This window comes from Natrix helvetica (genome assembly GCF_964273705.1).
Source record: "Natrix helvetica genome assembly, chromosome: 10".
Lineage (NCBI taxonomy): Eukaryota > Metazoa > Chordata > Lepidosauria > Squamata > Natricidae > Natrix > Natrix helvetica.
In genome coordinates, this window is record NC_138561.1 from 21601972 (window position 1) to 21845764 (window position 243793).

A 243793-nucleotide genomic window follows, 5' to 3' on the forward strand; every position below is an offset into this window, starting at 1 on the left:
GGGGCTCAGTTGTTAAGTGAATCACTGCAGTCGTTAAAATAGTAGCACGGTTGTTAAGCAAATCTGGCTTCCCTCCATTGACTTTGTCAGAAGGTCTCATGGCCCTGGGACACCGCAACCGTCATAAATATGAGTCAGTTGTCCACCATCTCAATGTAAACCACGTGACCATGGGGAATGGCACAATGGCCGTTAAGTGTGAAAAATGGTCAGAAGCCACTTATTTCAGGGACGTCGTAACTTTGAACGGTCACTAAATGAACTGTTGTAAACCGAGGGCTACCTGTGTTGCAAAGGGAAGCCAGGGTGCCCTGCAAAGCCAGAGAGATTCACATGTTTCCAAGGCGGAGAATGGAAAACGTTGCCTTTGACTTGGCCTCCGAACCTCCACTGAAAACCACCAGAGCGTTGGCGAAATTCAATTCCACCCAACGCATCAAAGCATGCCAACCGTCCTCTGGAGATGGAGATTTATTTCTCTACTTTGATAATTTAGGGAACCACCCATCTCCCATGCCCACACATCCCGAGAACTGGCAGCAGAAGGCCAGGGAGTCTGGCTGGGGTGCACACATTGCATTAAGCCGTAAATCAGGGTTTGCTAACCACAAACCACAATGTTCAAATACCACACTCCCGCTGTAATCCAAGAAACAGGGTGGGGAGCTAACCACGTTGACTCCCCTAATTCAAGGACAGCAGAGAGGCAGCTCTCCCAGTGAAGGCCGCCGTGATGCAAGGCACAACATTGTTGGGGGGGGGGGGAGAGTTGGTCAGTCTACATTTTTAACCATGGTTTATGGAGGAAGCCGTAACCACACGGTTTGCATCCAGAGGTAATACCTCAGGCCTGCTGGCTGGAGAATTCTGGGAGCTGAAGTCCACAAGTCTTAAAGTTGCCAAGTTTGAAGACCTCTGATCTAAGTGGAGAGATTGCAGAGGAAGGGATTGCAAGAGAGTAAATTATGCTGGCTGGAGAATTCTGGGAGTTGAAGTCCACAAGTCTTAAAATTGCCAAGTTGAAGACCTCTGCTTTAGGCCAACCCTTTTCCTTCACAACCTCAAAGTCATCTACAAGTAGAGGCCACCAACATCATCTTGGCTTCTACAAGAAGCCTATTTGACTTTCAGCCCACTGTGCTAGGAAACATGCCACAATTAATAACTGGGTTCTATTTTATGCTATCTTGAGCTTCTTTCTGACACTTTCCTGTTTTCCTGGCTCATGTTTTACTAACAGTCACCACATACATTTCTTCAAGGTCATCTTTTTACACTTCTCCATCGATGCTGGACAACAAGGGGGCCACAACTTCTCAGCCGCATGCTGTAGTCCAGCAGAGTTTCACTGCTACCTTAAGAATTTTTGAGCATTCTAAAACATATGAAGAAACATACGAAACATATGGCTAGTCTCGAGAAAAGAAGGAGTAAGGGTGACATGATAGCAGTCTTCCAGTATTTGAGAGACTGCCACAAAAATGAGGGGGTCAAGCTATTCTCCAAAGCACCTGAAGGCAGGACAAGAAACAATGGATAGAAACTAATCAAGGAGAGAAACAACCTAGAAATAAGGAGAAATTTCCTGACTGTGAGAACAATCAGTAGAGTGCTTTGCCTTTATAAATTGTGGATGCTCCAACACTGGAAGTTTTTAAGAAGAGACTGGACAACATTTTGTCTGGAATAGTATAGAGTTTCCTGCTTGAACAGGGGGTTGGACTAGAAGACCTCCAAGGTCCTTTTTCCAATTCTGTTACTGTTCTATTACCGTTGCCATACAGATGACTTTACCAATTTCCCCTCTCTAATCGTCTTTAAGATATCTCCCTTTTTCTTTGCTAAAGCTTTTCCTTCTTTTGGAGCCAATTATAAAATTAAGTTACAAAAACAGTATATTAAAGTATGAAAGAAATTACAGAGAGCAGTTCAGCACTATCAGTCTATACGTCTGTAGGGAAGCTCTTTATATAAAAAAGCAGAATAGTACCCAATTTTTGGAGGAGTGGGGGGGGGTGAGCAAGCAAACAAACGCTTGCTTTCAAAATTGGGCTGGATTGGGTCAAGAGGAGAAAACATTCCTGGGAAATTGCTAATGGGAAAGAAGGTCAGCAAATGAACTATGAATATCTTCTTAAGCCAATGTTGCTCAATTTTGGCCCCTTTAAGAGCGGTGGACTTTGTCTCCCAGAATTCCCCAGCCACAGGGAATTCTGGGAGTTGAAGTCCATTTCTCTTAAAGTGACCAAAGTTAAGAAATACAGTTATAAGGCCCCCAGCTCCTCATCCCCTGATCCAAAGTGGAGAATATACAGCAAACCTTGGGCTGATTCACAATACACACCAACATACACAAACACCATTACCAAAGAAAACACAAGGCTTCTTGCAGCAACTGCTGTAAAGGACCCGGAGGCCTTCAGCAAAAAAAAAAAACCCAAAAACAGCTCTGAAGTTTTTCCTCTCCTTATTTTTAATACCTTCTGTTGGCATTTTAAGTTTAATTTATTTCCTTTTTTGATGCCGATGTAGCGAAGGGTTGCTTTTAAACCTGCTTTAAACTGGGGGTGTTCTTTAACCCGCTTGGACACGCTTGGAAAGGAAGAGGCAAAAATAGAAAAACGAATTTTGAATACTATTCTGCAACAGTATTTACACACACACACACACTTCCAGCCTTCTGGCTTTTAAACTCCCCAAATCGAAGCCCCTTTAAACGGTTGTCAGAATCCGCTTCTCGCTTACACGTGTTAAAAGTCAGAAGACCGACTATTATTCAGGACTTGTCCAACCCGGGCAAGATTAATGCAGAAAAACGGCGATTCCCTTATAGGAATTCTTCTTTTACAGAGTGTATAAAAAGACTCGAGACTCTTCCAAGTGGACACGGAAAACACGTGTGGAGGGAAAGCCTGCTCCGGGGGGGTGTGCATTCAAGCTGGGGAGAGGGGTTTCCTCTCTCCCCCCACCCCTGCGCCGCAGACGTCAACAACTGGAAACCCTCGCAAGCGAAACGGGACGCCCGAGGATCGCTCGCCACTTGCGGGGCACCGCTGCCCATTCATCCCGTGGCGGGGAATTCCCCAGGCGAGCAGAGGCGCCAGAGTCTCCCGGGGGGGGGGAGGATTCCTTGGAAGGGGGGGCGAGCAAAGCGCTCAATTATGGGTGATGCGCGTCCGGGCCGGAGAGCGCGGCGCTTTTCACTGCCCCCCCCCCAGCTCAGCAAGCGGCTCTTCGCAAGGCTCCCTCCTTTGCCAGCGGCCGGACGCCCTTGCCAAGTCGGGATCCCGAGCCACAAAGCGAGACGCCCCTTCCCCAAGCAAGGCGCGGAGCTCTCCAAAAAGCGGCCGAGGCGCGCTCCTTCTTCTGGCCAGGCGGCCAGCATCCCCGGCCGCTTTCCAAGGCGCCCACGCCAGGCTGTGGGGGCAAGGCAGCGCCTCTGAGCACGCACAGAGCCCCCTCCGGGTGACGTCACCCTTCCCTCCCCCCCTCCCCTTCCCTCCGCCGGTCCGGGAAAGTCGGTCCTCCGGACCATCGCAAATCTGCGGGCATCCCCTGCCGCCCCCTTCACTCACCCAGGCCGGGGGTCCGGGCGGCCCAGCGGGGGCTCCTCCGCTCCTCCATGGCCGGCGCAACTTTCCCGGGCGCGCAGCGGCAGGGCGCACGGCAGCCCTCGGCCTCGCTGCTGGCGGCTGGCTCGCCCGCCCTGCCCGCCCGCCTGCCCCACTTCCTGCTTCTGGCGCTGCTGCTGCTGCTGCTGTGCTCGCTTCCCCCGCCCGCCCGCCGAGGGCCCGGCCAGAGCCAGCCCAGCTGCTCCTGTTCCGCCGCCGCCGTCACCGAGTGACTCACCGGCTCCAAGCGGGCCGCGGGGGCCTCGCCGCCTCCCGCCCCGGGGAAGAGCCGGCAGGGGAGGGTGGGAGGGGGATTCCCCCCCACGCGGGAGCGCGTCCTGGGAAGGCAGCTCCGCCGCGGAGCCCCCTTCGCCCGTGGCCAAGCGGGACAGAGCGGGTGGGCAGCCAGACTGGCAGACGCCGGCGAGGCATTTATTTTGGGGAGGGGGCGAAGCGGCACTCTGCACCCGCTCAGGAAAGCGCTCCGCAACACACACACACACACACAGAGCAGGCAGTCTCCAAACTCCAGCCCAATTCAACTGCGCCCACCAACTGGCGCACCTCTGAAGGATGGCATGGCTTGGCACCCGGTTAACACGGCTTTGCTGATTCGTGCCAGCCTGGACCTTGTTGGGGTTCCAAAACCGCTGTTGGCACAACCAGGGTCTGCTGAATAAGCCAACCTCGCTAAACCCTGGTTGTGGTCTGCAACAACCAGCTGGAAAGGGCGAACCCAAAAGGAGCACTGAAGATGAGGGCGATGGGTGAAGCCAGGAAGCAAATTACAGCGGTGGTGGGTGGTGGGTGGGAGGCATTTGCTTGACAGCCCCCCCCTCCCCTCCAAAGAGGAACTGAGTTTCCCCAAACTTTAAATCAGAAGTAGGGAAGAGAGGAGAGGAGAGGATCTGGATCTCACTAAATTTGGATTTTGTTTTAAAGAGGCTCTTAGGAAAGCCTTATAAAATCCCATCCCAAGTAGCTGGAGGACATTTCAACAAAGAGGGACTTTAGTCAGAGCAGCCTAACAGCAGGGTGTCCACACAGATAAGCAGACCTGGGGGGGGGGAGGGAGGGAGCTGGGAGGGAGGGGTCCCAGCTTTGCATTTTGGCAAACTTCTCTGCATTATTTGCTCAGGGCGCACGGATGCCACCTGCTGTCAGCGCTGAAAATTTTAATTTTATAATGCCTCTCAAGACTTGGAGAAAACAGCAAAACTCACTTGGAAGAACTTTTGTCCTTTCCCCATCCACCCCCCCCCCCCCAAAAAAAAGCATTTTCCCAGCTGTTGTGGGGAAATCCTGAGGAAACCACAGGGGGGAAGGGGGAGCTGGGGCTGAGATGGTATTAAAGCCAAGAAGCCCCATAGAAAGTCTCCCTACACTGGCAGTCCTCAACTTACAACAGTTTGTTGAGTGACTGTTCAGTTCCGACAGCACTGAAAAAAAAAGACATACAAACATTTTTCACGCTTATGACCCTTCTAGCATCCCCAGGGTCAACATGATTTACATTTGGACACTTTGACAACTGGTTCATATTTATGACGGTTGTAGTGTGCCCTGGGGTCATGCAATCCCCTTTGGAGAGCTCTTGACAAGCCAGGTTCACTTAACAACTGTGTGACTAACAACTGCAGGGATTCACTTAACAACTGGGGCAAGGAAAGTCCTTAAAACGGGACAAAATGCCTGACTGAGCAAATGTCTCGCTAAGCGAGACATAAAATCTGGGCTCAGCCGTGGTCGTAAGGAAAGCCGAGAAGCCCCATAGAAGGATGTCTCTCTAATGCATGCTGGCTGGCTGGGGAATTCTGGGAGTTGAAGTCCGCCCATCTTTTTTTTAATTAAAAGAGTTTTGTACAAACAAATTTTCCCCCTTTTCACCCCCCCTCCACACAATATAAATCTCATACAAATGCTATACCCCCCCAACCCCCCCGCAAAAATTCACATTCAAATATTATACCAAACACTTTGCCCCCTCCCCTCCCCCCATCTTAAAATAGATTACTCATAACCCCTCTCCTCCCAGCAAACACTATATAAATTTCTCTTAGATTAATAATAACACATTGATCCCATTTTCTAAGCTAATTTAACATCTATAACTCTTAATATAAATTTCTCCTAGCCTAACAATGTTTCATTAGTCCCATCTTCTAATTTATTCATACATATATATTGCCCCACCCTCCACCCTAACCCTCCCCCTCCCCCACAAACCCACCCCCCTGACTTCCGCTGTATACCACTCTAACAATTCCAAACATCCCATATACTATTTACTCTGATCATCTATCGGTCTAAACATTCTTACCTAAGTCCGCCCATCTTTAAAGTGCTAATTGAAAATCTCTGCCCCTAATATCTTGTGGAAGACTTTCGTCCATCCCATTGCTAACTTTCTACATCTGCAAATGGGGAGATCTCCCGAGATATATACATTCTACAGAGGTTTTAAAAAACAGGAATTTAATTTAATTTTAATTTTAAACAGAAGGGTGCCTTTCATTTTTGTTCCTAACACCCATGAAATCACTAGCTCTGTTTGTGCCAGGAGATGGAAAGGCAAAGGGGCTGGGGGGGGGGGGGCAAACATGGTGTGGGTTTATTTTTTAGAAATCCCTGTCCTGCAAATTTGGTAGCTGAACCCTAAACAGCAAAATTACAGAGCAGAGAGCTTGGGGGGGGGGGGGTGAGGCACCTTAAAGTACACATTTTCCCATGCTGGCTGCTCCAGATTCCCAGAGGAGCATCTGAAATCTGTTTCAGAAGCCAGCAGTTGTGTTTTCAGCCGGGACAGAGCCAGAGATTGGGGGGAAGGGAAGAAAGAAGGGGTGCAAAGCTCACCCAGCACCAACGAGCCACTGTGCCTTGCCAGCTGCACTGCAGGCAAAGAGGCTGGTAAGAAGAATCCGATGTCCCCTTGGTGAGTTGCAGGGCTGGGGGACAGGAAGTCAGGAAAATGAGGCTGGCTGAGGAGGAAAAATTGGAGTGAAGGTCACTCTGGGAAAAGCCTGTGATGAGAAGGAAATCGTAGAATTCTTATATATATATATTCTGGAAAAGTGCCTGCTGGAATGTGTTTGTTGGTCTTGAACTTCCTGCAGACATTCATCCGCTCTGCTGCAAGAGGCCAGCGGAGAAATTGCCCCATTTCTCAACGGGACCCATTGCCCCTCGGGAGTCTTCCTCCGAGGATTACCGATGCTTCCAGAGAAGTATTTGATTGGGCAACAGAGGACTTCATTCACAAAATTGTAAAGATGGGGGTGGGGGGAGGAAGAGATCTGGAAGAATTTTCCCTTTACCGATTTCCTCTGGCATCTGGGCTTCTCTTGCAATGTTTTCCCACGAAGGGTAGGGGTGGGGGCAGAGAGGAAGATGGCATGGCCAGTCATTTTGCATCTAGATAGGTGGTCCTCGCTTTACGACAATTGAGCCCAAACCTATCCCAGAAGCCCTCGGGAAAGTTGCAAATGGAGATCATGTGACCCTGGCACGATCGACTGTCGTAAATGCAGGCTGGCTTGAGCCAAGCGCCCAAATTCTGATCCTGTGACCTTGAGAATGTTGTGGTCAGTCTCTTTCCAGTGCCAACTTTGAAAGGTCACTAAACCAATAGTTCAGAGGTGGCATTCAGCCAGTTCTGACCGGTTCTGGCGAACAGGTAGCAGAAATTTTGAGTAGTTCGGAGAACCGGCAAATGCCACCTCTGGCTGGCCCCGCCCCCATCTATTCACTGCCTCCCGAGTCCCAGCTGATCGGCTGGGTCTTCTTTTGTTGCCCTGCACAGGAGAACGGAGCTGGAAAGCAGGTTGGTGGGGTAGGGAGGGAATGGGGATTCTGCAGTAACCTTCTCCTGCCACGTCCACCAAACCACACCACGCTCACCAAGCCACGCCCACAGAACCGGTAGTAAACATTATTGAATCTCACCAATAGTTGTAGGTCAAGGACTTTTCTGTCTCTACTTTCATAAAATCATTAATTGTCTGAGTTGCAGAGAGTTGGGTCTTGAGCCAGAATAAGCCGAGCGGCTGCAGGAAGAAAGTTTTCCAAAGCAAAACAGATTCCCACGTCCAGGTGACCGATTTGTCCCCACCAATGCCCGAACCCTTTTAGCCATCTTTTCCCATCCGACTGCTTCCCCACTCAACTGGCCTTAGCCAAAGCTTCCTTCCTCCCCAGGCATCATGACCGCGTGCAAAATGAAAACTTGTGCTTCAGTGCATCCCGTTGAAGGAGGATTTATACAAGGGTGACTTTTCCTCAGGGTGGAAAGGACACTGGAATTATCCCACACACACCCTTTACATCTGTAGAAAGTTAGCCCCCAGCTCTCTCCTAGGAGAATGACATATTTTGAGAAATATTAAAAAAAAGCACAATATTCTATTTCCCTGCATGAGAAATGGAGAAACATGGTCTTGGAAAGCAGCCCCTACTTTCCTTAATAGCCCCCAGCAGACGTCAGCACTTAAGAGAGAAAGAGTTGGGTAGCTCTATTTGTAAGCAAATACCCTCCCTCAAGATCCAACAAAGGAAGGATTAGCACTGAGCCACAACAAGAATTGCCCAACACCCCTTCTTTGCATCAGCCCAAATTTCAACCAAACCTAGCTCAGACCAACTCCTAGGATTTGTACATGGCCCCAAGAGTCAATAGAACGCATGTTCTTGCACAGGAACAGGAAGCTCAAGTGCAAAGCCCAAAGGAAAGTATTGAAAAAACCCCACTCTTAAAGCCACGTGGTCAGCTACACCAGAGCCCATGTGGCTCTGCTTCATCATTAAACCATCTTTCCAATCAGCCTCCATGTTTCCAGAGTCTTCCGACTTGGAACGGAACCAGATGGATATTTCTTCCAACACATCTTTACAGAAAGACCAGGCACCATACAGTCATCAAGTGAGGAACAGCTCCAGATTCAGCCCTTCACATCCCCCCTCCCCAAGTGAGAAAAGTCCTTCACATTTGCCCCTTTTACCTCTCCCCAGCCCCCCAATCAGAAGCGAGGTCACCCCCCTTTTCCAGTGTGGACACTGACACGTTACATGCAGCGGGCGAGATCTCTTCTCCCACCTGGCATATTTCTCACTGCTGTACAAGGACACATCCTTTCATGGACACCCACCTACACACCCCTGGTGTAGCCATCAACACAGCACTTACTTGTAGCTGGCGGGGCTGCTTCGTCTGCATTCAAGGTGGCCCTGCACTCCGGCCTGGCTCCGTTTCCCGCAGCCGTGCCCTCTGCGGTGCCTGGAGGATGCTGGGCAGTCTCGTCTGCCACCCCTGGATTTGCACACGGTGCCTCTGAAGGAGGGAGGGGGGCCTAGATCAAAAGAAGGGAGAGAGAAAGGGGTTAGTGGGCACTGTCTGGACATCGGATGCCATAGCTGAACCTCACTTGAGCTCTCCAAAGATTTTTTTCCCCTGCAGTTGGTGGTGGGAACGGGAAGAAGACCCTCCCACACACAAAGGTTGGAGCTGCTTCCAGCTTGAAATGGACCAGTGGCAAACGTCAACCGGATTCATGCTTGCTGACGCATCATTCATCATTCGCTGTCCAAGATGTCAAGTCATGCGAAACCAAAACTAAACCAGCCACACACCCTTCTTGGGAGGACAGCATGTGTTAACCAGGCCAAGTTCTCAGGTCTGGGCAGATGCCGTGGAGAACTTTCACCAGGCCATAGTCATAAGTAAAACCTTTGTGCTCTGTAGGGGATGCTGCGTTTTGGAAACCCATCCCATGGAACCCGCGTGAAGTCCCCCAAATTGTTAAAGAGGAGAACTGAGAGGAGTTATGAGCTTAGCAGGCCCATCTGAAGAAGTTAGAATGCGTCTTCAAAGACTTTTCCCAAGCATCTTTCTAATGGGCAGTCCAGGGTGAGACCCCCCCCTAGGAACCCTCCCCAAAGACCCCCTAGACAAAACCCATGTGCAACCAGACTCAAGGAGGCCTTCTTCTGTCCCAACTCGTGACGGAAGATGCTCAACTCCTCCCAGCTTAGACCTCTGCAAGTAGGAACACCTTGAAGGCATCTCCCTGCTTTGGTGAGAACTCCAAATCCTGACCCACATCACTTTCAGGATCAAAGAGACAAGGTGTTCCAGGCCAGGTGAACACAATAAACAAAGGTGTGGCCTTCCCAGTTAGTCCTTGTTTCACCTTTCAAAACCACCTTCAGTTTGACACAGGTGTCCTTTCATTTATTTCCAGCAGGAGTTGGGCTCTGTGGGTGGGTACGTATGCTCAAACTCGTGAAGAGGTGGTCATTTCACACGGGTATGGGAAACTGAACTTACTCATTTTATTATGTATTAATAACTGCCAGTAAGTATTGGAGGAGGTGGCTGTTTTCAATCATCATCTTAATGAACCCTTAGGTATATACCTTTCCTTTCCTCTGGGCCATTTCTTCTGAACCTTGATAACTTTAAGAAGTGTGAACTTCAACTCCCAGAATTCTCCTGGTGGTTGGGGGATTCTGAGAGTTGAACTCCACACCTCCTAAAGTTGCCAAGGTTGCAAAACCCTGCTCTGGGCACTTCCTCCTACGGCTCATCACTCCGACTCAGAAAAAGTCTGAAAAAGTCACCCTCTGAACCAGGGGTGAGTTCAGGCCGGCGTCACGGCCAGTTTGCTCATCTATGCGCTTTGCGCACATGTGCAGTTCAATAGAAATTGTTCTGTGCATGCGCAGAACTCAAAAGAAAATGATGTTGACGGCAGCAACCAGGGAAACGGTTCGGAGGCATGTCCAGCCTGGGTCGCTGCTGGTTCTGTGACTCAGGCCGGCGGGCGACTACCGGTTTGGCTGAACTGGTGGGAATCCACCGCTGAAAGGCTATCACAGCGAAAAGTGGAGCTCACCCTGGTCTCTTCCAGGCGAGGTCCTTGTGGTTTCATTTTCATAAAGTCTCTCTCTCCCTCTCTCTCTCTCCCTCCCTCCCTCTCTCCCTCCCTCTCTCTCCCTCCCTCTCTCTTTCTCTCAATTACCCAGATTTAACCATGCCAATGCGTGCCCAGGGACTTAAGGAGCCTGGCTTACAACAGCCAATGGCTTCTTCTCATTTCTTTGATTCTGCCTCTCTCCCCCCAATCCGTGACCAAACCTGGCATTTTCCCCACGGTTGTTGTGGTTCTGGATTACACAATGCCCTGATTTTCATAGTAAAAGGGCGTGTGTGTGTGTGTGTGTCTTGCAGAAGAAACAAACAAACATACAAACACGTAGCCCAGCTCCTGGCTTTGCCTCCCTCCCTCCCTGCCTCCCTGCCTGCCTCTCTTCCCCCAAGGCAGCCCAAAGATAACAAAACAGAGCAAGCGTTTCCTATATAAGGCAGGACCCGCATGGAAACTTGTCAGCTGTGGGGGTGACAAGCAGGAGGAGATGAAAGGGAAACGGGCTCCCTGCCTCTTCCCCCAGCGTCTTGATTTACGACGGCACAAGGCCCTCTCCGGTTGATAAATAGAAAGAGGGTTTTTCTTTTTTTTTTAATGGCTGATCCAATTCTTTTTTTTAAGGATTAGTCCTCTAAAGCCGGAGCCGCTAAATAAGATGAATGCTGAGCGCTGAACACGGCGGCCGCGGCGGCTGCGTTGCCACAAAGCTCTTAGGTTCAATGAGGCTCGCAGGCACGCAAAAGCCTATAAATCTACCCTTGGCTTCCTGCGATGGCTTAATTTATGGGCTCCATATGGTGATGCCTCTGTCGTTTAGAAAGAAAGAAACCCACCCGGCCCTCCACGGATCCTGCAACCCTCGGCGTGGCTCTGCCACCTCCCCAGGGGAGCTGGAGGGCGCCTGGGTCGGTCCCAGAGGGGAACAGGGGCCGGAAAGAGGAGGAGGAGGTGAAGCCAGGGTGACAGAGGACCCTGGAACAGGACCGAGAGACTCTGGAGAGAGTGCAGAGAAGACGATTAGGGGGCTGGGGGCTAAAACATACAAACAAAGCGGTTGCAGGAATTGGGCATGTCTAGTTTAATAAACACCACTGATGCACCGGTTCAGACGCTGAGCTTGTCAATCAGAAAGGTCAGCAATTCAGCGGTTCAAATCCCTAGTGCTGCGTAATGGGGTGAGCTCCCATTCCTTGTCCCAGCTTCTGCCAAGCTAGCAGGTTGAAAACACGTGAAAAATGCAAGTAGAAAAATAGGGTGCGAAGGTAAGCGCGATCCGTGCGCCTTCGGCATTTAGTCATGCCGGCCACATGACCCCGGAGACGTCTCCGGACAGCGCTGGCTCTTCAGCTTTGAAAGGGAGATGAGCACCGCCCCCTAGAGTCAGGAACGACTAACACATATGTGCAAGGAGAACTTTCACCTTTACCTTTAGTTTAATAAAAAGAAGGACTAGGGGAGACATGATAGTGGTACTCCAGTATCGGAGAGGTTGCCACAAAGAGGAGGGGGCCCAATCTCCCCTCTCTTAAAAACAGAATTATTACAAATCAGCATCCAGGAAACCTCTACCTCATTGCCACTTCAAGGAAACAAGGCAAAGCTAAACAAAAGTCTCTAGTCCTGAAAATCTGAAAGTGAAAAGGAGCCTTCAAGGGGGGGGGGGCAATTGTGGGTTAAGCTTTCAGAGCTTGGAGGGGGTCAGAAGCAAAAAAAAAAAGCCCCCCCCCACTTCCTATCTACAGAACGGAAGAGTTCCCAAGATGCGCCACCCGTCCAACTGTCTCGGGGGGGGGGGGCAGAATCCCCCCAGCCCACCCCCATCATTGCTTTTCTTTCATATGGCAATCAAAAGCTGTGCCAGAGGTGTTGGAAGGTCAATTAAGGTAAACTTTGGGAGAGACGGAGCTGGTAATGAGTCATTTATTCTTCTGAGCTGAGTTGGGAAGGAAGGAGGAGGCCTCCAGGTGGTTGGCTGCCCATTAAGACACCTATATAAACCCATTTAAGTGCAAATTCCCCACATTTGCAGGAAAGCAATTCTGGAATCTTTTCTTTGCATGCCTGCGTACATGGCTCTGTGTGTGTGTGTGTGTGTGTGTGTGTGTGTGTTATAAAGGCATAGCAGGGCCAACAGAGCCAGCTTCACCCCAAAGCAGTAACCTATATAGTCTCCAAAAACATAATCCATATACTCTCCCAACTCGTGCCAGCCTGCACGTCTTCAAATTAGATGTTTACAGCCGTGAGGCTACAATCTCCCAGGTTCAAAGTGGGTGGCTTGTCTTCTTTTCAACAGCTCTTTCCTTTAAAAAATAAAATAAAAATAAAAGCAAGGGAAGGGATGGAAAGCTTTGAGCATTTCGTGGCTTGAAGAATTCTGAATTCTGTTGGAATTCTGCCCATTAAGATGCCAAGGTTATGTCCTTGTTGACCTCTGGTTGGCAGAACTTGCGTATCCTGGTCAATGTCCCCCCTCACACTGCTCCAAGCAGCTCCAGCTTCATGTCCTCTTCTAACCACAATGGTGAACCTCATCATACGACATCACAACAACGCCACCAGTTCATTCTTGCAAAGCGGTGCCCTTGTCACCTTCCTCTCCTTTCCCATCATCATAAATGCCTACAAAGAATTTCAGGCCACCAATCCATCTCAAACCAAGGAGACCTACCTTTTATGCCAATCAAGTGAGGATTATTTCATTCCAAAGACACAGTCCATACATGGTGCTTAAGCCACTGTGTTGTCTTGCTTTTAGCTTAGGGCAACATAACGAACCAAAGCCCAACAATGACAACAGATCCTGGCTTAGGGTAAGGGGTAAATGCAGCCCAACTCTGCCTAGTAAATTGAGGGCCAAGCCCTAAGGCTGATCTGCTTGGGGAACTGGGACAAGGTTTTGCCATCACTGTTCTAGGGTCTCTCCTGCTTGAGCAGGGACCTCTAGCCTTCCAACTCTGGTATTCTGCTATCTGCATCTTCTACCACCCCTTGGGCTCCAAGGGAGAGCGAGGCCTGCTGCTGCTGAGTCCTTCAAGCCTCAGGAGGGGCTTCAGCTTTCCAAGAGACAAGCATTTCCCCTTCCCTCAAGCCAGCATGGGGCCTCTGCTGCAAACCCATCTCAGCTTTCCCTTCAGACAAGAGTCCATTCCGGCTTTTAATTTATCCCCTTCTGTGGGAAGGCAGCCAATCTGCTTGCTAAGATCTGGGAAGAGCAAACGGGCTCTCCTCTCTCTCTTCCGCCTCCAGACAGAATGCTGGAAAACACAGGAGTGGATTAAAAAAAAAAACCACTACTTTTTTTTATTTTTTGCACACCACAAGTAATCAAACCAGTTTTAGCAAGCCCCAGGCTGAGGATTTCAGAGAGAGGGAAGGCAAACAATAATTGCTCCCGAACGCAGCCGGTTCCCCCTCTCCACCAGAAGCTGCAGAGAGTACAGCTGGGCAGTCTCAGCCCTGCTATCTTGTTAAGTTGCTTTGGATGCAATGCAGAGGGGATCATGGTTCTGGCTTGCCGGACGTGGTGTTTGCAGGCTGAAGAGGGGAAAGGCCCTCTGTCCTCTGGGGAGGGGGGAGGAGGAGGAGGAGGAGGGTGCATGAGCAGGAGGACTAGGAGGAATGGTAGAGGAGGTCCAGCATGGACCATGCAAACCCAGGACAGGAAGAACTGGGGTTCAGCAGGTCTGGAGGACATCAGGTCAAGGAAGGTTGGTCTAGATGACACCTCCCTGCAAAACCAAAGGTTGGTCCCAGCTCCATGATGCTGTGAAGGCCCAAATCTCAGAGCTTGACCAGAGTTTCAACCCTCCCTAGATGGATTTCTTGGAGGCATCTTCTCATCTCACCATTGAGCTAGGCATGAACTCTGCCACATGGCAACTATGCTTTGTCCTCCCTCCCCGAGGGGATGAAGCAACGGGCTCTCTAACAAAAGGGCGAAGGCCTTCCATGGTGCCAGGCTGAGAAGGAATCAAGGACAGCAGGACCTCCCGAGGAAACATCTCCCCTCCGGTTGAGTGGGTCCCATCCTCCCCCTTGGCATTTGGGGCAGGAAGGGACTTCAAATGCATCTTCCCTGTTCCCTTCCTTCCCTCCCCCACTGCCTCCCCCTCTCTCCTTGCTATCTGTCAGAAAATCATCCCCACTGCACAGATAAGAAATAAATGAAGCCAAAGAGCCATCTGTTTGCAAATGCAAACTATCTGTTCAATTAAGAGGAATCTGTCCAGCCAGATAAAGCATTTCTCATCCTCTCCTGGAAGCCCAGAGCTTCCAACCAGATCCTCTCAATCTCAGCAGCCGTCACAGCCCAGCTGAGGGATGAAGGTGCTCAGGGGGTTACCTTGTTCCCCCCCCAACCCCAGCGGCATTCCAGGATGGGAGCGAAAAAGGGGGTTGCCATTATGGACAAAGATTATACCATCAATCAAGTCCAGTTGAGGATAGCTGTCCCCAATGAAGGCAAGGAGGAACCCCCAGAATTGCATACCTTATGCCCATCAGCCCCCCCCCATGCCCCAAATAGGTGCTGCAACCCACAACCATTATCCATATCAAAGACCTCCCGATTTGGTTCCTGCAGATTCAGCAAGCAGAGGTCACCCTTAGCAGATGGTCTCGATATTCCCTCACTAGCCTACTCATCAAAACAACCCGAGGATTATTTTAGCCAGCGAGTTTGGCGGTGCGGCTGCTGTGACCCCCGGAGAGATTGAGTTGTCAGCCACACGGTCCCGACCCAGGCCGATGCGTTACTTGAGAGCCAGCTGACCTACTGGCCTCCATGACCTCTGCTTTGAGGAAATATGTCAGCTTCCTTCTGGGGAATTGGAGATATGATGACTTACTTGAATTCATGAAAGGAAGGGGCAAGGAAGAAGAGAGAAAGGCAGACCCACACGGAGGAGCTTTTAGTCAACAGAAGGATAACTGGGGAACTGGAAGGTGCACAAAGGAAACCTCTCTAGGAAGTCAATGGATGCCTGTCTAGGAAGTCAATGGATGCCTCTCTAGGAAGTTAATCCTGAAGATTAAAAAAGTCTTCCTTGAAAGATTCCAGATGGAAGGGACAGACTCCCACCTGCCCAACTACAAAGAGAGTGTCAGAGAAGGACCAGCCACATTCATGGTTGTAATTTAAGGGGCTGCTTGGCCTGAGAAGAGGAGCAAAAACAGACCCATGAAAACATAGAGTTGGAAGGGCATCAAATTCATCCCGCTGCTCAACCCAGGATCTGTCAAAGAAGATAGACTCATGACACTGGAAGGAATCGCTTGGCCTTTCTCTAAAGCAGGGGTCTCCAGACTTGGCAACTTTAAGCCCTGTGGACTTCAATTCCCAGAATTCCTCTGCCAGCATAGACCCCCTGCTCTAAAGCAGAAGCAATGTTTTGGTTTGCACAGTCACCCAAGGCCGTGATGTCACTGGTTTGACTCCTGTAGTGGTATGTGGGAAGGACTTTGGGAGATACTGCCAAGGGAACAATCAGATAAGAGGCAGCATGGCCCACGGATTGCCAGTAGGTGGGGAAAGAGACGCAGAAGGGACTCTCCTTCGTTTCTTGGGCTACAAAAGAGAGGACAGATTTCTGCCTTCAGACGTACATGCAAGAAGTACTCTTACAACAAAGTAGAATTCGCTCATCTAGTTACATTTCCTTCCCAGCCCAGTGGGGAAAACCGACAGTTCAAAATTTTATGGAAATCTACCACCGTAGGTCCCAAAGTTAAGAAAAACTGAAGTTAGAACTGAAGACGCTTCTTGGATGAGACCTCACCTCCCTCCTCTTTCTCAAGCCTGATCCGATGATCTTACATAACTGCTCTGACATATTTTAAGGTTACCTCAATATTCCTCCACACTGAGACACCAACCTGTGGTCCTGCTTTCATGCAACTGGACAGGTTGGGTCAATACCTCCAGATCATGTGGTTGATCCTCTCGAGGTTGATCCTTCATACCTTGCCAGTTTGGGCATGACTCAGATCTTTCAGGCCTCTGGGTGAGCATAAACCAAGAAGCCAAGAAATTAAAAAGAAATTAATGGGGAAGAAAGCTATGGAAAATCTTGGCAGCATACTAAAAAGCAGAGACATCACACTGCCAACAAAAGTGCATATAGTCAAGGCTATGGTTTTCCCAGTTGCAATGGATGAAAGTTGGACCATAAGGAAGGCTGAGCGCCAAAGAATGGAGGCCTTTGAACTCTGGTGCTGGAGAAGACTCCTGCATTGAGTCCCTTGGACTGCAAGGCCATCCAACCGGTCAGTCCTAGAGGAGATCCACCCTGACTGCTCTTTAGAAGGCCAGATCCTGAAGAGGAAACTCAAAGACTTTCGCCACCTAATGAGAAGGAAGGACTCCCTGGAGAAGAGCCTCATGCGGGGAAAGATGGAGGGCAAAAGAAGAAGAAGGGGACGACAGAGAATGAGGTGGCTGGATTGAGCCACTGAAGCAGTCGGCGTGAGCTTAAATGGACTCCAGAGGATGGCAGAGGACAGGAAGGCCTGGAGGAATGTTGTCCATGGGGTCACGATGGATTGGACACGACTTCACAATTAACAACAACAACCTAAGAAGAGACGCATTCACCTGAGGACTTCCAAGAGACTTCTAGGCAGCTCCCTTCCTCATCCCTTTCTCTCCTGGGTCAACCTTGTGAATTCCCTTCCAGGGTGTGCCCCACAGGGGAGTCGTAGGAGAGAGCAACAGGACTCATCTTGCCTCCTGGGAAGGCCAGGAGAAGACCAAGCTACCCACGCAGCGCAGTGCCTTTTAACTGATCCCAGCCCATGAGCTCCTCCGCACTGCAAGTTCTCCCAGCCCGAGGAGGGTGGCAATTTCTGGCTTGCCACAAAAATGAATCTGCCTAGAAAGGATTAAATCTCGCTAGGGCTCCAGAAGAGCGTTCAACTTGGAAAACGGACCTTAGCCGCAACCCTGGGTAGAGCTTCCCAGAACGAAAACCACGTTGAGGGACGCCTACAAAACAACTGCTATTTGCAAGAGGAGAGGAGAGGGGCACCCAGAGGCCATTGTATCGGTCTTTCTAAACCACACTTTTTTATAGACTTTCTTTGCCATTGGAACAGTCCGAAATGGGCAAATTGTTGCGTTTAGTGCCCTCTCCTGGCCCAATTCGCACCTACGGCTTGGCTCAGCCCAGATCAACTTGCAGGCAAAAAGTCTCATCCATGCTGCTGCTCTTTTTTTTACGGTATCAAAACATGTTTATACTTCCAGGCAATAAATTCTCAATGCAGTTTAGCGGGAGAGGCTCCAACAGATGACAAGAGCATATAAAACAAATCCAAACCAACTAAATTGGTGTTTCTCAACTTTGAAGAGGCGTGGACTTCAGCTCCCAGAATTTCCCAACCAACCAGCCACAGAAGGAAGGAAGGAAGGAAGGAAGGAAGGAAGGAAGGAAGGAAGGAGGGAGGGAGGGAGGGAGGGAGGGAGGGAGGGTGGGAGGGAAGGAAGGAAGGAAGGAAGGAAGGAAGGAAGGAAGGAAGGAAGGAAAAAGAAGGGAAGGTAGGGGAAGGAAAGGAAAGGAAAGAAGGAAAGGAGAGGAAAGGAAAGAAGGGAAGGAGAAGGAAGGGAAGGGAAGAAGGAAAGGGAAGGGAAGAAGGGAGGGGAAGGGTCACTGAACAGCACTTCTTACCCCTCTGCCCTCTCTTACGACCTGTGAAATGAGTATAATATATTCCATGCTGCTGGAAATGCTCTGGAGCCTCTGAGGACAAGGAGAAAAAACGGTTGCTCATTTGCACCAATGCAAATGCATGTAAAATGCATTCAGGTGAATACCTGCCAGTGGGGGGGGGAATGAGGTGGGGGCGAGTGAAACAGAAGAGGAACAGCCCAGTAGAAGGAGGAGAAACTGGGCCAGAGGGCGGCTTTCCTGGCTTTTTAAAAGAAGCTACTTCCTGCCCATCTAACCTTTTGCTCTCAAGCATCTTCCTCTCCACAAAGAAATCTTTTCTTTCTTCTCACCTAGAAAGGGCTGACTCAGACTATTTGAGGGAAAGCAGGAAGCCTTTTCTCCACTCCTGCCAGCATGCTTATAAGATCACCTGCCTCGTCCAGCTAAACTGGGGTGTGCCTCTTTAGTAGTTGGATGGGACGCCACCAGGAGATCCCCCTGGGAGGCTGCTCCTATGCTCTTGCCAAGTAGAACTATGGGCTCCTCCAGAGCACAGCGTTGACTCAGGAGGGCCTTCTCCAGCTGCAGAGCTGTACTTGCTAAAGATTCTATCCTCATCCACAGGCGGTCCTCGAGTTATGACCGTAAGAGAACCTTGCTCGTTATGACAATCGGTCATAAAGTGGGTTGCTCACAGGACGGACCCAATTTTACAACCTTTTTTGTGGTGGTTGTTAAGCAAACACTGCCGTCATTCAGCAAACCCATTGGTGGCAATGGGCCGGTTTTGCACCCGCACATACAAAAACGGAAGTAAAAGACGTTTTGGGGCAAAGCCGTCATAAAACGCAGCCCTGTGCCTGTGAGATCATGCAAACGTTCAGGCGGTGCAAACCGGCTGCCGAAGTAGGAAGTGCCGCCACCTGTCAGTCAGGGAGGTGTCTGACTGTCCAGATTTCTAACGTGGATCATCCGTATTCCCCCAAGTACGTCCATCGTAACTTCAAATGGCCGCTCGGTCGTAAACTGAGGACTTCCTGCATTTCCTCTTCCTATAAAAGGGCCCAGAAATTTGAGGAGGGTTACCCCAAAATGCCCATCAGCAGAACGTGCTGACACCCCCATTTCCTTGGGCTTCCTCGAAGCCTCTGCCGCATCCATCACAATGCCCCATCCTCTTCTGCCCCCCAAGCCCACCCCCCTCCTTATTGACTGAGGCACGGGGAGGGGGGAGATCTGTTTCCAGCAGATGGAGAGTGAGGTGAGGCCGGGAGGAAAACAGCAGCCCCCTCCTCCTCCTCCCCCCCTTTCTCAGCAGGCAGAGGAGTTGAGGGAGGGGGAGGCGGGGGGGGGAGGGAGGGGAGGGCCGGTCATTGTCTTCCTGCTTTTTACGAGGGGGACCCAGCAGACAGATCGGGGTCAGGGCAGGGGGAGAGCAGCCGTAAGTGGCTTACGGCTGTCGGGAAGGGGCTGGAGCTGAGCCCCCGGGATTAACAAAGGCATCTTCTGTTCTCCACAGGGTCGTGTGGAAAAGGCCGCCCCCTCCCCGTCCCTTAGCAAGCAAAGCCAGTCTTGCTTCCAAAGCAGGGGAGGGGGGGCTACAGCAAGGGGGCAGGGTAGCCTGGAAGCAGGAAGGGTGGGGGGTCTCCCAGGAAAAGGGGACACTGGCTGCCCCAAGCTGGCAACTTCTGTGTGTTGCAGGAGGAGAGGAAGAAGAAACTGGAATTGCAAAACTGATTGTTCCATCTCAAGGCAAGAGAGATTTGCAAACCACAGGAGAGGGTATGTCCTCACTTAATGACTGCCCTGTTTAGCGACCCCACAAAGGACTACTGCAGCCTGCTGCAGTCCCCGATTGCCATTTGCACCCACTCCCCACTAGATTCCCACGTGCAATCCAAGGAGAATCCAGCGGTAAAAGTCTCAAAGGACGGTCGCATGATGTCTCGCTTAAGAACCGCCCTGCTTAGCAACCCCATCTTGACTGTGGTCGCTAAGTGAAGACCACCTGCAGGAGGGGACATACAACGGATGTCATAAATAGGGCGAGGAACGTGGCAGCTCTAGTCACGCTTTCACCAATGGCTTGAACGTGGACTTCCCCTCCCAGAATTCCCCCGCCAGATGGGTTTAAGGTGCCGGCTGGGGAATTCTGGGAGTTGAAGTCCCCACATCCTCAAGCTGCCAAGATTGGAGACCCTTGCTCTAGAACATGGCGTTTGGGGTGGTGAGCCCAGCCCCTTCCATGCTGGGAGGGAGAAGATCTCATGCCAGGAGGGGCCACCAGGATTCAGCCCTCGGGTTGGCTGGCCACCATGCAATGGCCGCATCTCCTCCCAGGCAGCTCTTGAACCCGCAACCCTCTCGATCCCACAGCATAGTGAAATGCCAACAATCCCAGGCACAGCCACCCTCTTCCAGGTGTTGTGGGAAGCCAGCTGTTCACCGGGGTAGTTTGGAGAACGGCCAGTTTGAACGCTTGCAGGTTACAGGAGCCATCCTAAGTCAAAGTCTTGGGTGCCAATGAGGTGGCGTTAGAAGACACAAGCCAACATGTGAGAGAGGGGCGGAAGCAAGTGTTGCTTTAAGGCCAGGTTTGCTCCCGTGCCCCATGCATGTAGGGGGAGGAAGTGGTTTTAAAGAGGGGGGAGGAGAAGGGGGAAGCGCAGTGCCACCCCCTCCCCCATCCCCTTGCAATCTAGAGATGCTTCTCCAGGTTGCTTTTCATAAAAACAAAACACATTCAGACACTGGCATGCCCACGCACGCACGCACACACACACACAGAGAGACTGCACACACAACCACCACGTTCCCCCCCCCCCCACACAAACACACACCCTTGTCCTCTTGCATTCCTCTTTGACACAGGTCAAGCCCTTAAGCTTCCTCCTTTTAATCTGCTTCACAAGCAAGCGGCAACAGCTGCATGAACCTTGCAGACATTTCTGCAAAGCCAATAAAGGGGCCACTGAGCCGGTCAGCAGGAGGGGACCCCAGACGTCTGCAAGAGGCACAGAGGAAACCATCCCCCAATTCATTTTTTTTTACTACCAGTTCTGTGGGCGTGGCTAGGTGGGCGTGGCAGGGGGAAGGATACTGCAAAATCCCCCTTCCCTCCCCACTCTGGGGCCAGCCAGAGGTGGCATTTGCCGGTTCTCCAAACTACTCAAAATTTCTGCTACCGGTTCTCCAGAACCTGTCAGAACCTGCTGGATTTCACCCCTGCCCTCCCCCCACTGGTCTTAGTAACCTGGCAGGAAACCCCAGGCCTTGCACCCTCCTTCTAAGTGCTTACAAATGCCCTGTGAACAGGACACACCTAAACATGGAGGGGAGGGAGGAAGGAGGAAAAAGGGGGGACGAGGCATATATATAAACTTTCAGCAAATCTCGGAAAGTGTCCTTGCAAATTGGGATGCAGGGAGGGTTGGGGTTTCCTGGTCTTGTCCAAATGGCGAAGCTCAAAAACGAAGAGAACTGCAAGATCCCTGGGGATGGAAGGAACCACCAAGACCCTGGAAAAACATCACTCTGCTCAGAGCAGGAATTCGAGTCCTCTACAAGTCTCCACAGGCAGGCAAAAGTGAGGAAGGGGTCTCCTTGGGGGCCACTTCAAGGCTGTCATTTCCCATCGGGCATTCTGCATTGGGCAGAGGGATCCCCACTCCTAAAGTACCTCTTCATTCTCCAAAACTGCAGGGAAAAAATGTCTCTTCTTACTCTTCAAAAGTGACGTCTTCTTCAAAGCAACTCCACATATCAAGTTTGCTTCCTTGGTCCTGCCCTGTATGCAAAAGGCCACACTGTCTTCCAAGCAGCGTTTCCAGCCCTAGCCTTCAGCCTTGGGATCACCTGGTGGTCTTCAGTCCAAGTATGAAGCACCCCTGATCCTGCTGAGCCACGCTGAGCCAGGTGCTCCCTCTGCTGGAGTCCTCTTCTTGACCGCCCAAATAGCCTGCAAGATTTTAGTAAGGCATCCAATGGCCAATAATACGGTAAGGTGGCAAGCAATCTTGGCTTAGGCCTCAGCATTGGTCCTTCTGCACCTGGGCTGTTATTCAACAGGAGCAGCTCCTCCTCCTCCTCCTCCTCCTCCTCCTCCTCCTCCTCCTCCTCCTCCTCCTCCTCTCCCCACAGCTGAGCCTTCCATCCAGACCCTGAAACAAACCCTGGCAAGTCTCCAGCAGGGATCAAGCAATAGTCTTGTTCGCTCCTGCACTGCCCCCTGGTGGTCCTGGGGAGAAGCCACACACAGTTAAGTCAGAAGGGGGTTTCTTCTCCCCCCCCACACCCCCCACTTCGTTTTGCACCCGAGAGCTGTAGAAACAATGGGCCACTTTGCATGTAATTCTTGCAGTCCTGGAAAGAGTGCATTGAAGAGCAATCAAGATGATTAGGGGACAGGAGGTTAAAACATGTGAAGAACAGTTGCAGGAACTGGGTATGTCTAGTTTAAGGAAAAGAAGGATGAAGGGAGACATGATAGCGGTGTTCCAGTATCTCAGGGACTTCCACAAAGAAGAGGGAGTCAAGCTACTCTCCAAAGCACCTGAGGGTAGGACAAGAAGCAATGGGTGGAAACTATTCAAAGAAAGAAGCAACCTAGAACTAAGGAGAAACTTCCTGACAGTGAGAACAATTGGTTGGTGGAAGGGTTGGCCTTCAGAAGTTGGGGGTGTTCCATCAGAAGAGGTTTCTAAGAAGAGAAGGAACAACCATTTGTCTGAAATTGTATAGCTTTCCTGCTTGAGCAGAGGGTTGGCCTAGAAGACCTCCAAGGTCCCTTCTGTTATTTTGACAACTCTTGGGTTTCTCAGGTTGGCAATAACCATGGGGGGGAAAGGAGGGCAAAGAAGGCTGCCCACCACTTACCTAAGCTGGGGCAGAGGAGATCTTCTGAGCCACCCACTCCCCAAACTTCAGAAGGCTCTGCTGTGGCTGCCCTGCAGGGACCCCAGCTGGCCTCCCACCCTCTTTTCTCAGGAATCAGTTTCAGACCCTCCAAGGACTCTCGTCACCTCCTTCTCGGAGCCCGTCTCCTGAGAAGTGGGCAGAGCCCCAGGAATGAGTCCAAAGGGCTGGAGATGCCAACATTGCAGGAATTGAGCAAAGCCCCCCAGGCGCCCAAAAGGCCAGCTCTCTCCCACTTGACTGAGCCAACCACTTGCTGCATTTAGGAGAAGCTCCTGAAGGCAGCTGGTAAAACCCTGGGCAGTCCCCCCACCCCCAGCAAGACGGTGCCAGAAGTGTGGGGCAACCAAGCAGTGTCAGAAGGGGGACAATCAGTAGGCACGGAAGGGTGATCACTGCCAGCCCAAACGAAAAGGCAGAGATGTTGGCAGCGCTCCTCCCCAGCCATTCACCCCTCCCAGCTGCTTCTCCCCCCCTTCCTTCTCCCCTCCCCCCCACACGTATGTGTGTTTCCGTGCAAGGGGCAACTGCAGGCATGAAGCAGCCCACTCTCGCCCCCCCTCCTTGAAGCTGTCGCCAGCTGGTCTTCTGAAAGCCCAGTTAAAAGGCCCCGGTTGCCATGGGGCTGAAGGTGAAGCCACAATGCCGTAAATCAGTTGCGACAGGGCAGTTTCCAGCTTTGCTTTGGACGCAGCAGAGTGTGCCTCTATTCCGCTTGCTTTGAGCCCTGTCACTCGAAACCTGCACCTAAGAACTCTATCACTATATGACTCCTTTCCCCCAAGCATTTCAAGCTGCAATCTACGGACCTCCCTAAAGGCGAGTTAGAGGCCTCAAAACCAGAAGCAACAAATAAAAGTGATTTTTTTTAAAAATGAAGGTGGCACAAAGACCACATTGGCTGGGGGATTCTGGGATCTGAAGTCCACCCATCTTTAGAATGAAGGGGTTGAGAAACGTTGATCTAACCAAACTTGTTAGGTGCAAAATGAATCGAATACAGAATAACAGGGTTGGAAGGGACCTTGGGGGTCTTCTAGTCCAACCCCCTTCCCAAGCAGGAAACCCTACTCCTGTTGGAGGGGTCACTTCCAGGTTATGGATCTTCCTTGTGTCTCATGCTTTTCTATATGACCAACTAGACTAACTACCACTCCTGACAATCCAAACATTTGCAGGAAGCTAGCCAGAAGAGAGCCAGCCGCCCCGAGTCTTTGAGCTGGAGAAGACACAACCATCTTCTCTGTCTGGAAAGCCAAACCATCCAACCATCCAACAACACAAGGTCACTATCTCAAAACTCTTTGAATCGCTGTTCACAGCTGGAAAATATCTGGGCTCATTTCAGAATGTCCTTCCCTTTTCTCCACCTGCTTTTTGCAAGCTCTTGAAAACCATCTACCCTACTCCCAAGGGGTACTGGACACAAATACATCAAACCAAGTTGCCTGAAGTTTTGCACGACAGCTTGGAAGCAAGTGACAATCAGAAGTCTTTTTTGACCCAATTTTTAGAGCGATCCATCACAGCACAAGGCAACCTCTGCAGGACAGCTCATCATATACCCTCAGCTTCCGGACACAGCTAAAGCCAAGCATGGAAGACCTGGCATTGTTTCAAACATCTGGGCGGCCTCTTCCCACGGGTGCTTTCAAGCAGTGGATTCTACAAACCCCATTACCCCAGCCAGCACACCAGGCAGTTCTGAAGAGGAGACAGTTGGCAAGGCTCTACTCAAAACTATTTGCCAAGAATAGGATGGTCACCCTTTTCAACACACCCCAATTTTTCTTGGTTTCCGAACCATCTGAAGCTAGCAAGGAAAGATGGGGGTGATATTCACATCCCCCAGATGGTACCCACATCAAGAGGAAGATGGGACGTCACCCGCTTTAATGGCTTGGTCTCCAATTCTCTGACAACAACACACCTTCAACGCAACACACAATTAATTTAGAACAAGACAGTGTACTGGGAATCAGCAGCAGGCGAAGAGGCACCCCCCCCTCACCTGTTCTGCTGTTGACAGGTGTCCCAGAAGGATTAACTGAAGGAACCAGGATGATGGATGAAGTCAGGGACCAAAGAACCATCCACCCGGAACAGTCAAACCTGCAGAATCTCCAAAAACCAGATGTTCTCCAGTCTGACTTTATCCATCTCTATCATAGTTTAGGGTTTTTTACAAAAAGCTTGTAGTCCTCAGTGGGCACTTTGAAGATGTGTGGACTTCAACTCCCATGCTAGTTGGGGAATTCTAGGAGTTGAAGTCCACCCATCTTTGAGCTACAAAGGTGGAGAAAAACGGCTATGGAGAATGGCTACAATCTGTTTGCTCTGCTTCTCTTTGTCGAAAGGCAAATGCGAACCAGAATTTGCATTCCCACAACAGAGTGTGTGTGTGTTTGGCCCCACGTGGCATCTTCAGGTGTCTCAGGCAAGTGACTGATGGAAAGGTTTGAGGGCTGATATTCCACCTCCAACTGTACATTCCCTCCCATCTTTCTCTCTTAGCATTATCTACACAGTGTTATGCCCCCGGCAGTATAATCCACAGGAGTGTTTTGGTACAAATTCTGTTCATGAACACAACCTGGAGAGCCATAGATCCTGGTGACCACCCATACCAGGTAGAAGAATTAACGCAGCAGCCACAAGAACCAGAGGGGGAAACTCACCATCCCTTTCGCTGGGAGCTGATTCTCACAAGGAAGTTCACATCAAGAGAAGAAACTCCAGACAAACACACAGAGAGACCAGACTCACAAAGGCAACTGCAAAGCTCAGCTGCACCTGTCTCTCTTATATTTTTTTTCCGACAAAGCACCAGTTGTCAGACCTAAAAGCGAGTAGTAAGATTCCCAAGCCAGGCCAACACAAAGTCTTGAAAAGAGCAAGTCCTGGAATAAACTCCAGTACCAAAACGAACCAAACCCATCCCTCCTCCAATCCTTTACTTCTAAAATGTACGGGAAAAGATCTGATTTCTGCCAGCCAGGGTGCTGTTGACCCACTCCCCCACCTTAAAAGGTTCAGAAATTTGCCAATTTCAACCAGGAAAGGTAAAATTTCACTGTCCATCTTTACCCCCTCCCCTTAAAAAAAACTATTTCTCCATCACACACAAGCAGGTGCAGTCTGCAAAGTGGGCTTAACTGAAAGTTTTCCCAATGCCGCAGGTTTTCCCCCTAGTAAAAAAACCCAACACATCATATTACAAAAAGGAAACAGGGATGCCCAATCTTGGATCTAAGCAACAGGTTTTATAAAAGGGGAGGGGGGAAGTTGGCCTTGTAAGTCCTGCCCTGCCAAAGAGAAAGATACACAGAGAGAGAGACACAGAGAGAGAGAGAGACACAAAACCAAACCCAAGAATTTGGGACTTCTTTTTGATCTATCCATCTCGATGCAGGAAAGCCTCTAACAAAAGCTGTGGGGCAAAGGCCCCTGCTCCCCCAAATCCACCTTCCCTCCCTGATCCTCCCCCCCTCTGCAAATCGGGAGTGAGGGAGGGGGAATCCAAGACAATGAAAGACCCTCCCAGTCTAGGATGCACATACCTTAAAAACAGAGAGAGAGAGAGAGAGGGAAAGGGAGGCTTCACAAGGCACAGCCAAACCGCTACCCTCTCCTGGAGTGAACTGATGACAGATTGGGGAGGGGGAGAACCACGAAGGGAAGGGAGGGAGGGGAAGGGAAGAGATGGTGGGGGAGATCTCTGTAAATCCCTCTTCTCAGTCTGGAGGTGATGGAAGTGCAGGAAGAAGGGAAGAAAGGAGGATGGACGGATGGATGGATGGATGGAGAAAGGGGAAACCTACAATCCCCCCCCCAGTAGCAGAAAAATCACACAATGATGGGGGGAGGAGCTGGCGAAGAGGGGGGGGAACAGGACTGAAAGGGAATTTCCTGCAATTGCCTCGTGTTTGCGGGTGAGGGGGGGGGGAATGCACAGGAGGAGGGCGGATTTCTGTGCGAGAAGCAAATCAGAAGAGGCCAAACCTTGACACAACAAAGAGACAAGCAGCGCAAGAGCAGCATACGGCGGGGCAGCCTGTAAATTAAACATAAAGGGGACATTAGATAATTAATGAGCGGCTGCCCGCCTGCAACGCCGCCCCCGGGGCAGAGCCAGCCACTGCTGTCACAAGAGGCAGGCGGGAGGGGGGCAAGCAGCCCACACCGCGGAACCAATGGGGCTGCACGGAGGCAGGAGAAAGTCACGGGGAGGCTGGGAAGGAAACCACCTGTAAGGGCCGGTGCCCCACGGCCCCACGCCTAGGGTGCCAGCTGCTCTGGCTGGCATCTGCTGGGGTTCTCGCCAGAAAGAGGAAGGGGCGTCAGGGCTGGAGTGAGAAGCTGGGAAGACAGTGAGCTGGACGAAGCAGTTGAACAGCTTCCCCCACCGATGACCCCCGCTCTGAGCATGGTAGTCTTTCTTGCAGACGTTTCATGACCCAAACTAGGTAACGTCATCAGTGCTAGAAGGGAGTGAGGAGGAGGAGGAAGAGGGGCTGTGGAGCCCTTGGTGCTCTCTGAGCTTGGCGGTTTTCTTGCAGACCTTTCACGACCCAACTAGGGAACATCGTCAATGCTGATGTTGAGGCTTAGTTAACACGGATGATGTTCCCTAGTTGGGTCGTGAAAGGTCTGCAGGAAAAGTGCCAAGCTCAGAGAGCACCAAGGGCCCCTCATTTCAGCCCTGAGCTACAAAGATTCTCCTCTATCGGTACTAAATGTTCCAAGTCCAACCACCCAACTGGTGTGGAATATCGGTGTTAAAGTCACCTTATTGAGGAGAGGGGTGGCATATATTGTGGCGCAGCCGATGCCTGGCATACCGGTTTCCTCTGCAGCTTGGCACATAACGCAACCACCCATCACTGCCCTAACAGACAATCCCTCCCTCCCTCCCTCTCCCTCCCTTTCATCTTGTTTCCTCCCAGTTCCTCATATGGGGGTCTGTACACAAGCAGATGCCAGAGGGAACCTGACCAGGATCCAGACAGGCAAAAGGGTGGTGGTGGTTGTGGACAAGGGCGTAAGGCACACAAAACACATCCACCCCCCTTCCTCTGCGCACCCTTTTGAAATGCAAAGTGTGTTTGTGCTCCCTGGCTCAATTGAAGCCTCCTTCAGCCTTTGAGTCACATCCAGGCACACAAAGGCGAAGGCGAGGAGGGGGCTCAGGGTGGGCCAACACACTCCAACTTGCCCGCCTGGGCTCTGGCCTGCACATTGTCCTACGCTGAACAAATGCTCTTTTTAATCTCTGTCCCAACTGCAGCCCCCCCCCCCTCCCCCATGCAAACACCCAGGCGCAAAGGGGCTCTCGCTCTCCCTCCCTCTGAGGGTGCCTCTGTGTGTGTGTGTGTGTGTGCGCGCGCGCGCGCGCATTAATTGTCTCTCCAGCCTCCAAGGACAGCCGGGGTGAGTCACGGAGCAGATGTTGAACACGGGAGTTCAAGAGAGATGGGGAGGAGGGCAGCATGGCAATGAAGCTGAATTCTCCACAGGTCAAGATGGCTGCTAAGTCAACACCCGGGCGCTGTTTACGGAGAAGGGGTTACCGGAGCAGCTGTTCCTCCCATCTCTCGACATCTTTCACACACACACACACACACACACACACACACACACGGGGGGGAAAAAAGACAGCAAAAAATAGGGATTAGGGAGTGTCTGCAAAGATTGTCTGCCAGCCCAGGGTGGAAAAAAAAAGGGGGGGGACTTGTATTAGTCATGCAGGATTTGCAGCTGTAGAGGGAAGTGGATCTCGGGGAGGGTGGGGAGGGGGAGGCTGGCCTGGTCAGAAAGGGGAAGGGGTGGCACAGCTTGGCTCCTCCAAAGGGCAAGGAAGTAGCAAGGATTCGGGGCTCGCAAATGCCCGGAGGAAGAGCACAGTGCCAGCCCTGGGCCAAGCCAGGAGCGGATTTGCAGATGCAGCTGGTTATTTCGGACAGAACGGAATAACAAGAGTTGGGAGGGACCTGGGAGGTCTTCTAGTCCAACCCACTGTTCAAGCAAGAGAGCCTGTCACATTTCAGGGAAGCGGCTGTCTGGCCTCTTCTAAGACCCCTCCCCTGGCCCTTTTCCCGCTGATTAGATAGTCTTTGTGACTGCAGAGAGCCCGATTGTGACCAACGGTTGCAAACAGGAATGTAGAATAGAGACTAATAGATTTGGGAGGGACCTTGAAGGTCTTCTAGTCCAACCTCCTGCTCGTGAAGGAGACCTTATGCCATTCAAGACTGTCCACCGTCTCCTTAAAAACTTTCAGTGTTGGAGCACCCACAACTTCTGGAGGCAGGTTGTTCCACAGGTTAATTATCCTCACTCACTGTTAGGAGGTTTCTCCTTCCAGTGGTCATTAAACAAACTGTCATAAGTTGAGGACTATCTGTGCAGTGCCTGGTGGCCCTTCGCTGCATACAGTCAGGAGACCGAGGATTCTGCCACCTCTTTTTAAGCCGATTTGCTGAGCCAACCAAGCTCCCGCTGCCTGGCTCACCTCTGATGCAAAGGCCAGGACCGTGGTTGGCCAAGCTCCTTGAACTGAACGTCCCTTTCAATCTAACCAAACTGTCGCCAAAACATGGCTTGGCACCCACGAATTCCTGGGAGCAGCGTTCCTTCCCTGCCGTCTCCCGTTACAAGGAAGCCAGAGCACCGGGGTGCCAAATAGCCAGCCGCGCATCGCAACACGTTGCGCAGGCTGGACGGGCAAAGGGCTGAACACACAGAAGCCGCTTCCTTGGGAGAACCCGGCCAAACCAGAGACGCCAACAGCCTGCCGTTGCCGTCTGTGATGTGATGTGCTCTGTACTTAGGAGGCCTATGGAAAAATATCCTGGAATCCTTTCTGGGCATTCCCCCCCCCCTTCCCTCATCGGTGATTCTCCTGCAGAGCGCTACCCCTCCACCAGCCCATAGCCGTCTCTAGCTGTGTCCTTGCAGGGGGGGGGGGCAGCTGCTGTAAATGTTTTGCACAATCTATCCAGAGTTATGAATCAGAAACCACAAGGCTGGCCAAGAGCTTCAGAGGGAGGGAGGGAGGGGCCCTCCCTGCACAGAACAATGCAGGAAGCCAACGGCTCAACTTGGAACAGGCCAGGGGAAGCCTTGTTGACAGCTGAAGGCAGGAGGAGGCCTTGGCCCAAGAGCAGAGGCCATTCCAAAGAGCCCAGAAGGCAGAAGGTCCAAGAGCAACTTTCCAGACTATTTGGGTTGTCCTTCAATGGAAGAGCTGGCTGGAGAACATCTGAAAGAAGGACCTCAACAAGCAGTGTTGAGCCAAGAGCCTCTTCCTCGGTCCGGAGTCAAGAGGAATCCTAAGGGATTAAGTTCTACCAACAGAGACCTGGTTTGATCTCCATTCAATAGGACCAACCTCAACCGCTGCTGGGTCTTCACAGCTGGAAATTGGAAATTCTGGGAGCTGAAGTCAACCCAAGACTGAGAAACACAATTAGACCGTCCGGTTTGGAGGGGGGATATAAACAAATGCAAAAATGGAAAGAATCCCACTCCGAAAGGGATTCTCTCACAGATTTCCTTCGCTGGTTCAAAAAGAGGACCTCTTCTCGTGTGGCCTCACAGGGTCGTTCAAGTCCTCTGCCTATTTACAAAGATGGGCTCCTCATTTGCGGCTTTTCATTTTCATTGCGCCAACATCCACGAAGGCCTCGCATCAACGAAGGAAGGAATCCATTTGCAAAGCAGGAGCTGTTTTGAGGGCTGCCAATTCCTTAACCAGCCGATGGTTGGTTTGTCTCCAACCAGCTCTGAAGAAGAAGCAACTGGGAAGGCTCCAAGCAAGCGTCCAAGCAGAGGCTCCAGGAGACCATTTCCCTTTCCAGCCCATCTGCTTTCCGGCTGTTTTCTGCCTCCTGGTGCAGTTCAATCAGCCTCCACCAAGTCTGCTGTCTCCACAAGACCCCAGAGATTCTGCCCTCCCCACATGCAAAAAGGGGGGTGGGTGGGCTTGCAGCTGCTTAAGAGCATCGGAAGCAACTCATCGGAGGGAAGCCCCATCATCTCCAGGATGAGGGATTTTTCTGGGAAAGGGCTGAAATTCCTTCTCCTATCCTCCCAAACTGCTTCTCTTCAGCCAAAGGGAGAGGGGTGCCCCCCCTCACCCCACATACTTCCACCAGCTTGCAATTTGAAACAGAAGTGTCCTACATGCCAGGGAGGGAGGGAAGGCCATGAGGTTCTTTAAAAAAATAATTTCCAGGATTCCTTCTGATTGTTTAGAGGAAGGAAACACATACAAAAGTAGAGATTGATTCTGTGCTATCAAATTAGCAACCACATAGACAGATTTTTCTGCAGGTGGATCTGGTGGTCTCTCAACATGACCCATCACTATTGTATCTGAGGCCTTCCTCTTCTTCTTTCTCTTCTTCTCCTCCTCTTCCTCCTCCCCCTCCTCTTCTTCCTCTTCCTTCTCTTCTTCTTCTTCCTCCTCTGCGTTCTTTTCTTCTTCCTCCTCTTCCTCTCCTCTTCCTCTTCTTCCTCTTCTTCTTCTCCTCTTCCTCTTTTTCTTCCTCTTCCTTTTCCTCTTCTTCTCCTCTTCTTCCTCCTCTGCATTCTTGTATTCTTCCTCCTCTTCCTCTCCACTTCTCTTCTTCTTTTTCCTCTTCCTCTCCTCCTCCTTTTCTTCCTCTTCTTCTCCTCCCCCTCCCCCCTCCTCCTCTTCCTCCTCCTTTCCTACCTACCTACCTACCTACCCATCCATCCATCCAGGTATTACAGACTTCTCAAGGCAGCTGAGCATTGATTGATTAAGTACCATCAAGTCAATTTTCACTTATCAACCAGGTAATTAGTACTATAATCCTCTGCCCAGGATGATAAGGGGGTCTAGGGCTTTGAGGTTTCTTTGAGCCCTCTCCCCCACGAGAGAAGAAAGAGACCACCTCGAGACAGATCCCACCCTGGAATGCAAGGAAGCACTTGACCCAAATTCCACTCATTCACAGTCAAGCATCCCAATCGGGTACATGGATATACACACGCTAAATAAATCCCAACCGGATATCTTCCGGCCCAAAAAAAAGAGGTGAACCCCAATTCAAGCCGCAGCCCACCAGTGAGGCCAGGATCCCTTCTCTGCCCAGAAGGAAAGGGGGGGGGGGACGTTGAACAGAGTTGGGGGAGCCAGCAGCTTCCAGCCCAGCTTAAGATCCTGTTTCTTGCGAGCAGCAGCTGGGAAGAGGATGGGAGGGACAAGAGGCACAATTGGGGGTGGGGGGGGAGATGGCATACATCATGGCTGAAACATCTGCTAATAATGTCTCTGGGGGATTAGGAAAGCCTAAGGTTTTCACCAGGGGCATCCGAAGGGGCGGGAAGCCAGGCTCCCCTGGATGAGAAATGCCAATAGGTTCTGCTGTGGTCAGTTCCCCAAGGTCCCTCTATGCTGACCTGGAGGGGGTCATAAGGGTCAGGCGGGGGGGGCGTAAGAACCCAATGCAACAAGCAAAATAATTTTCTTAAACTGAGAAAAAATTAAGCTGGGAAAAGGAAGGAGGAGGAGAATTAGCGCCCCCTAGTGTGGGCTGCTGTGCTTCTCTGGCAGAATTAGCACCCCTAGTGCCGGGTGGGAGTCATTACGCCAGCCAGTTTGCAAGAAGTGAATTCTATGAGAACCAATTCAAAAGGAAGGCTCTTTGGGGTTATACTACACCCCGTTTCAACAAATCAACCATATTTTTTGCACAAGGAAGGGTTGGGCCCGGACGATGACCATGGCAAGGAGCTGAAGCCACTTTCCTCTTAGAAAGCCCCTCTTCTCTGTCCCTCTGCAGTGCCCCCAGATGAGCAGGCAGGGAGCTCAACCCCTTTGGCCGTCTGTCCATCACCTGCAGCAGATTACAGATGTCAGAGCAAGCCAGAGCGAGATCCGGGATGCGGGCTGTGGGCCAAGCGCTTTTGTTTACCCTCCTATCTCGTGCCAGCAGTGACCGTCAGGGACAGACCAGCCAAATGTCCTTGTGGCCATAAGGGAGGCAGGACTCTGACCCTCAACATCCTGCTTTCTCCACCTGGTCCAAAAACATTTAAGGCCTCCCAAGGTGGATGCTTCCAAAGTGAGATCGGGGGGGGGGGGGGAGCGCCTCCTTGATGGACAGAACATTCCTCCACCTCCAACAAACTTCCCCAGGGAAAGTCAGCCCCAGGTCGGTCTGACCAGCTCTGGCCAGAGAAGGAGATGGGGAGAAGTTTCCTGGCTGGAATGCAGCTCAGACACTTGGTGGCCTTCAAGCTGTCCCCACTGGCTGGAGACTCTCAGAAAATGCAAACAACTTTGAGGATGTTAAGACAGGACTGGCCTCCCTCAGAGGGAGAGGTAATTAAAAAAAATATTAGACTGTGCAGAAATGAACAAATTAATATTGCCAATTAAAGAGAAGGAAGAATCAGAGTATTATAAGATTGGGGGATGTTTTTATCATTGGATAGAAAAATGAATATAGGCAAAAAGAAATAGAAAACTGAATAATTTGAGGAGGGGGGGAACTAGAATTATAGGGGAGGAGTTGAATTAAAAAGCCAATCGAAATGCAAATGTAAAGGCAAGATAAAAATAGATTTGAAGTGATCTAACTGTTAAATATGATGATATAAAAACTGTACCCAGATGACATACCGTAAGATTATTGATGTCAGAGAGATGATGGAAAAATAAAATAAAAAACTTTTTTAAAAAAAGACAGGCCCGGCCTTGGCTGTAGCAGAGGGACCATGCAATGAACGAGAAGCTCTGGATGGAAGCAATAGCGAAAAACATTAATCAGGGGAATAGCTAAGCCTCCAGAAATTGTGGGTGCTCCATCAGCTGGGGGGTTTTTAATTGAAGAGGAGATTGGACAAGCCATTTGTCGGAAATAGCATAGCATGTAGTGCTTAGGTAGAGGGTTGGACTAGAAGACCTCCAAGGTCCCTTCCAACTCTGCTGTCATTTTGATATCCATGTTTATGGTCCTTTGATTTGGCGCATGGAATAATGTTAAATCTTATAATATTAGCAACAATGATCGGCTATTATAAAGAGCAGAGGTGGTTTTCGCCTTACAATCATTCATTTAGCAGCCATTCAAAGTTACAACAGCCCTGGGGAAAAAAAGGTCACTTACAACAGTTCCTAGCAGATACGACTGTCACAGCATCCCCACGGTCCCCCAGGATCCCTCAACAAACACAACTGGCTCTGTTTTTCCTTTAGATCAGCACAATTAGGGGCCGCCAGCAGGGCCGGGGGCAAAAAAGTCAAGATGGCGCCCATACCTGTATGCATCTGAGATGGTTTTTCTTTTAAGATTATGCCTTGTTTTACAACTGCTTGGTAAACATCTATGAGGTCTGCTAGCTGGGTCAGGCCTCCGTGAGCAAAATGGGACATCCTTTTTCTTTTATTTTTTGGGGTAAAGAAAGACAAACCAACTGGGTTGAGATCAGGCCAAGCTTCTTGAACTGGGGCGTCATAAAAACACCAAAGCCGTGGTTTTGGCCAAGCCTTTCCCGAACAAAGCAGCCGGACCAAATCCAAATGAAATGGAGACACCAAGGAAACATCCCCCCCCCCCCCTCTCTCTCTCTGTGTCTTTCTCTCTCTCCCCAGGCAGCACTAATGAAGTGGAGCTGTGAATTGCGGCAACGGCTTCCGAGCAGAACCAGAGGTATGGAGGGAAGGGGGGGAGGGTCTTCGTAGCCCCAGCCCAGCCCCCAAACCGAAGAGCGTGGAGGACTCAGCTGTAACCCCAGGCAGCCTCCTTCCTTTGCAGCCCTACAATACATAATCACACTGCTGACCCCCTGAGCACGGGGAAGATTTAGAGCTCCCTGCAGAGCTGAGGGCTCGTTTATTTTTTATTTTTTTAAAAAAAGTAATAATAATAAAAGGAATTAAAAGTATGCAAGAAGAGAAGTCCTCGGGGGAGGGTGTGTGTGTCAGGTTTACCCAGGGACCTGCATTTGCGGCCCCCACCCATCGGCACTTAGAAACACAACGCGACATCAGGAATTTCTGCACCTCAGAAGTGTGCAAGGGGAGGGGGGAGGTTTTTGTACACACACACACACACACACACACACACAGAGAGAGAGAGTCTAGGAAGAAGGTGGGGAGGAAGAATAATAAAGCCAAGCTCTTCTCCCACTCTTGATGGAAAAAGTGTTGCTTTTTTTTCTTCTTCCCCTTGACCTGTGACTCCAGGAATCTTCCAGATAAATCATTTCGGGAACTTTAGACAATGAGGCTGCGGACTCTCCGGGGCAGGACAGAGGGGGAGGTGGGGGGAGGCTGTGGGGAGCCAGAGAGAAAGGAATTTGGTGGAAATCAGAGGCAGCTGGTCTTCAGTTGGAGGGGGACAGCAGCACTCCTGGGGGAAGATTGTAAGCATTCCCACCCTTCCCCGTTCGGGACTCCTAGGCAGCCACAACAAAGTCCCCCAGATAGGGAGAGAAAGGAAAACATGAGAGATAGTCCCTCTTTCTCCAGACTTCTCCTAGCCCCCCTTGTCCCAGGGCTGCCTTTGCCCCCTTGCAAGAGGAGGGTGAAAACTGCAAAGGGGTCAGACCCACAAAAGCCACGCAAAGCAGCTGCTTTAGGGGGGAAAGGCGAAACCTACATGAAATAAATCAAGTGTTTCTCAACCTCAGAAGTTTTAAGAGGTGTGGACTTCAACTCCCAGAATTCAGCATGCTGTCTGGGGGATTCTGGGAGTTGAAGTCCGCGCACAGGTCCTTGACTTACGACCCCTACTGAGCTCAAACTTTCTGTTGCTGAGCAAGGCAACGACTGTCTCGCTCAGCAACAGAACTTCTGGGCTCAACGGTGCTTTGTCCCATTTTACAACCTTTCTGGCCGCAGGTGTTAAGTGAGTCACTGCCGTTGTTAAGTTAATGCTGTTGCTAAGTGAATCTGGCCCCTCAGAAGATCTCAAAAGGGGATATGTGACCCCGGGACACTGCGACCTGTCATAACTATGAGTCAGTTGCCAAGCATCTGAAGGTTGGTCACATGGCCATGGAGCTGCTTTAATGGTCATAAGTGTGAAGAACGATCATAAGTCACTTCTTATCATAAGCACCCACAGCTTCTAGAGGCAAGCTGTTCCACTGGTTAATTAACAAGAGTAACAGAATAACAGAGTTGGAAGGGACCTTGGAGGTCTTCTAGTCCAACCCCCCCCTGCTCAAGCAGGAGACCCTGTGCTATTTCAGACAAAGCTATCCAAGCTCTTTTTGAAAGCCTCCATTGATGGAGCAACCCCAACTTCTTGTGGCAAACTGTTCCACTGGTTAACTGCCCTCACGGTCAGGAAGTTTCGCCTTCATTCCAGGTTGCATCTCTCCTTGGTTCATTCCCATCCGTTGTTTGCTGCTGTAACTTCATTCAGCGTCGAACGGTCACTAAACAAAACTGTTGTCAGCCAAGGACTACCTGTAACTTCAGCAGTCCTAGCGAGGGGGAAGTGGAGCGATTTTGGGGACGGAAAGCTGTAAAACGCAATCCAGATCCATCTTGCTGGAGCAGGGTTTGTGGCAGAGAGGGAAGCTCCAGTCAAACCACCCACAGATTCACCCTCCGCACACATGCACAAGCACACACACACACACACACACACACACACAGAGTCTCCCAGGCTCTTGGAGCTGTGCCGCCCGCCTCTCTCCCCCCCCCAGCCCTCCCCCCCTTGCGGCATTCCTGCAAGGTAACGCAAAGTCAGTCGCAAGGAGACAGTGTGAGCCCTATCCGGCTTCCCTCGCACCAGATGTTTGCATAAATAAGGCAGCTGCCCTCTAAGCTAACAAGGTCAGTCACTGGCTCCAGCAAGCCGAGCAAACAGGCTGGGTCTTGGCAGCCACACAGCTCTGGCTTGGCACAAGCTGCGCTTCAGCTTCCTGAATTCTTCAAGCATCCAGAGAGAGAGAAAAGAAAGAAAGAAAAGAGGGGGAGAGTGGTGAAAAATAAGCATCTTAGCAAAACCATTGGATTCCCCCCCCCCCCCCCGTCTGCTTCTCCCCCACCCGCCCGCCCGCCTCGGAACAAGAGGCTTCCTTTGAGCGGCATTGAGGGGGCTGGCTGGGGTTCCAGGGTGGAGGGGAGGCAGGAGGGGGGCACCGTTGCCCGTGCTGCCCCTGGCGCCATGGGTAAAGAGAGGAAAAGGGGCGAGGATCTCCCCTCAAGCTGGGCAGGAAAATGCAGGTCGGTTTTGCAGGATGTTGTGGCTTAAAAGTGAGGGAACTCAATGCCGTCTCTCTCTTCTGTCAAGGGCAAAAGAAAGGCGGTTTGAGAGCGAAGCCAGGGTTAGCTTGAACTCAGTTTGTTTCACAAGCCACCCAGGTCTCGTTCACACATCATGCTGTGCTTTATAGGCTTCGAGCAGGGATTCACCTATCATGCACAGCCAAACAAGCTCCAGCAGTGTTTTTTCTCAAACTGAGCACCTTTCGGATGGGTGGACTTCAACTCCCAGAATTCCCCAGCCAGCACAGCTATGATTGAGCAGGGGTTGGACTAGATGACCTACAAGGTCCCTTCCAACTCTGTTATTTTATTTGATTCTCCAAAGCACCGGAGGGCAGGACATGGAACAGGAAAATAATCAAGGAGACATCCGACCTAGAAGCAGAAATTTCCTAACGGTGAGGACAATTAACCGGCGGAATGGCTTGTCTTCAGATGTTGTGAGCGCTTCATCATTGGATGTTTGGAAGAAGAGATCAGACCATTTGTCTGAAGTGATATAGGCAGGCTTTCCTGCTTGAGCAAGGGGCTGGACTAGAAGACCTCCAAGGTCCCTCTCAACTCTGTTGTTCTGTTAACATAGGCATCCTCAATCCTACAAATGAAGATATGTGCAGTGTTCATAGACATGGTTTTTTTTCAAACTATAGTCCCCGGCCCCCAACAGTCTGAGGGACCATTATCCAATGTCTCTCAATGCCCATCTTGGGGGTTTTAGTTGCAGTCTTAATTGGTGCAGTTCTCAGTCTGGTTTATTGTGTGGTCAACTGAAACATATGATCAGGAGTTATTTGGAAGGAAATCCTGTTTGTTTTATTCTTTTTTTAATGGCCTATTCTAGGGAGCCTGAAGCTGCTGCTGTAATGCAGTTAGGCAAGTGGCAAGAAAGTTTGCGCTCTTTTTCCCTTTGGGGGAGGGTTTTTTTAAGTAAATAGATTCCTTGGGTTGAGCAAGTACAACAAGGACCAAGGCAAATGGACTGCTAAATTGGCCATGCCCACTCAGTCACATGACCACCTAGCCACGCCCACCCAGTCGGTTTGGTCCCCCGTATAAGGGACCGTGAATCGGGCCCCTGTTCAAAAAGTTTGAGGACCCCTGTTTAACATTCCGGTAGAGGTATGTGTTTGTGCAAGTTCCTATCTTTGCAACTGAAGAGGTAGACAATGGTTGGGTCTAAGATGCCTCAGCTGAATCCTTCCACCCCACAGGGTCCCAATGAGGTCAGGAAGGGCGTCAGACACTCTGCACGCGTTGATAGGATCTTGCTCCTTCCACAAAAGGGAGGATGGGCCTTGCCTGACAATCCCACTCTGCCGCCCCCTACCCCCCCCCCTTCTCAGTTGAGCCCTTGCCAATGAGGCCAGCTCAGCTCAAGTCTGCTTTACGGGACACTAACAAGCCCCCATGGAAGGGGGGGGAATAAAAGGAGGGGGGGTTGTGTCTGCTGTTATCACCGCATATTTTCCCAGCATTTCACCTCTACCAGCAGCCTTCCAATCACCGCCCGCCCCATCTCGGCGCCTGCAACCCTCTTTCTTTTAAATATTATAAAGCAAGCCAGATGCTATCTCTAATCCCCCAGCTGGTGGGGATTTGCAAACACGTTGGAAAAAGGCAGGCCTGTTTCTGAGCCAGCCTCACCGCCGCTACTGCACCTCGCCTGCCTGCCCAGCTCCCTCTCCTTCCTTCCTTCCTTTCTATTTGACCCTTCCTTCCTTCCTTCCTTCCTCCCTCCCCCTCTCCTCCTTCCCCCTTCCTTTCTCCCTTCCTTTGCTCTCTCTCCTTCCTTCTTTCCTTCTTTCTATTTGACCCTTCCTTCCTCCCACTCTCCTCCTTCTTTCCTTCTTTCTTTCTTTTCTTCCTTCCTTCCTTCCTCATCTGCTGCCATTGCAAGGCCCTAGATTAAGAACAGAAAAGAGGTTCCTCCAGGCCCACATGGACGCAGACTGGGGTTCCCAGGACAAAGAAAGCCCAGAGGAGAAGTTGGCACAAGAACTGCAAAAGGGTTTAGCTGCAAAGTCTCCGTGGAAATCTCTCTCAAGGCTCTAGTCTAAGACACTGTTTTTCTCAACCTCCATGGAAGATGGGTGGACTTCAACTCCCAGAATTCCCCCGTCCACCCATCTTGAAGTTGCTGAGACTGAGAAAGTCCGCTCTCCCCTCTTTCCAACCTGATCCGCTCTGGGGTTTTAAGGCTGCAAGTTGCAAGCACAACCCGGATTGGAAAAGGGCTGATCTGGATCATCTGAGTTAAGAAGCCACCTTCAGCTCAAGCCGGATGGACATCTGGGGGATCTCATGGAAGGAAGGAACAGATGTTGGAAGTAGGTGAGGAAGAGGGAAGAGGTTTGAGCTGCTCCAGAGGGACCTGGTGAGTTACAGGCAGGTTAGAAAACGGGGGTCATCCTTGCTCCGGGGTCAAGGCTTGGACTCCCTATTTGGTGCTTCCACCAGGTGGGTCAAAGCTGGGGAAGAAGAAGACCAGGCTGAACTTCACAACCCAAGTCAAGTTGAGGTGTGACTCATCCCAGTCCTTGGGTGACCCCGAGCAGACGCCTTCCTTGGGATAACCCATAATAGAGGGCTGGCTTTGGTTTTGGCCTGGCGTTTCTTCATCATGTTGGGATGAAACAAACACGGATTCCACTGAGTCACCCCCTCATTGTGGCTTTGGGAAAAATGATCCCATAGATGGCATTCCTGCTGCAAAGTGACATCATCAGGGGCTGGGAAGTACATGGAACACAGAATAACAGAGTTGGAAGGGACCTTGGAGGTCTTCTAGTCAAGAGATGGCGAACCTTTCCGGCACTGAGTGCGCAAACCAGAATGTGCATCCGTGTGTCGTGTGCCAGAGAGCCGGAAAACTCAAAGACCAGCTGGCCGGTGCCCATTCACCCACCGACTAGCTGGTCTTCCAGCACGCACATGCATGCCAGCACCCAAAGAACAGCTGGCCACTGCGTGCATGCCTGTTTTGGGGATGTTTTGGGCCATTTTGGGGGCTGTTTTCAGGCCGTTTTCTGGGTCAAAAACAGCCTGAAAAATGGTCCAGAAAACAACTTGGGTTTGGGCTGTTTTCCGGCACTCCAGTGCCCACGAAGAGCAGTTGGCACCAGAAACCAGAAAAGCAGCTGGTGAGAGCATGCACGCCAACAGAGAGGGGTCTGTATGTCACTTCTGGCATGCGTGCCATACGTTTGCCATCATGCTTCTAGTCCAACCCTCTGGCTCAAACCGAAGACTCCACACCAGGGATCTCCAACCTTGGCAACTTTTAAGACTTGTGGACTTCAACTCCCAGAATTCCCCAGCCTTGTGTCCCCCCCCCCCCATTCACTTTGCTTGTCAGAAGTGGGAGGGCCACCAACAGTGATCATGTGACACACACACACACCCCAGGATGCTGCAACGGTCCTGGAGACATCAAGGTGTGTTCAAACCACTTTGTTCTTTTGCATTATTTATTCAGCTGGCTGCATTAAGCCATGGTTTATAGAAGCGTGGCTGGCTGGAAAAAATCACAACCCTCCAGGAGTTTGGTACCCACAACCTGCTTAAGTAAATCACACTTTACAAATTGCAAGGCTGGCAAATGTGCTCAAGGAACCACAGGGAGGCTGTACGAAAGGTAGACAACCAGCCGCAACAGAGGCTTTATTTGAGCTTCACAGCTAAACGATGGGCTGTCCACGGAGCCCACGTTTGAGGTTCAGGTGCCATCAAGCCCTCCTCTAACCCCCCCCCCAAGCTGGTCCCTTCCTTTTCCCACCAGACGTCCCCAATCCGGCACCTTCCATCAACAGCAAATGAATCGCCTGTCAGCTGCTCAGCGGGGATTTCCAGTTGAGCCAAGCTGCGACTTTTCCATGACTTATTCTGGGGTTTAGGGACACCTTGTATCTCGGGAGCCTGGGCTTCTGCAAGGGAGCAAGAATGTGCCCCCCCCCAGCCCAGGGCAGGCACCCAAGAGGGGGGGGCTTCTCAGGGAGTCTGGGAACCCCAGGCCTCGATTCCAACGCAGGGAGGGGTCCCAAAGGTGCTTTTTTCAAAGGCAACTGGACTTTGTTTTTGTTTGAAGACTCCTGATACCAAGAAGCTTTTTTAGAGCTAAAAGCAAACACCCCCCCCCCCAAAAGGGCGGGAGGGGAACAGGGGGTTGGACTAGAAGACCTTCAAGGTCCCCTTCCCAACCCTTGTTGTTCTGGGAAAGGAAAGAAGAGGCTTCCCATGGAAAGAGCCAAACACGGGAACATGGGATGCTTAGAACAGAAGAGCTGCGGGAAAGAGAGAGGGAGGGAGGGGTGTGTGTGTGTGTGTGTGTGTAGCATGGGGGGGAGGGGGGAGGGAGGTGGTTTGTTGGTGACCCAAGTCCTTTTGGCAGGCAGGCCTGCCCCGGGAACACTGGCCACTGGCCCAGTTCAGCGCTGAACTTAAACAAACTCCTGCTGCAGCCATCTGCTTGATTTTAAAATAAGTCAAACAATCTGTTGAGCTGTGGGTAATCAAGTTTCCATCTGCGCGGACGCCTGCTCGCCTGCCTGGAGCCTCCGGTGCCTCTCACAGCCAAACGCTCCCAGCAGCCCATGTGGCTGTCCCCCTTCCTCCAAGAAGAGGAGGAAAACCGGACCTGGCCACCTCTGGGGCAAGGGTGAAATCCAGCAGGTTCTGACCGGTTCTGGAGAACCGGTAGCGGAAATTTTGAGTAGTTCAGAGAAGCAGCAAATGCCACCTCTGGCTGGCCTCGCCCCCACCTATTCTCTGCCTCCCGAGTCCCGTCTGATTGGGATGAAATGGAGATTTTGCAGGAAGCTTCTCCGGCCACGCCCACCACCCCCACCAAGCCACCCCCACAGAACCGTTAGTAAAAAAATTGAATTTCACCTCTGCTCTGGGGCCCCCGCTTTCATCCCCCCTGGGTGGATCCTCGGGTCCAAGACGCAGCTCTTTTCATAAACCCCCACCGAAGTTGGGGTCTCAAGGGAAGGGGGGGTAAAACGTGGCCTCTTGGCCAAGCAGGGGTCAAGGGGATTCAGCCCCCTCTGGCCCTGGGTGCAACGGAGCAGGTGTCAGGGCTGACCCAAGGCCAAATGAGGTCCATCCCAGGGAACCAAGGGATAGTCCTTCACATCTCATCAGGCCCTGGAACAGCGTTCTTCAAACTTGACCACTTTACGATGGGTGGACTTCCAGCCCTAGAATGCAGCCGGCCAACACAGCTGGCTGGGGAATTCTGGGAGTTGAAGTCCACCCATTGCAACGTTGCCAAGTTTGAAGGACACAACAGCTCCATCGGAGATGAAGTTCAACCACAATGTTTTGCTAATGGTTGCTCCATCCCTGGAAGCTTTTAAGAAGTGGTTGTAGGGCCATTTGTCCTGAATGGTGGAAGGTCTCCTGCTTGAGCAGGGGGTTGGACTAGAAGACCTCCGTGGTCCCCTCCAACCTGTTTACACTGCTACTGAGCACAGAACGAAATGTTGACCACGTAACCACGGGGAGGCTGCGACGGTCATAGAAGTGCGGGAAACGGTCCCTAAGTCCCTTTTTTCAAGTGCCGTTCGAACGGTCACTAAATGAACCACTGTAAGTCGAGGACTGCCTGTATTTGAGCCTGCACAGGTGAGTTTAGGGCTCTTGGGGGGAGGGGGTGTCAAAGGCCTATAAGCAACAGGTAAAGGAAGAGGAAGTCTAAGCAAGAAGGATAAAAGCAAAGTAAGGCAAACGGCATCTATTTTGTTTTCATTGTAAAAACTCACACCACAACGTTGTGCCTTGTGGGGGGGGGTTGTTCTTGGAAGGGAAAGCAGAGGGGGAGGCAGGAAAGGCCCACTGCGGGGGGGGGGAAGGGCCTCTGGACAAGGAAGCCTCTTTTTTGGCTCTTCCTTCTCCCTGGAGCGGAGAAAGGCCTGGGCTGTGCCGCCATTTGGTCCCGGCCAGAAAAATGCTTTGGCTGTGCGCTGCTTTGCACCGCTGCCAAAAACGGCCCTGGAGGGGAAACACAGGAACCACCCGCCCCACGCTTCTGCCAAGGAAACTGAGGAAGGGAAGAGCCAGGTGGGGTACAGGTAGAGAAACCTGGACTTACAACAGCTCGGTTAGTGACCGTACAAAGTTACGACTGAAAAAAGTGACTCAGGACCATTTCTCACAATTACAACTGTCGAAGGCCTGATCCAAAATTCAGACATTGGGCAACTGACTCACACTTATGACCATTTGCAGTGTCTCGGGGCTCACATGGTCCCTTTTTGCAACCTGCAAAATCCACGGGGGGGGGAGCCGGATTCACTTAACAACCAGGGGACAAACTTATCCACTGCGGTGATTCGCTAAACAACTGGGGCAAGGAAGGTCGGGAAAAGAATCACTCAGCCAAGGTCTCACCTAAGAATGGAAATTTTAGGCACCATTATGGTCATACGTTGAGGACTACCTGCCCAGCCCCAAGCAAGTCGTACAATCCCAGGGACGGAGCCAAATGGTGCAGGGTTTCCTGCCTAGGCATGGGGTTGGACTAGAAGACCTCCGAGGTCCCTTCCAACTCTGTTGTCTTATTCTAAATGTGCTCAGGGGTGGAGCCAAGTGTGCTGAGAATGCACAGCACCGTGTGTGTGTGTGTGTGTGTGTGTGTGTGTGTGTGTGTGTGTGTGTGTGTCTGTCCCATGGGGGGGAATTTGCAGAGGCTGAAGCCAAAAGATGCAGCCTGGATCTGCGAAAGAGGGAGGGGGAGTTTAACCCTTTGTCCCTCAGCCAGCTGACCCAGGCTGGAAAGGATGCGGGGGGGGGGAGGCAGGGGGGCAGAAAGGTTTGCCTGCTGCCCTCCCACAAAGCAGGGCAGCCAGTCAACCAAGCCCCCCATAGCAGTAAAGGGCTAAAGGCCTTCTAGAGAACAGGCCCTCTTGACCTCTTCAAGTTCAAAGGGCAACAAAGACAAATCATTCGGGGCATTTTCCACCCCAGTCCAACTCAAAAGGGGGAGGGGTGCTGAACCCCACCCCCAAAGGCTGTGCAGCATGGGAGTGACATGCAATGCCTTTCCAGGGGCCAAGAGGAAGAGTCTCCCCCCCCCCCCGACGCCCAGCCTGGTGCTTTGGGGGACCAGAGCCATAAAGGCTGGCAAACCCACAGTCCGTCTGTCCCCCGTGCACCAGAAAGGTCTGGCACTCTCCCTCCCAGGTGGTGCCTGTCCCCAAGCGAGGGCATCTGCCTCCTGGTTTCAAGCTGCAGAAGGAGAGATGAAGGGAGGAAGAACAGCTGAAGCCCCCTGCGGGCGGGGAGGGGAGGCTTTGCATACTGAGCCCCCTGCATGCAAAAATATGCAAATAGGCACGTAGGCTGTCCTTTCAGAAAAGTTTTCCTCTTTTTTCTTCTTCTGGACAACACAGCTGTTGATGGAGGACGAGGGTTGGAGGGACAGCAGGGGGGAGAGAAAGAGAGAGGAGAGAGAAAAAGAGACAAGGGATGGAGGGACAGCAGGGGGGAGAGAAAGAGAGAGGAGAAAAAGAGAAAGGAAAAAGTGAGGAGAGAGAAAGAGAGGAGAGGAGAAAGAGAGGAGAGAAAGAGAGGGGGGAGAGAGGAGAGAGAGGAAGAGGAGAGAGGGAGGAAGAGGAAGAGAGAGAGAGGGTAATGGACTGCAGCCAGCAGAGACAATGACAAAGGACAAATGTCTACCAGGAGAGCACCCCTCTTAACCATCCGTGCCAGTGACGGGTCAACCACCTGAGCCCCCACCCCCACCCCAAAGTCAGCTGCAGTCAAGCAGCAAAGGTCCCCCTGTGCATCGCTTTCCAGCCGGGCATCAAAAACCACCAACTCCTGGTTGAACTGCGGAGGGCATCTTTGCAACTCAACAGGCGGGCGAGTTTCCAAAAGAAGATCAGTGAGGGTCATTTATTCATGTACATCCCAGCTGCTGAAAACCCAGAAGGTTCTAATTGGCTTGCAGAACCAGAGAGGAGGCTTCAACCTAAAAGCCGTCCCAAAGCAAAGAAAGTTTCCGGAAAAGTTTTGGGTTGAAAATGGCTTCGGGAAGCTGAATCCTGCCAGGGTCGAGGCCAGGGTGGTTGTGAAAGATTTGCACCAGGGCGGGTGCAGTTTTGAGGGTGAGACATTGGTGCGGTCTTCATCTGAAGGCCGGACAAGAAGCAATGGATGGAAACTAATCCAGGAGAGAAGCAACCTAGAACTAATGAGGAATTTCCCGACAGGGAGGACCATTAACCCGCGGAACCATCTGCCTCCAGAAGTTGTGGGTGCTCCAACACTGGAGGTTTTTTTAAAAGGAGATTGTCTGGAATGGCATCAAATGAAACAAACAAAATGTTTAAAAGTTGGGCTATTTACGTAGCTATTTATCAAGCATATCTAAATTATATTAAAGTAACCAAAATATCTTTACAAGCCCCAAGGAATGTCACAACTTTTGAGCACCCCTAATGTTTGGAAACGGAAAGCTGAAAATTTTTGACACACCCTAAAAATTGGGTCTCCTGCTTGTGTGGGTGGGTTGGACTAGAAGATCTCTAAAGCCCCTTCCAACTCTGGCATTCTCTTATTCTGCTGCAGCAGCTCTGCCTCTATCAGCTGTGAGTCCTCTCCATTTGAGATTTTGCAGATTTCTCCCCTTTCCAGCTGTCGGAGAAGGAAACCCCAGCCTGTCTGTCTGTCTGACTGACTGTCCATCAGTCTCTTTCTCTCTCATTCTCTCTCTCTGTCTCTCTCTGTCTCTCTCTCCCCGCCCATGTCTCTATCTCTGTCTCTCTCTCTGTCCATCAGTGTCTCTCTCTCTCTGTGTCTCTCTCTCTCTGTCTCTGTGTGTGTGTGTGTGTCCCTCTGTCTCTCCGTGTCCATCTCTCTCTCTCTCTCTCTCTCTCTCTCTCTCTCACACACACACACACACACACACACACCTTGTCCCAACTCAAAGTGTCATCCCAAAGACCACAAAGGCAGCCTGTGCAGGCCAGGGCAACGGCTGCAGCAATTTAACAGTGAGATTAGCCAACAGGTCAATCCCTCCCTTGAAGTCTCCATGAATGGGCAATCTGTCTTTGATAGCTCCCGCCTCTCTGCCCGGGTGCCAGGCTTTGAAGCCACCCAAGGGCCACCTTCACTTGTGACAACCGAGAAGCGCTCTAGGAAAATCAAACCCACCAACTGTCACTAACCATCCAGGACTGCAACCCTGAAGCCTCTGGAATAACAAAACAAAATGTTTTTCAGAGGACGGGGATGCACCAAAAGAAAAGATAATTTAAATCAATCAGTGGCTCTGAAGGATTGGTGTGTATCTTCTCTTCTTCTTTTGGCTTTTGTTATTTAGTTTGCATCTCAGGGAAGCTAAGCATGCTCAGGGGACGCCTGTTTCCCAATTAAAGGCAAAAGGAACAGGATAATGGTAAATTAACCAGCTCAATCTGTACAATTCCTTTCTGAGAAAACAACAGTACCGACAATGGAGAATATGTCAACAAGTTTTTTAGTTGCTTGAGCAATGTCCAAAAGAGGAGCCAAGAGATTTAAGAGTGAGCCTAGTTATCCCTATAAATTCCTAGAATTTTACATGCAACTGAGAAACTGAAATCTCTCACATCACAATCTTCTGATCACTTGTGGTCAGGCATGCAGGGAAAGGGGTGACTGCAATGAAGGGGTACTTTACTTTGGAGTAGACCTACAGGTATGTGCAAATGACACCCCCTCTTTTGGAACACTTCCTGGGGTTTTTTAAACTCTTTGTCTATTTCATATTTAGCCCGATCCAAAGTGGCGCCTGAAGTCTTTCCCAGAAATGGCTTATAAACGTTGTGTCGTTCTAAATAGAAGGAAGATGAGAAATTGTTGCTTAGTTGTTTTGTCTGGCTGGATCTATGCAACAGGTGATCCTTTAAGGGCAGTGTTTTTTCAACCTTGGCAACTTTTAAGAATGGGTGGACTTCTGGGAGTTGAAGTCCACCCATCTTAAAACTTTCCAAGGCTGAAAAAACCCACTGCTTTAAGGCTTCAAACATAGGATTATCTGCTTGGAGGGGGGAGGAGAGAGATACTGTCGCTTCACTCTCCCTCCCCTTCTATTTAAGGTAGCAATTCCAACATCAGCAGAATTCTCATGTTCCAAAAGCATTTTCTGGCAGACTCATGACTCCCTAGTTTTGGCTTCATTGGTGTCCACAGCTATGCTGTGAAGTCCATGGGAGCTTCCACCAAAGACATGCCCCCTTCCCTTTACGTTCCACCCAGGTGGTCTGCTCAGCTTCCTCTGCATCGATTTGCAAGACTGCAGCCCTTAATGGCCTTGTTGGGTAAGTGTGCCATGCCAGCAAGAGAGCAGATGGGCTGCAGTCTACTCAGAAATGCAGAAATGAGCTTGGCTGCCAACCAGCGGAAACGCAGCCGCACCAACAGACCGGAGAACTCCACATTCTCCCCCCTTCTCTCCATTTAATGACTTCAGTTTCCCACAAATTGTCCTCGTGGAGATTGGAGCACAAGAGGAAATCCCCACGTCTTCAGCCCCATTAGGAGGGGCTATTAAATCAAGACCAACTTTGCTGCAGGGCCCACTGAGGCCCAAACATCAAGGGAACTCCTTGACTCTTGATAAATATAAAATAGAAGCTTGCTTGCTTTTCCTTCCTTCTCCTTCCCTTCCCTTCCTTCCTTCTTCAACTAACTTCCTTCCTTTTTCCTCCCTCCCTCACCTTTTTTCTTTCCTTCCTTCTTTCCTTCCTTCCTTCGCCCCTCCCTCACTTCTCCTTTTCTCAATTTCCCTTCTTCCTCCCTCCCTTGCCTCTTTCCCTTCCTTTCTTCCTTGCTTCTTTCTTTCTTTCTTCTTCCTTTTCCCTTCCTTCCTCTCTCCCTCACACCCTCACCTCTTTCCAGTCTTCCTCCCTCCCCCTCTCCATCCCCTTTCCTTCCTTCCTACCTTCCTTCCTTCCTACCTTCCTTCCTACTTTGCTTCCTACCTTCCTTCCTTCTTATTTTCCTTCCTTCTCACCACTCCTACCTATCAATCAAAGTCAAGAAGCTGCAAATGAAAATATATCTTTGTCTTTCTGAAAGGTTTGATGCCTTTTCTGTCCTAGAAACCCGTGCAAAGGAATCTCTCTTTACGACGGGGAAACGAGGCAGCTTTTGAGCCAAGGCCGAATGCTGCCTTCCAGCCCTTCACGTCAACTGAACCTTCTCACAGCTATTTGACCTGGTGCTCCTTGGCTGCCAATCACAGCAGACAGCGCCTGTTATAAAGGCCCACAATTGGCCAGGCAGCGTTCTGGGCTCCTAGTTTTCTTTTCAACGGAGTTTCCAGCTTTTAATAATAATAATAATAATAATAATAATAATAATAATAATAATAATAATAATAATAATAATAATAATAAAAAATATTTATTTCTTAGCCGCACCCTCTCCCGAAGGACTCGAGGGAAGTGAAAGCAGGTGGACTCCCACCAGGTTGGGTGAATCCGTGGCCTTGGTGACCACCCGGTGGGTCAATGACGGTCCTAATCCCATGCTCGGGCGCTGTGCATTATTGGGGCGGTGCCTGGATAAATAGCTCAGTGCTTTGAACCCCCGGCTGTCCAGGCTTTCTGGAAACCCAGGAAAATGCTGCACTACTGAATTATCCAACCACCAACCAAGAAGCCAAATGGCCACTGAGCTCCCTGGCCACACGGCTTTGGGGAGCCTCTCCCCCAAAGCTTCCCAACACTCACAATGCTTCCTTTGGCCCTTTAAGGGTGTCTTGTGCCAACTCGGGGGCCTTTCCCAGGGCTCCAGTTTCCCCCAGAAGGCAAGCATCAAGAGCCGCCTGTGGTGAGTCAGGCCAGAGCCGAGCGGGCCATTTTTCACGGGCCTTTCCTGAAACAGATGCTGGCGCAGGCTGCCAAAATAAGCAGGAACTGCTGTTTGGCAGCCAGGCGATCTGTGAAAAGAGCAAAGGGCGGAGGGACGGAGCGTCTGGGACACCCACATCACCCTCCGTTTCTTCCCTCCCGGAAAGTTGCAAAGTGGGGGCCTTGTTTGTTGGTGGGGCCACCGGACTTCCTAGCAGAGCCCTCCTCCCTCGGGCAGGGAGCCACGGGCTTCAGGGTGCAACCCGGCCTTTATCGGAGCTTCCCACCCCCTTCCTTCTCGATGACAAATGCCGCGGGGAAACAGATGTGGACGTCTCCCGCCTGATATTCGTGCGATGACAGGCAAGGCTCTGCAAGACTTCGGGAGGGGCCCCGGGATCCTCTAGCACCACCTGTTCCCTGGCCTGGCACAGAAAACACAGAGAGAGGGGGGGGAGAGGGGGGGGACCTCTGTGAACTCATGACATTATCCAGGGAGGGAAAAGAAAACTCAAAGCAAGAAAAGCAAGCGGCAGTGAGTCAGGCGTTCGCCCTCCTCACTGGGGGCCAGAAAAAAACACAGCTCCCTCCCTGCCATGAAAATCCAAGTAGTCCTCGATTTACGACCACAACGGAGCCCCACATTTTTGCTGTTAAGCAAAATTCACTTCTTAAGTGAGTTTTGCTCCGTTTTGCAACCTTTCTTGCCACAGTTGTTAAGTAAATCACAGCAGTTAAGTGAATCAGGATTTCCCCCCAATGTGGACAGCAAAGTTCTTCAAAGCAGAAGAGAAACTTCCAGAAGTCTCCTCTTCCTCATCCTCCTACTCCACAGCCATCCAAGGAGCTCAGCTTCTGTCCAAGGTGCTCCTTCGTTCCCGGCCCTGGTGGGCTGGCCATAATTCCTCAACCTTTCAACTTTGCCACAGTCATAAGAGTAGCTATCACAAAGGTCTCTAGCTAGGCAAGCAGAGGGGAAACATCTGTGGGTCAATCCACGTGATGGAGTGCCATTCAACCTCAATCACCTGGACCAAGCTTGATTGAAGCAGTCAATCAACCTGGACTGACAACTGTCAGTCTGTTGCTGACAGACAAGTGTTTTTCATGATACCAAAGGATGCTACTCAGGGCAGTCAAGCCAAGGAACCCTACGGATTCTTCTCTCCTTGTCTGCTCCTTTAAGAGCAGGGGTCTCCAACCTTGGCAACTTTAAGCCTGGAGGACTTCAACTCCCAGAATTCCCCAGCCAGCAAAGCTGGGAGAGGAAGAGCCAGTCAGTCTGGCGGGAAAGAGAGGCTGTGCCACTCAGGCTGACCAACAGCTCAACTGGGCAAAAGCTTTACAGACCAAGCACTGCTTCAGACATGGGGATTCCATGACCCGGTGGGAAAGCTGGACCAGACCCTCCTTCAAGAGGGCAGAGAAATCTAGGGCAGGGTTGTCCAACTTCGGCCACTCGAAGACCTGTGGACTCCAACTCCCAGAATCCCCCAGCCCAGCATGTTGAAGTTGAAGTCTGCAGCTCTTCGAGTCAACAAGGATTGGACACCTATGATCCAGTGCAGGGGTCTCCAACCTTGGCAACTTTAAGACTGCTGGACTTCAACTCCAGGAGCTGGCTGGGGAATTGTGGGAGTTGAAGTTCTCCAGGCTTAAAGTGGCCAAGGTTGGAGAGCCCTGCACTGGATCATAGGTGTCCAATCCTTGTTGATTCAAACCACAGGGAAGTGCTCTGCTCCCACCCAGGACGAGGTGGGAAGGAAGTTCTGTCCACCAAGTGCTCGCCTGCAAACTAAGACTCAGGAGCCTTTGCTGGGCAATCGCCCCCTGCGTTGGGCAGGACTGGAGATGGGCTGGCAAAACAGGATCCATCTCCTCCTTTCTGGGCTCCCTCCAGAAATGATGGCGATGGAGATTCTCCATCAGGCTTGTCCCAAAGGCGCTTTTTCAAGAGGCAACCGGACTTTTTTTGTTTTTTTCCTTGAAGACGTTTCACTTCTCATCCAAGGAGCTTCTTCAGTTCAGTTCTGAAGAAGCTTCTTGGATGAGAAGTGAAATGTCTTCAAGGAAAAACCAGAAAGACCAGTTGCCTCTTGAGTGCTCCAGAAACAATGTGTGGCATAGAGCTAGAAAGTAATTGGGGGGGGGGGTTCTCCAAAGAATTAGGATGCCAAATGAGACCAGCACCCCATTTAAAAAACCAAGTCTTGTCAACTTTGGACACTTATGAGCTTCTTATAGTAACAACGTTCTACAAGGTTCTCTCACACTGGACATAAATTCATTGCCTGAACTTTGACGCTGGAGATACATCTTGGCTCAAAGGCCCCCAGCCTGACACCTGCTGAAGAGCCACGGCTTTCCCAATGGCGGTGCCAAGGAAGAAGGAAGGCCCCATCAGAAGGCCAACCAGAAACTTACCTTTTGGAGAGACAGAGGCGCAGTTGTGGGCAGTGCCAAAAGATCCCTGGCCATGGCCGATTTGCCTGCCAGCACCAGCATGGCGCACTCTGGGCAAGCGCCAACCGTCAGCCGCTTGCCGTCATCCACCAGCAAGGTACCTGGACCCCGGAAGGAGCCCAAGAAGACGGGCAGCCGGGTCACTGGCACCGCTCTTAATCCAAGGTGCCGTTTCTTCTCTTGTCGGCAGAAGAAGCAAGCAAAGGTGTCCACCTTGTACTGCCGGGACCAGGCACTGCTGGGGTGCTGGGCGCTGCCCTGTTCATGCTGCAGCCACTGGGCCAGGAGGTCGTGGTAGCACAGCAAGCAGGTGGCCACGATCCCTGTGGCATCGGCTGCCCTGGCCCGTGGAGCCGGGGGATACACTGCCAGGAAAGGGAAAAAGGGCTCCTTGTCACCAAAGCGGCCAGCAGCAGGGTTGACGCTGACTTGGAACTCCTTGCCAGGGCCCAGCTGGGCACCGCAGATGTAGCAGCCAGAAGCCAGGCCTGTCTGGGTCAAGTTTGAGGTCCTGGCCACGGCCTCGGCCTCCCCAACAGCGGCAAAGACCTGCTGGTACCTGCCCAGGAAGCTCTGCACGGAAGTGATGCATTGTTCGTTGCGGCAGGTGCGATAGGTGGCCCAAAGGTCCTGCAGCACCAGGTAGCAGCGGGGACAGCTTCGCACCTGGCAGTGCTGGTCCAGGCCTTTGGCCCGCGGCGGGCAGGGCAGGTGGCTGAGGAAGGGGAAGTGCATGGCTGCCTTGGAGCTGCCGTTGGGAGCTTTGGCCGAGACGGGGTGCCAGTCCTGGGTGCAATCCTCCCCGCAGAGATAGCAGGCTTCCGGTGAGCGGGGCAGTGGGGCACCTTCCTCTCGGGTCAGCCCGGCCCTCCAGGACTGGGTGGCCGCCAGGGGCACCACGTAGAGCCGCTGCAGGACGGGCACCTCGGCGCCCTCGAAGCTATGCCACTGCTGCATGAGGGAGGCGTGGCAGGTGGGGCAGACCAGGGCGCTGCCTGCAGGGCTGAGCGGGAGGGCACCGGGCGGAGGGCTGTGCAGCCAGAGGAAGGGGAAGAAGGGCGCTGTCGAGGCTTTCTCCTGCTTCTGCACGTGGATGCGTTGCTGCGAGGACGGCGTCAGGGAGGAGCCGCAGACGTAGCAGGCCAGGCCGGCTCCCCCCGCCGAGGCTCCCCCGGTGCTGTTGCTGCCGCCGCTGCTGGGCGCCGTGCGGGGCTCCTCGTCGCTGGTGATGTTGATCTCGCTCTCCTCCGACGAGCAGCGGTCCGACGGCGGCCGGGGCCACTCGCCCGCCGCCCCCTCGGCTCGCCTCGCTTCCGAGCCGGGCTGCGACGCCGGCGACCGTCCGAAGCCGTCCATGGCCGCGCTCCAAAGAGGCTCCCCGCTGGCCCGGCGCCGCACCGGCCGCTGCCGCTTCCTGCGAGGCTTCGGCTCCAGTGGCAGCCCGTTCCCCGGGTGAAAGGGGATCGCCGCCTCCTCTGCCGGAGGCGGCCGCAGCTGGCTCCCCTGGCGGGGCCGAGAGAGCAGATGCGCGCCGGGCCTCTTCCGCTCCTCTGGGCTGTCGGGGGAGCGCGGCTCGGTCTCCGACAAGGTCTCAGCGTCGGAGAGCGAGGAGAGCGAGTAGTCGTTGGCGGGGGCGGCTGTGGGCGCTCCGCGGGGGTCGTCGGGGCTGCTGCTGCTGCCGGGCCGTCGCTCGTCGTCCGTGCCCAGCGCGTAGGCGAGATTCCACTCCTGCGGCGCCCGGCGCAGCCCTCCGCCCGCCGCCGCCGCGGGTCCCTCGCACTGGTAGGGCCGCTTGAGCCAGTACATGCGTTTCTCCAGCGGCGTCCGCGCCCGCTCGAAGGCGTCCCACTGCTCGGCCAGGAAGCAGCGGCAAACGGCGCAGACCAGGGCGCAGCCCTCGGCGCTCACCTCCCGCGCGCCGGGCGCCGGCTCCTGGTGCTGCAGGAAGGGGAAGAAGGGCTGGGGGCCGCGGGACGCCCGCACTTGCAGCCGCAGCTCTTTGCCCCGGCTGATGCCGCCGCCGCAGACGAAGCAGCAGAGCGGCGCGGCGGAGGAGGGGCCGGAGGCGGCCGGGGACGCGGGCGGGCAGCAGCGGCTCCTCGCCGCCCCCGCCGCCTCGTCCCCGGACGCCACCGCGGCCATCAGCCGCTGCTTGCGGGAGATCGGCGCCTCTTTCCGCGGAGAAGCGCTCATCTTGCCCGGGAGGAGCGGCAACGGCAGCGGCTGCGGCTGGAAGAGAGTCCCCCGGGCCGGCCGCTCATCTTGCAAGGCGCCGGGCGGCCGGAGCGAGCGGGGCGGGGAGTTGGCGGCGCTTAGCGGGCTCCCAGCTGCAGCCTCCCCGCCGCCGCCGCTGTTGCTGGTGGTGGTGGTGGGGAGGCTCCGGGACTGGCGCGGGCTGTCCTGCTGCGGCCGCTGGCCAGCTCTAGCCTTCCCTTCGCCCGGCCCGAGGAGCTGCCGCCGCCTGTGCAAAGTTTGGCTGCGAACTCGGAAGCGCCATCGCGCCGGCTGTCTGGCTGTCTGCTGCCTGGCCCCCTCCCTCCCGGAGGAGGGTCTCCGCACCACCAGCCGCGCTTCCCCAGGCAGCCAAGCCCCGCGCCCGCCGGAGCCGGCTCCTCGCTCCCCCCCCCCGCGCCGACTTTGCAGGAGGTGGGGAGGGTCGGGCCGCCCGCCAAGGCCAGGAGGGACGCCGCTGCGCCTCCTTGACGCCGAGAAGAAATGCCCCTGGGGAGGCGGGGGGCTGCCCTTGGACCCGCCGCAGAGCCCGGCCCTCTCCTCCCGAGGAGCAGCCTCGAAGGGCCAGGGAGAACTCGGGATAACTGAGGAGGGGCTGAGACCGGGGCGCCTCGTTGCAGCCTGGAGGGGGGCAAGCAACCGGAGAAGACCAGGGGCCAGAGGGAGAAGAAATCGGGGGCTGGGCGGAGATCTGACCCGGGGGCGTGGGGAAGGGGGACATGAAGGTCCCCACACACACACCTGGAAGGAATCGAGGGGCATTGCAACCCTTCCCCGCCCAGCATTTCGGCGGCAGCGATCGCAAACGGCACCAGAAGCCCCAGTTGGCAGCAAAGGGAAATCCGGCCAGGTAGCCAATTCGGAGGGTGTGTCTCACCCCTCTTTGGTGGCTGCCTCAGCTTTGCCCATCAGAGGGAGAGGGGCTGACCTCAAGGACCCCCTACCCCCGTGAATCCAATGCTACCAGAGCCTCAAAGTTGACCCAGAAGTAAAGCAGACTAAACCGAAGCTGTCCCTGCTCTAAACTTTGCTGCCCTGGGACAAAAACCCAACATCCCTCAAATCGGAGACATTTTTCCTGCACAAAAATATGCCCAGTGTCTTTGGATCCCGGTGCCCTATAGAAGTTCCTTATGTGGCTCCCAGAAATCCCAAGACAGCAGCAGGGAATCTGGGATCCGCATTTCAACCCCTCTGGGGAGAGGAGAGGAGAGGAGAGGAGAGGATACAACGGGATACAATAAGATACAATGGGATAGGATACAATAGGACACAATCCTATTTATTGGCCAAGTGTGATTGGACATACAAAGTTTTGATCACCTGTTAAGCCCACTCCAACCAGTGACAGTCTCCCTTGATCCTGGGTTGGAGAGAAGCATCTCCCAGGCGAGATGGGTAGGTGGGCTGCTGGAGACTTGGGCAGGCCAAACATGTGCTCTCCTGCTGTTAGGAAAGCCCCCTCCCCCCTGCTCTTGTAAGTTGGAGGGGTGAGTCAAGAGGCCAACGGGAATGGCTACCAGAACCTGGATTTGGTTAGCCAGCTGGGGGGCAGAGATCCCCAAAGTGACACCCCCAGCCTGGCTGTGGAGCTTTCCCACACAAGCACCACCCACCCACCCACCCACAGACCGACAGAGCTCCCGGCCTCCCCAGCGGTGATCTAAACTCTGCCTCTCCCAACAGCTGCACTGCATTTTGCACTATGGGGGAAATGTCATCGTTCCCAGTGCTGAAAGCGTGATGTTCCCCATAGCTTTGGCTGAGGGATCAAGCAGATTGTGTGACCTCCTCCCACAAGACCAAAGTCAGTGCTCAGATCCACCAGGGATCCCCTGCTCCACAGGTGGCCCCTGTCTGGACAGGGGAAAGCAGGAGGGGGCAGCCAATATTTGGGGGAGAAGTCAAAATGGAGGGGGGAGGGAGGGGGTCTCCGATAGCACTAAAAAATGCTTAGAATGGATCAAAAGGCTTCCAGGTATTTCCTAAAGAGAACAAGAGATGACTTAAGAGAAAATGGTTAGGAAAAGAGGAAGGTAAAAAAGAGAGATGTTGGTAGAAAATGAAATAGGTTGATACTGCTTATGATATATAGTTAAATAAGATAATATTGTTAAGTGTGGATAACCAATTAAATAAAATGCTTGTTATATTAAAATTGAACCTGATGATACATGCTACATAGAGAAACTAGAAATAACAAATGGAAAATGAAATGATCAAGTTGGTATACTTTTTTCTGGAAGGGCGAAAAATGATTTTGTTTATTTGTTAAGAAAAGTTTCAAGATGGAAATATGAGAAGAAAATATGGGGCCGAAATTGGAAATGATAATGTGATGTAAAATTAATTATGTATAAGAGAGAATATAAAAAGGGTGAAAAACCGGGACAACACTTTGTTTATAAAGAGGTTTTAAAATTTGTAACAAAAAAAAACTTTATTTGGGGGGGGGGGGAGCTTCCAGGTATCTCAAAGCCAGAGGAGGGCTGGATGAGAGACCCAGCAGGGACCAAGGGCTTTTTAAGGGGGTTTATTCCATGCAAAATTTGCTGGAAATCACAATCTTGGTGGAGTTAGGCCCTGCATGCTTTTCCTGGGTCCTTTTAAAGCTGCAGCGGAGCATGGTTTTTTTTAAAAAAGCTTCACCCAGGATCTTAGATGTGCTTTGTGAGACATGTGTGAAGAAAGAATGAGAAGTGCCTGGGGCATTGAATTCCAACAGCAGCACAAAGTTGCCCAAAGACCCCTCTTTTGTAAGCTGTGCCAAGGAATCCCACCCATGTTTCTCAGATTGGCAACTGTTAAGATGTGTGGACTTCAGGTCCCAGAATTCCCCAGACCATTTCCCCATGGGCCTTGCCTCTGAGCCTTGCCATCAGTTCTGCCTTTTGGGATAACCAAAGGCAGGATCTTGACTGGCTACCAAGATGCTGCAACATATCTTTAATTCAATTTGTCCCTGCAGTCAATGTACTACTAAAATGCTCCTGTTCGTCTGTTTGCAGCTATGGTCACACAACTGTCATTTCCAACTTCCCCTGCCAGCTTCCCACAAAGAAAGACAGTGGGGAAGCCAGCAGGAAGTCGGAAGTTAATCCCCACTCGTTTTTTTGCCTGTCTCTCTGTTTCTCTGTTTAGGTACGGAAATATGTCTGAAACAATGACCCAATCGGTCACAAATTGTCTGCTTATTATTAATATTGAAGTTAAGGCAAACTTTCAGCTCTAACCCTCCGTGGAAAGTCTGCATTTCTATTGCTAATATTGTGCATGCTGGTGAAAAGCGGCTATACGTTTTCCTTCGACCAGGTCATGGGCCATCTACTGCAGATCTAAGCCACTCTGCCACCTACCAGACATTTTGGACTACAGTTCCCACAATCCTTACCGCTGGCCCTGCTGGCTGAAGCTCCTGGAAGGAACAGTCAGTCCCTGAACCCAAACCCTTCCCGTTGAACCCAAAACACCCCTGCCAAAGGAAAAAGTCGCACTGTCTGGACCTGGGCAACAGCTGGAATAACAAGCCAGCATCCGAGAAGCTGCACTTAACACAGAGATCCCATTTGGAAGAACTGGAGCAGAGCAGTGGCCTCCAGAAAGGAAGCCGAGCGCTCCCCAAAGGGCATCTTTCCGTCGGGCAAAAAGTCACCTCAAGGTCGCCCATTAATATTTATCGAGGCGGAAAGCTGAGCTGGGAGAGAGGGAGGGAGGGAGGGGGAAAATAACAGCAAACAGGTGCTGACATTTGCAGCGAGCAAGTGAGAAGCAGAAGAGCAGCAGCAAGCACAGGTGGTGCTGCTTGGCCACGGAAAGCAGGCTGGGCCGTCCACCCCAGGCCAAAGGGACATTCTCCCCAGGCCTGGTCAGAGGCTAATTTTACCCCAAGCAAAGCCTCGGGCTGGTTCCTCTTTTCCAGACAACAGTCTGAGCTCAAGCCGGGGTGGCTGGAGACAGCTGAGCTACAGACACAAGCTGACCGGATCCTTCCTCGCCAAAATGCGGCTTCTGAAGAATCATAAGAAAGCCACCATCTGTGGCGGATCACGTGGGGATGGTTCCACGTCTAATCTCTGGTTTTCCAGTCTCTTCTTTAAAAAAGCTTCCAATGATGGAGCACCCAGAACATCTGAAGACAACTTCTGTCCCACGGGTTAATTGTTCTCCCTGTTGGGAAGTTTCTCCTTCATTCCAGGTGGCTTCTCTCCTTGGTTAGTTTCCATCCGTTGCTTCTTGTCCTGCCTTCTGGTTCTTTGGGAAATAAGTTGAGCCCCCTCCTCTTTGAGGCAGCCCCTCAAATACCGGAAGACTGCTATCATGTCACCCCTAGTCCTTCTTTTCTCTAGACTGGCCAAACCCAATCCCTGCAACCATTCTTCGTAGGTTTTAGTCCCCGTTAAGATCTGTCAGGACTGGATTTTGATCAAGTGACTGTGGGGAATGTTGCGTTGGCTCTAAGCATCAGTCATTTCTGCAGTGCCATTGTAAATTGGAAGGACTGCTAAGTCAAGGACTCACTGCACACCAATTGTTCAGAAAGGACCAGGCAGGAATTAAATCGTGTGGGACGCTTGCAATTTGTTGCTCAGTTGGCGCTTACTGAAAGCAAAATATATATATAATGAATGTTAAGAAAGGAAATTAGAAATCCTTCCAGCCTTAGCAGTTTCCCTGCTGGCGATAGCTGTAGAGTGAGAATTTTGTCCAAGAGTTTCTTTGGCACGGGCCTGAAAGAATTGGTGGAAGTTTTTACTGGGAAAAAGTTGGCCAAGGTCTCCCTTAAAGACAGCCAAGCTTTTACTCATGGCAGAAGAAGTCCAGAAATCTGCTCGTTGCAAAGAACATCCCCAAGATTGGGAAAGATAACCTTCAGAAACACAAGGGGGAAAGGAACGTATGCAGCTTCCTCTGGGACTTCGGGATTCCTTCATCTTGGAAACAATATTCTAGGAGGAGTGGAGAGGATGTGAGATGCAACTTTATCGGATTAATTTTTATTTGGCTCGCTCTCTATCAACAGCCTGCTAGAACAAGGACTGGTCCAAGAAATGCAGAGTTGGAGCGGTTGATGGGGACTGGATGAACTGCTGTGATGCCATGAAAAGGCCAGCCAATCAGGAGAGCCTTGAGGCTGCAAGAGCTAGGAAAGGAGCAGACCGGATTTTCAAGCAGTGTTTCTCAACTTTGACAACTTTAAGGTGGGTGGACTTCAGCTCCCAGAATTCCTCAGCCAGATATGCTGAAGTCCACCCATCTTAAATGAGCTTAATGAGCCGTGGTGGCACAGTGGTTAGAATGCAGTACTGCAGGCTGCTATCTGCTGACTGCCAGCAGTTTGGCAGTTTGAATCTCACCAAGCTCAAGGTTGACTCAGCCTTCCGTCCTTCCGAGGTGGGTAAAATGAGGACCCAGATTGGGTTTGTTTATAGCCCTATATAACTCTAAGGGCTATTGCTTGGGAGGGAGGGAGGGAGGGAGGGAAGGAAGGAAGGAAGGAAGGAAGGAAGGAAGGAAGGAAGGAAGGAAGGAAGGAAGGAAGGAAGGAAGGAAGACTAACTCTGCCCACAGCCAGGAGTTCGATCCCAACCGGCTCAAGGTTGACTCAGACTTCCGTCCTTCCAAGGTGGGTCAAATGAGGACCCAGATTGTGGGGGGGCAAGAGGCTGACTTAGGTAAACTGCTTAAAGAGGGCTGTAAGTCTAAGTGCTACTGCTATTAAAAGTGCCAAGGAGAAGCACAGCCCCAAGAAGGGGAAGGAAAGACATGGGATTAGATGATTGATGTATGGGAAACCAGGATTACGAGATGGCAGAGAGAGAAGTGATGACTTCTCCAAGTTCAGGTCAGCTTTCGATGAGCTTAAGCTCAGTTAACAACGGTCTCACTTAGTGACAGAAATTTTGGGCTCAGTTGTGGCCGTAAGTTGAGGATTATCTGTGTGTTGTGCAGATGGGCCACTGAGAATCACAGCCCCGGGCTTGACACTTCACTGGTGGGAATTGCGTGGACTCAGCATTTCCGGAAAGTCTTGGGATAGGATCAAGATGGAGGGGGTCCCCAGGCTTCTCCCCCTCCCCCACCCTGAAATTATATGTCAGATCAGCTTTGTTCTTCCCACCCTTCAATGACATGCAAACAAACCCAGAGACGAGTTTATTTTCAAGGGTTTTTCTCTCTCTCTTTTTTTTTGCATGGCGTTGGCAGCTGGCCATTGGGGAGAAGGGGGGAGAGGGGAGCGGAGGGGAGAACTTGGGGTGGGGGGGAGTTTGTGTATCTCCAAAGCTCCTGCTACAAATCAGCTCCCAGCCGTTCCCTTCCTGCGCCGACCTGCCAGAATCTGCTGTTGTTCTTGGCAGCCACCCCAGGAAGAAAGATCACACACACACACCCGCACACACAGCACCCCCCACCTCTGGAGGGGCTGGAGAAAGGCTGATGCGATGACACCCGCCAACATCCTTCAAGGTCGGGAGAGGGAAGCTGGGGAGCAGCAGCGGCAACTGTTCAGAGAAATCTCCCTGCTCTTCGACTCCCTTGAGGTCCAGGCCGGCTCTTCCAAGCCCCAGAGGCAGCCTATGGCCTCCCCACACTCCCAGCTGCAGCAGTACAATGGCCCCGGCTGCCTGGCCTGGCCCAGGAGCCCAAGATGGCCAGGGCTATAGCCAGCACTCAGGCATCCTCTGCTTTCAAAGAAAGGGAACCCTCCCCAGGAAAGGATGAGGCTACCCATTTAGGCTGTCATAGGTTTCTCCGTAAAAGTTCTGTTATCTTGGCAATATGGGCCTGTGCCCCCAAATACTGTCTACCAGAGGGAGGGAGGGGGGAGGAAGGAAGGAGAGAGGGAAGTGGGGGGAGGGAAGGAAGGAAGTGGGGGGAGGGAAGGGAGGGGAGGGGAGGAAGGAAGGAGAGGGAGGGGAGGGAGGAAAGGAGGAAGAAAGGGAGGGAGGGAGGAAAGGAGTGAAGGAAGGAAAGCCGCCAGTCATGTAGAATAGACAAGAGAGAATTGATACCACAAGCACAGCCTGGTGCTGCTGCAAATGACAACCAGCTGATCCTCCAGGAATGCTGGACTACAACACCCATCACCCCCAAACAGCTTCTTGGTGGGAGACCTGGCTTGAAAGCCCCTGGAAGGGCTCCCACTTGCTCCTTGGCCAGAGCCGTGGGCAAGGTGCCCCTCCTGGCCACTGGACAGCTGTGCAGAAGGCAACCTAGACGCTCTCGGAGACAAAGCAAAACAGGGAAGGAAGCCACAGGATTCCTTTTGGATCCCAAGACCAGATTATCTGGCCATCGGCCAGAGCAGCTACGCATCTCCTTCCTGGACCCTTCGACATAATATTCTTAAAGAACAGCATCACAAGGCATTGTGTTTCCTTTCAGGTCACGGATCAAACGAGAGAGAAGAAACAGAGTAAATTCTGCCTACAATTCCTCCCCCCCCCCAGGGAATAAGCTGTTGTAAAAGGGCTACCGGTCACCTCCTCAACATCTGGTGGTCCTGGCCAAGCCAGCTGGCCGCTTCCTCTACAAACCCCAAATCTCCTTTTCATCCCAACAGAGCCCTGCCATTTCTTTGTTGCCCTGCAATTGGAATTGGCTTCCAAGGGAATAAATCCCTCCGACTGCTGGAGAAAACATTCTGATGTCTCCGTTAATTTCCCCAAGGTTCGTATATCAGGTTTGGCCGAGGTCCCATCCAGCCACCGAGAGCTTATCAAAGAAGACGTCTCAACCCACCGTCGGAAGAAGAACAGCGAGTTTGAGTGTAGAGGGATAAAAACAGGGCTACCTTAATCATGCTTTGCCCAGGCATGGATCAGAGGAATAAATAACTTGGCATATCCTGAATATCCATTGTTTGATATGCCGAAGACCTCTGCAGATGACATTGGGTTTTGCATTTGCTACACAACTTCAATAGACAAGAAGTTAATTTGGGGAGGGGGAGGGGATGTCAACACTGACATTCCATATCCATAACGCAGTGGGTGGTCTCTCTTATTGCATGGAGCTACAGTCTTTTAAGACCATGCTCTGCGGAATGAGCCATAACAACCTGGGCTGAACAGAAAACCAAGTCATAATGATTCACACACCACGCTAAGTCAAGGAAAACCCCATTCTGACTTTCTCGTCTGTCCTAGGAAAGCTCTCTCCGTACATACCGGTAGCCACAGCTGGCGATGGGGTCGACATCAGTTTTGCTACACTGTTCCATATCCTATTTTGGGGTGGTGGTGAAGAAGAACCTTGCAGAAAGGTTAAGCTACCATGAACACAGTCACAGATGCTTTGAGTAACTTTTCTGCTGGACTCTTTTGGCAGTGACACAGAAACTTTGTCCAGGATTTCTCTTGGTTTCCCAGTCTAGCTGCCGTGTTGAGATTCCTTTCTCCCATCCATTTCTGAACCCTTCCTGATCCTGCTTAGCTTCCTAGCCTAAAGAGTTGCTGTTCTCCGCCACGGCTACCTTTCAGAATAATTGCCACTGAATTTACCACCTTCAAAGTCAGCAGAGCAAGATTTGCACTGCTTTATATATTGTATTTTCTTGTCCCTTTGTAACAAACTCCTGCAGACATGTGGCTTAAGACATAAAAATGTACACATTGTAGAATTAAATAATTAAGATGATGCAGTTTACAAACAGAAGTCTAGGAAACTTTGTAGAACAGCTAAGTAGCTGGGCCTACCAAGCTATTATTATTTTTAATCAATCAGTTGTCAAGATTTGCAACAATCAGAAAGTCATTTCATAAGAAGAAAATAAACAGCCGCATGATATTTCTAAGTCAATCCAGAAAGGACAGCTTCGAATGTCCATGTAATCTATGAATTTATTTGAAATAAAAAACAAGTGGCCAATAATGAACAAGGAAGGAATACATATGTGCAACTGGGCATTGCAGGAGGGGAGATGGGTTTGTCTACAGGGCCAGAAGATCAAGAGGTCTGGCATCACCTTTTCCAACTAACACATTTATTCCAAACCAAAACAATCAAACTGCTCCAATTTATTTTTTGACACAGAATCGAAAACTTCTCCAAACCAAAAGCTGTGATTGACCGATATAGGAAAGGACAAGCAGAGATTCTAATGGTTGTGCCACCGAGGGGAAGACAGATCTCCTGGCACCAAATAAATACATATTAAATGCTGTTTTGCAGCCTACATTGCCCTCATCTGGTGTGATGGGATCCATGATCAGAAGAAAGAACCACCTTGGGGCATCTCCAGTTTGGCCCCTCCAGTTGTGGAGATTTTTACAGCAAGCAAAAGAATAATTGTGCTTCGCCCGTCTAAGAGGCCCAAGGAAGACCTGGGAAGCGCATAGCTGCGTGTGCTTGGCCTATAGTTGTGTTTCCTCCCCTCCCCCCAACACACCCACAGTGCTCATTTCTGTTGACAGGTCTCACTACTCGCATGGAGACACAAACTTCAGTTGGAAGGACACCCCCCACCTGCCTCTCCCCTCCTCTCCTTGCAAGGAGGACAAAGGGAGGGCGGTGGTAAAAATCAACACAACCCCTGCCAAAAGATGGGGAGAAGCCCTGCCAACCCCCACCCACCCACCCCTGCAAGCGCTGAGGGTGGATGCCGTAATGTAGAACAGCACCTACCCTTTGATGGCTAGTCAAACAGCTTTGCAACCCCCTGGGGGACTTGGAAGAATCTGTCCCCATGACTGATGGATGCCATTCCAGGGTGCCTAAAAGCTGCTTTCTGTCCCACTGCCCAGCCCTAAGTTAAGCCATCTGCAATCTGTCAAAACCGGAGAACTTTAATCGAGAGCATGAAACGGAAGAATGCGGAGCAGCAGAGCGGTGGTCCAGGGCAGACGCACACCCGGTGCTCCCTGGGTTGCCCTACAAACCAGCAAAGGTTACTTTTGCTATGCCGAGAGCCATTGGGGAAGTCCTGAAGCCTTGTCCTCCCACCCACCCACCTCAAAAGCCCCCCCCCCAATTCACCCATCTCAAAAGTAAGGGCATAGTTCAGGGGTGAAATCCAGCAGGTTCGGACAGGTTCTGGAGAACCGGTAGCGGAAATTTTGAGTAGTTCAGAGAACCGGCAAGTACCACCTCTGGCTGGTCCCAGCATGGGGAGGGAATGGGGATTTTGCAGTATCCTTCCCCTGCCACTCCCACCAAGCCATGCCCACCAAGAGAAGCGGCTGGCGTGGGAGTTGAGCAAATAGGAATCCCCCACATTGCATTTCCAAGCCCCTCCTTCCACCAAAAAAACACACATCTCCATTTCAGTGAGGCTTTCTTGGTAGAAAGGAAGAACCCCGCAGGACTAACACAAAAAAACCTGGCTGATTTCCCCCCCAGGGTCATTTTGGGGTGAGCTAATTCCATCACCAAGTTAAGGGTGTTGTATAAACACAGCCTTAAAATAGCCTTTTCCTCCCTCCTCCCACACCGAGGCCAGTTTCTGCCCCATCTGCTGATGGCATTTTTGGATGTTCTTCAAAGCGACTCAGGGTGCCTGGACTATTTACAGCTGCATCCCTTTCCAGGAAGGACACCAGCGAGTGAGTCTTTGGCGCTGCCCACCAGCAGCAGAGGAGGGTTTAGACAGATGGGCAACCCACTGGATCTTTCAGCGTGCCAACAGGACAGGAGGAGAATGGCAGCATTCATCTAAGCCAGAGGTGGCATTCAGCCGGTTCTGACCAGTTCTGGAGAACTGGTAGTGGAAATTTTGAATAGTTCGAAGAACCAGCAAATACTACCTCTGGCTGGCCCCGCCCCATCTATTCTCTGCCTCCCTCCCAAGTCCCAGCTAATTGGGAGGAAATTCAGTCCTTTTTGGGAGAGGGGGCGGTCTAGAAGTGCGAAGAATAAATGGGGATTTTGCAGTATCCTTCCCCTGCCACACCCACCAAGCCATGCCATGCCCACAGAACCAGTAGTCAATTTTTTTGAATCCCACCACTGATCTAAGCCCGAGTTTCTCAATCTTGACAACTTGAAGAGGTTGTGGGCTTCATGGCCCAGAATTTCCCCGAACTGGCATGTGTTTACAATGGCTGCAACTTCCTAGGTTCATGTCACCACCATTTGCCACCTTCCCAACTAGATTCAGACAAGCAGAATCAGCGGGGGAAGCTTGTTTGCTTAAGGACTCACTCAACAGCTGCAGTGATTCCCTTAACACACATGGGAAAAAGGTTGCAAAGTCGAATGTGATTCATTTAACAATTACTTTGCAATGGAAATTCAGATCCCAGTTGTAAGTCAAGGATTACCTTATATGGTGCAATTGCATTGGCTGTCAAGGAATTTTGATGAAGGGTCCAGAATATTGGAAGCCTCCCAATGAGTTCTCCTAAAGCAGGGGTCTTCAGCCTTAACAACTTTAAGACTTGTGGACTTCAACTCCCAGAATTCCCCAGCCAGCGCTGGCTGGGGAATTCTGGGAGTTGAAGTCTACAAGGGTTAAAGTAGCGAAGGCTTGGAGACCTCTGCCCTAAAGGAGGGAAAACAGCTACCCACCAGGCTTCCCATCTGCCAATGTCCTTTCTCTTGCACATCTCACAAATCGGCTGCCAGGTGATTGCACTGCTGCCTGCCTCTTTTGCGTTTTCTAACCTGTCTTGCTTTGCAAATATCTGAGCACAGGGAGCACTAAACTGCTGAGCTTTGCAGTTATTCCTCCCAGAAAAAGAGAATGAAAAGAGCCCTCTGCTTTTGTTTGCTTTCTTCCCTTCCAGCTGGATTGATTTTTACCTTGGACACCTACATGCATGCATACCTGTTATGTGCTGAGCACTGCCGAAAGATCCGTTGAGGTTTGCGTCCTTAGGGAGAGGGGGAAAAACAGCAATTCGCAGCAATTTCGCTTCAAGATAAATTCTCCCAGGGACAATTCTTCTGTTGGACAGACTTTTCCCTGACTGTCTACCAGTTTAATGATGAGACCAAGATAGGGAGGTTGTGGCTTCCAATTCTTCTTAAATTTCATACTTGAGATCCCTAAGTCCAGTGTCACTTCTGTGCCTGAAGTAATTTGGCTCAGGAGCAATCTAATTAGAACCTTGTCAGAGTTGGAAGGGACCTTGGAGGTCTTCTAGTCCAACTTCCTGACTCCCTTCCAAATCTGATGCTTGTTCTAGGGCTAGTTCATCAACTTTTGGAGTAGACGATCTTCTCTATCCCTCTTCAACTCATCAAAGAAGGATGAAAGAAAACCTTGTGAGTGAAACTCCTCATCCAAGCCAGCTAGGGTCATAATGACCAACCTCCCTGAAAAAGTGTTCAAATTCCATCATCCTGGGTCATTGGCCATGGGGCCTGAACCTCATGGGAACTGCACTCCAACCTCTTGATGATTCTACCTCCTTGGCAGGATCTAGAACCAAGGTGGTGCAGTGCTTAGAGTACAGTACTGCAGGCTACTTCTGCTGATCATCAGCAGTTTGACAGATCGAATCTCACCAGGCTCAAGGTTGACTCATCCTTCCGAGGTGGGTCAAATGAGGACTCAGATTGTTGAGGGCAAGAGGCTGACTCTGTAAACCGCTTAGAGAGGGGTGTAAAGCACTTTGAAGCGGTATATAAGTGCTATTACTATTGCAGGCTAACTCTGCTCACTGCCAGGAGTTCGATCCTGACCAGCTCAAGGTTGACTCAGCCTTCCATCCTTCCAAGGTCAGTAAAATGAGGACCCAGATTGTTGGGGGCAAGAGGCTGATTGTGTAAACCACTTAGAGAGGGCTGTAAAAGCACTGTGAAGCAATATATAAGTCTAAGTACTATTTCTATTGCTATCTTCCAGTGGAGATTTGCAAGCATCAGCACTAGGTGCCAGTAAACTCCAGTGAAAAGACACCAATTTTCATAATTTTGATAAGGTCACTAATACAGCCCTCAATTTCCCCAAAGCAGTCTGTCTTGATTCTCTCAAGTTGATTGCAAGACATCTATGCAGAGAGCTATCAGGGTGCATAAAAGCCTAGAGAAAACCTTACATTTTTCTCTACAAGCTAAAATGTGTTGGCAGGCAGGGACAGACAGAGGCAGAAGGAAAGATTTTCAGTGGATAACTAGTGCAAACTGGTGGCTTTATTCCAAATTTGCCCTGAGTTGTTTCCATGCGTCTAATTGCCCACAAAGGATATCTCCTAACTGTTTGCTTTATAAACCAGACTATTCTTTTTAAAGTATGTTTCTAAGATGTTTGAAGACAGAATCTCCCCAGGCACATACTAACAATCCTGGGATTGTGTTGCTGGAAACCAAACAGGCTGGGGTTTCTGTAACTCACAGGATCAAGAAGAAAAGGGCCCCCCGTTTTCTCTAAGATGCTGGATTTAAGATGCGGAAAACTCACATAAGCAATCAGAACCTTCACCCTGCAGTTATGAGCATTCCCTGGGACTTTCTGCCCAAGGATACCAGCAACGCAGAGCAATCCTTTTGGAGATGGGGTTTAAAACATTTTCTTCTTCGACTGATTTTGGAGGCTGTGTACCTACAGGCTGGATTGACCCTGTGTGTGTGTGTGTGTGTGTGTGTGTGTGTTGATGTGTGCATGTACACACACAACCTCAGAGGAAGTCCAGCCTGGCACACACAAAACAGGGGAGGGGGGAAGGGTTTCAGCCTGTAGTCAATAACTAATTGGAACTTCACCCTTTAGGTGTAACTTTCCATGTATTTGGGAAGCCCGAGAGGTGAGAGGCACGTTCTCCTCTCCCGTCCCCTTGTGATATTAATACAACTGAGTGAGTCCAGAGGTATTTCGCGAGAAGACGCCTCCACTCCTCTGCTCACAATAGAATCCCTTAGGCCACCAGGCTTGAAATTTTGGCCTTGGACAACCTGGAACTACGCCGTCTACAGTTAGACCTAAGTGTAGTACACAAAATTGTCTGCTACAACATCCTACCTGTCAGTGACTACTTCAGCTTCAATCACAATAATGCACAGGCAAACGATACAAACTCAAGGTAAATTGCTCCAAACTCGATTGCAGAAAATATGACTTCAGCAACAGAGTCGTCAACATCTGGAATGCTCTACCCGACTCTGTTGTTACAGCCTCTAAGCCTCACAGCTTCAGCCTTAAACTGTGGACTGTGCACCCCATTCCCAAGAGGTCCGTAAAGGGGGCATGCATAAGCGCACCAGTGTGCCTGCCGTCCCTGGCCTACTCTCTCCATTTATTTGTACTCACTTCCTTTGTTCATGTTCATATTTATACTTATACCTGTTATCTCGTGCATGTTTGACAAACTATCTATCTATCTATCCATCTATCCATCTATCCATCTATCCATCTATCCATCTATCCATCTATCCATCTATCATCTATCCATCTATCCATCTATCCATCTATCCATCTATCTATCTATCTATCTATCTATCTATCTATCTATCTATCATCTATCTATCTATCATCTATCTATCTATCTATATATCTATCTATCATCTATCTATCTATCATCTATCTATCTATCATCTATCTATCTATCTATCATCTATCTATCTATCTATCTATCTATCTATCTATCTATCTATCTATCTATCTATCTGGAGGAAAGTTGTTTCCTGTAGGCAGTTTCCTTAGCCGTTATTTTGAACAGGTCAGTGACAACAATAAGGCATTGCCCGCATTGCAGGACTTCCGTTTGGGGCAGTTTGTCAGAGTGCCAACCTCAGAGAATTTGGCAATTGAGTGCTCAAGTGAACACTGAGCTAACTAAGAAGTCCAGTATGAGGGAATCCCAAAGGTATAAGGAGATATTTATGGCTCAGAGTTGAGCTGTGGGGCTCCTCGGTGCTCCCTGAGCTTGGTGGTTTTCTTGCAGATGTTTTGTGACCCAACTAGAGAAGATCATCAGTGCTAGAAGAGAGTGGGCTTGGTGGTAATGGAGGAAGAGGAGGAGGAGGAGGAGGAAGACTGTGGGGTCCTTGGTGCTCTCTGAAGTTGATTGCTTCCTTGCAGACTTTTCATGACCTAACTAGGGAACATCATTGGCACTGGTGAGAGTGGGCTTTGTTCCCTACAGCAGCTTACCCTGCGCACATTGGGTGGAGTGTGGGTTTTTCTCCTTGGAAGTTCCTTGATTAGGGTATTGTTTTCAGCTTGATTGTTTTTGTAAGGAGGAACTGTTCATGTTCTCCGTGGACAAGAGTGAGATTAGCAGATAAAATGCAAACAGCCCAGACCTTCCTTCCAATCTAGACTCAGCTGCCGTCAACTTCCCTTACTGCTCCTTCGGCTGCTCTTATGCACAGTCTCAGCTGGTAGTCAGAAGGTACAAGTCAGGAGTGACTGTCGCATATTTCCCAAGATTTGGGCATGGCTGGACCTCGGAGAACAGGACACATTCCTTGCCCTAAAATGGCATTCGGGGAATTAAGAGGGGGCAGGGTCCTCCGGGTTCAGTTGGATTGCTGATAACTACAAAAACAGAAGTCCTTGAAGCAATATTTGGAGAAAAGATGCTAGCAACTGCCCGGCTCTCCTCCTACAAATCCTTTTAAATATCCCTGATTGACACCTGGTTGACAATCAGCCATACATGGGCCTATTGTTAGAGGGTGGGGGGGGGAGGAAATACTGCATGGGGGGGGGGGACTTTCCAGCCTTAGTTCTTGCCCACAATTTTTGCCACCCAAAAATCATCACCACCCCTGCACGGAAAGCTCTCTGTCGCCCTCTCCTGGCCCCAGAGTTGCTGGAGTTAAGGGGGACACGATTCTTTATAAAGGGTCTCTAACCAGCTGGCTGGGGAATTCTGGCAGTTGAAGTCCACCAGGCTTAAAGTTGCCAAGGTTGGAGCCCCCTGCTTTATAAGGCACCTCTCTGGTGCTCCCAGGGTCAGGAGTGTCGGGGGTGGGCAGGGGGGAAGTTGCCAAAAAAAAGGTCAAGATAGCAGTCACCATCTATCAGCCCCCTTCAAAGCAGGTCAGATTAGGAAAGCGATGTAATTGCAGGTCAGAATAGCAGAATAACAGAGTTGGAAAGGACTTTGGAGGTCTTCTAGTCCACCCCCCTGCTCAAGCCTTATACCGTTTCAGAGAAATGGTTGTCCAATCTCTTCTTAAAATCTTCCAGGGTTGGAACATTCACAACTTCTGGAAGTAAGTTGTCCCACTGGTTAATTGTTTTCACTGTCAGGAAGTTTCTCCTTAGTTCTAGGTTGCTTCTCTCCTGAATTAGTTTCCATCCATTGTTTCTGCCTTTAGTTGACCCCCCCTCTTCTTTATGGCAGCCCTTCAGATATTGGAACACCGCTATCATGTCTGCAATGTCTGCAAGAAAACCACCAAGCTCAGAGAGCACCAAGGACCGCACAGTCCTTCCTCCTCCTCCTCCTTCCCCCCTCTGCAAACTGATTGCACTGATAATGTTACCTAGTTGGGTCATGAAATGTCTGCAAGAAAACCACCAAGCTCAGAGAGCACCAAGGACCCCTCATTTCAACCCTGAGCTACAAATATTCTCCTTTATTGAAAACAACTCATTGCTCCATGCAGGTGGCCACCTGGGACCAAGCCCACAAAGGGGAACCAAGATGGAATTCTCACGTTGGTCAGCAGAACCAACCCCCCCCCCCAACAACAGCAGGGTTGATCCACATGGTGCAAATATTCAGTCAAGCCCAGCTTCGTAAATTATCTGCCTCCAAGAATCTCTGATCCATGGAAACCAGGAAACCGCTCCCTTTCCCTTGGAGAGATCTTTGTTGATGGGGTCGCCATACCAACCAGGTCAGGAGCAGCACCTGAGAAGACAAGGGTGCAGCTTTCGCTTCACCGTGTTTCCTGCTGCAAAGATCGAGAAGGCCAGCTAAGTTCCCCTGCAAACATGAATGTCATTCTTTTCAGGTAAGGCAGGAGGATTTCCTCTAATCAGAAAGACTCCCCCCTCTTGCAAAACAGACTTAAGCGTCGCTTGTGCTTGTTGGAGGTGCAGAATTTTCTGTGCAGGGAGGAAGATCCGATGGCGGGAGGCTGAAGTGCTGGTGGAAGTCTCTATGGTGCCTTCATTACTTAAAAGGGCAGTATCGATGGAGACAAATAGGTGATTGAGATCTGCCCCAAGGAGCTAAGAATTTAACTTCTGTCCTGGGATAATGACTAGGAGAGAAGAAGAGTTGTGAAGCCAACAAGACTAGTGCATGATTTGAGGAATGGAGATCCAGAGGGAAAGGTGTGAGTTGCAAAGAAAATGTTGGGGGTTTAATTCGCCTGTAGGTGTGCACAAGTCACAAGAAAAGATAGCAATACCACTTCGACTTACGGTAGATATTGCTTCACGGTGCTTTACAACTCTCTCTAAGCGGTTTACAGAGTCAGCGTATTGCCCCCCAACAATCTGAATGCTCATTTTACTGGAAGGATGAAAGACTGAGTTAACTTTGAGCCGGTAAGGATCAAACTGCTGGCAGTCAGCAGAATTATCCCGCAATACCGCATTCTCACCACTGCGCCACCAGGGCTCTTGCACATGACAGAAGGTAGCTACTAAGGTCAAAGCTCTTTCGTCTTGACCTATGGATACACCAAGTTCACTATTTGGAAATTCTGCAGCTACTAAAAACCACTTCCCTCCATAACAAAACATCCACCTGGTAGTTAATTAAATCCAGCTGTCCCACAGCAGCCCCACCCCCCCAGAGTTGCCTTCATGGCTGCCGTCCAGAGGGCAGCAGAAAAAGCCACATCTGGAGGAAACCATCTATGGAAGATCTACAAGCAGGAGGAAGGGATTTCATTCGCATCTACTTCTAGATCAGGGATTCTCCACGGATGGACCATGGTCACCTGGTAGCCCCAGACTTCCTACTTTATGGCCAGTGTCTGATTTCTCATGCATTTCCCTGTTTTCACCAAGCCTCCGTCTCAAGTGACAAAATGTGTACCTCTACGAGAATCTTGCTATTGGGTAGCATATACCGTATTTTTCAGAGTATAAGACACACCTCCCCCCCCCAAGAGTGTGGAAATGTTGGTGTGTCTTATACACCAAATACAGTCATTTTTGGCCACCCTGCATCCCATTTTTGCAAAAAATGGGGGCATTTTTGCCTCTGCCCAGGCCACAGAAGCATTCTGCACAGGCTTCAGCAGGGCTGGGGGGGAAAGCAAAATTTCCCCCGTTTTTGTGAAAACAGCCCATTTTCTGCCCATTTTTCACAAAAATGGGTGCATTTTTGCTTTCCCCCTCCCCCCAGCCCCTGGGTGCCTGGGAGGATAAAAACTTTTTTTTTCTTACTTATTTCTTTGAAATCTTGGTGCTTCTTATACACTGGTGCATCTTAATAGTCTGAAAAATACGGTAAGTTGAAAGAACGAATAAATAAATAACTAGTTAGTCCTTGACGTACAACAGTTTATTTAGTGACCAGTTTCAACAGCACTGAAGAAAGTGACTGATGGCCGTTTTTCACACTTATAGTTGCAGCAACCCCACAGTCACATGATCAAAATGTAAACGCTTGGCAACTGACTCATATTTATGATGGTTGCAGTGTCATCCCCTTTTGCAAACCTCTGACAAGCAAAGTCAATGGGGGAGCCAGACTCACTTAACAACTGTGTGACTAACTTAATAACTGCAGGAATTCACTTAACAACTGGGGCAAGAAAGGTCGTAAAATGGGACAAAAATCACTTAAAAATCACTTTTCAGCTCGGTTGTGGTCAAAAGTCGAGGATTACCAGAGGTTGGACAGATGGCGAAGATTTTTAAAAAAGAAATTGCTTCCTGTTTCAGAGAAACCCAAGCTAAAAAAAAAAAGTTTACGCCTTGTTCCCCTGTTCCAGAGACACCCAAGTGCAAATCATGCAAAACACAATTGCCAATGCCGAGAAATACTTCGGCAGCTTCTGCACCCTGATGGCGGCTTATACCCGCAAGACTGCCAAACTTCGGGACAAGTCCGATATTTTGGTGAAAAAGCTTATCGACTACGCCAACACGGAAAATCCCGAGCTGCGGACGACGGTGAAGAATTTCGCCGAGGATCTGGCCAAAGTACAGGACTACAGGCAAGCAGAGGTGAATTGGGCGATAGAAATCCCTGCTGTACTGAAATGTCTTTGAATATGAGCAGCTCAGGTTGGGAGTTACGTTGTTGGTTTGAGCTCCGCGCTTGGCTCCAGATTGGTTGCAAACGTTGCGTCCCCATTCGAGGAGACGTCGTCAGTGCAAACCCAAAAGCGCACTGATGACGTCTCCGCAAATGGTGACACGACGTTTGCAACCAATCTGGAGCCAAGCTCGGAGCTCAAACCAACAACATGCATTATGCACGTCACACCCAGGAGCAACAAGTCTTAACCTCTAAAGGAGGGGTGTCCAAACTTGGGAACTTTAAGACTTGTGGACTTCAACTCCCAGAATTCCCCAACCAGCCTGGGAGTTGAAGTCCACAAGTCTTAAAGTTCCCACGTTTGGACACCCCTGCTCTAAAGGAACATTTGTCCTCTACAAGAAGGAAAGGAAAGATTATGGACCGACATGGTTAGGATGTGAGATGGAGGGATGTTGATTTATTTTAGGGAATAACTAAAAGGGCTGCACTGATTTCTGCCTGTATGCTATTACTCAAAGGGTACATCCTGTTTCCAACAAGGAGCAGAGAGATATGGGGTAGATGATTACAAAGCTGGGGTACAAAGGTTGTTGTACCAGGAAGATCAGTGTAGATAAGATAATTCTGCTAACCCCTGGTTTGTGATCCTACCTTCCCTTTCTAGCATTCTGGGAGTTGAAGTCCACCCACGTTGAGCAATATGGCACTAGGCCAAGCCTCTCCAACCTTGGCAACTTTTAAGGCTTGTGGATTTCAACTCCCAGAATTCCCCAGCGTGGCTGGGGAGCTGAAGTCGACCTATCTTAAAGTGGCCAGGGTTGAGCAATATGACTTTAGACTGTCCTGACCACAACTCCCAAAGTTCCCAGCCAATAGTTGACGTGACACATCTGGAGCGCAGCTGTTAAGTAGCAAGCTTCAGTGCAGACAGGAGGCCACGAGCCAACTACCAAGGCATTTCTTTAGCAGGACGTTGCTCAGGGGTCTCTGCTGGTGGACGGTGACCTTTGAATAGTGGCCAACACTATTTCTCATTTAGGTGGAGCGGCTGGAACAGAAAGTCGTTGAGCCTTTCAAGATGTACGGAGTGCTCACCAAACAAGCCAAGGTAAGCAATTCGGCTCTCCTTTTTTAGCAACCCTGCACCGAGCCGACAACAGCAGAACCCGGGCCCAAATAGAGAGCTGAGCTGGATGTGTCATTCAGGGCATTTCTCCCATTCTGCTTAATCAGAAGGTCCAAGGACGGAAAAGTGATAATGAGGGAATCCCGTCCTTTCAATCTTTTCTCCATGAAGGCTTCGCAATTTATGCCTATTAATGCCAGATGGAAGCTAAGCAGCTATATCGCTACAAGAAAAGGGCTCCTGGTTTCCTCAATTGCCTACAGAGCAGGTGGGCAATCTTTTTTTGAGGGGGGGGTGCCACGCTGAAGGGCGACAATGGGTAGGACAAAGATGCAAAGTGCGGAGATAACCTTCTTTGCTGGTGTCACTTGAAGTGGTGATAGCACTTAGTTCAGTTTTCTGTGTAGGGAATATGTGAGTTTTTGATGCTCTCTGAGCTTCTTGCAGATGTTTCATAACCCAACTAGGCAACCTCATCAGTGCTAGGAGCGAGGTTTGTGGAGAGGAGGAGGAGGAAGATTATGGGGTCTTTGGTGGTCTCTGAGCTTGGTTGTTTTCTTGCAGATGTTTCAGTATCCAAACTAGGTAACATCATCAAGTCATGAAACTTCTGCACGAAAACAGCCAAGTTCAGAGAGCACTAAGGACCCCACCGTCCTCCTCCTCTCCTTACACCTCACTCCTTCTAGCACTGATAATGTTCCCTAGTTTGGATAATGAAACATCTGCACAAAAACAGCCAAGCTCAGAGACCACCAAGGACCCCACAGTTCAACCCTGAGCTATAAAGATTCTCTTCTACTGAATATGTATTTTTCATTGACTTTTGCCCTACCCTCCAAACCACAGTTCCTTTGCTACCCTGCTTTTATTCAACCACTTTTCTTGAATTCAGACAGCAAATTACAAGGCCTGGGCTTACAAACCAGGTTTGCCCAACATGTCCATCTGTAAAGACGCCACTCAGTTACACATTGGCCAACATAAAATGTTTTCACCCCTTTGGGGCCAAACAGATTTTTTCTTCCTTGCCTTCAACAGACCGAGATTAAAACATTCAGCAAAGCCAGGAAGACTGAAATAAAGCAGCTAGAGAAGCTGGAGAAAATCAGGCATAAGTCACCCTCCAATCAACATATGATTGTATCCTTGACTGAACATAATTGGGTCAAATTCTCCATTGGCTTCTGCAAATGTATTTACTGTTATTTATTCCAATGTTTCTCAACCTTTGAAGATGTGTGGGACTTCAACCCCCAGGATTCCCCAGCCAGCTATGCTGTGCTAGGCTATGCTGGCTGGGGAATTCTGGGAGTTGAAGTCCCACACATCGTCAAACTGCCAAGGTTGAGAAACACTGATTTATTTATTAAATTTATTTGCCAACTATCTCACTGTGGGGCTCTCTAGGCGGCTTAGAATAATGATGGAAGAAAATGAGAGGGGTGTAAACAGAAGTAAAATAAACAAACCATAAAATAGACAAAAAAAGGAACACAAGGAGAATAATACAGGTAGTTCTTGACTTACAACTGTTCATTTAGTGACCAAAGTTACAACAGCACCCAAAAAAAGTGGCCTATTTCTGTTTTTCACACTTATGACTGATGCAGAAACCTGAAGAGCCGGTGATCAAAATGCGGATGCTTGGCAGCTAATTCATATTTATGATGGTTTCAGAGTCCCACTGCAAAGTCACGGAGAAATCAGATTAATTTAACAACCGTGTGGCTAACTTAGCAACTGCAATAATTCATTGAACAACTGTGGCAAGAAAGGTCGTAAAATGGGGCAAAACTCACTTAATGACTGTATCGCTTAGCAACAGAAAAATGCACCTGTACAGCAATATGATAATCAAAAAGATGGAAGGAAGGATGGAGAGCAGAGAGAGAGGGGTGTGTGTGGAAGTGGGGGTGTCTCTGCCATCAATCCAGCAACCCCATCCAGTGTGGAACTCCCCCATTGGACCCCGGAGGCCAACTGTACCCCAGTCTCCCCAATACCCCACGATCACTGAATTCAGATTTTCCCAAGGACAACCAGACCAGGAAGCCCAATTTAAGGGTTTTTTGTTTTTTGCCAAGGGAGGTTTGTGTTAGCAAAATGATTTCTTCTGAAAACTATCCACAAAGCAGCTGAAAGGATTGGAAACAGACGTGCAAAGGGAGGGGGAAATATCCCTCAAACGAGGAATGCCGATAGACAATTAATTTCTCTAGCTTGCTACCAGCAGCCCCGAGAAGCTGAGTGAGAAAACCCACAGGGACATAGTTTAATGCACAGAGGTGCCAAACCTCACTCACAGATGGGCAAGCTGTCGGTTTGAGTTTCTCTTTTTTTGCAAATATTGTCAAGCAATGTCTTTTTTTTCAATTCTGTTCCACGTCTGAATTGGCCAGATCTTTCCTAAACTTCACACAATAATATGTGCACCTTGGTTCACCTTTTCCAAACTGCTGGTTTTTTGTTTTTGTTTTGGTTGCAATGTTGCCAGGCGATTCAAATTTCATCTATCATTTCCTCTGCAGGAAAGCTTTTGTGCCACATTTTCATAAATATATGCTCTTTTTTTTGCAACCGTTCCTTGCGCACATTACATTACAATATATTATGTTGAACTGAACAGCTATACGTTGAGGAAGCCTAAATCCGCACGTTAACTAGGTTTTGGATTTGCATTCTAATTTGAAATGCAAAATTAAATAAGTTTACATCCAGATGTAAGTTAAATAATTCCCCTACCCCATGTTTATGGATCGCAGGGCTACAGAGCTAAAACAAGAGATTAAAAATATGCCACAGAATCCTAGTTAAGTCAGATGCTTACTGCTGTTCTAGATTTTAGCCGAGGAATCTGGTTATTAGGCTGAGCCCAGGAAACCTTTGCATGTATGCAGAAGGCTCAGAAAGAGGTCCATAAGCACTCACAAAAGAGGGAGATAACTGAAGATAACCCCTCCCAAACACTAGCTGTTTTCCTAACATCTATCTCCACGCCTGTTTCTGCAAAGCCAATCAAAATGCTCCCTCTTCACCTTCAGAGTGATAAAAACCTTAAGATTTTCCTGCAAATTCCTTGGGGCCTGCGATTGTCATCAAAACAGCTTCTTAGCATCCACACCTTTAAAATGCCAGCGAGAATGGCAGTCACCTTCTTCCATGAAATATTAAACCTACGGGGGTGGGTGGGGGGAGGAGAATAAGATCTTGCTGGGGAAAGACACCACAGGATAATCCTGAGAGATTAAAAAAATAAGATTCTTTTTTTTAATCATGCTTCTTCCTGCAGATATTTTAGGCAGGATATTGAAGAACCAAATACCAGTAGTAACAGACAGACACAGAGAGAGACAGACAGACAGAGACAGAGAGAGACCAAAATTAAAGGTAGCAGCTCGGAAAAACAAGGATTTGGGAAAATCCTCTGGAGGGGAGCAGAGCAGGTCGAGCAGCTGTAGGAGCTAATTTGGTGTTAGCGGTGAAGATGCTGGATTAGCAATCAGGAGGTGCTGAATTCTGTTTCTCCTCTGGGCAGGGAAGCCAGGTGGTTAACTTTGGGGCCAGCCCCTTGCTCTCAACCCCTCAATAACTCAACACCTGCCTGTTGTGGGGAAAACAGGAGGAGAGAGTATTAGAGTATTGTACAAAGTAAAAGTGCATGAATTAAATAATAATATGGGGTGAGAAAGACACCTGGAGATCGGTGGAGAGGGGAGAAAGACAGATGGTGGCATGAATCACCCATCATTTTGTTATTAGTTGTGAAGTTGTGTCTGACCCATCACAACCCCATGGACAATGTTCCTCCAGGCCTTCCTGTCCTCTCCCATCCTCTGGAGTCCATTGAAGCTCATGCCGACTGCTTCAGTGACTCCATCCAGTCCCTTCCTTCTCTGCCGTCCCCTTCTTCTTCTGCCCTCAATCTCTCCAAGCATTAGGCTCTTCCCCAGGGAGTCCTTCCTTCCTTCCTTCCTTCCTTTCCTTCCCCCCAGGAGGCAGTAGGGAATCAACCCAGAATCTCTTCCTGTCTCCTTTCCCTGAGTTTCTGTCTTTCGCATCATGGTTGCCTAAAACCTCCTGTCTGCCTTCATGGTCATCCTTCTGCCATCTTCACCATCATATTCTCAGGAGCAGGAAATTTTCAGCTACATCTCTCTTGGTTCCTTCCTCCACAGAGGAACAGCTCAGCTTGGTCTTCAGGGACAAAACCTGTGCCCCATAATTCCCAAAAGGCCATGCAGGGAGCATCCAGCCTTTCTGAATTACCAGAGAAAGCTTCGACCGTGGGCTTTGAATCTGCTCGCTCTGGGATTCGTTCCCATGTTTTGACAAAGTCTGTAGACGGCCAGATGGAGCCACATGCCCACACAATGACAGCCCCTCATTTCCTTTCTTCAAAATGTGGTTATGCTTCCCTTTCACCAAATGTTTCCCCACTTCAAGAGATGGAAACAGTCAACCTGAGCATCTGGGAGACTATTTTGTCAGGGTCTAAATGACCCAGCTGTGCTCCAACCTTCATACTATCCTTGATCGGATGATCTGCCCACCTTCTACTCCTTCTGCCTCCCCCATCCCACAAATGTCTCCGCCTGTTGTTTCTCCACCTAAGCTCAACGGGCAAACCTTCCTGTGACGGAGTCTGTGACAGATTCATGGACATGGCTGCCCCCTCGTGTTGAAGTTACTGAATGGCCAAGCCCTCTGTAACTTCTCTTTGCTTGAGAAATGTTATCCATTTTAGTTCAGAAGAGACCAGTTCAAAGGCAGCGTTACCCCCCCCCCAAAAAGGACCTTAGAATGATGCTACTAGACTATTTCTGATCTAGTCTTCCTTTCTCTCCTGAAAGAATCAGTCTTACGAGCTACCTGAAAGGAGCAGCACCCTGCAAAGCATGATGTATGATTTTGCTCTAGAGAAACCATTTATTTTAGCGATGGCTTAGCCCAGCCTTGGTAAGATGGACTTCATCAAAGCCAGAATTGCTACTGTGAAAAAAGTTTCGATACTCAAACATTCTGTTTCCTGATCAGTGGTTTGCCTTGACTATCATCTTCAGTCACAGGTAAGGGGTTTCTTTTCTTGTAGAAGACCACCAAAGACCCAGCAGTATTGTTAAAATGAAGACACGGATGGAGATCCTTGACACAAGAGCCGTTCCCCAGAATAAATCTCCACTGGACACAGTGTTCCAGAAAGGTGTATTCACAAGAGAAGTTCAACTATTTCTTTTTGAAAATGCTTTTCCAATAAGGAGACACACCAAAAGGCAGGATGCTGCAATTCTTCCGTAATTAATGCCACTTCTAGATTTGGGAATTTTTAATAATTTCCAAACAAAAGTTTTAGAGGGCTACCAAGTTGGAGAAAGCTTGACCAAAGGACACCACTAAGTCTCAAATTCAAATTGATCCATGAAAAAACATTTGCCTTTCTTTCAGGAGCTAAAGCAAAGTAATTTAACTGGGCTCTTACAAAGTACCCTATGTCTTCTGCACATTTTCTCCAGAGGGTGTATGAGGGCCCAGGAAATTTATCCCATCTGATACTTTCTATCGTTCATGTAAATTCATGAGCTAAGGAGGCTATATAGACTGACTTGACCCACTCCTAATCCACAGTGTGGGGAGAGTCATCAATACAGTTACATCTCTTTATAAAGCTTTGTGTTCTGTGTGACACAGACCATCATGGCTTGTCTAATGGACAACACTCAAATCAAACTGCAGTTTACGATAATTGCAATAATCCAGCTACAGAGTGAGTGAGAGAGAGTTTAGCAGGATTAAAATGATATTTGATCCAGAACTCGCTTAAGCTTCTGTTTCAAAGCAGACATATAAAATTACTCCAGTAATGTTAAGAATTGGAAATATGTACTGTGTTCCTTTCACTCCAAAATAAAGATGGGGCAACTCTTATAAATATTCTAAGAACAAGCCAGACTCGTTCAAAGTGATGTAGTCCTGTTGAAATCACGCCAAACAAACGGCTTCCCTATAGAATGTGTGAGGAAGCTCTTTATGAAGCCCTCAAAAGACCTGGCTGTTGGATGTCCTCAGAAGGAAGATCAAGCTTTTGACCCAACACAGAAAGAGACGGGTCCAAGGGCCTTGAGATCCTTCCTTGCATCAAATTAGCTACTCGTATCTAGAGAGATACTAGGACCGTGATGATGAACAAATGGCTTGCGTGCCAATCAGATGTGGCACGGAGAGCCCTCTCTGCTGGCACGTGCGCCATCGCCCCAGGTCAGATCTCTGTGATGTTTCTTTTGTGAGCTTCTGCTTCCTGCAGACCACGAAACAGAAGCTCACGAAAGAAAAAGATCTGACCTCTTGCTGCGTGGCTTGTGTTGGGATGCCCCACCTCCCGCCGGCCAACTGTCCTTCGGGTCTCTGCTGGGCATGTGCTCATGTCCATGCACACACACCTTTCAGTTTGGGCATGCACACAAATTTTGGGCACTCGTCTAAAAGGTTGGCCATCACTGTACTAGGAAAATGTGTTCCTCTTATATCTTGTTCAGTACCATTGATGGGGAAAGAGGTGATGTTGTGATGCACCTTCCCCATAAATATCTCCCTGGGTTCCAGGCAACCATTTCATCCAAGTTCCACCCCTTTTTGTCCAGGTTGAGTCTCAAGCACACAAAGCTTCAGTGGACGCAAGCCGGACCACTCAACAGCTTGAAGAGACCGTAGGTGAATTCCAGAAGCAGAAGTTAAAAGATATCCAGGTAATCTCTTTAGGTGCTGCTTGAAAAGCTTTTAAGACTCTTAATCATTTGTGCCTTTGGTGGAGATTAAGATCCCATTTTTTTCCAAATGAAAGCATGTTCAGGTGGGGCTGGGTACAACCTTGTGAAAATGCACAATGTAAAGAGAGCAACCGAGAGAGCAATTTTTTAAATAGACCCATCATAGCTGTATTTCAAAATTGCAAATTACATCAAGCAAACAGACCTAGAGGAATCCTATTTACTGAAAATTATTATCATTTTTAAAAGAAATCTTGATTAAGAGTGCCCAACTCCAAAATTACTCTGGGCAGCTTATACAACATCAAATATTCCCTTTTATTGTCTTTGCAAAGGATTAGAATGTAACATAATATAATGCAACAAAAACAGTATGATAGACCACAGTGGGAAGTCTCACATAAAAACTGAGAAAAATCCATATTGCTATAATTAACCTAAACGTACTGACCTAATCATAAATACTGCAATGGTGGATTATTACTGGATTTGACTATTGCTGGAAAAAATGAATAAAAAATTCAATATTCAGCTTCACTTCTTTTAAACCAACAGAAAGTAGTGCAGCTGCTACAGGAAACCGGGTCTTGTCATTGGCAACTTTGAACTTGCAAAGGGGAACATTGAAAATAAATATACATATCTGATGTAGCACTGGGATGGGAAGGGAGGGAGGGAGAGAGGGAGGGAGGGAGGGAGAGAGAGAATGAGAATGGATGGATGGATAAACAGAGAAAGACAGGAAGACAGAGCAATAGATAAACAGACAGAAAGAAAAAGAAAGAAAGAAAGAAAGAAGGAAGGAAGGAAAGAAAGAAAGAAAGAAAGAAAGAAAGAAAGAAAGAAAGAGAAAGAAAGAAAGAAAGATAGATAGATAGATAGATAGATAGATAGATAGATAGATAGATAGATAGATAGATAGATAGATAGATAGATAGATATATATATATATATATATATTTCGGCAACTTGCTTCCTCCTTTTTGGTTTTTGGAGGCTGTAATTCTGACCTCACAATTACAGTAGCATTAAGCTAGAACAAATGTATATTCCATTATAGAGAAAGCATTTGGAGTTTTCAATTTTCTCTTGCCAAACTTCAGGAGGAAAAGTCCACTTCCCAAATGACTTATTCAGACCAGCCCTAGTGAAGTTGAGAAAATATGCCAGGCATTATTTACAAAGAAACTGGGGAATTAAAAAGACAACCAAGACTCACATTTTGCGGCCGTGCGGCTTCTTTGCCTTACAGAAGATCTTCTTGGATTTCATCGGCATTGAGATGGTGTTCCATGCAAAAGCTCTGGAGGTTTATTCCCAAGCATTCCAAACTCTGGAAAATTATGATTCAGAAAAAGACTTTGAGGTACAAAGCGGCGGGAAAACACAAGAGACTCGGTGGGGTCCATTTGTGGGTCTTGGTGTCCTTCACTCCTGCAACAGCACAAAGGGGCCTGCTGAACTTCTGTCGTCAACATTTGCCCAAAAGGGAAGCCATTCTGCTTTGCATTGTTCTTGACTGGAATTTTGTTTTTTTAAAGGTAGTTCTTGACTTACAACCGTTCATTTAGTGACTGCTCAAAGCTACAAAGTCACTGGAAATGGGAGTTATGAACCGTTTTTCACACTTACGACCGTTGTAGCATCCCTGCAGTCACTTGATTAAAATTCAGATGGTTGGCAACTGTCTCATATTTATGTCGATCCCACGGTCATGCGATCCCCCTTTCATGACCTTCTGACACACAAAGTCAATAGGGGGAGCCGGATTCACTTAACGACCCTGTGACTAACTTAACAACCACAGGGATTCACTGTGGCAAGAAAGGTCGTAAAATGGGGCAGGTCTCACTGAACAAATGCCTCACTTAACTACAGAAGCTCTGAGCTCAATTGTGGTTGTAAGTCGAGGACTACTGTATGTGACCCCTCTCTAAGAGGGGCAAGGGGTTGTACGATGCAGATCCCCCCCCTCCCACTCATTTTATCTTCAGAAGAAGCTAGGAGAGACCTTGCGTGTCTGATCCAAAGTCATCCAGCTGCTCCTTGAAGTTAGACCAGTCTCAGAGGGCTGGAAGGGACCTCGGAGGTCTTCTAGACCAACCTCTCCTCAAGCAGGAAACTTTATAATTATAGGTTCAAGCCCGTAGTCAATATAGCCAAACTATTAAGCTTTATTGGGTGTTTTTTAACCTCTTACGAACTTCACAACATATGTAGATCAGTGTTTCTCAACCTTGGCTACTCTTCAGATACGTGGACTTCAACTCCCAGAATTCCCCGGGGTTCAAAAGTGGGCCTCATCCCTCTAGAGGGCCTGCTCTGGGCCTCCTCAAAATGTGATTCTTGCCTTGACAGGATTTCAGAGCAAAAATACAAATTGCTTCCGGAAGGCTCCCTGACTCCAAGCCAGCCCCTGCCACCAACCCAACCTCCAGCCGTCTGTGGTCCACAGGAGCCCAGGTGAGGAAGGGCAACCTGGGTGCCTTGGATGAGGAAGGGCAACGGGGGGGGGGGGGAATCCCCAGGAAAGGGCAGAAGGATGCATTTTGGCATCCCAAGGACAATAAACCCAAAGAGAGGTTCAAGAAGACTAGGTATTTATGGAGATTCTCCGTCCTTCAGGTCGTGGGTGTCCCAAAGGTGCTTTTTTTTCAAGAGGCAATTGGGCTTTTCCTTGAAGAGGTTTCGCTCCTCCTCCAAGAAGCTTCTTCAGTTCTGAAGAAAAAGAAGAACTGAAGAAGCTTCTTGGAGGAAGAGCGAAACCTCTTCAAAGAAAAACCAGAAAGCCCAGTTGCCTCTTGAAAAAAAGAAGACGACTCGGTATTGCGTAGCTGCAGCCTACATAAGCTGCACAGGTCACAGGGAAAAAAACACACCCCAAAAATAAATTATGGGGGGGGGAGGAGTCAACTGTCACCCCAAAGGGCAAGGAGCAAGAGGCAGAGCCAGGAAACAAAACCATCATCCACAGCCTTCGGTCCCACCAAGCAATGCAATCCCAAGAATGAAGAGAGCAGCTCTTACACATGTTGGTCAGTTGCTTGGAGCCGGTTTCTGGTCTCCACCCGGCGCCAGCTGCTGCTCGTCAAGGGCTGATTGGCCAACTGCTGCTTGTCAAGGGCTGATTGGCCTACTAGGAGCCAATGCTTGCTCCCAAGTAGACTCAAAGTGAAAGCTTCCAAGCCAGAATTAAAGCTTTAAGCCAGTGTTTCTCAACCTTGGCAACTTGAAGATATCTGGACTTCAACTCCCAGAATTCTGTTCCACTGATTAATTGTTCTAACTGTCAGGAAGTTTCTCCTCAGTTCTAAGTTGCTTCTCTCCTTGATTAGTTTCCACCCATTGCTTCTTGTTCTACCCTCAGGTGCCTTGGAGAATAGTTTGACTCCCTCTTCTTTGGGGCAACCCCTGAGATATTGGAACAATGCTAGCGTGTCTCCCCTAGTCCTTCTTTTCATCAAACTAGACATGTCCCGTTCCTGCCACCGAGTGATGGAGATACCCAAAAGATGGCGTGTCCATAAAATGAGATGTTTTGGGGTGGGGGAGAAATGCCTCCCAGGGTCAAAACACGATCTTGGTACTCATCATTACAGCAATCATGGCTTGTGCTCGCATAATGTAACCATAGTTCTCTTTGTCCCCTCTCTAGTCTGTCCATAGCACGCTCCAGAACCTGACATTTGTGGAGACTGATGGGGGATCTGAAGAGGAGCAACCCCAAGATTTCAGCACCACTAAGCATCCCCAGATCTGGCAGGTGACCAGCAGGACCCCCTGACAGATTTCTCCATTTGTGAATTTAGATCCTTTTTGTTCCTCGGCCAGGTTTCTTTGCCCCTTTAAGGCCTTCCTCCAGCTCAGTACCCTCTCCCTTTTCCACACCCCCAAACATGACATCACAATAAAACTATTTGTTTTCAAGTGCATCCTTTTATTTTCGTTTGGGAAGCGTCCATGGGGGTCACACTTTCAAAAACTGGTTTTTATGCAGGTAAAATAGGGGTTTGCAAGCGTGCAGGTTTCTAGTCCATCGTAGAGTGGGGGGGCCTCCAAACTTGGTGGTGTTAAGACTTCTGGACTTCAGCTCCCAGAATTCCCCAGCCAGCATAGCAGCAGTTCAGTTATAAATCGTAAAAGTCATAAATCTCTCCTTTTTTTTTAGTGCCTTGTAACAGTCACAAAAGAAATGGTTGTAAATCAAGGATTCTCTGTAATTTTACTGGGAATGTGCTGAGCCTACAAACAGAGGCACACGGCCATCCAAACTTTCAAGCAGAGGCATAAGTTCTTTGCAGCCCCCTGGAAAAATACTGCCCCCCCATCCTCCCTCTTTCACATGCTTAGAGTGAGAATCGTGGAAATAAGAACCATTCAGACATTTTCTTCCCTAAAAGAGGAAACTTCCTAGGCTGGGATTCTTCCCAAGCGCATCGGCAGCCCGGCCAGCAGGATCTCCTCTTCCCACATGGAAGAACTCGGTAGTGACTCTTAGATCAGGAACTGTTTAGCCACCAAGGTCTTCTCCGCTAGATTTCGCCTTCCGAGACTGTCACGCACCATTTGCACAAGCTGAAACACAGACGGACCTCCGTTTATCCTCTGCACAGCTGACCCTCATCTTCTCCCTCTCCAAAATGGCCAGGAAAAAGCAAATTAATGCAACAAGAGCCACCTTGCTAGACTACTGGCTCTGTTTACTAAGTTGCCACCATCAAGCTGGTGTTGGTAGCTCTGGGTCAGTGTGCACGGCTGGCTGAGATGCATGCCGATTGGACATAAAGTCATCTCACAGCCTCCTCGATTCACACATGACGTTTCGAGCCAGGTTGCCAGGTTCAATCTCACATCTTACTCATGCCTTTCACACTCCCAGGAGTTGCGTTATCACTCCCACATGGCATGGCAGCCGATCTTCCGATGAATCAAAAGCAAACTTTGGGGGGACAAAACTTTATCTTCCTCATGCTACATCATGCCTAATTTTAAGAAAACGAAGGGAAATGGCATTTTTCTACTATTTCCTCTCTATCTAGAAACTTTTACCTTCTGCACAACAAAGGTAACAATGGCTGAGAGCACAAAATTCTGTGCCCCGAAATCCACAGCGCAGAAGAGGAGGGTTTCAAAGAGAAGGAGCAGTAGCTCGTGGCCATAGAAGAGTGTCCGGCTGAACAACGCACCATCATCTGAAGGAGAAAAGTCACCAGAGCTAAGCTTGGACCATCATGCAGGATAATTCTGAGGGTTCAACCTCCCCTCCACCCTGAATCGTGTGATCCAGCCCTTAAAACTAGATCCCCATAGGAAGGAGCACGATGGGTACCGTTATAGAGAATCGAGAGATCTCCCTGCTCCTGAAACTCCAAGTCCAGGATCCTCTCTGAGAAAAACTTATCCTTCACTATGTAGTCCATATCTCTATACCTCTAAAAGATGGGGACAGAATGAGAAGTGGTTAGAGAAAGGACTGATTGAAAGGGAAACGATTCAGTAGAGAGGACATCTTATTCATAATAAGAGCTGCTATATTATGCTTCATTGTACAGTCAGCCAGGTGTTTAGACTGGATTTGGCAGTTTTAGCCACCCATTGAGTCCTTCCCAAGGATCTGGGATTGGCAGATATGGTTGTTTGATGGGATTAAAGGTCTCCCCCACCCCAGGATGTCATGTTCCAAGTCAAGCTGCCTTTTGCAATTGACTGGTGGTGATTTTGTCAATTTGTTTTGTCAATATTATTATTATTCTTCCTTTCTTCTTCCCCAAGGAGCCTAGAAACATTTCAAAAAGAGTTTAATTCTTCTGGAGTGGGTGGCTATGATAACTTGGACAAATTGAATGAATCTCATAAAATGAACTCTAATACATTTTTAGAAAAAGAATGCGGTTTTTGTGAAAAGAGAATGATAATCAAGTAAAATTCTAAAAAGTGGCTACCATGGGAAGATCACACAATGCCTCACGCACCTAAAATCCCGTTGACCATCTTTGGCTCTTTTCCAGCTGCTCAACTTAAGAGAATGACAGAGCGAACAAATCATCACCCCTGGTTTAGCCAGATGTGGCTGAAGACTCACATGTTCCAAGAAGGAGACCAGGAACCAATTCAGCGCATGGTAGCCCTTCATCCTCTGCTCGTGAAGATCAGGGCGGCTACGGAGTCTTCTCTGGTGCTACAAGGAGAACATTCGGAGACTTTAAGAGTTCAAACCTGCCCCTTGGGAGGCAGTGGTGAAAAGGAGGTGAAAAATTGATTTATTTCACTCAGATCTTTCCTTCGGCAGGAGAAATGTCAGTTCAATTTTCACCTGCCTGGGCTTGAGAACTCATCTCCAGCCCCAGAGGGAGTTTTCAATTAGAAAGTGAAGTAGAAAGTGAGAAAAACGGGTTGGCTACGCTCAGCCGCTCTTCCTTGAAGGAGCTAAACCCAGAAAGTTCAACCAAGGTTCACTTCTAAGAAAGAAATAAAAAAAATAACACGGTTTTGTGGCACCTAAGAGCTAGATAGATTTATAGGAGCATCTGTTTCCACCGTCAGCTACCCAATGCTTCAAGAGGCCCTCTTAGGGCACAAAACCCCTGGCACAATAAATCCAATATTAAACGTTTCTATGTTTAGTTGGGAATTGCTATTTTTCTCTCTGATCACCCTGGACAAAAAAAAAACATGCACAGGGTTTTTGCCATTCTTTATCATTTTTCTCAGTGACCTCAAGATCTTTTCATAGCTCTAACTTTCAACAATCCCCACCATTGAAGGAGGACGAGTGGAGGCATTTCAGAGCTACTGCGCCTTTCAGTAGAAGCTTCCTTCTTACTGTTTCAGGCTAGCTGCCCCCTCACCTGCACATTAATAATCAATTGCTAATTAATGAGCGCTATTCTCCCCAGGAGTGCATCAGAAATGCTTTTACAACAATTTTGTTTCCTATTTAAATATGAAGGATTACTTCTAACTCATATGGCATGGGCTTCGCTTCTAAGCTAACATGGAAAGAGTCCTTCGGAACCTGCACAGCTAAAAGGATTATGAGATCACCAGCATGAGAGGTGACAAAATGTGTCACTGCATCACAATGGTTGCCTCTTGTATACATGCATGACACCGTGGACATGGTGATGCCACAATATTGCAATTCGGTGTTTCAGTCCACCGCTTCCCCTTGCAGATTAGGAGAAAAACATTTGAGTTTCAAGACAGATTTCGTGCACTCAGACAACGTTCATAGAGAATTTCTCGGCCTTTTGGCTGAGATGAAGTGCGTGGAATTTCTGCCCCATCGTCTCCGAGGACGGCAGATAAGATAATGGGCCTTTATGAAATGGATCGCCGAGTCCCTCTGCCCTGAAGGATAGGTAAATCATTCCTAAGGATGCTTGGGCAGCGTTTCTGAAAAAGCAATTAAGAAGAAAATATTGCAAGGTCTGCTACCTCCATTAATGAGAGGAGGATTCTGTCGTAAAACGTCCGAGTCCGGTCAGTGAGAAGCACCTCAAAGGTCTGGATCTCAGAATTGGGCTCCAGGCCCCTCAGGGGGCAAAGGTTGTCCTGGGAAGAAAACCAACAGGAAGGGGAAAGTTCCAGTGGAAACACACTGATACAGTCAAGATTTCTGTGTTTACCAATTCCCTAGTTCCTCGCTCAATTTTGCAGATTTAATTTATGGGACTCTTTAAGTTGGAATGTTTTTGCTCGGTGAAAGAATCCAGATTAAAGTATCCACAAGAACTGGCTGTTTAGCCTTTGTTTGGACACACTTGCTGAAAATAAGTTCGCCATTCCTCTCGAGTCTTTTTCTTGGCGTCTATCTGCTTTTAACACCAATTCCTCCCCCCTAGTTTTTAGCCCACCCCAGCCATCCTCTGACTTAAATCTGTCATTCTGCATCTTGTGCTCATGTAAGTGAATGAGATGACACATAAGGAAGATTGGAGGAGGAGGAAAGAGGAGAGTAAACCCAGATGTTTTCTGGAATCAACACTGTTGGCTGAGAAGAAGGCACCACTGGAGTTAGTGTTTCAGAGAAGAGAATGGCTCTTTCTTTCCCAACCCATATAGCTACCAAGAAGCCCCTATTCAGTTACTTTGAAAGAGCGAGATAAATTCATGGAAGTCAAGCAGTGGCTGTTTGTTACGATGGGTCTGATAGTCAGAAGCAGCATTGAGGAGAAATCAAAGCAAGGTTGTTAGTAGGTTGGGTATTCTCCTTGCACATTTCCATGGGGTTGGACCACAAATGAGTCCTTCTGATTGTTAGAACAAGGTTGCCCCACATATGGGCCATGGTCAACTGTTGGGCAATGGCCTATTTGCAACCGGGCCGCACTCACACGAGCATCACAGGGGCTTACGGCCCCACTTGTGCGAGTAAGGGTTGCTCGCCTGCCTCTCTCAAAAAACCATCCCCTCTATTCCTCCACTCCCCCACTCTGGGCAACCCACCTGGAAAGGGGAACTCTGTGTTAGGTGGTTTAAAAAAGGAGAGTAAGGAGAAGAAGAACACCTGTCTCCACCTGAAGGACCAAGCTGCAGGTAACCTCCAGCCACATTCACCTTGAGAAGGGCCCAAGGCAATGATATGATCCTGCAAAGCACTGTTAGAAGAAAGGGCAGCCTTTAAGCCGTGTGATGAAGAACCAAAGAGCAGAGGTTCAGCGTTTACCTCCTCCTTCCTGAGATAAGACAGCATGGTGTCCAAGCTCACGTCTGCATGTCCGTGGATGCTTCTCCCATGAATGTAGAACCCGTAGCATCTGTGGGTCAAGATGAAGACCGACACCTGGAGGGATGACAGTGGAAGGTCCCTATTGCAGGGAAACAAGGACACTTCTAAACGAATCTGGCTTATTTTAAGAACTAACACATTTCCCTCCCAGGTTGGCTTGGAACACCTTCTAAAAACCAGCCTAGGAAACAATGTAAATGTCTTTTTAAAAATGGCTCAGAGCAAAGCCTAAAACTTGCATCAGAATCCCTCAGGTAAGCAATTAAAAGCGGACACAAATCAGCTGAAAGGGGCTTTAAAAATGAAAGAATTTCTTAATGAACATCCGGCCACGTAAAAAGCGCAAATTAAGACATCCTGGAGGGCAAATTAGCCTCGCTCAGCATACATGGGGGGTGTGGGGGAGTGGAGCCTCCAATTATGGAGTGACTTTTTCAGCTAGAACTCCCCGTGCCCTCGTTATCACGGCATTATTAATAGTTGCACTACATTATCGTGGCCCGCTTTTCTTGGAAATGTAAAAGCAAGTTGCAACGTCTTTGTCTGAACTGAGATCTGACCTTAGAAGGCGGAAAAGTAGGTAGCTCTAAAAGAAGGAATCCAGAATCTAGTTTCTCCCTCAGATAGTCTCATCCAGATGTGTGTGCACTTCTGCTCTCAGGATTGTCAGCAATGGCCCTGGGAATCTAAGTCCCCACATCTGGAATTGGCCAAGTTGGGAGACACACAATCTGACCTGAGGTGTTGAGTTTGGGTGTATGGGTGTGACTCACGTTGCTCAAGGAACAAAGGTCAATGAACTGATGAATCTTGTCCTCCACAAAACGTTGATATAACCCAACGGACACCAACATCTGGAACAGAACCAAGAATACTTGAGGAATTGTAAGGCATGTCAACTTCCCGCAAGAATCAAGAGATCCTTCTTGCAAAAATCCCTGCAGGCTTCTTCCAATCAATTGGAACAAGTCCATGCATGTTGAGATGCCACCTAAGAATACCTTTTGCATCATGAAAATGTTGCATGAAAGGGGCACCAAGGAACAAATAGACAGAATGTAGGAAAGCAGAGTGAGACACGGTTTTTTTCTCAACATTTCCAGCTTAAGCCATCATCTATCATCCATCCTTGATCCTAGGTGCTATTTATTTTCTTGTGAAGATACAAAAGCTTTCTTCACAGATTTCTTAAGCTAGGAAAGGATTCTAAGACGGGAGACATCATTTTACACTCAACGGAGCACTTTTTTCTGCAACAGGATGATTTGGAAATATTATTCAACCACAAGGAGGAGAGGAGAAGATGAAAGAGAAGGGAAGGGAAGAAAAGAGAAGGGAAGGGAAAAGAAAAGAGAAACCTGCACAATGGCCACCACCAGCCAAACAGAAGCAGCAATCCCAAAACGAAGAATTGGGCTCCAGGGAGCTTGGTAGGTATTTGGCTCAGGCTGCAGATTGACATTCAGGTCCCTTGATGCAAGGTTTTTGAGTCCCAACACCTGTGGATGAAAAGAAGCCAACGTCACCCAAATGTGGAGACACCGTCTCTTCATCTATGGGCCTTATGGCTCACTGGGCGACTCTAGGTAGGTATTCTCATTCTTACCTGTCACATAGTCCACAGCTGTACAATTTGGTCTGAAAACGTTAGGCTAGGAAAGGAAATCAGGATTTTAGGTAGCTTCCCAAGGGGATTGGACAAGGGCACGGAGGAGAAATAGACTGTTGGTTTGGTGCACCCAGGTTTTTCATGACAGGATGCAGAAGAAGAACTACCACCAGAACAGGGCAGTGAGAACAGGAGCGTCTGCCATCAAGATGAGATCCCAGGTTTCTCTCCCTGAGCTAACTCTCCAGGCCAGGAGAGGTTTGCAGGCCTGCAGAATATTTCTCAGGGTTGCGGGTAGAAATCGGCAGAGCTTGAAGGCACAGCTGGCCCTCCTGTGTCTTGCACTGACCTCCAAAAGCAACAAAACAGCAAACAGCTGAAGCGAAGGATGCACCTTCCTCTGTGTCTGGATTTCATTCCACTCATTAGCGATCAGAAAAGTCCTCCAGGCGCTCACTGAGGAGGCTGGACCTCCTGGAATGGGGTGGGGCGGAGAAGGAGGCCACAGGCAAGCAAAGAGACACAATGAGCTTTATTGGAGGACTCTGCACACACCTCTCAGGTGCTTTTTGACCAATCGCAGAACTTGGCACTCTGGAGACCCCTGGAGCTTTTGCTCTACACTCATCTGCCTCTCCAACAGCAAATAATTCAGGGCAGCTTGGTTGGCTTCCAAAAAGGGTTGGAGCAATTCATGGAAGTCCTGTGGATCCATGGCCATACCCTCCCTGGAATGAGGCCACCTCAGGAGGCCATCCATGGTGGACTTCTGTAGGCAATTGGTTGGCCACGGGAAGAACAGATGACCAAGGATCCAATCCAGTAGGACACGGCTGATGTTCTCAACCTGAAGCCCACTGTTTTTTCATCTGCTGGTTTCCCAGCAGCCCTTGGGATGATGTAGTAGTGCAGCTAATTTCATGAGTGATATCATAACCAACACTTATGTGATGTAACCCTGCCTTGTTTGGGAGGGAGCCAAAACTTTGGATTTTTGGTATCATCCTATATTTGGGCTAAGAGCTAGCACACTGGGTCAGACCTCCTCGCCTCATCAGCTGGACAAGCACGTGACACGAACAGCTCTTTCTGCTGGAGATTTGTTCCCAACCCAGGACACAAAAGGAGGAAGACGACATGAGGCTGGTTTTGGGCGCTGCATACAATGGACATGATCTAAACCAAAGGGATGGTAAATGATCACCTTTCACTGTTGGTTTTTCCTTTGGCTTCTCCCAGTCTATCAGGAAGATGGAGACCATTAGCTGGGTGATCAGAAGATGTAGGAGATCCAGGCTCTGGAACAAAAGCATCCACAGGGACTTTTGTCTCTGAGATATGGAGATATAAATTCTTCATCTATTCCCTATTTGGTCTTTTGATCGTCTAAGGCAGGACTTGCCAACCTTGGCCCCTTCAAGACCTATGGATTTCAACCCCCTAGAATTCCCCAGTATATCTTAAGAACGTGACTTCTCCTACAGCTTGTTGCAAATCCTACACCCGGAGTATCTTCCCAAGAGGAGCAGAGCTCATGTTTAACTCAAATGCCTAGGACTAAGCTAATGGAAATTTGCACAAGGGCTTGGGTTTTTTTTAGGATTAAACCCCCTCCCCTTGGATCGGATTATGGGCATGACGGATGAGCAATCCTGGCAACAGGTAGCAGAGGATTCTGTCCTTGAAGAGGACAATAGTCAGTTACTTTCAACTGTTGCCAAGAAAACAACATGACACAACTGCTGCACAGCCATCAAGAATTAAGCTGGACTTGGCAGAAGTTAAGAAGGTCAAATAAAATCAATAGTGCCACAAAGAATTAAGCCGTGATGGAAAGTGTTCTCTAGTATGAGATGCTATTTTTTTTTCACCTTGTAAAATTGGCGGGATTTTTTCATTTATTAATCAGTTCTCAGGCTACTGCAGTTCCAGGCAACCTGCTGCAAAATATGGCTTGGTGGAAAAGGTATTTTAAAAAATCAACTCAGTTTTTATCTGGATAGGAAGGCTGCCTGAAGCCATCCAAATTATAGATTTGCATGACAAAAGTCACAATGTCGTCCTCTCCAATTTTCTTGTGGGAAAGTTCCATCAAGCCAGTTTTAAATGCACTCTGGGCTAGTGTTTTTCAATCATGGCAAGCTTAAGATGTGTGGACTTCAACTCCCAGAATTCCCCCAGCCAGCCATGGGAGTTGAATTCTGGGAGTTGAAGTCCACACATCTTGCCATGGTTGAGGAACATGGCTCTAGAGAAGGGGTGTCCAAACTTGGGAACTTTAAGACTTCGTGGACTTCAACTCCCAGAATTCCTCAGCCAGCTGGCCAGGGAATTCTGGGAGTTGAAGTCTACCAGTCTTAAAGTTCCCAAGTTTGGACACCCCTGCTCTAGAGAATGAAAATTCTCCAAGACATAATGCCCCAAAGACCCCAGATGTTTCACGCAAGCGCTTTCCAACTTTTTCTTACCTTCAAAGTCAGAGCACACAACGCATAGATGATAAAGTTGATTTCTGCTTGGCTACCAGCAGCTGGGAGTGTAATTGCCACTGTTGAAAACTGCTGACCCTGTTTTGTTTTTAAAGACAAAACAGGTGAGATCTTTCTGCTTCTGAGATTCTATATCCCTCAGCACAAGCCTTATTATTATTATTATTATTATTCTCATTGTTGGCAGAATTCTCTTCCCGTCCAAGAAGGAAGCCCCAATCTGTTTACCAACGCCATAACTGCAATATTCACTCAAAAGTAATTAAAAATAAACCAATGGAACACTGGATGGAGGCACACCTGCTCACACACAGCCACGGATCCCTGCTTACCTTGAAAACGATCAGCCAGTAAATGCTAATTCCCAAAGTGACCATGAAAAAGACATTTGCCAGAGATCCAACCAAGCAAGCAAAGAATTTCAATATGGTCTGAAAATAAAAATAAAAAAATTAACGGGAATAAAAATAGGAATCCAGGGAGGGCCGGCATGAAGAAAAAGCAATTTTCCAACACTTAGTGTTTTTTTAAAAAAATATCTGGCAAAGTCTAAGCAAAAACAACTGGTGTCCCCAGTGAAGTCCCAAATTCTGAGAACTGGCCCATTTTTCAGGCATTCAAGATCAAAAGGCGATTTTCATGCTTACCGTGAAATCGATGTTCTGCAGACGAGATCTCCGGGCCCAACTGCTGGTCTTCAACAAAGCGTAGAGGACAGCAAAAAACCCCAGGACTCCAAAGGAGATCTGTACAGAGACAATGTGTGTGTCATTCCCAGCAGATGGATTAATTAAGCTGCTTTCCACAGTTATTTTGGATCTGTAAAACCATCCCTAAAACCTCCCAAAGTATCTTTTGGGAACAAGTGCATTAAAAGAGTAAATAGCTCAATTGCCCTTCTTCAAGCTAGAGGACTTCCAGATGCAGTAGAACCTCTGGTCGCCACCATAATTTGTTCCATAACTTTGGTCGCAACTCGATTTGGTCATGAAGCGAACCTAACCAAAATTAATGTAGCGGCCACACCTGAGTTGCTGTTGTTAGTAAACAAACTAACAACAGAAATTAAGCTCTTACAAAAAAAACCCAATTTGGTTGTGGTCAGAAGCGTTCATGACCAGAGGTTCTACTGTATGTGGACTTCAACTCCCAGCATTCCACAAATAACACAGCCTCACTCAGAATTCCAGAATTCTAGAAGAATTCTAGAACCTTTCTAGAAAGCCTACAGGGTGAGGGAAACGTGACATGGGCAAAACGGTTGAAAGCATCTTTCTGGTAGGGCTGCTTTTCTAAAGAGATGGGCCCATTCTCTACTTAGTGAGAAGAATAAATGCTCCTCACAGAACATGACCTATTGCAATGAAGACCCTTGCAGAACCTGAAGGACTAGCAGTTTTAGCATTAGGGTGATGTCTACTCTCTAAATCTCAACTGGCCGTAGCTTTTATTTTCTTTCCACCATTCATCTGTGCAGGAAAATCAGCCAAAAAAAACCCCTTAAATGTTCAACAGACAGTCCAAAAATCTTGCACTGGGCTTACTCACATCAGTTGCTAGCTGGGCTGATCCAGGACTCTGATTGTAGGAGACTGAAAATGACACCTGCAAAACCAAGCGACAAAAGCAGATGTATCTACAACGAGATGTCCATAAAGCTGAAGAGCAGGGAAAGCTGGAAGCCGAGGGTGAAGGGAAGTAAGAAGAAGTCAATGCAAACCCCAACCTTAAATGGCAGCCATGACCAACTCTGCTTCTGGATCTGCAGAATGTAAAGTCCACCACATGGACTCACCTGGGCAATCCCTGGGATGCGGTGTGTCGCGTATCTGACTGTCAAGGAGAAAGGTGGGTCTTCTCCAGGAGCAGTGGTAGGTAGATGGACACTGCAAAAGCCAGGAAGAAGAATGGTGGTTGGTTTTGAGGGAAGGAAGGCTGGAGAAAAGCTGAAGGAGAAAGCAATTAAGGTGAGCAGTGCCCCTTAAGTTTCTGGGCAGCTCCTAAGACAGGGGTATTTGGGGTACCAGCAAAGTGACATGACTACTGGGTACATGTCATGGACATTTCTATTCACTGCCATGCAAATGGATAGCTGAGAGGAAATTAGAATAAGGTCAGGGTCATTTAATCAACCACCCTGATTCCCTGAAAATAAGCCCTCCCCTGAAAATATTACAACACAGCAGCAGCCTGGAGGTGACCACGCTCACCCCCTCGTGCACCTCAAAAATAATAAGACCTCCCCGAATATAAGGCCAAGCGCTTATTTCGCGGGTCAAAAAAAATGACCCTGTCTTATTTTCGGGGAAGCATGGTAGGCATGTGTTCTTCCTCCCTTTTTTTCTTTTGTTATTTCTCTTCACAAGAGGTGGCCTCCAGTGTCTCTCTAACTACCTCTAGTAAAGAAGAGTCCACCACCACTTCTTACTTTTAGGAAATTTTCCCCAACGTCCAATCAAAATCTGCTTCCTCGTGATTTGAGTCATTGCTTTAGGTTCTGTCTTCTGGAACAATTTGCGCTTGTCTTCTCCACAAAAGTCCTTCAGATGCTTGAAGATGGCCATCAAGTCTCTCTACCATCTTCTTTTCTCCAGGCTAAACTTACTCAAGACCTTCAATTGGTCCTCCTCAGATATTCCTCCCATTTTGCTGATTCTTCTCTGGATATTTTCCTCTTTCTCAATGTCCTTTCTAAAAATGTAGTGGGCGATATTCTACCAGCCCTGGGCAACCTCCACCCTTAATCAGGGCTTGGAAAATGTTATTTTTTTACCTGAGAAGCAATTCCTTTGCCAAGGTAACAGACGCTGGAGCATTGGACAAATTCCCTTTTCGGTCTGACAGTCCATCAACTAGAAAGAACCTCCGGAGTGCTTGATTCAACGGGGGTGCTAAACATCAAAACAAGATGTAAGGAGAAAGATTTTAGCAAGGGTTCTGGAATTGTTCTTTCAACACAATGTACAAAGCCGAGAGCAGAATGGCTTCAGAGAAGTTGTTTAATATTGGTAAAGTCAGAAGGGGTCAAACTATTTTCCAGGGGCTGAAATGAAACTGCAAAACTCAACCGGTGAACCTCCTAAGCATGTTCAGACACGCAATCGAAGGACAAATCTTGTTGCAAACACATCTGTGCCTGCATTTCTCCAGGTTGTGGGAAAAGGCTGGGTGTGAGAAGTGAGAAGGGAAACTTTGCAGCCTTCATAGAAGAAGAAAAGGGAAAGAAGAGATTAATGAAGGAAGCCAAGTTCCCAGAAATGGGGGAGAAGGGTTCCAGCAAATGCTTTAATAATAATGCCGATTTTAATAACAATTTGAAGACAATGCCTTTCATCTAAACCCAGAAAACCCCAAAGGAGTGCTTACCTCGATTGTTAGTTACTATTGTGGGATTGCTTATAGGAACGGGCCAGAGTTGGGTGTTCCCTTTCTCATCTTCAAACTGCAAAAACATCTCGTAGAAGATAGGTTCTGGAGTCCTTTGCAGCAGGGCAGAAACTTCAAGAGCGCACTAAAAACAGCAGAGACCAGGTGGGTACCATGCAATTGCTTGTGCTGGGCTCACTTAAGAGATCTGTTTAAATGACACATCTCAGACTGACATATTCAGTTAATTGTTTATAAAGAAGCCCCCAGATTCACAATAGGTTGCAACTCCAGCCAATAACAGTTGATGTCCTTCAGATCTGCTGGAATAACTAGCTGGACCCACGTCTCTGATGGCCACCAAATTGGAAAAGGCCCCACAAGAATAAATCTAGTGAATTTCGGTCTGGGAGGTAACCTGTCTACCTAGATCCCAATACTGCCTTCTCCCCAAACTCCAAAAAAAGGATCCCATCCACCAAGAATCAATCCCAATGTTTAAGATGAAGTATAGGCATCACTTACAGACTGGTGGTAGGTGGTCCCCATGGTGAAAGCAGCATCCAGAATCTTCTGGCTGTTTGGACAGAGCTAAATGGAGCAAAGAGAAAAGGGGATGCAACCTTTTAAAAGTATTTTAAATGGATTTGTGGAAGGAAGGAAGGAAGGAAGGAAGGGAGGGAGGGAGGGATGGAGGGAGGGAGGGAGGGAGGAAATAATCTTAGTCTATGTTTTCATTGGGCATTGTGAGAAGTGGACCACGTTTAAAGATGAAAGAAATTCCTTTACTTGCAGTGTTCCTCCTTTTACATCCTTCCAATCAAGGAACTTTCCCCGGGCATCGTACTGAATGACCTTGAAGTCCATCTGCAGAAAAGAAAAACAAAATCAGTGGTCATTAGGTCAAGCATTTTAAGAAGTTCTCCCTGACTCATCAAATTAGTCCAAAGGTCCACTCCGCTTAGCTAACATGTCTATTTGGTCAAAACAGCCACAGATATACAGGCTGGAGTTGAAGTCCACCAAAGTGGACAACATTGAGAAATGTTTGAGGGGGGTTGTGGAGGAAACAGGACACATGCACAGATTTTTCTGGATCTGCTTCCACTTGCCTTTGAATGCTTCCCCAAAGCCACTGAAGGAAAAGGTCTGGTGGGGCTACCGTACCAAAGCTTTGGAAGGTCTTGGCTCCTGAAAAGAAAATCCATTCATGCTTTGCAGAAGATGGCAGGTGCTCCTGCAGGAAACAAAGATCCCACATGGCCCACTGGGCCTTCTGCAAAGACAGGGGTCATCTACAATCCAGAGAGACATCACAAAGTCATTGCACCAGACATACATCATTGGTGTCGCTTCGCATGATGCGTAGGACACCAGCTTCTCCCTGAGATGCCACCCCTGGAGCTGGAAAGCCAGAGCTGGAGTTACTTACTTGGCCTTGGTGTAAAGATCGTACGGCCTGGTTTGCAAAGAGAAAGCTCTGAGGATGACCATGTTGGTGAGCAATTGGCAAGCAGTTGCGTTGCAGATGTTCTAAAGAGAATAAAAGAAAGCATTGGATGCAGATAACTGAGCAGGTACAATGGGTGGAATTCGGACCATTTTGGCTCGACTCTTTGTAAAATTAAACCCTTTCATAAGTTACAAGCTTCCCTCTGCTGGGCCCTGAGCCCCACATCAAGGTTGCAACCATTAAAAAGAAAGAAAATAGTCAGCAAGGGGGTTGCATATTGTCACACCAAGCTACCTACCAGGGTGTGCATACCACAACTAGAGTTGACATGTAAAAAGGTTACAAGTCATTCATATATTTATTCATTTTAGTTGTTGCTTTCTTGAACTTTTTTCTTTCCTTTTTTGAACATGGGGAAATTATTTTTAAATGAAAAAAAAAAGCCATCAGATCCCTACTCGGTTGTAGCAAGGAGATGCAGCAGGAAATCCACCTACCTGACATGCTAGGAAGCTCCCGTCAAGAAACTCAGATTCCCAGAGGGTGCCAGTGGGAACGCTGCTCTGTAGATATGGGGAGAGAAAGATGGTGTTGATTTTTTAATGTTTCTGCCCACATCCCCAAGAAAGAGCCAAAAAGATAAGCTCTTACGCAGCCAGGGCATGGAAGACGAGGGGGTTCTCCACTTGATTCTTCTGATCCAGGCTTGCAAACACAACTCAACCCTACAAGGAGGAAAACTGAGTCAAGACAGAGCTTCTAGAAGGTACTCACTCATTGTAGAGGCCTCGGGAGTTCACTGAAAACATTGATGGGTAAATTGGCAGCCAATTCTGCTGTGAACAGGTGAACTTTAGCATTTCAAAGAAATCAGGAATTCTGGGAGTTAGTCCTCATCAAGTTAGTTGAAAAACACCACTGCAGAGCAGATCTGTAATGGACCAGCTGCTGGCACCAGTGCATTCTTTCAATGGATATATTCCCCCATTGTGCCTGCTTGTTCTCTTATAATCCCTTTCTCTCTCCAATGAGTGCAAATGCAGACATTGACTCCCTCCATGTGAATTATCCCAGCAGCCAAGCGGAGGAAAGGAAAGCAGAATCAGCGTCACTGGGATTACAACCACTTTGCTTAGCGATGGCAGCATTGCTGTTCCCAGTTCTTGTCGCTAAACAAGAACGACTTGTACCCTTGCAGAATATGTAGCAAAGGCTCAGGCTACAGGAACAGCTAAGCGGCGTTTCTTATTATTGAGTGAATGTTTTTACATAGGCAAAGTAGCAGGACAGGGGAGGCAAGCAAGAAGAATGAGATTGCAGCAGGATCCTGCCACAAATCAAAAGCTTCCCCCACAAGTCTGCAATTAGCCGTGGCACATAATTTCATGCTCACTGCACGGCCCCAAGGGCACCCTCGGGATGCACCAATGCGCTTCCTTTCTGCAGAGTTGGCATTTTGGTAGCTGTAAACACAGCGGCTAATAACTCATTAAGGCTTCTCGTTCCTGCAGCTTCTTCAAAAAAGGGGTGGAATTTTTCCAAGGTCCAATTCTTTCCCCCAGATAGTTCCTACATTGCAGTTTTGCTGCTGGATGTACGTTCCCCCTTTCCCTGTCGCAGCCCCCCCCCCCCCCCATCTATTCCCCACTCACCCTCAGGACTTTGGATCAGCTCTGGAGCACAGGAGCTGCACTGGCCAGTCTCAAGATTGAAGAATTTGTCAGCTGCACATTTTTCAGGAAGGCTGGAGGCTGCAGTCCCGTCCCTTAGACCCAGCATGGAGCCCTGCAGGGGATTAAGAAGCAGCAGGAGGAGGAGGAGGGAGTTTCTCAAAATCGGCATTTTGGAGGAAGCTTGCAATGGGGGTTGGGGCACTCCACTCCCCGCAGATTGATCCTCTGTGGGACAAGAAGATCAGGAGAGCCTACACAAGGCACTGCTTTTGTGTCGATCCAGGTGTATCCGTAGTAACCAAACACAGGTGTGGCTTCTTAGGAACTCAAGCAAGGTGTTTAGCTTTAACTCACCTGCCACTTTTACTTGTGGTCATCGTCTGTGGCCAGACTCAGCCACGGAGACAAGGCACGGGGCGATCTTGGCACAAGACGAAGGAATCACGGTAGACGAGTGCTTTCTCTGGTTCAACACCAGTGCCAAGACCAGACGGAAAACACGAAGGAAGACTTGGGATTTATGAGGTTGAGAAAGAATAGATTATGCGAAGAAGGCAGCGATGTTATAACCACAGAGAAAGTGGATAAAATCCAAAGGCCTTTATAACTACTGTAAAGATCACAAGCCATTTTTTTTACACTTTTCTTTTCCTATTGTTCTTTCTCTTAAGGGTGAGGACTGGTCATAAATCACTTTTTTCAGTGCCATTTGAATGATGGCTAAATGAATGGTTATAAGTCAAGGATTACTTGCATTTCATTTAATTTAAAAAAGAGAGAGAGAGAATAGCACAGAAGAAGGGGAATCTGGAATAAGCGAAACCTGGGCAGGGGAAAAAGAGTGAAGATGTAGTTTCATTTATTTATTGAAGCTTTATTTTATTTCCCCTGATTCTGTCGTTAATGAGAACTTGAAATGTTTTCAGTACATAAGTTAAAAACAACAATATTTCACATAGGACATGAAGTCGCATTCTTGATACAGGGCACACACAACTGCACCCAATGTACATCAGAATATATATATATATATATATATATATATATATATATATATATATATATATATATATATATATATATATATATATATATATATATATATATATATATATATATATATATATATATATATTCTAAAGAATATATATATGTATATAATTTATTACACACCCAAATACAGCAGTTTTAAAACTTCAGCGAAACTCACAAGATGGAAATGCTTACAATCGTACGATATGCAGTTCTGGGGTTTTTTGCTTTTTAAAAAGGGTAAAAAAGAGAAGGATGGTCTCAAAAATGACATATTCAGCAACACACACACACCCCACACAAAAGAACTAGGATCTGTTGCAGACCCATCTTCCTTTTCGTCCCAAGAAGTTGCTTAAACTCTTCATTGCAATTACCTCCCCCCCCCAAGGCCTTTAAAGCCGACCTCAGAAATGCAAGCACACATCTGGATTTATGCCTTTGCATTCCACGAATCGTAGACTAGCCTCCTCGCTCACATTCGGTTCAGTGCTTCTCTCCAGCCATCCCCCACCTTAAAAAAGAAAAACCTTCAAGATTTAACCATGGAATGGAGAGGAAAAAACAAATTCACGTGAGCACAATTGCCGAGAGACCCAAAAGGATGAAGGTATAAAAGGAGATGGGACGATGTGCCTCAGAGGAACGGGACTCCTGCAGCCTTCAAGGGAAAAGAGCCCATGTCCTGGATTGCTGTGGCTTGCAGGAGCCCAGGAGAAATCCATGCAAAGCCATCTTTAGATCCGTGCTACATCTACAAGTGGGAGCTGAGTTTTGACGCCAGTTTGCCCACCATGAAACGCCTTTGCGATCAATCCGTTGCTGGTGCACCCCTTCAATGCGTTGTTTCCACTGTGTGTTAAGCTGATGCAAGCCTGCTGGGAGAAGTGGATGTCTTCCCCAAACTGGAAGAAAAGCTGAGCTAGAGGAATTTAGCAGAGGCCTCTCTCCAGATGTGGTGGGTTGGGCTTTTCCTGCAGGAATAGGAACAGCAAAAAGCCAACCGTGCGGAATACAGATGTGCTGAGCCTCCTCCAGATGCTTATCTGGGCTCCAAACCTTAACAGAAGCTACTGCTGGCAAAGAGCAGGCTGCTAAAGACAGCAAGCTGCTTGTTTTGGAAACCACCAGGAAAGTGGAAATATAAGAGGGCTTCACAAGGGGAGCGTCCAAAAATTCTATCAGTAGAAGCCGCCCCCACTCCCAACTTAGGCTCCAGGGCAGATTCAGCATAGACAACCAATATCTAAGCAAGGATTCCTTCCTTGAACGCCCAAGGAGGAAGCATGTCAAAAACCTATTCTCTTGGCGCCCTCTCCTGGTTGGACAAGGGAACTGCAAGGGTCCAACTTTTGCGGGTTATTGCAAGATTTAAGGTGAAGACTCACTGTCATTCCTAAATAACAGGCACATGTACAGAGAGAGAAGGGGGGAGAGGGGGGAAGGGAGAGAGGGGGAGAGAGAAATGGATTTTCTTGTGGATTCTGTAAACCAACCAACAGCTAGCAGCTATGTCTTTTTTCCCAAAGAATGAGAAATCTGCATCCATCCAGCTACACAAAATGAATGGAGAACACTTCCCTACACACCCAACATCAACCGGCCCTTAAAAACACGCATGCACACACCAGACACGAGAACACAGGTTGATCTTCAAAGGCCTGAGAAGCAGCACGGAAGAGACTTCTCCCAATGGGAGGGTGTTGAAGAATATTTTGGTTGCCCCCCCCAAAAACAAAGATGGCTTGGGGCTGCCCTGTAAGCCTTCACGTTTGTGAATGGTGGAACTAGGGCAGCACCTCACAGACAACCCTCCACCTGCTTCATGGGGACCAACCAGACAAAGCCTCTGTGAAGTTGACAAACCAGACGGATGGGATCTGGGTCAACCAGTTGACCAACTACATCAACCACCCTGGTGGGTTTGTTCTTGTTTACACCTCCTGAGTTAGATCAGCTTCCTAGTTCTATCGGAACATATTGCATTGAAAGCACACAGGAGGCCCCAGAACTGCTCCAGGGAACCAGGAATCTGGGCCTGGTTGGCTTGCACAGCATCTTAGGGCTCAAAACTACAAAGGCCAGCTCCTGCTTGCCTTTAAATATCTTTCTCTGCCCAACAGGATGAATTGAACTAGGCGTTCTGCATCTACAAAGACCTTCCTCCAGAATTACCAGCTCTGTAGAAAAACTAAAAGCCCTTTATCTGCCTGTCCGTTCCATCGCAACTCCTGCACAAGTCCTATTTTACATTTCATGGCTGTTGGGAAAAAAAACACTCTGGCTCCTTAAAATCGTCTGCAATGATGCGTGGACGTTCCCCCCCCCCCCCCCCCGGCCTCCTCAAAAAGCTCAGCTGTCCTGGCCCCAATGATTCTCCCTGCCTTACGTGGAGGGATCTCCCCAGACAGGGGCCAAAGCCAGGGTCTTTTATGCCCAAAGTCGGAGGAAGTGGTTGGGTGTCCTTGAGGCTGCAGAAGGAGACAGGCGTCCTGGGATGGACAAGCTCTACGTCTACGGGCTGCTTAGCACAGCACGACAGGGTTGAATAGCAATCATGCAGGATTATTGTAGAGTCTGTAGGGGGGGGTCTGTGGATTTAAAAGCTCATCTGAAGTCTCAAGACAGTCCCAGAGACGCCTTTCACAGCATTTCGCCTCCGCCGGCCTCTCCTCTCCGTCCTGGTCCTGGCAGGCTGTGGAGCTATTCAGCAGCCATTTGATCAATGTGGTCGCTCAGCAGCTTGTACTGCTCTGAAAAGAGAATCAAAGGAGAACCAGCTGAGAGATCTTCAGAAACAGGCTGGGCCAGGTCAAGTCAGCGGTGGGGAGAAGAGCTTGGAGCTCCAGTTCAGCAGGAACTGTTCCACCCTACAGAATGGAAATCCCTAGACATTCATCCCCCTCAACCTAGTACCCTCTACTGTGATAGGCCAGGGGGGGTCAAACTCGCATTAGAGTTGGGTTTGACCTTGGGGGGGGGGGGCAAGATGGGTGTGGCCAGGGTGGGCATGGCCAGCATGACATCACTCATGTCGGGCAGGCGCCTGTAGTGGCCCGAGTCCTCTGCCAGCAAAAATGGGCTCTCGAGCTCCGTTTTTGGCTGGGATGGCCTCCTGCAGCCCTCTGCCACTGAGAATTGAGCTCGGGAGGGCTCCGAAGCTCTGTTTTTGCTGACAGAAGCATCGTGGGCGAGTCCTTTGCTATTTCCAGGGCAGCCCACAGGCCACATCTAAGCACTCCAGGGGCCAAATCCGGCCCATGGGCCCTGAGTTTGACACCCCTGCGCTAGACCAAAGGTGTGAGTCCAACCTTGTCAACGTTAAGACTTGTGGACTAATTGCTATGCCAGCTGGGGAATTCTGGCAGTTGAAGTCCATGCGCCTTAAAAGTTGATAAGGTTGGAGAATCCTGCACTGGACCAAAACGGTTCCACAACATCTGTCACCAGCATTGCAAGAACAGCCAATTGCCCATTATTCAATCGACAGTCTGGGCTACTTCTGCATACGGTTTATGTCAAAACCATCCTTCTTGAATTGATGTCCTCCAGATGTCTGGGGATCAGCTTCAGCTATGTGAAGGATGAGAGGCACGCATCTGGGGGGCAGCAGGCAGCCTAAGGTGAAGCAAAAAGGCTAAGATGGGAACATCTAAATCCCCAAAGCAGCTTTTTCTGTGGCAATCTGAAGATGTGTGGACTTCAACTCCCACATTGGTTGAGGAATTCCTGGAAGTCCACTGGAAGTTGCCACTTAGGTGTCAGAGGAGCAATCTAGAGAGCAGTAATTCTCCACCTTGGGAGACTGAAGAGGTATGCACTTCAACTCCCAGTGAGGCTGGTTGGGGAATTCTGGGAGTTCAAGTCTACACATCTGAAAGGTGCCCAGGCTGAGAAACACAGCTCTGTAGGGAAATTGCTCTTCTTCTTCCACGTTCTCCTTCCCAAAGATGCCCCTGGCTTTGCAAAGACCCTTGGGCCTTCCCAGGCTCACACCTACCTTCATCCAGGTTGCCAATCACTGCCTGCTTCTTCAAGAAATCGTTGCAAAGTTTCTTGTTCAGCCCAAAAGCCAGCATGTTATGAGTGAAAGTTCTAGTTGAGGAAAGTAAAGAGAAGTCAGAAGTCAGAAGAAGCCAGAAATCTAACTTTGGGGGTTTGTTGGTTCAATCCAGTTGAACAAAAGTCAAGGAACAAGAGGAACAATCTTTGTGTGAGACATTAAAGAAGCAACATTGGACTGAATTGTTCAAGAATCTGACCAGGATTCCACATTTAAGTTGTGGGAATCAAAAGGAAGTCATGGGATCCCAGATGTGGATCTATACAGCCTCCTCCTCTGCTTAAATCAAGGATCCATGGATCCATGGTCTCCAGCTACATTTCTGCTGTCTTCAAAGCCCCCACAGATCTCACTCTTTCCCCAGGCAAAACAGAACATCAATTTTGATCCTGTCTCCCAGTAACCTCAGCCCATCACTACCCCTGGCACTACTGGTGGCCCCTGAAAGTTCATTAAAAAGAAGATGAAGATGATATGAACTAAGTCATCTGGGGAGTCAGAACGTTGATCAGATCTGTGCCATGAAGTTTATGTTATCGCTGGTCTCCAAAATAAATCCATAAAGTAGGCAGAGGTTAGATCTTTCTAATTCACTCTTGGTTGGTGGCTTTTTGGAGCCATACCTACTCTGAGCTGAAAGCAAGCCCACGCCTCCCATTTACACACTGCGTATATTTATTTCAAGAGACAACTGATTTGACTTTTATTAGAACAGGTGGTTGAAGCCATCTGCCGCTTGTTCTGGTGATCCACAATGAGCTTTTCCAGATACATCCAATTCCCATTATCGGGATTCTCAGAAGACAAGTCTAGACCTTCAGAAGACCAAAAAAGTAGGAGGCCAGCACAGACCCCCCAAGAATGTGCACTGCAAAGGAGACCAATGCATTTGGTAGCCTGGAGATGAGAAGACATTAGGGATGCATAGATTTCCAGTATGATTTATGGCAGGCATTTAAAGAATAATTACTGTCTTAATAGAGAGAGAAGAAACTAATCTTTGAAGGCTGAGAAAGTTCGTCTTTTTCTCCCTTATTTGAAACCATGGCTGGTTTTGGTACTTACCCCAACTGTCCAAAGGTGATATTCTCATTAAAGCGGAGGCTATCGTTGCGTTCTTCTTGGGTCATGTGGCACCACTTCTCCCTGCAAACACAGTTGGGGATCATGTAACCAGGGCTCCTGGCGCAATCGACCGGCACATCATGTGTCAAAATTGGCAGGAATGGATGGGCGCAAGGGTGAAGGGCGTAGCCTGCTTTCCCTTATTAGCTATCAATTGTGGCAACCACTTGGGAGATGTTTCTTAAGTCGCCTCACAAGGTGCGTTGCCTGTTGCCGATTTCAGATTCTGTATTTGAGCTTGTGTCACTGTGGGACGTCCAAAGATGAATTTTAAAAAAGCTTCCCTTGCATTCATGGCTATTTAGCTTCTTTGGAGTCCTCTTTCAAAAACACGCTTAACTTTACAAGCCGAGATGTTTTTCAAGGAAGTCAGTTGCCACCATAGTGGTGATCAGTGTGACACACCCAGTCCTTACAAGACATCTGTTGTGCGGTGAGCAGGAAAGGAGAAAGCCATACGCACAGCAAGGGGGGGAAGAAATGAAGTGGAAAGGAGAAAGGTTTAAAACAAAACACCAAACCCCAACCTCTTAAGGTCCATTAAGCTCTACCTTCGGTCTGATAACCTGATCAAAATGTTAGCTTTAAATCTGAGCTCCCACCATCTAGAATTAAACATTGTGGAATTGGCCAAGTTCTTGCCGTTTCCACCAACCCTGAAAAAATCAGGGCATCATTTCAGAGAAAGGAGAACCCAGGTTCCCCCAAAGGAGAGGCCCACAAGAGAGGCCAGATGGAGAGGGACACACCTCATCTTAAAAATGCAGCCTGCTGTTCTTAGAAATAAGTTTTTTAAAAAAGTTTCCCAAGAGAGAAATAAAAACAATGCAGAGCTGAAGGGCCCTGGGGTTGGTGGGATAGTATGGAAGGCACATGAATTTGCTAACACAACTGAGCTGCTGGATGAGTTTCTACAACCTCCTCCATCTTCATGGAGGATGGAGGCAGCCTGGGACAACAACTCCCAGAATTCCTTGGGCCATGCTAGCTGGAATTCTGGGAATTTCAGCCTCTGCTTTAAAAGAGCACAATGGACGAAATCCTTGCCATGCCAGATAAAGTAGATTCCTCCAAATTCCACTGAAGGTAAAGGAACATCAATATTTCAAACCAATATACCTTCTCTTCTAACATCCTACAGATCCAGACATTTAAGGAGTTCATAACAAGGCCAATTAACATCACCATTTCCATTTCTATATCCTCCACTCTTAAACGCATCATTAATATATGATGCTGACACCCTTAAAGCAGTATATTTCCTCTACTACACTATATTAATTTACCCAGCTCTTAAATTCCCACGTTGCCTTCCTCTGCTGCTAGAATTTCTACAAGCACTGCCTTCCAAAGGTCAAATCAAGCCCAGAAAGAATAAATATAGCTTCATTTCGGTTGCTGCTGGAATTGGATTTTCAGCGCCTGCCCTTCCTTGCTAACATCCAACAATGTCAAGAGGCGGAAACATTTTTAAAAAGGGAAATTATAAGGTGGGGGAGGGAAAGCGGCTGAAATAAATAAAGGGATGCAAAATGAAGGAGAAAATTGGTTCTTTGACACAGAAAATAGAATCACGTTGGGGCGGGAAGGCTGGGATCAGGATGTCACAACAAGAGATTTTTGAGTGTAGTTCTTGGTGATTGCCTCCAAAATTCACTTACACAACTATTTCACTTTGCAACATAAATTTTGGGCTCAGTTGTGGATGTACGTCAAGGACTACCTGTAATTCCATTTCATTTACAATCTTTTCCACTGATGGCTTTTCATTTCATTAAGATGCTTGACCATTAAAGAAATCAGGACAAAGAAAAGAATCTTTTGCCTTGCATAATCATTTCCAATCCTTGCACACCAATTGAGGGAATCGTTACCGTTAACCCTATTCACTGTTTGCCAAACATTTGAAGTCCAAAGTGCCCCGTTTTGGACAGGAAGCTGTGGTTGCACATTCAAAACAAGCTCTTCCAATCATTTGGGCAGTGTTTTAAATAAGCTCACCGTATTCCTTCCTTTGATTTAAATACAAGGATCTTGTGAGCAATTTTTCAAGCTCAGGAGGATTTGAAACTAAAAACCTTTTGCACGCCCCTTCCTGGGAGAGGAGCTGATCTGTGCTGGCCTTACACAGAAGGGAGCTTCCCTAGGGAAGGAGATTGTGGGCAACTTCTCCTGCTTTGGCCAGAAGAAAACCAGAGCAGAGAGGGCCTCCAGCAAGGCTTCAGATCTTGACAGAGCCTCCTAGTCAGGGGTGAAATCTAGCAGGTTCTGGAGAACCGGTAGCGGAAATTTTGAGTAGTTTGGAGAATCGGCAAATACCACCTCTGGCTGGCCCCAGAGTGGGGAGGGAATGGGGATTTTGCAGTATCCTTCCCCTATCACACCCACCAAGCCACACCTACAGAACCAGTAGTAAAAAATAAATGAATTTCACCACTATTCCTAGTCCCGATCAGGGCGAGCGGAGGACGTGCAATGGAAACTGTGTGTGCAAACCCCCTAGGACAGGGATGGTGAACCTTTTGCACTCAGCAGGTCAAAAATTCAGACTCTCCTGGTGTGTTTTACACACACACACACACACGGACCTCTCCAAAACCACTTCTCCAGAACTTCTGAAGATCACACGAGTGTGCTTCCTTCTCACAAGGTCTGTGGAGGTTCTGAAGATCATGTGAGAACACTCGCATGTTTTCTGAAGGCCCCCGAAGTAGCACAAGATCAGGACCCTCTCCCACACCTTCCAGGGGGTCCAGAGGTTTGGTGTGTCCCCCAAAATGGCATGGCGGCTCCCCCTTGTCATAGGTTCACCATCACCGCTCTAGGGAGAAGAGCAAGCCGGCCTGGAGCGCAGGCAGGATAAAACCCCAGTAAGAGGGGAAACGCAGAGTATCACCATCGGGGCAAGAGAGAACTTACTCAGAAGAGGAGATGTGTAAAGTCCAGACAGTTAACAAAGGAATGGAAGGGGAGGGAGAGACAGAATATGCCAGCCAGACGGAAGTCACCAAAGGCACTCAGAAGCCAAAAGAAAAGGAGGAGGAGGAGGAGGAGGAGGAGGAGGAGGAGGAGGAGGAGGAGGAGGAGGAGGAGGAGGAGGAGGAGAAGAAGAAGAAGAAGGAGAAGAAGGAGAAGAAGGAGAAGAAGGAGAAGAAGAAGAAAGGGGAAACCAAAACGAAACACTGAAACTTCAGGAACTTTCTTACAGGCTCAAAGCGGCAACCCCTTTCCAAAAACGTACCCGTTGCCGAAACGCAAAAATGGTGAAACCGAATTAACCTAAACGTGATTCCTGAGCTAGGATATCTGATGGGGATGGAAATGTGGAATGCAAATTCAGAAGACAATAAACACTACACAGCCCGTGTCGTCGTTGTCTTAAATCAACCCGCCTCCACCACCTCTGGCAGGGAAGTAGAAGTTGAAGGCAATCCTGCCCATCGGTTTCTCCCTATTGCTGTTGCATGGCAGCTTTCCAAAGCAAGGTGAATTTTAGTCACGAGGCCAAAGAAGTGGGTTGGAGAGGCCCCCCAGGACAGCCTTGGTCCTCTGAACGTGGTCCTAGAGAGAGGGCTGGCTGCAGGGATAAAGCAGGCAGCCCCATCAGGCCAAAGAAAAGCAAATTGCAATAGAAATGGATTCAGTAAATTCATGAATGACCCAGTTCTGTCGTCTTGCGGAGGCAGGCAACAGGATTTCTCATCCACCGCTGGCAGGAGGGAAATTTGTGGGCTGGGGTAACCGTTTAGGTGTGGGAGGGGGGGGAAAGAAAGGGAAGATAGTAAAGGTGGGAAGACACACCTCTTTTCCTCTTCCTCCCCAGTGTCCCCTCTGGAGTGGCAGCAGGAAGGGCCAAGAGAAGTCACATGGCAAGGGCATGCAAAAAGAGTGGATGGAAGAAAGGACGGAGGAAATGAACCAAGAAAAAAAAAGAACAGGGTTACAGACATTGAGAGAGAGAAAGAGAGAGAGAAAGAAAGAGAGAGAGAATTAGTTTTTTCAACCCTACCACAAGACAGTACAAGAGTGAAGGTCCTTCCCACCAATCTCCCCCTTCTTTGGAGCGTGGGCCAAAAGGTGACCTTGCTCCATGACCGACCAAGAGCTTCTAAATCCGAAGAGGAGCATCCAAAAGCAGCTCGCCCACAAACGAACAGAAGGAGCCATCTTGACAAGGGACTTTGAAGGCCGGAGAGGGAGGGGAAGCCTTCTCTCCAGCCAACCTTCCCTCCCCCTCGCCCTCGAGCCAGAGGGGCCCCCGGGAGATGCTCACCTGGTAGTGGGAGACCGTTTCCGCCTCTCGCAGTGGACAGCGTCGAAGAAAGCTGCGTTCCAGAACCTCAGGGTGTGCCTACAAAAACCGGGACGAAGACACCAGAGTTTGCTTTGGATAGTGAGATGGGCCACATATAAATTTAATAAATAAAAGAAAGGCGGAGCATGGAGGGTGGCGCCAAAGACAGCCGGGGTCTGGGTGGTTGGAAGGGCCCTGTGCTGAGGTCCTCTGTGGAGGCTGTGGAGATTGAGGAGGGCATTGTTACGGCCTCTTGACTGCTGGCCCCTCCAGTAGCCGAATCAGAGGAGGGGGCTTGGGAGTCAGGGCCAGCATCAAGGCAACCTGGGAGATCCAACGGGGAAGAAGGAATGGAGCTGGCAGAGAGAGAGAGAGAGAGAGAGAGAGAGGGAGAGAGAGAGAGAGAGAGAGAGAGAGACACGGAGGCAGAGACGGGGCCATCTGTCAGCCCTCCGATGGAGAGTCAACAGCCCCCAGGACTGGAGGTGGCTGATGAGGAAGAGGAGGAACAGCTGGGTCCAGTGCCTGATGCACAGATGCACAGAAGGCAGAGGAGAGGAGAGCAGTGGAAATCTATGGGCCGGTCCTTGGGACGGAACAGCCACTGCTGCTACCGAAGCCCCACCCTAGCTCTGGGGATAAAAGGCAGGGGGCAGAGATGAATGGGTTTGGCAGACAACTATTCATCCCCTGGAGGGACAAACTTGTTAGCCTGCGGTGAGAGAGAAACCTTTTGGCGGGGCTCCTAATAAAGGAATCATTGATTTAACTACAGAGGGTTTCTGGTGTGGTTGGGGATCTGGGTCAGAATACGCATCCTCTCTCTCCTTACCAGATGGGCTGTTGCTTGAGGTGCATGTACAGGTAGATCTTCTCCCCGTTTCTTTCTTCCTCCTCCTCAGGACTGTATAGGGAAACTGCACCGAAAGAGACATTCAGACCGGGGGGGGCTTTAGAGCAGGCAGACCCCCCCCCCCACCTTCACTGTCCTGCTTCTGAGATCCGGAGCTCCCACCAAGGACCACCAACTCTCTGGGTCCATCTGCTTACCTGATTTCTGCATTCTCTCCCTGGGCTTCTCTTCACCATCCCTGGAAGAAGAGCATAGGTGGGATTCAGGCCAGCAGAACCGGCAGGAAAGAAAAATGCTTTAAAAAGTTGGCCATGCCCATCCAGTCACATGACACCCCCACACACACCAAGCCACGCCCACAGAACCAGTGGCCCCCCAAAAAAATAGATTTCACCACCGGGATGCCCCCTTTCTTCCAGAATTCACAGTTTACAAAGTTGTTGCATCCTTTGGGGCCCTAAATCCTCTCTTCCCCAGCCCTTGAACACTGGAAGATTTTAAGATGTTGGATAACCCTTTGTCTGAAGTGGTGTAGGGTTTCCTGCCTAGGCAGGGCATCAGACTAGAAGACCTCCAAGGTCCCTTCCAACTCTGCTATTGTATTCTATCCTAATTTGCAGCCACGGAAGACGAGCGATTGGGACTCACTCGCTTTTCCTGGCCCCGCTGGGACCCCTCAGTTTGCTTTCAAAGCTCCCGAAAAACCCCTTCATGTTCTCGGTTTTGGCCGAGGTGTTTTTCAACAGCCGTTCGGCGATGTCCTTCTTCTCGGCCAGCCAGCTGTTGGCGGACTTCAGGTAGGAGTCGATGCTCCCCGTGGCTTTCTCTTTCCACTCCGGGGGGAGAGTTTGTGGCTTGCCTGCACCGAGACAAGGACGGCAAGGGAAAAGAAACAGTTCAAACAATCATAAAACCGTGTAAATAAATAAGAGTCGGGTGGGAAAATGTAAGGTATATTGCATATAAAATACTACAGAATAAGAGTTATAAGAGGAGTATTTGTTCACAGGTAGGTGCAAGAGGTATTGTCTAGAAATTAGCATATGGAAAGTGTATGTGTACACGTACGGATAAAAAGAGTATAATAGAGGCATACCGATGTAGAAAATGTTGCAAAGATGATATTTGTGTTTAAAAAATGGGGAAAAAAACTGTTGAGTAAAAACATTTAAAGAAATAAAAAGAAACAGTTCAACCAGGTGTTTCCCAAACTTGGCGACTTTAAGACGTGTGGAACTTCAACTCCCAGAATCCCCCAGTCAAAATAGGGAGTAGACCGTCTCCAATCCCACTTCAAAGAGATCCACTTCTTTGCTTTTTAAGACAAGTTACTAGTCCACATGACAGCTTATAAATAAAGAGAGGCAGGATTCCTTTTTAAAAACAATTTTTTTTAAAAAAAACACTTTTTGGAAGATCCGTAGCTGCTGCAGGAGACAAAACCCTCCACCGGGTTTGGCTTTTGCTGCACTTACCAATGTAATAGTAAGTGAAGCACATGGTCATCAGGTTTTTAGCAGGGCTAAAGTCATCCATCTGGTAGCATCTACAAAGCCAAAGAGAAAAGTTGGTGAAAATTGGTGCGGGGACATTCCTGGGGAGCATGGCTCAAAAAATTGGTTTCTTTACACTTTGCAGTGAGTTGGATTGGAGAGCGCAATTTCTCAAAACTGGCTGGGGGATTCTGGGAGTTGAAGGCCACCCATCCTCAAGTTTGAGAAATGCTGGATTTGAGGGCCACGGATCTTCCAAACCTCCCCCCCTCTCCCCCAATTCTATGATTCTGTGCTTTGTGGAGCAGGAGGGGCCAGGGTCATTCCCAGGAATGAATTACAGAACCAAAATGGAAGTGTGTGTGTGAGAGAGAGAGAGAAAGGGAGAGAAAGAGAAAGAGGGAGGGAGGGAGGGAGGGAGAGGGAGAGGGAGAGGGAGAGGGAGAGGGAGAGGGAGAGAGAGAGAGAGAGAGAGAATGCTATTTTGGGGATCTCCCCTCCAAATTAACGTATTTTGCCAGAAAGCAAAGAATCTTGAAGCACAGATTTTATATTTTAATTTGCATCCTGGGTTTTAAAGTTCCTATTTGATTGCTGCTCAGCTGCATTTCATTTCAGATACGCCCTCTTTTTCATTTAGACATTCTCTTCAGAAATTGGATTTATCAAATGCACAACTGTGAGACGGAATGCTTAGAACAGGGGTGTCAAACTCAAAGCCTGGGGGCCGAATCCAGACCGCAGGGCACTTAGATCTGGCCCCTGGTGCCACCCTGGAAACAGCAAAGTATCGGCCCGAGGTGCTTCTGCCAACTAAAATTGACTCCCGAGCTCCATTTTAGGCTGCCATGGCCTCCTGCAACCCTCTGCCAGTTACAATGGAGCTTGGGAGGGCCACACATGAACTCCCTTTTCACCGGCAGAGGGTTGCAGGAGGTTGTGGCAGCCTAAAACGGAGCTCGGGAGCTCGTTTGCACTGGCAGAGTGCTCGGCCGACCACAGGCACCACCGACATGAGTGGATCTGGCTGGGCTGAAAGTCCACACACACACAGACACAGACACAGAGAGAGAGAGAGAGAGAGAGAGAGAGGAGATGACTGGCATTACTCACTCAAACAGCACAACGGCAAAGGACTGCACCAGGCGATAGAAAGTCTGCTCGGAGACACACTTGGAATTGCAGCGCTGTGAAGGAACCGACAACGGGCGGAGTTAGGAATGCCAAGATGGTAGACTGTACTTTTCCATGGAGGTTCACAGGGAGGCTTAACCACCCTAAAAAGAAGTTCTGAAGCAGGCTGGAATTGCATGAGGCCTGCCAGCGGCAATCCAGGCACGTTCCCCGAGATCTACAGGATTCCAGATTTAGCAAAGCCGTTTGATCCTAAATGCTTCCTTACCTGGGCACTGACGTATCTGGCGAACCACTCTCTGCCTTTGGTGTTCTCGCCGCTGCACAGCTCCCCAAATCTGGCTTGTTCCTCTTGGTCAAACTCCTCTCTGAAATCACACGCACGCACACCATCACAATCACCCAACTGGCATGCCTATAAATAGAAATATCTGCTTCCTGCAAATTGTTACTGTGGCCAGAATAACATAGGCAGAGAAATGGAAGGACAACACAACACTGAACGAAGACAAGGTAATGCGGAAGATCTTAGAATGCACGGAGATGGACAAGTTGACTAAGGAAATTCAAGGAAAGGAGGAATCAGAGTACTATTTAGTTTGGGGGAAATGGTACAAATGGTTAAATGATAGAAATAAGAAATTGGGAAATGTAAAATGTATTGTAGAACTTGGAAACAGTGATAAGAAGGTTGGAAAAATAGGATATACAAAAGTAGGAAAAGATTTACAATTGAACAAGGGTTAATATTAACATCTGATACAAATGACTAAACATAAGCAAGTAAGTAAAGGAGTAAGAACAAAATGACCACAAATGTAAAATTACAATGTATAGTAGGGGGAAAATAACTGTAAAGATGCACCAAAATGTGCAGTTCCTGTGTTGTTTGTAAGTTATGTGTATGCTGTTGTTGATGTGTTTAGGTGTTTAAAATTTTTTAAAAAAGAAATATCTGCTTCCAGGCTGCAAACCGGCCCCTTCCTGTCTGCCGTCCATTGCGTCTTCTCCTGCCTTCAGGTGCCTTGGAAAATAGGTTGACGCCCTTCTTCTTTGTGGCTGCCTCTATGAATTTGGGCTTTTGAAGCAGAAGGAACCGAGATTCCTACAGACCTACAATGAAGGTTTCTCTGCAAAAGACCCCCTCCCGTATCCCAAGATTCAAAGGCACCAGATGGCCCCACAAAATTCCATTCATCTTTTTCTTAAAAACATATGGATGCCTGCAAGGTATCGCCAGGTAAACCCTGTCCTCAGAAAGCACAGGATCTGCCCTTTGCTACTGACTCAAAACAAAGAGCAAATTGTGTGACTCCGGGTCGTGTCATCTGCCAAGATAAATACACAGGTTTCCCAAAGGCACCAAAAAGGACAGGAAGTTGAGTGTGGTTATTTATCCTCAACCTCAATTCCACGAGATTTAAAAAAAAGAAAAAAAACAGCTGCAAAAAGAGCACTCCTCTCCGGTGAATTTTATTTATTACACCTATACGGTGATTTCGTTCCAAGGACTTCCTGCAGCTTGCAGCGGCATGCAATAAATCCAGAAAATTAGAACATCCGTAGTAGTGGTAAGGTAGCATCTACAAATAAGTTAACTCGGTGACAAAGGAGCAAACAGAAAGCACGCATCGTAGGCATAGGACAGAGGTCTTCACACTTGGCAACTTGAAGACTTGTGGACTTCAGCTCCCAGAATTCTCCAGCCAGGGAGTTGAAGTCCACAAGTTTTTAAGTTGCCAAGTTTGGGGACCCCTGGCATAGGAGCATTAAGTGTCCCCCAGAACAACTTTAGATTCTGGAATAAAACCAGTGGGTCAAAGAGCTTCCAAAGTGGTGTTAGACAACCATGACAACTTTAAGAGGGGGAAGACTTCAACTCCCAGAATTCCCCAGCCAGCAGAGAATTCTGGGAGTTGAAGTCCATCCCTCTTAAAGTTGTCACGGTTGGAAAAAAAACACAGTTCCAGCAGGAGGCTGTTCTGTAGGATCGTTGCCATTGTTACAGAAATATTAACATCTTTGGGACTTTGCCTTTTTCCTGAACTTGCCACGACAGTGGGGTTTCCAGGGGGACGTTTTAATAATAATGGGTCCAGGACCTATCCACGCAATTTAGAAGCCACTTTGAAGGTGTTTTTCTCCAGCATAGGAACGTAGAATTCTCTGGACCTTGGCATCTCTCAAGTCTAGGTGGAAAAGAGGTCAATGAATGAATTTGTATCCACAGAAGGTGAACAGAAAAGCCCTTGTTTGTTTCTCTCGTCCTTTAGAAGGATCTAGTTGGCTGGAAGAGTCTCACCAGAGTCCATAACCCCATTCCAATAGGGTTGCAGGAAGTGCTCGTCTTCCAAAACAATTGGCTAAACCTGCAGATCTTTGATGCTTGAAATAAAACGAGGAATGAAATGACTTATCCATGGAGACAGGATGTTAAGGTGCACAGTGGAGAAAGATTGCCTTGGGCTAAAGGCAATCAGTTCTTTAACAATTCACATTAAAAGCTTTGCTCCAAAGCACAGGCTGTCTTTTCTGCTTCTGCAAAGGGAAGGCAAACCCCTCTTTTGGTGCCATCCATGGGCAAGCAGCAAAGGGAATATTCTGGATAATTCTGGATAACCGGCCTCTGAGCAAGCAAGGCGGCCAAGCCAGCCACCCTTCCCCCATCGCTCAGCTTTCATCACATTAATTCAGGCCCGGGTGACTCAGAATGCCCCAAGCTTTGCTGAGATTCAGTGGCTTTTTATATATATATCTGAGCAAAAGGTGGCTGGCGGGAACTATCAAATCTCCTCTTCCATTGGCTCCCGAATCGTCAGGCAGGAAGTACCAGGAGATTCTCAGTCATCCAGGTCAGGGGATCTCCCTCCTTGGCAACTTTAAGCCTGGCGGACTTCAACTCCCAGAATTCCCCAGCCGGCATCCCCCAAGGTCACGTGATCAAAATTCAGATGCTTGGCAACCGGCTCATATTTACGACGGTTGCAGTGTCCCCGTTTTGTGTCATTCCGACAAGCAAAGTCAAAGGGGAAGCCAGGTTCACTTAACTAAATTAACGACCGCAGTGGTTTGCTAAACGACCGTGGCCAAAGAAAGGCAAGAAAAGTCATAAAAATGGGGCAAAGTTCACTTGACAATGGTCTCCCTTAGCAACCGAAATTTTGGCCAGAGGTTGAGGACTACCTGCGTCAGAATCTGCAGAGAAGAGTTTGCAATTTTAGGACTCCCCTCACCCCTCGGCCCCCCTTTGCAGTATCCCGTGGGGGCTCCCGCAACACTCACCCGCCGGTGAAGATCTTCTCCACATATTTGCTCACAAACTCCCGGTTTTCAGCTGCCGCTTCCCCTCGGGCGGACTCCGTGCTGTGGTTGGACGAGTAGGACTCCGAGGAAGAGCGTCGGTGGTTATTCCAGCTCGGGTGGCTGGGCGAGTCGGTCGTGTCATTCTCACTGTCGGCCGACTCGGTGGCATCGCTCTCCTCGGCCGCAGGGCCCACCTCGCGGAGATCCAGCCCTGCGTGGCCGTTGGCGGTGGAGGGAGCGGTGGGGACCGACTCAGAGGTGTCTGTGGTAGACAGTTCAGAGTCAAAGTCAATGAGATTTCCCACGGGGACATCCAACACCTCCATGGTTCTTGTGAAGGGGCCGGAATGGAGCTAGTGAAGGTCTCAAACTTCCTTTTCGAGGAAAACTGGAGGCCACCAGGAACAAGCCATGTTCTAGATCAAAGCTTCTCTTTGGCCAGCATGCTTGGAGACTCCTGGAGGAAAAAAAAATACACAGAGCAATTCATTGTGGTTAATCTGTTAAATCAGGGGTGTCCAAACTTGGGAACTTTAAGACTTGTGGACTTCAACTCCCAGAATTCCCACGCCAGACAAACTTGGGAACTTTAAGACTTGTGGACTTCAACTCCCAGAATTCCCCAGCTGGCTGGCTGGGGAATTCTGGGGGTTGAAGTCCACAAGTCTTAAAAGTTCCCAAGTTTAAACACCCCTAATTTAAACCTTATGGATATTTATGGGTGGTCCTTGACCTGCAAACACAATTGAGCCCAAAACTTCTCCTGCTAAGCAAGACAGATGTTAAGTGAGTTTGGTCCCGCTTTACGACCTTTCCCACTTATTAAGTGAACCACTGCAGTTGCTGAGTCCGTAACAGTAGTCATTAAGCGAATCTGGCTTCCCCAATGACTTTGCTTGTCAGAAGGTGGCAAAAGGAGATCACGGGACGCTGCAACCGTCGTAAATGTGATTTGGTTGTCAAGCACCCAAATGTAAATTGCATGGCCCTGGAGATGCTGAAATGGCCATAAGTGTGAAAAACAGTTATAAGTCACTCTTTTCGGTGTTGTTAAAACTTTGATTGGTCGCTAAACGAATGGTTGTATGTCGAGGACTACCTGTGCAGAGGTTCCTTTTTTTTTTTAAGCAACGTTTTTTTTTAAATTTTTTGTTCCATATTTTAACTTCTTTTATAAACAAAGTGTGGTCCAGGTCCCCCCTCCCCTTTACATCTTCCGTTATGCATAGTTCATTTTACATCATATTTCCATTTCACGTTTCAGTCGCCTTATTTTCTTTCCATATTTTCCAGCTTAACTTTAATTTCTTTTGATAATGATATGATAAACAGTATCATTATGTGCCTCTCCAAGTTAATCAGATTTAACGTATCGTTTCCATCAATTATTCTGTTTTACTATCGATAACATATATCCTCAAATTTAATTTTATATAGTAAACCTCTCACAGCTAATTATCCACAATTAATAATATTAATCTATTTCCCTCCCATCGTAATAGTTATGTACCATTGGCTGTATTTACCGTATTTCATTCTATTCTACTAGTAAATCCTTTTCCTTCTTTCCTCCTTTTTCAACCATTTTCTCTTAGTCTCTCAGGAACTCCTCTTCTCTTATATTCTCTTCTCTCCACCCATTCGCCTAGCTTTTTCTTTTCCTTCTTCTTGTAATTTCTATATTTCTTCTTCGCAATCTTTTTTCTCCTTTTTAATTCTATGGTTTTGGCACCTTTCCCCAGAACCTGTGCAGAGGTCCTTAAGGGCAAGGCAAAACTTGGTACCCAGGCCGGCATTCAGAGTTGCTGATAACTGGAAACTTCCCCCGTTTTAAAAGCTTCCTTTCCACTTCATATCCGACAACTTCCAAATCGGAATCCAGACATGTCGATGCCAATCGACCGTCCGTGGATGCCGGAGGGAGAAGATCAAATGGAGCTTGAAATGAAGAGATGCCCCAGATGCTTTGGGGCACCCTGGACAGCTCCTGGAGACGCTTCTTGGCTGCCTTGCTTGCTTCGACACTAGGGAAGCCTTTGGGACCCATAAAAGCAGGGGTGAAATCCTATCGGTTCGGGATGCTTTGCCCCAACCGGTAGTAAAAAATGATTAACAAAATAAAGAAAAAATTGCAACGATCAGCTGTGCTGCGGAATGGTAGGAACTGGGGGGGGGTTTACTTTTTTTTAGCATTTGGGGTCCATTTTTGCTCCCAGGCGGCTTTCTTGAGGCATGCTAGGCCAAAACCGGGTGGGGTGCTAAGAAAGGAAGGAAGGAAGGAAAGGATGGAGGGAGGGAGAAAAAAGGGAGGGAAGGGAAAAAGAAAAAGAAAGAAAGAAAAGAGGGATGGGAGAAAAAAGGGAGGGAAGGGAAAAAGAAAGGAAGGAAGAAAAAGAAAGACTCTGCAACCATTTCAATATCATGCTCAAAAAAAGCCACCCTAGGAAGAGGCCTGGGACAGAGCGAAGAGAAGCTGAAAGTTCTCTTGGAAGCCAACAGCTGCAATTTAAGCCACTCCACAACCCGTATTTAAAAGGCTGTTGGGCCCACCTCCTTTCTCACAATGCCACTTTTAAAAACAGGCCGTTATCACACTTCAGCGAGGGGTGCAATTTGCCTGATTATGGTGTTAAAACCTGCGGGCCCATCTGTGCCCTCCACCCGACAAAGAACAGCTGAGTGTCATGCAATTCAGGCAGTGCCAACTGACTGGCATGGGCAAACAGGGAGGCAACCAGCAATTCTGTCCACAGCCAGCTGGCTGAGAACTGATGTCTGCAAGGGAAGCTTTTCCAAGAGAACTGGGGTGTCGAAAGGAAAGTCAAGGCAGTGGCTGGAACAGGGCTGCCAAAAATCTATTTTTATGTGCCGACAAGGGGGAAAAGAAGGCATAAACAAATACAGTCTCTTGATCAGTTCTATCTCCATTTGGGGTCCCTGGCGCCTCCCCCCCTTGATAAAAACACATTTTTCGGAAAAGCAACAGAGTGGGGAGTCAACTATAACTCAGGAATAGAAACGGAGCCAACACCGAGAAGGTCTATTTTTTGTGGTTCTGTCCATCCCTAATATAGTGGCTGGATTCCCACAACACACTGACCCACCAACTTCCAAGACCCATTTTAGGCTTTTGTGTGTGATGTGAATCCATCCAGAAAGCACAACATGGAACAAAACTTAAGGTTTTGCAGAATCAGGATTGAGTGAGGTACGCAAAGGCCTTCAAATGACCCCAATTCCATCCTCTTCTTCAGAAGGAAACTTCCATTTCTCCAGGGAGATCCTCACTCATCCAAGTCCTGGTTATCCCAAAGGTGCTGGTCACTTGCATTCTTCCTGGGAGTCCTTGAGGCCACTTGGAGGTTTATCTGTGCCCTCAGAGTCACCCGAATCAGAGTGGAAATAGGTGTGAAACCTTCCTGGCCCTCCTGCTGAAAAGACTTGTGTTGTACACAGGAGATAGGAGCCCATTTTTACTGGTGGATTTGCCACTGATCTCTCTTCCTCCGTCCCCCACCCGCACCCCAGTCTCTCGCTGGCACCAGCACCCACATCCAGTTTCCAGCTCTGCTTGGTGCTTTGGAGAGCTGAAAACGAGCTCACGTCTCAAGCTGAAAGCATATATTATTTTCCCAGCTGGACTCTGCCCTCTCCCCGGCTGAGCCGCCCCACAATTCCTCCTTCTTTGCACCGGGCCCTCACCGTCAATAATTATCCCCTTTCAAGGAAGAGAAGGATGATGCAGTACCAGATGCTTGGGCTGAATCAACCTGCTCTTTGCTCCTGACAGGAAGGAGGATGAGCTGTCCCAGACCCCCCCCACCCCACCCCACCTCAGCCGGCAAAGCTGCACAGAGGAATTCAGTGGCTTTGGCAGGCAGGAGAATCTAAGCATCTCACGAATGCAGCTCTCCCCAAGAAGAGAGATCTCTCCCCCCCTACACACAACACACACACACACACATCCTGTGCCCCGTGGATTGGGAAATCTGGAAACGACATCCAGTTCGGACTGGGGATCGATCCCGCAATTCTGGAGTTTAAGTTCCAGAAAAATGGGGTCTCACGAACACAGCCAAAGTCAGCGTTCCCCTCTCGTTAAACCTGACAGGATTGTCATCGTCCCCGTCCCCCCCCACTGCAAAGGGGCAACAGAACAAGCATTTGCAAGGGTAATAAATAAGGGAAGGAGGGAGGGGGGGAGAAGGAGAGACAAGAGAAAGGCAGGAAGGAAGAAAGGAAGGTGAGAAAAGAGGAAGGAAGGAAGGAAGGAAGGAAGAAAGGAAGGAAGGAAGGAGGAAGGAAAAAAGGAAGGAGGGAAGGTGAGAAAGAGGAAGGTAGGTGAGAAAAGAGGAAGGAAGGAAGGAAGGAAGGAAGGAAGGAAGGAAGGAAGGAAGGAAGGAAGGAAGGAAGGAAGGAAGGAAGGCAGGAAGGTGAGAAGAGATGACAGAAGGAAGGAAAAAACTAAAAAGAAGCAGATATGCCTTCAGTCCAAAGTTTAGAAAAATCCTACGTCTTCTCAGAGGCACCCTCACTTTTTCCTCTCTTGAGGCCCCAGCCCACCTACAAGACATGCCCTCTTTCACTTCGTCGTTGACAAAGCCAGATTTCAACCCCATAAAGACTCCAACAGACAGACGGTGGCAAGAACGGTCAAGAAAAGTTATGCCTGTTCCGTTTAATCCCAGGTCCATAGTTACAGCAACTCCCTTCCCTCCCCGGCCCCCTGAAAAAAACACCACAGCCCCCAGATCACTGGCACAGAGCAAAGGCTCAAACCTCCCTCCACCAAAACCACCCAGTTTCCCCCTTGCCCTCCAAGGCTGTGCGACAAGGTCGAGGGACACCACCTTACCTGCTCCTGGGCTGCCCTTCGAATCTAAAGGAGGCTACGGATGCAGGCAGGAGAAAAATCCACTCTGGCCCAGAGAAGCTCGGAGGGGGGAGGATTCCTACACAACCTGCTGAGCAATTCAGCCCTCCTTCCCATTCGCTGCTTGGTGCGTGGTGCGCACCGCCAGCCTCCCATGCCTCGTTCCAAGGGAAATACACCAAAGCTCAGCCCCAAACCTCATGGACAGCTTGAGAGCCATCCATGCATGCCAAGGAAATTCCCATGATGGGATAAACATGGTCAGTTCACACAGTTTTCTTAAGACCTGGGATTGTGGTCCCAAGGTGATCCTTAGAGACTTATTGACCACAACCTGCCCCCCCCTAATTCTGAGAAGTGCTGAGGAGCTGCACTAAGGGACTCTTCCCTTGGTAAGGTAGGAGAGATCTGCTCCACCTGAGATCCAGGTATGGTCATCTGCTCCAACCCCCACATCCCTGGTGGCTGAGGATAGAGCAGAGCTCAGGGAGAGGAGTGTAGGAGCTGGACTTACCCACAAGCCCCAGTGGGGAGATCCGGAATCAGCCAGCCAGCTTGGGCACCTCTGGATAGAAAGCAAGCAGGGAAGCAGCACAGCTGCAGAGAGAGAGAGAGAGAGAGAGAGAAAGTCTCCCGGTGCTCAACTTCACACTGGAGAAAGGAGTGCAGATGACGATCCAAAAATAAGCACATCTCCTCTCCCAGTTAACCTGCTGGAACCACGTCAGAGAAGAGGGGGGGGAATCTCCCTGTGACTCACGCTCAATGACATTTGAGAGAGAGAGAGAGAAAGAGAGAGAGAGAGAGAGAGAGAGGGAGAGAGAGAGAGAGAGAGACAAAGAACCAGCCCAGCAGAGGCAAAAGGGAAATCTTATCAGGATTTAGCAGGGTGGTTCCTTCTTCCGTGTGAAATGCCAAATTGGGGCAGAAGGGGAAGGCATCCACCGCAACGGTTGACCTTGGATGGACCACAGCGGAAAGACCGGGCGCAAGATTGAACGAGCCCCCGACGAAAACAAAAGGGCTTAATCTCCAGCCTGGAGGGAGCTGCTGACACAGGCAAAGTGAGGCTCTGCGTCAAAGTTGTGCAGTGAAGACTCCCCTGGAAAATTCCACGTAACACGTCGAATGAGCATCTATCTTGGCTTGTTGAGATCTGGGATGCAGACATCTCTGCAGGCGATGAGGTTGCACTCCCAAAGATCACAAAAACCATATTCCCCTGCAAGGCTGGCGTACGGTGCAGGTCTACTCAGCGGCTATGAAGATTAAAGTTGAGTAGGAACCCTTTTGAGATGCGACTGAATACTATTTGCATACACACACATTCACACTCACTCTCTCACACACACACTCACTCACAGAGTGCAGAGAAGAGCAACCAAGATATTAGGGGACTGGAGACTGAAGTGTATCATGAACGGTTGTGGGAACAGGGAACGCATAGTCTAATGAAGAGAAGAACTACGGCTGGGCACTGCGTCTTCCAATACTTGAGGGGCTGTCAAAGAGGGGGTCCACTTGTTCTCCAAAGCACCCAAGGGAAGGACAGGAAGCAACAAAGCCTGACACAGAGAGATCCAACCTAGAATTAAGGAGAAATGTCTTGACAGTGAGAGCAAGGAATCGGTCCAGTGGCTTGGCTCCAGAAATTATGGGTGCTCAACGACTGGAGGTTTTGAAGAGGTTGGACTGCCATTTGTCCAGAATGGTGTAGGCCAGGGTCTGCTGCCTGGGCAGAAGGTTGGACTAGAAGACCTCCAGGTCCCCTCCAACTCTGTTATTCTGGAATCTTATTCCCAACAGAGACCAAATATGCTTCCACCCCCCACCCACCCTGTCCCAAAGTGCATTCCTCAAAGCACAGCACGTCATTCGGCTCGGCCTTGAAACAAATTCCTTGCCTCTTGATCAGAAACTTAGATTGTCACGGAAAGACACGTTTCCAAAGATCTGCGTGGGGTAGGGGCACACCGGGGCAGCTGGCAGCCCTTGGAAATGCACTTCGCTTTAGGCAGATTCGATTTAGACAAAGCCGCAGCCTCCGTGCTCCCACTTCAGCACTTGAAAATGAGCAGCGTTTTGTTCCTGGTGCCTGAGCAAGTGGAGCCAGGTGGACAGGCCACGTGTGGTCCCTGGCACAGCTTGAAAGGGCCACCCCTGCAGGAGGCTGTCTGTGCCGACAGCTGCCACCCCTTTGCGGTGCAAGGACCCTCCAGCACTGGGGGTCTGTCGAGCCCCTCACCCCAGCATATTCTAGGAGCAGACGAGACGCTTCCTGTTCTGTTGTGCATTTTGGTAGCTGCAGGCTGCATGTTTCTCCCCTTCCAAGCACGTCATCTCGATTCTTGATCAGAAACTCCTGGTAAATGCAAACCTTTGACGTCGGCTAACCATTGCCTCGCTCCTTTCCTTGGGGGGGGTCCCTTGACAACCCCCGATTCCTGAATGTTTGACAGCAACCCCTACAAATCTGGGGAAATTTGCAAGCTAGTGAATGTCCTCGGAGCCAGGGTGTTATCTCTGCTGCTCCTTTCTCCAAAACATGAGACAAATGTGGCTCCATCACCCCCATATGTAGTGTGCGATGATGTTTCGCTGTCAGTTCTCTGCATTCATCACTTTTGGGCTTCCTTTGGGAAATCAACCAAATAGCAGCGGTGGGAGGAAGGCAGCGAAGGAAGCAACTGCCAGTTTTCTCCCCCTGTTGCTCCACCAGCTTTCTAAGCCAGTAAAAATAATTACTTGCAATGAGGCAGGAAATGAACAGCCAGCCAGTCGGGCTCTAACTTCGTTTCAGCCGTGCCTGTTGAAAGCTAACCCGGCTCTTATTCATCCTGTCTTGGACAGACCTGAATTTTGGGTTGCTTCCAGCTTGCAAGCATGTTTTGTCTTCATTCAGAAGGCAGGGGCCTAGGCCAGGAGCCAGCAGCAATGGCCCCCTTTGCGACCTATGGACCTCAACTCCCAGAATTCTGCAAGCAGGAGACTTCTGGAGCATCTCAATCAATCAGAATCGAGCTGGAAGGGGGCTCGGAGGTCTTCTAGACCAACCCCCTGCTCAAGCAGGAGACCTGTATCATTTCAGACAAATGGCTATCCAATCTCTTCTTGAAAACCTCCAGTGTTGGAGCACCTGCAACTTCTGGAGGCAACTTCTGTTTCACTGGTTAATCGACCTGTTAGGAAGTTTTTCCTTAATTCCAGGTTGCTTCTCTCTTTGATTAGTTTCCATCCATTGTTTCCTCCTTCTTGACTGGCTCAGGAATCCTGGGACTTGAAGTCCGCAGGTCATAAAGGGCCCTGGTCTCGGATCATGTGGGAAGGCAGAGATCCTACCCAAAGATCAGGAGACTGGTGGGACCAACGCCCCAAGCGCTGGTGGGTTCTTCTTTGTGGGATGCAGTCAAGGAGATGCCAAACTAGCCCTCTGTTGGCAGAAAGTCCCTGGTTCAATTCCAGCTAGTTCTACGTTACGGAGAGGCTCGAAGTCAACTGCAAGTCCCAACGTCCTTGGCCATCTGAATTGAGGTTCCTGGAAATTGCGAGCGTTTAACTTTCAGCTCTGGGCACTGCATTTTTAAACCATTCAAGTCAAGTGCAGAAAATAGCAATGAAGACGTGGGAAATAGAGGCCAGGGTCTGCAAAACGAGACGGAGGGAAGCAGCCACGTTTAGCCTTGAGAAAAGATGAGCAGGGGGGAGAAAACAGCTTCTGCTGGGATGTTAAAAATGACCATTCCCAGCATACAAGAAGCTAAATACAAGGGCCAGAAAAGATTCAATCTGTCATTTCCCCCCCTAAAACACATTATTACAGATCTACAAGTTGACATCTATTGAATATTCTCTCTTCTGGCACTTTAAAGGTTAACTTTTCCTTCGTTAATGACGCTGCACTTGCCCAGGCTACAGGTTGCCAGCTTCTGAAGCTGCTGGGCTAGAGCTGAGTCACTTGTCCATCTTAGATGAATCCCTTTTGACACCTGTCACAAGACCGGCCCACATTCCTATGGTAGCCGGGCTCCTTGGGCAGGCAGGTGTGAGCCGCAAAGCACCTGGTCTCTGCAGAAAGGCAAGGCTCGCACACAAGGATAAGCTGCCAAGCATTAAATATTTCTTCAACAGCTCACCGGGGACTTTGGCAAGCTCCACTCAGGCATGACCATGTCACAGCTATGAAAAATGGACAATAGAATTGTTCCCCCTTCGGATGAGGAAGTACAGCAGGGGAGACTCAAGTGGTTTTGCTGAACTGCCCTGGAATGAGTTTTGCTGTTCCAATGACTTTAAAAAAGGCTGTAAAATTGGGTGCAACCCATTGATGATTCACTGGCACAACTGGCTCGACTTATGATCGTAATTCCAGGCTCAATTCCAGTCTTAAACCGAGGACTTCTCATACTACCAATCAAAGCGGTTTCACAGGTTTCCAAATTGCTCAGTGCTGCGCCAGGAACATTTAGACTTGGCTAAGTTTGCTAATATACCTTTGCAATTGCACAACTGTAACTGGACCTTCCGATTTATGGCTCTATTTTCTGGGCACCCTACCCTTTCCTCCTCTCCTCTGTCTGAGGATGCAGACGATAAGAGCTTTCCAAAGAGCTTAATTCCAGCATCGCTGCCAGTGGAGGGACCTTTGCTTTAAAGAGCTTTTCTTTGACCTCTTCGCCTCGGAAAGCCACGGCCGGCTGAGAGGCTTCGGCACCCCCGCTGTTCCAGAAAGGATGAGCAAGGAGGTTGTCAGGGGGGTCTGACTAGCATCCCTGCCACTGGTGGAAATGTTGGCCTGGTAACTGAATTACCCAATGGTTACACAACACATAATTGCAGCCCGCCACTTTGTTCCCCCGCACATACTTTTTTTGCTGGGGAAGAGGCGCCTGGTGCAGGCTTGGAGAAAACGGGGGCAGAACATGGGGCGCCCGAGGGCAGACTTAAAAGACGGAATGAGCCACTGCACCGAAAACAGAAGGACGGGCTTCTAGGTTCCCAGGTGTGTGTGTGTGTGTTGTCAGCCACTGCCGCTTTGCTCTGTGCAGGGAAAAGCATTTCAGGGGGAAAAGGTAAGAAAAGCAGGATGTGTGATGCTCTTCCTTCTTGCCGCATCATTTGCCAAATTAAAAGATCCGGCTGCTTTCATTAAGTGACTTCACCGTTGGCCTCTGCTTGAGGATGAGGCCATTAGCCAGAGCGCCAGCCCATTCGCATTGCAAAGGCTTCTTTGACTTTCCGATTGTAGATATTCGGAGAAGCCAATTCTATCAAGTCGGGAGATCTCTGGCCGTTGTGTAACTTATTTTTAAAATAGCACAACCTTGCTTTTTGGTCACATCCATCACAGCTTTGTGCTCTGGGCTGCTTCTGGTTTACATCAGGCCTTGCTAATCCATGACATGATTTCCTTTGGCTGTTGCCGATTGGAGGACATTCTGAAATTTGAGATGTTATCTAGTTGCATTCAGGACATCAAGCATTAAAAAAGAGTTCAGTTTTGCTTTGAAAGGGATCAGTTCTCCTTGCGTGTGTCTGTTCCATGCATTTAATCACCCTGGACAGAGGATAAATAAACTGCAATTCTCCCACATCTCTTTCAGCTTTGAAAATTACCTAATTATGTTTGTTAACAAGAATGGGTTGTTTTTAGTTGTTCAATTAGTTCAGTGTTTCTCAACCTTGGCAACTTTAAGTCCTGTGGACTTCAACTCCCAGAATCCCCCAGCCAGCTGGTTGGGAAATTCTGGGAGTTGAAGTCCAAGGTTGAGAAACACGGAATTAGTTGAACACCTAACAACTCAATTAGTTAGAATTTAGTTGTTCAATTTCTACAGATAGTCCTTGACTTACAACAGCTCATTGAGTGACCGTTCAAAGTTACGCCGCTGAAAAAAATTGACTTATAACTGTGTTTCACACTTATGACCATTGCAGCAATCCCCGTGGTCACGTGTACAAAATTCAGAACACTTGGCAACTGATTCATATTTATGACGGTCGCCGTGTCCTGGGGTCATGTGATCCCTTTTGCGACCTTCTGACAAGCAAACTCAACGGGGAAACCAGCTTCACTTAACAACCAAGTTCCTAACTTATCAACCGCAGTGATTCACTTAGCAACCGTGGCAAGAAATGTTGTAAAACGAGGCAAAAATCACTTAACAAACACTTCACACTCAGTTGTGGCCGTTAGTAAATTTTGACCGTGTGACTATGGGGATACTGCACCAGTTTTTTTTGGGGGGGGGATGTAAGTCACTTTTTTCAATGCTGTTGTAACTTTGAATTAAACGAAGCGTCACTTCATCACTAAATGAACCGTTATAAGTTGAGGACTACCTGTACTAAACCTGCTTGTGTGAACACAGTTGAAAGGGCAAGAATAGCCACAAGAAGCTGAATTGATGATCCTCCCTGATATCACTTAGAAATGGTTTCATTCTGGGAAGATGTGAAATTCTTGCAAAAAATACCAGCATTTCCTTGTTGGGGAAAGGCAGGGTTACTCGATTGCTTCACGCTTCCACCCACAACCCTAAGCAACGCACCGAAAGCTCCTCCGAGCAAAATCACACTTTGTGTCCTCGCCTTTTTCTCAGCCGTATTCAACCTGCAGTTGTGACTTAGCCCAAAGCAACAAACCCCCACCGATTCGGGTGCAAACTACACACGTTTTGCCGTACATTCCTTTCCTCTCTGGAAGCCAAAAAGTAATCCAAGAATTCAGTTTGTTGACTTTCTTTAAATGCTGCACTGTGTGTTTTACAACTTCCCTCTTCTACAAATAGGTGGAGGTTAATAAAAAGTTGTTCTCCAGGAGAAATGAGGAGGAAAGCAATTGTCTCACTTGATCTCGGTGAAACTGACCAGATTTAATTAAGGTGGGGGGAGGGGGAAATGACACACAGTCTTCCTCTTTAAACCATGTTGGTCAAATAAGGACATGACGCTGCCTTTCTGAAGACCAGAGTGATCTCTTTGCAAGACCTCAGCCACAAGTTTAAGCGCTCAAGGGCTGCGGATTTGGCCCAGGTATGATCTGAGTAACATGTGTGAAACTCACAGCTACAAGCGATTGTGAAAGTCTTTACAAGTTGAAGTCACAAGACCCGAGTTAGAAGTTCGATTCCATCAACCAGAAAAGAATGGGTTTTATCTTCTTCCCCTTAAATATTGGACAAAATATTATTTGTCCTGAGCTTTGCTGATTCTCCCCCCCCCCCAAAATAGAGCTGAAAATGAGACAAAGCTGCAAAGATTCACAGATAGGGGAAACTGCTGCACAAAATGGCACAGCTGCATAATATATCCAAGAGCTGCAACAGATATTAAAAGCAGGTCTGCAGGGAAAAGGAAGAATAGCCTAGAGAGGGAAGTCTTCAGATGTGCCAACTGGCCCTGCAGTGTAGGACCTCTTCCAAAGCAGGCCCGAAAAGAAATTCCAAACAGCTGTTTGTCACCTCCCCCAGCTGTTCAAGAGAGCCACAAATCCCTTCCTCGGCAGGCAGGAACCAGCTCAGCTAGGGCGCTTGCCAACAAAAACTCCTTCCAACCTTTAAAAGTTTGCATGCCGATGTATAAACCTTCCACTTGCTCATTAAATCTCTTAGTGGTCCCCTTTCTAAGTCTTCCAAGCTTTTCAAGCACAGCCAAGGCTGGCTAAGTGCTGCCACCTAGCTGGATGCCCTGAAAAATGAATCCATTGAAAAAATGCTCCTATACCAGTGATGGCTAACCTTTTTTGCACCAAGTGCTGGGACCTGAAAGAGCAGCTTGGCTGGTGTGTATGCGCGCTGGAACAGCTACCTGGCATACATGCACACAGCAGAATCCAGAAGAGCAACTGGTGACGGCACGTGTGCCCAGAGATGGCTCTGCGTGCCACCTCTGGCAAGCGTGCCATAGGTTTGCCACCCCAGTCCTATACAGTACACCTCTGCCTTCACCTGCCATTCTTACCAGAAATTAGAAGACCTGAGGAAGCTCCTTGGATGAGAGATGAAACTTTTTCAAGGGGGAATTAAAAAAGCAAGAAAGTCCAGCCGCCTTTTGAAAAAGCCCATTTGGGACAACCATGACCTGGAGGATTGGGAAGCTCCACAGACATTTACCAGAAATAAAATAGTATTTCACCGCACTGTTTTGCACCAATCCAGACTACCTGTTAGACCATCAAGGGGGAAATGGAGAAGATTCACCCAGCTGAGCCAGCCGGTCCCCCAGATCTGGGATCCCAAGCTCTGAATCCACTCCATGCCATTCGCCCTGCTGCTTGTCTACAAGGTCGCCACCCCCAGGAAATCCCTCCCTCCCTCTCCCCCCCTCTGGATCTCACCTGCTTGTCCAAGCCGAGCCAGCGAACCAGGGCTGGTTGCAAAGGAGCCGCGAACTTTTCCTGGTCTTTAGCAGGAAGCCGCTGCCTCCCATCCGCTGGCAGGTTTGAAGCCTTTTTTATGACAGCCAACCAAAAAAAAAAAAAAGGAGGGGGGGGCTATTACAGCCCTCACCGGATCTTGGCCAGGCGTCGCAGCGGGAAAGGAAAAGGCCGGGCGGAGGGCAGAGGAGACCGCCAGCCTCGCCAAGCCCAACAGCCCTGCAGGGAAAGGCGCTGGCCGGAGCCCGAGGGAAAGTGGGCCGCGGGGCACCTGCCAGGAGGCTGCGCTGCATCCACACGAGCTTGCCTGGGACCGGCCAACCGCGGGCGGAGCTTGCCCGGGTCTCTCCAGCCTCCCGAAACCGGCATGAGCGCTCAGCCCATGCCCAGGAGCTCGAGAAGGGCTGGGAAGGAGAGCAGCACCGAGGGCGGCGCGGAAAGGCAGCCAAGCCGAGAGAGGAGGGGGCTCTGCACGGACCCTCTCCCCAATTGGGCTGCCAGGCCAAGCGCTCTGCACGTGCCCCTACCTCGGCCGCCGCCGCCTCCTCCTCCTCCAGCTGCTGCCAGCCGAGCCAACAGGGCGCAGAGGCGGAGCCGCGGGCGGAGGGTGGGTGGGTCCGGGGTGTGTGTGTGGAAGCTCCGCAGCTGCCACGTGGGGCGGCCGGAGGAGGAGGCGGGGAAGCCCGGGCGAGCCGGACGCGCAGCTGCGGCCAACATCTGGAGCGCGCGCGCGGCTGCAGCTCCGCAGGGGGGAAGGGGGAGAAGCCCAGCTGGAAAGGAGCAGGCGGGAGAAAAGCGGCTTCGGGGGGCCTCGTGGAGGGCGGGGGAGCCCGCGTGGCTTGGAAATGCCCTTCGGAGGCTGAGACGTTGGCACGTCACAGAGATGGGTGACACCCCGGGGGAAAAGGTCGCTCTTCACAGGGGAGTTTTATATTCCAAGGTCCAGAAAAAAAAAATACCTCGAATGCCCCAGGGGACTTTTCAGTCGATGCTGGGGAGGTGGGGAGGTGGGGAGGGAGGGAGGCTCGTCTTTTATCCTGCCTGCTGGTCTTGTACCAACGCCAGAACATTTGGGGGTTCAGCAACAGGGGGCGGGGAGTACAAAGAATCCCGGGAGTTGAAGTCCAGACCTCTTGAAAGGGGCCAAGGTTGAGAAAGGTCGAGGTAGTGTTAGTGGAAAGCAGGAGCGGAAGTCCCGGGAACCCAAGTTTTTTTTTTTTAATTGCTGGTGCTATCCTGATCTGAAACTGGAAAAGCCAGTTGTAAAACCTGCAGCTCCTCCAGGGCAGCAACCGGGAGAGAGGAAAACCACTGGGGAACTCCTGAAAGGAGGCCAGCCCGGACACAACATTTCGGAAATGCATATGGCGGGAAGAGGACAGAAGGGAGAGAGGGCAGAAGGAAGGAAGGAATGCAGGGAGGGAGATAAAAAGGAGGGAAGGAAGAAGGGAAAGGGGAGGAAGTGAGGAAGAACTATTGACATTCCTGTTTACCTTCTGCCAATCAGCCCCCCCATTCCCTATCACATCCACAAGGTCAAACTGCATCATACAGGGTGGGTCACAAATGCCCCCCTGATTTGGGGAATCCCAGCAGGTCAGAGCTGGGGGGAAAGATGCCCCAACCAGCATTCCTGGCCAGCACTTGCAGTGGCAGGAAAGGCTGGCTGATTTGAGGACAGCTTCCTCAGTCCCAGTGAAGAGAAACCACCCACCATGTTTAATGCATGTGCTTGGGGGGGGGGGGCGCACAACGAAAGTGGACCAGCAAGATTAAAAGTGCCCCTGCAGCCTGAAAACCAGCCTCGTGCCCCCTCCCCCTCTCTCATATAATGAACCCCCTCCTGTTAAAAAAACCCGACCCAGAAAGGCAACCCCCCCAATCAGACTCCTGATGGCAAGAGCAGCCTTCATTCTCCATGACAAAGCACTTTTTGCAGAACTGAGCAGGAGGGAGAGGGAAAGCTTCACCCCCCCCCCCCCATAAAGAAAGGCTAAAAAGCCTTCTTGAGCTGCTTCCATCTGTGCATTTATGCCCTGTGCCTAGACAGAGAGGCAAACCCTTCCAAGAGACAATCATTCTGGAGCAATTTTCCAATGGGAGTTTTAAGAGATGGCTTTAAATTCCTGAAAATGAAAAAAGGCTGGCCCTAGTTATGCTTAAGCGACTTACTCGGCACAGCCAAGGGGCTCCAAAAAAATGAAGACCCTGTTCGGCCTGCAGTTGCCAGCCCAGGAGTTGACAGGCTACTCAGAAGGGGGAAGAGAGCTTGAATTCCCACCGCTGGCCACAAGCCTATAGCAGCATCAGTGGTTAATGCTCCACATCCTCCTGGTTGTGTGGCCAGCCCCACACAATGGCCGTACTAGACATCCCTGGTGCAAAAAGCGCCACCTGGGAATTTACAAGGGAGAAATGAGAAGGAAGTGGCTGCCCCCCTCCCCCCATTCAGGGATGGAAGGGGAGGGGAAATCCCTCCTGACCCTTAAAATGGGAATTCTGCAGCTTCTGCTGGAAGGGAGCAAGAGAATTGTCCACTGCCAGTTTTCCTGGCGGTCACTGTGGGCTCTGGAAGGGCGTGCGCCACACTTTCCTGCCTGACCAGTTTGTGGAGGCAGCGGTATGAAAAGAAACAGAACCTGAAACCATAAGAAAAGCCGAGTTCCAGTTTGGGTCAAGCTGCAGGAACTGGCTCACCCCTCCCACATCTGTCAGCCCGAGAAGGAAGCTAGAGAAACACTACCGGTGTCCTTTCCGCCTGTTATTCGCCTCCTTCCCAAACAGCATCTGCAACACACTGCATTAGGAAAGACACATTGACCCTCCCCAACCTAGACCAGCCCGAGGCAGACTTGCCAGTTTCTTCTGCATTCTGGTAAAAAAACACCAAACCTCACCTTGTCCTCAGATTTTAGCCCTCTTCTCCGTTCCTCTCGGCTGCATCTCCACCCCTGCGTCTGGCCATTTTCCAGGGGCTCCTGGCTGGCTGAGCCTCCCTTGGCCCCTACCCCCCTATCAGCCTTTGCCTGTGACTGGGCGGAATTTATGGCCGGCCAGATGATTTCTATTCTGCTTAGGACAAGAGATATTTATCTGTCAGGCAACTCCGGCTGTTAACAGATAGGAGCTGTTATCTGTTATCCTACAGAGGAACCTTAATATTATAATCAAGCTCTCTCTGTGTGTGTGTGTGTGTGTGTGTGTGTGTGTGTGTGTGTGTTTCTGCCTTAGCAGCCAGGGAGAAAGGGGGGGGGGATGAACAGGAAGACAGATCTATGGGTCTGCTGAGCAGTGCTGACATTGGGGATAATCCAGGACAGCTGGTGGGGAAGAATCCACATTAACCAAAAAGCATTACCAGCAGGACGCCATGTCCAAACTAAGAAACCAGAGGGGAACGGAATGGAAAGTAGTTAAAACAAGCACTTTTTATCGTCATAATGATTAGGGGCTAGGCTACAACTCCCAAAATAGAAAAGGGGGGGGGGCAGCTAGTTAGATCTCACACTTGCCAGCTCTACTACTCAAGGCATCACCAAGGACTTAGCTCAGTGTTTCTCAACCTTAGCAGCTTGGAAAGGGGTGGACTTCAATTCCCAGAATTCCCCGGCCAGCTTTTACTCCATCCCCTTTAAAGCTGCCAAGCCTGGAAAACGCTAAGCGAGAGTCTCTGACCTTCCTTAGCTTTAAGATGGGGTAGGTGGGGGTGGGGTTCCAGCTCTTAGAAAGCTGAGAATTGAAGCTCACCCGTCTTATAAGTCGCTGAGGTTCAGAAACCCTGGTTTAGAGTAGCTTTAGGGCAGACATCCTCAAACTACGGGGCTGCCAATGCGAAGTATCCAGCCCGTGGAGTGGTGGGATGAAAAGCAGCTGCCAGCTTATAAAGAAGTGCTTTAAAAGTCTTTAAAAGTCATTAAAACGGCCTTTCAGATGTTTTTCATAGCCATGGGATCCGTTCAAAGGTAAAAAAAAAAAAGATGAATAAAAACTAAGAGACCTCCTTAATGTTTTTGAACAAAATATTAAGTAGACCTTAGTTTTTATTCATATTGTTGGAAGTAGGAATTGGCGTAACTCCAAGAAAAACTTGACAGATTCTTCTTAGTTTTAAGAATATGAATATTCTTAGCATTCTTCTTAATGCTAATAACGCCACCCTGTGAAATAATGCCAAGCAAAGACAATCCTATTTATGGCTTACCTTTTAAGAAAAGCTTCCTGGGGCAGCCGGGTTTAATATTTTCTGAATCTGAAGGTCATGAGCAGCTCCGTTCTAGACCAGAGAGGCTTTTAAAGTCATAAGAGCACATTCTGCAAAGAAGCCCAAAGGTACAGAGACTTCTTGCTTGCTCTGGGGCGGAGGGGGGGGGGGGGGCAGGGGACGGCCAAGTGGTGTTGGTGGCTGGTTTAATATTCTCACAAGCCTGCTTTGAGACTATTTCCGTGGTCTGCAGGAGGCTAGGACAGGGGTGAAATTCAGCAGGTTCTGGAGAACCAGTAGCGGAAATTTTGAGTAGTTTGGAGAACCGGCAAATACCACCTCTGGCTGGCCCCCGAGTGAAGAGGGAATGGGGATTTTGCAGTATCCTTCCCCTGCCATGTCCAAAGCCACGCCCTAGGGGGGGGTGTGTGTGTGTGTATGTGTATGTGCACCAACTCGGGCCTTGAGGCGAAGGTGGGAAGGCAATGAAAACACAAGCATGCAAGCTGCCCTCCCAATATAATAAAGCTATATTACAAACTATACATCACGTATTGGGAAAGGAACGTTAGCGCACAAAGGAGGAGGAGATAGGATACAATTTGATAAAAAGGCCGGATGGAGAAAGACACTGCGGCCCCTCATGCCAAGGTCGGGCGCCCAGACCCCCGCCATGGGAGAAGGGGATCCTTCCTTCCTCGGATTCCTGGATGGCCACCATCATGAGGTCAGTAACTGAATGTTCTTCAGCATCTCATCAAAAGCTTCTCGCGATGGCGCCTCGGCGTTCTGGAAGGAGACTTTGATCCGGCTGTAGAGGCTGAACGACTGCAGCTCTAACCAGATGAAGCCGAAACGGTCATCGTCGAACAAGACAAAAACGCCGGGGGTTCGTTCAGGGCTGGTGAATCCGTGGCCGGCGATGAGGCCCGTCCCGTAGAAGCTGCCAGCAGTGGAAGAAAAATAAGACAGCGTGAGTGTTTCCCCAGAAAGTCCGGTTCCCACGTTCCGTTCAGATAGAAGAAGCAGAGACGTTTCCAAGAACTTTCTTTTGCTTTTTCCAAAAGGCAACTGGGTTTTCTTGTGGTTTTTTTTTTTCTTTGAAAACATCTCGCTTTCAGAGAGGGGAAGAAGAAAGGGGGAAGGAGAGGAGGAAAGAAGAAGGCAGAGAAGGGAGGTTGAGAAGATAGAAGGAGCAAGCTTGTTGCAAAATAAGATGTGGGCATGGGGTGGCAAGAAAGTGACCCAAACTGCATTCTATATATTTGAAAGAAAATAACGATAAAGATTAATGATGAATAAATAAATGTTAAGAGCAACTATAAGAATGTATATTTGTGAATGAATCTGACAGAGAAAAATAAAAAACTTTATATGAAAACATTTCGCTTCTCACCCAAGAAGCTTCTGAACGGAACTGAAGATGTTTTTGGGACGAGAAGCAAAATGTTTTCAAGGGAGAAAAAAACAAGGAAGTCCAATTGCCTTTTGAAAAGCATCTTTGGGACAGGACCAGGATGGTTGAGAAACACCTTCGTCACAGCCGTTAAGCAGAGACCGGCAACCAATTTGTTTTGATCCTCCGTTTCCAAAGCAGTTTAAATCCCTCCTCCCGATTTGCATTACTAAATCAATATATTGCTGCGGTCCTGGTTAGTTCTGCAAAGTGGGATTTTGAAGCTTTCTCTCCAGTTTTGACACAGAAAACCAAAATGTCGCTGGTAGGATTGGGTTAAGGTAATGATTTAAGAGCTGAACAGTTGCTGTAAGGCTGTAAAATTGAAATGATGATGCAATGAGAAGGAGTCAGCAAGGTTTTTTGGCTGATATGACTTTAAGAGGTTGTATATACAAGAGAGGCCCTGTGAGGGCATCTCTCTTTCTTTCTCAGTGTGTGCTTCTGTGCTGTTGCTGATGGTTGATTGCCTAGCTTTGCCTAGTACATGTATGTATATATTCCTTGTAGATAAACCACTGTTTGAAAGACAAACCTCCTTTTACTCTATTTTGCTCTTGGGTTGTCTCAGATTATGAGTTCCTGGCAGGGGCAGGAATTTAAAGGACTCTCACTCAATATCAACATTATTCATGGGAATCCCTCCCCCTCCCCCAGCCTTTAACATTACCATGCTCTGCAGGTGCGGGGATAATCCTCGTTTCGGGAGGCGATCCCACCAGGCAGGATGAAGGGGCAGGGGGCAGGTGGGGAGCCAGAGGCGGCTGCTCCTTCTCCTGCTGCCTCCAATCCAGCCCCGTCCTGCTGCTGCTGCTGCTGCTGCTGCTGTTGCCCTGCGGCTTCCGATCCTGCCTCCTCCGCCAAGCCTTCTTCCTGCTGCTGCTGCTCCCGCCGTACCTGTTCCCGCACCTCCAGCACGATCCGGGAGAGCTCGCTGAAGTTGCTCAGGTTTTCAATGTCAGGCAGCTGGATGGGATGGGCAAGGTCAATCTCGACCGTCTGCTGGCCGGCTGGGATGTTGGGATCACCCTGGAGGCGAGACAGGAGCAGGTGCAAAGCTTTGCATTTGCAGAAGTGGCCGGGCGGGACTTGGTCCACCTCTAACCTTGCAATTCTCCTAGAAGCTCCCGCTCAGGTAGCTTCCTCCTAGCCACCTTCTGCTTCTCCCCATTCCTCGTCTTGAACCACTCTACAGGTAGTTCTCGACTTACGACTGGTCACTTAGGGACTTTGAAGTTACAGCTCACCTGGAAAAGGAGACTTATGACCCAGATTCAAAGTTCTGACAGTCAGGTCTTCTCCGCCAACTTCAAACATTCGGCAACGTGGCCTTTTGCAGTGTCCCATTGTCACATGGCTGCATTTTACGGTGGTTTTGCTGGGAACCAGTACTTAGTTCTGGTTTTCATCAAAAAACCGTGCCCGTGTAGCAAAACACTGCTTAACAACGGCTGTGTTCACTTTATGGCTATCGTGTTTGCTTTACGACCATTGCAAAAAAGCAACACTAAAATCTTATCATAAAAGTAATACTAGGCTGCATGACTTGGGTTGCGTCGTCTGGTCTGCCTTGAAGGCTAAAAATCTGTGGATTTTAGGCAAATGGTCAGCATAGCTGGCTGGAGAATTCCACAAGTCTTAAAGTTGCCAAGTTTGGGGACCCCTGGCCTAGGACTCTGTGAGGCCGGACCCTCGGTGCTCACCGTGATTTTGGTGCCCTTGGCCTTTTTCCCATGGAAGCTGAGCATGACGATTTCAAGGCCGTGGCTCCCATAGGTCCCTTTGAAAAGGCCTGGCTGGATTAGATACTCCGGACTGCGCGGAGGGAGGTAAATGCGTCGGTATGTTAAGCAGTTGCTGGAACAGAAAAAGCAGCCCAGGATGACCAAGGCAGAGAGGGCCGGTGGGAACAATTCACCTTCTGACTGGGGAATTCTGGGAGTTGAAGTCCACAAGTCTTAAAGTTCCCAAGTTTGGACACCCCTGCCACAGACAATGGACTAGGTTGCTAGCACAATTTGTTCCTAAATTAGCATCTTGAAACTGTCCCTTGACTCTGATTAGCAGTAGCGCTTATTTATATACCGCTTCATAGTGCTTTTATAGCGCTCCCTGAGCGGTTTACAGAGTCAGCTTCTTCCCTCCAACAATCTGGGTCTGCATTTTACCCACCTCGGGTAAAGGGAAGCTGAGCCAACCTTGAGCCGCTCAGAATCGAACTCCAGGCTGTTAGCAGTGAGTTAGCCCCGCAGTACACCGCATTCTCACCACTGGGCCACCAGGGCTCCTTAAGAGAAGCACCAGATTGCCCCCTTTCCACCTACTCGTATTGACTCGTGTAGATGAACTTCATCAGGATGAGCTCCTGCATGTGTTCGTGGAAAATGTCCTCCAGCGTCCGACCCCATTCTTCTCGTAGCCACGTCCGGAATTCCTGCAGAAATAGCCCGGAGGAGAAGGTGAGGCCCACAGGTTGGATAGAAGCCCCTCTGATCCTGTTGCACCTCCCACGAAGACCTGCCAGGCCTGCAGCCCTCTTTTCTTTTGGGTCTTTGGCCTGCCACACTTTCTATTATTCTGCTGTGCATTTTCTACGGTGGGAAAATGGGAGGGAGAAGGGACTGTATGGTGCTAGATGCAATGTAGCCATAACAAAATTCTTTCTAGAAAGCCAAGGTCATCCTGTGCCTTTGTGCACCTCTGCACCTGACCGGAACTGGATGGGTGGAAGCTGCCAGCATGGCAGGGAAAGATTGGACCATGGGATGGACTTGTGGGTGTGGGGGTGTGTGTGTGTGGGGGGGCAAGATCTTGAACTTTCAACTGGGTGGGGAAAACCGGGAAGCTTTCAGATTCAGGTTTTCCCAGATGTGCCAACGTGGCTCGCTTAATAAATTGGAACTTTGAGCAATACTTTGCCTTGGACTCTGATTTACTTTTGGATGCTCTTTGGAACCCTGATGAGACAACCACTTAGGGAGTCATTCAGAAAACCAGCCGGAGGTTGGGTGAATAAAAGCCACCATTATTTGGAGGATGCCAAATTAGGGGGCTTTATTTGGGGTGTGGGGGTTTACTGAGGCCCAGCTCACCTCTTGTCTCCCTCCTGACATACGGTGGTGATCTGTCTGGTTGCACTTGGTCGAAAACTCGTCCTTCTTCACAATCTGTCCGTTTTGGAAAAGGGAGGGTCAGAAGCCAGAAGCCCAGTTTGGAAATGGAGCCCCCGCCTGGACGAAGTGCCTGGGCCCTCTGAGCAGAGGTCGTGGGGACGGTGCCCTTTTCCTTCCTTCCATGGGGGAAGAGGGAGATGGAGGGCCTCACCTGGATATGCCCACTGTGGGCTCCCTTGTGTCCATACATGCACTCCACTGTGGCACTCCGCCTCTCCATGAGGTGAACTCTGAAGAGGGGCTTGAAGCGCATGGGGCCGTCCACATGCGGGTCATGGGGGGTCAAGTACATCCAGCCAATGATGAAGAGGCCGTCAACCTGTCAAGAGCAAAAGAGGGAAGTGGTGTGTGAGAAAGACCCCGAGAAGTAAGGGGGAAGAGATGCTGCCTGCAGACTGATGAGGCCAGGGAAGTTGGACTAGAAGACCCTCAACCTCCCCAGGCCCCTTCCAGCTCTATTCTATTCTGATCGATTGGAGAATGTCCTACTTCAGATACATCATGCTTAAGCCTTGGCCGAGCCATAAATTCCTTCCAGGACAAGAAAAAGAAAAAAACGATCTTATCCCCAGAGAAAAGCAGAGGAGAAAAGCACAATGGCTGCATATTCCTAAGGATTCTGGACTTACCACCACATTTAGGAGGCCCCCGTAGGGTCCAATGTCTGGTTGCCAGAGACCTAAGATATGCCGGTACCGGTGAAGCACTAGGGAAAGAGTGAAACAAGGAATCAGGTATGACAGAAAAGGAATTCCTCGGTAGCAGAACTAAGCACAAAGCTTGGGAGGGACAGGAACAGCGCATTCTGCTTACTTTGCCCATACAGGCCAGGGGTGAAATCCTCCCAGTTTGGCCGAACCAGTAGGGACAATAGTTGTTGGTTCTACAAACTGGTAGTAAAAAAAAAGCTTCCGAGGATCGACAGAAGCTTCCCCCCACTCCCCGCTTTTTAAAGCACTTTTTTCTCCTGCTGGTTCGGGCGAATAAGCAGGGAAAAAATGCTTTAAAAAGCAGTGGGGAAACTTCTGATGATCGCACAGCTCACAGCTGACCGTGTGATCGTGGAAATCTCTTTCTTTTTCACTTTTTAAAGCATGTATTTCTTGCCTATTCGCCCGAACCAGCAGGAAAAAATGCTTTAAAAAGTTGGGACGCTGCCCACCAAGTCACATGACTCCCCCCCCCCACCAAGCCCCCCCCCCCCCCCCCCCAGAACTGGTGGCAAAAAAAATTTAAGATTTCACCACTGATACAGATCCTCTCTCTTGCTCAGGTTTCAGAATAGCTAGCTGGGGAATTCTAGGAGTTAAAGTCCACAACGCCTTAGAGGTGCCAAGGTTGGGAAAACCTGTTGTGGAGCAATGGTTTTAGAACTGGGTCTCCACCCCCACAGATTCCACCGCAGAGCGACTGATGTTCTCGGTGCCTGAATCGAGGCCAGGGTTTTAACTGGTGAACTTTTGCTAGTTCCATGGTTAGGCAAGCACACGCCATGCGTTCAGGGCACAGAAACCACTGGTCAGCGGAAGGTACGTACGGCAGGTGTAAACATCCCTGTACTCCATGTGCTCGTAGTCAGGAAGGATTTTCATAAAACGTCCCGACTTCACTCGCGGGTTAATACCTGAGCAGACACAGCAGGGGACGGTGAAAATGCCGCTCACCCCCTCCTCACAACGGTTACTTCAAAGTTAGGATCCTGCTGGGGAATTTCTTTGCTCTGAAACAATTTTGGCCTACAGCATTTAGAACCTTCTGCCTCCTTCAGGTGTGTTTAGCTACATCGATGGGCGATGGGCAAAGCGCTTAATGGTCCTAAGAAACGGCGAAGCCCAAGTGTGGCTGCAGTTTGATCTGAATGGTGAGTTACCGTCAAGTTTTACGACTCCATCAGACCACCGTGGTTTATTCAACAAGCCATCATGAAAGGAATGCTGATTTAGGGCAGTGCATGTATACAAATAGTCCTTGATTCATATAGTGACCAAAGTTACAACAGCAATGAAAAAGGTGACTGATGACAATTCCTTACACTTACGACCACTGCAACATTCCCACGGTCACATGATCAAAATTCAGATACTTGGCAACCGGTTCATATTTATGACGGTTGCAGCGATCGCTTTTTGCAACCTCCTGACAACGAAGTCAATGGGGAAGCCAGGTTCACTTAACGACCCCGTTACTAACTTAACAACTGCAGGGATTCACTTAAAAACTGTGGCAAGAAAGTTGATAAAACAGAGCACAAATTCACTTAGCAGCTGTCTCGCTTAGCAACAGAAATTTTGGAGTTACTTGTGGTCATAAGTCAAGGTGTCAGGCCTGCAATACAATACAATAGCAGAGTTGGAAGAGACCTTGGAGGTCTTCTAGTCCAACCCCCTGCGTAGGCAGGAAACCCTATACCATTTCAGACAAATGGCTATCCAACATCTTCTTAAAGACCTCCAGTGTTGGGGCATTCACAACTTCTGGAGGCAACTTCTGTTCCACTGATTAATTGTTCTCACTGTCAGGAAATTTCTCCTCAGTTCTAAGTTGCTTCTCTCCTTGATTAGTTTCCACCCATTGCTTCTTGTTCTACCCTCAGGTGCCTTGGAGAATAGTTTGACTCCCTCTTCTTTGTGGCAACCCCTGAGATATTGGAAGACTGCTATCCTGTCTCCCCTAGTCCTTCTTTTCATTAAACTAGACATTCCCAGTTCCTGCAACCGTTCTTCATATGTTTTAACCTCCAGTCCCCTAATCCTCTTTCTTGCTCTTCTCTGCACTCTTTCCAGAGTCTCCACATCTTTTCTACACCGTGGCGACCAAAACTGAATGCAGTCTTCCAAGTGTGGCCTTACCAAGGCCTTATAAAGTGGTATTACACGTTTCTCCAAGGCTGGAGTGAGTCACAATGATGGGAAATGTACTTAGGGAAAAACAACGATCAGCCACTAAGCCTGTTCAGCATGAACCCTCTTTATGGCGAAAGGAGAACTGGGCCAAAGGCTGATTGCTTTCCATTCAGGGATGAGGAGGTGACTCACGAGCTATTTAAAATCCTGATTTCTCCGGGGAAGAAGACCCCAAGGCAGGGTCATCTGTCTTCCCTGACAAAGCCAAGTGGGTGACTGTAGACAAGCAGACTTCAATCATCCCCCTTTAAGATGTAGTGCAAATTTATTTTCTGAGGCATGCACTTCACCTGTGACTGGTTTGCCAATTGCACAGTGACAGATAGGACAGCACTCCAGAGGGTCAACGTCATTGCCCAGAGGATCATGGGTTGCCCTCTTCCCTCTTTGGAAGAGCTTTATAGCTCCCTCTGCCTTAAGAAAGTTCAAAACATTGATCCATCTCATCTTGGGCACCTCTTTTTTTTTTTAACTATTACCATCTGGCAGCCGGTACAGGACATTAAAAACAGGGACAAATAGGCTGAAAAACAGCTTTCATCCTAGGGCAGGAACTATACTGAATTCTACTGTATAGTGCAATATGAATGCAACATCAGGGGTTTTCAATTCAACTGTAAAGAATGTGAAGGATGTGTGTTTTTATTTTTTATGTATCATGTACACTGAAGATGGTATTTAATTTCGTTGTAATGACAATAAAGTAAACTTTAAAAAAAACCCAGAAGCTTAGGACTTACACTTGGCATATACATCTCGACAAGATACGCCGGAGATTTCCAACTTCCGCAGGTTCTCGCAGATGCCATATTCTGAAATTCAAGGGAGGGAAAAGTGTCACTGAGGATTAAGATGTGCTCTGATGCCATTCCACCTGCTGTCCAAAGCAAGCCTGTGTTCCATGAGAGCCTTCTGGCCTCCACTTAAAGCCCGTGTAAGTTTTAACCTTGGACCAATCACATTGACACAGCCTCCAGCATCACTGTTGCGTCCTCAGCGGTCCCACTCTCTGCCTCCTGTTTGCCATTCTAGTTTACTTTTTAAGTTGAGGCCACTTTAATCTCCACTTCCGTACTCACAAGCCAATCTCACATTCAGGTATTTGCCCAGGCTAAAGGTGCAAGGAGCCAACAGGGAAGGCTCATCCCTTGGAAGCACCTGGCAGTGAAGAAAGCCTCCTACAGTTTCAAAAGCTTGTCCTAGGAATCCACGATAACAATCAGGAAACACTCTAAATACTCGAAAAGCTGTTATGATAATGGATGTTACAAGAAAAAAACACCCTCTGGTCCATCTGATACAATGCAAAGAAGAGAATGCTGAAAGTGGAGGAGGAGGAGATTAAAAAAACCTCTCTCCGCTGCAAATTCACCACAGGAATTAATTATTTAGGATGTTCTAAAAGTGAATGCAGAGGGAAATATATAAGTTTGGGTCCCAGCAACAAAGGATGAATATTTATAAGGAGAAATATCCCAAGATTTATTGACTATATAGCTCTGGAAATTCTCTACTAATATTTACTGGCATGAACTGGAGTAGCTTATCTTGCTGTCACTTTTGCAGGAAGTGGAACAGGCAGCAAACAAGGCAACTTGAAGCTGGGAGGAGGGAGGAGAAGATAGCTGTTAAGAGTAAAGATAGACCTCTTCATTTGACAGCCTAAATGAAGCTTGTGTTTGGGGAAATAAAACAGCTGCAACCTTGCCAAATCCTGAACCAGTACTCTGCGCAGGGTTTGAGACCATATCCCCATGATATTGCTCATATTGCAGCTGTTTGTCTGTTGCTGGTTCCCTGGGATGCTCTTAAGCCAACATTCAGGTTGGTAGAAAGACCGATCGCTTCCCAGCAGTTACGAAAGGCAAAGATCAGGCTGGCTAACATTTAGAAAGAAAACAAACAAGAGCTGAAGGATGATAAGAGGGTTAATCAAAATAAAAGCAGGAGGGTAATTTGCTAATTCAGTCCATGCAGCAGTCATGGGCATCTATTTATAGCCCCACTGCAACCTCTGGGCCCACAAAGTCATATGAGAGAGAGAGAGAGAGAACGGCTATTTATTCCAAAGACTAAAGGCAAAATCTATTGGGGTTGACAACGGCACAGAGATCGTAGCAAACAAACCAAGAAATCTGGAGCCGGATGGCAAAAATGGCGCCACCATGACTGGTAGCCAACCTGTGTTGGATGAATCCCATCATGCTGAAGCAGTTATACCGTTATTCCTCATCATCCAGAGTTACCTGTTTCCTTGCAGTGTTTCTACAGAGTTAAATAAGCTCAAGGTCCTTTCAACATCCTGAGGGTGCTGCTGCCCTTAAATACACAGCTGCACCCCCAAATAGAGAGCCAGTAGTTAAAGTGCTAGACTAGAAGAGAGACCCAAATTCCAGTCTTCCCCGAAGCACAGAAAGTAGTTGGGTTGACTTTCCACCAGCCACTCTCTCTGAGCCCTAAAACTCGCACATTCCCTGCCTCTGCATAACCAACCTCTCTTGCTTTCTCTTCTCCCCACTTCGTCCCAATTTAAATCTGCCACCAGTTTAGCAATTCCATGTGTCTGATGAAAAGAGCTGCAGCTCAGGAAAATGTTTTGCCTTTTAATGAAATGTTCGTCGGAAAAGATGCTACCAGATCCCTCCTGATTTTTGCGGCTATGCTAAAAAGTCTGCCTTCTCGTCCTCAAACTTCAGAAAAGGGGAAAAAAAGAGAAGCACCCATCAGTCTCAGGGTAGGACAGGCTACCTTATCAAGCGGTAGCACCTTTCGAGCCACGAAGCTGAAAGCTGCTATATCAAATAAGACAGGAACCCAAAGCAGAAGGTCAGAAAGCAAATTACATAACAAGTATTTGGCTTGTTACAGTGTTTTGCCTGCTCTTTTCTCCAACAGGCAGTGGTCTCTGAACCATAGCCAGGGTGTATAACAAAATGGATTGGTTTCCCAAAGAAATATATTACTGTACAGGAAAAAAAGGTGCCTCATTTTAAGAAGACAAGATTTAAAAGAGGTGTTCTTTAAAAAGAGAGAGAGTGTGGTTAAAAGGTTAGAAAGCTGGATTACAACAGGGCTGGGAAAAGTTTAAATCACCATTCAACCATGACATGTATAGATTGATTTTTGACCAATGGCTACTTCTCACTTTAATTAATAATCTTATAGTTTTATTCGGGAGGAATGTTGTCTCTTTGTCTTCTGGAGGAAAGATAAATAGTGTTTTCCCAAGAACTGGAGAAAGAATAAACAAGAAGGACCAGAGCGAACTACAGAAGTGGATACTACAATGTTAAAGTTTAGATTTTACATAGAGAGAGGGAGCAAGAGAGGAAAAACTGACTCACCAGAACTTCAGACAACAATCTGCCAAAAAAGGATTAGACCGGGATTGTTCAACCTCAACTTCAAGACTGGTGGATTTTAACATGCTGGCTGGAGAATTCTGGGAGTTGAAGTCCACAAGTCTTAAAAGGTACCAAAGTTGGACATTCCTGGACTAGACAATCGAATTCCTGGCCATTCACGAAGCTACACCTCAAAAACAATGTTTTTACTCTATGTCCAGACCATCGGATTTAGCTGTAGAAAGAAGGAACTCAGAGCTGCCAAAAAAGTCTTCTAAAGCCTTCATTAGATCAACACCATATATCCGTGATGGTGAACCTATGGCACGCCTGCCACAAGTGGCACCCAGAGCCATATCTGAGGGCACGCAAGGCATTGCCCTATGTCAGCTCCAGAGAGCAAGCGCGCTGCCCAGCTGCTTTTCAGCTTTCCGGAGGACGGCGGGAGGCCGTTTTCACCCTCCCCAGGCTTCAAGGAAGATTCCAGAGCCTTTGAATGGGAAAAGTTCGTTTCCGAACTTCCGGTAGGCCCGTTGGGCAGTTTTCTGTCCTCCCCAGGATTTAGGTGGCTTTCCTGAAGCCTGGGGAGGGTGAAAAATGGCCCAAGGTGCCTACTTGAAGTCTGGAGGCTTGCGTGTGCAGGGGATGGGAGCGTGGGGGGGAGTTGTGCTCACATGCACCGGTGGGGAGGGCATTGCATTATGGGTGTGGCAACGCACAGGCGTGCTGTTGGACCTGCGTTTGCCCTTTTGCCACCCGAGCAGAAAAACGTTGGCCCTCACTGCCATATATAGTATCTTATCTTGTTTTCCCGGTAATAACCACCATGGACTAAGATAGTGCTTGGCCCCAATCATCTCAGGCAGGAAAGGTTAATGCAATTTGAGGCTCAATGAAGTCCCTTCAGAGAGAATTCTGGGCCTCCTCCAGTCCAGGAGGATGAGTCAGTGCTATCATCTTCCCTACCCCGAGACAGAGTTCTCCCCCCAACCCCCCCCCCCGCCCCCAGGAGGAGAGAGAGCGGGCGCAGGCATCCTGCGCGCATTGCCAGCCTCTGCCTTGGGCAGACACAGCTGTGCACAGGCTCAGTCTACCCCCAACCTCCTCTCTGGCAAGTCCAAAGGGATGACTTCATTGCAGGCAGCAGATGCAGCTACTGGGAGAGCAGGGGTGGGAAGGGACGGCCTGCATTAAGGGGCCGAAGGGCAATGATCCAACTGAAGTGCTGAAAAGAAAGAACAAGAAAACGGGCAGGAGAGAGCACGATCTGGCTGGGAAGTGATCAACAGGACAGGGGCTGCGAAAGGAAAAGGTTCCCCCCCCCCAAAAAAAAAATCTTGACTTGGGATCTACGCTTTGGAAGTGGGAGAGTCACACCTATGGCCAATATCCACTTACCCATCATGTCTCCTCTTAAACCTAAGCAGGACTACTGAGGCAGGGCACAAATCTACAAGCTACCTGGATGAAGTTTTTTAACACATGCACACTTTGCTGTAGATTTGTTGTGTTGTTTGTGTACATTTACCCCACTACAGCTCTTGAAAGAGGCAATTAATCTTCAGAGCGGGCTAAATTGGGCTACCAAAATGAGGTACAATAGTAAGAGGGATTGTGGATTTTTTAAACCACTTGGTTAATCACTTAAAAGACCTAGCAAGATTAATTGTAGAGTGTGTGTGTGTGTGTGTGTGTATTAGCACACTGCGAGAAGAATATGACTTTTTCTGATTCAATTAGGTGGATTCATGAAACGAGTTCAATCAATAATTAGGTTCAAGGTATTGTGCAAACTGATTGCCACCAATAAGCATGGAGTTATTTTGGAGTTTAGGTCAGAGGTCTGATTATTTTTGGCAACTGGCTTATAATCACACAGCTATTTCTACCGGTTACTAACTGGCTGAAAGCGAAGACTTCTCGGTTTACTTCCTAGAATTGATCCAAAGCCACCTTTACCCAACTCTGCTAGGTCTGCCTCTCACTGAAGCTCCTCTGCTCCATTTCTGTCCTTTTGCGACTCCCCTCCTGGGGTTGGGAGACATCCCCCCCCCCCACCCTGCTTCTTTGCAAATATCACTAGGCTGCCCAGGGAAGAGGATCTTCTATGCCACCCTGGCCTGGAAAGAATCTTGACAGCAAAGAACAAGAAAGTGTAGTACAGATGGCAGAGTCGCCTGGCAGAGGGATGGGTGGCAAATAAATCAGACAGACAGAGATATGGATGGATGGATGGATGGATGGATGGAGAGAGAGAGAGAGAAAGATAGATAGATAGACAGACAGACATACAGACAGAGATATGGATGGATGGATGGATCGATGGAGAGAGAGAGAGAGAAAGATAGATAGATAGACAGACATACAGACAGAGATATGGATGGATGGATGGATGGAGAGATGGAGAGGGGGGGAGATAAAGATGGATGGATAATAAGAGATAGGTAAAGAGAGAGAGAGAGAGAGAGAGAGAGAGAGAGAGAGAGGTAAAGACACACACACACAGATACACATATAAAAATAAAGAGGGTAGGGGGAGAGAATGGGAATATATATAAGAGAAAGGAAGAATAAAAGGCAGGGACCTTCTGCGGTCTGCAAGCGGCGCCTCCATGCGAGTCTCCCTCTCGGCCGCCCCTTCGGGGATCCTTCTCTCCGGAGGCCCCCTGTGGGTCTCCCCCCCCCGCCCCTTCCCCTCCCTCTCTCCCCCCTCGAGGGACGCCCCCTCCCCAGCCACCCTCCCCCCCCCGCCTGACCTTCCTTGCAGCGCCGGCGCCAGATGGTGTCTGTGCGGAGGATGCGTCGGAAGGCGCCGCAGACCAGCGCCAGGCTGGGCAGGTCGGTGCCGGGCAGGGAGCCGAAGATCTGGACCAGCAGCTCCGGCGGCAGCTCCAGCAGCGAGAGCGGCGCCCGGCCCGCCGGCCCTCCCTTCCCCGCCGCCTCGCCCGCGCCCTCGCCGCCCTCCTCGGGGTCGGTGTCCGGCTCGCTGCTGTCGCCCGCCGCCCCTTTGCGCTGCGAGCCCCGCCGGCGGCAGCCCCGCGCGGCGCCCACCCCGCACAGCCGCGCGCACACCGCCATGGCCGCCGCCGCCGCCGCGACTCCCTCAGCCCAGGCCGCCCGCCCGTCCGCCGGCCCTCACGCGGGGATGCGGCGCCGCGCCCAATCGGCGCCCGCCGCCCCTCCACGGACCCGCCTCACGCGCGGACGGCCGCCAATCGCAGCCCGGCTCTCTATTCTTCTGCTCCGGGGGGAGGGGGGTGTCTTGCAGACGTTTCGTGACCCAACTAGGGAACCTCATCGGGAATGGAGGAGGAGGGAGTTTGGAGGGAGGAGGCGGAGGGTTATTTTCCTTGGTGCTCTCTGAGGTGGGTGGTTTTCTTGCCGACGTTTCATGACCCAACTAGGGAACATCAGTTTTAAGAGAGGAGGAGGAGGAGGAAACTGCAAACTGAGAGCACTGGTGATGTTACCTAGCTGGGTCATGAAATGTCTGCGAGAAGACAAGGAAGCTCAGAGAGTACCAAGGACTCCACAGTCCTCCTCCTTCTCTACTCCTCCACTCCATAAACTCTTCCACCTTCTAGCACTGATAATGTTCCCTAGTTAGGTCATGAAACGTCTGCAAGAAAACCACCAAATTCAGGGAGCACCAAACACCCCACACTCCTCCTCCTCCTCCCTTCATACCCCTCTTCCTTCTAGCACTACCACTATTACCTAGTGGGGGTCATGAAACGTCTGCAAGAAAACTCTCAAGCTCAGACAGCACCAAGGACCCCACAATTATTATTATCCTCCTCCATCCCCCCCTCCCTTCTAACCCTGATGATGTTCCCTAGTTGGGTCATAAAACGTCTGCAAGGAAGCCCCCGAGGGCTGCAGAGATCACCCAGGAGTCCGCCCTCCTGTCAACCGTGAGCTGCGAACATTCTCCTTCATTCGTTTTAGTCTTCTACCCACTTAGCCTGGCGGCCCCGCCCACCGGTTCTGCCCGCCTCGCCCACCAGGAGCCCCGCCTCCTGGGAAAGGCGAGGGCTGGTTGCAGCCTTTCTCCCTCTCCCGCCGTCCTGCCCACGATGGGGGTCGCGCAGCCCTTCTCCCGCAAAAATTCGTGGGAAGGGTCTTCTCTCCCTCCGGCTTTGCAAAGGGAGGGAAAAAAATAATCCAGGCGTGCCCCGTGTGAGGCTCGAACTCACGACCTTCAGATTATGAGACTGACGCGCTGCCTACTGCGCCAACGAGGCTCCTGGCGAAAGCCTCGCTCCGGAGTCTCCTTGAAGCCGAGCCTGTCCTTTCCTTTTTTGCGGGGGCAGATGGGCTGCGACGATCCCGGCTCATCCCCCACCCCACCCCCGAGCGCTGCTCCGTGCGACCCCTTTTCTCCGGGATTCCGAGAAAAAGAGTGCGAGGCACGTTCGGCCGCTGGAAAGCAACTCGTGGCTGCATGAAATCCTTTGGGAGGAGGTGGGGGAATTCATTTTCATTCATTTCACCCATGGAACAAGAGTAGCCTTCAGTAATTGTGGGAGCTTTATCACTGGAAGCTTTCAAGAAGAGACTGGACAGCCATCAGTCAGAAATGGCGTAGGGTCTCCTGCTTGGGTGGGAGGGTTGGACTAGATGACCTACAAGGTCCCTTCCAACTCTGTTATTCTGTTCTGTATACTAATACAACAGAAGACAAAATTGCATAGTATTTGCCTCTGCGCAGGGGGTCTTCAACAGGCATCCCCCAGGGCTTGTTTTTAACGTCCCAGAGATTTTTGTTTTATTTTTACTAATGTTTTGTATTCTGCATAATCCATATATTCAATGCCTGTTGAATGGGACCTGTTTAATGGGACCTCTTTTAAAAATACAGTTTATGGTTAATGACGTTCTAGTGTGGCACAGAACTATTGCTAGGTTCAGTAACGGGCTGTGGGTTCAAAACAGGTTGATACTACATAGCTGGATTGGAATGGATTACAATGAGTTTCAGAGGACAGATAGTCCTTGATTTAGAATGGCAATTGAGCCCAACATTTCTGTTGCTAAGTGAAACCTTCGTTTAAGTGAGTTTTGCCCCATTGTGTAATCTTTCTTGCCACGGTTGTTAAATGAATTGCTGCAGTTGTTAAGTTAGTAACACGGTTGTTAAGTGAATCTGGCTTCCCCCATTGACTTTGTTGCCAGGAGGTCGCGAAAGGTGAGCACTGCAACCGTCATAAATGAGTCAGTTGCCCAGCATCTGAATTCTGATCACATGATCATGGGGAAATTATGCTGCAATAGTCATAATTGGGTGAAACAGCCATAAATCCCCCTTTTTTCGGTGTTGTTGTAACTTTGATCAGTCACTAAACAAGCTGTTGTAAATCAAGGACTCCTGTACAACTTTTCAGCCGAGAAAGCAATCACAGCAGTCAAAAAACCTGACCACAATCACTGAACATCAATATAAAATCTGATGCATGTTTAATTAGGAGTAAGTTCTTCTGTCTTTGCCATATTCAGTGCGGTTCGCTTTCCTTTTTTCTCTGAAAATCCAACTCCGAGCACTTTTGCTTCGGGATTAAATTCCACTAACTCACTGGGATTTATTTCTGAGGAAGTCATATGCATTACGGACGGCTTGTTGATAGGTTGAATCTCGCTTGTTTTCTTGCAGACGTTTCATGAGCCAAACTAGGTAACATCATCAGTGCTCGTGATGTTAGCATTGACTAGCACTGATGGTGTCACCTAGTTTGGGTCATGAAACATCTGCAAGAAAACAAGCATGTTCAGAGAGCACCAAAGACCCCCTCATGTCAACCCTGAGCTACGAATATTCTCTTTTATTAATATACAGGTTGACGTCACCGCCAAGGCAGGCAGCCAAGGAGCCTTGAGGGAATGACTCATCATTCCTCTGACTCAATGCATTTTAAAAAATCGATTATCATTAAAGATTCACCAGAGTCTGTCACATTGCTGCCACGAAGAAAGAGCCATTGCTATCGGCTTATAGCATCTGCAATACAGGACTCTGAATGTTTCAGGTTTAGCCACAATTAAACCCGAAAGATCACAATTAAAACCTTGCTTGATGCCACCTGCACACTTTGGTTTTCAGGGATGGGCCAAAATTTTGTGGGGGGTGAAATGTTTCCTCCTCACCTCTCCCCCCTCCCTGACGGAAACGTACACCAAAGCAGTCAAGTGATTTTTAGGATGCAAAGCAGACAACGATGCAATCTTTTCTTCCCATCACTGGGAAATTAAGCTATGGAAGAGCTATGGGCTCTCAACCTTCAAAGGTGAAACTTGGTGGAATTTAATGCTAACATCTCAGATGTTTTCCCTATTCTCTTTAAAAGCTCAGTATCTTGTATCTTATCCTAACTATTCTTAAAAGCATATTTTCCAATGCTTCACACCTGAATTCTTCTTAAATAGTTATTTCAATTAATTTATTTAAACCATTTCTATAGCTGCCCATCTTATAACCAACGCTGGACAGCTCCCAATCAAACCCTCCTCCTAAAATTGATACCAGTCGATGTCAAACATCTAAAATGTGCCTTTTAGCCCTACTAGATGCCGAAGGCGGAGAAAGGAATTGAGTTTATAGAGTGCATTTGATATGTAATAATAGATTATCCGATAGGGACAGGAAAGATGGTGCTAAACCCCAACAAACCAGCTATTTCGTGGTTTCACACAACATTTGCTCCAGGCTTCCTAGTTCAACAGCAGCTAAATTTGACAGAGGTGTGATTCATTGCAGGTGTTGGACATAGGCATCCAGGACAATTTACAATCACCTCACGTGTGTGATGTGCCATATATATGACATCATTTATTAGCAGCTGCAGTTCTTGCATATGTCTGTCAAAGTCATCTTCCTTATTTTGCACACTCACTCACACACCCATGATCATCCTGCCAGGTGAATATGCCCTTAAGTAGAAACCGGGTCAAACAGCCTCACTAAAGAAGTGACGCCAAGGAGTGGTCCATTTTATGCAGCATTTCTTTCCTATTCTTCAGATGCGAAGGAAATATGCCAAAGGACTCTTCAAGTCTCTGTGCCAACATCAGCAGCCTTTTGGCGTTCATTATTTGCTGGGTTGTGTACTCTTCCACTCTGAGAGGAGTCCTGTAGCAACCTGCCCCTTTGCTCCAAAGGGGTTTGAAGGATGGGCTTTGACTCTCTTTGGGACAATCCTGGTATGTTTCCCCCGGGCCAGTCCTTGCAGTGAGGATCTGCCGGTCCCGTGGAAGATGAAGCAGATGACAAGCCTGTCAGTTGCAAGCATTATGGAGCATTATGCACCACAGGAAATCCTTGGCTTTTGAGTAACCAGGAATGAAGAGCCTGAACATGGCAGCTGCCCTAGGGATCCCCAGTGGGGAGGCAGATGGACGCCAGAGTATCCCATGTGGGCTTTCAGCAGCCAGAAGTGAAAAGCTCTGAAGGATGTGCAAAATAAAAAGCAGACGTGAACGAAATAAATAACCGAAAAACGGAATATGCCAAGAAGAGGAGCCTGGGGAGTGAATCTTCCAGCATCTGCCGCAGAGCTCCAGTAGGCCAGGCTAGTTGAGGATGAGGATGATGGGCTCTGTAGCCCAGGCCTCTGGAAGGCAAAAAAGGGGAGTGCCTATAGGGGCACTTCATGCCACTAAGAGCGATGGTGTTGGAAGTTGCATTTGTAACATAATCAACATCCTGGAAACTGAGGAGGATGGAAAGACATCAGGACACTTAGCCGGTTCAGCACGATGGGTTTGTGGTCCCCAAAACCTGGCATGTCAACAGGGCTGGGCCTCCTCCTCCTCTGAGTCGCCATGGTAACCGCGGCGGCCGGGAGAAGAGAACCTTGTGCCCGACGTGCGCAAGCGCGCTGGCCTCCTCCTCCTCGTCTGCAGACGCAGGGCCGGGGACAGCCGATTGCGCAGGCGCAACTGAAGCCCAGGAGGAGCCGCGGCCTACTGCTTCTGCTTCGTCCTGCCTCCCTCCCTCCCTGTGACGTCAGAGGCCAGGAGGCGGGGCGGCTGGGGTCAGCTGACCGCGGGAGGGCGGGGGGGCAGGAGGAGGAGGAGGAGGAGGCCGGGCGCCGCTGAGGAGGCCGTAGAGACGTCGAGGGGAGCAGCCGCCGCCGCCGCCGCCGCGATGCCCTCGGAGAAGAGCTTCAAGCAGCGACGCACCTTCGGTGGGCCCGGGGACAGGCGGACTGAGGGGGGAGGCTTTCCCCGTCTGGGGCGGCTGCGGGCGATGGGAGTTGGAGTCCTCCCTGAGAAAGACGGGGGGCGGGGGGGAAGGATTGGGGAGGGGGCTCCATGCGTAGCTCTGGCCCCGCTTTCCTTGGATCCCAGTTCCTTGGCCCCCACACAACAGCCCTGCGGAGTAGGCCGGGAGGGAGGGCGAGAGAGAGGCCTCCCCCCGCCCTTTTTGCCTGGCACCTGGTCTCCCCTCCCCCCACCCCGGCCAGAAAGGACCGAGGGGGTCTCAGTGGAGGAAGGATCCCCGCACTGGGCATCCAAAAAGACCCTCCTTTCCTCCAGGAAGCCCCCCTCCCCCAGCCTGGCATCTTCTCCCGCCCCTTCGCTCCCCCTGGGACTATTGAGGACTCCCCCCCCCCGCTCTCTCGGTGTGATGGGGAGATAGCTGAAAGCCCTCCCAATGTCCTGACTCCCCCACCCCCCGCCCAGTGTGCCCAGGGATGCCTCTCCATGAAGATCCAACCGCCCCTCCCCCAATTAAACCAAGCCTGGAGCTGCGGGACATGTCAGTGCAGGGCCTGTTTGTGCGGCCTCTTGGCATCCAGGCGTAAACAGGTCTGGTGCCTGTCACTTCCGCCTGGCAGGCGGGCATCGTGGGCTGCCTGGCACACCTTCCCTGAGAGCCTGGAGGGCACCGGGTTGCAAGTGCTGGTCAAGGTTAGGAGGATGTGTGGGTCAGTCAGGTCATCTGGGTTATGGGGTGGGTGGCAGGGGCTACTAGCACCTTTTATTTGCTCTCCTTCCTTTGCGGTGGGGGCAGGTGGTGGGGAGAATAGTCCTGCAGTGGCCCAGGGAATCACCTGCTTCCTGGGCAATGCCAGGGCTCATGAAGCGAATGCAAATCCTTTCCTGAGGTGTCTAGTAAGAGGACCTGATGGGCACCTCTGAACCACTTGGGTTAGTTGTTGTGGTTGTGGAAAAGTTGAATCACAGGTGATTATTTCATTAATTGCCTGGGTGACTGCAATACTCAGTGGCAGGTGACTTCTGACAGATCAGAGGCAGAGAAGCGGAAGAAAATATTGAGCATTAGCCTCCTCCCTAAAAATAAAAAATGGGTTTAATGATTGGGAGGAGAAAGAAATAATTCAACTCCTGCAAGACTTGTGAATTGGTTTATTTCCACTGGAGATTGAATTTCAGCTGTTAAATGGCATAATCGAGGCTTAAATGTGATTTTATTTCTTTCTCTTTCACCTTCTCCCTCTCTCTTTTGCATAAGAAGACTGTGTTTTGAGTGCTTGATTTTGTTTTTGTTCTGCCTAAACTGGTTTTCCTGCCTCTCTGGTAAGGCGGAAGAAGGACTGACACTTTGGTTTGTTTTTGTGCTGCTGAAAATGAAAGTAAAGGTCACATTTGCTGTTTGTTTTCCTTTAGGAAATGAGCAATGCAAATAGGCCCGTATCAAGGGGGGAGGACGAAATCTTACTTAGAACCTCTGGGGCATAGCAGAATAACCATTGGCCACCTTTATTTTTTGAAGAGTTTCATATTATACTTTGTTAAAGCGTACAGTTGATTTTAAACAAGCTTAATTGGTTTCTTTTTGAGGGATAGAACTTGGCAATGACTTTACTTTTTCCCTTTTAGAACAAAGAGTAGAAGATGTCAGACTTATTCGCGAACAGCACCCAACAAAGATACCGGTGAGTTGGCTTCAGACTGGTCTGTCTAATGGTGAGACTCAATTAACAGTATCAGCAGTATTTGAGGGCTAAGGGGTTAACAGTTTCAGTTGATGTAGTCATAATTAGTGATACTTTGCCCTGCGTTGTTTATTTTAAAGAAGGATACGCATTTGTTTTGCTCCAGAGCTCAATTTCTGATTGCAGCTGGCTTTTCTTTTAATGTGTAACTGACTGGAGAAAGGAAATGGACTGAAATAACAGGGAGAACTGCATTCACAAGCTTCTGATTTATTTTGAGAGAGGACAATCTAGAGCAGGGGTTCCCAACTTTTTCCATGCCCTGCACCCCTTGAATGCTTCTGATATATTCTCGCACCTCTTACAAAAGTAAATAATTATATGCATATAATTATGCATATACACTATAATTTTGAAAGTTCTAAACCCACGTTTTTCCACCCCCTGGAATGTTGTCGCACATCCCTGGTTGGGAACCCTTGATCTAGAGCAAGAGAATCATCCCTTCCTGTCTTTCTCCAATGCAGTTTGAAGTTCCTTTTTGCTAATTCGGTAAGACCTTCTTAATCATGTTTCTGTGGACCTTGAGTGAAAACTCGCCACAAAGGGACCCCAAGTATTCTTCTATAGAACCATGGCAAGACAGCAGCAGAAGCATCACTACAAAGTATTTTTTGTAGTAGTCCATCCAAATGAATGAAGCCCTATTAGATGTTGAAGTGTCTGGGAAAGAAGCGATGCCAATGCTGAAAACTGGTAGCCCCTCTCAATAATAGTATTCCCAAAGAGCTGTTCCCTGTTGCAGGTCTTCAGTAGTTGGGAAGGAAATACAGAAGACTTCCAAAACTTTGAGAGCTTGTGTGGGAAACAATGATAAGAACTGGGCAGGTCAGGCAGAGGCAATAGCAGAACAACATGAGTTGGAAGGGACCCTGGAGGTCTTCTAGTCCAACCCCCTGCTCAGGCAGGAAGCCCTGTACCATTTCAGACGAATGGTCGTCCGATCTCTTCTTGAATTCGAAGCCCAAAATAGTTCTGCCCACAAGGATATCCCAAAGACCTTGGGGCCCCATCTGCTTTTGTTGACTTCAGCCTTTTGCTGCGCCTGTCCCAAGTGGGGCTTGGGCAGACCTTGGCAGGGGCAGAGCATTGGAGTTAAGGGTATTCTCTGAATGGATTGCCTCTTTCTGGGTTAAAGTGGCCCACGCTTCTGTGCTGTAGGGTTGTGTACCTAGCATAGAGGTGGGCCACCTCCCAGAGGCCTCCTGAACGTGTACCCATTTTATCCTGAGCCTGTTTCAGGGAAGGGATGCAGTTGCTTTAAAGAGCATCTGGCGGGCTTCGTTAAGAACATGTAAATGGAAGGACCACGGCCAGCAAGGACAACATTGTAAGAGAGGAAATTAAAAGGGGGATTTCCATCCTCCTTGCCAAAGCAGAATGCCTCTCTGGTCCAGTAACAGGCCCGGAGAGGGTGGGACTGTGCTTGCCTGATATGCTGGCTCAAATGTTTGTGCAATTCCTGGGTAAATCCCATTGCTGGCAGCGTGCAGTTCGGGGAACCAGGAAGTGGCTACTATTTTTAAGTTCCCCTGCTCACAAAATATGAAACACTCATTTTCCAATCATGTTCCCTGGCCCCTATCAGAGCAAGGAGCAAAATCCAGAATAGCCTGACCGGCATTGTAGACCAGCTGTGGGCTTAACCCCCACCCCCTTCCTACCCTTCTCTCTAGATTGTCCAGATCAGTGGCTGATTAGGCTACCCCTCCCCCCCATCCCACCCCAGTTAAGGGGGTCTTCCATGTAGACCAATCTGCAGAGTCTTTTGCCCCTGATCTGTTTGCAATTTCAAGGAAGGAATTCAGGTCAGCTGCATGGACAGACTCCTGAAAGCCATTGGATGCAGCTGCTGAGATGGGCCTTGGCAATTTATAAAATTTACTGACCTCTCCATCATAAAAGTAACCTAGCAGAATCCGCCATCTTTGAGAGTAGCTTGTTAACCAAAGAGTGTCTGGAGTTGGATGAGGGAGTAATTTTCTATCAAATAAAGCAGTAACTAATTAAGGAATCACCGTGCATTTGTTCATTTTCTTTGTTAATACAGTATTTATAATCTACCCCATCTTCAGGGATCGTGGGCTGTTTGCAACATCAAATGGGGAAAAAACACAACAAAAAACCCTAGATGAGAATTAGTACGAGAAAACAAAGCCCAGTAAAATTCAAGATAGGTATCATCATCAGCCAAAATTAAAATCAGCTTATTTAAATTTTTCCTTTTTTTCCTCAGTGCCAAATGCAGCAGAAAATTATCTAATTCTGTTTCCTTTCTAAACACACAACCTTTGTATAGAATCTATGAAAACTGTTACTTTACAGAACATTGATCTTTAGGTTTGAAGCCCAAATAATCTTTTTGTTTCCTTCTTTCCAAAAAAGAACTTAATAATGGAAGAAGCAGTTCCATCCAGTTCCATTTTTGTACCTGTCATATGATCTCTTTAGTCAAATCAACACTGCCCTATCTTAAGTAATGGCAGCAGTTCTGCTTTAAATAGGCTTGCATAATCTCTTTCAATGGCACTTTTCTGTTTCTCAATGACAAAATCGTAAGTTGTTAAGATAGCCTCTCTTTTGCTTAACCACTTATCTCAGGCTATAAGGAAATTTATAAATGGCATCATTTCCTCAGTGGCCTCAAAAAAATAAGAATTTCTTTGCAAATGTTGGGATGATGAGGATGATCTGTAGTGCTTTTGATTTAAAACATCACTTTTGCTACTTCCATGGTTCCTCCTGCAATTGCCTCTTTCTTCTCTTGTTTTAAACCTATTGTGATCATTCTGGACACACTTTAGCCATTTTCATTAAAATAAAGGCAACTAGGTAAATTCATGAATATCAATTCACTTTTTGTGTTGTTCAAAGTGTTGGTTTTAAATGCAGAAAATATGTCATCCCAATTGGCATGGTTTGAAAAAAACGTAGTTCCATTTTGTGCCAAACCCAAATATAAAGTGTGAATTTAAAGTGGCACGTCTGTCGCATTCCAATGTTTGTTTCTACTCTTGGCATCTTTTCCAGGTAATTATCGAAAGATATAAAGGAGAAAAGCAGCTTCCCGTTCTGGACAAAACAAAATTTCTGGTCCCAGATCATGTCAACATGAGTGAGCTTATCAAGATAATCAGGTATTTAACCCGTAATCATTTGCATGCAGATTCACTTTTTTGTGAGGCCTAAGAAACAAGAGGCTTCTTTACTTTGGGACCCCCAGATTTTATTGGGACTCTGTTGTCTAAGAACTCTTAAGAATTGTTGTTCCACAATATTAAGACGGTGCTAAGCCAAGACAAGCTACTGTAGTGGATAACTCAGCTAGGCTTCCACAAGGCTCAGCTGACTTGAGGCAGAACCCAGATCTTAAACACAGCCTATCCTCTGCTTACTCAGGGGTAAAGCTGCAGAGGCACAGATGCTGTTGGGCTTTGCTGCCTGAAAATTGATTTTAAAAAAGATTTTATTTAGTTCATGGTTGTCCCAAAGGTGCTTTTTCCCAAAAGGCAACAGGACTTCCTTGGTTTTTTTCCGTGAAAACGTTGCGCTTCTCATCCAAGAAGCTTCTTCCGCTCTAACCGAAGAACTGTTCCACACCCGTTTACACTCAGATTGAGGTGACTCCGAGGATACAGATAAACCCCCAAGCAGCCTCAACAACTCCCAGAGAGCCAACACCGACCTTCAGAGTAGATGACTGCGAAGGATATAAATCCTTCCATTTCCCCACCAGAACTGAAGAAGCTTCTTGGATGAGGAGCGAAACGCTTTCGAAGGGACAAACCAAGGAAGTCCATTGGCCTTTTGGAAAAGCACCTTTGGGTGCTAAACAAATAAGCTGAGCTAAATAAAAGCTCCACAGACCACTGCTGGTTGGGATTGAGAAGGGGCGGGGGGGGGGGGGGATCTATTCCAACCTGAGCGAACAAGATGGAATCTGGGGGGGAAATCCCAGGGTCCATTCAATGTATATTGATGGGAGGGGGAAGGATTCCGTTTTGTCAGCCCGTTCAAAATCTAATGGATGGCCTTTGTGAGACCGTCTGGCTTTGTCCTGGCAGTGCCAGGTATCCAGTCCCTGGAGGTCCGCTGAAAAGGGACAGGCCGAGAAATGCTTGGGAAGAGCAGCTTAGTTAAGTGGTCATTTCTGGATGCGATAAAGCGGAGGGGGCGGTCATCCTCTTGGGAGTTCCCGAGGCCAGGCCGAGCGGTGCCGGTGCTGCTGTTCGTGGCCCACTTTCCCTTTTCCCTTCCAGACGGCGACTGCAGCTGAATTCCAATCAGGCGTTCTTCTTACTGGTGAACGGACACAGCATGGTGAGCGTCTCCACACCCATTTCGGAGGTGTACGAAAGTGAAAAGGACGAAGACGGATTCTTGTACATGGTCTACGCCTCTCAGGAAACGTTTGGCATGAAGTCCTCCATGTAAACGGCCTTGTAGCCTAGCCTAGTTTTTGCCCTCCCCTGCCCCTTCGCCCAGGGAAAAGAAAGGGATGTCGCGCCACTGATCTGCTCAGAGTAGTTGTGCTTTGCGGGATGCTCCTTTTCCTTTTTTGTTTGTAAATATTTAACAGATGAGTGCCAGTATGGACAAGCGGCCCAGCTTTGTAGACTTGCTATACGTTTGCACAGGCATCCTTGCTTTTTAAAAGTCTCTGGAATCGGAGCAAGATTCCATAGCATGCATGTTGACAATAGTAATAATTTTAAAAAATGTTGGCGTTACTCAAAATCATAGGAACTGAGCTAAATGTTAAAAGTAGCCAACTGAAATACACCTGTGTGATATATCCTGTTAATTTATATTTCAGCTCCTTAAAACTGCTTTTCCTCAAAAGGTAGGAAAGTTTGCCTCTTCCGGCTTCTTGGTGTTTGAAAAATCAGTGCACTTGGAGGTGGGGGGCAGTGGGGGGGAAGTGAGAGAAGGGTTAATTCCCTGGTATTGCTACTTTAGTCAATATCAGCAAAACACCAGATTGCTAACTATAACTATATACCAAGCATAGCTTTAGTTTAGGACAGGGGTGTCCAAACTTGGCAACTTTAAGACTTGTGGACTTCAACTCCCAGAAGTTGCCAAGTTTGGACACCCCTGGTTTAGGAAGTGTGTATTTTAAAGATTAGGTTATGTATTTAACAGTTAAGAACCTTACTCTAATATATTTGTATTCTGTCATGCATCTTTTTTTTAAAAAACCGAATCCGCCCATCTAGCCTTCCGAAGAGGGCTTCCTTTTATCCTTCAAATGGTGATAACAGATGCAACCCATCAGGTACAAGCTTTTTAGCCATTACAATTGTGTCTTTTTGTGCACATCTATGTATCTTCATCTTTTTACCCGGAGTTCTTGAACTGGGACAGGTGGAAGGAAGATTGAATCTGTGTTGCATCCATAACTGAAAACCTTGGTTTCCTTCGGTTTTAATTTCACACTGAACATAATTTCACTTTATTAAAGTCTAGACTGTATCTAAAATGACTCAAGAGTGCGTGTGGATTCGATGGCTACAACTATGTACCTGATGCAGGTTAACTGAATTTTCATTTTGTTGTTGAGTCCTGTGCAGAAGTATCTGAGATATCCCTTTGAAATCCTCAGAAATGTAAATGTACTGTTGTTGGTGGGTGTGCAGGTGGGATGCTGTTCTAGAGAGCTCACTTCCATCAAGAAATCCTGCTAAAATCTCAGTCCATTGAAAGACTTGGCCTACTAGCCAGCTTGTATCTTGGGATTCACCTATTCAGGGTTTGCTTTCAAAAGTGTCCCTGTGAGATCTCATTGTAAACATGCGATGCCTTCTGGGCAACTTAGGTTCTACATATAGGCTGCCCTTTCAAGTATGGAACGGCTGCACCTTGTGGCTTTCTTTGGAAAAAGAGTTGTGGTGGTTGTAAGGTTGTTTTGAAGAAGCCCATCCAAAACCTGACCCCGTTGTTCCTGTGTTATGAATGTGGCTGTGGACTTTTTCAAAATTGAAACCCAGTTATGTTATTTAAGACAGCACCGGGAAATTGGCACCGCTGCCTCTGGCCTGGTTGCTTGGAACCAGGACTGCTCAAATCCCGGGCCACCATTGCTGCTAACTGGGCTGGGTGGGATTTCTGAGCCATGATTCTAATGCAACAAGAAAAAATTGGACTCCAAAGGCTGTAAGAAAGGGCATGCCTGCCGAGAGGATTTCGGTAGGGGTCCCACTTCCTGGGCCACGGATTGGTACAGGTGTGTGGCCTGTTAGGAACAGTGCCACACAACTGGAGATGAGCAGGCGGCGAGCAAAAGTGCATGTGTGAACTCTAGGTTAAGTCCTCCTCTCCCTGTCTAGGAAAGAAAAATGGTATTTCACAAAAACAGTCTGTGGTGCCAAAAGGGTTGGGGGCACCAGCTGGATTACCATACAGCCCAGGCTGCAGCATGGCCTTGCCTTCTCCTGCAGAAAGCAAACCCAAGTCCAATGCAGTTTGCCTACAATTCCCACTTCTGAAGGTGCCCTCTGCCAGTCTGTTGCTGAAAGCAATTAGCCAGCTCCAAGCGTTTTTATCTTTAGCCTCAAGGGGAATGGGGGGGAAAAACCCCATCAACGAGGATAACTGGAAAGACACTGCGGTCTTTTATTTGTTTTTCAGTACATTAAATTTACTCGGATAAAAACATTCTAAAAATGTACAATTTTACCTTTTAACAAAGTATAATAAAACATAAAAATCCCAATACCAGAATACTTGACATTTACAGTTCAAAATCATATTAGGTAAATATTAAATATTTACAAAACTTTTTGATATTTATATAAAGTTTCGTGCACATTTTGTAATACTAGGAGTAAAAGAAATGGCTCGAAATGGGCAAAAGGCGTCCCTTTTGCTCCAAACGGAAAGTTATAACTGGAAAACATGTTAACCTGCCATTGGGGGACATAAATGTTTCCTATTAACAGTTAGAATTCAGTTTACGGAGAGAGGTGTGGATAGTGGTAGCTTTCTGAATTGCTGGCTTCTTTAATTCCTGCTTCCAGGTAGAGCCCATTAATAAGAGGGTGCAGATATGTCATAAGGAATCTGACCATTTTAGGGTCCGAATGAAGTGCCTCTGCTAAAGCATTTCCTCTGGGTGTCTAGGACCGTTCATTTCAGGACAATGTGGAAGGCATCATTTTCAACAGAAATTAGAAAGCTGCTCTCTTAATCGGAGGCTAGCTCAGAGTCTTGTAGTGCTCCATTAGGTTCTCAATAATTAAACCCCATATCTGGCAGGTATCCTACAGTACAGTCAATGAAAATACCCTTCCTTCAATGGAGAAAGTCTGGTTTTTATTTTTGTTTTCTTTTTTTTAAGCAAGGAAAAGCTTTGTCCCCTCTAGGACAGGGTTTTGGGCAATCCTGCATGATGTGCTGTTTTCGTTAACAACATGAATTGAGTCACATTCCTTCAAGTCCTTCAGTGCAAAGTTGCAACCAAACTGAGGCACGCGGTTAGTTATGTTCTAAGAAAGTGTTTTAATCGTTCTTGCATGTGAGGCCTGCTGTGGGCATCTATTCCTATATGAAACACTGCCAACCACTTCTGAATACTGGAGCACATGAATGGAGAATTACAAGGCAAACCTAATACTTTCAGAGGCAAACCAAGCAAAGTCAGACCAGGTTTCCTTCTGGGGATTCCGATGCATTTTCAATGCAATTATATTATCAAAGCGGTTCTCTTTGAAAGTTGGATAGCTGAGCGAGAGGGTCTCTCTTTTTTTCCCATGGGAAAGAAAATCACATTTTTTAAAAAAAATTGCACAGATGTAACAGAGGCAAGTTTCTAGAGGCTTCCCAATTAAGAAAACCAATAAGGTTTTTAGTCTGCTAAGCTTGTGCGATGACAGGGATTCCTTTTTAATGGACATTTGGCTCTTAGCGTATATTTCAGACTACTAAAAGTATTTTCAGCTTTAAAAGTAAACATGAAAGATGTAATAACAACCAAGGCAGGGTGCTTCTACTCATGGCAAGATTAAGGCCACGTCAGTTGCTGACTTCCCATCCACTTCGAATAGAGTTTTATTTTCCTAACTGGTGACCATGTATAGCAGCAGCCTCAATCATTCAGGGCACTACAAAATGAATTTTACACGTTATGATCTTGACACACTGATTTTAACCGCAGCCGCGTTACTACCCCGGAGTTCGGAGCGAATAAAGTTCAACTAGCTTGAGTCTATCTCGCACCCATCTAACTAACCCTGTTTTGGTGAAGCCAAAAGTGAGGAGATGGAAACGGAATACTCCATTGCATAGAAATAACGGACACGAGACGCAGGCCTGTTGGAATAGACCAGTGTCCAAGGCAATAAACCAGCACAGGAGGGGAACTCGCCACTGCTTTACAGAAAGCAGAGAGAGACTTTTTACCCGACCACTCCTGCTGTTCAGAGGGGAGGCTCTCTTCTACTACAAAGCAGCAGATAAAAAAATGTGGAGACCCAGCCAGTCCTGTCCTGCATGACTAAGAGTTGAGGCAGCCCAGAAGATGAAGCAAGGAGAATGAATTCTTTAAAAAAAACGTTGCCTCCCTTTGAGAGGTAAAAATCCACATTGTTTCAGCCCCCTTTGGATAAGCGTTACTGGTTGCTACTTAGCTACCAAAGCTAACATTTTTAGAGCCCACATCAAGTGAAAAGAGGCAAACTATAAAACTTTCCTAAATAATGGAACGGTAGGCTACTGTACTTTGTATTTGACGCTGTGCCTTCTAAACCCAACAAATTCCTGGAAGAGTCTGAATTTTAAAATTTATTACAGATGCAGAACACCATTTCCTACGGCAGAAACCGCTGAATTGTTAACACTTCCTTAAATCGTAGAAGAGAATTTAAAAAAAAAATACCACTGAGTCTCTGGCACTAGACCCTTGGAGACTTAAGTTTAATCCACTGCTGGTTAGTCCTACATTAAGAGGAATTGCTGACCAACGTGGTATATAAAACTGTTTCCAGAATGAAGCATTCACCTCTGTTCTTTGGGAAGAAAAAGAGGGTTATGATTTTTCCTTTATTAGACGACCATGTAGCCTGCTGGTACCTGCTTCCAATCTCTCTTCCCCTGACCTCAGTTTGCTAGAAGTGCAGATAGTCAGAACAGAATTATACATTCTTCCGTAGTGCAACCCATTAAAATCCCAGAGTGTAGTGCCTGATTTATTTTGAGAGGAAGAAAATTAAAAGGAGATATGTTTAACTAGCTTCCGAGCGTCCAGCAGGCGAATGGCAACGGTTGCACCACCGGCCTTTAGCTCTCTCTCCAACTCCAGATTATAACGTAGCTGCCCAGGAGTTTAATTTTCCAGCATGGAAGGTGAAATTATGGCAACATTCTTCGGCAAAAGTGCAGCAGTTTCTATACAACAAGAAAAGACAGTTTGGCCAGTCTCGCCTATCTTCGGGGAGATCCAACGTTAAAATCTGTTTTGGCAATTCAGGAAAAAAAGGGGGGCTTGGAAACCCCCCCCCCCGCCCCCCTCTCCTAAAGTTTCAGTTCCTTCCTAGGGTTGAAGTAGAGCACCTTTGGATTAAAAAAATAACATTAATAAGCTCAACAGATAGACTCCCAATCTGAAGTTCCCTAATTATTTCATGGCCATTTTGCCATCACAAAATATTGCATCTGAAGTTAAGCTCAGTCCGTGGACTCTAAACTCTCAGCCGGGGGAGCGTATTTTAACCGAAATGTACCTGAAGGAAAAAGAAGGAAGGTTCAATTAGCACAGTTTTGCAATCCAGGTTGTAAGAATCCCAGTTCAGATTCATAGATTCTTCAGGTATTGGGGACACAATACAGGCAGCCCCCGACTCGCAACCACAATTGGGAACAGAACTTCCACTGCCAAGCAAGGAAGTTGTTAAGTGAGTCATGGCCAATTTTACAACTTTTAGTTGAGTGAATCCCTGCAGTTGTCAAATGAGACCTGCGGTCGTTAAGCGGATCTTGGCTTCCACAATTGACTTTTCTTAGCGGAAGCCAGCTGGGAAAGTTGCAATTGGGGATCACATGACCCCAGGAAGCTCCACCCCCCCATCGTAAATACGTGCTGATTGCCAAGCGTCCCAATTTTGATCACAGGAAGGTGGGGGTGCTACGCGCATTGTACGTGTGAGGACTGTTCCCAAGTCACTTCAAACAGCCACTAAATAATTGGTTGTAAGTCAAGGACTCCCTGTAATTGTTCATCTTATAGACCGTTTTCTGAAGGAAGTCGAGACATCCTTATGAGCTGCAGTGGTTAGAGGGCAGTACTGCAGGCTCCTTCTGCTGACTGCAATTTGGCAGATTGAATCTCACCAGGCTCAAGGTTGACTCAGCCTTCCATCTTTCTGAAGTGGGTAAAATGGGGACCCAGATTGTTTGGGGAGCCATAGGCTGACTCTATCAACCGCTTGCAGTGGGCTATAAAGCACCGTGCAGCGGTATATAAGTCCAAGTGCTCTTGCTATCTTGGGGGCTACACTGACTGCCTTCCCATCTCAGCCTCCCCAGGCCAGACCCTTCAGCTGCTCCTGTTCTACAGAATGCTAAAAAATGATTTTTAATATTCTGCCTTTCTTCTGAGTTCAGGAGACTGGTCCTCATGATAACCTTCTGAAGTAGACAGGGCAGAGAATGTGGGACTGGCACCCAGGCCTTCTGCACTCCAGGCTGTGTCCTTCACAACCACAGACCAATGCTTCTACTAGGGACATTCGGGGACTGGATAAAATCTGGCAAAGAACGGCAAATTCACACTTGCATTTTCAACAGGGTTCTTTGCCCCTCCCAGTGCCCAGAACCACAGTGCCCAGAACCACAGTCCCCGACTGCCTTTTTGGGGGGCAGCCCCATCCATCCACCTCCGACAAGCCACGTCCCTCCTCACCTTGTCGATTGAAATCCATCGGTGGCTGCTTGCAGTCTTGAGCTCGGTGGCCGCTGGCTCCACAGTTGTAGCAGGAGAGGTTCCCGGGCTTCTTGTGTCCCGAGCCACCGCTGTTGTGCACCATCCCCTGGGCCTGGTACACCCCTGCAGTGCCGGCCATGAAGCTCTGCATGGGGGGCACCGCAAAGGCGGACTGTCCGCTCATGAGGGAGTCCGGTGTGGGACCACTGCTGTACGGAGAGTGGACCATGGGGAAGGCCGAGCTGCTGTTGTACTGCTGGGGGTTGACGTAGCCGTTGCTGCACAGAGGATTGAAGGGCAGGAAGGGGAACGTAAACATGGACGGCCCTGAAAAGGGGTGCTGGAAGTAGTTTGTGTAGCTCACAGTCATGCCGCTGGAGCCGCAGTTCCCGCTGCAGCCGCAGGAACTGCAGACCATGCAGCTAGGCGGCTGCTGATGCTGGTGGTGGTGGTGATGGTGATTGTTCTGGTTGGGGACGGGCAGGTTCCCCGCGGAGCCGCCCCCACCATAGAAGCTGTTCTCCGCAGCCGAGGACAGCGTGGGGCTGGAGCTGGGAGGGGGGCAGCTGGGCAGGCTGCCCATGTTGGCGAAGGAGGTGGCGAGGTGGCTGCTGGAAGACACGGCAGGGTTGCTGTTTGCGCAGAAGGTGCTGCTGGGCATGGGGGCCACCGGCATGCCGCTCATGGCGGAAAAGGCCACTTTGGTGTTGGCGGTGTACAGAGCCGTCCGGGGGCTGATTATTGCTGGGGAGACGCTGAATTGCATACTGTTGGAGCAGGACGGCTGCCCCGCCAGGGTGGCATCGGTGGGCACAGATGAGGAGACCAGCAGCTTAATGGGGGGGCGTGCCATGTGGAAGACCGTGCTTGAGGTGACGGTGGCCGTGGTGCTGGTCTCCACCAGGATGCCCGGGGGCTGGGATGGTTTCGCCATTCGGTCCAGTGCGGGCGCGTGGACCAATTTGGATCGGAGGCCGAAATGAATGGAAGGCGTGGAGGGGCCATTTTCAGGGACCGCCGAGAGCACCTGCAGGGGCTGATGTGGAGGCACCGGGATCCGATCCGCCAGGGTGTTTCCAAAGCTCTTCTCCATCTTGACGCTGTTCTGGGGGGGCCCGCCTGGGAACTTCGTCCTGTCCTCTAAAGGTAAAAGCGAGTGCATAGGTGAAGAAAGGAGCTTCAGGTCTGCATTTCCACGCTCGGGCTTGTGCATAGAGTTTAATATTCGAATCGGAGTGGCCGTCATCTGTCCTGGCAAGGAGTGGTGAGCCGTCGGACTAGACCCCGACTCGTTCTGTACGGGCAAAACCTGAGCGGTGGGCCGGGCCGAGCTGGAGCCGAAGTGATTCAGGATCATGACTGGCTTCTCCTTCTCCGAGGGCTCCGGGTGGATCTCCACACCTGCAAGGCAAACGGGATCAGCTGCAGCACACCGGCCCAGGAAGGCCCAGGGGCTGCCACAGAATGTAAGGGCCCTTACGCCTCTCGTTCTCCTCGGCGCTGTCCGAGCTTTCTTCCCGGGGCTGCATGCCCATGGGGCTGGAGGACGAGCTGGAGGACTCCGAGGAACTGCCTTCCCGGGGGGGCGTGGTGGAGACGGTCTGATCCACGTCCACGTGCAGCTCTTGGGGGAGAGAAGCAGAAATCCTCATCAGAAACAAGAAGGCGAGGGCTGCGATTATGCGAGCTGCTTTCTAAGGGAAGCTCCCCACCTCCCTTAAGAGGAAGGTGAGGAACGGCTCCAGACAGCACTATTGGGGGAAGCGCACTCATCTGACGGGGGGACCCGTTTACCTGTGGCATGGTTCCCATGAATGCTCTGTATGGGGTTGATGTGAGTGGTGGGAGGAACTCTGGCCACCCCAGAGCTGACCGATGGGGAGGGGGCTGGGTTCATGGTCCGCTTCTCTGACTTTTCTCTGCCGTTAAGAAAAGGTTGAGAAAACACTTGAATACAATCGTCATGCCTCCTAGCCAGACTGCAATTTTTCAGATGCGTATCCATGGGTAACCCCTTTCCCAACACCAATTAATAGGTGCTTTTTCTGTGAGCATGGGATCATCCAGAGCTGGTACAGGTACAGATCCTTCAGAGGGCAGTTCAGAGTTGCAATGAGCCTGCACAAAAGGAACTTCTGACGGGTCCTCGTACTTCCAGACATTACCTCATTCCCACCGTCACGTGACTCCAACTCAGGTGCATGGAGCCTGGCTCACTATTAGGGGCAACACTGCAGTCACGTGACCCCGATTTTCAGTGTTCCCCACCGGCTTCCCATTCAGTCAATGGGGAAGCTGGCAGAAGTCGGACGTTGTGGTCACATGATGTCCTCTTGGACAATGGCAATCGGATGGCCAGCATAACCATCGACAAATACTTTACAACTGTGTTGCTTAGTGACAGCATTGTCTTTGTAAGTTAAGGAGTGAACTGGCTACAGAACATTCTGTAACAGAAATCGAATGACACACACACCCCCCAAAAAATCCAAGATCAAATCTGTCCCACTTCTTTTTTAAGAATGTACACTACATTCCTAAGTTGTTGGGAATGATGTCTTAAAAAACAAATGTATTTAGTACTAGTTACAAATCACCCTGAGAGAGGAAAACTGCTTGTCTTTCTTCGGCTGATACTTACTTTTCCAATTCCAGCTGCGTCTTGAGTTTCTTCTTTGCTCCCATGGTGAGTGTTTCAAACTTATTAAGATCTTCTTCGGTGAGGCTCAAGAACTTGTGGAGAAAGACAAATAATCAGCATGTTTTCTAAACATAAAAGTAGTTGTGAAATTGAGGATACTAAGGCAGGTATAATGAACGGGGATATATTCCAATAAAGAAGAGAAAAATATTAAAGAGATTAAACTCAGCCTTGAACTAAATTCAATTTATAGCTAAAGGTATACCAAAATACTCGGATTACTAGAAGATGCCCATTAGAGCTGCTCTGGGTCTAAATGGCATAATTCACCTTCACCAGAGGGCACCCCACTATCGTTTTTAAATCAGAATAAGATGGTCGTAGCTTTACAACATCCTTCTGCAAAGAAGTACTACATTTTAACTACTTCTCACTAAGCCATTTCAAAAGTAGTATTCCTCTAAGTTAAGCCTACGCTGGCTTTACCAATAACTTTCCAGATTATTGAGAAATTCTGCTTGCTAGAAATAACAGTTTGTGAATGGTGAAACTGAGTCGGGAAGGGAAGGGCAGGCACGGGGAGGATGGGGAAGGGATGGGGAAAAATAGAAACAGAAAAAAAACACTAAATTCTTCTGGTGAGGCCTGCATCATACCTTCTCCATTGTCAACTGTTTAAAAACCGGATAGTATTTGTGCAACCGCAGTTTTCGCAGCCAATCTAAAATTCCGTTTTGCTCCTGGGCCTGTGGGTTTTGTGGACTCGGAGCCATTAAAACAGGGGAAGAGTTTTCTCTCTGGCTGCGGCTACATGCTAACGTGGGCCCAGCCCCACCTGAATGAGAGCAGTGGGAGAGGGCAATGGCTGCTGCGCCCGGATGAGGCAGGTGATGCTGAAGACTGTTCTGGGCGGCCTGGACACCTGCAACCCCACAGATGGGCCTGTAAGAGAGGAGGAAAGCCAGATAGGAATGAAGCATTCCCTAGGAAGTAATGGGTACCCCAGATAGTCCTCGAGGTACGACTGTAATTGAGCCCCCGCAATTACTACCATGAGTCGCGACAGTCGTAAAGCAGGCCGCGTGGCTGAACCCGAAGATATGACCTTTTTGCAATGGCCATAAAGTGAATGCTGTGGTTGTTAAGCGAACCCACTGCTCACTATGGGGGTGTTTTTTGCTGGAAACGGGAATAAAAGCCAGCAGAAACGAAAATACCTCAGCAGGGCAGGGAGGGAGCCTTGTTCAAACGAGGGGGTCAATGTAATGTGAGCAATAAGAAGTTCTCATATGAATACAAAGTATGAAATTCATCAAAACAAGGAGGCTGACTGGGAATTAGCCAAAGCCATTTCCCCTCATTACACAGGAAGCGGAACAACATTTCAATTTTTCTGCATTCTACCCGCTCCCTAAATTCACCTCACCTTCCAGAGGCAACTAGCGTCGTACCCACTTTGTAAAGGGAAGAATTGCCAGGACCTAAAAACAAGGACATCACAGTATTTAGAGAGTTATTATTTGACTGTCTTTTTATATATACATATACAGAAACATGCACACACACCCATTTTAGGGGAGGGTTGAGGTGGCATTTGCTCTTTAAACTCACTTGAACTCTGATATTGTGGGGAGTGACATGAAGTGCTGAAAAATTTCTTGACGTGGTCATTTTTCCAGATATGGGACGGTAAGGATGCCAAATACCTGCAAAATTATTGTGATGGATGATATTTTCCTAACTTCAGGCAAAACCAAGCAAAACCAAGACTTCAAAAATGAAGTCGCACTGCACAGAACTCATTAGGAAATTACAAATATATGAAGTATTGAAGTCACTGAAGAGACAACTGGGGACAGATTCATGAAACAGCCACGATCCTCTTTATCTATGAGTTAAATCTGCCAAGACAATTGATTTAGAATTAGGTGGACCTCGACTAATAACCATTTGTTCAGTGACCGTTATAAGGACACTGTTCCTCACACTTGGAACTGTGACAGTGTTAAGAGATAAAGTCCGAATCTCTTAACGACCCGTGATTCGCTTAACAGCATCACTTAGGGACAGAGGTTCCAGCCCCAGCTGTGGTCATAAATCGAGGACTACTTATAAGTGGTCAGACTAAAACTTTCTTGCCCATTATATTTCATGTAAGCAAATAATACTGCTCGTGTAATTTAATTAATTGCTTCTGCCAGCTATACAGGAGTTTCAATTGTTTCGACTCTGGCTTTCCGCTGATGGCTACTATTATTTTTTAAGCAGATTTGGCTTACCAAATGCAACTGGCCCTTAAGATTTATTTTTTCTGCTAAAGTTATTCATTTTTCTTATTACTCTACCCACACAATATCTCTTTTTAAGTTGTTTGCAACAGCTTCCTGTCCGTTCCCAAATCTAGTACAAGCTTCTCAAACTCCGCTACATGTACAGTAGGTTAATTAAATAAATAAAATGCTTCAGAGTGATCCGTCCTGTGATTCTCACTTGTCTGGCTCTTATCAGCTTCAGTCATCTCAAAGCCTTCTTGTTTCCTGAAATAACCCTCTTTCCCCCCCCCTTTTTTTTTTTTGTTCTTCCCATCTGAAGTTGTCCCTCCAAGTTGTTTTTCTTACTTTTATTCCCTTTTCAAAGCTTGCTTTATCTGGGAAACTTCTCAAGTAACTCTAGAGTGCATGTATTTTTGTCATTTTGCCAAAGCAATTGCAATTAAAACAATGGTAGGCCTCTCAAAGGGAAGACCTATTAAACCTAATCCTGCATAGCGCTAATTAGGAAGCTAGATCTGGGTCTGAAATTATGCACTTCCAAGGGACCAACAACCCCCCCCCTCTCTCCCCCCAGCAGCTCCCCCAAGGGGACTGTATGAATTCCTACAGAGTAGAATTGTGTGAGGACTCTGGTACAGAATTACAGAACTGGGCATTGTTAATGAAAGCAGGGTGTGAGAACCTAAAGGTAGATGAGCCATATGAGAATCTAAGCAGGGTTTCATAATTTGTGCTAAGAAACTATTACTAAGTAACTGCAACCGAAGCAAGTGATGAAACAATGGCAATTAAATCAGAGTTATTATTACTTACTGAAATAGTTCAATTCATTAACTGAACAATAAAATAATAATTGAAAGTCACACACCCGCACCCAGACAAATTTCAGAAACAAGTTCAAAGTATACCTAAGATCTGATTCCAAGTCCATATGGCTTCTTTCTAAGTAAAATGAATCTGGACCAGCTAGAAAAGGAATGAATTTCTCCAAATTTTCTTCTGGACACAACTGACCTAACTAAGAAAGAAAAGGTCGGCTTTTATTATTGGTACTGTACTGCACTGCTTGTCATAGCAGCACATGGATTACTTAAAATATTCAATATGAAACTGACATATAGCATGCAAAAAGTAATTTTATTAATTCTATTTCTTTTAAAAGAAGCTGTGCAAGATACAGCGTATAGTTATATGTGCTTCCAAATGTACCTTAAAAACACCAATTGTACAAAATCATTTTACCTTTGAAATGAAATCAGTCACTTCGGCAGAAGACTTCGTTACCACTGTCACTGAAGAATCAGACCATAAGACCTAAGGAAACAAGAAACCTTTGCTCACCTTCATCAAGCAACTTTAGAATGGACGGTCAGTCAGACGGACGGGGCTGGACTGAAGCCTTGTACAGTGGGGCAATTCTGCCTGTGCTTCTGAAGATTACAATGTTTTCCCCAAAGTGGACTTAAACAATTCCACTGGCAGGATGCTTTTATCCCACCACCGCACAAAGCAAAAAAATTGGCTTGGGTTTATTAATCGGCATTAATTTTTAATGTTCATTTTAAAAACATGGCAATGGCCAGGCCTCTCACGTGTGCCGTGTAAAAATTAGCATAGTGGGATATTCTACAGCAATCCTTGTTTTCTTCATTGATTTTTATAGTACTGTAATCAAAAGACGGTGGGCAACGTATCCCTTTGTTGCTCTCTTGTATATATTTACTACCCCTGATCGAAGATCAGAATACAAAACTTTTCTTCAAATTAACAAAATGTACTTTAGAAGCATATTTGATCTCGTATTGGTGAGACTGGCCATTTTGGTAGCAAAGTCAACAGGGGAAACCAGGTACGCTTAATAGCCGCATGATTCACTTAACAACCGCAGTGATTTGCTTATCAACCATGGCAAAAAAAGTCATAAAATCAGGCATTTAACACTTAAAATAACTGCTTAGCAATGGAAATTTTGGTCCCAATTGTGATTGTTGAGACTACTTGTATAGTGCCCTAACCCTAACCCTTTTCAAAGCTCGCACATGGGCATCTGATGTGTTCCAGACTCCTATCAAGAGATGACACAAGCTCCTGAGCTGTGCGTGTGTGTGTGTGTGTGTATTTGTAAGAGGATGTACCAAACCCCCTAAATCTGCATCTTTTTCTCCCTGCAAGTTCAACCAGCTGTCTGAGAGCACCTCTTGAAAGTCCATAGAACAGGGGTGTCCAAACTTGGGAACTTTAAGACTTGTGGACTTCAACTCTGGCTGGGGAATTCTGGGAGTTGAAGTCCACAAGTCTTATAGTTCCCAAGTTTGGACACCCCTGCCATAGAAGCTGAGTGATTAACTGAATCCACCCGTACTTAGAATACAAGACATAGGCGAACCCAGTGTGCGTTTTGCACGTATCGTATCTAGGGGACAGGTGGGGAAATACTGCCACTATCCTTTTTAAAAACAAGCAGGGAAGAGATGAGCAGGATGTTTCCACACTATATTAACCACCAAAATGCATGCATTTTTCCAGCCCTGAGGATACTGCCAAAAGCACTGATGGGAGGAAAGAGTTTCAAAATACATTACGTAATTCAGGAATTTCCTTTTTCCAGCCTTTGCTTAACTTAAACTGAGAAACAAAAATGGTCAGGCAGCGTCGATTCTTCCTGGGGTTTTGTTGATTTCTTTTGCTTCCCCTGGCGCGCGCTCTCCCCCCTCTTTCACACACACACACAGCATGCAGGGGGAAGAATAACACTTCTGGACGCGTTTAACTGTGGCTCCATTTACGTGGCTTTTTGCTTGCTTTTCCAGATATTTGTAAGAAAGAAAAGTGCCCTCAAAATCCACCCCCACCCCCCAGTTTCTGTTAGCTTTCATAATATTCATGTTATGTATGTGTCCCTGTGAAGTAAGGTAGTTCTGCAGAGGTTCAGGGGTCACTTTTCCTTGGAAATCTGTTTCTGCAGATTGAATTAAAGCTCAGAATGCACACCTTTCCTTCTTTTAGGCTCTCAGACTAGAGAGGCCAGTTGGTGCCTGTCTTGCCCCTCAGGCTAGACTCTCAGGGGATGGAATGTGTAGTCTAAATATATCAAAACAAAATCACGGGAATTACGGGACTTTCCCTATCCTGTGAATAGAGCTCAATTATCATATTGTATTATTTTTAGTTTTAGATATTCAAAATCTTCCAATTTTTTTTTTCTCGCTGCATTTTGTATGATTAACCTCAAGGCACGAGATAGATACCCAACAACTTTAATGAGTTATTATTTAACAGGAGGGCACAATTGCTGTATCGCTGCTTTATCATGGTTTCTTTAGAAACGCTTATTATGGCGTGAGTGCTGCACGTTTCTCCTTGTATGTACACAATTAGACTGGGTGATGAGCAAATGATTGACGTTCTTTTAGCACATCTTGAATGTAAATGAATAATTAAAGTCCTTTCATTAAAAAAAAGGTACAAGCAGACTATTTCCTACAACATGAAGTGGTAAATGTCCAAGCCACATAATTTTGGAATCAGAGGTAATGTAAAATTGAATATAATATGTTTTGAGAGGCAAACTATTATTTTAAAGAAAGCATGCTGAATGCTCCACATCTGGTTTCCTTCATCTCACTTGTATTTCCTTGTAAATCTTTGATACTCACCTCAAAAGAATAGTCAACAATCCTATCATTCTTCTTGTGTGATAATCCCTTTAATTCCACCTTTTCGACGCTCACTGTTAAGAAAAAGAAATACGTGTTACATATGGAAGGGCTACAGGCCTATTCTCTTTGCTTGAAAAGCAGAGAGGGCTGCAGGCATCCGCGATTACTCCTACTGGCCCACACCTGGATGGCAAATTCCATCCATGATGCCTGGATGCTTTTTGTTAATGCCACATGCGAGTAGGTACAAGCAACCCAAAGTCATGGAACCAGGTTTGCCGAGGTGTCTATGGAGATTCTCAATCGTCCAGGTCACAGTTGTCCCAAAGGTACTTTTCCCAAAAGACAATTGGACGGTCTTGTTTTTTTCCTTTGAAAAAAAAAAAAAAAAAGCTGCTTGGATGAGAAGCGAAATGTTTTCAAAGAAAACAAAATCTAGACAGTCCAGGTACCTTTTGGAAAAAGCACTTTTGGGATAGGTTCACCAAGTGTTTGAATTTGAATGGCGAGTTCTAGCTTCAAAAACCAAGATGGCTCCTTAGACCTTACAAAACATGAAACAATACATTTGCTAATTGTACTGCCAGCTCTCCTTTTCTGCTGCTTTGTGAAAGAAGACCCAACCAGCAGACCAGGTCAGCAAGGGAGCCATCTCAAGATCCCTCAGGTCCCCAGCCAGGTCTTGAGGGACTTCAGGAGAACAAGAGATAGAACTGACCTCACTTGGGGTGGGGTGGGATGGAGAATGTTCCATAAGGTGGGTGCCATGGCAGAAAAGGCAACCTCCTTGGGCCTGCCAACTCCTTAACAGATGGGACCCACAGCATGCTTCTTTTGCCAGATCTGATGGGCTAAATATTTTTTAGGCAGGCAACACACAAATGCCACAGTCAGTGCCTTAAAGGTTTTTAATGTGTATAAAATGCTCATCTTTGAAACAAGAGTTGATTATCCCCTAGAGCAAGAATTTTTAACGTTTGCTGAATAACATGCCAGCAGCTACAAAGAACAAGTTTAAAAATACCCATGTGTGTATACCGAATATTAATCTCGCTTGGAAAAGCTAACATTGTTTAAAAGCACTTTTCCTAACTAACATTCCCATTATGTTCTTTCTCACTTGGCTCAAAAGACATTTTCTCCCTATGTGGTAAATTAACAGTTTAAAAACCTTTAAAGTTCCTATTTATTCTATCTTTCTGCAGAAAAGTCATATGAACTGAATCCAGTTGAAGCATCAACTGGATTAATGCTTACATTTGTGTCATAATTAAATGCTCTTAATGTTATTTTTCATCTTTTAATTCATAGGAGGTAGTTTCCACCTAAACCTTTATCAGAAATTGAACTAATAGGAAAACAGATCATGCCCTCAGTAAGCAAGTGCTGTAAATCAATTATTATTTAGATAACCACATCATAGGCACCCTAATACCAAGAAAGAACTGAATAGTTTTGAAAGAATATAGAATAATTGTTTGATTGACATCAAATAGCTGCTTGATTGAGAAAAAGAGAAGTGTATCCATATTACTAACTTTGCACTAGCTATCCCTAAAAGTGTCACATGGTTTCATTAGCACTTCGACACAAGAGAACAGAAATACAGTTTCATATAGATATATATGAAAATATGGGCAATTTTGAACGTTCAGTAGTTCAGAATTGTTCCTAGCCAAGGTAAACTAATGAACAGGCAACGAGATAACACGTTTAGACAGGAAAATAGGATAGTATTCTCTAATATTTCAACTTGTTTTATACCTAGTTTTTATAAGGATTCCACCATAAAATGCGAGAAACAGAAATTTAGCAGCTTTGTAAAATGGCCACAGTAAAGGGGAATATTTTGTCTGGCTCTGATCTGCCAGAATGAATTTTTAATAAAATATTGTAGCAACAGAAACTCGTCACAATTGCCATTTCTTACTTCTTTTTCTCTGTTCTTACACCAGGAAGATGCTACATGTGAGAGAACCACCAGAGAGACTTATACAAGGATGGCAATGCTAATGTATCTAGTTATTACCTTTCTGCCACAAATGTAACCATAGATTCATGAAACACACATTGGAAACCCATTAAACTCCACACATGTGGACAACATGTGGACAACATTCAGTTCCAATTTACAGTACTAATAGACTTAATTTCCTGCCTGATTCCACAACTTCATTCCTTTTTGTTTTCAGACTGTGAATAACTTTTTCATGTATTTCCAAAAGCAGGTTCAAGATTAAAAGATCTTGGGCATCTTTTATTATTTGGTTTCCTTTCAATATTAAAAAAAGTTAAAATCAAAACAAAATGGGAGTTCAGTGACTAGACAAGTAGTGAAGTCAGCATCTTAAGATAACCACAATGCCCATTAAGCATATTGGGAATTATGAGAAAAACACATAACTGCTATTTTGATGACATGAGTAATCTCTGGGACAGGAAACTAAAACTCCGATGAACATTATTTTTGCACAAATAGCCGGACTTTAATTTATTATGCTGTCAGTTAAATGACATTCTTAAAAATGTTCTCCAGATAACTGGGTTGTATATACTAGTTTATGTATGTAGACTTATCAAAAACCACATACATTTTTTCAACAAAAAATATTCTACTGGCCTAGATTAGAACTAAGTAGCCTATGTCTTTCAATCTTCAAGGGAAAAAATGTAAACTAGGTCTACAATAGGATATAACCTGCAAGTTCACACCCTCTACATCAACTACAAAAACAATAATAGGTACTGTTCTGTCTCTTTTTAAAAATCAATCAGTCAATCAAATAATGTCCTTAGGATCCTTTGATCTCAATATACTTGAATTTCTGTAATAATGCTTGACATATCTTATCAAGTTAATTTGAGCTAGTGACCGTATCTTCACCACAATAGAATTCCAATCTATGGGGTCGCACTTAGGCAGTCACTTACTGTACGCATTGGTTTCACAGTGAAGACACACAGATTAGAAAGGCCCTAGAGCACAGGCATCCAACCTTGGCAATTTTAAGATCTGTAGACTTTAACTTCCAGATTTCACCAGCCAATTTTGAGAACTGAAATCCACAAGTTGATACTCCTGCCCCAGATGATACTGGTACTGTAGTATAATTGCAGAAACACCCCCCCCCCCCCACACACACACAATGACAGAAAGCAACACCCCTCCCCCAAGCTTGGCAACAATTGTAATAGCTGTAGGAGCAAGTGACTGGACAACCTTCTGCAGATTAGTTGCCCCGACTTGAAGCACTGAGTCACCCATTACAGAACACTGGACCCCAATAAGCTCCAATGAAAGTTTCCTGTGAATTTTGTAGAGATGAATGTTTTTACCCACTTCGAAGGAGGGTGGGAGTGGGCAGCTTGCACCTGTACCACTTTCGGAAGCAACTAAACTCCTCCGTCTGCTGAAGCAGAGGAAGAAGGAGCCCCGTAGGCCCTGAGCTAAGTGTCTCCCTCCAAGAGGTGCAAGACTCGCCTCACCTGTCTCTGTACTAGCAAGCCAACATTGCCCAATCTTGGTTTGGAGCCCTATGATTCCTGACGTCAGGAGGGCTTGCAGAATAACACAGCAGTCAAGAGCAACTTCCTTAGGATCTAGGGAAGGCTTAGGACTGCCTACTTAGCACCTTTGTTACCTGTCATCATCTCTTATTTCACCCGGGCATCAAACCTCTGTCTCTGAACAGTGCACAATTGCATAATTGCATGCAAACTCTTTATTTTGGCATTACTGCATTGTAACTTTGGTCTGTGACGGTCAATGAAGATTGACAGGTAAGCCTTGAAGAAGATGCGGCAGACCAGATGACAGGCAGGCACAATATTATGCAGAAACAAGGACAGTGCCTCCAGGGGTAATCTTTTCAAATTCGGAGACAAACAACATTAGAACCGTGAAAAGACAGGGATTTCATGCATTTCAAATGAACATGGATTTCCTTAGGAAGGATTTCAACTCCTAAATCATTTCTGCTAAGTATTTAACCTACTGCTGAAAACTGTTTTTTCCCCTCCCTAAATATTCTTCCTCTTTTGCCAATTCTACACTGTACACATTAATTCCAATCTTAACAGCAACAACCCCCCTCTGCCCAAATCACCAATCGTATGCATTAGAGGAGGGGGGGGGTAATTTATACTCAAAAGAGCTTTGATAAGTAGTACTAAACCAACAATATTCCTTAGGGGTCAGTCCATATTGCTGTTTGTGTGGGGAAGCAATGGCCTGAAATAATCAGCCGCCACCTCTTTCAGATTAAAAGCTGGCTGCTTTCATGTCTCAAGGCAATTCACATCCCCTGTCAAGCATTTACTTCGAGAAAGCCACTGGATTCCCCTGGTAGCGCCTTCTCCAATCACCTGAAAAAGCAGTTGTGGCCATAAGCACAATGAACACAGTAGTTTGGTCTGGTGATATCCTCGCCCTCATCAAAATATAACATAACTATTCCTAATAAACGGTTTACAAGAATAAATTATTTAATCGGTAGCCTTATCCAATCACAACCTGAAAATTGTAAGTAGTTCAACAGAGTCACAGAGGGCTTTTTGCAAGCAGTCTTTGTGACCATACTGCTTTTCTTTCAGCTGGGAATCAAAATAATGTAATTTCATCAGCACTGTCCCTTCAACTTAGTTAAAAATAGCACAAGTATGATACACTAATGAAATGGATATGCTCAATGCAGTGAGGTAATGCAATAAATCAATGGTCTTTCCTAAGAGGTGTAACACAAGTGGTTGTACAGAAAAACAGCTGTTTTTTCCCCTTGCTTTTCTTTTTTCTTTAGAAAAACAAAACACAAAACGCTGTTTCGGGGTATAGTTGCAAAATCAGAAATATTTTCCAGTTGAGAGATATAGGATTACAGCTGTTGCTTATTTCCAATTCAGCTAAACAAGTCCCTTTACTGCCTTCTTCAACTAATGACACACGGTGATAACTTTCACTCCAAAAGGCCTGCCCTGAGGAGAGAAGCTGCAGGAATATGTTGATAGGTTAATCTAAAAGGTATTAACTGTCAATGTTACAGGGTGTTTCCTACTGTATAGTCAGTTAGTTATAATGAATGCCAATCTTATTAAAAATAGAATTACCTGACAACACTCATATTCACATTTTAAAAGTGCAATCACGTGATCAACTCTGATGACCTTCTGACAACAACCGTGTTACTAACTTAACTGCAGTGATTCAACTGATTAACAACTGTGACAAGAAATGTCATAAAATGGGGCAAAATTCCCTTAACAAATGTTTCACTTAGCAACAAAAAAGTGGGCCCCAAATGTGGTCATAAGTCAAGGACTACCTGCATCTTCATTAGAATATGGACATAATCCATAAAATCATCTCAATACTTCCAAAGCAGAAACAGATGTCCTTCTCCCACCATAAATGAATAATTCTAATCTATATCAATTTTGCAATTCCTGCTTGTATGTTATTCTTACGAAATCCAGTAAATTTTGCTTTCAATATTTTGGAATAAATGCTAATGGGAAAATGTAGATGAGGCTTCTTCTCTACACAGCATTGACACTGGTGAAATATTTTAACGGACAGAAAATCGTATATGCTGCCTTAAATAAAACCTCAGGTTTCTTTACCACTGTGATTTTGGAAGGCCTGCAGTTAATTCATAAGAACATAGCTACACTTTGGAAATGTCATTTGAGCTTTACACAATGAGATAGTCATAAGGATACTTCCATATGGATTTGCCATTTCATTAAACTATTGTAAGAGCTTATGGAGTGCAGAGTTCATTTCAACATCTGGTTTAATGTATTTTATCCCACACTATGCTTTTGGAAAATATGCTGTGGTCAAGACATCTGGTAAAGTTCTAAAAAGGCATGCTGCACAGAGAATAAAATTGTTTGTACAAGAACTAAGAATAAATAATTGTGATCTTTTCATTTAAGCGGCATTGTTTTCAGGGAAACGAAATAATATGAGTTGAAATGTCCATACTTGATCAAATACTGAATTAATTTCATCCCAGAAGCACGATTTAAGTAAACTATTATCACTGAAGATTCTTTAGAATGTTTAAGCAAGACTGTTTTTTGTGTTTTGCACATGATCAACATGTCTGAATAGTTTCCAATATTTTTGGATGTTAATTTAGTGTTCCAGATAAATCTCAGAACATCAGCACACAGTAAACTTCCTGGTCATAAGTAATAAACTGTCAGATTATTTGTTTCAAAATGTGATTTAGGAAGCCTTATATCCATATATCTAACTAGCAGAAAAAAAAGAGTATACTACATTGTCTATTTCTATAGTAAAACCAAGCACAGTTTTCCATTACGAATGACTGCTTTAGCAGCTATAAGAATCTTTTATCTGAATTAAATTGCATATATGAAACATTCTTATCTAGAGGTTCCAAAATATTCTGAGGTGTAGCCTTAAAGAGCATTTGTACTGCCGTGTCAGACCGAATTCTAACGCCTCTCAATGCCCTTTTAAAGTGCAAGCAATAAGGCTTGCTTAATGAAATGTCAGATCTCCACACAATAGGACAGTCCAATCCTGAATAGATGAATCAATATCGTAACAAAAGAATTACAGCGGAGGAGAGAAATCTCATTTAAGCACTGAAAATTCAACACAACAGGGTTCTGCACTGCATGAGTTACGGGGACAAGTCTATCTGTTGTCCTTTCTTGTGGCGTGGTGTAACTATAGCAGGTAGCAGAGCTTAACAGTCATGCTACTTGAAGAAAAGAGATTCTTACATGGCCATGAGAATGATCTTCTGAAGGCAAATGGGGAAATGAATGAAACTCGTGTAATAAATCACTCCCATCCATTAAACAGAAACTTCCTGCTCAAAGGCTACCATAACTGACAGAGAATGTTCTCCCCACACACACACGCAAATAGGAATATTCAGCAAAACTTTGGGATGTACCTTTGGAGTGCTTCCCTGAAGGCCTCTTAGGCAATGACTCCTCAATGGAATGTGCTGATGTGTGGAGTGCGTTCTCTAAGCTGTTACCCACCACGTGGTTTATGGGGGTCTCAGATCTCGGAGTGACCTAGGTAAGAGAAAAAGTACAAAAAACAAACCTGTCAATTTGGCTTACGTGAGTTAAAAATATTCTTAAAGTCCAGTTATTTCTAAAACAACGTTCTTATTTTCAACTTGCTATCTTTTAGAAAGCATCTTCAGGCCCCCAAATCTCATTACAGAACATCAATGATCATATTTTTGTTATACCTATGTTAATTTGCGTTCTATTAAAAGTAATTCTCAAAGCAAAACTATCTGCTGTGTGTCTCAGACAAGGTCCCGAGGTTGTCACATTTCATTTTGTTTGAAAAGACTTAAATCTTGCCCTAGTCTCACAGACTTCACTAACCAAGTAATTCCGGTGACTGACTAGCAAATACATGGACCAAAAAGGACCAAGTACTTCCAAGTGCTGCACTTAAGATACCAACTGTTGTTCTACTTAGCTATCTAAGAACCGCTTCTGCTGAGTCAATAGCCTCAGATACATTGTGTGAATTTTCTCAGCAGGAAATGTAACGAAAATGTGCTTTATAGCAGGACACATTTCTTTTAACTCAATATACTCCAAATCCTTTTTACTACAGGTAGGTGGGTTTTTTAAAAAAGCAGACCACTGGCAAAAGAGGTCCCCTACATGCCACTTCCTCTGTAACAGAGCTAGCCTGCCCAAGGTAGGATGCTAGGTGACCTAATCTATGTTTGAAAATTGGCCTCAGGTTGCTGTTCATCATCTAGGCCTTCTTGATTCTCTTACTTCTCCTGGCCAAGATCAAATGCCTTCCATACAGTATCAAGCCCATCATTTTCTCCCATTCCTCAGCCCAGGGGCAATTCACAGAGCTGCATCTGGCCATTCACTATTACTACACTTTTAATGCCCAGGGCAAACCATTTATTTCCAATACATAACTGACCCTATTGCCACTCTAAACAGACTTAAAAAAAAAAAACCATCGAAGCCTTTTTATCTTTTTACCAAATATACTTGCAATGGCTAAGTAAGTGAAAGTGAAAACAAACTTTATTCCAAATGATGTACGTGTCCATCAACCATGCAGAAATTGGAATTTATAATTCAAGATAGCAAGAACTCCAAAGGTTTTTCAACGTTAAATAAAAATAGGCAAGTATGAGATTTGCTGTCAATGTAACTTAGGCTACAAAGTTATCTGCAGTAAGGATTGTTGTGCTAGGCACAAAAATGTATCATGTCAAAGATTATTCATAATCCCCGCAATCATTTTATTTCAACTCCATATAGCATTAATGCCTCTGTGGAATAGTAAGCAAACCTACTTAGACACTGGTTTTACAAACTAATCAAATCAGTTACAGCAGTGTTTCTCAAACTTGGCAACTTTTAAGATGTGTGGAATTCAACATTGTATCAGCTAGCCATGATATAACAAAACACTACCAAACCTAGGAAGCTAGAGGGGGGAAAAGGAGAAAAACCTATGGAGGATTAGTGATGAAGAACACTTATCAAATGTGTCAACTCAGCCTGCTTTTGCCTAACATCCCAAACTTGATTTGATTCACCCTTTTTTCTTTTGAGACTTTCAGGTTTAGGGTTCATTAATACCAAATTAAGCATGTTCCGCATGGAACTTTTTCTTTGAATTAGCCCATTTTTCCTCAAGTCCTAACATGCGATTTTCTTTATTTTTCTTTTTGTAAACATTATGCCATCCTTTACGTTTATTATGATTCAGGTGGACTCTCATAAAGATCTTTAAAACCAGAAATGAATACTAATCTAAAAAGAATTGTAGCACAAAGTCCCACTGAATGTATTTATTCAGTCAAGAGTTAACTGGTGTGTGAACACATTAGAATTTGTTTTACATAATACCTACAGGGTACTCTTTGTTCAAAATATTACACACCACTTTGGGGATTCCCCTTTAAAAGCCACAGTTCATCTCAGTGTATTTTCTGGCTACTCATGCAAGCCCCAGCTCTCATTCAAAATGCTTGAATTTGGCAAAGCCTGAACTATGAATTAGACTTACTTTTTTGATCCCCATAGATAGATTGTTATAGAAACACATGAAGCTAGATGCAGATGCTTACAAACAGCATTAAACAAGTATTCAATCAAGTCTTTATATCTACCAGCATCTGAGGCATTGTTGGACGATTCAGTTGCTTATGTAAATTGATGTTTAATTTTGTGTTTTTGTTTGAGAAATGAAAAAATGCCCAGGGTATTAACTTTTGACAGTTTAAGCACTGGAGTTTATACTTTAGCACACAGGATGGTAACAAAAATGTCCTCACACTGAGTTCTGTTTGATGAAATACATAACATAGAAGGTATTAACAGTACTACAGATCTTACTAGATCAGTGTGCCCCAATTTAATCATGATCTAGTTGCACTGTTCCTTATTCCAACACCGGAGGTTTTTAAGAAGAGATTGGGCATCCATTTGTCTGAAATGGTAGAGGGTTTCCTGCCTGAGCAGGGGTTTGGACCAGAGGACCTTCAAGTCCCAACTCTGTTTTCCCTATATTCTCAATTTGAACAGCCAATGGAGGGGGGGTGGGGTGGAGAATCCACATATGTATCGAAGCAAGATTGTGAAGATTACGTTCAAATTTGTGTAGTCCAAATGCAGTGTAGTCTGAAGAGCCTTTAGAGGACCGAAACCACAAATGACAAGAGCAACATGCTTGCCTCAAGCCACTTCTGAGGAATTAAACAACTGTACAACTTCCTTCCTTCTTGAATTATATCTCTGCATCAGCAAATTTAAAAGCATTTATCTCTGCTTATTTTGAAGCACCAAACGCTAATATGAGGTGCGCCAAAAACATATAAAAAGACTTACTGAAAGTTTTACATTGAGGACATTTAAAATTCACACACTTTTGAAGGATAACTAAGGAAATTAACGTTAGTAGGTCCATGCTGCATACTTCCAATGAACTACCAAAAGTTGTGAAATAGTTTTAAACAATTCTCACTGATGATGGCCAAAACATCTGTCCAGTCTCAATTCCTGGTTACTAACTCTATTTCACAAGACCAGGCTGCTTTTTCTAAAATAAACAAAAGCCTCTCCCCACCTGTCAGCCGAAAAAAAGCCCCAAATCAGCGCCTGGGGCCAACATTTATATTACAATCTCTGAACCCAAAAGGTTGGACAGCTGCACAGCTTAGCCACATCAGTATCTTCTTCCAAAGATTGGAGATGCAACTCTTGACTGAGAGATGCCATTTTCTAAAGGGAAAGGCAGTGGAAAGAGGCACAGTGGTGGCCAAGAGACAGTTGCAGGCACAAAAGAGGGGACAGAGTGTAGGACCCAGGACACACTGGAGATCTTTCTTCTCCATCCCCTCCAGCCACTGTAAACCATGGTCCATCTTCTCTCCATCCCCTCTAGCCACATAAACGATGGTCTGCTTTCCCTTCCATTTCCTCCAGCCACCATAAACCATGGCCCATCTTCTCTCCATCACCTTCACCTATCGTAAACCATGGTCCATCTTCTCTCCACCCCCTCCAGCCACCATAAACCACCATCTGCTTCCCTTCCATCCCCTCCAGCCATTGCAAAAAGCTTGGCCTGCTTCCCCTCCGCCTCCCAGCCCCGGACCCACCTTGTGGCACCCGGGACAGGTGGCGGCCGCTCCGGCTGTGGCAGCGGCGTTGGCGGCGGGGGGCCCCTTGGCGGTGCAGGCCAGGAGGCTCTGGATCTTGGTGAGCTCCTGCCTGAGCACCTGCTTCTGGTGGAAGCTGAAGGCCGGGTGGTTGGAGGCCATGGTGAAGAGCAGCAGGAACTCATCGCCGGTGCGGCCCTCGTTGAGCTGCAGCCCGTAGTTGTGGATGACCGAGTCGAGGTGCGTAAGAGTGCGGAAGAGCACGCCGGCCGCCTCGCGGTGCGACGAGCCCAGCAGCGCCAGCGAGACAAGCAGCTTGCTGCGCACCACCTCGTCCGTCAGGTTGGTCAGGCCGCCCAGGTCGGCCGCGTTGTTGGCCTTGATCTCCGAGTCGCGCAGCGAGTGGTAGTCCTTGCGGGCCAGGTCCTCCAGGCAGGCGCCCAGAAAGCGCAGCTCCAGCGGGATGCACAGGTCCAGCAGGCCGCACAGGAACTCCACCCGCTGCGGGGACGGCAGCTCCGAGAACCAGCGGTAGACGCTCTCGCGCTGCAGCCGCGGGCAGCGCTTCTCCACCATGCTGGCCCGGCGCACCCGCGGCCCTCGCCGACCCACCGACCGCCCGACGACCCACCGAGGGAGCCCGGCCGGCCGGGGAAGAGGCGGGGAGGGGGCAAGGGGGGCAGAGCCACGGGGTCGCCCGGGAGGGCGCGAGGGGCGGGGCCTGGGAAGCCCCCTCAGGGAGGGAGGGCCGAAGCTCTCCTCAGGGGGCGGCTCCTCCTTCCCGCCGCCGCCTCGGCCCGGCTCCCTCCATCCCTTGCCCGCCGAGGGGGAAGAAGGCGAGGAGGCAGCAGAAGCAGCGGCAGCGGCGGCAGGTCCTCCTCCTCACCTTCGCAGTGGCCGCCCGCTCGCCGCCGCCTCCTCCTCCTCCGCTGCCCGCCCGGCGCGCGACAAATAATTCCGCGCCAGGAGGCGACGCTGCCGGGCGGTGCTTTTCCCCCGCCGCCGTTATACGTGGGAGGGATTCCGCGGGCGGAGGGATCCCGATCCGGCGGAGAAGGTGAAGAGGCCCGGAGCGGGAGGCCGGATCTTCCTCGCCTCGCCCACGCCCCCCTCCCTCTCCCTCTCGGGCACGTCACGATTGGACCGCCTTCCCCTCCGAGGCCCGCCCCTTCATGCTGGCCTCCCTCTCACCACCCACATAACGGGACTCCGCCGGGCGGCCGCCGCTGTCATTCACGGCTCTTTGCCCCCTCCCACCTCCTCAGGCCCCGCCCTTCAGCCCGTCGCTATTGGTTCTCGCGAGGCCAAAGAGGTGTGGCTTGGAGAGAGGGCTGTTTCTGCGCGTGTTTCGGCCGCGTGCTAACTTGCGCTGTCTGACAGGAGGGAGGGGGGCTCGCTGGTCAATCGCTGACGGATGGGGCGGGGCTTGGGTAACCTAGCAACGGGGGGAGGGAACACCTCTGGAGAGTGAAGAGAGATGGGAAAGAGGGGGGGAATAAAAGCTCGGGTTGCTTAGCAACCGAGTCATTAGCATGAAAGGACCAGGGAAACGGCCTGAGGGCGGGAAATTCCCTCATGGCCAAAAGACTCCCCCCACACCATCACCCAGCGACCCTCTGGGGCCAGACAGGCCTACCTCGCAGGGTTGTTGTGAATGCGAAAAACGGAATGTTACATTGTATGCAAGGAAGTGGAGACTCTGGAAAGAGTGCAGAGAAGAGCAACAAAGATGATTAGGGGATTGGGGACTAAAACATATGAAGAACGGTTGCAGGAACTGGGTATGTCTAGTTTAATGAAAAGAAGGACTAGGGGAGACATGATAGCAGTCTTCCAATATCTCAGGAGTTGCCACAAAGAAGAGGGAGTCAAACTATTCTCCAAAGCACCCGAGGGCAGGACAAGAAGCAATGGGTGAAAACTAATCAAGGAGAGAAGCAACTTAGAACTGAGGAGAGAAATTTCCTGACAGGGAGGACAATTAACCAGTGGAATAACCTTCCTCCAGAAGTTGTGAAAGCTCCAATACTGGAAGTTTTTAAGAAGATGTTGGATATCCATTTGTCTGAAGTGGTGAAGGGTTTCCTGCCTAGGCAGGGGGTTGGACTAGAAGATCTCCAAGGTCCCTTCCAACTCTCTTATTCTATATTCTAAAGACAGGCGCCTACAAACAAGTTAGATAAGAAGCCATCTGCTCAGATGAAAGGCACCAGAAAAAATAAATAAGAGATAGGCGCTTCTCAAGAAATTGTCAAGTTGACCCTTTAGAGTATGGAATGACGAAAGAAAAAGAAATGACTTAAATGAAGTTACACTGGGTCAACCATGTGGAGGAGAGAAGACGAGAGGAATACTAGAAACTAATGTGCCAATCAAAGTAAATACATCAGTAACGAACCCAAGGGTGGGAGGGGTCTTGAAGACTCCTCTCCTTCAGCCAGCGATCCAGACTGGCCTACCTAGCAGGATTGTTGTGAAGCTCGAAAAAAAGGGTAACATCTATCCCAGGAAATTTATTTGACCATGTGAAGGAGGGAAGATGGAAGCGATCAATAAATACAATTCAATGGAAGCCATAAATGCTTCCCAGGCCCCCAAGAAAGCTGAAAGGTACCACAGTGACCGAGACAGCCAAGTGCTGACCATCAAGGAGAAAGTCCACATTGTTTTTTGAACTTGGCACCCTGAAAGGAAGAGGCAGTGTGGGGTGGGGGCAGCAACCAAGCCCTGTACCTCCCCCTCTTGTTTTGAGGAGGGGCTGATCTGAATGGGAGGATTCTGCATTTCTTCCCTGGAGAAATCTACCTGGGCACCGATTTTCGAAGGGCCTGCGACCCCGCGGTTTGTGCAAACCAACATTCGGGCTGAGCGGCAATCTTAACCTAAATGGAGGATTCTGCCATCCTGTGCGAATTGAGATTTCCTATTCAAGGTATTCAGCAGTTTCTGATTACTTGCTTTCCTTTTCAAATAAGCCTTTCCTTTTCTCTATAGAGTTATCCAAATAGGTAGGAGCACTGCTTCTTAACCCTGGTAAGTTTTAGGAGGTGTGGGCTTCAACTCCCAGACTGGCTGGGAAATTCTGGGAGTTGAAATCCACACATCTTAAATTTGCCAAGGTAGAGAAACGCGGATTAAGAATCGAGATCTAACCTTTATTTTAGCTGAATAATTTCCCCCCTGTTTAGGCACGTGGCTTGATACTGCTACATTTTGTGATCTGTTTCTTTTAAACAGATATGCAAAATCTCCCTTTCTCAGGAATGCGTGTCTTTTCTGATAATCCCATCAGCCGCGTGACTTCCATGGAACAAATATGCTTTAAAAATCTGTTATCACAGATGGGCACTGATTTCGCACATTCCACTAAATCTCCATATGGCGAATAAACTGCTATTGAGGGTTTGTTCCACAAATGGCCCTTAAAACAAACCAAGGTGGATTCAGTAGGTGGATTAAGACAAAGAATGCTATTGCTTCCACCTGCTCTGCGTGTTTGGACTTTTTCAGGAAAAACTGTGATAACAATTGATTAGGGCTGATTGGTAAACTGTGAGTTGCTGTTCCAGATGATCAGATGTTGGCTGGGGATTTCTGCTTGCCGTCTTCCTCTTTGGCTACTGTGGAAAACAGGTTAAAAGAATAAGAGAGACTTAGTTTAGTTTTGGCCAAGAACTTGCATTTCATTATCTTAGATGCCATTAATATAAACAACAAGGTTGTGGTAAATCTATATACATGTATGGTGAGTGTCCTCTAGCGGCTATTTCAGTGATAACATCATGCTACAGCACAAATTTTCCTTTCCTTGTGCCTGGTAGGGAAAAAAATATGCCCGTATTTGGAAGAAAAAGCTAGAGAAGCAAACAAGGTTTATAATAATGATGATGATGATGATGATGATGATGATGATGATGATGATGATGTTAGTGGATACAGCAAAATACCTAATATCCACTAAAATCCATCTATCTGAATGTGGCTGAGATTGAGACGTAGCCTTAAAAAATATGATGAATGAAACCGTCATCTATCTGCAAACAGTTTTCTGACTTGGTCGTACAAATCTTCTTTTAGACTCTACTATTTCCGACTGGCAACCTGTGATTACTGGATAAAAATAATGAGACATTGCTGATTACTTAGGTGTGAATTAAGTATCTGAACATTTCAGTTATAAAAACCTGGTGAGACCATTCAGTCATTGCTTTCTGAAAATAACCGAGTGCATCTCCCAATGATAAACGGAGGCTGCACAACTAAGTGGGTTTCGTCGAGGGTAAATCCCAGGAGAAAGACTATGATTGCACAGCATGGCTTTGTTTGAAGAATCTGTTTCCTTTCAGTTAGTGGAACAAATCTGAGCTGTATCTGGGACTCTTGAAAGCAGCTTTGATGCTCGTATTTTGTTTTTTCATGATGCAATGAAATGGTTTTTGTTCCACCCTTAAATGTTTTAGTGCTATATAGTTTGGGGGGCTTTTTTTGGGGGGAAAACTATTTCCCGAATCTGATGCTGGGAATTCAAGAATCAATATTTGCTTTATGTATGTATATTCTAATCAGACAATGCACCACACAAACTCACAATTTTGTTTTGATTGTGGTGGACTTGAACAGACACTCAGATATTGCGCCTTGTATGGTTTTAGCATGGTTTTAGCATGTGTACCTTTCAAAAAGTACACCTCCACTGACAAACTCCAAACTGGGATTTAGCCCCCATCACTTGTCAGTAGCCGGATGGCTTCAGATTTCAGCCAGATTTTGTGTACAGGTGATAACGTCATTGACTATAAATGAGTAAAATTACTCATGAGGCCACCATCTTCTCAAATGCCATGTCATGTCTCAGCAAGCCACCAAATGGAAGGAGGAAGATTCAGTCTGGTTATTCCCACCCTCATGTCCAGCAATGCCACATTCCCTTCTTTGTTCCCCATGTGCCTTTTTGGGGGCGTTGGTGCATTGATAATAGCACCAATAGACCAAGAAGGTATTTATAACTCTGGGGGGAACACAATGGGTTGCTGCCAGGGAAACAGGGATGCTAAAATTATTCCAACAATTTGTTCAGGGAGATTGAAAACCAGCAGGCCTGAAGCAGCAGGCCAGCTTTCCCCTAGGAGAGTCCTGAGTTCGAGAGGCTGTGTTTCTCCCCCACAAGGAGCTCTGCTAACTGTAACTAGCAGTAGCAATAAATGACTTCGTAGGATTCGCGTGTATTCTCAGGAGCAGCGCATTCTTGGCCGGTGCTCAGGAGCCAACAAGGCAGCTGTTGCAGCCTTTCTAAAGAGAGTCTGCTGGCTTGCTTCCCTGTGCTCTGCGCATCATGTCAGCTGTCTTTCTCTGGTGTCGCTGGAATGTCGAGAGGAGAGAGCCAGTTGGAAGCGTTTCTAAGGGCCTCCTGGCCAGTTTCGGCCCCTTTTCCAACGTCGTTCTGTTTTTCCTCTGCCTACATCAAACCCAAACTCTTAACTTTGTGGCCTAGAGCAGGGGTGAGAAGAGGTGAGGCAGTAACCCCCAGAAAACAGTTGTTGGTGAGTTCTAGTTCCTTCTTAGGCATGAAAGCTGGCTGGGTGACTGTTGGAAGAAATGTCCTTCATGCTAACTTCCTACATGACTTTGGGCCAATAACTAGGAGACAGTGAATTCTGGTCTTGCATAGGCATGAAAGCCAGCTGGGTGCTTTTGATTTTGGGCCAGTCACTCATTCTCTCAGCCCACCCACCTCACAGTGTTGTGGAGAAAATAGGAAGAGAAAAGAGTATTAGATATGTTCACTGCCTAAAAGTGGGCATAAAATAATCTTTAAAAAGAAAAGCAGAACTGGGAGAGGGGTGAGATTCCTGGGACTATGGACTGTTGATATTTATTTCATTATGGTAACTGTACATTAGGACTTTCAGGAGCGCTTTCCGTCCAGTGTTGTCCCATAAGAATCAGTAGTCTTTTTTTTAAAAAAACCTTTCCATCCACGATCTTAAACCTAGACATCTGCAAGTTGGTGCTGACTTGTAGACTGATATTTATTTGCTCAAAGATGCCTGCTCTGTTTGGTCAACTGCAGAGTGAAGGAATGCAATCAGGTGTATTTTGGCCTCTTGGTTTTGCAAACCGTCAGGAGGGTGGTATGGTACCTGGATGAACGCCTGATAGCCCATCTATTTGGGCCCAATATATAGACTTGCCCACCCATCTGGGAGCAGAAACTCTGCAGATAGGTAAAACATAGCACAGAAACACTGATGGTAAAGCTGAAAGGGCTTGCAATAGCTCTTTTTCCCCAGGCGGGGGAGCTTGGCTCCTTCCCTGCAAGGTGGTTCTTACAAAACAGGACTCTTAATCTGGAATTATTACCTGCATCCCAGAAGAGAATTAAGCCTCTGTTGGAGGGAAGCCTCCTTCCGTTTACTGTGCCCCCGACCAAGGCCTTAACCAGTGTCCAGACTACAGTGTATTTTGTGAAGAACCTCAGGCTTTATTCCTGAGCTTAAAAATATCTGAGTTCAGATTTCAGCTTCCCATAAGAGCTTTATGTCAAAGATTTCACAGTCTATTTCAATGTTTCAGTGTTTCTCAACCTTGGCAACTGTAAGGTATGTGGACTACAATTCCCAGAATCCCCCAGCTAGCCATGGGGAATTCTGGGAGTTGGTCCATGCATCTTAAAGTTGCCAAAGTTGTATTCCCATGCTCTTAAGATGTTTAAGCCTATGTCTATGGGCATAAAAGGAGATGGGGAAATCTTTACTTTCCCCCCTTCTTGCTAAGAAGATAAATCTGGGTGAAACCCAACCACTGTTGCCTCTGCTCCCTCCTCGCATTCCCTGTGACCTACCAGTGAGAATGGCTCACACCATGCTTGTAGCCAGCCTATCCCTTTTGAAACACCTCTCTTTTAGCCGTGGCTCTTAAAAGCAGGAAGAAGAAGGGAAGAGTCTGCCTGGACATATGTATTCTTTTCATTGATCCTAACTCCTAGCTAGGCCTGCAATTAAACATCTCAAATGATGAAACATCCACAAGAGAAGTAATGGTATTACTTCTGATGGCATTTGGAAAGTTCTCGCTACACTACAAGACAATTCATGTAACCTACAGTAACAGTATTCTGATTTTTCTAAGCAGCAGAGTTTTCCCCGGAGCAAATGATTTTATCAAGGAATATTGAGGGGTTTCCCCCCCCCCCCATCAGGCTTCCTTTTGTGGAAAATCTACTTGATGAGTTTATTCCTTTTTAGGGGATGGAGCATTGGCAGCTTTGGTTTGTTTTATCTGGACTTGGTTTGAGAGCCATGTGTGACTTTGTACCCTTTTCTCTCCTGGAAGCTATAGGACCTCCGGAATGTGATAAAGCTTACTAGCCCTTGTCTTGTCTCTGAGCAGGATCAGCTCTCTGCTGTTGAGTTTCTTGATTTCACTTTGGAAACTAGCTGGAATTTTATCTGGCTAAGGAAGATCAGATTTGCAGTGATTGGAAGGATAAACACTACCAAGATCGTACTGAGATACAGCTAGTGACCAGCAAAGCCCCTTTGGCTAATTTGCTGCACTTATGCAGATAGCAAGAAGATTAAAAGCTTTGATCTCACGCATCCATTGCATGACAAGCCTGTGCGAGAGGGCTCCACATTATCTGTCTGTACACCACAAAGCATGTAAAGAGCATGCAGTTGTCAAGAATAAGTAGAAAGCCGTTTGGGGCTCTTACTAAAGCTTTTAGCAAAATGGTTTCAAAGTCAAACGTGTGTCAGAATTTCACTTTTCAGTTCATTATGTGCTGACTTTCTTAGCCTGAGAAAGTCTACACCCCATCATCAGCAAACAGAGATGCTTCCAGTTAAGCTGGTTTATTGTCATGCCGGTACACAAGAATCGCAATCAGCACTAAACTGGTGCTAGATAAAAGTCAAGGGAATTCAAGAGGGGTTAGACTTAGTCTTAGGACATTTGTGGGAACGTGAGAACTGTAGGCTGATCGCTGTCTTGACTCCACCCCCAGCTCTGCCTGCTGTCCTACAGTCAATGTTATCTTAGCAGTTATATCAATAGACAGGAAAGAGTTCCCTAAACTTAATTTTCTTCAGATGTCCTGGGCTTCAGTTCCTCTTAAGCCATATGAAAGCCATATGAAAATTACAGCAGAGGAGAAGCTCTCAGGCCTTCCAAGGTCCAGGTGGACATCTTCCCCAGCAATAATTGGAGATGCTGGTGAGCAGTTCTGAAGTTTGCTTTCTCCTGAACCCGCATTGTTCCCTAAGATAACAAAGTTAACCTTGATCCCGAAGGCCGACCCAGTTTTCTGGATGAGCTTATTTAGAGATGATCCTTCCCTTCGGTTGGGTATCATGTTAGGTGAGCAGATCCCCAGGTCCTTGTAGAGAGAGAGAGAGATCTTTTCATCTGGTTGGGAAAGGTGAAACAAGCACTGAAGCTACCTTTACAACGCAATATGGCCTGCATCAGAAGAAGCACTGAATTCTTGCATCTGTTAGAAACCAAACCTCTCATTAATAGAAGGCAGAGTACAGAAGGGTCAACTCTAGAAAGAATCTCAAACCCTAGAAAGATGTTCCTCAGTCAGAAACATTGCATAAAAGCTACACACTGTCTTGATCCCTTTGAAATGTCTCTTGGGCCAAGCCTTTTGCTCTGTTGCCTTGATTCAGCAAATATTCTCTATTTACACAGAAGATTTAAACCCTGATACACCAGAGCACCATTTTAAAAATGAAAAAGAACTTAATTTCATTAGTTGAACAACTGCTGGTGAGACGGACAGCAGGAGACAAACCATCCCCTTTTGCTATCATATCATATGATCACTTTCATTGGGGTCATCTAGAAATGCCCACCCAAGTCCTTTTTATTTTATTTGAATGACGGCATTGTCATTGCTAAGAAGATTGATGGATTGATTGCTGGGTGGGCATGCATCCCTTCAAATCTATACCCTCGCAGATTAGGTGGGTTGGGTTGGGACTGCCTCTCCCAGAATCCTCAGACCCGGTGGCGTTTGTGTGTGTGTGACCAATGAGACTTGTAGTGCTAAGATGCTTGGAGAGAACCAGTTTTGACTTCTCTACTGCAGATCCATTTTTACAATATTCAGATTTTGCAGGGCAGGTTGTTTTCATAGCCTTAAAACCCCCACAGTGTGGAAAGCTGGAGCAAGAGCCAGACTACAGTTTTAATTGATACTAAATCAATGTTGCTGCTTTCTCTCTTTTTTTTTTTAATGTGGAGACGTAATACTTCTTCCAGAGTTGGAAGAAAGAATAAAAAAGGGAAAGCCGTCCTCAGCACTTAGGCTAAGACTGCAGTCCTAAGCATGCTTCCTTCTCATTCTCTAAAATCAAAATCACTTAGGAAGCAGGATGAGCCAGAGATGTGAAAATTCATCTCGGGATACAGTATTTCCCTCCTAGAAAGGCCAGACTGCTGCAGGCTGATAGATTCCACGGTCTCGAGTTCTTTAAACTTAAAAATAAGTACTTTTTTTAAAAAAAAAATCGCCGGGCATTGTATTCCTTTGGCCTGATGGAACTGTTTGGAGGTTTTTGAGCCCTCTGCCTCCAAGGAGGGGAGGGAAGAGCGGCGGAGATCTGTGTTGTGAGAGGGAGGGGGAGGGAGGACTCTACCTTCTGCTGTTGCTGTACCTTTAAATGCAAGAAGCTGGCACTGGGGGGGGGGGGAGGCGAGAGACAGAGATCCTGGGCTCCCTTCCCCTTAATAAGCCAGTGTCCATCTAGTGGGGAGAAGAAGAGGGCGAAGGGACCCAAGTGAGTCGGGGGTCCAGGGCGGGGGAGGAGGCCGGAACGATGCGAGGCGCTCCTCGCCCCTCCCCGCTCGGAGCTCCAGCCAAGGAGCCCCCTGCCCCCCCGCCGGTCTTCCGCCTCCCGCATCCCTTCCTTCTGCCGCCACCCGGCTGGTGCCAAAGCCCCCTCCTCAAAGGACAGCTCTGAAGGCCGACATGGGCCAACTCTGCCCGCCCGCCAGCCGGAGCCGAAGCGAGTGAGCTGCGAGTCGCAGCGGGGTGGGGCGGCCGGGGGAGGCGTGGGGAAGAGAATGAAAACAGTCTTTCGGGGTGGGGGGGCTCCGAGGGAGACGGAGCGCGCGCGGGTGTGTGTGTTTGTCTGTGTGCGAGGGAGGGAGTGAGGTGGGGGGGCGAGAGAGTGCGTGAGATCGAGACGGTCACAGACACTGCATTGCTGCTGACCCGGAGGCTCTCCCGCAAACACGCCGCGGGCAAAATGCTGCTTTGCCCAGGAACGGCGGAGCAATTGTGCCAGCCGAGCGGCAGCAGCGGCAGCAGCAGGTGGAAGGCACCGCGGGGGCTGTGAGACCCTTTGTCTGGTCTGTGGCGTTGCTTTCTCGCTTCCCCCCTCCCCTCCCGCCTATCCAGGAGCCTCCCACCTTATATGTTGGCCGTTGGCCTTTGCCCGTGCCGCCCCCTCCCCTCTCTGACTATTGCCCGGGGCGGCTCGAAAGGACCCCCGCCGGCGCCCCCCGGCCCGGCCCGCTCTGCCCCTCCCGGCCCCCGGAACCCTCGCTGCTCCGCGGGCCCAGGAGGGCTGTCTTCCCCCCGGCAGTAAGGCAGGAGGAGACGGATCCGGAACCGCTCCCCCCCTCCCGCCTCTGGAGAGAATGTGCCAGCGGCCAAGCCCGGCTCCCTCGGCGGCTCTGGGCGTTTGGTGCATCGTTTAAGGGGGCGGTTTTTTGTCTCCCCGGCTTTCGCCTCCCCCCCCCGCCCCACCTTTTTGAGAATTTGCGAACTGCGTTACATGCATGTCCAGTGGGGGAAGGTTTAATTTTGACGATGGAGGGTCCTACTGTGGAGGTTGGGAGGACGGCAAGGCTCACGGCCACGGCATCTGCACCGGCCCGAAGGGGCAAGGCGAGTATGCGGGCTCTTGGAGTCACGGCTTCGAAGTGCTGGGCGTCTACACCTGGCCCAGCGGGAACACCTATCAGGGCACCTGGGCGCAAGGCAAGCGCCACGGCATCGGCGTGGAGAGCAAAGGCAAGTGGGTGTACCGAGGCGAATGGACTCACGGATTTAAGGGACGCTACGGGGTGCGCCAGTGCACCGGCAACGGGGCCAAGTACGAAGGCACCTGGAGCAACGGACTGCAGGATGGCTACGGAACTGAGACCTACTCGGATGGAGGTAAGCGGCGGCTTCCCCACCTTCTCCTGCCGGCTGAAGCGCTGCGCGCCGCCCTTTTAGACCCACCTGCTGGGTGGGGATGTTTTTAAGAGGAGGAAGAGGGCATGAGGTCTCCGGCCTTGCCCTGCGTTGCTAACCCCGGGCCAGTCCTTGAAGTTCGGCCGGCGCCGGAATTAAATCTTGCTGGTTGAAAGGAAGGCCTCCTTCCAAGCCGGATTTGCAGGCTGGAGACTGGCTTAGACTGCTAAGAGAATGTCTCTCCACCGAACCCAGGGCTAATTGGGCATAAACAAGGTGGGGTCAGTAAATAGGTCTTGTGTGTTTATGTCTGTGCAAAGAGTTCCCCTTCCTGGTTCTGAAGGCTTCAGGATCCGGGGGGGGGGGGGTTGTGGGAAAGGAGGAGAAGAATTGCAATCAGAAATATGCCATCAGGTTGCCCTTGCTGCCCTGAGTCTGGGGCATTTTGCAAAGGGCTGGCATAAAACTCCTGCAAGGGATAGGTGGCTTCTGTTCAGTAGGATGAGATTTGCTCTCTGGTCTCCTGGACCAGATCTGGGGGCCTGCGGTTTTGTTGGCCCTGTTCAACATCTCCCTCCAGAGAGGAGCATTGATGAAAGAGAGTCTGGGCCGCCATTCACCTCACCACTAATCCTACAAGATACGATGGGGTGGAAGGGTTAAAGTCTTGCTCTTAAAAACCCCCTGCCTTGGCCAGGCAATTCTCTCCAGGGTCAAACTGTATTGCAAACTCTTTCCCCCTTTTTAATTTCCCTCCATGTCTGGTGCTCCACTCCATGGGTCCGCAGTTCATTTGGTAACCAGTTGCAATTCACAGAAGCTTCTTCTTGTTGAGAATGTATGGCTGGGTGTATGTGGAGGCTGATAGGAACAGCTGCCTCTTGGCTTCTGGAAGAAGCCCGAGGGGTTATTGCAGAGGGAAGGAAGGTGGAGATGTGGGCTGACTAAGCGGAAGCAAAATTAGCCAAGGCCAATGGAAGAGAGAAAAGCATGAGGACGAATGTAAGATTAAGGTCTCGCTCGCACAGAGCAGCTTTCCTCTGGAATGGCCTGAAATACTCCATCTCTGGTTAAGTGGCTGCTTCCTCTGTTAACCTTTCGGTGTGCAGGCGCCAGGCCTACTCACCCCATCCCTGGAGGAAAGCAGGTCTTTGGTCTTAATGTCACGTATCAACGCAATCCTTCCTTTTGCCTCTCTGCCTCCCTCCCTCTCTCTCTCTCCCTCTCTCCCCGGCATGCCTGATTTCGAACCGTGTTCGGCCAAGAATGCATCCTCTGCTTTTCAAAGGGCCTGCGGGAAGGGATCCGGAAAGGAGAGGCCAAAGGGAAAATGTATTTCTGTGAACTAGAATTTGCTGATGGGAGGCAAAGAGGGGAGAGCAGGAACTGAGCAAACTTTATTTGATTTTTTTACAAAGGCAGGTGGCTGAGTCTGGGGATCTGTTTTGTGAACTGCACTTGCAATGAAGCAAGGGAGGGAAGCCGAACGGGATACACTCTTCAGCTTTTGCTGTATTTACATGGCTTATATCATCTCCCTCTCCCCCCCCGCACCCCCGGAAACCTTCGTTCTCAGTGCCCAGGTTTCTCTGAACTCAGGACTGAAGCTCAACCTGCATTTAATATCTCTGAGTGAATCCTCTAAAACTGCTCTTCCTGATCTGGTGCCCTGAGGGAATGTTGGGAGTGTCTGGAATTTCTTTCCGTCCAGTGGGTTGCCAGGCCTAGGAATCTTAGTTCCCGAGTAGGCACAAGAAGAAGGAAGGTGGGCTGGAAGTATTCTTGGCCTACCCATGCCTTTACGCAGAAGCCATGCAGGCACGGTTGTACAAGTACTGCAGTGCTGCAATCCCCAATGAAACCTGAGGAAAAAAAATGCATATATTCAACCAAAGAGGAGATAAATGTGCAGAGCCTCCATAACCTCGACGAGGCCGGGGCCTGTTTCAGACTCAGAAAGAATCCAAGAAACAGACCTCAGGTTGATGGTGAAAATTGACTCTGGGGATTTGGAAAAATTCTACCCAACCCCATGGAGAGCTAATTGTGGGGAACATTTTTCAGGGCATGGAGTGGTTCTGATCCCACTGGTGGTCAGCCCGGAAAGGGGGCTACACAGAGCCCTCGAATTTATGTCCTGCTCAAATTCTCATCTCATCTATTTTGTTCCTTTATGTTCATGATGGTGGCAAGGGAAAGAAACCCATTTGAATTGTGGAAAAGCGCAAGGGAGGTCCCACTGAGCATGAAATCTCTCTTGGTCAGAGCCTCTTCTCTGGGCCTTCTGACAGTGACTTAGCAAACCTCCTACCTCTGGACAGTAGCATTCCAGATGTATGAAGGGTAATTGCATTACACTGGGAAAGGATGGCTCCCCGGCTGCCATTCAAAACAGAGGCAGCTCCTGGAAATTAAGATTCCTGTAGTTCCTCAGCCCATCTGCTGGGAGCCTTGTTGCTTCCTGAGATGTCAAAAATAATCTACCATATGCCATTTTTTAAAAACTACAGACACATATCAGTCTAATAAGCAGATCCACCTGCGCTGAGGATTTAGTAATATCAAAATAAAATATGTTGTGCTTTAACTCAAAAGTCTAGGAGGTAGACATACCAGCAAACTCCATCCAGAGGCCTTGCCTTTGTTGTCAAACCAGGGCGGCCCACGACACTCAACTGGCTGTTGGAATAAAGGCTCCAAACAGCTCTCTTTTCCCCAGTGGACATGGGAAAACCTCACGGTCAGGAGGTTTGTGTCTTGGCATTCCCACACAGCAATTCTCGATGTTTGGGCATTTGTCTCGCACCCAACCTATTCACAGATGCTCTCATCTCTGTGTTCGAGTTGGGTTTCAGAAGCAAAACGTGGACAACTCTCCTGGAAATGCGTAAGCGAAGTCCCAGCTGTAGTTTTTTTTCAGGGGCATCAGTGTAACACAGCTCAGCCTCCCCCACTCCCACTCCTCTTTTCCAGATCCAACTTCTGGATCTCATAATATTTATCTTCACTCAATCCCATCCTGTGTAAAGTGTGTACATAATATCCCATCCTCCCGTCGACTCTTTGGGAGAAAAGAGGATGTTTTCCTAGACCCACTTCCTCGTGTGTAGACAAAAGGTTGGCTTTGTGACCCCTCCTTCCCTCCTCCTTCCTCGTTTCTATCTTGAAAAGTGGGTCTGCATCACCCCAAAGTCCATTTTCACATTTCCAGGACACAAATCATTGGAGCAGCCCAAACAATAAGAGAGGAAGTGAAGGAGAGCAGGTCTCCCTTTATAGGTCTCAGAGTTACAGTCTGCTTTAAAAAAAAAAAGCCTTCCAGCCGTTCACGTGTCCTCCCAATCTCTATTTTAGTTGCTTTATATTTGGAAGTTCAAGCATAGCTGGCAGAACAATACCAAAAGAGCCTCAGTCCTGGAAATGATAAGACAAGGCTGGAGTAATTGAGTCAGGCTGATGCAAGCGATTTGGATTAAATGGGCTGGATCCCTAGGACATTCAAATCCACTTCAGTTGAATGTCCCGCAATGTGAGCTTTTAAAAACAGGCTGGTTACAGTATTTCCTTCTTTCCCCTTTCAATCCTTTTCACGTCTCAGGACCCTGGAGAGCACCTGAGTCCCAGTCAGGCTGAAAGGCTCTGCCTGAACTAAGCATTTTTGCCCTACACCGCCTGTAGACTTACAACCACATTTGAGCTCAAGATTTCTGTGGCTAAGCGAGACGGCTGTTAAGTGAGCCTGCCCCATTTTATGACCTCTCTTGCCCCTGTTGTTAAGTGAATCACTGCAGTTGTTAAGTTAGCAACTCGGTTAAGTAAATCTGGCTTCCCCATTGACTTTGCTTGTCAGACAGTCGTAAAAGGTGGTCACATGACTTCAGGACATTGCAATCGCCATAAATATGAGTTAATCAGCATCCAGATTTTGATTATGTGACCCCCGGGGATGCTGTAATGGTCGTAAGTATGAAAAAAGGTCATAGGTCACTTTTTTCAGTGCTGTTGTAACTTTGGTCACTGAAATGGACTGTTGCAAGTCAAGGAATAACTTGTACTTTCTCTGCTCATTTAAGCCTCCCTTTCTGAAATGGAGGGTGGGCTTGGCCTGTTGGGACAGGGGTTCTCCAGAATTCTAGCCAGCGTGGCCTTTATCCATGTTTGCTGCCAAACTTGGCAGTTACAGTCTCAACACATGGCATCAAGATGTGGGAGCTGCTCTCTTTTCAATCAATCTCTTTTCAAGCTGTGGCACATCCAGGTGGCAACTGTGAAGACAGTTGCAATCTGTGTCAAGGGGTGTATCGGGTGGGCTTGAATCTCTTGTAGTCCACATGGTGTCAGTTTCATCCTTCCGTGGCCCCTGGGGGTCCAGAGAACAGCAAGCGTGGGACAAATGAGGGGCAGAGGAGAGGCAGAGGAGCCACCAGGGTTCGTCCGGTGCTTTTTTTGTAGGAGGTGAAACGAGCAGTTTGTGGGATTTTTGATGGGCCACCATAAATGACTGCACTGAAAGTCACAAGGGTCCTTCCTTCGCATCAGAAGGTGAGAGATTGGGAGCAGAGTCCATGCTCTGCAGACCATAGATGGATCTTTCAAGGGTAAGGTATGGCATGGCGTGTGGTGTCCCAGTGACTATGGCTGGGCAAAAAATTACATTGGATTAAAGTCAATTTAATCAAAATGATAAGAAGACTGCCCTTGGATTTAATTCTCCGCATCCCACCCACCCCCACCCCACCCCCATCATGCTCAAATGCTGCAGTCCAGGGTTTCTGGTGGGGTGGTGGGTTGAGAGCCCCGAGAACTCTCCAGCATCATATTGGGGAAGATTCTTGCAAATGACATGCAGTTTTCTTCTTCTTATCTCTCAGCTATGTTTTTTTTCAGTAAGGCAGCATTACAATAAAACTGATGCAAGTTTTTAGTGTAAATTGGTGCTTTCCAACTTCGGCAACTTTAAGGTGTGTGGACTTCAACTCCCAGAATCCCCAGAATATTGGAAGTTGGAGGACTGTTTGGGAAAGGATGCCCTGGGAGAAGCACTTGTCTCTCTCGCCATGCCTCTTTATATTTCGAGGCTTCTACAGAGATTAAGAGCTTAGTTTAACTGAGAAATGGGGCAAGATTACAGAGTTTATGATGAGGATTACTGAATTTGATGATTGGCAAAGAGAAAGGGAGAGAGAGAGAGAGAGAGAGAAAATTAGGCAGATTCTCCTGTACTTTGTACAGGAAGCATATTAGAATTGATTAGCTCAATGGACTGAGAAGCTTTCAGCATTCTGCCTGCTTGAGGATCCAACTTTGAATGAGAAGCCCTGATCTTGGTCTCAAGGGTAGAGCAGGTAGTGAGCCAGGTCATTTCACAACTGGGAACAGGTCTAGCATGTCGCACTGGACAAAGCTGGTGGGGGAATCAGAGCTTCCCCATGTAGAGAGGGTGCTTGACTTACAGCAGTTTGTTTAGTGACTTTTTGAGGTTACAACAGGATTGAAAAAAGTGACTTACGATCCCTTTTCATACAATCGTTGCAGTGTCCCCATGGTCATGTGATCAAAATTCAGAGGCTTGGCAACTGCCTCATATTTATGACGGCCGTAGTGTCCCGGGGTCATGTGATTCCCCATTTTGCAAACCTTCCGGCAAGCAAAGCCAATGGTAAAGCTGGATCCCCTTGACAACTGGGTTACCAACTTAACAACTGCAGTGATTCACTTAACAACTGGTGCAAGAAAGGTTGTAAAATGGAGCAAAACCCATTGAACAACTGTCTCGCTTAGCAACAGAAACTTTGGGCTTAACTGTGACGCTAAGTCGAGGAGTCTCTGTACTCACCAGCCATGTAAGTTTACTGCTCTTATCAGAAAGAACTACAGAAATAATTGGATAATTAGAATCAGAATAGAGCTGGAAGGGACTTGGGAGGTCTTCTAGTCCAGCCCCCTGCTCAGGCAAGAGACCCTGCACCATTCCAGACATGTGACTATCCAGTCTCTTCTTAAAAACCTCCAGGGATGAAGCCCCCACAACGTCTGGAGGCAACTTCTGTCCCACTGGTTAATTGTCCTCACTGTTAGGAAGTTTCTCCTCAATTCCAGGTTGTTTCTACGTCAGGCTCCAGGCGGGGTGCTGAACACCCCTTCCCCAAGAGCTGCTGTGAGGTTCTTGGGCACAGCTGGCCCATGTGCCAGGGACGTTCCCCTCGGGCACACGCAGCTCCTGGGAATCCGTGCCTCGTGCCCTCCAAGCCTCTTGCTTCTGTAGTATTGCCATAGATACAGCTCGCTCTGGTTCAGCTGCTCCTGAATCATTCTGGCGAGGGCTGCCTGGATCGCCCACTCGGCTGCCGTGGCAGAGAGACGATCCGTTCGCTGCTCAGCCTCTCCTATCCGGGGGAGGGGACGGGGAGTCCTCGTCTTACAACAGCTCGTTTAGTGACCGTTTGAAGTTGCAACCGCATTGAAAAAAGTCAGTTGTGACCGTTTTCCACCTGACCCTTGCAACAGCATCCCCAGGGTCATGTGATCAAAATTCAGACGTTTGGCAACTGACTCATATTTATGATGGTCGCAGCGTCATGGGGTCACGGGATTCCCCTTTTGCGACCTTCTGACAAGCAAAGTCAATGGGGAAGCCTGATTCCCTTAACAACCGTGTTACTAACTTAACAACTGCAATGGTTCGCTTAACAGCTGGGGAAAGCAAGGTTGTAAAATGGGGCAAAACCCACTTAACAACTATCTCACTTAGCAACAGAAACTTTGGGCTCAATTATGTGGTCATAAGCTGAGGACTACCTGTATACTGGGGGAAGAATCTTAACAGTTCAAAGCAATCTTGGGTTGGAACTTGGCACTCCACCCAGTGTTCAACAATGGCTTGTTGCTTAATCTTGGTTTCCCTATGGAAGCCAGTCTGTGAAGCCACAGGAGGACTTGGTTCAATTGAGCAATAGGAATTTGTGGACCAGTCTGGAGGCATGGCCACCTGGGGGTGGATGGGGGCAAATGATGCCACATATTTTGGTGATTGTACAACAAGGTCGTGATCTGCAAAAGGTGCCATGCTATTTGCCTTGAAGCTCCATCAGTGTGTACAGGAGAGGGACGATGAAGGGCCTGCTCAGCTGTCCTTCACTTCCTTCCATAAATGGCCACTCAAGAAAATCAATTCCTGGCTTAGAACTGAAGGGAGTTTCTGGTAGTTAGGACAAGTATTTCTCTCCTTTATGTACAGCTGAGTTTCTCAATCTGAGCAACTTTTAACATGTGTGGACTTCGACTCCCAGAATCCCCGGCCAGAATAGGTATCATCCAAGCAGCCTTCCACACAGGTCCAGGTTTCCACTTTTCATAACGTCCTAACCTTAACCTTGAGACTATTTCTCAAAACAGATCTTCCAGACCAAGTATACTCATGCAGGAAATAAAATTAAAAATTGATGATCTTGTCTAAAGGGAAGATGGTAGACAGACTGACTAAGGAAGAAAGAAAGAGGGAAAATTAAAGCTTAATCCATATTCAGAGGCCAACTTCACAATGGAGAACACTGGGTGGTTCAGTTCAAATATCAAATCCATCTCCCATCAGGCCAGAAACTTTCTAGCTAATCATGAGCAGGATACTCAAAAGCCTTATCTGGTTAATGAATTCGACCATGGCTGTGGCAAAATAAATAAATAAATATGTGACTCTTCTACAAAAATAGAATCTGTGATTACTGAATTCAGAAGGGCATCCAAACAGGCCTTAAAATCATATTCTGTGTTCTGAAACTTGGATGGTACGTAGTGAGACTACGCAACTGTCCCTTGTGGAAACGGATGCAAACAAGCCTCTTCGTTCTCTCTGGAGGGTACAAAGCAGTAAGCTATACATGTTTCAGCAAACAAAGAAAATGTGGAAGAATATTGACCCTAAGTACAGAATAGTGCAAGAGACTACATTAAGCAGGGTTTTTTCCTAATCCAGCTTCCAAGCCCATTAAGGAAGGTTGCAGAAAGGCCTTCCCGGATAGCTAACTCTCCTTCCCTCCCTCCCTCCCTCCCTCCCTCCCTCCCTCCCTCCCTTCCTTCCTTCAGTGCATCTGTCCCTCCATTAGCAGTGCTTCAGAGTGAATGTCAGTCCTTGAGTAGTAATTAAATGGCGCCACACAAACATTCACACTGACACACAATATTAGCTAAGCGTGGGAAGAACAAATAGGAACAATAAGATTTGCGGGACTAAAAACAAGTTTAAAAATAATTAAGGGAAAATACACACACACACCTCGGCTTCAGGACAGCTCAGCATACTCAGTAGGGACTGAATCCTCACTCTGAAGACTCCTGGCTGGGAGGATAAAGCAGCCTCGCCTGGCCAACTCTGCTATTTTGTGCCTCAGAAGAGATATTGGTATTGGGTATGGAACAGCTGTTGGTGTTATGGCAGAGGGCAAGCCATATCTTGCCATATCTGCTTGCCATATCTTGCCATATCTGCTTGCTATGCAAAGAGAGAGAGAGAGAGAGAGACAGACAGACAGACAGGCTGCATGCATGTGCCTATTTTAACCATTTCTACTTTTCAATGGCTAGCAAGCTCATAGCAAGTTCTCACCCTGTCCTTTCTCAGCCAAGGTGTTCTGTGTTTGTGATGCTTCTCAACTGCCCCTTTTCCCACAAACAAGGCTGACTTCCCCATCCACTATTGGAGGCCGATGGAGCAGACCCCCAGCCCTGCCCCTCAAAAACCCAGATTGGCATGTGGTGGTTTCCCTTTGCATGCTCAACAACATTTCAAGCCAAAGTGTCCTGCCATTTTCTTCCTGGCATTCTTTCCCCCCTGGGTTCACCCTGGCCCAGATCCTGGCTTGCTCAGCTCCCCGGTGCCGATGATTTCTTCTTCATGTTTACGAGGGAATCTAAAGTTCTTGCTCAGCTCCCAGAGATATATTCTCCCTAGTTCTTCAGATACTATGCTTTATTCCTTTACTATCACTGTGTCATCCTTCTTCACCTCAGGTTCTCTCTTTAATCCTCTCCCACTTATTCCAAGCAGAGAGGAGCCGTGCCAACAACTCTGCCTTCGGCGTGAATCTCCTTGGCGCCTGCTGCCCACCAGCCTCTGGAGGGAGAGAATTCAGTGCCTTGGCCTCTTTCAAAGGAGTAGGTGCCAAGGATATCCCCACCCCTTTCCTATCCATGCCAGGCCAGGTGGCGAGTCACCTGGAATGTAAGTGAAGCAGCTAAAAGGAAGAGTAGGAAGAGAAGATAAACAAGGCATTTGGTGGCAAAGATGGATAATTCTGTCCTCTTCATACATGGCGACCCAAGAAGGGGACACCAGGATGGTGTGTTGGACTATCGAGTCACAGGAGAATAACCTGGATCTCAGGCCAACCCCACCCACCATCAAGCCACATTTTGGCTGAGGGTATTGTGTGATCATGGACAACAACTGGGGATGCAATTCTGTTTATGACCTCAGCTCTTGCTTAGCCTTCAATGCCTCAGCAACGCCTTCTTGATGCATTAGTTGCCCATCTGTTGCTCCTCTTCCTTGCTCCATTTGAATTATCCACCCATGGCTCTCATTTATTTATTACATTTATAGGCCACCCATCAAAACAGAAACAAATGATCCACTTTCTCTGGTTCAGGGATGGCGTGTTGGTGCTCCCCTTGTTGGTCAGCATGGAGGCCCAATGTTTTCCCCATTTCCCGGAGAATTGCTAGGCGCTTGAGTCAACCATCTCAAGAAATGCTACATATTCCACCCCACCCACTTCAATCCCCCTGAGAGTCAAGTGCTTCTGACAAATGGATTTTGCCCAATACAGAAATGCTTGTTTTGGGGGCTTAACATGCTTGTAAACCCAACCATTGAGGACCCCTTCTGAAACGAGTGTACTGTAAGAACTCAGCTGCCTGTGGCTTATTCATCCAATTCTTGGTGAGGCAGCCATGATGAGGGAACCAATTTCTAAGACTTCCTTAAGATGCACCTAAGAAGGGCCTTTCAAAAGGTTAATTGATAGTTTCCTGTGGAGTCCTTGGTGCTTCTTGATCCTTGTCTTCTATTGATAGTTTCCTGCTTAAAGATTCAGCTTGGTTTGTCCTTTCCCTGACCAGCATTTGGGGATTATCCCTAAATTACCCTTTAATTAATCAGCTTTTATCTCTTCATCATCCACTTGGAGGGAAGAGGGACACTGTGTCATTAACATTTTTCAACTGGAGGCTCATAGATTTTCTTTCTGTTATAGTGAAATTATTTATTTACACACACACACACACACACACACTACCCAGAAACAAAATTCTGCTTTGTAATTGTTTTTACTATGGAACGTGAGCTACAAGTCTCAGGGTCTTATGCTCCAGAAAAGTAGATGCCCAAGCAAGGTTGCAGGTTTTGGGATCCTTGAAATGCAACAGATGTTGTTATTTTGTCCCTTGTTATTTGCTAGGGAATAGGAAGAGATAATTTAGGATTTCCTGCTTTTGAGAAGCTTGATTGGATGAAGATGAACAGATGCACCAAGGAGCCATTGCCAGCAACCTGCCATGTCCCGACCCTGATAAATAAATGTAACTGCAAGTCACAGTAGAAATGTACCTGCCCACACCTGACTGCCTGTTCGTTGCTGGAATGAAGGCTTTGCAAGTTCACAAAATACTCACGTCCCAGATTTTAAAAACGGCGCCATAATAAGGAGTAGCACAGAAAATGCTGGAATGCAGCGATTAAGGGGGAGAAAGTCTGAGCATTCCCTGTCATAAGTAAGTGAACAAATCATGGCATCTCCCAAGACGTGTGAAAAATAGAGGAATTGCACTTTTATTTTCTGAAAGCAGCTTGACCTGGTCTGTGCCTAAAATCAAGCCTGGGTTCGTTTTTATTCTCTTAGTCTCTCCCTTACAAAAGCTGTCTGCTTTTATCTGTTATTTGACGGTTGAGTCTGGACGTCTTTCTGTCGTGCCTAGAGGACCTTTACATTTATTCACAACACTAGACCTATTTGCGGGTGGAATAACAGCTGGTGGCTAGTTGAAATGTGAAAAACGTAAACTTAATTTGAAGCTGCATTGTTTCCTTCCGGGGATGGCCTTACAGCAGGGGTGTCCAAACTTGGGAACTTTAAGACTTGTGAACTTTTGCAATAAAAAAAAAAGTTCCCAAGTTTGGACACCCCTGCCTTACAGCTTCTTGAACTCTGGTGTAGCACCATTTTCCTTTTGACCCAGGAACGCAGCTGAACCTGGCCAAGATTTCCATTCCACTCCCCTTCTGTTTGTCCAATAGGTTTCTGTTGAGAATGGGTCATGGTCCTTTCGATGGTTGTCGGGAAGGGAAAGGAGGGAAGGAAGGAAGGAAAGGGGAAGGGATGGAAAGGAGGGAAGGAAAAGGAAAGGAAAGGAAAGGAAAAGGAGGGAGGGAAAGAGGGAAGAAAAAGGGAAGGAAAGGGAAAGGAGGGAAGGAAAGAAGGCAAAGGGAAGGAAAGGGAAAGGATGGGGGAGGGAAGGGAGGAAGGAAGGGCAAGTGAGATGAGCTCTTGGGAGTTGGTGACTCTTAGCTTAGGTTAGGGAGAGAATGCTGCAGCAAGGATAACTGTGTTGATGGATTGGGGTATTGAGCAGCAGAGGCCAGTGAACAGAGAGATTGAACGAAGAGACCAGTCTCCTTCCAGAACTCTGCAGAGGTTCCTTTGGATTCATCCTTCCTGGGCTGCTGGATGACTGCTTTTGCAGCCCTAAGGTCAAGCCCTCACATGACCCCTCAGCCCAGGGGGAGGTCATGGGGAAAACCAGCCTCCTAGGCTGGAGTCACGGGTGATGAGACTAATCACATGGGGGAAAAGAAGCCATGGCTTGATCCAGAATTTGCTGGGAGGCTGTCAGAAATATCTGTGTAAGCTGGGCTGAGGGGCTCCTTGGAGACGAAGAGGATGTAAACAGGATGAAGAACTTCTAAGATATTGTTGGTAAGCAGATGCTAGGAGGCACAGACTACTGACCCCTGCTGGACCAGCCAGGAAGTGCTCTGCAGTGGGTTTTCAGCAACAGAGCCCTGGCACAACCCCCTCTCGCCCACCCACAGCCACCTGTCAAAAGCTTCATCCCACGTTCTGGTGGCAAATTATTTTGGCTTCGCTTGCTGAGCTGAATTGCCCTCCCCCACGCCCAACCTGCAAAAGGAATCGCAAGCCCTTTCAGAAATGGAAGTTTGGACAAAATTCTTTTCCGCAACTGGAGAAAAGGCAGCTGAGGGGTCCTTGGTGCTCTCCGAACTTGGTTGTTTTCCTGGCATTTCATTACCCAAACTAGGGAACATCATCCGTGCTAGTTTTAAGAAGAAGCTGCTTTTGAAATAGAAATTTTCTGACAGTGAGAACAATCTACCCATGGAACCAAAGTTGCCTTCAGAAGTGGTGGGAGCTTCATCAAAGGGAGATTGGACTGCCATTTGTCAGAGAGGGTGTAGGGTCTCCTGCATGGGCAGAGGGGGGGGGGTTGGACTAGATGACCTACAAGGTCCCTTCTAACTCTCTAAGTTAAAATGTACCATGAACTCAAATGTAATGGAATGTCGTGAAGGTTGTGGGTGAGTGTATGCGTGACCCCACAGCCCTACACCACCAGGCAGGACAGTGTGGCTGAGAAGGCTTGGTTGTGACTCTGTTTCCTTTCCTTTCCCCCCCTCTCGCTCGCAGGGACATACCAAGGCCAGTGGGCCGGAGGCATGCGTCAGGGCTACGGTGTTCGGCAGAGTGTCCCATACGGCATGGCTGCGGTTATCCGGTCGCCATTAAGAACATCGATCAACTCTTTGCGCAGCGAACACACCAATGGCACGGCTCTGCACCCCGATGCGTCCCCTGCCGTGGCCGGGAGCCCTGCTGTCTCAAGGGGGGGATTTGTCCTGATGGTCCACAGCGACGCGGAAATCCTGAAGAGCAAGAAGAAGGGCATATTCCGGCGTTCCCTGCTGAGCGGCCTCAAGTTGCGCAAATCCGAGTCCAAGAGCTCGCTAGCCAGCCAGCGGAGCAAGCAGAGTTCCTTCCGCAGCGAGGCGGGCATGAGCACCGTGAGCTCCACCGCCAGCGATATCAATTCCACCATCAGCCTGGGCGAAGCCGAGACCGAGATCTCCGTCATCGAGGATGACATCGATGCCACCACCACGGAGATTTACGTGGGCGAGTGGAAGAATGACAAGAGGTCCGGCTTTGGCATCAGCCAGCGCTCCGACGGCCTCAAGTACGAAGGGGAGTGGGCCACCAACAAGCGCCACGGCTACGGCTGCATGACCTTCCCCGACGGCACGAAGGAAGAGGGGAAGTACAAGCAGAACATTCTCGTCAGCGGCAAACGGAAGAACCTTATCCCCTTGAGGGCCAGCAAGATCCGCGAGAAGGTGGACCGGGCCGTGGAGGCAGCCGAGCGGGCAGCCACCATCGCCAAGCAGAAAGCGGAGATTGCAGCTTCCAGGTAGGTCCTTGGCAATGGCCTTGGGGGTTGACAAGCAAGGAGGAAGAGGAGGTGGAAGAGACATGCATTCTTGTGGTTAGTGTTTCTGAAGGCGTGAGTTTGGGATCCATTCTTCAGATCCTCCATAGGATCTGAGTTTGAACACCTGTGAATAATTCTGATGGAGAACTGGTGGAATTCTGCTTCCAGTAATTTGGAGAAGGCTGTAGGTAGATTTTTTGCTGAGTTGGTCATTGTGTGCAACTTGCAAGCTTCCTAGTCCTCTATGACAGTCTATTGCAAACAACTCAGTTATGGAATTCAGCAGCCATGTCATCATAGCATCTCTTCTCCTCAGCTAGGAGACGGAAAGTCAACAAGGGAACAGCAGCAGTTCCTTGGGTGGCATCCTCTAAATCAGAGCTCAGACTCCATCACCATCCAGGAATAATTTGCTGGGAGGGCTTCTTTTTCCCTTGATACAATCACTGTCTGTGTTAAAACTGCCCGCTGGGCGCATCCTTTGCTTGAATCCACTCCTCTCTACTAAAAACCAAGGTTTTATCCTTGGTGCTTTTCAATGGCGCAACGGACCAAATCCCACAGAGAAAGGAGTGTGCAGGCCAGGCTATCTCTTAGGCAATTCTTCCTCTTGCTCAGCATAATGATGGGGAACAGATTGCTTAGCATAAGCTTGGGTTTTTGTAAGAATGCAGGAGGATTTGGATTGAGATCACCCAGGCTCCATCACTGCCTGGAGAAATTGGGGCTCCTCCTCTCAGGCTCTGAAAGCCCCATGAGCAGATCAAAGAAATGGGGCTCCATCCCCTAAGTCTTTTTTAAAAACGTTGTAGGTGTCAGGGTCCCAAATAGCCTCCAATATAAGGGAGATTCGGGTTAATGTCAGGGTCCCAAATAGTATCCAAAATAAAATCAGAGTCCGAGGCAAAGGATTCCTCAAAGTTCCAATTTATTAAGAGAGCCATGTTGGCACATCTGGGGAAACCCAAATCTGAAAGCTTCCCAGTTTTCCCTCCCAAGATCCTTCCCCAACACATGGTCCAATCTGCCACTGCCACGACGACAGATTCCTCCTATCCAGTTCCAGCCAGTTGCAGAGATAAAAAATGACCTTGGCTTTCTAAGAAGAATGTTGTTATGGCTACATATCACCCAACTCCATATAATCCCCCCTCCCATTTTCCCACAGTAGAAAGTGTGGCAGGCCTGAAGTCCAAAAAGAAAGACGGCTTGCACGCATGACAGTAGGATGCTTTGGAGTGCAGATTCTACAGCGGATTTAGCCCCACTAATTTAACTTCTTGTCTCAAGTCAGTGGGGAAATTGTGCCATTGACAACATTTCAGCCATGCAGTCAGGGATATTCATGGAAGGAGGCAGAATGGCCATGCCTGGCTTACAGATGAGACGACTGAATATTCCCAGTTTGGGGAGAAGGCTTTCTGTTAGCACTTAACAGGTGGTGGCGTTAATAGCCATATTATCATGCATGACAGTTGTCAAAGCCTTAGGATGTGTGAATAAGTAATGTAAGAGAAGCAGTGGGATGTCTCTATATGTTATTTATTGATTCACCTTTCTGTGTCACTCTGTGCACCAAACAGATTCTGCATAATCCAGGGGTCTCCAACTTTGGCAACTTTAAGCCTGGGGGACTTTAACTCCCAGAATTCCCCAGCCAGCAAAGCTGGCTGGGGTATTCTGGGAGTTGAAGTCCTCCAGGCTTAAAGTTGCCAAGGTTGGAAACCCCTGGTGTAATCTTACCTGGCCATCACAGAGCTTGGATTAAGGGGTAGCATATTTGAAGTTCTTCTCATTCTAGGCCGCTGGGCTGAACGATTGAGAGAGAAGGAGACCCCTTTACAGGTAACAGTGGTAGAGAAGAGTACTCTCAACCAGAGGATAAATATAGACACCCTTTCTTCCTAGAGCAAGACTTAAGACTAAAGTCCGTGCTCTGCTTTGGGCAGAATCTCTATGAGGTTGCACCCAAGGAAGAAGCTCAAGGCTCCATTGAGATGATTAGAGAGAGTCAAAGTTTCAGGAAAAAAACAGTAGGACAGGTGTTCCCACCTCGATCTATTTTAGAGGGGAGAGGGAGTGTCCATGAATGCAGGCAACGCTTGAAGGGATGAGCACGTAAGAAGTGTTGTTTGTCAACCCCGAGAGACCACGGTAAATCTCCCAGCATTGCAAATGAGTTGTGTTTCAGGAACACACAGCTCCCCTTGCATTTGCCACCCTTCTCTCTGGCAGCTTCCTCACAAGGACCTCTCTGATATTATCCTGGCCCAGTGTGGACATTCAGACGACCCCCAAGAGAATTGAATTGGGACACAAATACAATGGAGAACTACTCTACGAACAGCACATAGATAAGAGGGCATCTCTGGTTGTGTTACATCTGAAAGGTCTCCGAAGAGATCTGTCCATCTTTGCTGTCTTTAAGACTTGTGGACTTCAAACCCCCCCCCCCCACATTCTTCAGCCAGCCATGGGGAATCCTGGGAGTTGAAGTCCACAAGTCTTAATGATGCAACCAATGCCTGTGGCGTCCTAAAGAGGGTGAGACAAAGGCCTGCAATGGTGGGTGAAGAAGAGGCTCAGAGCAGCTTTGGTTTTTCAGCAGAGCCCAGGAAATGTTGTTTCCGAAGCTGCCACAGTCGGGAAGGTTGGAGATGGGACACCTGCGGCAGGCAGCAGATGTTCCCGGGTTACACTCCCCTGGGGGGCAGCAGGGGGGCTCTTTTCTCAATGCGTACAAGCACAGCAGAGGAGGGGGCTGGAAAAGGCTCCATTCCCCCCAACCCAGTGAAATAAATTGCTCTGCTTGCCGAGAGGCTCCTGTGCAGAGCTCCTCCTCCTCCTTCTCCTCCTTCACTGCTACAGAATACCAAAATAGTTCTGCAGGGTTTGCCCATCCTCAGCGCCTGGTCGGGAAGAAAAACCTGACGGCTGGGCAGCCTTTGCCGATTGGATTCGCTCTCCCGGTCCCTAGAATGAGGCCTGGGGTGCTGTGTACGGGGGTCCACCCTGCCAGGGGGTCCCCCAAAGTGAAGAGGTTGGAAGCGGGGTGAAGGAGGGAGCGTTTGGCGCAGAACGTTCTGTCCCTGCGCTCTCTGGGTGTTTTTCAACAACAAGGCCAGATGGAAGCTGGCAGAAGTGGAGCGGCGGGGTAGCGAGACAGGAAGGAGGCAGGCAGAGGCTCCGCTGATTCATCTTTGGCGAGGCGCTCCTTTTTCGGCGAAGGAGGTCAAGGCGGGGAAAGGGAAAGGGCCAGCCGTGTGCAAGAGGGAGAAATGGGATTCTTTCCCCCCCCCCACACACACACATCTGGGACAAACCTTCTGCTCCTGTTCCTCTTCCTCCTCCAGCAATCCTCCTTTTCTCATTGCTTCTTTTCCTTCTCTTCTCTTCCTCCTCCTCTTCCAGCAATCCTTCTCTTGTTGCTTCTCCTCCTCCTCCTCCTCCTCCTCCTCCTCCTCCTCCTCCTCCTCCTCCTCCTCCTCCTCCAGCAATCCTTCTCCTATTGTTCCTCCTTCTCCCCCCCCCCCTCTGCCAGGCATCTTTCCTGCTGTCTCAGCCCCCATCCACTCCACGCCCAGCTCGGCACAGACAAGGCTGCTCAGACGGTCTCTCTTATGGCAGGCCCTCAGCTACTAATCCTGCCAGTTTGGTTACCATGTGGCCCCTGGGTGGAGGAGAAAGCGGCTTCCTCCGAGGAGAAGGAGAGGCAGCCCCGGTCAAGGATCAGGCTCAGATATTTTTGTTGGTTTAAATCAGGAGGGCCCTCCATTTGTTTTGGGAGTGTGAGCCTCCAGAGTCAGCTAGCAACTCTAGGAATTTCCCCCAACCTGAGATTCTGCAGATGTTTTAACTGTAAACACCTGGAATCCTTTGCAACGCAGGTTGCTCCTTAGGGAATTTTCAGAAAGTTGCAGTCAAACCTCTATAAAAGAGGTAGACATCCATTGACATCATCATCATCATCATCATCATCATCATCATCATCATCATCATCTAATTCTGAAATTCTATGCATATACATACAAATGGTAAAATAAATATGCTAATAATATGAAAATAGGGACTATTAATGAGCTTCACACAGGCGCAAAGGAAGCTCATTAATAGTCCCTATTTTCATATTATTAGCATATTTATTTTACCATTTGTGTGTATATGCTCAGGGTATGCGTCGAAGTCATCCAAATGCTTGATTTATGGTTCCATATTTCATATAAATCCAGAAAGATGAACTAAATCATGGTGGACGTAATGCACCCTGCGATTAACAAACTTCTTAATAACACCGTGATATATTTCCGAAAGAGATTAATTTGGAGGGGGGGAAACCCCGGAAAGATGGAAGAGCTAATCCAGACTGGATATAGTGCTTAAGGTGGATGGCTCACATTAAACCAGGTAAAGATCTGTGTCTGGTGCAGATGCATTTGGATTCCAGAGCTGTTTTTGGGCTGCCTAAATCATTTCCCCTTCCTCCTTTTCTTTCCTCCTTCCTCTTTGTCCTCCTCCTCCTCCTCCTCCTCCTCCTGTTGCTTTTACTGTCCAAAAACCAGAGAGAGAAAACTAGTTTTCCTGCCATTTGAAAGAGAAGAAGAGCTCTATTCGCCCCCTCAAGTTCCTTGTTTTCAGGCAACTTGGTAGAAGCATGTGCATTTCTGTGTTTCTCTACCCTTCCTTCCTTCCTTCCTTCCTTCCTTCCTTCCTTCCTTCTCTCCCTCCCTCTGGAATGATTATAAATGAGGCACCTTCCAAATAGGTTTTGGAAACAGCTTCAGGAAACTCTGGGGTGCCTGCATCCACCTCAGGTGCTCCTTTGAGGAAAGGTTGCTTTGGGGCAAAATTTGGGAGTGGAGACTTTTCAGATGTGGCTGAAAGACAATTCCAGGACCTCCATTTGGCAGGCAGAAAGTTGCTTTCCAGCAAGACCTGTTGGGCCATTGACTCTTTGGACCTGATTTTAGTGTCTAAAGCCAGAAAGAGTTTGTTCTAATCACTGGCTGCCTTAATGAGGGACGCCACCCCCAGAAACAGCCTCTGTACAAGCATTGCTCCTTCCTGAGGAGGTTGGCCTTCAAAAAAGCAGGCGGTGTCTAATTCTACTTTAGGTTACCCTGACCGTGCTCTGCAGCGGGAGGAAAAGATAGCTGGCCCCGGATTCTCAGGTAATCCAGATAATTAAAGGCTTTGCCCTCAGCCCCGGCTTAGCTAGATAATGAACGCCAATCCCTTTGATTACCCTTGTAATGTTGTGGCTTGTCAAGGTGTCATCATGCGATGCTTGGCAGCCCACTGGGTTCGACAAGGCAGAGCATATGATGCCCGAGCTCTTTCGTGGGTTCCAACCTACTCAAAGAGTTCCCATTCAGTTGTTTGAGTTTAAAGGTTTTTTTCACCCTTTGGAGGGATGGGCAAAACAGCCTGTTCGTGAGCTGTTGTGTGTGTCGATCTAGATTCTAGGGGGAACAAAAACTTGGGTTTAGAAGTTTCAAAATTATAGCGTATATGGACAATTATAGGCATATAATTATTTACTTTTGTAAGGGGTGCGAGAATATATCAAAAGCGTTCTAGGGTTGCAGGGTAAAGGTTGGGAGCCCCAAATGATGTTTTTCAGCCTCAACAACTTTAAGATAGGTAGACTTCAAGTCCCAGAATTGCCCAGCCAGCTGGGACTTGATGTCTACCCATCTTAAAGCTGGTGCAGTTGACAAACACTAGCTTAGATGGTCCAGCCCAGTTTGCTTCTACTGCTATTTTGTTATTTGGGGGGAGGGGGGAAACGGGGTACAAAATGGATTTAAGTAAAGATTTAGAAACATATTTTCACTCTTATGTTCTCTCAAACCTTTAAAGAAAAGGGTGTTTTGATCTGTTTTGCCAAGCTGTATTTGAACATTTGGAAAGCATCAAAGCCAGGAGATGACTAAATTCTAATCAAATGATTTCAGAATCTGCCCATGTCAGATTCACCCAACACTCCAAAACTCAGCCCTCCAGATGCAACAAACAGTAATACAGGATTGCTCACGGTATGGAAAACATTGGCTGAACTACCTTCTTGTGTGGCTTCACAGGCCCAGGGTCCTTGCCGGTTAGAACATAGAAGGCAACGTAGGCTATGAGTGATTCAGGCTAATAAATCACGACCCGATTCGCGCTTCATGCTAGGCTGTGACCATTCACTAGTTACTGAGGAGCAGCTGTCCATTTGGGGAAAAAAAGATAATGGAGACTAGACTCCTAAAATGTTATAAGAGGCTGCTGGTCATTATCTATAAATCCCTTCATGGCACAGGGCTGGATATCTGTGGGACCATCTGTCCCCAAGTGTCTCTGTTCCCCCAACAATATCTGACAGGGTTGGTGTGCTCCATGTCTCAAAAATTCCTTCTACCACCAAGAGAAGAAACTGAAACAAGAGGACAGAAACATGTCTACAAAGTCAAGTAGAGGTTCAGACCATCATCTTCATCGGGGGGGGAGATCTTTGGCGTAAAGAACGGCCATGATGGGGCTCTTCAAGAGAGGTAGCAATGATTTTGAAGACGTGTTTCTGTCCTCCTAGCTTCTTCTCCAACACCAACCCTGTCAGATATTGTTTGGGTGAGGAGAGACCCTTGGAGACAAATGGCCCCACAGATATCCAGGCCTGTGCCATGATGGGCTTCCTAGAGAATGACCACCCACACGCCTTGCAAGACGACGACTTGTTTAGCTATAGTTTATTAATGAAGCTGCAGTTGGCTGGGCGTAGTTGACTTGCTAAGCTATAAGTCATTGTTATAAGTCACGTAACACAGAGAACCAAAGAGAAGTGAGGCTGGGCTTGTTGGTGGTCTTGGGTTAGGGAGCTAAAGATCTGGTAGTGAAAAAAGTTTCCAACGTATTTGGAGTCTTTGAAGTATTTTGGACGATACAACCCAAGTAGGATGGGTTTTGCATAAAGGTTGGCACAGGGTGGGATGGTAGATGGAATTCCTGTATTTTTCTAAGGATTCACATGTCAGTTGTTCTCAGTCCCAAGCATTTGTCACTGCCAATCTGTTTTCTGCAATAGCTCTATAAAACATGTTGCTCCAGTCCACGCCGGAATGTAACAATGGGAAAGAAAGCAGCCGATCCAGCGAAAGATCTTCCCAGCTTGATCTGATTCATGAGCCTCTCCTTGTTAGCATCTGATATTGTGTAAAAGGCGAGTGGGGATGAAAAAGATAGTCCTTGCAGATGCACCCTCAGTGGCTTGATTTCCTGTCCCTCCAGACATTTCCTGTGTATAATTTTTCCTGCCTGCCTTGTCTTAATCAGTCATTTCTTTGATGCCCTTGATAGTGTTTCATTAGAAGTGACAGATGGTGGGAAATGCAAGTCCCTCTCCAGATGTTAATTAAGTTGCAATCTGTAAATAACCAATATAGACATATTTGGTACATGGGTTTTGCATGGCAGAGCTGTCGTCGCGAAATAACCCAAAAGCAGCTCCTTGTGTTCTGAAGCCCACTTACGTCTCCTGGTGAACATGTGCTTCAGAGGAGCGCCACTAGGATATGAACATACATTTGGGCCTAACAGATGTGACTAGAGACCACCCAAAGTGCACCTTGAGAAAAAGCTGCATATGGAGTCTGTTTCTTAACTCATCCTGATGCCCCTGTTAAGACTCTCATGCTGGGATGAAAAATATTCCCAAAAGAAACGCATTTGGGCACATATTTTTCATACGCTGTGACGGAAGGTACCTAGACAGATGCCATGTTGCCTTTTAGATGGAGATTGAGTGATGTTCCCCCATTACTCCATGTCCCCTAAATGTTGCTTCGTCTTATGCTGAGCACATACAGGTGACTCATCCTGAGTTGAAAGTCAAAAAAGAATTTGCAGTATAGCTCCACACACCTTTTCCTTGCGTTACATACGTCATCTTCTTTAATTCATATTTAATTTCACCTTCAAGAAAAGATACAACCATCTACACCCAAGTTTCTCAACCTTGGCAACTTTTAAGGAGTGTGAACTTCTGGGAGTGTAAGTCCACACGTCTTAAATTTGCTCAGGTTGAGAAGCACTGGTCTAAGCTAATCAAACAAGCATAAACTCCATTTCTTTCATCCACTGTGATGGAAGGTAAGGTATGTATTTGATTTATTCTGATTTCATGAATGAGCAGGAAATACATGTCGGTCAAAAGGAAAGGGACTGCCATCCCATTGATGGGGTATTGAGAAGAACCCATTATGTCCTAAGTGAAAGTCCCCTTTGAATGGCATGAATGATCTGAGAGACCAGGAGAGTCTGGGCCAACATGAAGCACCCGAGATCCAAACTGCCCTATGACAGCATCACCATACTTGCAGTAAGAAGCCTCCCTGATGGAACATGATAACCAGACCCCGCCAAAGTCCCTCGCCTCCTGCTGCTCAGAACCAGACTGTTCTTCACGGTAACTTCCTAGATGCCCAGGAGCAGCAATGGCGCCCAGCACGTCCCCCTCTTTCTCGTTACTGAGAAGGAGGCTACTTCTGACGTCCCCTGTCCCTGTTTCATCCCCCGTAGATTCGCCTAGCCTAGGTTGGAGGAGAATCCTTCCATCTTGTACCAGAGTGAGTTCCACAAGTGGATCGTTATAGCTGATATTACAGGTGCTAGGAGATAGATTCTGGTAAAGATGGTAGAGAAAAGTCTATGGCTTTCTGGGAGCATCTTCTTCTGAAAGAGCCATCTCGCACCTGAGCCACTTTGCATGCTCTCCAGCCTGCCTCCACAGCATCAATTAAGACGAGTCAATTGTCAACCAAGAAGCCAGGCCTTGGCTGCTTGTAATTCAGGACACTGGCTTCCCTGTCTGGTTTCAGAGTGCCAGAGCAGGTGTTTGTGTCATGCCAGAGGTTGCATTAGCTGCTTTTCCTTTCCCAATTAGAGATCCGGCTGAGGTCCATGTTCCAGGGAATAATAGCCCAGTGGTTAACGATATACGAGATTTGGAAATTGTCTACAGAAAGTTAATGGCTCTGGCTAATGGTTTACTTCCACAACCTGATATTTGATTACTAGTTTAATAAATTATTGATTAGGTGCCGATGGCAAGCTGCTGCGAATCGGATGAGGTCATAAATGTAGTTAAAGGTGGAATTTCAAAGATGGCCGGGGGGGGGGGGAGAGAAACTTACCAGACAGTGGCGGTCTTGAGAAGGTGGAAAGTGAACTGCATGGATGGAAATGTCTGGTTTCCGATTTCCCAAAAGCCCCTCCCTCATAATTATGCAGCTGGAGCATCCTCAGGGCAGGAAGTTCCAATGCCTACAATTTTAGAATATTATTTCAACTCTTTTCCTCCCTTTCCTGACATGTATTTACAGTGAGCAGTGAGAGTCAGTTATCTGGTTCATAACTAATGCTGTATCTTCAAATGTTGCTTCCTTTTGGCATTGATTGTCAAAAAGTCAACAAATCATGGCTGAACTCAACTTTGGTTGCAGTTGTCACACAAATCTTGATCATGACTTGTTGACTTTCGACTCTGTGTGATATTTAAAACCTAGTCAACCTGGTTTCTATTTCATGGTCCATGTCATTGCCTTGTAGGTGAACCAGCCAACTATTGTTGGCTAGGGAACATACGATCTGCTTCCACGTAATCTATTGTTGGTCGAGAAAATAAGATTAATACATGGCATAGTAGCCTTCATGAATTTAGCTCTTTGTAAGGGCATTACTTTCTAGTTTAATATTGTGTAAATTCAGATGGTTGCGGCATATTCAACAATCCATTGTGAAAAGAACTATAATTTGAAAGGCCTTCTGAACCACCAAACCATACTCTATGGTCCAAGAGTTAAGGGTAGAGAGGCTAACAATTCTGAATCACAGAATGTTGGTGTGAAAGGGGGGCTCTGAAGATTCGGGTTAATGTCAGGGTTCCAAATAGCATCCAAAAGTAAATTAGAGTCCAAGGCAAAGTATTGCTCAGTTCCAATTTATTAAGAGAGCCATGATGGCACATCTGGGAAAACCCGAATCTAAAAGCTTCCCGGTTTTCCCCACCCCGTTGAAAGTTCAAGATCTTACCCCCACACCCACAAGTCCATCACAGGGTCCAATCTTCCACTGCCATGCTGGCAGTTCCACCCATCCAGTTCTGGTCAGGTGCATAGACAAAGGATGACCTTGGCTTTCTAGAAAGAATTTTGTCATGGCTACATAGTATGTGACTCCTTACAATCCCCCCTCCCATTTTCCCACCATAGAAAATGCACAGCAGAATAATAGAAATTGTGGCAGGCCAAAGACCCCAAAGAAAAGATGGCTGCAGGCCTGGCATTTCCCAAGCAAGGCCATAGGAATCAACAGCTGCTTCCTCCTTCCTTTGCCTCCCCTCCCCCTCCCATGGATCCCAGTCAAACAGGGCAGCCTCCCTGCTTGCATTTTTCCTCCTCCTGAACGGATGGCTCCTTAAGTCTGCAGGCGGAAGCCAACATCTGCAGTGGCACTGAATAATTCATCTCCCGCCAGTCTTCTTGCACCAAAGGCCAGGATGACCAAGCTCTCTTTCTTTCTCCATGGATTGCTTCCACCCAGAGAGAGTCAGAAACGATGGCCCTGAAGCTGGACAAGAGGGCCTGGGTTCTGATCCTGAATGGGCTGACGGTTGTGCAGAGAAACCGATCCCCTTTGGGTGCACCCTCCTCTTACCTCTTGCTCCTTTGGGGGAGCAATTCTCCTCATGGCTCTCTCTGATCTCAAGCTTGCTTTGCCTCCCCATCCCCCCTCCTCAGCACCCAGATTCTGTGCCTCCAAACGTGGCTGAGTCTAAATTTGGAGGTAAAACCTCCCCCACTGTGGGCTTTCTCCTCCTCTCCCTTCCTTCTTGCCTTCGGTGCCTTTGTTTCCAAGAGAGCTCTCTAGGAAAAAGAGAAGGTTTTGTGCCTTCGGTTCTAGCAGGAGTTTCCGTACCTGTGGCCTCTTCTGTCCCATCTCTATGGTAACTGCCTGACTATTACACCGAGATCCTTCCAAGGGGAAGGTTGGCCCAGATTGCCCCACCAAAGGTTGGACCACAAAGATACCGTGGGAGGCTCTTCTGCCTGGTGATGGCCTTTTCCTCTGAAGGTCTGTGGAGATTCTCAATCGTCCTGGTTCCGATTCCGGTTTCAAAGAAGAACCAGAAAGTCCAGTTGCCTCTTGAAAAAGCACCTTTGGGTTTTCCCCTGAAGCTGCATTGAAAGCAAAACGTCAGTGAAGATTCTCGGTCCTCCCAGCCATGGTTATCCCAAAGGTGCTTTTCCAAAAGGCAGCTGGACTTTCTTGGTTTCCGTTTTCCTTTGAAAATGTTTTGCTTCTCCTCCAAGAAGCTGAAGAAGCCGCCCATCCAGAAGTGAAGAAGCTTCTTGGGTGTGGAGCAAAACGTTTTCAAAGAAAGATACAAAAAATGTCCAGTTGTCTTTTGGAAAAGCACCTTCAGACATCGAAAGCCAAGATTGATTCCAGTGGCCCACTTTGGAATTCGCTGGCTGGGGAATTCTGGGAGTTGAAGTCCCCCCCATCTTAAAGTTGCCAAGGTTGAGAAACGAATGTATTCCTTTTGCAAAATCATCCTATGTTTACATGAAGCAGGAACAGGATTATTAGTTGAGGGTGGTCCAGCCATCATCAGCTCCATTACTTTCCCACCACAAATATCCGCCGGCTGACTTTTATATCACCACCCTACCTGCAGACAGTTGCTGAATGGGACAGTCACTCAAGGAGAACTTCCTGTAGAATCGAACAGACCACTTGCTAATGGCCTCCAATCGTTTGGCTCCAGTGCCAGTGTGTTTTCACCTCCAGGAGAAAGAATCACGTTGCTACTGATGCATCACAAGTGAAAACAAATTAATTTTAGCCTGCAGGCATACATTATATAATTTGCCTTGGGAAGGATCATCTAGCTGTAGGAAGGGACGGATAATGGAACCAGTATGAATTTTACGCGATGCTGATTTTCATCTGTGGGGGTGATTTGTACATCCAGAAAAAAACCCCACATGCACGACACCTGATGTGGGACTGGGCCAGTAGCCTTTTGGAGCATAAGGGGAGACTGCAGCCCTGGATGTTCTCTCATGGCTACAGAAACCGCTGCAGGTAGAAAAACAGGTGTACGTGCCAGGTTGAAGGATAGCAACCTTATTCTCCACCTCTTAGACCAGTCTTCTAGATGCCTTGCCGGAAGGACCTTCCTGCAACTGAGTTTCAGCATTGACCCATGGGACTTGACCGGAAGGTCAACAGAGGGGCTGCTGAGCTGAGCTAGCCAGAGAGGTTGATGGCTCACGGTGCAAATTTGGCAAACCACGTACATGCCTGTCCTCCTATCCTCCACCCAGCAGCCGTAGGCCTTAAAATCAAATATTGTCCAGGTTTTTGAGTGACTCTAGTTTGTAAAATTTTGAAGTGTTTTCATAACAGTTGTGATTCAAACATTTGCATTGGGATCTTGTCACCTGTCTGTTTCTTCCCCCCCCCCCATCTGCTGATAGGTGATTTACATTATTTCATTTATTTCCTGATTCCAGCCATTGGCTTTGATCCAATCCCTTCATATCTGTAATTATGGTAGTCTGCAGAGCCCACCACGCCTCTTCTGTTCTTTGGGTGAAATTTGGAAAGCGTCTCATCGTTGATTCTATATTATCATTAACTTAGGTTCTTGACAATAAAATTGGCTGGGATAGAATCATGATCCAATTTGTGCTGGAAACAGTAACTCCACCTGTGCACAGCCCTAAGTACATCTCTTCACTGTGATTTTTGCCAAGGAAGTCCCAACAGGGTGTGTGTTCTCCTTTCTGCCCATTGTCTTCCTTTTCAGTGGTTGGGCTTGTTCAGACATCATCTGCTCCTTTGCCCAAGCCAGACACCATAACCGTTCGTACCTTTTGTCTTTCCGTCTCCCACAGGACCTCCCATTCACGAGCGAAGGCCGATGCCGCCGTGACAGCAGCACAGAAATCTCAGGAGGAAGCGCGGGTTGCTAGGATCACTGCCAAAGACTTTTCACCTTCCTTCCAGCACCGAGAAAACGGTCAGTACAACCCGGAAGAACCTCTGCAGAACCTTGGACTCAGCTTCTTTTCTCCAGACTCTACATCTAGGCTAGGGAGGCAGGGATGTATTCCCACAGCATGGAGCAAGCCATGTTTTCTGGATCCCTTCTTGTTTCTCCATTTGGAGAAACATCTTGATTCCCTTTGACTGTCTTTTCTTCTCCTCTCCTCTCCTCTTTCCTTCCTGCCTCCTTCCTTCTCCTTCTCTTCCCTCCTCTCCTCTCCTCTTTTCTCTTCAAGAACGGGGTACATCTCCCCAGTGATAATCATTGGAGCAGCATGATAGGTGAGGCTGAAGCCCAGCCACTGCTGAAAGCACAAAGGAATCTGGTGGATCTGATATGATTCATTAGTAATTGTACAGCCTAATTTTCTGGCTTGTGGAGGTTGAAAATCATGAACATGAACACAAACCAACAAAAAGAGAACCTGAAATAACGGTGCAAAATTCATTCCTTTGGAATGGAACAGCCCACGTCAGAAACCGCAGCCCAAGGCACCGCAAAGCTCCAATAAACAGGGTTTGGAGACCTACCTAACCCAAAGGGTCTTAGCAGCCCTGCAGAGAGTCAGGAAGAGGGATCTGCAGAGGCTTTTGGTAGAGAGGCGTGTGTATCTGCCTTCTTGGGCAGGGCCAAAAATAGGATGGGAGAAAAGATGTAAGCTGCCTTCTTTAAGCAACCCACTAATTAATACACATCTGCCACAACAAACAATGCTAGTCTTTGCACTGAGTTGGAGGCTTTTGCTAACTTAGTGAAAAACGAAAGATTTAAGTCGTTTTAATCCAGGGTTCTTTATCTCTCTTCCTTTTGGGCTATTGAGGCTTTGACAAGTCATTTCGCATTGTGGTTAGCTGTGGGCGTGGATTGTAGATACGTGCATAATCTACCCAAACAAGCGGCATGCTTTGCTCGTGGGACTTTGCTTGCAAACGGGGCTGGTTCTCTGATGGAAGGGGATTTATTCCTTAAACTACAAGTACAAGCATTGGAATTTGAATTTTTGAAGGTTGTATTCAGGAGCAACCACCGGCTAAAGGTCAGAAAAGTCAAGATCATGGCTGGGATTGACAAGCCTGAAACGCTGCCTGTTTTTGATGGCGGTCTGATGCGTCTCGTGAAGTGAGCGTAGGTCACACTTCCTTTGAACACAAGTTGTTAGTTGGAAAAAAACATTACCCAACTCTTTTGATCTTCACTGGAAATGTATACCAAGTGCTACCCTTCCTACAGATGATTATTTTCCTTTGTCTTTTAATGACCCCATAATCCCTTGTACCGGGATGAAGTTGGGGCAACTGAATGGAGCCAAGTGTTTACTGGCCGGATGCCCTTCCCATCGCCAATGTGGAGTTTGCAGCAGATATTTTCTCATTGTGCCCAGAGAGAGAAGTATCTGCCGCTACCTAGGATCGAACCCACGGCCTCCTAATTGTGAGGCGAGAGCTCCACCCCTAGGCCACGCACCACTCTATCCTACCTATACACGGATGAGTCAAAACAATGGGTACAAGTGTCTTTTTTAGTCTTGCCTTCATCACGTTTTAGTCGTCTGCCAACTTTTCAAGTACTTAACATTTTCAACATTTTCTTTTCCACTTATTTTTCTTTTTCAGTAAAGGTCATTTCCCCCCATTGATTTGCCAAGACGATTTGAAGAATGTGGCAGAAATGTTACTTGAATTGCTTATTCGTTTATTTTCTAGAGAAAGTTCTGGAGAAAGCATGCAGATCCTTTTGTGAAATTTTGATTGGTCCTAACCAATGTATTGCCGTGCAGAAGGTGGTAGTGCCCCCCTACAGGACCTTAAGTAATTTTGGAAAAAATAGGCACGGTTGGACCTGGTTGATATTTGGAAAGAAAAGCAGGAGCATATCCAGAAGTGACTACAGGCCAGAAAGTAAATATTCAAATCCCAGAAGACAGCCGTGGCAAACTATTTTCTTACTGGTTCTAAAAGAACTCTTATGAAAGTGTGTGCGAAGCGACCAAGGGCCAAGCTAAACTCAAGAGTCTATATTTTTGTATTAAGGCACAACTATTAAGGCTGGATTCCCCCCTTCCCTGCCTGGAGAAATACAGTGATGATTGTGTATTGTTTTCAGGGAATCTTTTGGTGAGAGAGGCTTCATGAAAACGAGTGAGGCCATTAAACTGGCAGTCTCAGCTTTGTTTGTAGAAGAGGTTAGCCTCTCTTGTCATCAGTTACCAAGATCTCTGCTTGACATAGAAGATGGGTAGGTATTCTCCTGCCTCCCCCTGAAATGATAGCAGGAAGGGGGTCCTTATGAAGCGACCACCTTGTTGCTCATTTTCTGATTTTTGTTCATCTTCTGTTTCTTCTCCCAAAGATGCTTTTTTTCAAGAGGCAACTGGACTTTCTGGTTTTTCTTTGAAAAGGTTTTGCTTCTCGTCTGACGGAGCTTCTTGGACGAGAAGCGAAACATCTTCAAAGAAGCAAACAAAGTCCAGCTGCCTCTTGAAAAAGCACCTTTGGGACAGCCATGACTGGGAGGACTGGGGATCTCCATAGACATCGTCTGCTCCTTGTTCACCTTTTGCTCCTTGTTCACCTTCTAGGGCTTGAGTGTCAGAGGCCAAAGCACCAGCATTCAAGCGATGAGATCGAGGTCCTTTCCACTGCGACTCCCCTTCAGCAGGAAAGTCCGGAACTCTACAGAAAAGGAACGACACCTTCGGACCTCACGCCGGACGACAGCCCTCTCCAAAGCTTTCCTGCCAGCCCCACCTCATCCCCACCTCTGGGTCCTTCCTGTCGGAACAAGAATGCCCACTTCACCAGACAGGTCTCTGTGGACGAGGAGCGGGGTGGGGAGATCCAGATGTTGTTGGAAGGACGCAGTAGGGAGTTCATGAGGCCTAACAGCTGGGGCGAAGACAAGGAGGGTGGGCCCCATGGGATAAGAGGCGGGGTCTTGCGCAGCGGCCAGTTGGAAGACCATCGAGGCCGGAGTGGTGGTGGGCACAAGCATGGTACCGCCAATCACAAACCACGGGAGAGGTGGGCAGACCCTCCAACCATGGTTTCGTGGACTTATCACCGCCCGCACCACCACGGCTCGGGGAGCAACAAGCTCTCGGAGCTGGACGAGGAGAAGCTGAGCAATTACGAGATGGAGATGAAGCCCCTCATGAGGATGGACTCTTACATGCAAGAGATGCAATCCCAAAAAAGGCATCAGGGCAAAATGGGTCTGAGCAAGAACCTGGCTGAAGAACCACACCCTGGGGAAGAGCGGGGCTTGGGTGTCCAGAGGCTGAGGTCAACCCCCCAGAACAAGGAGAACTTCCGGCCAGCATCTTCTGGTGAGCCAGCAGTGCAGAAACTAGAGAGCCTGAGGTTCGGGGATAAAGGTGAACCCCGGCTGTTGAGGTGGGACTTAACTTGCTCTCCACCACAGAAATCCTTACCTGTTGCACTAGAATCAGAGGAGGAAAATGGAGATGAGCTCAAATCCAGCGCGGTAAGTGGAGCCCTCTGGATGGGCTTGTCTGTGAGACACCATAAGTAGTGATGCTGAAGCCCTGGGTGGATGATGTCCCTGACGATGAGGAGTCGGCCACTTGAGAGACGCTGGGCTCTGCATGCATACAAAGTATGCGTGGAACATGCGAGCGGCCACTTGCATGCTATTATTGATTCATTTTCTCACTAATTTTATATTTCAAACTTTGAATTCCGACTCTCCACTCAAACCAAATGGTCTTCTCTAACTAAAATAGGCAGCAGAGAATAAGAGGTTTTGGCCTCTGCTATGGTTCGCAGTGAGACTTGTGTGGAATTTGGGAAGTGTGGCAAGGCAACGCAGGTATCAGTCACCTTTGGTGTGGTGGAGAGGCAAGCTGGAAGCAGTCTCTTCCATTCATGTGCGTAGGGGACAGTAATCAGCTCCCTTAAAATTATCCATTCCAGCTTAAAAACCCTCAGCATTTCTGCTTAGCAACTGAAAGGGCAGTTCTTGGACTGGGGTGGTAGCTCGTCTTTGCATCCCACAAGCAATCAAGATAGAATGTGGTTTGTTAACAGTCAGAGATGGAATGTGTAACTTTCAAGTCATTCCTCCATGATCTTTGCCATAAAAGAATATGGGAGGCAACTAGGTTTGCCCTCCCACTTGGTGGTGTCCTCGTTCAGCGTTAGTTTATTTTCCCATCATCTGTAAGAACCAATTAGGGGACTCTAATTTTAAAAACAAAGGTCGTTGAACACAATTTTTACAAATTCCTGTCTACTATGCAAAGTAAGCAAGCTGAGAATTCTCCTTTTTTGATTTGGTTAAGAGAAATAAATAAATGAAGCAGTTTTCTTAGAATAGGTAGTAATGTGCAATATTCTTAGTAGTGGCTTTTGGTCTGAGAAAGCCTTTGATATAATAGAATGGATTGCCTTGGTTTACTCAGCAATGAGATGTCCCAATAGCTCTTGTTCCTCTACCAATGGTCAAACCATGGACCTGTGGGTGCCCTGAGGTTCTTTCAGCTGCAAAGGTGTGATGGCCGAGCAAAGTTTTGCTGGCCACTCACAAGATCTTTGCAATATGTTGGAAGTCTAGGTTATGTCTCATATACATATCCTATATACATAGGAGTATCAAATAATGCTAAACCTGATTTGGTTTATCCAGTGAGTATTAGCCAGTCATGGGCTCCCAGTCCCTTTGCAAGGAATGACTGCCCAACTTCCCTTTGAGTTTGTGTCGAGTGTAAACTACCCCTTGTCTTTACCTTGGAGCCCTCAGAGCTTGTCTGGCGGTTTGTTTTTTTTATTTCATTTATATATCGCTAGCCCAGCGCATGTCCTTTTAGTCCTACTCGGGAAGAGCACCCACTTCGATGTGAGTTGGGCTTTTAGTGCTTCAGAGGTGGCCCTGGGGAATTTCAAATCTTTACCTTGGCTTGTTCAAAGATCCCCAGCCTGGAAACATAGAACCTAGAAGAGAAAGAGAAGAAACGGAGACGGTTATGAGGAGGGGTCCACTTGAATGGCTTCCCCTCCCCTGTTTCAGAACTGCGTTTCGTATCATCATTCCATCTGCAAGGAGAGGGACATCCTTGTGGCCCACCTGTTCTCCTCCTGAAACATCACTTCCCACCTCCTCCTCCTCCTCTTTTGCACGTGGCTGTCCCTGCTTCCATTCTGCCGGGGTGTTTTGCAACGCCCGAGTTCGTGGTGCAGTCTGGTGTGGTCCTGCTCAGTCTGGCCGCTGCACATGGAGCCTTTGTGAGCCTACGTGTTGCAGCAGAGAGACGTTGCAGCCCCAGACTCCCAGGTGGGATCCAAATGCGTAGAGCAGCTCTGGAGCTGGCGAATGGAAAACCCCAGCAGGTCCGTTACCGTTTGTGTAAAGTCTCTGTTTGTCAGCCGTGGAGATCAGGAAATAGGGACTCTTTATGCTAAACTGAAAGGCTGCAAATACAGATTGAAGGGACAGATGGATTCTTAAAGGCTGGTAGGCAGATAGCCCAAGGGATGTGCATCTACCTGGATAAAGCCAAGCTTGGGCAGCCAGGTATTACTGGGAGGGGGGGAGGAAGAGGTGTGTGAGTTGTTGATCTGGTTGGCCAGCATCCTTGCAGTGTGTTGCTATGCAGCAACAGAGATGTTTTTCCTACGCTGGAAAAGGGAAGTGCTTCTCCTCCCTCCCTCCCTCCCTCCCTCCGACACACACTCACACACACACACACATTGAGACTCTGCCAGATCCCTTCCTCTTGAAATGCCAGTCCTGCAGATATGTGTAAGGAAACTCCCCAAGTGCTCCTTGAAGGCATCTATCTGCAGCTACTGAGTAGTTCTATATGCTTTGCCACCCAAAGCTGCTGCTTCTCCTGGATGGCGAGAGAGTAATGCTGTAAAAAAAATTCCTTCCATTTGGAGAGGCCACAGATTTCCCAGAGCCTCCTTTTCGCTCAACCGAACTCAGGAAGGGAATCCCTCCGCTCATGGCTTAAATTGTATATATTAAGTTCTGGGTCAACCAATAACGGTTTAATGCAATGCGTGAAGCTTCTCGGTTCCATCTTCTGCGGTGGAAACGGGATGGAGAGATCACAACTGGAAAAGGTGAGGGCGATGACTCAAGGACACTCTTTAGGGATCATTTTAAGGGTCAGTGAAGAAAGAAACCTTCTAAAGTGGGAACTCAACATACCCTTGCATTGGACCGCACAGTGTTTTCAACCTTAGCCACTTGAAGATGTTGTGGACTACAACTCCCAGAATTCCCTAGCCAGCCCACAGTTGAACTCCCACAGCCTTGAAGTCTGGGAGTTGAAGTCCACCACCAAGTAGTCAAGTTTGAAAAACCCTGGGACTTGGGAATCATTGGTTCTGGGGTTCCCTGAGATGTTGAAATTCCAGCAGCCATTGACCACCTCACCTTCCCCCCACCCAATTGATCTGGGGGACCCCCTATAATCCTCTCTTTTTCTTTCCTCTGTTTCAGGGTTCAGCTCCCATCCTAGTCGTCATGGTGATCTTGTTAAACATTGGAGTCGCCATTTTGTTTATTAACTTTTTCATCTAAACCGAGACTGTCTTGTTTGCAAAACTCCAACCGGTTAATAATTAATTAATAAAAACAACAACCACAAAAAAAAAAAACCCCGCCCCCCAAGCGGTCTGAAAATGGGGATAATGCTGCGAGGGACCCAACGGGAGAATGATGTTGTCGTTTTGAACTGTCCCGCGACAACTTTCAAGTCTTTTCACAGAAGATCCACCGCCGATTGAGTCTCACTCACAGTTTGCCTTTTTCCCCCCACCCCACCCCGTCCCCTTCCTAGGTAATGTTTTGGATTTTAGCCCAAAATTCTTTGCTTGCACAATCCTTTTGCTGTGTGGCATGGCAGAATGGTAGCAGCAGCATTCCCGCCCCTCCCAACACCAGACAGGACAGAAACCGTTCCTCCGAGTGGATTTAGCCAGGTCTAGGAAAGTGGTTTCATGTGAATTGCCTCCATCTTCAGACGTTTAATTCACGGCAATGTTCGGAGAGATGCGGCGGTCCTGGCATTGCTTGGTGATATGCACGGTGGGGGCCTTTGAGAAGATCCCAGGGCGATCCCGGTGTTCGCATTGAGCTGGGAAAGTCTGAATGATCAAAACAGAGAACGGCCCGAGCAGACGGCACTCAAGGGGTGATGTGGATGGTCGAGAACCATTTCTTGAATCATTTAAACAGCCATATCCAGCACAAAAGTCTTAAGCCCTTCCCTCTCCTCATCCAAAGTATTTTTTTCCACCCAATGAGTTAAAAACCATTCGTTGTCCCAGGCGACAATAGAAAAATATTTTATTTATTTGCAAATTTTATTGGCCACCCGTCTTACCAAAGTTTTGCATAAAGTCACCTGCAGGATGCTGAGGCTCAGGTAAAAATCCTGTATCTATAAACTGCACCGTCTTTTTTTTTAAAAAAAAAAAATCTAATTTGACACATTTTTTCATCCTTTCCGGCAGGTGTTTAAAATAAACTCCAGAAAGGTTTTGTTTTGTTGTGAAAGATGACCAAGGTTTTCCAGGAAACGCATCCTCCAGGATTGCCAAGGAGTCGGCCCCTCTCTATGGGGAACGATGCTTGAATGTTTGCCCCCCTCCCAAGAGCCACCGTGGCACCGCGAGGAACGGGGCACGACGGGCATCCCTTCTTCCATCTTGCCATGAGCCATTTCCAGATGTCCCGCTTGGCCTCGGAGCATGTAATAGTTTTGCATTTTGTCTGCAGGATGTATATTCCAGCTTCCGACATAATCCCTGTACAAAAAAAGGAAAAAAAACAAAACCAAAACCAAAACTAGAGAACAACAACAACAACGAAAACATTGTCAACAACAGCCTCTGAGTATGTAATGCTCTTTTTATAATTTGTTTTCTCTCCACTATGTATCACTTAATTTTGGTATGGTTCAAAACATCTTTATAAGATGCCTGCGTTGTTCTTCTTTCTTCTTCTTCTTATTTTGGGGACGAGGGGGGGCGTTTTCTGCCTTGGTCACTCGCTGGAAATACGCCTCCGTTCCTAAGGAAGCAGCAGTGCCCTTTGAGTTTCTGTTATATTGGGGGGGGGGGGGGAGGCACAATGTTGGTGGGTCAAGTTAAGAAGGCAGCCGGGACCCTTAACCAAACCACTAGCTGGTTTTCATGTGCATTGCATTTAAAGCCCAGGCGAATCTTCATTCAGGTCTAATGGATGTTCTTTTGGGTGTAATGCACAGCTTTGTTTCTAAAAGTCTGTAGAGATTCCCAGTCCTCCAGGTCAGGGTTGGCCCAAAGGTGCTTTTTCAGGAGGCAACTGGACTTCCTGGTTGTTTCTTTTGAAGACGTTTCGCTTCTCATCCAAGAGGTTTCTTCAGCTGTGACAGGATAGTGGGGAATGGAAGGATTTATATCCCTTGCAGGCAGCAGGATTGGAATGGTGTGGGAGTAGATAGGGATGGATTTCCAGAAGAAAAAATGCAGACTGCGGGAACCAGGAGCACCACTTTAGGTGACCCTGAGACACAGATAAACCTCCAGGTGGCCTCAGTGACCCTCTCAAAGGATGCCAATGACCAGCTGTCTGCAAGGGATGTAAATCCTTCCATTCCCCACCATCCGGTCAGAACTGAAGAAGCTTCTTGGGTGAGAAACAAAACATCTTCAAAGAAAAAAACCAGAAAGTCTGGTTGCCTTTTGGGGGGGAAAAAGCACCTTTGGGACACAGCTTTGTTTGCACTCTTCACTGCCATGTTGACTTTTTTGACCACCTTTTGTGGGTGTCTCAGTTCTATTGCATCAACCGAGAGGATCTTCTGTCCCCCATCTGGTTTTTGTGCAGCTGTGGAAGTTGACACAGTTCCAACACAGTTCCAACAGGATGATGGGCTTATACTACTTCTGTGTTAGGCTAGCTGGGCAATGCTGGGAGTTGAAGTCCACGAGTTTTAAAGTTGCCAAGGTTGGACACCGCTGATTTAATACATCACTTAAAAAAAAAATCATTCACAGACACGAGACAAAGAGAAACCCACGGCTTCTCCCCTAAGCTTCAGGGAAGGAGAAGGATGCATCTGAGTAGCTTTGCAGCCCAAGCTGGATTGAATTCCCATGCCTTCCCCATCAATCCAAAAAGGGCACAGCAGCCCTGCACCGAGTCTCCAGTGAGGGAAAGGTAACTTGACCCTTACTCAAGACCCAGTGCAATTATCAAGAGCCACGGCGGGCCAAGTGTGGCCCTCCTGATAGCGTTCAAATCATCTCCATCTTTTCCCATTATCTATGTGGGCAGGCATTGCCAGGAGCTGCCTTTGGACAGTCTTCCAGATCTGTTGGCTGTGAATTATGGGTCTCGGATCCCAAGGTCCATGCAGAGAAGCAGTTGAGAAAGCTTGCTATCGATCTGTTTTCCTTTATTCTCTCTTGGGTACAGAAAGAAAAACACGTGAGCTTTGGACCTTGACGCTGTTAAACTACCCCTCATTTACTGTTAGCCGTGTGAGTTGAGGCTGACAGAATTTGGAGGGCCAACTTCTGGAAGGGCTCCACTTTCTTTCTTTCTTTCTTTCTTTCTTTCTTTCTTTCTTTCTTTCTTTCTTCTTTCTTTCTTTTAAAGATTGCAAGAGGGATAGAATTACACACAGAAAGAGCTCCAGGCTACAAGGGGTTTACAACCAAGTCCCTTTCCTCTACTAAAGGCCCCCACCCGTAAGTTGATGTGCTCCTAAACGAAGACATGAGAAAACTCACTCCACCACGCATTTACCCCACACGAGCTGACTTTTTCAGCAGCACTAATGACAGTGCAGAGAGAAGAAGCGCAAGGACTTGATACATCCTGCTCAGATAAATGACTCGTTAAATAAAAATGCCGCCCTCACCAGCAAAAGCATTTTTATTGGTAAACTCTCTTAAAATGGCAAATTCCAGCCTCATGACTGCATCCATGTGAGATGTGGCTTCTGTTAAACGTTTAGGATGTTAATTCCAGCTGCTCGCTCTCAAAACGCCTTCTGTTTTCTATGTCCGTGTTGCTTCCTCTTCTAGCATAACCGTACATGCACAGGGCCATCAGCCAATCCTCCAGCCATTCAGCATCGGCACACCACCAGCACAACACAAAAGTCCTCAGGAGAAGCAGGAATAACTGAACTAGCTTCACAACACAAGAACACTGTGAGGTGGGTCTTCCTGGAGACCCTGAATCTTGTAGAAGCTCTCTCTGCCTGTAAAGGATTAAGCCCCAGAGAAAGCCTGTCCCTCATTGGCTTGGCTTATATCTATCAAGAACAATTTCAGATTTTCTCAGCGTATGTCGGTTACCTTGCTCTCAAATCCTTGACTGAAGCAGCTTATTCAACACAGGCCTTCTAAGCAATCAGAATCTGCCAAGTCAGAGTCTGCCTTGTGGAGGACAGGATTGGCCAAACACAACCATTTGGCCCCAGGCGTTGTAAGCCTTGCCTAGGTGGCCCCTTCATAGAACGCCTTCGCCATGGCCTGCCCCACCTTCACCGTCTTCTTCTCTTTGGCCTCAGGGCCCAAGTTCTGGCGGGCCAGATTCACCCAATACTGCTCTGTCCTGGAAAGGTAGTCGGCAAATTTTTCATCCTGTTGCACAGCTGGATGTTCTTCCTTGCCTGAAGGAAGGAAAGGCAAGTGGTCAGTGGAGAACTGAGAGTAGAAAGCAGTTGTCCCATCGATGGTGTCATATTCTCTTTTTGGATCTACTAGAATCAAGGGCAGCCCTCACCTGCAGGAATATTCACAGGCTTTGGTCTAATTATCCATCTATTTACCTAATTTACATTAGAATAGAATAACTGGAAGGGACCTTGGAGGTCTTCTAGTCCAACCCCCTGCCTAGACAGGAAATCCTATACCATTTCAGACAATGGTTATTCAACATCTTTAAAACTTCCAGTGTTGGGGTATTCACCACCTCTGGAGGCAACTTCTGTTCCACTGATGAATTATTCTAACTGTCAGGAAATTTCTCCTCAGTTCTAAGTTGCTTCTCTCCATGATTAGTTTCCACCCATTGCTTCTTGTCCTGCCTTTGAGTGCTTTGGAGAATAGTTTGACTCCCTCTTCTTTGTGGCAACCCCTGAGATATTGGAAGGCTTCTATCATATCACCCTCCTTGGTCATCCTTTTCATTAAACTAGACATACCCAGTCCCTGCAATTGTTCTTCATATGTTTTAGTCTCCAGTCCCCTAATCCTCTTTGTTGCTCTTCTCTACAGTCTCCACATCTTTTTTACATCATGGCAACCAAAACTGGATGCCGTATTCCAAGTGTGGCCTTACCAAGGGATTATAAAGTGGTATTAACCCTTCACGTGATCTTGATTCTATCCCTCTGTTGATGCAGCCTAGAAATGTGCTGGCTTTTTTGGCAGCTGCTGCACACGGCTGGCTCCTATTTAAATGGTTCTCCACTAGGACCCCAAGATCCCTCTCACAGTTACTACTGTTGAGCCAGGTACCAGAAGTTCAGTGGAACTTCTGGAGAACATCCAGTTGGTGAGCCCTATTCTGGCTGGCTTTCTTTTCCACTATTCACCATAGAATCTCCCCATAGCTATGACCCATGAGAGTCACCCACGGGAAGCAAAAGCCAAAGGTGAGGAACTGAATCCTTCTCCGGGGCTTTTTGGTGGCCTTACCGTCCTCTCCGCTCTGCTCCTCATCCGAGCTCTCTTCTTCCTCCTCCTCTTCCTCTTCTTCCTCTCCTCCCTCGGCACCTTCCACATCTTCATCCGACTCAGATTCTTCAAGCCATTCCTGAGTTTCTGCCACAGCAGAACATATACATGCACATCAAGGCTTACACTCACACACGCAAAGACATGATCCTCGCATGCAGAAGAACATTCACAATTAACACTAGTAGTTAAGACCTTTTCCATCCTGAAATTCCCATCAGTCCTCCATGTTAGCCTCTAAAGCAGGGCTCTCCAACCTTGGCCACTTTAAGCCTGGTGGACTTCAACTCCCAGAACTCCCCAGCCAGCAATTCTTAGGAGTTGAAGTCCACCAGGCTTAAAGTGGCCCAGGTTGGAGACCCCTGCTCTAAAGGACAGGCGGTGCCTTCCAGATTTAGGTAAAAAGAGAGAGAATCCCTTGTGAAACTTCAGAATTTCATTAAAAATCCTCCTCCCACCCCCACCACTAATTCCAGCAACCGATAGGAAGGTTTAAAGTATTTCCAGCCCATATTAAGAGAAGAGAAAGCACTAAAATCCCCCACTAGGATTAACAAACAAACAAAAAAGTTCAGGACCCAAGATCAAGCGAGGCCAAGGCAGGGTGAAGGCGTTCTTCCAGGGATTAAGCCCGGCCAAAATTAGCTGCTCATGCACCGGCCAGTTGGTGACATCTATTCAGAGCCTCTGCAGGAAGGTACCCTCGGCCACCATTCCCATCACCCGTCTCTGCGTCGGTCCAAATAAGCTTTTGTCTCAGATTAAACGTGGGAGCTGGGATAGGATTAACCCCCACCCCCGCCTTTCAGCTCTTGAGGAACGTCTTCCAAGCCAAGAATTCAAGGAATGTAAATCGGGCTTCAGGTGTCATTTGCCGATGGACAACCTCCTCCACCCCCCGGCTCCTTTCAGTGGTCTAATGCAGATGGTGCTTTGCCCAGAACCAGAGCTTTCTGGGCCTGCTGATGACAGAAGTAGGCTCGTAAAATATGCAAGCTGCCCAGGGGTGAAATCCAACATGTTCTGACAGGTTCTGGAGAACCGGTAGCGGAAATGTTGAGTAGTTTGGAGAACCGGCAAATGCCACCTCTGGCTGGCCCCAGAGTGGGGAGGGAAGGGGGATTTTGCAGTATCCTTCCCCTGCCACGCCCACCAAGCCACGCTCACAGAACCGGTGGTAAAAAAAAATTGAATTTCAACACTGAAGCTGCCCTGGGCTTCTGAAGCCACCTTGGAGTGGGCCGCAAGAAGAGAGGATACTTATCAGGGGGTGGGGGGAAGGAATTAAAGCACAAAAGTAATCACAACGCTCAACCCAAAAAGCAAAAACAAAATTGAGAGCAACTGCTATAATGTGATTGTATCAGTGGTGAAATTCAATTTTTTTTACCACTGGTTTTGTGGACGTGGCTTGGTGGGCATAGCAGGGGAAGGATACCGCAAAATCCCCATTCCCTCCCTACTCTGGGGCCAGTCAGAGGTGGTATTTGCCTGTTCTCCGAACTACTCCAAATTTCCACCACCGGTTCTCCAGAACCTGTCAGAACCTGCTGGATTTCACCCCTTGGATTGTTCCCTTTCTGTGCAACAAAAGCCCCTCTACTGCTCAGAAGACCCCAGCTCTTGGGGAATGCTGGAAGCTTTCTGGAGAGGGCTGCAGCATTTAGCAAGGAAATCTAGTGGATCGAGAAGGATTCTGGACTGGCTTTCTTGATCACATGCTAGTTTTGTATGCCAGCAGGTAGAGAATTCATTTGGGCGGATTCTGTGGGTCAGCGAGAATCCTGGATTCTGAGTCAGAAGCAAAATTTGGGGATCCCAGACTTTATGCCATTTAAACCAGCGTGCGAAAAGTCAGGTGTGTAATTTGGTTTCTGCTTTCCCGGAGGGAAGGGAAAGGAATCACCAGAAATTCAGATTCCTGATCCTAGAAACATTGTTCCAACCTTCCCAGGTTCTAGAATCTCATCAGATATTTTGTTTTCTACAAACTTGGTAAAAGCTAAACATCTTTGAGGGGTTTTTTCCTCCTTTAAAAATAAAGGAAGAGAAGAAATGAAGGCATCTGCAGGTGCAGAGAATGAGGTGGGGACAAAGCCTGAAAGCCGACGGAGACCAAGAAGGTCCTAACTCACTTGGGTCCATCTCCACAAGGACCTTCCATTCTTCCATTTTGTGGAGGTCAAGGGCATAGAGGTCGTTGAGAGTGAACTGGCGGTCCCCCACCTCAAACATTCCCCCGTAGAGGTAGAGCACCCCATGCTTCACGGCCAGCATGGCATTTGAGCGCGGGCAGGGTTCCACTGGAGGATTGGAGGCTCCATTCCCCCCATTATCGTCTTCTCCTTCCGATTCTGGTGACTCTATTGACTTTCCTTGGGGAGCTGAGATCAGCTGCTTGACAATCATCACAGTCCCGTCTTCTGCCACCACCTCCTTGACCATCTCCACAGGTCCAAGGGGAGGCTGTCCTTCCGCCTCATCCCCTCCACCACCAGCCTGATGGGACTCCCCTTTTGCTGCGCCTCGTCGTCTTCTCTTTCTCTCGGACTTCGACCCCTAGCGATGGAGACAAGCGTCAAGTACCAGAAGGATATGAGAATCCAAGCCAAGAACAAGAGATGTTCTGAAGAACTTCCGAGAGCATCACCACCACCGCTCTTCTTCTACGAGGCCACAGTCATTTGCCTTGGCTGATTTCAGGTTTCTGGGAGTCTCCAAAACCGACACCCCCCCACCCCCCCCAAATCCTCAGCTTCCATTTCAAATTTGAATGGACAACTTGGTAAGTCAGCATTTTTCTCCTCTGTTGAAAATGGAAGCTGAAGTAAACCAGAACAGAAGTCTCCGCAACCGTGGCAATTTAAGACACTACTAGCTGAGAAATTCTGGGAGTTGAAGTCCACAAGTCTTAAAAGTTGCCAAGGTTGGAGACCCTTGAACTAGAGTAGTTGGAGATGGAGAACAAGGGGGGGGGGGGGGAAACCCTCACTGTATGAGATTTTGCCACAAACCTTTAACTGCCCAAGAAACCACCGATTCTTTGCCAGATCGTAGAAATAAATATCGTTGAAGAAGTCTCCTTCTAGACATTCCTCCTCTTCTTCATCATGGACCCCACCAAAGAGAAGAGAGCGGTTGCCGGGTCCCATGGCCACTGAGAAGCCAGACCTGGGGGTTGGCTTCACACCAGAGGGACTCACCCTGCTCCAAGTCCATTTTTCTGCCAACGATAGAAAAAAGCAGAACAGGAAAAGTGGGAGATGGATGAAAAGCATCCATAATAGGGAAACCCCCCCATTAATAGCAGAAGATTCAGCAAGGACGGAAGGCTTGGACTTACCTTCAGCACACAAGAGGAACATATCCGTATGGAGGGTCCCTTTGTCGACGTCTTTCTTAATTCTCTGCACAATGAAAGCAGTTGTATTATGGAATCAGGGAAGTAGAACCAGTTCCTATCATCAAGGAATTATTTCCACCAATCTTCCTTATGAATATTGCACAATCCTTCTCTAAGCCCTTGTTTTATGACTTCACCTGTAAGAGCAAAGCGCCAGGATCTTTTGACTGGTGAGTTTTCCAGGGGCTTTCCTCAAATTTCGATGGTGTGGAAACATTTCCAAATATTTTCCTAGGGAGGGGTGGGGGGGGGGGAGACTTAGACCTTCATCCTGAAAATTCTTCAGCCATTCCTTAGTGAGAAGCAGGGGTGAGAAAGGGGTCCTCCAGAAGTTGCTGAGATGTAAGATCCAGCAATGCTTGCCAAGGTGAAGGAAGGTGGGAAGGCCAACCCCGCAACAGTGGGAGACCACAGACTGATCCAGAGTACCTAAAAACAGCTTTTGCGAAGCCCCTGAATCTACATATGTTGCCGAAAAGGTCCTCGTACTTTCAAACATACTCCAAACCACTTAGAAGAACTTCTAGTCTTAAAAGACCGGTGACTCATACCAACCTTAATAGCAAAAGGTGACCCTCACCTGCTTGGAGTAGCCTCCATAGACCAGGAGGTGGCCCTCAGGTGTCGAAGCCAGGTGGCAACCTGACCTCGGGGCTGGGGCAATCCCAGAAGGAGCCAGTTTGGACCAAGCAAAGGTGTCCAGGTTGAAAGCATGGACGTCGTTGTAGTAGATGTAGTCCCTAGTTGATCAAAAGCATCGGACACAAGTGATGGAAGGTGCAGGTTGAGTTGGCAACAGATCCCCAGCAGAGACCAAGAACTGCCTCCCACGACAGCATGAGCAATAAGGGCCCAGGCCTGGCCCTCCAACCTTCCACCTGTTATGGACCTTCTGATTTCTCTTGGCCACCCACCCCTTGTGCTAGGCAGCCCCACGTTCCAGACTCCATGAGCTGCCTGAAGGCTGCCTGAACTTTCCACCTAGAGATGCACTCAAGTTAAGTAACCACCATAAATAAAGCCCTCAGCATCTGAAAAAAGGGACTGACGAAGACTGCCCTTCAATGAGTGAAGCTGGGCTCCTTCCTTGAACGAAAGTCGGGGCTGAGCAGTTTTTTGGGGAAAAGGCTGCCCATTGCTTGGAGGTCACCATCCTCAACATCAGAATAATGCTCCTCCAGGGCAAACCCAGAGAGGATAGCAGGCTGAAGGAGTCAACATCTGGAGCACCACCTCCTCCTCCTCCTCCTCCATCTGCCCTGGGTTCCTTTGTGCTTGATGGAAGCATCTTCAAGGGAAGGACAGGAGGCGTCCTGGGCTTAGTGGGGGCAAAATAACCTCCCCCGCCCCCCAAATGGACAGTGGGGCAGACTCACCGGCTACTTTCATGGAAGCCTCCAAAGACGATGAGCTGCCTCTTGCTGACGGCCATCCGGTGTCCACTCCGCCCAGAGGGCCCCCCTGAAGCTCTGAAATCAAAGAAGGCTCCTCTGGTTTCTTCAGTGGGCCACGGCTGCTCCTCCAGCTTCTTGTCCCCTTCCCCTTTGTGCCCCTTCCCCTTCCAGTCCAAGTTGTTCCTCCGAAAGCCAAGGCAACAAAGGAGGGACAACTTCTAGAAAGCAACAATGGGCTTCCAGAGAGCTGAACAGGTCTCGGGGCTGCAGGGAGGGGCATCATCGCCCCCAATTCTGACGTTCCCTGTTCTCCATTGGAGGCCTCTGGCAACCTCTGTGTGTGTGTGTGTGTGTGTGTGTGTGTGTGTGTGTGTGTGTGTGTGTAGGGCACCAACCGTGGGTCCTTCTGGAACTCTCTTCACTTACTTGACTTGCTCCCAGGTCCTGTTGGCCAAATGCAAGACCCAAAGGTCTCTGTAGTGGTAGAACTGCTCCCCATCCGGAGAAGCAAATTCCCCACCGAACATCCAGAGTTGTCCGCCACCCTGAGCGATCACCACAGCCTGCCAGAAGAAAAAAGAGAGAGAGAGAGAGAGGGCAGCTTCTGGGTCCTTTTTGACATGTAAAACCCAAGGTTTTCTCTGCATCGTTCTGACCACGCTGTGTTGAATCATGATAGGTAGGTAGGTAAGAGGTAGAAAAGGGAGAGAGGGAGGGAAGAAGGAAGGAAGGAAACACAGACAAAAGAAAGGGAGGGAGGGAGGGAGAATGGAAAGGAAGAGAAGAGAAAGATTGGAAATGGAAGGGAGGGAGGAAGGAGAGACAAAAAGGGAGGGAGGGATGGAGGGAGAATGGAAAGGAAGGAGGAAGGAAAGAAGGAGCAAAGAGAAAGGTTGGAAATGGAAGGGAGGGAGGGAGGACGTCCACATGCATTTACAGAACCATCCTTTCTGGAGAAGAAGCTACATTAACCATGTTCCTTCATCAATCTCAACTCTTAGGGAAGAAGGCCCATCCTGCCTTAGCACAGAGGGAGATCCTAACCCCACACTCTCACAACCACCGTACCTGGTGAGCACAGCGCCGAGGCGGAGGACTCGGAATATCGATTTTAGCCCAGCTGTCCTTCCGGATGTTGTAAACAAAGAGCTCGTTGTAGAGGAGGGTCTAAGGGAGACATCAAAGGAGGAGGAAGAGGAGGGCTTTGCTAGAAGTGGAGATTTTCCAGGAAAGGCCCATTTTACTGCACAACCTGATATCTCAAAAGACACAACCCAGCCAGCATTTTCTAGCTTTGCAACTCTGGAAATTCATGAAATTCCTAGGGCGACTCTAAACTTTGATGACTTGACCATGAAATCAATTGCTACAAGAAGCAGAGAGAACATTTTCTCCCCTATGTGCATTATTTACATTTATTGATTTGAATTATATTTCTTTTTTTCCCACTCAGAGAAGCTCCTGAAGGCATCAGACAGAATCAAAACCGATAAAATTAGCAATTAAAAACGAAGGGCTGCTAATGAGAAATCCATTCAGTCAACAGATATTTAGTAAAACCCTTTCTCCATCTTTTCCATCGTTCTATTTCCCCCCCGGGGATAAAGTCCACTTAATCAAAAACTCATTTAGCAACAGAAATTTTAGGCTCAATTGTGGTCGTACGTCGAGAACGACTCATATCGATCAGTGCTGGGAATAAGTCATAGATCCATTTTGGGCTCTGCAATTCCTTAAAACTATCAAAATTTGACATGCAATTTCTGGAAGATTTAAAAGTGAAGCTGGGTAAGAGAAGGGAGGAGAGAGGAAAAAAAGGAATACTTTACTTTTTGGCCATTGAAATATTCACCTCCGAACAGGATGAGCTCGTCTTTCTCGGGGTGTGCAGAGAGAGAGGCGTTGAGCCTGGGAGCAAGAGGAAAAGAGGTTAGGCAAACCAAATTCAAGATTTCAGGGAACGGAGTTCATGAGGACTAGCAGTTTTTCACTGGGGATTGAAGGGGTGCACAAAACGTTTTGAAGCCAAACTTTCCCAACTGCCCAAATAACCTTCGGGTTTTCCATTCTCACCTTGGGGAGGGAGGGGCGCAGGGGGTCTCCAGCACCTGTGTCTTTGCAGCATCCAGAGACTGGAACTGGGCGATCAGCGCCTCCAGATCCTCCTGCAATTCCAGAAACGGCTTGGTTTTGTGACCAAAAGGGAGACAAACACACACACACCCTAAAAAACCAAGGATCACTGCAGCTCATTCTTTCACACATACGTGAAAACATATGTTTTGTGTGTGCAGATAACTTTGGCGAAAGAGATTGTAACGAGATCAAAACTGATACTGAAAAGAGACGGAGCAGATAAAGAAAAAATAGTGTACAGCATGAGAAGAAATTAAGGAAAAAGAAGAAAAAGAAATATAAAGAAACACCTTCCAATCTTCTCAAACAGGGTTATAAATGCATTAATATTTTACTTCTTCTCTCTCTCTAAAGTCACATTATACTTTCTTTCCATAAGCTGCCCTTTCTAACTGTCAAATTCATTACAAATCACACATTTGTCTCTTCCCCCCCCCCCCCACAGCAAAAAAAAATGGGTGGGCGGGGGTATTTCCCAGTCAGTGTTGCACATTTCCTTCTCTTGCACTGATTTGTTGCACTCACTCACTCACTACTCCCACCCTTCTCTTGCAGTAACCCGGATTGCAGAGAGGATTTGTGCTGGGGGGGGGGGGCAGGCAGGGACCCTCCTGCAGGAGAAAGTGAGAGAGAGAGAAGGGGGGAAAGTCTGGATCTGTTGGATTCCTGCCTGCCTTGCAGCTGGAAAAGCTCCTGCAGCCTTGCAATCACCTCCTCTTTCTTGGTCCTCTTGGAGACTTTCTTCTCCATCTTAGCAGCCGTCTTCTCGGCCCCCTTGGCCTTCTTCTCCTTCTTATTCTTCTTGCCCATCTTGGCAAGTCAGGGCAGCCCTGCCAGGACAGCGGAGGGGGGGGGGGAGTTGAAGCTGCAGGGGTCGCTCACATGGCAGCCCCAGCGGACTTGCAACCTCTCTGCCTTTCCTGTTCCCGGGGTATTTCCTGCCAGCGAAAAGAACCAGGAGAGGCCGAGTCTGCAAAAAGGGGGTTGCCATCTGTGGGAGGGAGGCTGCCTTGCAAGGCTTGACGCAGCCTTGCAATAAAAGCATTTGGAAAAATCAGTAACGGAGGCTCTTGGTAGCTCAGGGTTGACAGGAGGGGGGGGGGGTCCTTGGTGCTCTCCAAGCCGGGGGGTTTTTCTTGCAGCCATTTATGTATTTTATTTATTCATTTTGGTTTGTCACGCATGTATGAGAAAACAAGTATGAATATAACATAAATATATAAGTATAAGCAGGTGTTGCCCCCAATTCAGGTCTGAGCCTGGTGCCGAAGCCAATGATGGATGCTAGACACAAGGTGCAGGTTTTCTGATTGCTTTTTATTGGAGGACTCCAAGGGAAAGGGTTCCTGGTCAAAAGGTCAAGAACCCAGAACAAAGGATTAAGTGAGCTTTATACATTTTCACTAAAGGAGAAGGCGGGACAAGGCGAAATAATAAGAAATATCCTCTAATAAACATTTTAATAATAATTCTACAATTTGTTCTATTGGTCTCTAGTT

General features: G+C 48.0%; 9 protein-coding genes across 22 annotated transcripts in view; 3 read left to right on the forward strand and 6 right to left on the reverse strand.

The window, feature by feature from the left end:
* The window catches only part of GSE1 (Gse1 coiled-coil protein), a 167151-nt gene extending 114692 nt beyond the window's left edge, over positions 1-52459 (reverse strand). Inside the window, exons 1-2 of one of the 3 annotated variants that reach the window (XM_081963458.1) lie at positions 51619-52459; positions 8791-8953 (exon numbers count right to left, since the gene is read on the reverse strand). In XM_081963458.1, the coding sequence (XP_081819584.1) occupies positions 8791-8953; positions 51619-52392 (937 nt within the window). In that variant the 5' untranslated portion in view covers positions 52393-52459. Of the gene's footprint in view, positions 1-3575; positions 3730-8790; positions 8954-51618 lie in introns of those variants that run through there. The other 2 variants (XM_081963459.1, XM_081963460.1) reach the window with 2 other exon arrangements.
* An 18156-nt stretch (positions 52460-70615) lies between these two features.
* Positions 70616-84740, forward strand: CIBAR2 (CBY1 interacting BAR domain containing 2). Its single transcript, XM_081963109.1, has 10 exons — positions 70616-70737; positions 72679-72913; positions 73990-74058; positions 75118-75219; positions 78255-78362; positions 79765-79840; positions 80677-80819; positions 82093-82206; positions 83199-83303; positions 84496-84740. The coding sequence occupies exons 1-10, from the start codon at positions 70718-70720 to the stop codon at positions 84622-84624; spliced, it is 1101 nt and encodes a 366-aa protein (XP_081819235.1). The 5' UTR covers positions 70616-70717; the 3' UTR covers positions 84625-84740.
* Positions 84741-84765: 25 nt separating this feature from the next.
* LOC309397438 (meckelin-like) lies at positions 84766-101201 on the reverse strand. Of its 2 annotated transcripts, XM_081963465.1 has the most exons (25): positions 100516-101201; positions 100141-100386; positions 99140-99213; positions 98986-99051; positions 98468-98568; positions 98148-98226; positions 97825-97902; positions 97561-97626; positions 97036-97180; positions 96443-96560; positions 95465-95555; positions 95218-95274; positions 94317-94415; positions 94002-94100; positions 93649-93747; positions 92385-92478; positions 91530-91654; positions 90930-91070; positions 90345-90425; positions 89509-89625; positions 88278-88394; positions 86923-87018; positions 86170-86272; positions 85890-86032; positions 84766-85415 (listed from the first exon to the last, which is right to left on the reverse strand). In XM_081963465.1, exons 2-25 carry the CDS (start codon positions 100328-100330, stop codon positions 85335-85337), a joined length of 2460 nt encoding a protein of 819 aa, XP_081819591.1. In that variant the 5' UTR covers positions 100331-100386; positions 100516-101201; the 3' UTR covers positions 84766-85334. The 2 variants fall into 2 exon arrangements, with proteins under 2 accessions (XP_081819591.1, XP_081819592.1); XM_081963466.1 differs by lacking the exons at positions 85890-86032; positions 100516-101201 and having other exon boundaries at positions 100141-100447.
* A 93-nt stretch (positions 101202-101294) lies between these two features.
* KIAA0513 lies at positions 101295-133837 on the reverse strand. Of its 4 annotated transcripts, none has more exons than XM_081963489.1 (12): positions 133603-133837; positions 117438-117915; positions 114424-114523; positions 114135-114208; positions 113004-113074; positions 112177-112387; positions 111726-111766; positions 111508-111592; positions 110655-110732; positions 106322-106402; positions 105194-105288; positions 101295-103946 (listed from the first exon to the last, which is right to left on the reverse strand). In XM_081963489.1, the coding sequence occupies exons 2-12, from the start codon at positions 117782-117784 to the stop codon at positions 103897-103899; spliced, it is 1233 nt and encodes a 410-aa protein (XP_081819615.1). In that variant the 5' UTR covers positions 117785-117915; positions 133603-133837; the 3' UTR covers positions 101295-103896. The 4 variants fall into 4 exon arrangements, with proteins under 4 accessions (XP_081819615.1, XP_081819616.1, XP_081819613.1 ...); XM_081963490.1 differs by lacking the exon at positions 133603-133837 and adding an exon at positions 132878-133008; XM_081963487.1 differs by lacking the exon at positions 133603-133837 and adding an exon at positions 130667-131242.
* Positions 133838-135413: 1576 nt separating this feature from the next.
* On the reverse strand, positions 135414-148912 carry FBXO31 (F-box protein 31). 2 transcript variants are annotated; one of them, XM_081963472.1, is made up of 10 exons: positions 148539-148912; positions 143179-143250; positions 141073-141159; positions 140165-140241; positions 139687-139854; positions 139455-139529; positions 138687-138796; positions 138066-138219; positions 137033-137391; positions 135414-135849 (listed from the first exon to the last, which is right to left on the reverse strand). In XM_081963472.1, exons 1-10 carry the CDS (start codon positions 148858-148860, stop codon positions 135627-135629), a joined length of 1647 nt encoding a protein of 548 aa, XP_081819598.1. In that variant the 5' UTR covers positions 148861-148912; the 3' UTR covers positions 135414-135626. The 2 variants fall into 2 exon arrangements, with proteins under 2 accessions (XP_081819598.1, XP_081819599.1); XM_081963473.1 differs by lacking the exon at positions 141073-141159 and having other exon boundaries at positions 148539-148910.
* Positions 148913-153807: 4895 nt separating this feature from the next.
* Positions 153808-161223, forward strand: MAP1LC3B (microtubule associated protein 1 light chain 3 beta). Its single transcript, XM_081963136.1, has 4 exons — positions 153808-153962; positions 155623-155678; positions 158769-158875; positions 159998-161223. The coding sequence occupies exons 1-4, from the start codon at positions 153923-153925 to the stop codon at positions 160170-160172; spliced, it is 378 nt and encodes a 125-aa protein (XP_081819262.1). The 5' UTR covers positions 153808-153922; the 3' UTR covers positions 160173-161223.
* A 3381-nt stretch (positions 161224-164604) lies between these two features.
* ZCCHC14 (zinc finger CCHC-type containing 14) lies at positions 164605-186981 on the reverse strand. Its single transcript, XM_081963135.1, has 13 exons — positions 185876-186981; positions 182162-182288; positions 175227-175300; positions 172813-172884; positions 172479-172588; positions 170909-171003; positions 170724-170778; positions 169954-170239; positions 169298-169389; positions 168451-168575; positions 168137-168280; positions 166636-168057; positions 164605-165457 (listed from the first exon to the last, which is right to left on the reverse strand). Exons 1-13 carry the CDS (start codon positions 186449-186451, stop codon positions 165402-165404), a joined length of 3234 nt encoding a protein of 1077 aa, XP_081819261.1. The 5' UTR covers positions 186452-186981; the 3' UTR covers positions 164605-165401.
* An 8948-nt stretch (positions 186982-195929) lies between these two features.
* On the forward strand, positions 195930-231272 carry JPH3 (junctophilin 3). Of its 5 annotated transcripts, none has more exons than XM_081963528.1 (6): positions 195930-197048; positions 209765-210542; positions 223505-223629; positions 226235-227139; positions 230122-231049; positions 231138-231272. In XM_081963528.1, exons 1-5 carry the CDS (start codon positions 196667-196669, stop codon positions 230200-230202), a joined length of 2271 nt encoding a protein of 756 aa, XP_081819654.1. In that variant the 5' UTR covers positions 195930-196666; the 3' UTR covers positions 230203-231049; positions 231138-231272. The 5 variants fall into 5 exon arrangements, with proteins under 5 accessions (XP_081819654.1, XP_081819656.1, XP_081819655.1 ...); XM_081963530.1 differs by having other exon boundaries at positions 226235-226981; XM_081963529.1 differs by having other exon boundaries at positions 230122-230461; positions 231138-231222.
* On the reverse strand, positions 231100-243232 carry KLHDC4 (kelch domain containing 4; the record flags this gene model as incomplete). Of its 3 annotated transcripts, XM_081963535.1 has the most annotated exons (12): positions 233530-234292; positions 235323-235448; positions 237497-237920; positions 238376-238584; positions 238705-238768; positions 239345-239504; positions 240141-240233; positions 240585-240721; positions 241227-241325; positions 241988-242066; positions 242232-242323; positions 243006-243104. In XM_081963535.1, the coding sequence occupies 12 exons, from the start codon at positions 243102-243104 to the stop codon at positions 234117-234119; spliced, it is 1758 nt and encodes a 585-aa protein (XP_081819661.1). In that variant the 3' UTR covers positions 233530-234116. The 3 variants fall into 3 exon arrangements, with proteins under 3 accessions (XP_081819659.1, XP_081819661.1, XP_081819660.1); XM_081963533.1 differs by lacking the exon at positions 233530-234292 and adding an exon at positions 231100-231431 and having other exon boundaries at positions 238376-238768; positions 243006-243232; XM_081963534.1 differs by having other exon boundaries at positions 238376-238768; positions 243006-243230.
* Positions 243233-243793: the final 561 nt, after the last annotated feature.

Coding starts and splice junctions, on each gene's coding strand:
- CIBAR2 (XM_081963109.1), top strand. CDS start 70,718: ATGAATGTCATTCTTTTCAG. Junction 70,738..72,678: donor ATGAATGTCATTCTTTTCAG/GTAAGGCAGGAG, acceptor CCCCTGTTCCAG/AGACACCCAAGTGCAAATCA. Junction 72,914..73,989: donor AGGACTACAGGCAAGCAGAG/GTGAATTGGGCG, acceptor TTTCTCATTTAG/GTGGAGCGGCTGGAACAGAA.
- LOC309397438 (XM_081963465.1), bottom strand. CDS start 100,330: ATGCCGATTTTGAGAAACTCCCTCCTCCTCCTCCTGCTGCTTCTTAAT. Junction 98,569..98,985: donor GGAGCTTCCTAGCATGTCAG/GTAGGTGGATTT, acceptor TATTCTCTTTAG/AACATCTGCAACGCAACTGC. Junction 94,101..94,316: donor TGCAGAACATCGATTTCACG/GTAAGCATGAAA, acceptor TTTTATTTTCAG/ACCATATTGAAATTCTTTGC.
- KIAA0513 (XM_081963489.1), bottom strand. CDS start 117,784: ATGGAGGTGTTGGATGTCCCCGTGGGAAATCTCATTGACTTTGACTCT. Junction 114,524..117,437: donor GAGAAGATCTTCACCGGCGG/GTGAGTGTTGCG, acceptor GTGTGATTTCAG/AGAGGAGTTTGACCAAGAGG. Junction 105,289..106,321: donor ATCACCTTTGGACAGTTGGG/GTAAGTACCAAA, acceptor TTCCTCAACTAG/AACTTTCACTCATAACATGC.
- FBXO31 (XM_081963472.1), bottom strand. CDS start 148,860: ATGGCGGTGTGCGCGCGGCTGTGCGGGGTGGGCGCCGCGCGGGGCTGC. Junction 139,855..140,164: donor GGGGCCTCCTAAATGTGGTG/GTAAGTCCAGAA, acceptor TGCTCTTGACAG/GTTGACGGCCTCTTCATCAT. Junction 138,220..138,686: donor ATCTACACGAGTCAATACGA/GTAGGTGGAAAG, acceptor TTTCTGTTCCAG/CAACTGCTTAACATACCGAC.
- MAP1LC3B (XM_081963136.1), top strand. CDS start 153,923: ATGCCCTCGGAGAAGAGCTTCAAGCAGCGACGCACCTTCG. Junction 153,963..155,622: donor CAAGCAGCGACGCACCTTCG/GTGGGCCCGGGG, acceptor TTTCCCTTTTAG/AACAAAGAGTAGAAGATGTC. Junction 155,679..158,768: donor AGCACCCAACAAAGATACCG/GTGAGTTGGCTT, acceptor CATCTTTTCCAG/GTAATTATCGAAAGATATAA.
- ZCCHC14 (XM_081963135.1), bottom strand. CDS start 186,451: ATGGTGGAGAAGCGCTGCCCGCGGCTGCAGCGCGAGAGCGTCTACCGC. Junction 172,589..172,812: donor TGACTGATTTCATTTCAAAG/GTAAAATGATTT, acceptor TTTCTTTCTTAG/TTAGGTCAGTTGTGTCCAGA. Junction 170,240..170,723: donor ACGCTAGTTGCCTCTGGAAG/GTGAGGTGAATT, acceptor CCTCTCTTACAG/GCCCATCTGTGGGGTTGCAG.
- JPH3 (XM_081963528.1), top strand. CDS start 196,667: ATGTCCAGTGGGGGAAGGTTTAATTTTGACGATGGAGGGTCCTACTGT. Junction 197,049..209,764: donor TGAGACCTACTCGGATGGAG/GTAAGCGGCGGC, acceptor TCTCGCTCGCAG/GGACATACCAAGGCCAGTGG. Junction 210,543..223,504: donor GCGGAGATTGCAGCTTCCAG/GTAGGTCCTTGG, acceptor CGTCTCCCACAG/GACCTCCCATTCACGAGCGA.